We start from the raw sequence: 288,299 nt of genomic DNA, 5'->3' as shown, positions 1-288,299 counted from the left end.
ACGCTGGACCAAGTGTATTGAAGTTAAGATAGATAATGTCGAAAAATAAAATCAATTTTGAACTGAAATTCGCAGTCTTTCATTGTCAGGGCGAGAACTTTTCACCCCGCTTTCGTAAATGGACACTCAGCGTGGAGTGGATTTTTATTTCCTTTTATTCTGTAATTTCAATTTCAAACAACAAGCGTATTTCTTAAGGCTCAAAGAGTGTATATGCCAAATTTTAACGGAAACCGGATAAATTTTGAAGAAGTTATCATGAAAGGGACGGATAACTCATCACAATGCATGTTGAATCGAATAGTAAGCGCGCTTCAATTTTAGGTAGACCTTCCAATAAGAAACACAACCAATTAAGAAACTTTTTTTTCCCGGCAGACTGGAAATGCAGAGTCCGATAGAAAAAAATGTATACACTGTTTAAGAAAAAAATCTATATATTATATTTCTTAATTACATTTAATTACTGTTCAAACATGTGTTACAAATCTTGAAGTAAGCATATGCTAACATTAAATGTTCAAAATGGCCGTTCCTTCGGACGCTCGAGAATCTTCGTTAGAAGATTACAGAGGGATGTGCATCGGTCTCCATTGATACATTGATCGCTGTAGCTGCAGGAACCACTCGTCGTTCCATACACCTCAAACGTATCAACAATATGTTTGATTGTTAGGGGAGGTTGGTGGTTCAGTACCAAACTCCCCTCTCCACTGACGCTGCACTTCGATGGCATTCCCAAATCTGATAAAAAACATTTCAAAACGTACTTGCACTGCTCTAACCTCAAGCGTGCTCCTGCCATTTTCTTATCTCACTAACCGTGCTTGACAGTACCGACATCTGTTGAGCGAAAAATCGTACTACAACAATTTTAAGTGAAAACAATGCTGACATCTGTTGGGCGAAAAACCATACTACAACATACTTAAATTTCAGAACAATTGTCAATGCCAGTATCCTAATACAGGATAACAAAAAGTGTATACATTTTTCTGACGGACTCTGTATATTTAGTTTGCAAACAAGTTTCGAGAAAAACAGGAATATTAACAAAAAAACAATTGTACAACAATTAACAAACTTTATTGTGTGATACCTTCTATTAAAAAAAAAAGAAAGAAAACAACTCAAAATACATACATTATCTCATTTATAATTCAACAATATTCTTTTCTTTAAAAAACAATATATATATATAATCATTTAAATTTAAACTATATGTTAATAAATAAATATCTGGTCACAAATTTACAACAACATTCAAATTTGTTAACTTAACGTTCAAAGTTCATTTTCAGATATCGTAATTAACTTTCACTCAACTTAAATGTATATACATCGAAGAATTTGGGCCCAAAATCCAACAACAAAATGGAATTTAAGATGTAAACAAAAATAATTAAGCTTTACTGAATTGTTTCATGATATAAACATTCTTTAGATGTACAGCTATTGAATTAAAGATTCACCTTCACGCTTCGGAAGTTATTCACCGTTTACTCTGTGCGAAAGTAGCAATCTAATGTTTACGTCCATGCGAAATCATGTTTGTTGCTTTAACACTTTGAGTGCTAATTCCGTATTTTTTACGAAGTAACTGATCTTCTGTAGACTTCAGATTCCATATTCATACGTGATTTGATTCAAATATAGTTCAATGGTTTTGCTCCTTTATTATAGACTTAGCAGTTTTGAAATCTCCCTTGGACTTCGTAGTTCGGAATTTCGTCAATAGATAGCGTGAAGATCCTAATTCATACCTTGTTGCCACCAGGGTTCAAAAACCATGTTCTTATTGTTTGACCGTCAGAAAGGCGAGAAAGAGCCTATCGGACGATACAATACGCTTCAGTTTAGAAGCAGAATTGAGCAACAGTGATGGTGATTTGTTTGAAGGAGAGTTATTGGACGATTGGGAGAATGATCCAGACTTTGTAGCAACAGAAATATCAGATATGTGTATGTTATATATCTTGTATATGTTATATATTTCGTCAAATGTTTATTTTTTGTGAATTTTATGTTGTAAATTTTGAACTTTCCAATACTCATATTACTGGAATACAGAATATTATATATCAGAATAAAGAGGTGCATGTTGTAAACTTTTAAACGGTGTATGTTGCATTATTTTAGCTATTCTAGATTTTGAGATATAATTTTTTAAAAGATTACTAAAAAGCCCAGCATTCTTGGGAGAGCCTACACTTCAGAGCCAAGCACTTAAAGTGTTAACAACCCTCAATTTTTAAGAACTGATTAGATTAGTATCAATTTAAAGTTAACCACGCAACGCTCTGCTCCTCAGTATTTTGTCTGGAGGTTATCACATTGCTTTTGTTAGTCAATTGAAGTTTCAGTTTCTTTCCAACCAAGATTGAATCCGAGACTCATGAATCTCGTGCGAGAACGTTAATCAACAAACCATGTGCAAGCTTCATGTGAAACTGCGTTAAATAGACAACCATGAGCACTATCGAAGGATCTAAGTAAACATCGGCGCAAATCTGTCTTCACCAATGGGAGGAGGAGACGGCTAAGACCGTTCCCATAATCTTTTTTAAGCGATGTTCAAAATATTTATGAAGTTGATAAACAATGCTGTGGAGGATCAGGGGATCAATGTGTGTCTTTAGCATTGGGAGGTGGGAGATTTGAAGCTTATTCGGGGGGCGGGGGAAGGAGACGATACTCATATTATGGTAGATGAATCTGATTTCTGAAGTAAACTTGTTGGATATTATATATATATCAGGCGATGTAGATGAAGTACACAAATCATCACACTTATCCCCAAAAAGCACTTTTCCAATCGGATTATTATGGGGAGTTTCCCAGTTCCAATATGGGGGGGAGGGCTGTCCAAATCCCCGGGATTTGTGTCCGTATCTACAGGTGAGACAATTTTCCAGAATGAGGAGAGGGACATATCATCCTCTGCCACTTATCGCAATTTGTGTCCAAGTAGTGGGAGCGGAATTAATACAGACTAATGTGACGCCAGGACACGAAGTTCAGTTTGAAATATTAAAAGAATAGGATTCTTTTAAAAATGAAACAAGCCAAGGGACACCAATTTCATTTCACTTTCCTTTGTGGCAGTCGGACACAAATCATCACATTTCTTCCCAAAAAAGACATTTCAAATCGGATTATTGGAGGGGAAGGAGCAGCCCCCCCAGTTCCAAGATTGGGGGACTGTCCCCCTCATCTCCCCCGGTATTTGCATCAATGCAAGAAAATAACCCCATGCTTCCCTAAGCATTTCCATTCTTTTATATATATATATATATATATATATATATATATATATATATATATATATATATATATATATATATATATATATATATATGGCAGTCGGAACTACATTTTAAAATGCTAACATTGACGAAAACAAAAACTATTTCCATGGTTGCAAGCGTATTCAATATATATTAATCAATACTATGTAATTAAAAAGAAAATAATTAATTGTTTATACACGGAAGCTTTCTTGCATACAAAAAATGCATACTGTTGTCCTTGAAAGTTAATATTTTGAGGTAGATCTTAACTATACTGGTAGAGGAAGACTGAGGAGAGATTACATATCGTTGGTTTAGAAGACAAGTGCACAATAATACAGCATATAACTACTGCGATCAATTACACAAGACGATTCATTATTTTGGAAGATGATTTATCACATCGAATTAACAATAAAAATTAACCGCCCAGCTCGACAATTATGGCTTACACGTAACAACTGGTAAAATTAGAAATAAGTTGGTACCTAGTCTTTCTAAATAATCACGGTTTGAAAGAAAGAAAAAAGAGAGAGAAAAGAGAAAAGCCAACGTTGGAATGATTCCCAACCGAAGGCTAGGAGTTTTATTTACAAAATTTGTGCATGAACGTGTCAATAAGGCTGTGAACGCTGTAAAGATTGATTCGGGGTGGACATTGAAACTTCATAATCGCTGCTGCATCGGGAGAAAGTGTCTTAATAAAGTAAATACTCTCAATTGATAATGTGTTATACTGTGCTCTTTACTTAGAAATGATATAGGCTTTATGAGTTTATAGAACGTAGCGTTTGTGGTCGTCCTTATGTTTAGGTGTTCTTTAGTTTAGGAGATACGAATAATACAAGCAGAAAGTACCTGCTTGATGAAGAACTGTTCAAATGTTAACAAGGCAGAAGGTGTGAGATGTTTTAAGTATCTGTAATGAATTATTCCTACTTCGTATAGAAGTAAAAGGTCGGAGTTGAAAGGCTTGCTATTATATTGGAATTGTGAGACTTCTGAATTAACACATATTGGACTATAAAAAATAGTTAAGAGTAGCATTTGCACTACACAACAGAACAAGACGTTTTTGAAACAGCTTTTTCGAAAGGGTAAATACAAGGAAAATGGCTGGCACATACGCCCTAATTATTAACTTTATTATGAAAAATAGCTTACTTTGTGTCTCCACAGAAGGAACAAATACAGAGGTACATATTCATTTTTTATGAATATGTAACCCATAGCTTCTACCAGGAGATAATATTAAGTTTTATATTAACCTTGTAAGTTTTTTTTCTTATTTCTTTTTGGTGAATATTTATCAACAATTTTGCTACAAAAAATAAGTTACCTTGAAATTTATCACTCTTTGATGTTCTGAGAAAATAAACCTTTAAAGGTGTTTGTCTTCTCTCTTAACAGAACAACTGGACACGGGGAAGTGAAGTACAACACTTACTGCACTTATACTCTTGTTAAACATTTATTGGTACGCAAATGCTTCTCTTTGTTCACTTGTTTTAGTTGAATTTTATATTCGTTTTCCACAAATTAGTTATGAGTGCTTTCTAGACAGTGATTATATGTTTGCATATAATGAAGCTATAAAATCTGTGTATTTTATTTTGACTGTAATATTTGCTTTGGCGTTTTACTTTTGAAATGAAAAATGAAAGTTTTGAGTTTAACATCCCACGTTTATGTCTCTTAGGCTACGGGAGACGATGATTAAAGCATGTGAATGATTATGGAAGAATTGATGGAACGAGAAAGTGGGAGGAAACGGGAGCACTCCGAGAAAACCCACGAGCACGATGTTGTCTACCACAAACTTACTTGGCCGGGGATCGAACCAGGGACCGCACGCACAGACGTAAGCGCTCTACCACTGAGCCACCGTGCTGTAGTTTTTTCTCTGTACATAGTGACTGACGAAGGAGCCAGAAGAGTTCCTGAAAATGCTCACACAATAAATATACAGATAATACAGCTTTTTTTTTATTAACATATTAAACTAAGACCTGTGACAAATATCTTGGCATTTCAGCTAAACGAATAAAACGCAAGCTCTGGCGTGACGTTGCCAAGTGGTAAAGGGGTGTGGCTATGGGTAAGCAGACAATCTACAGCGCGATCAGGTGATAGGGGATAGACATGGATGTGTACAAAATAAATGTGGCAATACCGCTGGCCTCTCATTTGCTAGCAGCATTTAAAGGGAACTTGGAGCGCCGACTTCAAATGCCAAGATGTTTGTCACGCCGTTTAGCTTGTAAGTAACTTCTAAGAGATCTTTTTGTAGTTTCCACAATTGTCGAGCTTTGTTCCATTATTATTTATTTTTTCATTCTTTTGATAGTTTGTAGCTCTAAAATTTTTCAATCCATATTTAATTGGAATCTTTTAATAATTCATTCAATGTGATAATCACCCAAACTTCATCACATAGCCATGATAACATTGTCTCACCACTTACAAAACTGCACTTCAGTACGTCCAAAAAGAAAATTACTTGTACTACAAGTTACTTATCACAAATTCCTAATTTCAGTAATCAGCGTTTGCAGTTTTCAATTACGCAAGTAAGAAACTTACTTATTTTTTTTATTGCTTCCAAAATAAAAATACTTTTCGTTCATTCTACATTTATGTTCCCTGATCAGTAATACTTCACAATAACGAACAAATAAATCAAATATAAGCGCTTCCATTTTACAGATGTTAATGCAAATATCGCAATACAGTTTTCATTCTTTGCAAAGAAAGCAATGGTTTCGTTGCATAATTAAGCAATTGATTCTGTAAAACACACAGATTTCTTGTCGATGTATGAAACCGTACTTATGCTAGGAACAATTCTTATTTAGGAGCACGAGTTAAAAATTGCGATTTGAAGCACCGAATTGAACTTTGAACACCAAGTCAACACTTTTGAAATAAAAAAAGAAGTTGTGAATTGTACGAGACATATAAAATACATATTGTGACACTAGTAGTTTAAAGCAGTATACTTTTAAAATGTTCCTATTTTCAAAAGTCGAACGAAAACAGGTAAGAAAAAAGAAAACAAATTGGACCTTTATAACAAGGTTGTAGTATCTAAATATGAACATGTACAAAATATAGTCGAACAAGAGAAGTTTCACTAGTTAGGTCGTTTATCGTATGAAGACGCACACTTCATTTATTTCTTTCATATTTTTGGTCCGACAAAATTTTATATTGTCCTATGTTGATAAAACAGTGCTTTGTGTTTTACAACAGTGAAAACACATTGGCACTTGCATTGATTAGTAAAGAGTATCACTTAGCGAGCAATAAGACCAGTTTTAATTCACGGATTAATTATTTAAAAAAAAAAAAAAATCACCGATGTTGTGCAGGAACTTCACGTCTAGAAGGGAATAATAAACGATTATCATTTGTTTATTTTTTAGATGTCAATCACGTGTTTCATTACTACCTTCAACAGCCGTTACAATAGTTTTACTACTACCTTTGTAGCAATACGAGAGAAGATTCTTCATATAACGAGACAAAGGGATTCAGAAAAAGTTCAGTTTAAAGTGATATAAATCGTGATATACGTAACATTTTCCACAAAATTGCGGATTCTTGCTAATAATACTTCTAAATTTATTTATTTCTATATTCTGTGTTTAAAGAGTCAACACAATACCGTAAGAAGTACAAGAATCACCTATACAGAACCTAAAATGTTTTAGGTTATAATTGTACACTTATTGTGTACTCCAAAGTCTGACACCCTTATAAAAAGTACATTTTGCGAAGATGAGTGACATACAATGAAATAGTTTGTATTCTCAGAAATCACTACGGTAGATCTTTGTACCTATCAAATCTCGAAGATGACTATATTGAATCACATTGGATTTATGCATGCATGATATCCTATTCTTCTGAGACGGGAAATTTGAATCGTATATCGCTATGTGTTTGGGTACGCCTAGCTATAGTCAATATACGAAATGAAAGCTTGAAAGGTTTACGTCTCACAGTTATGCCGGCTGTGATGAGAAATGAATGAAATGAAGAGAGTGGGAGGACACGGGAGAACCCCGAGAAAACCCACTTACACGATGTTTGTCCACCATAAAGCTCACCTGACGCGAGTTGGGATCGAACCAAGAACCCCATGCACCAGAGGTGAATGCACTACCACTGAGCCACCGCGGTCCCCAGTATAGCCAATATACGAGGATATTATTAGGCTACCTATTCCATGAGGAAACTACCCACACAAGCTGTTTTCATGTATTTATACAAATATCCTAAAACGCATGCGTATATTTATTGATTAAAATTATGAGCTGTATTATAGAAACCGTCATAGGAGGCAGTAATGAACCAAATAAAATAATAACACTGTGGAGATTTAAAGCAATGCTTATGTACACAATATACGGTCTTATATAACTGGTATGGATTTTCTACTTGCAAGCAGACGCATTTGGTCTCATAAATTTGATACTGAATTAACGTCCTCACTGAAATAATTTCCAAGGACGGGACCAATTATTTAAAGTGGGGTCCGAACCACTATGTCGCAAACGTGCACGCACTGAGGATCGAACTCGAACCCATAATTAAAAAACTACCACACCGTACTAGGACTGGGATCAATTATATATATTCTGATTCATACGCAGAAAGTACATGAAATGTCTTATACATTACATTTACTTCCAATTTTAGAAAAAGAAACAAAAAATAGTCTATTGCGTTAATTATTTTGGTACCCTGTTTTCATCAGACTTGTAACCTACTGTCAATGTTTCTGTTGTATTTATGGAACTACTGAGTAACATTATTTTCTTAAAATTCCCGCATCTATTATTCGCGTGAAATTTAAATGCGAGAGTTTCTTTATAGGAAGCCAAACAGATGAATATACAATTTTTGTACTATACTCTTATCACGCGACAAACGAACATAAAAATAGATAAGTCAAGTCGATTATATGGTGTTTAATACATATATAAAACAAGCAACCCACACTTAAAAAAGATTCTGGTTAAACATGACAGAAAAATCTCGTTACCACATTATCTTACACTAGAATGCACCGCCATATTTGTATTACAAAATATACATTTACAACAATAAATGCCTTTGTACAGAATGCCAGTTATCAAGTTATTTGTCGATGACACATTTAACAATCATAATAACAACAATAACACTCTCCCTATGAAATGAAGAACTATTCTCCTTTGCAAACATAATCACTTCATATATATATATTTATATACACGTTATCTACGTATCACAAAATACTACATGTACATATTCATTTATATTTATCGTCAATAAAAACTACCTTTCTCCTATTTTTTCATTCTTAAAAGCAGCTCCAAAATACCTTACTAAAATGCTGTAGCTCCTAGCATGTGACGTATCTTCTCAAAGGATAACCAAAATGTTAGAGACCAAGGAGCCATTCGAATCCAGACAGGCAAAAATCCTTTATAAAGAGCGAATAAGCCTTCATTTTGAACAGTCTTTACTAAACAGTCCACAGAGGATTTATAACGAAGTCCTCTGTAAGAAGAAAGAAAAAAGTATCAGTAAATGTTTTGTATTCAGCGGGAGAGAGATTGCAATGGTAAAAGACCCACATTTGGATAAATTTCTAATTGCACTTTACCAATTTGGAGACGCGGAATCCAATGGATGAGTGGTTTGATTTGTATAAACTAATATTGTACGAAAACGAAAAGTTTTGGAAGCTTCTAATTCAATAGATGTCAGAAGTTTTGTATCCTTTTAACAAATCAAAATATTCTGGAGTGGAGAGTGGGGAAAAAGAACTACCACTCACCCCAATGATAAAAGTGTCCACGTTTGAAATGAAATCTTCAAGTTTTACGTCCCACGATTATGCCGGTTAGGCTAAAGGAGACAATGATGATGAGATGAGTGAAATGAAGAAAGTGGGAGGAAACGGGAGAACACCGAGAAAACCCACGAGCACGGTGTTTGTCCCTCACAAAGTCCACACGGCGCGAGCTGGTATCGAACCAGGGACCCTAAGCATCGGAGGTGAACGCTCTACCACTGAGCCACCGCGCCCCCTGGTGTCCACATTTGAATAACCTGATTGCGATTTTTATATGAGGAACATGGAATCCAATCGAAAGATTAATCATATGCATCCATGACAGCACGATAAAAATGGATTCAAAATTGAGATATTTATATCCTTCCCAACTTCGAGATCACTTTTCTTGTGACCCCATAGACGGATATGTTTAAAAATAGGTCCATAGGTGGTAATGACGAAAACATTCAAGTACCTGGGATCAATTCTGCAGAAAATAGCAGGAATAGAAGAAGATGTAAACAGCAGAATTGAACGAAATGGAGATAAGCGGCAGGAGTGTTGTGTGATCGCAGGGTACCAAAACGCATCAAAGGAAAAGTTCCCAAAACAGCTGTAAGACCTGCCTTATTATACGTAGCAGAATATTGGACGACGGAGAAGAGGGAGGAAGACAAGATGAGATGAAAATGTGGATGTGTGGATTGACGCAAAACGATAAAATTAAGAATGAAGTGATCCGGAGAACAGTAAAGGTGAGACCAGTAGTAGAAAAGCTGCAAGAAACTAGATTGAGATGGTTTGGGCATATAAGAAGAAGACCTTTGAAATACATAGCTCAGCAATTAGATGCTATAGAAATGAGTGGGAAACAAGCCCGAGGTAGGGGAGTGGGGAGATTGCATTAAGAACCTTATGGTGCAGTCTGATGTCACAGCGGATATGACACAAGACAGAAACAGGTGGAGGACAGCTGACCCCAGCTAACTGGGGAAAAACTTTTTGATTTGATTTTTGAGTTTACCGTCCCTTTCAGCAGTGAGACTATATATGAGACGTGGACCTACTGATTAATGTGGAATCCGAACCACATGAGCTCCTACCGGGATTCGAACCCGGGTCTCTCACGCCAAAGGCACGTACACTAACCGCTTAGCCACGAAGCAGCTCTACGAGAAGAAGAGACGCGGAATGTAATGCAAATATTTTTAAATATACCCGTCTATTGGATCACAAGAAAAAAGATCCCAAAGTTGCGAAAGATACAAATATCGCAATTTTTAGGCCATTTTCCTCATACTTTCATGGATGGATATAACTCAAAGTAGTTCGATTGGATTTAATGTTCCTCACATTAACATAAGACTTCACATTAGCACAGACTCATATAGACTTCAACTTGTTTTGGTCTTCGAAAAACTTCCTGAGTGGTATTTAGTTAGTTTCAAAAGAGGCCTATGAAAACGTGTCAAAATTTTCTGACCAGAAACCGCAGAAATTTTATCCCGACGCGATTACGGTGTTGCCGGAATTGCAGGTCATAGAAAAATGGTGCATTTATGGCTTCATAACTTTATTTTCAAATAATAACTGCAATCTCAACACTTTTAGACAACCTGATATATATATATATATATATATATATATCAGTTCGCGCGGAAAGTATTGACGCCTAAAACTTAGCGTCAATATTTTTCGCGTTTTTACACACCATTCGCGTATTTCCTTAATGATACCGTGGAAAGTATTGTCGCTCGCTGGAAGGAAAGACCCACCTGTAGTGTTTCTTTCTGTGTAGTAACAACTTTCAACTTGTTCTGGTGGGTCGATGGGATTATTTGACGTGTGCACGTGCTCTTGGTATTTCGTGTAATTTTGTTGCTGCAATGTGTGTGTTGTGATCTCATTTCTTTGTGACAAGATGCCTTACTACGCGTTGAAGCCTGAATGAAAGTGATGCGGGGATTGCCCTGTTTAATGCTGGTAAAAAATCCAAAGATATCTCTAGGTAAACGAGTTTGAAGCTGAGAACAGTATAACGTTCGGTGAAACGCTTTAAGGACTAAGGAGAAGTCAAAATGCCCCGCCCAAGACCAAAGTTTTATAGACCTAGGAAATTGTCTCAAAGAACGCTAAAGATCATGAAAAGGCAGCTGAAGAAGCAACTTTCTTTAACAGCTAGTGAATTAAATGAAAACAATCCTGCATTGCTTGGGAATGTGTCCTTTTAGACAATGCAGTAGAAAATTCATGACGACTTAGGGCGACGAAGTTACAGAGCTCGCCGAAAACTCCTTCTTGCAGAGAATCATCGTAAGAAAAGACTGGCTTTCTGTAATAAATATGGTATCTGGACTGTTAATGACTGAAAAAAAGTGTTGAGTGTTGTGGATTGATGAAGCCACTTTTTTTGTTAGTGGCACTGGTTGCCAACGAATGTACTATCCTCATAGTACTGATCACACCTTTCTTCAGTGCATTTGTCCATCTGTAAAAACCATGCCAGTATCATGGTCTGTTGTTCCTGTAGGTTATGGTGGTGTAGAATTAGTTATCCACCCTAGAAAGCAGACTATGAATCAGTTTGTCTATTTTGAGATATTAAACGATGCATTGGAATTGTCCTTTGCAAAAAGTGAAGCGTCATTTTTATGCAAGATGATGCTCCTTGTCATACAGCCAAAAGTGTGGTATCTTGGCTTAAAAATGCTTGTGACACGTTTTTTGAAGATTTCTGAGAGCAAAGTCCAAACTAAAACCCTACAGAAAAGCTACGGTATATCATAAAGAGAAGTTTACAGGGTATGGACATCTCTACATTGTCTCTGCTGGAAGCTGCCATCAGGGAGGTCTGGGAAAATTTACCACTTGTTACCCACCAAAATGTCGCCTTCAATCTTCCAGAATGACTGAAAGCATGCAAGAGGAAAGAAGGTTAACAAAATACTGACTAAATTTTATTTTGTGTTGTGTTCGGCGTCTTTTCATTTGTGGTTCTAGCTTTCACTTGTGTCGCGTCAATACTTTCCGCGCGCACTATATATATATATATATATATATATATATATATATATATTTATTCTATGTATGATAGCCAGGAATCTTTTGATGTTGTTAAACGCAGACTCAACCCGTAAGTCAAATAATAAGTAAAATAAACAATTAAAATTGTTATTACCATACCTTCCTTTGCTATCGGTGGGTTGATTCATAACTCTTGTTTTCACAACATCAGCTGGAGTTCCCATTGTAGCTGCAACCAAACCCGCACAACCACTGAAATACAGAGAAAAGAACATACATGAAATGCTGAGTTTACATGAAATTAAGCATTGGAGTTTCCTTCAATCCTATATTATACACAAAGCTGCCATAATCCGACTAGAAAACCTCATAGTTACGAGGAGTGATCAGAAAGTAAGGTTACAAAGCCTGCAGTGAAACGTGTATATATTATTTCATACAACCAATACAGCCAAGTGATAGCACATACATTAGGCTATTTTTCAACAAAGTCTCCATATCGGTTGAGGCACTTATCGCATCGTGGAATGAGTTTGGAGATTCCCTCCTGATAAACATCCTGTCCTTGCGTGTTCTGCCACGTTGTCATGAAGTGTTTCATCTCCTCATCTGAAGCGAAGTGACGACCTCCTAAGTGCTCCTTCAAGTGCAGGATCACGCACTAGTCGCTTGGAACGAGGTCTGGGCTGTAGGGAGGGTGGTCGATGATGTTCCAGCGAAACTGCTTCAACAGCATGGTGGTCTTCTGGCTGTACGCCAACGCGTTTTGTCGTGAAGAGAGATGATGCCATTTCCGGTGTTGTCAGATGCCGGTGAATTTCAGCCGTGGTTACATGTTTCGCCCGCAGAAATCGAATATCTGAGCGGAATTCTTCGCGAGACCAGTTTTCCAAACGAGTCGCCATTTGTACTTACTTGCGTCGTAGGTTGCGGGTAGCTGAAATTTCACACAGTTGCCAATTCCAAGTAGCAAAATTACCATACACTTCTCATTCCTCTATAACAGACGAAACTCCAGAAATATCTGCCTTGTAACCTTAGTTTCTGATCCTCCCTCGTAGTTACAACTACCAACTTACCGCAATTCTTAGTGCAGTTTATTTTTCTAACTGCTTCAAATTATTTGGTTTATTTATCGTGTTAAGTAGAAATAGCAAATACTGAAGAAAAAAGACGGTTTGATTCCCTGTGAAAATGTTAGCCTCGGATAAAAATCTGAGTATTCATTCGGATGCCACTTTTCTGCATAAGCAGTAGGTCCTGTCTGATATAACCTTACTGATGAAAAGGGCCGTAAAACCTTCAAACCCATCGGAAGAATTAAGTCCGGATTCTCTGAACTTTTTACAAGTAGTAGTGCCAAGTGTACACAATGTGACGGAGTTTGGTTTATGGGTGTGATATTTTCATAATATTGAAACCGGACGTGATAGTAGATTTCTATCACTTCCGGTTTTAGTAAAGAGATAAGAATGAAGATGCGATATATTTTTGACCAGTACGACACTTCGTCACCTGTAAGCTTAGGCACTAAGTGATAACGACGTTGGTGCAACTATAGTGGTGACAGCAGCGTTGCCAAACCGGTTTTATATTAACAGATCAACATTCTTGATACAGAAGGTCGATCTGTTAATCTACGACCGGTCTGGCAACGCTGCTGTCACCAGTATAGCTGCGACAGTTCATTATTACTGTAGTGTTTCCGCTTACAGGTGCCTAAGTGCCGTGCTAGTGAAATGTGCCGAAAGTAAATCATTATCAGAAAGGGTACAATATGGCTCTTTTCCACGCATATTTTTCGTACAGCTAAATAGTGGAACAGTTGGATAAATAGTTTAACGATTGGAAAGACCGCAGCTAAAGATATCGTTACCTGGCAGATACGAAGTCCATGCAGAAAATAGGTAAGTTTTCTGCTATTACGATGTCTCAAGTTAGCAATAGTAGATGAAACGATTGCTTATCATTATGAGTTTTGTCCAGAAGACTCTGTACCTTGTTTTAGTGGAGTAATCGGTATGATCAAAGCGTGAAAACAATTGTATGAACTAAATTGCTGATGGATGTTTCAGTAATATGTCCTTAATTGTTGGCGTTGTAATAGGACAAGGAACTCGGCACAAGTCCTAAAAATCACTTCGCGGCACAAGACTTAAAATCATTTCGTGGCACAAGTCCTAAACGGCACTGGACCTAAAAATCATTTTGCGACACAAGTCCTAAACGGCACTGGACCAAAAAATCCTTTGTGGCGCTACCATCGTGTCCCTGCCAAGAATACTGTCAACCTGTTACTCAAAGTTTAAGATATACTGTTTAAAAATCACAGAACCTTAGTTCTTACAAGTAATTTGTATAAATACATATTCTATCCTTCTGAAATAAATAAAGCCTATTGTAATTTCTTGCTCTTTCCATGATAGATTTCTATGGTGACAAAATTTTTACTTGCTACCAAATGTGATTCCTAGATCTTTCATAATGTCTATTTTTCTCTATTTCCACACCATTGACCTAGGGTTAGTAACATAATGTGTTTTAGTTATGTACGTCATAAATTTTGCTTTCTTTCTCCTGATTTCAAGTAAATTATTTTTACACATATATTCATGTCTTTCTGTAGCAAATAGTTGTCATACTCGTAATTAACTACTCCTTACTCGTTATCATTATTAATAATAATTTTAGTATTACTAACATAGCTGTTACCGTTGGAATTAAATACGTTCATAATAGTATTGTGGCAACTACTTACTACTGAAATGCTTTATCGAATATTTAAGTCTGTAGTTTGTAGCAGGGTGGCCATAGAAGTTAATGGCTTATAGCCCATAGTGCGTCACTGAAATTTTAGAGGATCTTTGAAAAGCAACTTAATTGAAATTAATAAGAAACAGATATATTTCAAATAAATTTATTTAATACAAGAACATTACGTTTAATCAAGGCCGCAACCATGGTTGGAGAAGGGATGTATTAAAGTAAAGAAGTCACTCATCTTTACTCTTGGATATAAGAGTACAGAAGATAAACACAGTCAAACAAATGGACTTCATGAACAGCTTCCGATTTCTTATAACTAACTTATTCGTACATTTCCCACAAGCTGTGGTTTTAAATTTACGCTCTGTCAAGGCCCAGGTTTCAAAAAGGAAACAAACTGGAAATATTATAATATTATGTATTTATGTATGTGTGTAATATGTATAAATTTATTGTCTTATTGAAGCTTTGGTAATCTGGAAATAAACTTTTGGTTTGCTTTTAATATTTTGCAGTCCTCTAGAAAAGTTTGCAGGCTACATCCCTAAATTACTATGTAGTGGTTTCTGCAAATGTATTGTATTGCATATTACATTAGTAATTTAGCGATATTTGTTGACTTTTTTTTTTCTTATACATATCAACTCTATCAAAACACGCTGTGAAATATAGTAACTGCATTGCATAATAAATGTTCTTTGTTCAATTTTAGATTTACTGCGTTATTAACTGTATACAGTTGGTATTTAATGTTCACTCGTGAAATATCTAGCGAGCTTTTGTCCTAATTAAGTAAACTTTGGTCGATTTTTGTCCTACTCTTAATAAAATACATTCCACAGAGTATATATTACAATTCTGAATGCTTGCTTGGTTTTAGAAAAGTCTTGTAAAATATGCTTTTGAAACATTCTTATCTAATTCTTTTTTAAGGAATTTGTCTTGGAATTATTGTATCCCCATTTGAAAGATACTAATTTCTTAACCAATTATATGATTAATTCTTAGAATGAAATAGGTTATATAATGTAATTCGTCTATAAGTGCAGAACAGATAATAATAATAATAATCTTAGTAGTACAAATATAGTTGTTACCGTTGGAATAACTACGTGCGTAACATTATCGCCTACTACTTGTTGAATCGTCGCAATTTCGTGTGGTGGAGGCGAATTTCAGAACTAAGGAAAGTGAATGAAAAAGGAACAAGTCCTAAACGGCATAAGACCTAAAAATCATTTCGCGGCACAAGTCCTACACGACACAAGAGCTAAAATTTAGAGCTAGTGCCTATATTTTTAGGTCTTATGCCGTTTAGGACTTATGATTGTTACCCATAGAACTTATGATTGTTACTCATTGTGTTTTTACGACGAAATATATGAACAACACATTTTGAGAAATATGTATAAATCACATAAACTAGTGAACCAATTCCAGAGCCAGATTTAGATAGCTGTGGAACATGCGAAATAATCTATTCGCTTGAACTCTAGCCACGTTTTAATAAATATAACAGCGCTACAAGATTACAGATCGCAGTCCAGGGGATTTTTCATTTGGTCACATTTTTGTTTAAACCACTCGTTGAAGAGTATCCAGATCACTTCATGTCTTCACCGGTGTTCTGTCAGTTCTTGAACTCAATGAACTACAGGAAAATCTGAGCCCCTGACAGGGCGTCATCTTTGTGAGTCTCCTTAATCAGGGCAAGCGCCTCGAAAGTTGTTTTGCCCCAATGAAAGGAAAATTTAATCCCGTAGCCTTGCTCCGGCGAACACTCATTTCTGGCGTTCTCTGTCGTGACAAAAACTCAAAAACAGCTTTTTTTTGCGCCACGCGAGATCCTCATTGTGTCAGGCCCGGTGCGTTGCTTGGCTTAGACCCCCACCACAAATCTCCCGCCTAAGAGTGCGCTTCTGGCGACTGGGGCGCCGCGTGGCGGTCAGTCTCATTATTTGACGGACAAACCCTGTACTTCCAGGAGTCCACAATGATCCCAGTTCTGCCGAAAGACATCCTTCGCACTTTCGTACGGATCCAACAAGAACCAGGTGTGGATCCACATCGACAAAGATTCCACAGCCACATCTTCAGATCATCTTTCTAAGTTTATCATAACATGGATCGGGAAGCGCGTGCCTCAGTTACTCCCTTTTATGGCATTCTTGTAAAAAGTTCTCACGTCAGTCGAATGGATTTTGGACTTTTGCGCATTTGAATTGTTAAAACGACTTCTACAATATCGCTGCTCCTGTACACTCAATGGTCTATGGAAAACCTGCAGGGAGAAATGGAATGGAATTTCTATCCCTAAGCTCCAATGCAGTTTGTTGAAGTGGAAACTGCGATGACAACACAGCCTTTCAAAAGGTAAACACACTTTGAAAATAATTCGGATATAACCCGATCAGTCTTCTGTAGTTGCAGTCAGATTTTCTTATGATTCTAAATAAATAGAACTAGAACAACAAATTCTATGCTTCTTAGCCGTGTAGAGGTAAAACGGTGTATGCATATAACGGTGTATATTATCAAGAACCTACGTCCGCAAATGTTCAATCTTCCTGACCCTGATGTGTCAAGATGTAGGCACGGTAATTATCCTAATATGTTCAAAGTTTGTGTTCCAACTTAACTTCATTGTGCAGTCTGTAGATCCAATGTAGATCTCGCTGGATAATATTATCAAGCTACATATGATCTGAATTTATTTAAATATGATTAGAATTCAAGCGATCGCAGCTTCACAGCTATCTAAACCTGGCTCTGGGAATGGTTCACTGGTTTATATGAACTAACCATACTTCTCAAAATGTGTTGTTCATGACCTTTCATTTTAAAAACAGAATGACGCTGTCTTATTACAACCCCAACAATTAAGGACATGTGACTGAAACATTAATCAGTAATTTTGTTCGTACAATTGTTTATACGCTTTGATAATGCCAATTACTCAACTGAAACAAGGTATGGAGGTCTGGACAAAACTGATAATGATAACTAATCGTCTCACCTACTTATGCAAACTTGAGACATCCTTTATAGCAGGAAACTTGACCATTTTCGAATATGGGTGTATGAAAAAAATGTTTCAAATTACTTTCTAATATATGAAGTAGTAATTTATCTTGTATATTGCACATACCTTGAAAGCATATGAGTGAATGAATTGTCAGGCAACGACGTATGAGTGAGGATGAATCTTTTGGCAGTGTCATAGGTCGTCAGATCCCCCAAATTGACTAGAGCAGCACGCTGTACGTTAGGTATAGATCCTTTCCAAAGCCCACGCACTCCTCCTTCTGCTAAAATTTTTTGAAAAGCATGATATGTACCGTGTACTCTGAAAAGAAACAAATGCAGACAATGAATTTATTGCTATTATTATTATTTAATCTTACAACATTTTAAGAACTCTCGAACAAAGGAATTACGATCGAATTAAAGACATCGTACACCAAACTAAGTATGCTAAACATATCCTGGTAATTCAAAGGATCTCCTTTTGCAAGTTTGTTTTCTACGCAAAATCGGCAGCATAATTCGATACATATCCTGCTCTACATGGCCCATGAATTTAAATACGATAATTTATTAATGGTGACCACAGGATACACATTAAACACTGGAAATAAAAATACTCTACCCTTTCTCGGATGCAAGGTAGGCAATTTCTATTTCTAAGGAACCGAGGTGAACCCAGCTCAGAAGCTCCCGGTGTGTAAAGCTGTAAAACATGGCCTTTGTTGTCGAGCTGAGACTGTCTCTGATCCAGCCTGACCACCAAATATAACAATTTTTACTTTCTAGGTGATAGGTTACTTGTCCACCGGATTTCGTTCAGATCCAGCCAGTAGCTACCGAGAAATAAAGTACCACATACAACATCAGTCAAATCGAGGCGAGGCTGTTCTTGATCGAGCCCGCCCACCAAATATATTTTTTATTCGTTTGGTCATGGGCTATTTGCCAACCAAATTTGATCAAGATTCTTCTACTAGTTACCAAGAAATAAAGTAACCCTCCTCCCCTCACCTGGAGTGAAAGTATAAATTCCTGTATGCTTACGCCAGGAGCTAATAAAATACAATTGTATTTGATTATCCAGGGGCAACTGGAGAGCAATCTACAGACATGAAAAAGTGTCCTCCACCTTTCTTTTTTCCCTACTAAGTTCCAGAGAAAATTTAACCATCTTCATGAAGATATTAGTTATAAAAGATGTCACACTTTTGGATTTCTATCCTGGATTGGTCTAATTTAAATGCGACCTACATAGTTTACTCTCAGAATACGATAAGTACAAACATATTAGAAACTGTTTTGTCACTGTAATTTCAATTTATTAATCTGTATGTATATTAAAGTTCGGCTTAAATCACATAGTAAATTTCTAAAATAATTAAATTTTAAATAAATGTTAAAAACCCTTTTTGATATAATACTCCAAATATTATTCAATTTCAAACCCTTTTCCCAAATCACGTTGTTGGAATTTTGTTTTCCTTATTAATCCTTCATATACATGGGAGTGATACTGCTGATAACAGATACATGTTCAAATAAAACTCAACTTTTTTTTCCTTTTTTTTTTTTTTTTTTTAACCCATGCATGCTGTGCTCCCTCAGATTTTTTGACTGATTTAAACGTGATATCTTGTATGTTCTCGTCTAGTCCTGTTTGTTTATGGGACCAAATTTTGTGAATGATGTGTAATATTTTTTTTAAATCAATACGCGACCTATTCTATTTGAAATGCTACAAAAATATTAACAACTTCTGAACGAAAGCAAAAAGTGAGCCAGATAGTATCAGCTTTTTAATTCGGAACAGAATCATGTCAGCCGAATGCGAACTGCCCGCTGAGCAGCAATCACGGTATCACCATTACAAATATACTCCTCAACAACAAAGGCATGATGCTCACCGTCACGCCATTGCAACCATTAAAAATGGCACGTATACTGCTATTGATGGATACCTCCTCCACCGCCGTACCCACACAACTCACACAGCGCCCTCTCCAAATACGGAAAGTCTTTTAGCCGTTTTTTTTTTTTTAAGTTACTCACTATATTTTAAAAAAGCGGAGGTCAGTTAGCAAAGAGATTTAATTGTTACATAATTAATTTAAAATTATATTATGACAACTGTCCTACATCATTTTATATTAGTTGAACTATGAAACGTCAGCATTTAAATAAAACAACACGTGGATGGAATGCCAAAAGCCTTACATCATCCACTGTAAATCTATAAATCTGTAAGGGAATTTCTGCAGCTGAAATGTAGAAGTTCATTTATTGAAACAGGCAATAAAGCTATAGATTTTAACCCTGAAGTAGCTCAAGTGGTAGAGCGTTGGCTTCGCATTCGGAAGGTCGTGGGTTCGATTCCCGCTGCCGGCCACCCTGACTAGAGTTTTCCAGGGTTTCCCTCAGTTCTACCAGGCAAATGTCGGGATAGTACCTACTAAAACAGGCCCTGACCGATACCTTCCCAAATCCTTTCCATTGTTGTTGTTATTGTTGTTAGGTATCCAATTTAAAAATGGCCTTTGAGCTGTGTCTGGTGATTGTTAAATAAATAAATACATATTTCCGACAATCAATAAACTCATACCGCCTTATGCAGAGTCGTTTTGACGTATGATTAGCATCATACTAAAGGTATGACTACTGCAGAAAATATATGTTAATCAAACTCGTTAATATGACACTAATCATGCGTCATTACGACTGCATAAGGCCAATATTGTCAAATATCAGAAAAAGATAATAAAAAATATTTAGTTATAAATGCAAAGTGCAAGGTGGAAAGCAGACAAAGTAATGAATGTAATGAGAAATAAATAAAATGAAGTTTAATTATTATTAATGGAAGTAATACTGTATATATTATATAAGAATTACTGTACTTATAATTAACAGTTTTTGTATTTTCCATTTGTAATGTACGAACACTATTTCACATTAATTTTCCTTGTTTGATCTTGTTTTTTACTAACTTTTTTGTTGTTGTTGTTTAGAATGCATATAGATTATGTACAAGCCTCTTTTTTTTAATCATTTAAACCCTCTTTGCTTTTTAATCATTTAAACCCTCTTTGCTTTTTAATCATTTAAACCCTCTTTGCTTTTTATTATAGAAAACTCAACAGCAAAAATACCAAGAGGAAGTTTGATAGTCTTCTGATATACAAGGTGTATCAAAATGACTTTACAACTTAGAAAATGCATATTGATTTAATCATTTATCTTACAGACATGGTTTTGTTGTCATCTTGCAGTAAAATACATCAAATTTTGACACACGTAGTTCCAGTGTGACCACCCATCAAAAATATTTCGTACTAACCTATGCAGAAAAAAGTACTAGATCTAGGGAAAAAGTACTAAAATTTTATCTGCTTCGGTTTCACCCTGTTTATGACATTTTAAGATGTTAGTATCTTACTAGAAGGTTTCCGGCAGCTCCCCTTCCCCTGTGGGTGGGGCAGTGAGCTCCAACATTATTGAAAGAACCCCCAAATTTAAATTTTTTACAGCCAAAATTCGATACAAACCGTGCAAACCACTTACACCCTCCCAATTTTGACTTTACACCCACAAACTAAAAATCCTGTCGGAATCTCTGCTTAATTGTCATATTAGAACTCACTGTAAAATCTATAAAGTAACATAAGTATAACAAATAATATAGAGCATGTCCAGAGAAAACAAGAAACATCATAAAATGGGCTTATTGAGAAAATCGAGTTTTAATTCCTTAATAGCCTATTGTTTAAACGGATCACCAAATATGTAATATTGTTTACTATGGTCATTTATTAGTTTTAACCCTTCGTTCTTTGACACTTTTGTACTTCCTATTTTCCCCAATACAATGAATTATAAGTTACAGCACAAAATCGATAAATTTTCATGAGATTCCTTTTTCTCTCCCAAATATTTTTATGAGAGAAGAAGAGGAGAAAAGTACTAGATTTGTTGGTGAACGTACTAAAACACTAAAATATTATAAAAAGTACTAGATCTAGTGCGAAAGTACTAGCGGTGGTCACACTGCGTAGTACATACCTTCAGAAACACGCCACGAAAGCGCTAGCGGCAGTTGGAGTAAAGATGGCTGCCTTTATTGGTCCAGGTAAATGGATCAGTTGAGGTGGGCCAATTGCATGCCCCTCCCCCCCTTCCCACGTTCCCGGGACCTGACACCTCTTGATTTCTTCTTTTGGGGGGTTCATCAAAGGATACCCTGTTTGTTTCATCCTTATCGATTTCTCTACCAGCGCCCAGAGCTAGGATCTACCTCGCAATTGAACAAGTCACACCTGACATGCTGCACGACGTCGGCAAGAAATAGACTTCAAATCACCAATGGAAGCTACATTGAACTTCTTTAGGTATAAGGTAAAAAGCTTGATATATTTTGCTACAAAATCACACCGAAACCATGTCTGTAAGCTAACTAAATAAATCAATATGACTTCTCAAAGTTGTAAAGTCGTTTTTGATACACCCTGGAATAGCAAGTAAATGAAATATTGGTTTAAGTAATGTAAGAAACGAAAAACTTGCAACATAAACTACATGTATTCGATACAGAAACGTTTGTGAAGGCGTGAGCACGTGTGTATGACCTGAAGGAGTTCGGTTTGTATGGCGTGATATTTTCTAATATTGATACCGGAAGTGGTAGTTTTAGTAGTGAGATTAGATTTAGGGATGGAGTAAATTTTTGGGAGGCTTAATTGATTTCAGAAAACTACTTGTCGCTATTTATTTCAGTTTTTACTCTGCAGTGATCAACACTGAAGTCGGAAGCAGCTGATTTCTGTCACTTCCGGTTTGAATAGAGAGTTAAGGGAGAAGATGGTTCCTATTCGTAGATATAAAAAAGCTTCCCGCTACCTTGCTTTACATCTGCTCTAGATAGATTAATATTGAAATCGGAAGTTGTAGTGGTTTCTATTACCTCTCTGCATTTACAAGACAGTTACGGAAGATGAAACATATTTTTGGGACGCTTAACCGATTGCAGACATCTTTGTTCCGTAGTGATCAACGTTAAAACTGAAAATGGCTGATTTCTACTACTCACAATAGATAGATCACCTCCATCAACGACTTCGAGTCCTTACTTTTGTGTGTTAACTAATGTTAACATCGTTTTATAATTCTTCGAAATATTAAAAACTTTTATTGCAGTTTAGAAACATACAAAACTTCATGTACTGGAACTCACAATAATTTCAAGACCTATAAACAGCATTTATTTTATAAAAGAAATAGGAACTAGTAGATGGTAAACAACCTCAAAACACACTATATATATATTATGTATGACGTGCTAGTTTCTTTTTAAATTGTATGCTAGTGAAAGTGTTTTGAACTTGTATAAATACTACCTAAAAATGGCAGTAAAGAGGAGAACTGAAAAAAAAAAAAAAAAAAGAGAGAGAGAGAGAGAGAGAGCGTAAATCTTCGAGAAATGAGAATTTTTGCTGACTTTAACTTTTCATGTAAGTTAACCTTTTCTTATAATTGAATTTGTCTTGTGTAAGAGAATGTATTTTCAATACTTCTCACGGAGGTCTCTCGACAGACCTACCTGAAACCAGTACACTCAAATATTTGTTCTTCTATCAAGTAATTTTCAATTAGTCAATTTAATGTGTTTGAAATAGCAGACTAAACGGGTGCACTTAATTCATATTCATTTAGAATATGTCTGCCGTAATTGTAAGCTTTTCTTATGTCAAGGATGATTTATTGATCCAATAAATGTATATCAATTTGAAATAAATTCTTTTACAAATAACCTCGATTCATGATAAGATATTACCACTATACTACCACTGATGTCAAATCTAGAGATTAATATTAATATTCAATATATGGTCATTTAGAGAATCTCCTATCATTATTTAGAGAGATAACACATTTGAGTATCTACATCCTGGCTAAAACTAAGTAGTCCTTGAGATTTTTCGTCTCCCAGATGGACAGATGAACTGACAAGCGAACAGACAGGGTAAATATACAAAGAGGTTTTGGTAAACGAACTCCTTAACAAGAAAAAGTAGTGATATAATGTTTGTATAAATTCCAAAGTTGGTCGTCCGTTTCTAGCAAAATTTTGAAAATTCACCGGGAAGAAATGAATGATTTTCTCGTTTATAAGCTTGATAATACGTAAGAAGAGCGGAAGTTGTTTTATTTTATTTCATTTTTCTTATAAGCAGTTATAAACATGCAAGCGGAGGAAACTTGGTACAAGGTTACCGCATGGTTAGACTGTGAAAAAGTAATGAACATTTTCTATTCTGAACATGGCTGCAGGTGTACAGAAACGTTGCAATGGATATGAAATAACAGTAATACACTTTGTGAAACAATACGGTGATAATTAGGAAAATATTCAGGCAACGACCAACTTCGGAAATTTATCTTTGGCTGGGCCTAATACAACCTTACGCTTTTTGTCGAGAATTAGGCGGACGATCAACTTGGGAATAAATGTCATAATAACACCGAATTTAACTATCAGCGCGTGAAAATACAAAAACCATTCCTTATGAAATGATATTCTCTTCAATTCATTAGTGGATGGATATAAATCAAGCTAAGAATTCATTAACAGTGATATAATTGAGTGCTTTTCTGGATACTCTGGTGTTCTAATTTTCTTCATATGACAACACAAAAAGTAAAGCCAAAGAATGTGAGTTAATAAGTGTAAATTGATCCTGAAGAACATCCTGTTTATTAATGCATTAGAGAGAAAAACACAGAAATACAAAGTTGAGTACAGCATTCCTTAAAGTTGGGTTTCCTTATTATCAAAAAATAATGCATTTTATGAAAATTAGTAAATTGTCTTAGACGATAACATTATCAATTCGTGTTAGATCTTTATCTGCACAGTTCGTAACCAACAGGCAATCTAAACAGTTGAGTACCAGAAGGGAAATACTCGCTACCAGAATTGACTTTCTCCACCCTTTCGCATGTAATATAGTTGATTGCCATGCCAAAAACTCGTATTGTATTTCTGGTGCCAAATTACAACAATAACATACGGTCATCAAAACCAGACTAGCAGTTGGACAGCGAGCTACCTTTGGGAACTGCACAAAATCAATAAAAATTTAAACTGATAACAGGCTTCAATTCGTTCATATACTTGTCGGTAATAGACATAAAAAACAGACGTTAACAACACCAGTGTCCCTTGTGAACACTACTTAAACACTATTTATGCGATAATTTGACTGGGTTTTATATTAAAATTACTGCAGAATGATCTGACATGATTTTCAAGGAATGAAATAATAATAATAATAATAATAATAATAATAATAATAATAATAACGTATAGAACTGAAAGCACAATTAAAGTGGCCAACATATATAGGCGAGCCTAACGTTAACAACACTGTACTAAAATTGTTTCAGTGCGCTTAAGTTCAAAGATACACTAGTGAAGGACTTATGCAGATCCCCTAACTGTTGTAAATTTACATTTATTGATTATAATTAATAAATATGAGTTTACAACATAACGGTCGTTTTATGAAGAACTTTAAAAAATAAAGCCAAGTTTGATAAGTGATTAATTTGACGTGTTTTATTGTTATAAGAGCTAGGATATATGTACAATGAACTGACTTAGGTAACGGGGCCTGTTTGAACGTGTTAGGAATCCACGTTCCTATAATGTAAATAGCTGGACTATTGAGTACCAGAGTTGCCTAAGTGCCAAAATAGAAATTTCTCAGTTTAGTCCACGAATCGCCCTTAGACGCCGTTATTTACCCAAGCAGACATTAACTTACCGAGAAAAATGCAAGGACGGCGGTGATTTCTTGTTACGCCGTTAAAATTTAAGGAAATGTTGGACTTTGGGTCCAAATTTCTCGGAATCATGAAAATGACACTTCGGCAGGCTACACTGGCACTCAATTCTCCTACTGAGACATTTCTTGGTTTCATGGCAGTCAACGAGTCATAAATGAACTACTTAGTTTGTTTCGTATCGTTTACAAATAAATTAATTCTAGAACAGTATTTACATGATAGATATTCAAAACTGTTCTGCATTTAACATTAACGAAAATTATACGCAAAACACCCAGTACTCAATTGTTAATGAAATCAAAATTTTTTTTGGTTCAAATCGCCACGAAAGCAGTGTCAATAGCATGCAGAAGAGTTAGCATATCAATTATATGTATAAAATAATTACAGAGGCTAGACAAAAAAATCTAAAAACACTTCATACAGGACACGTAAGTTTGGCCCTCCACTGCACAACACGTGTTGCGGTTGCCGATCGCTTTTGTTTTCAATGTGTCATGTGGACCTTCCTCTTCCGTTAGCAGTAACCAGTTCATCTGTGAGTGTCGTGGTGTGAAAGTGGTGCGGTAAAATGGGGGACCTGACAGACTTCCAAAGTGGCATGATCGTTGGTGCCCATCTGGTTGGAGCTTCAGCGGCAACAGTGGCGAACATTGTGGGGGTATCGAAAGGCACTGTGTCCAATGTCACGAGGGCATACACAATTCATGGGCAAACGACGTGTCTGCAAAGCACAACAGTGGTGGAAAGACAATCCTGTCAGATAGGGTCCGGAGGGCATTAAAACGGATTGTAGCAGCTAACAAGAAGACCACTGCAATGAAAATTACATCTGAACTCAATTCTGGCCTACAGAATCCGGTTTCATCGAAAACAGTGCGACGGGAACTTCATAAAATGAAAATTCATGGCAGGGCCGCTATCGCCAAACCCCTGGTCACAGCAGTAAATGCGAAGAGGCATATCCAGTGGTGCAAGGACCACAAGGCGTGGACTCATGAGCACTGGAAACACGTAATGTGGTCCTATGAATCGACCTTCACCTTGTTTCCAACAACCGGTCGTGTTTACGTATGGAGAACACCGTCGCAGGTCTATGATACAGACTGTCTGCTCCCAACTGTAAAGCATGGTGGTTCTGTTACAGTATGGGCAGTGATATCGTGGTTTTCTGCAGGTGCCATCATAGCCCTGCATGGAATGATGAGTGCTAAGGCGTATGAGGCCATTTTGGGGAATTAGGTTCTACCCATGGCCCAAATATTGTTCCCTGATGGTGATGGCATCTACCAAGATGATTTGGCATCCTGTTACGCTGCAAAAACGGTGAAATCATGGTTTGAGGAGCATGACCAGGAGCTATCACACCTCCCCTGGGTCCCAGAATCACCAGATCTGAACATGATTGAGCCATTGTGGTTTGAATTAGAAAGGCGTGTTCGATCTCATTACCCTCCACCAGCATCCCTTAAGGAACCGAAGCATGTTTTGGAGGAACAATGGTACGAAATTCCACATACCACGATTCAGGAGCTGTATACGTCCATTCCACGTCGGATTCAAGCTGTTTTGGACCCAAAAGGAGGCCCCACACCATACTAGGTATGATTTTCACACTTTTGCAAACGTTTTAGATTTTCTTGTCCAACCTCTGTATTTGTGCCAGATATATAATACAACACTACATAATAAGAATATTACTTATCATAATTCATCTCCGCTTTAATATGATTCATAACCAAAAAAGATCTGAAAAGCTTAGTGCATTTTATTTGCTTTGTTTGTTACCTTGCAAACGAAATTGGGAGACCAATGAACTCAAGCATTCCTGTTGTGCACTAAATGAAATACAACAAAATTTACCTTACATCAACTAACAAGTTTTTCCATTATGGCTCTCATACCTATTCAGTACATAAAAAAGTGAGGAAGTTTCACGAAGTTACCTGGGGAAAATAATTACACATATACTAAAATTTTCAAATAATTATGTAACGTGAACATCCTACAACTTATACGAGGGACATCCAGAAAGTAAAGAACGTTTGAGTATCGCGCGCGGCGCCGACGGGGACTGCAATCGCGTGCGCGGCAGTTAGCTCCTTTCTTCACCTCAGTGTGAGCTGAGTCTCAATGTTGTGTGATCACGCTACTTGTTTGTGCAGCGATTCAAAATGGCGGCGCCAATCGAAAATCCCGCCAAATGTGAAGTACGGAGTGTCATTCGTTTTCTGAAAGCGCAAAAAGTTAGGCCAATTGAAATTTATAGGCAAATAAGGAATGTTTATGATGATAGTACAATGAACGTTTCAACAGCGAGGAAATGGTGCATTATGTTTAATCAAGTAAAGGACCAGCGTGCATGTATACAACAGGAACTTCAACGTCTGAAGTGGGAAATCTTTGGTCATCCTGCTTACAGCCCTGACTTGGCACCAAGTGATTTTCACTTATTCTCGAATCTTAGAGAATTTTTGGTGGAAAACAGTTCGCAAACGATGAGGAACTCAAGCAAGAGGTGACAGCCTGGCTCAAATCTTTGGAGGCAGATGAGTATAACATTGGCACTGGAAAACTGGTCCCACGTTATGACAAGTGTCTTGACAACTATTGCGATTACATAGAAAAGTAAAGTATGATCCTGTGGCTTTATAAATAAAGTTTTGTTCTGATGTCTTTTGTTTTTATTTAACCATGCCAAAACGTTCTTTACTTTCTGGATGACCCTCGTATAAGGAATGCCAAGCGATAAATAAAAGTACAAGTTTACTTTAAGTGAAGAAATCAAGAAACGAATACAGAAAATACCGTATGTTTCTATTAATTTTCTGAGGATAAATTTATTAACTCAAGAGAGAAAATTACGACATAAGAACAAATATGACCTTAATTTTGATAATGCTAAGTTCAACGTAACTGCAAGCCTTACATTTTTTTTGGTAGGAACTGTGCAGTAGGAATTTATCTTATAAACTGTTCTGTATAGCAGTCCCTATAAATTGCTATGTATTGGTAAATATTAACTTTCTAGATACAATCGAGGATATTTTACACCGGACACATTAATGATTAACAACGACACGGGGAAGAAAGTCGGCCACAGTTTACGTTTCTAACATACGAGTCTAGCTTAAATGATTCGTTCATTTTGAAACGGTAATATTTACAGAAGTATTACATGTACACACATGAAAGATATATGAAAAGAACCAAAAAACGCACCAAGTTTATACATCCTCGACAAATGTTCACCAATATGTGCCCCTTTGGGGACATGACACACGTCCAGATGATACTAGAGCTCATTCCATACATTTTGTAGCATAGTCCTGTCAACTGTCTGCACTGCAGCACTGATGCGTTCGATTCTTGCATTTCAATTATATATATAAATCAAACGTCTAGCAGCAATCCCAGACAGCACATTATACCAAGACTCCTTGTAATATAGCTGATGCGATGTTAACTGCAGGGTGGAAATAAAGTTATCTTCACCACGTGAGTCCATTTCTTCTTTAATCTTTTATTAGTCCATTTATTCCTTCGTTACGTACCATTAGCGTAGCATGATAGTTTCGAGATACACATGTACATCACTTTCACACGTGTGTGTACTAATACTCTCCACGTTCTCATTGATTAACTTGTACGTAACTACGAGGATGGATAAGAGTTTTGAGACCGGACTTCTGTACTAAAATATGCTTACTTGTTTTAAATTTGGGCAGTATTTCTCTAAAAGAAAATGGTCGCTTACACAGCAATATATCGATTTTTATGTCGCTCTCACTACTGGAACTCCTGTTTCGAAGAGCGTCAAAGGAGAACATTCGCTGATTTTCACTGAATCTTCTTTACGCTATCAAAGTGACGACTTTATAACTGCAACTTCATTTTTTTTTTCTGCTTTCTTGAGGAGGAAGTTGCAAGGGGCCAAATGTGTGGGAAGGGAAGGTGTGCAAGTGATAATGCTGTTTCAAAAGTTGAGTGAGAGGATACCGTTTCGTCATGAGGCAGCAACTGCCCGCACGCCGCAGCTCAGATTGATTTTGCTAAATGCCCCACCCCCACCCCTCCTCAGCATTTACAGTCTACCCTGTGAAAATCAATTCATGAAGCGCAATCCTTCAAATTAGTATGCTCTTTGATTATACAGCTGTTTAGCCTCGCCTTCTTCAGTTTTGGAGATTCTAGGGTCTTCCATTGCGTCTTCCTCCTGGATTGTACACAGTAGATGCAACTCTCATCCTCGGTGAGCATCCCTGTATGGAAAAAGGGATCATCCAGACGACTTGACGTAACTTTTGACAGATTACAGCATGTACTCCTCTTCGGAACACGAACTTCGCAGGAAAACGGTGCATGTTCAAATGAGACTTAAAAATTGCCTGTACTGTTCTATGCGATACAAACTGGAATAATCCGAGAATTGGTTCTCCGAAGATCTTCATGCACAAACGACCAAATTCTTTCCTCAATTTCAGATGCTAAGCAGGTGAAAAGTTACTCCGACCTCTCGTAGTATTCAGGTAGTGATGTTTTGCTTCCTTTCATAAACAAGTGACATTCGAAAGACCTCACCCGATTCATGACTTTATTTCCATATGCATGTTGTATCATTTCTAAGGTCTCTACTCCAGATGTACCAAGTTTTATGCACGATTTGACTTTTCTCTTTCTGCTCCTGTTTCACGGCAGAGTGATGAAATCTCTTTTATCAATAATTCCTAAATAAAATGACTATCTGCATAATATTAAATCATCTTTGGTGTAATTGATTTCCGTATACCAGACTGATCAACATGGAATTAGAAAGATTCTTTATTTGAATTAGGAACTTACGAAATCGTAAATGTGAAAGATACACGTTGTAACAAACATACGTGTTTGCAACTCCCAATGTAACACAACGATGCAACTCGGCATACAGTGTGCCGACAGCACTGCACCAAGCCTACTGCCGTCTCTTGGAGGTCTACAGTCGAACTAGAAACTACAGATACAAACAAGCAGACTGTATTGGGATAGTTTCTTTTCTCATTAAAAAAAAAAAAAAAAAAAAAAAAAAAAAAAAAAAAAAAAAAAAGTGAAAGCGCTTTTTTGGCTTTCTTGTTTAAGTACCGCTTTTTGTTTCCCTGTAGTGGATTCTACAATTAAGAAACTCAGTTTACAACATCCACTACTTGTGGTTTTCTATGTTCAGTCCGGATCTGGCTGTCTTGATTGGTTTTCAAACTGGTATTGAAGTTGTTGCCAGCAAGTGTAAGTTATGCAACCTCAACATTCCAAGTGTCATTTTGGTTGCCTAACTATCACATTAAGTACCTGGAAGTTATACATTTTGATACACTGTGTTTTACTGTTGCCTACATTCAATCTGGAAGGCAAAGAAAACGTACTATAAACGAAGAAACAGATACAAAAACATTTTTGTGTTGGTATCAAATCTTGCTTACATCTCTTTCTCAGTTCGGAAGACATTTCATCTTGAGTTTCAGAGAAGTCAGTTTATAAAATTAAAACAATAAAGGATTATTTTGGATCGCATTGGTACAAGAATTTCTTCTTTCTTTACTGTTATATGATAAATACAATTTTTGAAATAAGAAACTTGTGGATAGCGTTTTAAACATTCTCCCTGTCACATTTTAGCGGCCTTAAATAAATGTTATATATAGTTAAATGAAATTATAGTTTATTCATACATTTTAAGGATTTGTTTAGATTAGTTGTGCTAAGATCGTCCTTTTTATGTGTGTGTAATTTACAACAGATAGGAAGCCTCGGTATACGGAATTACAAATTAGAATACTTGGCTGCTGCCAGGAGCCAATCAGAAGCAAGAAGTCTCAGCTCTTGTGTGTATATAAGACTGCACGTTTCTCATGTATCTCATAGTGTCTGATGAAGCCAAAATGTTAGTTGGCGAAACTGTAACACGCATGTAGTTTTTTATGTGAATATATTGTTTTGCTCAGCAAATAGTTTGTTTGTGTTTAAATTTTAAGGATATTTTTTTTTCCATAAAATCGAATACATTATCTGAACAGTTACTGTTACCTAGGGATGTAATGATATATCGGTATCAGGATATCGATCACTTTTGGAAGTACCGGTATCGGCAAATGGACACCGATACATTTTCCGAACTATTTTCAATTTGTTTAATATTAACAGTGACACTTATATTTCATCGATTTCTTTTAGACTTAAAGTTGATCTAAATTATTATCAATTGTACAATCGATTTCTTTATTCATGTGTACCCCTTTGATTTGCACTACTCGTACTCAACTGATGTTTTTAATCCCTCGAAGCCAAAATAGCGGTGAAAAAAAGCCAAAGGTCCTCAGTCAGGATCATGGGCGCCCGAAGAAAAGTTTCTAGGGGGGAGGCATTCATAGTTGCTATATTACGTCTGATATTTAATATACGTGGTTTGCTATATTACGTATACATTTTCGTGAGCCAAGAAGGGGTTCCACCCTCCCCTCCCCCTTCGGGCGCCCATGGTCAGAATAGCAGACTCGTAATTGGAATACCAAACGAGACAGAGGTTCGATTCAGAAGAAAATGCTATGGAAGAAACCCACAAGACGCTCATTTTGTCATTATTTTCTCCTACTAGCTGATTAAAAACAATTAGTTATAAAAATAGTTTTATCGTTTTCGACTTCGCTTAAATAACTTTTTTTTTTTTTTTTTTGGCGTGCACAACCACCCCTGGCTCAGCACGTATAATTTTGTAAACAATAAAAATTTGTAACGGTAGTATCCGTTTGCATTATATGTATGTATAGGTTTTCCTTTTTTTTTTTTTTTTGATCCAAAATACGGACAAACCTTAAAATGACGACCCATCAAAGATACAGTGCCCAAACTACAGATGCAAAAAAGCACGCTGTATTGGGGTGGAGGTTTCTCTTCTTATAAAAAAGTTTTTGTGAAAGCGCTTTTTAGGTTTTCTTGTTCAAGTATCGCTTTTTGTTTCCCTGTAGTGGATTCTACAATTAAGAAAGTCCGAATAAATATTTTGAAATTTCTTACCTAAAAATCACCTTTTTAGGTTATCACACAACTAGCAGCGTTCACCCCGCTTCGCTAGGGTCACCCCGGAACGCAATAAACTTTGTTACTTAGATAATTTTTACTTTTTCGCTTTCAAGTGATATGATAAAAACCATAGAAGATTGGAGTAAATGTTAACATTATATCGCCTGTCATTTATGTTAACCCGCCGAGTGACACGGTCATGTGGGTTGCATATAAATACGGTTAGATTTAGCTATGATGAGCTAACAAAGGATTTGTACGTTATGGACACTTGAATGGTCAATTATCTCAAGACACTGGTAATTGAAAATTAAAGTGATATGATAAAAACCATCTAGGGTCCAAATCTTAATAACCCCCCAAAAATGAAAGAAATTGGTTCAGCCGTATTAGCGTGATGAGCTAACAAAGGATTTGTACGTTCTCTTTTATATATATAGATTGTTTACTGTAATACTTAAAACACTATTGGAAACTAAGAAGTTTCATTTTTTTTTTTCATTAACACAAATATAATAAATCATGCAATTAAATTACGTATATTATACCTAACCAAAAGAACCCTGGAATGGAGAAATGAGTCATTTTAAAAACATAACCTACTTTATTAAGAGTAACTAAAATAGAAGTTATATGATGAAAACACAAATCTTTTCGCCCGAGATTTTAGCGATTCCCGACTCGGAAGTTTTCGGGCAGCTTCAAAAACTGTCAAATACAGACATTTTCCTATTTCATGTTTTGTACGACACGGACACGAATCCAAAAATACAAACAGTCCGCACAAAATACGGACATATGGCAACCCTATGTATGTAATAGAGACTAGTAAATACAATGTAACTATCAAAGTACATTATCACTGTAAATATCAATCTCTGACTCTTAGAATTAAGTTTACACTATATAAGTATTTGCTGCTTTTTAGTTCATTTTACGTGAGCTGGATTAAATTTTGGAGGAAATATATTTTTTTTTGTGTGGAACCTAATATGAAATTCTACTTCTTGTGTTTGTACTTGCCTTATATCTAATATACCCTATTACAAGGTTGACCATTTCATTATTAAATTCCTGATAATATATAAGAACTGTGTTCCAAAGTATTGGTATCGGTATCGGCAGTATCGGCCTCTTCAGTATCGATATATCCCTGTTACTACTACTATAAAACTTTTGTTTTGCATTTTTGTCCCTGGACATTAATTTAACAGCTCTATACACAATCCATACGAACTAGAAAACCCACTGCGTCCACTATTTCGCACTTCTTTCTTATCAAATGACCAATTTTCTTTGATTTATGCTTTTTTAAAAAGAATTTTCTCTTCAGAATACAATAACTGTTTTTTTTTTCGTTATAATAGGAAAACAAAGGCAGAACTTACTCTTCCTACTGCACTAAAATTGAATTAAGAAAGAAAAAAAAAAAAAAATAGAAATTCTTCAAAATAGGATTTTTTTCGAGCCCTTGCGTCTCTACTAGAAACTATTTAATACAGCTATGTGTGTATTCAACATTTACAGTGAATGTTTAATGAAGGAAGCATTAATGGGAATTGGGATTTCAAGATTGGAGGGAAGATCATTAACAAGATCAGGTATGCGGATGATACGGTTATTATAGATAGAACCGAAAAAGGACTACACGAGATGATTGACAAAATAGTTATCACTGGGAAACTATATGGAATGGAAATCAACATCGAAAAGTCGAAAGTCATCCGTGGAAACGCGCCCTTACTGTCAGAGTAGAACAAAGAGAACTTTGAAGAGGTCGATAATTTCAAGTATCTAGGAAGTATTTTAACGAGAGACATTTACTGTACGAAAGAGATCAAGTCAAGAATTGCCATAGCAAAAGACGCATTCAACAAGAGAAGATCACTACACCCTTTAACTAGCAGGCTTAATACTGGACTAAGGAAAAAGTTGGTCAAGTGCTAAATATGGAGTATGGGACTGTATCGTTCAGGGACTTGGATAATACGGAAGTTAGACAAGAAATATTTAGAGAGCTTCGAAAAAGATAGAGAAGATAAAACAGACAGAAGTAACAAATGAAGATCTTTTAAAAACGAAGAGAAGAGAATGCTTCTAGCCAGCATCCTTCGTAGGAAGGTCAATTTGACTGGACACATCTTGCGGATAAATTGTCTTCTTCATATCGCTGTAGAAGGAAAAATGGAAGAAAAGCGAGGAATTGGAAGAACACAACTGATCGATGATTTGGAAGTTAAAAGAGAAAGCTGAAGATCGAGAAACATTTCCAGACCCAAATCTAAAACTGAAAGAACCTCATTAGTCCCAGGAGCTACCAAAAGACAGAATACTTAATAATATAATAATTTGTAATTAAAGTGGCCAGTTCATGCATATGTACAGTCCAGCTCAAGCCTCGTGACGTTTAAGGCGTGTCCTCCTTTTCACAATATCGAATGGAAGTTGGGCGATGATGTCTAATAACTTTGTTCCTGGATTAGGAGAAAGCAATTTCAGTTATGTCCTTATGATATATGCCACTATAGCGTTAATAAATCTATAAGAACAAATTTGTTTTTCAATATCTTAATTTTTAACGTTAATGTTTTACGTTATTCTTGTACACGAAAGGAAGCGAAATCCGACAACATCGCACCTGCATACCATTGGCTTTCGACATACGTCAAGAGGTTTGAGCCGGACTTTAATCGAAAATATACAAATACATGAATTATTCTTGCATATAACCCGTACACAAATACCCTCAGAGACGAGTAACAATACATACATTCATCTACCTAGATGTATACAATTATATATTTTTTTTTTCGGTATGGCAAAACCTAATTGTCATATTTGAATTAGATAAAAATATTTTATTTGTATATACACATATGGATTTTTTTTTAAATGAAAACTATCCTGTTCAAATACAACATACCCTATGTTTTTCCATTTCCCCAGCAACTTATTCTCACCTCGGAGGCTTCCCTTGCAAACGCCTCTTCCCCTCCATTTGGATCTGCACCTTCACGAGGTCGGTGGGACTCGCGATGAACTGCGCTATTGCACCTGCTGTTACTCCCCCGAGGGCTGCTTTCCTATTACAAACAACACGCAAAAGACAAGATGGTATTCAATGGTTTTAAACGTTAAATATTGTATATATATACCACAAGAACTAGTATAATAGTGTATTACAGTAGTATAATAGTATGTATTACAATACTATACACAAATGTTTTATGTTTACATATGTTTTCTCGTGTAATATATCTAGTACCTGTTATTACTCATTTGGTGAAGAGTAAATATGCAGCATAAACTATTGATACATAGGCTGCTTGATGTTTCTCAATCAATGTGGAAAAAAAAAGACATGTGAAATTCTACAAACGGATTTATTGTTTTTCCAAGTATTCATCTGTAACATCGATACACTTTTGTATACGCTCAAACCAATTTTGAAAGCAATGTTTCCAAGGGCGCCGATATTTCTGTAAATTTGAGGGGGCCCATTCAGATGCAAAGGTATATATATATATATATATATATATATATATATATATATATATATATATGAGGATTTTAAGACAAATTGCATTCAAATTATGCAAATATTGTATATTCATAAATACAATAGGGGCCCACATGAGCTTGGGGGGGGAGGAGGGGCAGGATCGGCGCCCTTGACTGTTTCCACTCTCAGGTTGTTACTTCAGAATCCGCTGTTCGCAACGGGTCAGCAGCTAATTCAGAGAACACAAATCGCTCACCACGCATCTTATTTTCCACGTACGGGAAGAAAAAGTCATCATTAGGTGACAAATCAGGTGAGTACGGACAATGAGTCATTAATTCAACTTTTTTACTAGACAAAAAAGTCGATAGTTTGGTGTACCAGTGGGAACTGGCGTTGTCGTGGTGAAGAATGATGTGATGATTTCGGTTTGTTTTACGCAATTTACTGGTGGTCTCTGGCAACGAAATTATTGTATACTGCTGAACATTTACAGTCCTTCGATCTCCGAAAGCTATGGTTGGCACATGGTTGGTATAACTGAAGAAACAAGGAATCATTTGGTTGGAATCACTCCTCGAACGAACAACTTTCGTTGGTTTCGATTCACATTGAAACACGTAACCAGAGGATCGCTGTTTAGTTTCGAGTTCGTATGGATAGATCCAAGTTTCGTTCCTCGTAATGATGTAGTACACCAAATTTGACTTATTTTCGCTGGATTTTTTGAGCATTTCTAAATACGAGAAGTTCCCAATCTTTTCTGACAGATGGCACAGTTTACTGAACGCCAACGACATCGTGACACTCATTTAATTCTTAACTAATAACTAGCAGAATATCTCTTTTTCGCACAAAGAGAACACGTTTCATTTTGGATATACAGGGCTGAATTTGAATTCAAACGGCATCGGAAGTGTCACTGTTCATCTCACAGGAACACCGAAAACTATGGATTCGACATTAATATTGGCCGTTTTCCATTATTTTTAAATATACTCTCCTTCTTCAAGTTGCGTGGCTCAATTTGGATATAAACGGCATCGCAAGAGTCACTATTCATCTCAGCGACCCTGAAAACTATGGATTCGACAATAATATCGGTCATTTTCGATCATTTTTAAATATCTCCGTCTTCCCTTCTTCTAAGTTGCATTTTCAAAGTGAAACGATAAAAAGTATCCCAGGCCCGAACTTCATCTTTGTTGAAAATTTGATAGAGGTCGGTTGGGTGGCTCACGAGTTATGAAGTTACAAACATAGTCACTTGCATTCTTAGTTATATAGAAGATAATACGAATTAGCTTCTATGAAGTAGTGACTAGTGCTGTTAAAATTCGAACTAATTCATTATTGGAATATTTGGATAAAGAATTTTTCCAATATCTGTTATTCAAATATTTGAACAGAATTCATTTTATTCGAGTAATGAAGTGGCCTTACATAATTGTTGCTTTAACTGGTACAATCTGTCTCAACATTTATTTTAACTAATTCTTATCATGCTTCATGATTTTTGAATTCTAGAATTTCGAGACACTCTATGGACGGCATGACACACAATTGGTTTAAACATAATTTTTACGAGCAGTCTTACACTACAATTTCGAACTCTTTGGTGACGGGGATAAACAACCTCGCTATGACGTTCCCATTAACAATAATAATCCATTAATTTTATTCGAACTCTGTGATTCGTTAGGCTATTAGGATTTGAGTAAAAACTCTTTTAATTATATAAATGGGAAACTACTTTTTCTCCTTAACTATGATTTAACAATGATTACTCTGAATATTATTACACAAACATTCTTGCTCAGACAATTTTTAATATTTTAAAAGTTTCAAATACAAGAGAAACTGCTTAGAAATCTTTCCCTAATTGTACATCTCACATTATGATCTTTGGGCTTAAGAAGACGGATGATTAATGAATGACTATGGACAACACGGTAGAAAGATAATGTAGGAGGAAACGGGAGAACTCCGAAAAAACTACAGACATGATGTTATCCACCACAAACTCATCTGGCCTGGGATCAACGGAGATACCTCATACCAAAGACGATATCTCTACCACTGAGCCACAGTTTCCCAATGAAGCTGACTAAAGTTCGACGCAAAATCAGTATATGTAAATAGCTGTCTGTGGTAGTGAAATTTGCTTAGGTTGGTTTGATATTTGAAATGACGACACATGTATTACAAGATACACAGGGTGGTTATAAATTCAATACTTATTTTTAATTTAGATTATCTTGGAAACATAGCATCGGCTGTATCTGGCGTGTAATTTAGGATTTTAGGATTTAGATTTTTGGGCTTTCGGCATCTAAGGCCATTGAGCCCTTCACGATTTGAGGGATGACGTCCCTCGGCGAGCACACAATCCGGGGAAAGGGAAGGAAGAAAGGATTGGGCAAGGAAGCGGCCTGGGACCTATAAGTTAGGTACCACCCTGGCATTTGCCTGGTGTAAGTGAGGAAAACCCAGGAAAACCTCATTCAGGGTGGCTGGCCTGAAAAAGCGTGTTACACTTTTTCGACCGAGTGACCCCACCGGGAATCGAACCTGGGACCGCTCGCACCGCAGGCGAAACTGGCGTGTAATACTGTTTACTAGCACAGTCCCGTCTAACTGCATACGACTTCTTTCATTGGGATTGGTCTAAGGAACAAGTGTATGAGAAGGGACCCACGAAAAGCCGGACTGAAAGCGCGCGGCCGTTCCTAGGCGTAGTAGAGAGATTTTCCGCTAGGTAGGTCTAGTAGAGATCTTCTCAAATCAGTTGCTCAAGCGGTGTCTGCGTAGGAGGTTGATGTTTGATTGTAGTACTGTTTTACTCAACTGTTCTCGTTTGCCGTCTGCGAATTCGTTGTGAGAAATTTAAAGGAACAAAAACTGTTAGAAAATTTGCTTCTTGCTTGCAACGGAAGCTTACCAAATGCTTTAACAGGCCTTCAAGAAGGTTGCTATGAACGCACACAAGTTTTCGACTAGTTTGAGAGATTTAAATATGAGATTAATGTTGAAGATCATGCTCGTTCTGGGCGCTCTTCTTTATCTCAAAACGACGAAAACATTGAAAAAATCCGCCCAAAAATAAACAAGGATCGTTGTTTCACGATCGACGAAATTTCAGAACAGACAGGAGTGAGTTGGAACTCGTGCCAGCGGATTTTCAATGAGGATTCGCGAAAGAGAGACGTTGTCGCTAAGTTTGTTCTTCGCCTGCTCACTCAGGATCTGGATATTTGGGCTCTCACGAGTTGACTATCGTTCCTTACCCTCCGTATCTGACAGGCCTAGACCTGTGAGACATTTTTACTATTCCCGAGAATAAAAAAAAAAAATCTAAAAGGGAGGCGTTTGAATGATGTAAAGGGTGTAAAAAGAGCTTAGCAAGGGGCACTGGAAGATATCAAAGTTGAAGAGTTCCAGAGAAGCTTCAAACAGTGGGAAAGAAGATTGGAGAAGTGCATCGCATCTAATGGAGATTACTTTGAAAGAGGCTGAAAGTATTTTGTAAAAAAACTTAATAAATGATTTTTTTTTTAGAACAAAAGTTCGTTTTTTTTGGGTCCTCCCCTCATACAAGTTAAAACCAAGGGATATTAACAGTCTTAAACAAAATATCCGTGAAGTGTTTGCAAATGTTCCAGTTGAGATCTAAGAAGAGCCGGTGGAAAATGCGGGTGGATATGCTGAAATGTAAATTAACAACCAAATGGTATATCCTAATAATGTATTCAATGGAAATAAAACTGTGATAAGTTCTTTATTTTTTGAAGTATTCATTGTTGCAAATAGGTATTGACTTTACAACCACCCTGTATATTTATTTTCTGAGATACAAAAAAAGCCGAAAGTATTGACTTTTGTATTGTGGACATGTCTACCGATGAGTTTTCATTATTATTAATAATTAAGAGTAAATAATAATAATAATAATAATAATAACAAACAACTTTAAATTAACGTCCACTACATTTGAACACAATATTCCAAACATCACTCAATTCAAACTGTTCTTCTAATTCATGCTGCTGACACTCAAATTTATTTCTATTGTTTGCGTTATTAATATTTATATACATATGAGGATACTGCTAATAACGAACGCATACTGAAATAAAATTACATGCAGACTGACAGTACTAAACATACATATTATAGATATTTTCTTTTCTTTTATCCCCAAAATTTGTCTCCTGAATCATATAAAACTCATTCATTACCTAATTGTAGTCAAACACCTTTTTCATATATATATATATATATATATATATATATATATATATATATATATATATATATATATATATATATCGATGGTTGAGCGCCAAAAAGGCGTAACTGCAATTTTATTAGTTTAGAGGCTTAAGTGATATATGCCTCTGTGGCACAGAACCAAATGCTAATAACTCAGTTATACCTTTATATCATTGTCGAATAACGTTCCAAGGATAGAGATTTTCATTAAGGCGTCTTGGCACAAGAAAATTCAATCCATTATACATGTCCTCATAGCATTACCTCCAAATTTTAAAATTCGACAGTTACGCCCTTTTGGCACTCAACCATTATATATATATAAGAAATCATCTGTTAAATCTCCTATCTTCAATGGTCCAAAACTTTTGATTCTTCCAAACAATTCCAGTACGTATACTTTTTTTTGTCTGTTTCCTTCTAATATTGTACATAAAAATATCGGGTAATACTTACCATACTGGAAAATGTCCATCTGCTCCTCTTTTTAGAACTTTATCCCTGATCGTTTCATAAGCAACTATCCGAATGCCTGAATATACAACATGTCTGTATATTGCCGGAGTTACGCCTTGCCAGAGTTTTAAAAATCCTTCTTCCGTTGCGATGCCTACTGCAGTCTTTACCATTCCTCGATATACTGGCTGCAATTAGAAAAAAAAAAAAAAAGTCACAACTGGGGCAAAACAGACTTGGATCTAATTACAAGAGAGGGCAAAAAAGATACGGATCTCTTGCTAAATTGTAGGTACACACGTCGCATAGTTTCTCTCCTTGAACGGTTCATAATACTGTTGAACAGACCAACAGTGAAAAAGACTAAAAGTGGCGTTGTAGCCCATAAAGTCAACGTTAGCAAGGCGGCGCACGTTAATTGGGTGTTGCAACAGTCAGCACATTGGTTTCCAACGACATTATTTCTAGATCGAAGGTTAGACATTATTACATGCATATAATTCAATAACAAAGCCCAAAAATGAAATTGTGTGCTGTTCTAAATCTACATACACAATGAGCTTGTGTTTCGTCTGATTTGTAGTTTCGGTGGTTTGTAGATGAACATTCACGAAAACGTATTGCAGCAAGAGAAGAGTAATTTAGGAAGACCCCATAGAAGATCGAAATCATATAAATAAAAGAAAATTCTTTCGAAATATAAGGCTAGTGCTTATTTTAATTAATTATGGCTACAAAGCCCAGTTTCAATGCGAGAACTGAAGAACAGTCTATTAATTATTACCTTTAGTGTTTCCCAATCTTTTATGACAGACCATATACCAACTGAACACCTACGACATATTGACAAACTAGGTTAGAATTGGCACTTCATATCGTCACTAATAATAGTACTCAGATATTAAAAGCTAGTCACTTCGGAACTAATATGTGTGCTATCCAGAAACACATGTTTCAGAATCCTAAGATACTCACGAAGCAATTTTTATAGAGGGAGTTTGGCTACGAGCATATAATTTGAAGTACTCCCCAACTACCTTGTGGAAGTACCTCAGGATTCTGAAACTTGGATATTTGGATAGGGCACATATTAGTTTCTAAGTGAAGTCTTGACCCGACTACGGTAGGTCTCATAGTTTTGGAGCTATGGACCTTTAAATTTTATTTTTTCATGTTTTCGGCAGCCTGTAATTCTGAAAGGAAGCATTAGTGCACCCAGGTTGGTCTATACTTTTTTGTCTTATCTTGGTGTCAGGAGTTGTTTAGAAACACCCTGTATAAACTGGCCGGACTGAGAACCTCGCCCTTGAATTCGGTTAAAAAGACGTATGTATCTCATTTTAGAAGGTCAGAGACTCCACACTGTTTACATTAAGGGATTCACGATGCTGTAGCTCAAATGATTTCAGGGTTAAGAACCTAACCATAAATCATGGCCCAACATACCTTGATATAACTTAATGCATCTGTAACCTATTATTCTATATTGTTGTGTTGACTGATCTTTAAATTCCACATAACGTTATTACTTCAAAATTATCTTCATTATCGAGAACGACGATCTTTATTCCCTAACATTAAAGCATTTTTAAATGATTTCCCTGATTGTACCTGATAAAAATAGAATTCTCTGATTTTCGAGGTTTATAGGAACCCTGCTCCAGATAGATATTAACAAACGTTAACGAAAGACAGTATCATTGTCGAACTCCCCTTCCAACTGCACTCTCCTCTGTCATTTAATTCCCTTCAGCCTTCTTCAGAACTTCCAGCAACAACTGTCAATTTACGCGGTCAAAAAGGTTTTCTAGATCAATAAATACAACGTATACATCTTTCCGTTTCTCTATAAACCTTTCACTTATTACCCTAAATAATCCAATTGCGTCTCTTGTGCTCTTACCTCTCCTGAACCCGAACTGTTCTTCCTAATTTTTCTTTATTTGTTCTCTGATAGAACTTTCTCATTAGTATTCGAAGCAAAATTTTGGCTGTATGCGAAATGAGACTAATACTTCTATTGTCTTCACACTTCTTTGGTTCGATTTCTTAGCCATAGGTATCATGGTCGTCTTCTGGAAATATTTTGGCCATTATCCTGTTTCATATATTTCGTTACAGAGTCGGGTCAATTCTTTCTTGCGTTGTTTCCTATATTCTTAATGAATTCGATTTATACATCATTTACCCCGCTTATCTTTCCATTCCTAATCTTGGATATAGTTTTTTTTTTTTTTTCAAATTCACCCCGAAGAATACTAAACTTTTTATCATCCTCGCGTTTCTACTTTAACAACTAAGCCACACGGTCTATTCATACTCTCATGTAAGTCATCAACATATTCTTTCCATCTTCCTAAGACTTCGCTGACTGCCTCCTCAATCATATTTTCTACCCTTGTTTCTTTCGAAGTTCCATAGATCTCACCTCCTTGTACATTTCCGCATATTTTTCAACTCTTTCTAAATCTTTTACATCGTCGCATTTTCTTTTGAAGAACTCTTCCGTTGCTCTATTTTCCTTCGCAACTTGTTGTTTAACTTTCTGTACATCTTCCTGCTCTCTTCTGTATCAACTTCTTTCCCCGTATTCCTTCTGCTCATTTTTTCTGCAACATCTGTTCTGAAACCCATAGTTTTTTAGCCGTTTTGTGTTCGTGGCAACCTACTACTTCTTCTGCAGCCTGCTGTATGTAAAGTATAATACGCTCCTACCGTCTATTACTACTTGCGCTTATTCTTTCCTCGTTTGAGCATTTTCTTCGAGTTTTTCGACGAACAGATTTCTTACTTCCTCATTTTTCAGTTTTTCAGTATTCAACATCTTGTTGCCGACTTTTCTTCTATCTACATTTTTCAATTGAATATCCACTTCGGCCAGCACAAGGTTATGATTAGAGAAAATGTCGACCCCGGGAAGGGTCTTCGTGTTCTTCAAGCTATTCTGATACCTGTTCTGAAGTCTTCCCAATTACTAGTAATTTTTGTCTACAGTAAAATGCTATAGGTTTAAAATGACAGAAAACGTTCTGTGTTTAATTTTCGTAGCTAATAATTTCCGTGTTTTTTTCTTCCTTCACCAAAATATTCTACAGTTTCTAGGGCGGGTTACGAAATATTAATTATTACAAAACATAAAAATCATTAATTATGGAACGTATGGAACACATTGTAATAATACTGAATTTTACTCACGTTCTTGTGTTCCTATGTCAATTTTTACAATTTTTAAATTTACATTTTCGAATGTTTCAATTCGGCATTTTTCTTCAGGATAAAGGTACGCTTAAATCATTTATTTAATAAGCTCTTCACATGTTTAGTTGTATCAACAGAGTGAAAATTATAAGAGTTGCACAGGGTGAGGCAAAACTGGATACACCCCTATAAGTCGAATGGTGTGAGGAATCATAATTCGTTTGGTATGGGGTAAGTATAGATGGGGATGCAACTTATAGGAGCGGCGGCGGCGGCCATCTTGAAATCCGCCATCTTGGATTTGGGTTATGTTTTTCAAATGGGAAGGGGGTCATGTCGCATATCACTTTACACTGCCTTTTTGTGAGGAATACACCTGTGCAATCCGTTTTGCGATATCTTCATTTGTGTAGGAGTTATGACCTGTTAAATTTTAAAACTGCAAGGAGGTGATCAATTTTCTTTATCGTTGCAGGTAATCCATAAAGGCACTTACACAGAAGGAACGCATTGAAATTGTATTAAGGAGTGGTGGACGAAGAACCTGAGTGATTGCTGGTGACTTCAATGCCCGGCATCTTGAGAGAAATTACATTTCACATGTGACAGTTTCCAAGTTATTGGACAAATTTCGTGCAACAGGTTTTGTGGCGGACAAGCCACGCAGTAGACGTCCAAGAACAGCCACTGACGAGGAGACTGCAACAACAATTTTGACATCGGTTGTGAATACGCACTGGTTATCAGCAATATCCGGTGTTAGTCAGCGTTCAATCCTGCGTGTGTTGCACACACACACACACACCAATGGCATTTGTACAAGTTACAGTTGCAACATCATCTTTCGGAGGATGATCCTGATCGGCGGTTACAGTTTGCAGAATGGGCCATGGATCAGTGTGACAGTAATCCAAACTTCACACAACAGGTGATGTTCAGTGACAAAGCTAACTTTTATGTGCAAGGTGAAGTAAACAAACAGAATCACCGTTACTTGTCAGATGCAAACCCCTCGTGAGTGGATCCCTGTAAAGGTACTGATAAAGTGATGGATCGGTGTGGGATTTGGGACACAAGGATCGTAAGTCCGGTGTTTATTGATGGAACCTTAAATGGGAAAAAGTATCTTAACATGTTCCGTGATTATGTTTCCAACGTGTTGAATCCGCAGGGTGATTTCCCAACTTTCTTTCAACAGGATGATGCACCTCTCCACAATGCTGAGGTCAGACAGTTTCTGGATGAACAATTTCCAGGACACTAGATAAGTAGGATGGGTACTATTGAATGGTCACCACGGTCCCCTGATCTCACACCTCTTGACTTTTATCTGTGTGGTTATTTGAGATCATTTGTGTATGAGGTAAAAATCAACAATGTAGCCCATCTCTGCCGGCGTATTAAGAAGACGTGTCTCTCTGTTGACCCACAGACCCTGCGACATGTGCAGCAAAACTGGCTAAAAAGACTCCGATTGTGTACCGAGCGAAATGGAGGTCATATTGAGCATATGCTGTAATCCCAACTATGACAAGTGTTCCAAATTTTTAACTGGTCATAACTTCTACACAAATAAAACTGATTGCACAGGTGTATTTTCAGAAAAAGGTTGTCTAAAATGATATGCAACACGACCTCCTTCCCATTTGAAAAACGTAACCCAAATGCAAGATGGCCGCCTCTATCGCCATAGCTCCTATAAATTGCGCCCCCACCTACAGACACCCCATACCAAACAACATTATGATTCCTCATCCCGTTCGACTTTTATAAGGGTGTATGCAGACTTTTGTATCACCCTGTATAACAAATTGAATGTTTACATAGTAGTAAATTACAAGTTTCAGTAAAATTGGAGGCGATTTCTATATGTCCTTCAACTATTAATAGACAGAGTCTACCTATGGAAGATGAGAATTTCTTTATCCTTTGTGTACTGTAATCATTATTTTGAAATGAATAAAGGAAAGTGGGGCTACCATGGCTCAGTGGTAGAGCGTTCACCTCTGGTATATGAGGTCACGGGTTTAAACCATGCTCCCGCAAAGTGAACTTTGTGGTGGAGAACCACCGTATGCGTGGGTTTCCTAGGGGTTCTCCCTTTCTTGATTCCACCATTTCATTCATTTCTCATCATCACCGTCTTCTTTAGCCTAGCCGGCATAAGTGTGGGACGTAAAACTAAAAAAATGAATAAAGGAAAGTGAAGTTGGAATGCCTAGGGATATTGAAGTCGGAAAAAAAATTAAATGATTTTTTAAGTTTAACGTCCTACGGTTATGTCCTTTACGCTTAAAGAGATGGACGATTAATGAATTGAAATCTTTAAGTTTTACGTCCCACGGTTATGCCGGTTAGGCTAAAGGAAACGGTGATGAGAAATTAATGAAATGGTGGAATGAAGAAAGTGGGAGGAAACGGGAGAACCCGAGAAAACCCACGAGCACGGTGTTTGTCCACCACAAAGTCCACACGGCGTGAGCTGGGATCGAACCAGGGACCCCAAGCACTGGAGGTGAACTCTCCACCACTGCGCCACCGTGCCCCCTTGGACGATTAATGAGAGTGAGTGATCGAGAAAGTAAATATTTTGTGCTCTCCCACTCGGAATTGGATCCGGGACCACAGGCATCAAAAGCAAAGGGAAGGGCTTTGAAGTTAGAAAAATTACAATTATTGTACAAACAATGATGATAAAATACAATTTTCCACAAATAACGTTTATCCATTTCTTTGGTGCCCATATTTTGACACTTTAATATTTTTAACTCATCCTACAAATGTTAGGGTTCCCTGATAAACACAATAAGACCTTGCTACAAAAACTGGAAACATAATACAACTTATGTGTGTCCATACATCGGATATAATTTTCATCACACTTAAGAGATGTCTATTTAGGGGCCGCGATGACATAGTGGTAGAGCGCTCACCTCTGGCGCGTCGAGTCCCTGGTTCGATTCTAGCTTCCCCCGCCAAGTAGACACTGCCATGGACAGACATCATGTGCGTGGACTTGCTCGGCGTTCTCCCGTTTCTTCCTCCTTTTGTCATTCCAACACTATCAACCATCTTATCATCAATGTTCCTAAGTCTCAGTGTATAATAACGGGAAGTAAAATTTAAAAAAAAAAAAAATCCATTTCTAATCCAAAATGAAATGAGAAATTTCAGGTTAATGTCCCATGATCATGTCCTTGAAGCTAAAGGAGACAAATGATTAAAGCAAGTGAATGATGATGGAAAAATTGGTAGGATGAGAGTGTGGGAGGAAAGGGAGTACTCCGAGAAAATCCAGACACGAAGTTGTCCACCACAAACGTATTTGGCCGGCAATCGAACCAGGGACCGCATGCACCAAAGGTAACGCTCTACCACTGATCCACTATGGCCCTTATTTCTAATCCAATCCTGTTCAGCAACAGTGTATTAACCTTAAACGGACCCAGAAATTCCATGTATAAATCCGACTTCGTATTTCTCAACTAGCTTCGAACCGCCTCTACTTGAAGTTTTCGTGGGGGGCGCGGTTGCTCAGTGGCAGAGCGTTCACCTCCGGTGCTTGGGGTCCCTGCTTCGATCCCAGCTCGCGCCGTGTGGACTTTGTGGTGGACAAGCACCGTGCTCGTGGGTTTTCTCGAGGTTCCCCCGTTTCCTCCCACTTTCTTCATTCCACCATTTCACTCATCTCTCATCATCACCGTCTCCTTTAGCCTACCCGGCATAAACGTGGGACGTAAAACTTAAAGATTTCATTTCATTTTTTGAAGTTTTCTTCTTTCCAAATGAATTCTTGCTCAAGTCACTTATTGCAATGCCTACTACAAATATCGGATAACTTCCGGCAGACAATTACAGTACGAAAAGAAAGATAAGTTGTAAGAAAATATGAATCAGATACACAAAAATGTATTTTAATTCCTTTGCTGTATGAAACTGAAACAGATCTTTTCCAGGAATGAGAAAAATCTCGGAAACAAATAAAAAAATCCTGGATGGTATGGCCAATTTTGGAACATTCGTTTCTATTCATTGTGTTTCAACACCAAAATAAATAGAATTCTGGCTGAATTAAGCCAACTTTGAGACGACTTACTGTTGATTTAAAAAAATCCTGGATGTAGTCGTCAACTTTGAAACGCTCTTTTTATGTCATAAAAGAAAGTGACAATGTACTGGGCAATCTTAGGTTGGAAATGCTAATTTTGTTAAGCTCTTAAATTTCATAAACAGAGGAAGAAAGAAATTTTGACAAATTCTAGGTAAATAAAAAAATGAGCCCAAATTCTAAAGAAAGAAAAAATAATTTCTAATTTACATACGCAACGGAATTTTTAACGTTAGTCTCAGGTTCTTGGTAAAGTAGTGGACCAACGATGAGATTTTAATAAGTGTTCCATCTAGCACACGTTCGTCACTAATTTACAATATATATATTATTATTATCCTCTAATCTGCAATTAAATTTTAGTAGGACTTTGTAAACTCAAATCATAAATTCAATTTGGAATTATTATTTATTGTTTCAGATTCAGAATCAAATTACAATTTAGAAGTATTGAAAAAAAATATGCTTTTTCAGATAAATTTGTTCTAAATGTCTTGACTCGACAATGTTTTCAGTTTACATTTTATCATTCCATAGATTATTGTAAACATATTATTATTATAGCAAAAATTGTATCTCAGTAGCTTCCCGGTACAAAGAAGGAATAAACACATATACATTGTAAGTAGCCTTCTTCGGAAGGTCAAATAAAGTTAAGTTACTCTTCACTACACTATATTCATAATGTTATAACATTTCATACAGTAATGATTATTATAATCCTAAATTGATCCATCAATCTTTCATTAAGAAATACGAAAATGCGAGAGATTAAAGAAAACAATTAAAATTTCAACGTTCCGTGCACTTCTGTCACATCTTACTTATATGTCCCAATTACATACTACATAATCATTTCATTTACAATGTAAATTTTATATTTGTAGCATATTCTTAACTTGGCCTACATAATGAGCCATGGGACGACACTTTCAACATAACAATTACTACAATAATTACTACTATTAATGAAGATGCAATATATACAAATGATATGAAGAAGAAAGAAAAAAATCTATGATATGTGACAGAGTTAGCACTTTCCTGATTATAATCCAAACATAATATTTTTATCTCATGGATCAATATACTGAACACAAATAGTATTTGAAGAGTGACAAGTTGACCTAACATAACTTTACCGGAAGCATTTTCTGAGACTATTATTTTTAGTTGTACCGAATTAAATATATCAGAATCAAAATAGTGAATTGTGCTATAGTTTACATATAAAAGGTTTGAAACAGTGTTAGCATAGAGGTTAGGTGAAACCCTGCGGTGAATCCGTAAGATGCGTGACGCAACTCAAAGATTTTTTAGGCACACATATTAGTCATAATTTTCTTACTTACTGATGTCTACAAAACTTTTAAACAAGTGATACTGATCGAAGTTTAAGTTCATGCAATTGGTACCATGAATCAAGTCGTCACCAGTCTAAATGGTTCAGAAAAAAATTAAAAGTTTTACCTTCTTGTTATGCGTTGTTTGTATCACCTTCATTCTTCCGGTCCTCGCCCTCACTCCATAGATGGCAATCCGAGTTCCCGAAGAGTATAGTTGCTACCCACAACTAGTGAACCACCCGCCACGAATTCTTCGTAGCATCCATAGGTGGTTATTTACTGTGACGCATTACCCAACATGTTAAAGTTCAATTTAGACTTCAGAGCCTCCAAATTTTGTCCAAATAGATGCAGGTTGTGCCGAAAGAATAAATTTTGAGATCGTTTTACCTAATTCAGCATTTATGCTGGCCAAATTTTAACATTTCTAGGAGGCCCTGAAAGCGTCACTTCATAGCATACCAACAGAATAGAATTAGTGCGTCATTCAGTACCTGGCAATTCCACACCCGAGGCTAGACAAAATATTTTCATATTGAAAACTAAGAATTTTGACCATACTTTCTTTAATTTTAAAACCTAACAAATTATTAACAACTACGCAACATTCAACTAGTCTAATAATTTCCCAAACTAAGAACGAAATATTTGTATATTTCACTTACGTTTGTCATTCCTTTCACGTCAAAGGAACCAATCACTCGCACCCACATATTCGTTTCTTCCAACCTGAGAGTCGCCATATTGGCCCTTGCAACTTAGGATGCAACAAACACGCAACAGTTGAAGAACGATAACCGCTCTCACCATTTAGAGGCTTTTCTGATATTATTATTAACGGATCATAATAGAACATTAAAATAACCTTCACGAACAAGTCAAGCTAAACAAGTAACAGAAATGAATGGCACGATTTTACAACGTGGGGACCATTCAAACAAACAACAAAATAATAACAACAATAATAACTAACAATGTAGGTTACCGATAAACGGTACGTTACAAAACTTACCTTGGCACCTGCACTTATCATTCTTTGTGCTTTTTCCCCCTGAATCTGAAGACGAGTTTTCGTGAGGTCCAACGGGTATGTCACTGAAAAATAAAATTATTTTATTTTGGAAATTCATGGAATAGTAATTACGATATATCACCAATACTTGTAACATATACTCAAGCTAATTAACATGAGGACAAGATGTGATCTTAATTTGGATTTGAATGCGTTTCCTCAAGAAAGTAATTTCGTTAAAGCACGCTTAAATGTTGAAATACTACATCAATAAAGGTTTTCATGAGTCAACCATTCTCTTTTGTCCATAATATACACTTGCAAAGTGGCTGTAATTGTTAGATAGCATTTGAACTGAATGAGAATATTCAAATAAATATTATGGATTTTTTTAAAAGAAGTATCTAGTGTTGTACATGTGGAGATACATACCTAGCTCAGCTATACTTGCAGCAATAACAGAAACAATGTATGTACACCAGAAAGAATCTGCAAAATTGTGCAGATTCTTCAAGTGTTGATCAGAAGGCACCATGTTGATCGTGTAGCTATAAACAGCAGCGAGGATTTCGACTAAGCTACACTCTGGATGGAATCTCCTTTATTACTGTAACGGAACAACGTAATAATAGTACATTAAAACGTAGCATTTACTACAATGAAACTTACCTCTGTTGGCCACCATCAGTACCATTCAAAAGTGACCATCTTACACAAAATATATTTATTTTAAAGCAAAAACTACAGTGAAAGCATTTGATGTAATACATATATATCTTAGTGTTCGAAACACAAGGTGTTTATAAATAAAATAAAAAAAAAAACAAAAACAAAAAAAAAAACGTATGTTTTTATGTTAAAAATTCATGACGTGATGAAAACAAAAGACATTTACAGTTCAATAAATTCCTCTGGGCAAGACACCAAATATCTTGTAGGTCTAACACAGAACATGAATGAAAAGGCCTAATGGTGGCGGTCTGTTTAAATATTCGCCGATAATGAACATAAAAGTAATAAACAGGATTGGGTAGTTTAAACCAAATGTAATAAATAAACAAAATTTAAAATAATAATAATAAGTGCTAATGCGTGTGAATTTAATGATCAAATTTCCTCATGTCTCAAAGCACAAAAATCTTTAAACATTGCAAACTCAGAAATCATTACGATAAGTGATTTACTGAGATCAAAAGTATTTTCTCCATATCTTTAACTGACATGCAAATTGAATTAAGTCGCTTTATTTTCTGACTCAGTGAATTAACTTGGATTAAATTAGGTCTTCAGTACTGTGTGTGTTTTACGTCCTTGCACGAGGACCTACTATAAACGTGAGCTCTGAACCACACCCGGGGCTTCAATCCAAGTCAGTTCACGGGTGTACAGACCAGGATGCAACATCAACTCTTATTGTATAGGAAACCCCTCGCCTTACCTAAAAGAGCTGGATTAGGACCACACCACCGGTTCCGGAAATACAAATTTGAGGGAGTAAGCACAGGATCTTTTATTCTAATACCACACGTGTATATATATATATCTATATATATAAAAGAGAACGCACAAAATCCTTTGTCCGCTCATCACGCTAATACGGCTGAACCGATTTCTTTCATTTTTGGGGGGTTGTTAGGATTTGGACCCTAGATGGTTTTTATCATATCACTTTAATTTTCAATTACCAGTGTCTTGAGATAATTGACCAATCAGGTGTCAATACGTACAAAAAATCCTTTGTCCGCTCATCACGCTAATACGGCTGAACCGATTTCTTTCATTTTTGGGGGGTTGTTAGGATGTGGACCCTAGATGGTTTTTATCATATCACTTTAATTTTCAATTACCAGTGTCTTGAGATAATTGACCATTCAGGTGTCCATACGTACAAATCCTTTGTTATTAGTTCATCATAGGTATAAAAATAAACGTATTTATATGCAACCCGCATGACCCTGTGACTCGGCGGGTTAACATAACTGACAGGCGCTATAAATCACTTGAAAGCGAAAAAGTAAAAATTATCTAAGTAACAAAGTTTATTGCGTTCCGGGATGACCGCAGCGAAGCGGGGCGGGTTGGGGTGACCGCAGCGAAGCGGGGCGGGTTAACATAAATGACAGGCGATATAATGTTAACATTAGTGCAATCTTCTATGGTTTTTATCATATCACTTGAAAGCGAAAAAGTAAAAATTATCTAAGTAACAAAGTTTATTGCGTTCCGGGGTGACCGCAGCGAAGCGGGGTGAACGCTGCTAGTATATATATATATATAATTGAAAATAAATTCAATATCGAGTTATTCCTAAGTCAATGGGACACTTCTTAAAAGTACAAGTAAATTACGGAACTGATTGTGGTAATTTTATACTGATAAAGAAAATCTCCGAATGTTTTCCAAGGAAAAACCCATAGGAGCATTGAGCATTGTTGAAGTAGTTTCCCCGATAGGAAACAATAGTAGCCCATTTGGGTAGGGTGATCAGATTCTGACAACCGAAAAATAAGACAAAGTATAATAGTATATGATAGCCTACTGCGTTGGTTAAATGCATCCCTTATTTCATTTAACGTTAATCCTAAGTTAATCATTCATTTTTTGTTTAAAAAAAATAAATGGAAAAGGAACTCAAAACAAAAAAACTTGAGGAAATTCAACACAACTCGAAATACTTTTATGAATGACAAATACAAGATTAATGAAACAATTTGATGGAGTAGCATAAAGGAGTCACTTTAATGAAAAAGAAAAATTAAATATGTTCAAACATAACAGTAGCGGCTCGCCTCAATGGTTGTTTATCCATTAACTTGCAAACTATTGCCAAAAATGTTAACAAAATTATTCTCAATATATCTGTTCTCGGGCAGTCAGCCAGGTAAATTCCACGTCGTCCAACGTTTTAAGAAGAACTGGCAACATTATTTTCGTTTTCAGGATAAAGTACGAGAGACCATAAACAGAAGCCTTTATTATATATGTGCTGTCGGAATACTATAAATTCTGAAGGGGCCGGAATTTCATTGGTCAATGGCGACGTGTAATCAGCGTCAGTCTGTGTATGCTGATGATTCGAAACTTGTGAATAAGAGTGAAACGTTAATGTATTGCAAATAAGTTAAATCAGGGCATTTTAAAAGAAAAGGACACTTCTGGATTTTCTGGGGATCTTTGAAACATGCAGGACAGTTCTACGAAAAACAGTACTGTACTGCGAAAAACAATACGTCTGGTTACCCTACATTTGGGGTTCAGTCAGTATATGTAATCGTTGTGTTTTGGAATATGCTAGAGCAGGCCTGTCCATGAATTGGCTCCCGGAGCCGAAGCGTGAGCGAGCACGAGCGAGACAAGAACAGGTGAGCACTAGCTTCGCCCCTTCCACTGCATCCGATAAGTGTTGCCAACCACACATGATGGCAAAAAACCTACGGCCAAGCCTGGTCAGAAATTTGCACGATGTTGAAGCATTGAGCAGACGCAAGCGTGAAATGTGCAAGTGTGCTCTCCCCCTCCCCATTTAAAAAGCAGTGACGCGAAAACAGTGCAGGAAATAAAATTGGTACGTTTTTTGGTCGAGGAAGACGCATGATAGAGGTTACAGTTAGCGTTGAAGTAACTAACAAATGAACAAGAAAGAAAGAAAGAAAGAAACTAATATTAAACATGTCAGCTTACAGACGTAAAAACGACTGCAAAAATCGGAAACGAATTGTTTCAGACCTCTTTAGCTTGCTTACACAATTCGTGACGTTGTATTACATTAGCACTCGGTCTGTAACTTGTCATTCGCTTCACGTTTGCTAAGTTGTAAACGCCTTTTGTTGCTAGATTGATAGCAGAACGACGGGAGGTTGAAAATAATAATAATAATAATAATAATAATAATGGTATTATTATTATCATTATTATTAGTAGTAGTATTAGTATTATTCGGACCAAAGAGGGATGAAAATGGGGATTGGAGGAAATTCATAACGAGGAATTGCATAGTTTATACCGCTCACCTAACATTGTTAGGGTCATTAAGTGTAGAAGGCTCAGGTGGGCAGGCCATGTAGCCAGAATTTAAGAAATTAGAAACGCTTTCATAATTTTAACTGAAAACCCAATTGGAAGAAGACCACTAGGAAGACCTAGGCGTAGATGGGAAGACAATATTAAGATGGATCTTGCAGAAATAAGAGTACAGAGTAGAAACTAAATCCAGTTGGCTAAGGACAGAAATTAGTGGAAATATTTTGTAAACGCGACATTGAACCTTCGGGTTCCATAGGCCATAGAGTTAGTTAGTTAGTTAGTTAGTTATTATTATCTAAAAGAAATGTTCAAATGTTGTTAAGAGAGAATTACACAGAAGAACTGAGTTCCGACCAAACACTAATTTGCCGGAAGGAAATTCCAGTGCAGTAACCCACGTTTCATGTTCAAGACATTGGGAATAATTGTTCGTATCATTCAGTTGGAACGATTCTTTCCGAGTTTACGCTGTTACAGTAGGCCTACAACATTGTGACTTTCAAAATCATTTAGTAACTATCGAAGAAAGACAAGCGTGTAGCTTCAGTCGTTGATATGATTTAACATTCTTTTTCACTTTTAACAAGCCACCGGCAAGCAACCAGCCAAAGACAATATATTTTTCCTTATTAAAAAGACACTCCTTGTTAAAAAAAATAAATAAATAAAAAAAAAAAACACTAATGGTAGTCACTAATGGTCACTCTTAAAAATGGAAAATCTCTTTGGCTCTCTTAATATTTTCTTTGATTCTTTGCGATCAAAGTAACTTTAAAAGTGGAGTAAGAAATACTATTCTTCCTATTGATAGTGTAATAGTGGCTTCTAATCTCCACAACCAACCCCTTTCTATGCCTATTCGTACACACATACATGCATAAGCTAATTTTCTGGAGATAATACTTAGATAATTACAAACAAGTGCTACAGTATTTTTTTTTTTCGTATCAACAGATTATCTCTTTTCCTAAAAAGCGAAAAAACATAATATAACAAAGCCACACTCGGATTAAGAACTTGATAATATATATATTGAAAACTGGTTTTCCATTGGGCAAACTAGCAAATTTTTATAAATGTAAGCGATGGTTTGGTTCCACCACATCCTTGTTTAACAAAAGAAAAGAAAAAAGAAGAAAAGGAACGTACATAGTTTATCATTTGATTGCTGTTACAAGTTTGTGTTGTCTATAGTTAACGGTTACCCCATTGTAAAAAACACTATACACTAAATGGCAATCAATTACCATACCTACTTTTTTTTTTTTTTTTTTTAATTTGGTAAGCTAGTGATTACCGCCAAGGTTGACAACACTTCCGCTCCTTTAAGGACGAAACCCGAAGATTCACGAAGCACGAACAACGATATTTGCACGTAGAATGCTCGTGAGCGCTCACGAGGAGAGTTTCCACTATCTGCTCGCCGTGGCCAGGGCTGTGCTAGAGCCACATCCGTTGCGGCTATGAGATGTTTCGAGAAAAACTCCAGAAAACACAAACCTCTTTTCAAGTATGAAGAAATGCTACGCTAACTTCAAAGATGAAGCCTGTCTATGCATAACTCTTCCGTCGGGACGTCCAGAAATGAGATAAATGACTATGAATCGTATTAAAAAAATCTTGTAAGCTCAGCGCCCACAAGTTCATCACATTTGCTCCCGATGGCAGAACTTTCTTTGTCTTTCTGCGATGAGATTTTGTTAAGTCAAAAATTTTCTGCAGGAATTCCAAATTTGAAAATCAAGATGCTACTATCATGTTTTTATTACAGAGTTACATGAAGCATGGTAAATAATTTTAAACGGTATCTCTAGTTTGAGTTACAACCTGTGTAGTCACATTTTTTTAAAAGAGTTTTGCTAAAAGAAGCTGATTTAAAATATTTATGATAGATACACCGTATTTTGTAATGAGACCAGCTTTAACGAATTTTCTTTTTTCTTTACATCCTGATGAGGGTTCATTTAGAATAATGTATGTAAGCTGGTCTCTTGTTCCAATATCATCAATAATCCATCCTTTCCTGCTGGTCTTTTCTCCATCACATTAGTAATCAGTGAACCCCAGCTTTCACATATGGCCTCAGACAACAGTATACTCAAACAAAACATCATTGGCTTTACTACAACAGAGTATTTGTCTCGGAAATCTGTTACCTCAACTTTAAAGAGAGTCTTTAATTAAAATAAAAACTTTATTTCTTGAGCTGGTTACCAAGTCCTGCATAAATTTAATGAAAAGCTTGTATTAAAAAAATAATCCATCCTTATCTATATATCAAAAACTGAAATGGGAATATACACAAACTCAAAGAACTTTGAAGAAGACGGAAAGTTCTTACGCGACGTAAAAAACAGTTCAAACTAGATTTACGCGAGTCATCCGTGCATTTAAGACATCTACACATAGCAGGCATGTTTCTGTACTTTTCTGTTAGCTATTTTTTTCTTTTTTTTTTTATCCTCTGGCAATTTTTCTGCACAGGCACACCAATTTTTTTGCGATCACATGGCAGATCGCGGCATGTTCTGCAATGGGGCATTTGGTACTCTACAGTTTAGTGTGTTGCAATCAACAATGGGTGGGATCGTAAAGACACTGAAGTGTAAATCCTACAAGTTTCCAGTTGCAACAAGATCTGAGCAAAAACGACAAGCTGTGCATCTTAATTTCTGCATTGGATGTAAACTGAAAAGGATGCATTCGCAGATTTCTCATCATGAGCAACGTAGCAATCTTCTATCTTTCCGAATATGTAAATCAGCACAATATGCGCATCTGAAGCCGAATATATTCCCATGTTCCAAACTGATTTTAGGTACAAGTCTTCTATGCAATTTCGAAAAAGCAGAAATACACCTGTTTTCTTAAAAAAAAGAAAAAGAAAAAAGCTGGAATTAGATACTACTATCCATTTCATAAAGATAGGCCCCTGACTTGGCGGTGCTGCCGTGACGTCCAGTCAAAACTTATATTACATTGTCGTACCTCATTGGAATTGTTGGAATGTTGTCTTTTCAATACTTAAGACATACAAATTTTCTTTCTACTGTGTAGTGAGAAAAAAATAGAAACTAATGAAAAAGTGTGTATTTTTTCGTACTTTTTTGGTAAATCAATGTTTATAGGACTATATCTCAGAAAGGAGATAATATGAAATAATTTCCTGTGCACGATATGTAGATGCATATATTACCTGTAAGTTCTGAAAATTTCATTACTCAACACGTAGTAATTTTCTTGTTATTCAGCAAAAAGTTAGACATCATTATCTCTGAATTGCTGCGGTGTATTATCAATCTGAAAAAACTTTTAGAAAGATCTTAAAGTAGCTTTTTCAACCAAACTGTTTTGACTTGTTTTAAAAGATAAACAATCACAAATATGACATTATGATTTTCTCAGCTTTGCGCCCTTTGCTATTGCAGTTTATACGGAGTGTTACGTTGCCACATTTTCCCGGTGCGTATACACTCTCAGACGAACGGGTATTTAAACTTGTCATTGCACACTGTCCGGCACTTTTTAGAGATATTTTTAAAATTTTTGTCTCCACAGATTTTGAACCAATTTCTTAGAAATTAACAGGATATACAGTAAATGTGCCAAGTGTTCAAAATTAGAAAAGCGAACTCTTATTTTGTTTGGATTTGCATGTGATGGTCCTCGAAAATTTGTTGCTTTTTGTCAGTTTTCACTTACTGCACGCAGTACAAAATACACTTGCACAGAAACAAATACAAGCACAAACTTTATTATACGATACAACCTTAGTTGATATGTAATATTGAGTTTACACTTCACAGAAAATCTGTTTTCAGATCTAGGAGTCCCAATACTTCTCTTTAGTGTGGTAATTTCGAAGCACTTTCCCACGCAAAGTCCAACTTTATATATCAGGCAATAAACCAGGGATGCAAATAAGCAACAAAAGTTTACTCGCCCAAGAAAAAAGTTACTAGCCCACATCACATAATAAAAATAATTTACTTAACTTCCATATGATATTAAATACTCGCCCGCACCGATGAACCACACGCCCCGGGCGAGTGGTTATTTGCATCCCTGCAATAAACGTTAATATTTATTAAAAACTTCCTTTCACCTTGCGGATGCTACGTACTTGTAGTTTGGATTCCACGTTTATCAGTAGGTACACGTCTCATATAGCCTCACTGCTGAACAGGACGTTCAACTCAAAATCAACTCAACTTTTTTTATACTATAAAACTTCATCAGTAAAAACAGCCGAAACACTTTATATGCGGAATACTCTGTAGGTAGCCCAGCATTTTGATCAATTCCCGGGACAACACTAAACAGGGGTTTTGCGTTTACTTGAATTTTATCGCTCCAAGCTACATCAGAATCTGTCTTTGAATAGGAACGACACGTTTTTTTTCTCTCTTTCCCGGCGCAGCCTCAGTTTTACTTGAAACAGAGCTACTATCTTGTTCACTCCCGCATACGTCACTGAGCACAGAATAATCAATGTCATTACTATTCATTACTAACTCATAACCGTCTGAGTCGGAGTCATTCATCAGTTCTGCAATTTCATTATCGCTAATCAGTGTGACGTGATTAGACGCAAATACAGCCCTCGTCAGTTACTCATTGCATTGTTTTCTTTCATTGAAAGAAAACAAAGGACCATTCTGTCTTACTGTACATTCGGCAGGGGAATTATCGCAGAACTTGGGTGAACACTGATTGCCAAGGCTACGTTTCTTTTTAACCTTTAACATGTTCGTAAGCTGGAAAGTGTGTATACTGATAGATCTTGAGGTAGAAATGGAGCCATTGTTAATAAGTGTTCAGGAAGATAGCAGGAGCAGCGATCAGTCAACAAACCCATTACGAAAGTGAATGAAGTAAATAGATTAAGAGATGAGTTTTTGGATGTTTTACTTCAACGTTTTATTTTGATTACATTGAGATGTGTAATGCATTATTTTTATGATGTTGTGAAAGGTTATAATAAATGCTTTTTCCTATTACATTCTTTATGAAGTAGGCTTTGCGCTACAGGCTTCCTGAACGCGACAACACTGTACGACAGCAGTGCCGCACTTCCACTTACTGTATGCTGTATCTTCATATAAGCGCGGGAAATTTAAAGATTGGTCTGCAACATGGCTCATTGCTTAACGCAGAGAATATGTTGAAGAAAAAAAAAATTAAAAAATACATACTCCACCAACTAAACCTTTTTTTGTTAATAGTTTCAAATATTTGGAACACTAGACTTCCAAATTTTCGAACAGTGTTTTGTACGTTTCTCTACCTACCATGGTAAAGGAGATCAGAGCGTCGTGCATTTGTTTTAATTACACAAAAAGTATCAAGTGATGAAAATTGAATTTTTCACAACTTACAGTTAATGGATGCATCTACATATTGTACACAGGAAATTATTTCACGGGATCTCTAAACATTGATCTACCAAAAAAGTACAAAAAAAAAAAAAAAAACGCACTTTTTCATTAATTTTTATTTTTTTCTCACTACATAGTACAAAGAAAATTTTGATGTCTTAAGTATTGAAAAGACAACATTCCAGCAATTCCAACGAGGTACGACAATGCAATATAAGTTTTGACTGGACGTTATGGCAGCTCCACGAAGTCAGGGGCCTATGTTTATGAAATGGATAGTAGAACACGCTGAAAAACAGGCTAATGTTACGACTGAATAAACACTATATTGATTACAACTTAAAAACTGTCCGGCTCACTAGGACGAAGACTTGCAAAGGTATCTCCGTCTAAAATGTTAGAAAGATAGACAAGATGATGGATGTGTTAATGCGGTGGTTACTCTGGCCTTCGGACTTAAATCCAACTTCTCCTTCTACGAGTTTGGGCAGGATACTGCTTATAAAACACCATACTAATCTTTAACTCTCAGAAAGTCTATCATAACTGCTGTGACTTTGGTACATTGTGCAGAATAAAATGGATTATCTCGTTGGTTTGTCACATTGAACACTTTTGAAATTTGTGACAGAAACGTGGATAGTGTATCTCTATTAAATTTTGATATCTATTGTGTAGTTCAGATTGTATAGGGTGTCTTCCATTTCAACTCAGGCAAAAAAATATAAAATTGTACCATCACCATTTCAGATATTGTTGAATTTTTTTTTATAGCAACTAGATATGTTTTTAAGAGACCCATATTTTTTGTTTTATCGAAAAATTTTTTACCGCCAAGTAATGGGCCATTAAAGACGGGGAGTACAATTTATGAATTGTAGAAGACATGGAAAATGGTCAACTTCGGAGCCTCACCATTCGGTTATGCAGACAGGTAGAGTTATAATTCTTGTTGTGGTATGTACATAGGGATATAAATAAACTATATTTTATCGGGCACTTTCGGTTCGAATTTTAAAATTCTGTTTTCACGGTTGGTAAGACCTAGTTACCCGCTTTCCGAAAAAAAAAAAAAAGGAATCGATTCTGTGCGCAACCGTTTTGTCGCAAAAAATTCGAGAAATTGTAAAATTTTTCAAAAATCGCCATTTTTGGGCGCCATTTTCTCGAAAACACCATCTTTTAAAATTCTGAAATTTTGTCAGATAGTTCAACTTTACATGAATAATAAACACACCAAATACCATTCTCGACCAATGTTTCGTGAATTAACTGCAGGCTTTTAAAGTTAGCGAAGTTTCGTTAACTTTGATATCACAGTTAGCAACACTGGGAACAATAAAAGTGCACTGATTTGATGATGTTTGTGGTTCACATTCATTACATGAAGAATAAAAGATTTTCTTGACTGTTTTGTTATTATTTTGATCAAAAAGGCTCTCTGAAATAATAAAATGAGAGCCTTTACTCCCCCTATTCTTCCCTTTTCTTAAACCGAGATAATCTGAGGTAGAAATTACGATTACGAAACACACAAATTTCAAGTTCACTTACTTAAAATGGTCTTCGGAAACCAAATTTCACTGTTTTTTTTTTTTTTTTTTTTTTACATGGACCAATCATTTGCTTGGTTGGTGTCTTCTTCGCTAATAGCATTTAACCGTGCAGGTGCTCCAATAGGTATTGGTTCACTCACAGCTCGTCCAGGAGTGGATCTAGGGGGACGATTGCCCCTTCAGAAGAAACTTTCTTATTTTATATATAAATAAAACCCATCCCAGAGTTTGGAGCTCTTAAAAGTAGCTCTAAGTAGCAGTTTTACACCCCCCACACACACACAGAATTCCGTCCTGGATCCGCCCCTGCGTAACACATTGTCGATAGTCACAAAACACTTATTTTTACTTCTCTTATGCTCTTCTGGAAACCTGCTGAAGGTCCATGTGGAAGCATAAACAGCACTTCAACTTCACGTAATTCATGATTTATTCATAATATTTCTGCTACGCACCACTGGTTATCATACATATATGTATGTAACAAAAGTTCCTTTTTGCAGATTTCTTAAATCTACACTTTGAATTGCAGAAGTTCGATTTTGGGGGAAGCATGAAGTTAGTTCATGGTGACCCGTTACTGTCATAAAAACTTCGCCATTTTCCGAAAGCCAAAGATGACTTCGTTGAATACCAGTTACCGGTCGCATACTTTCTCTTTTTTTCTTCCGGAAGTCGTCGAATTCAGTTCCAGGCAACAAAACGAAAGTAATACCCGGAGTTTGTACTTGAACTATACTCACGAATTCTTCTGCAGTTTTAATGGGGGCGTGGTGGTTCAGTGGTAGAGCATTCACCTCTGGTGCTTGGGGTTCCTGGTTCGATCTCAGCTCGCGCCGTATGAGCTTTGTGGTGGACAAACACCGTGCTCGTGGGTTTTTTCCGAGGTTATCCCGTTTCCTCCCACTTTCTGCATTCCACTATTTCATTAATTTCTCATAACCACCATCTCCTTTAGCCTAACCGGCATAAGCGTGGGACGTAAAACTTAAAGATTTCATTTCATTTTTTTTCTTCTGTGGTTTTAATACTGTGTATCTGTTTTTTCCTAAGGCTATGCTGCTTTGATACATTCTTTACGCACACCCCTTCAATACCGTCACAGAGACCCTTGCATGGCCGGTTTCACTGCAAAACCACTGCTTTATCGGACCTGTCTGCATCTCGAACATTTGAAAGCGATTTTTAAACTGGGATGCAGCACCCTCAGAAATCACACACACGGTTTGGGAAATTGTAGATACTTATTTTCACGTATTTAAACCGTTTTCCCCTTTCTTCGCTAAAATATATTTTCGCTTTTCTTCGAGTATTTTTAGAATCTTGCCTATGGCTATGAGTACATGAGCCGAATCGTGCGTTTTATCGTCGTTTATTACAACAAAACTGTCAGTTGTTTCATATTCCGGTGATAACTCTGAATTTCACTTTGCAGAATAACAGTCCAGTTTTCAACGAAGTCCACATGAAGTAAAATAGAATTTGTATCTTGAAATTTTATACGGTGCTTTTCGGTAGCATTTAATTCTTGATGTAGTCATGAATTACAATTCTTACAGTTAAACAAGCAATGTACGATACGAAAACAGAAAGTGTCAGTTTTTTAACGAGATTATTGTTTTCTCATATGGCATACGTAACACTTTCATTCATCAGGATCAATAATTAAAGACTCCACACTTATTCCTTCCACTCCAGGACAGTCACCACATTCTTGAAGAAGACAGCTGTCATTTTCTACGGATCATACTACTGAAGGAAATAGGTCACTCATGACAGCTTCAATATAGGCTGCACCTTTGATTTGTAGCAACGCAGTAGCAGCTAACTTAAAATTTGCACAACACCCAGACACACACTTCCCTCGCAGGTTGCGGACTGACCCACTTTAGTCGAATACTATAAAATTTCAAATGACCCATTCTTATGCTGGGATTGTTCTGTTTAAAAAGTCAGTAAATTTCTTTGGAACGCGTAAGAAAACATTTCGATTTTTTTTAACTTTTTGTCCTTTTTCGATCACTGTAATGACACCGCACTTAATTGAGACTTTGTTTGGAATATTCCAAATTATCACTGAGGTAATAGTTCAGGCTTTTTATAGATCATCAGAATTTATTGAATGGCCATTACAAGTAAACTTAAAATTTGTGTGTTTCGTAGTCGTAATTTCCACCTGAGATTACTTCGGTTTAAGAAAACGGAGGAGTAGAGGAAGGCTCGTTTTACTATTTCAAAGAGCCTTTTTGATCAAATAAAAAATAGTCAAGAAAACCTTTTATTCTTCATTTAATGAATGTGAACCACAAACATCATCAAATCATTGCATTTTATTGTTCCCAACGTTGCTAACTGTGACATCGAAGTTAACGAAACTTCGCTAACTTTAAAAGGCTGCAGTTAATTCACGAAACATTGGTCGAGAATGGTGTTTGGTACGTTTATTACTCGTGTAAAGTTGAACCATCTGACAAAATTTCAGAATTTTACAAGATGGTGTTTTCGAGAAAATGGCGATTTTTGAAAATTTTACAATTTCTCGAATTTTTTTGCGACAAAACGGTTGCACACAGAATCGATACAATTTTTTTTTTTCGGAAAGCGGATAACTAGGTCTTACCAACCGTGAAAACAGAATTTTAAAATTCGAACCGGAAGTGCTCGAAAAAAAATTCGCAAACTTCGACTTTTCAGATAAATTGACGTTCATTTGTTAATTTATGTACAAAAAGATACGCATGCGCAAACCAAACTATAATAAAATATATTTTATTTATATCCCTATGTACATACCACAACAAGAATTATAACTCTACCTGTCTCCATAGGCGAATGGTGAGGCTCCGAAGTTGACCATTTTCCATGTCTTCTACAGTTCATAAATGGTACTCCCCGTCTTTGATGTCCCATTACTTGGCAGGATTTTTTTTTTCGACAAAACAAAAAAATATGGGTCTCTTAAAAACATATCTAGTTGCTATAAAGAAAAAAAAAAGTTTCAACAATATCTGAGATGGTGATGGTACATGCTCTGCCTGAATTGAAATGGAAGGCAGCATAAGAATCGAAATTATAAGCTTCTGAAAATACGAGCTTTATTAAGAAATGGATGATAATGTAAGTATATGTTGACGAAAGAGCTGATAAAGTGGAAATAGCGTGAAAACAGGCATTAATACATAAAATTCGTATAATATGAAAATAACAAAATTGCACGCACACTTTGTCACAAGCTTACATTAACTGTAATCCAACTGCAACTTTTAGTATAAAATGTATTTATTTTTTTAACATCCTATGATTAGTATGTACAGAAGCTAAGGGAGATGATGATGATGATGCTAATGAAGGAAAGGTGGAATGAAGAAGTGAAAGGAAAGGGAACACCCCAAGAAAACTCACGCACACGGTCTTAAATAATGATAAAGGTATCTTAAAATGCTACGTATAACAACAAATTAACAGTTACCAGTGTTCTGTGCATATATATGTTCATATTAATAATTCATTTACTTAACGCAGTTTCCAAACTGAAATAGGTATGCTCTTCTTAAAGGTATATACAGACAAATTTAGTTTGGTCTAAGAGGGCACTTTGTTCAGAACATTCTTAGGAACAAACACTTAAACGAGGGGGGGGGGCTTCTAACCCCGTTCGCTCGCTCAGCTATATTTTGTGAAGTAGGACACTGTAGATCTTATATTTGCAAGATTGGGAGAGAAACTAAAAGATACCCAAAATTATTTGTTCTCTCACAAAATGTATCATGAAGCGAAATGTAACATATGCACTACTGGTTTTGGTAGTGCTAATGTTTGAGAAGAGCTGCCTAGGCAATTTAAGGTAACGGCTAAATTCTTGTAAAATTTAAGGTCTGGTCCAAAATTGTCTGCTTTCCCAGAAACAAGAAAACAAATAAAACAACATCAAGGCCAACTATCTTCATAGTTTTAACATTTCGAAATGAATGATCATTTCGAATGGAATGAATGATCAAATGTTATTGTAAACTATTGGCATTACTCAAGCAGACGGTTCTTGAAAATTTTGACACATGTTACATTTTCAGGTTGTTACAGCTCTGTATTTCTTTTAGCAGAGTATGCACTAAATGAGTAGCTCCATTACTACTTGGAATTTACTTCTGGAGGGCCAAGTATAAATATAGTGTAGACGTATGGCATAAAAACTAGTGCATAAAACATGAACCAACTTGTACTAGGTGGACACTAAAACGCTCGAATATCTAACCGAATCAGAGCAGGAACGCAGCGGAGTGCTCGAGCGGTAGCGAGGGCGTGCGTTTGTAGGGAGCAGGCGCCTCAGCGACGGGGATATAGGCATTAACGAGGATTGTAGAAAAGCACACTTATACATATAATACTGTCACTCAAAATTCATTTCATTTTGCTGTGCACTGACAGTACTTATATTCACACTTTCATTCCTTCACGAAGAATGTTTCACATCGTATTTTACCTATAAATTTTCTACTTGGTAGAACCGTCTGCTCCAGTGAACTCAACTATTTTATGTATTGTTTACAAATATAACCTCGTACATAAAGACTGAGATAAACATCCGTACCCGGCATCCATGTTAACTAACAACGTACCGTACCTAAATAATCTGAAAGGATTGGAAACGAAAGGAAGTACTTTCGATCGCAACATATATGGAAGGATTGGTTACATTCGGTTAAGCACCGCTGGGATTATTTATAACATGGTAAACTGAACAGTATATATCTGAACTAACCTAATGTGTTTTACAAGCTAGCGAGGGTTAATGGAATTTATGCCGGAGATCCATATAAGCTCCTATTTAAAAGCTATAAAAATGATTACATGAGTGTACAAAGGTTCGTTTCTGTATATTTTTTAAAAGTCGATTTTGCAAACTGCAATATGCAAAATAATTGTTAAATGCTTATAACTCAATTTCTTATACGAAGAGTCTTTAAGAATTTTCTCATGTGATGCATATAATACAGAAACTGGTACTTATGTTAGAAAAACAAATACATTAGTTTTCATTGAATAAATGCCTTAACGTAAGCGAGTTACTTAAACTTTACGCTTCTTATTTTATAAAGTGCAAGACATCATTCCTGTAATTCATTATTCTTATAGGAAAATATATTCAGCAGCGAGATCTCACAAGCCAAAACAATTCGCATATAATCTATTTTTTGTTCTCTGTATTGCATACATTCTTAATTATAATAGCTGCTACATATAAATTGATTCCATTATCTTACCTATCTTTTCTTTAAAGGACAAATATTGAACAGAACCTCCTTTCAGAATGATTTGCATATCCTTGAACTATAGTTAACTTGCTCTATTCTGTGAATAATTAATAAAGCATCTCCCATTAAATACTCACAATCAAAGTCCACACAAGGGTTAGGATCACATATGCTTCGTTATTTATTTTGAAATGGTTACATTAACTTCCTATTTGTGCATTTTATAGCATTATACTTCATTCTTACCTATATTTCTAAACAATAAATTATTCGGTTTCGTATTATATCATGCATCTCACTCGTCATCTTTTTCCTTATTGTGTGTTACATGTAAAACCTGAAGAAATCCCAAGAAGTGCTTTCGTTCATACGTGTCGAATTACTTATGACACCTACGCAAGAGGTTGAACTATGATACAGCAACGAAGTAGTGCTTAGAATTTGAACTAATTTGTACCGAAAAAGGGAAAAGAAATATGTATTTAATATTTTAGAAGTAAACCCGTACTCTCATAAACAAAAAGGAGTCGTGTGTACTTCTATCTGCAAATAATTTTAACTTTTTTTGTTCCTGCGGAAAAATACATGGATTGCTGTTATGGTCCGAAAAGTGTGCTGAAATTGTGTTAGTGGAATTGTGATCAAGGAAGTATGTGACGATAACTTTGAGACAATAGTAATGTGCATGGTGGTTTAATAGAGATAAATTAAGTGTCAACAAAATATTCTACAGAGTGATAATAATTAAAAGGTTCATTGGTAATTGTGAAGAATAGAATGGTTAGTCGTCTTTATGCCAGTGCCTTGCAAGGATCCTTCACGTTAATTTGCAACGAGTATCAGAAGTTCATGGTGTAATTGGTGCAAGGAATTAACCTACTTGACAATTGCAGTATCCAAACTATCGTGTAGAAAGAACTGTGACAAGATGGAAGCTATTGCAAAACATGACTTTAATGCCACAGCAGATGATGAACTTAGTTTCAGAAAAAGCCAGATTCTAAAGGTCAGTGTTGTTATTGTGACTGTCCTTAATATCCCTACTTTGATCGCTACATTATATGATTTTTATATTGCGTGTTAGTCGTATCGAATTTTCTTGAAGCCAAGTATTTTGAAATGTATTTCTACTGCGAGCATAGAATAATAATTATTAGCAATAGTTGTAAAATAATTATGGACAGCTGAACAGATGTTTTTGCGATTGACGCTGTAAGGTTGGGCTTGTCAGGTGCTCACCAATTGAATAGGAAATAATGTGTAATTGGTTTATATATATTAGAAGCTGGATATTTTCAGTGTACATATACTTCGGCTTCTTCTCACACTTCAGTTTTATCAGGACAAAATAGGTTTCCTTCCATAGTTTGACTAGTACGAAATTTATTACACAAGTACAAGGAAGTGTTCTATCATTTCCTTAAAGCTCAGTTTTCACTGAAGTTTTTGTTTTGGAACTATTGAAACACATAGAGTAGATCGACATACATAAATCATTATAAATAGGGGAAAAATAGTACCTTCAAAATACTCTGCAATTATAAACCAACGTTGTGTTTTTACACACATTTTGACAATAAGGATTGGGTGTTTAAATCCATTGGGGCAGATAAGGGCCATAACAATGACAGACAAGGAGTAGCTACATGGGTTCAGGCCACACTGGAATAGACGCTATTCAAAGTGTGTGCATATTGAATGCCGGGAGTACAAGTCAAGAGTTAACTTTACAACGCCCGCTCCAGCAGGTATACTCACTCAGAAACTAGAAATTACACTATTAATTTTATGAAAATGGATCAAAATTTCCTTAACCTTAAGGTAACCCGTTCCTGCCCCTACCGTACTTGTGTCAATCTAACTCTACTCTACTATACTCCTTTAAAGAAACCCTACTTATCATTGTGCAGCTGGAGCGTATATTGTAAAGTTTACCTGGTAAGTCTTTAGTTCAGAAAACAGTGACTAGAACCAGTTGTCACTCAAATTCAATAATCCGTGGTTCTTATACAAAATTTTGTAGATTCTCTTCATTATTCTTATACAATTCTATAAAACTCAATGCGGAAAATACCACATTCAATGCGTACCGATTCGCCATCCTATACGATAACCATGCTGCTGAATCATTGAAACCTTCCGCGTCTTCCAATTAGTACTCACTTCTACATATCTTTTCTCGTATTAAACATAACTGTACTGCCAAACTTGCACACCTAAACATCACATAAGAACTCCAAGTCGTAATTTCTTACCGTTACGTCACTTACGTGAATTTTCCTAATTTTGATATAGATAGATAGATAAAATAAATAAAACGGATGGGCAACTCCAAATTTAACCCTTTCTTTCGTAACACACTTTCTATGTTAAGTCAGCTAATACATTTCCCGTGTTCGTAAAAATTCAAATTTCTGCTGACCTACTATATTTCTACGCAGATAATAATAACTTTAAGTGCTATGAACAGCTGATAAGCAAAAATACAGGACTATGTTAAAACCATTATATAATTATTTTAAACAGACCAGACAAAATATATAGTATAGAATGACTGTTAGAGCACGTTAAGGCCTTTGTCAGAAGGTTAATATATTAAAATTATAAGGTTGAAACTGATATACCGTATAAAAAAAAAATAAAAAAATAAAAAAAAAACAATTTGATAATATACGATTAAAAGAACAATGCAAATTAGTCTCATTTAACTACCATTTAAAAGAATGAAATAACCTTACTTAAAATTACACATCCAACATGCAAAAATCTTGTTCACTTATTGTCACATTTTAACATAAAAGACCGGTTCTTTGAGTAAATGAAGGTAATAGTTAAGAACAGCTACTTCTCATCTCCCGTGCACGAGGATACATCTTACTGTTGCACTACCTGAACACGCTAAGTACAAGGGCAAAAACTCAGTCTATTACCTACTTTTTAACATCCTAGATAGTCAATGAATAATTCCTGAAAGTATGGCGTTTCTCGTCCTTCCCTAAATGGGAAGTACGGCTCCTTAACTATAACCTAAATGAATATAACAAGAATACACTGAAAATACACAATAACAATAAAATAAAAATAAGCAGCTAGAACCCTTGTCATAAAGTTAAAACAGTTTAATTTTTGTAAGAAATGCTCTGACATTTATCCTAAGATGTTCATTCTAAATTGTAAGACATTTTCATTCTTAGTATTTCACATTTTAAGTTTAATGCAACAAATGTCGATCGATTCCTAACACTATAAGTTGGCACTCTTATTCCTATATTTTCTAAGCAATATTTGCTACTATATTTGTTATCCAACACCATTTGAATAAATAATTTATCAATAACTTTCCTCCTTTCCGATAGGGCTTGAAGTTCCCAAAATGTTAACCAATATCCATATTCATGTGCATAATCATCCTTTTTCGTTTTATAACGCAGTAGCCTTATGAAACATTTCTGTACAGCTTCGATTTTGTTAACAAGTATGTTGGATAGACTGTTCCAGACAACTGAACCAAATTCCAATTTGGATCTAACAAGTGTCTTATATAGGTACACATAAGAAATACCATTTATAAAGTCAGGCCGTTGATAAAATATAAAACGAATTGTTTTTCTTGTTGATTGTACTATGTCATTTATGTGATTACCAAACTTTAATTGTCTGTCATACAAAATACCAAGATCTTTAATTTGTTCAACTTTGTCTATTATTACTCCATTAATTTTATATTTGCTAACAAAGTATTGAGTTGTATTAGTGAATGTCATATGTTTAGTTTTCTCAGAGTTGATCATTAATAAATTATTTTCACACCAATGATTTACTGTATTTAAATCTTTCTGCAGCAGATAATTATCATACTCGTATTAACTACTATAGAAAGCTTCATGTCATCTGCGTATAAAAATATTTTTGAGTATTCGACTTTTCCTGCTAAATCATTGATGAATAGAGCAATAGATAATAATAATAGAGGCCGATTATGAAGTTTGTGCACGTGGAGTCATGATATTGCGACAGTATGGAAGATGAATTGGATATAATTCACAATTCATGCTTTAGCTACGCATCGATAAGTATGGCCGTTTTAACCCTTTCGGACGTAGGTCATTTTTGACGTTTTCCTACATTTTCAGTTACTAACTTATTGCTCAAAAGCTATTTACTCGATTAATATGGTTAAGGCCTTCGTTTTTTACAAGAGGGATTTTTTTTTTTAAAGTTACATTGCAGTTTTGCCAACGGGAGGGAAATGTAGGAGTGGAAATTTACGAAAAAGTTCCCTAACCGAATTTCAAGATTTCTTTTCTTTTCTAGCTGGCACCATTATTGCCACATGGGTCCAAGTCATCTAAAAAATTCTTTGGTGTGTTCACACGGTACAGTGAAAGTCGCTGGCTGCCATACAGAGAGAAAGAAAGAAAATATCATTTGTCATCACACACATGAAATTTTGACACATTTTACGCCTCAGAAGCAAAAATCAACAGATACGCCGGTGCTATACCATCCCTAATTAATCCTACTGAAACTTTTCATGGTGCGTTGTGTAGGCTAAGAACAAGGCTTTTTGACAGTGGTACGTTCGTTCGAATGTAGCCGACAGGAGGAAAATAATAGAGACATAAAGGAAATTTTTCCAAAATTTTCCCCTAAAGTCGGGACTTTTCTGTAACTGGCAACACTGCTACCAGACAGACGCAAACAATCTTAAAATAAACACTGGTACATCACTAATATATCCTACAAATATCATGGCGATATTTAAGAAACAAAGCTTCTAATTACAAAACATAGATTATGGTAAACAGAAAAGTAGGGAAAAATTAGAAAAATCAAGGGTTAAAACTTAACCCTTAAGTACTATGGACGAAAATAATCACGTAACTACTATGGAAAGGTCTGTCAGACCGCATTGTTGTTTCGCATTTTCTGAATAGTAGTTTTATTGCATATTTTTTAAAATGCTGTCTTACATATCTTTATTGCTTATAGAAAAATAAAACATAGTAATTTCACGATGTAAAAAAAAAAAAAAAAAGCTTTATATTTTTAAAACAATGAGAAAGAGAACATATTCAAAATTTGCAACAATGTTTTCATTGTTATTCTAAAATTGTAATTGTTGAAATATTCAATTTTTTCCTCCGTTTCTATGTAGTCAGAGTAACACAAATTTAAAATACACTGTTCTTATAGATGCACTGAGAAGAAAAAATACAGTAAAACGGAGAAAAAACATGGAATTTTAGCATTTTTAAACTTACAAGAAGGTACTGTTATAGTTGTACAGTTACATTTGTTGTAGTGAAAGTTAATGAATAAAACTTATTTTAGTTCGCATATGATGGAGAAAGTAAAGAAAATACGTTTTGCCGGTAAAGAAAGTACCGCACTAACTTTTCTGACCGCATGTACTTTCTTCTAGTAGGCACTTATATCTTTTTTTTCTACACTGCAAGGAAATCGGTATCGGCACACCGCTGACACGAATATCTTTGCTTTCCGCGTACAACTCAGTGGACAGAAGACTGTTTTCCTCTTCAACTCTTTGTGCGCGGTGGTGGGAAACTCACTTTCAAGCAGTAGTATACTCTTGATTGAAAAGCTCAGGTCTCATGACAGATGTCCGATGAATCTACGTTCTATGTGAGGCATAAGAAGTCCTTTTGCCAACGTTTTCATGAAATCAAGTCTTGTCATCACTGCAGACTTAGCGTAGACTTGATGCAAGACATACGCATTGACACCACACGCAACATCCACCAGCATAAATAAAATTGTCAATGGCTATCGTTTTGTTCGACGACTTGATGTGTAATCTGTATACTTTTTGTCTAGAGTATCCACTCCTTTACTCGTTATAAAATATGATTATTTCAGGTTTTGCAGTCTCTGGGTCACTATTTGATGTGTGGTGCAAGGCGTGCCACACGGTAAGACACAAAACTGCTAATAATCAGTAAATAACGAAAGACAACTGAACAGCAAAATACGTAACTACTATAGTACGTCTGTGAGACCGCTCGACCCCTTCAGCGCCGCGCACAGGGGATCAATTATAACACGAACTTCACAATATGTAACCATTAGCTAGACAGAAAGGTAGACGAAAAGATCCACTTGTAGTAGTGAGACTGTGGAAAATATACTGATACGAAAAGTCACAGCGATCTGAGAGACGGTCCATAGTACTTACGAGTTAAATACGAATTTTTTGTGCCCCATGGTACCGATCTGTACCCACTTTTGTTCAGTAAGGACTAATGTTCGACTGGCATAAGTTGACTTGCGCTCGAACGTACACGTACGGATTTATAAACAAAAATTTCGAGTTTTTTTGCCCAAATTTTGGAAAATTTTAATTTCCCTAGTTGGCAGTACTGCGCACGGACCGGTCCAATGATATCCATCCGAGGTATCTACCTGACACATCTTAAGAAGACCTCTCTACAACGAAGGAAGCTCCAGGGAAAAAAAAGGATTTGAGGGTAAAAAGTTCTGGAATTTTTGACTTTGAGCTGAAATTTGAGAAGGAATTTTGACACTCAGAACAAAAAGAAACTAATATGATAAATTATGGTCCAATCATATTAAAAAAAAAAAAAAAAACTGATATCTTAGTGTCCACACAGGAGCGAATTAAAAAAGTCACACACCCATGTATGCCACTTTGAGCACCTGAATCCGAAAGGGTTAAAAGAGTAGAGTAAGGTAGGGATAAGTAGGGACCGGTCGGGTTACCTTAAGGAAGTTTGGATCCATTTTGTTAAAATTAATAGTGTGTATTATCTCGTCTCTGCGTAAGGATACCAACTGGAGCGGACATTGTAAAGTTAACCCGATGAATTTTAATAAGATCAATCAGTAAGATATTTAGATTGATAGATACGTTTTCCGAAGAACTGTATAATTGTGTCATGACTGACCCAAATTATTTGTGTATTTCGTGTTCCTCTTGTCAAATACCCTGTACGTATGATCCCAGATTTAAACCTCGTAGGGTTCAGGATTATTTTTTTAAGCAGTAGGCCTATTTCATATTGTCTTTTGTGCGTAAGAGAGAAGTTTCAACTTCAGTCAAAGATAATTAGTTGCGAGATATGTACGGTTGTAGTAAGATATATATATATTTTTTTTTTTTTTTCGTTGTGTTAGTTCAGGCAAAATAGTTTCTCTACCAGCACACTATTGTTGCGTGAGTTACATTAATACCATAGGAACTTTGGTTGAACAGTCCAAAGAATAGTTTTTTCTATCATTGTATTGATCTTAAGTTGTTTGATTCTGACAGGTAATTTAGTCCTGTCATATTTATATTTCATGACATGTTGAAGGCATCAGAGTAAGAAAATAAGACAGCTCCCTTGAAGGCGAAGAACTGAAAGACAATCTCCTTCAAATTAGGGTATAAATAGCCAAACTGTTAGTTTCTGTTGAATTCGAGTAGTATCTTAGTTGTCTCAATACCAAATCTTGTGCTTATTGTCAATCGAACCTTTGATTACGAACACCATTGCTAATCCGATTAAATCATTTTGTAAATTATAATGCACGAAAATTGTTACAAAATGTAATGAATAAATCTTGAAGTAATGTCCACCACGCCCACCATACACACCCACTTTTCAAGTAACGAAAAACTAAGTTCTGTTCAATTAGCGATTGATAGCTATAAACACATTTCAGTTATGTGGTAAATTCGCCTGAGTACCTAATCATAATTAATCCGTTGGTTACTATACTTAAAAAGTTGAAAAGTGTCGTCTTACGTAGTTACATTTTATAAAGACATTACTTCCAGTGAAGAATACACATTAAAAAGTAACACACTGAAACTGTGTACTACTGCACTATTGATTTTAGGCAGCCCATTATGAATCAACTGTGAAGTTTTGTAATGGGCATTACTTCACAGGTGTTGTCGGTTGACCGAAACCAATAGTTCAAGGGTAGACAATTTTAGTGCATTATTTTCCAATGTTTACTGTAGGTATTTAAGGAAATGTTTGATAGAATATGACTGCATGAGAAGACACCCTTTTCAACTTCTAAACATCGTGACCAGGATATCGATCGGGATGTAGACATAAGCTTCGTCAGGTAATCTGGTTTTTTCTAAATAGTTGATTAATCTATATTCCGAAATCCAGGTTTGTTGCCAGCATTCAGTCATTATTCAAAAGAAGTAAGTATGTTACAGAAGAAAATTTTGACTGAACTTGAAAAGGAAAAAACGAAAAGTATAAACATTTACTGATATAATTAATGTTTTTATCGCTCTGCCCGCTTGTTTAGTTGTTAGTCCACGCGCGTTTGATGCATGGAGTCTTGAGTTCAATTCCTGATTGGAGAGCCTTGAAATCTGAACGCCTTACAGTGCTTCGGATTCCACCGTAAATTTTGGTCCATGTCTCATATGACCTTGGTGCTGAAAGGGAGGCTAATTTTCGATCCTACCAATCTTGTACCCTGAGGAAGGGTTCAAAATTTTCGTTGTGCATTTGGATGATAAACAGTAGATATAACAAGTATATAGTTTACCAATAAAAACAGCATCTGTAGAATTCATTTGGTGGACTTGTTTAACGTGTAGGTATTTCATATTTGTTTAAAACTTCGAGGGCGTGGCCGTTTTGCCGGTTGTTAACTTCATAAGCACGTATCTGACACCAACACACTCAAATGGAAAATTGTCAATTCTATGGAGTACAGTTTATACCTTTTCGTTATATTACAAGTCCGTATTCTTGAGTTCTGATGTTTTGTGTTCAGTCAATTCAGACTTTCACTATAAGCTTTTGTGCGTGAAAAAATATCAATATAGCTTTTAAACATTGCTGATATGATTATGATGATGACACGTCTGATCACAGGAGATTTACAATATTATTCGCCTTTAACGGGAGAAACATTGTCGAAAGATGAGCCATATACCAATCGTTACGAGACGTTATTCAGCTGGACAAAATTATACGTGTAACTGTAAAAATTCATGTCTTTTTCAGAAACTAACTTACTCTATGGCCTATAAAACCCGGAGGTTCAATGCCGCGTTCACAAAAGCTCTCCATTGACTTCTATCCTTAGCCAACAGGATCCAGTTTCTACTTTGTATTCCTATTTCTGAAAGATCCATCTTAATATTGTCCTCCCATCTGCGCCTAGGTTTTCCTAATGGACGTTTTGTGATTGAATTTCCAGTGAAAACTTCTAAAGCGTTCCCATTTGCAATAAAAACTTACAAAGCGTTCCCACTTTCTTCCATTCTGGCCACGTGACCTGTTCACCTGAGCCCCCTAGATTTGATGACCCGAACAATGTGTGGTAAACGGTATAAATTATGCAGTTCCTCGTTAAGTTTCCACCATTCCAGATCCTTTTGGTTCGAATATTCGTCTCAGAATCTTGTTCTAAAATACTTTCAGTGTACGTTATTTCCTTAGAGTACGCGACCATGTTTCGCAGCCATACAGAACAATAGGCATGATTATCGTTTTGTATATTTTAAGCTTCAAATTCCTCGACAGAATTCGCGACGTCTAGAGATTTTGAGCTGAGCAATAACACGAATTTCCTGCTTTTAGTCGACTTTTAATTTTCTCGTGAACATGATTTCCGTCTGTTAATATTGCAAGTATCCACATTATCAAAAGTTATTTGATGTTTTAACGCATCCATGATTTGTAATATTACGATCCCAACGAACTTACATGTATTTATTTTTCTCTACATTTTCTTCCAAACCCATGTCCTTGCACGCGTTTAATAAGACCTTCATTTGTGTCTATTGTTTTCCTGTCATCCCCTATTATATTTACATTATTAGCATACGCCATAACCTGGTGAATACCGTTCAACTCTAGGCCCTGGTTGCTATCTTTGATTTTCCTTATAGCGTACTCCAGGACAAAGTAGAATAGTTTTCGGAAAAATAAGGAAAAACAATTAATTTGTAGACCTAAACATTGACACTCCACGAGAACCATGCCTCTTATTGAGGTGAAACTGGTGCTGGCATTACTTTCATTAAGCTCTATTATTATAGTACAAGGCTGAGTCATAAAGCGTGCAACATTCTGGCACACAACGTACTTGTATTCGTTACAGTGCAATGAAAGCAAGTTAGCATTGAAAGCATAACACCTTCCCCCCGTGTTAGCCTACGGTCACAGTGCATCCGATTTTTCACTCTGGCGATTACGACCGACCGCGTCTGCCGACGGATTGGTCACATTGCAACCAATCCGTCGTTAGTGTCTTCTTCTGGGATACAGTATGGACGAGGAATTTGTGCTGTTAGAAAAGCCTCTGTTAAAAATATTACTTCTAGAGAAAGATAGGAGCGAATATGCGAATACTATTTTTCAAGAAAGAGAGAAATGTGGTGAGTTTCACACGCTATTTTCAAAGTTGGTGGAGCAGCCACAGAAATTTGTTTTCAGTACTTAAGAATGAAACAGGATACATTTTGGTACATCTTACAGAAGATCCGGGGACGCATAGAGAAGCAAAGTAATTTTCGAACTTATATCAGCAGAAGAAGGAGAGTCTCAATACTTGCGATGTGTTGTAAACCACCCGCTAGTCTGGCGTAGTCTGACGACAAAAACAAAATATTTTTTTCGATCAGTGGTCGGTAGAAGTCGGTCGTAGTCGCCAGACCATGTCGACGCCAGTCTGAGCACGTACACTTTCCTCAATGCATTTGTTTATTTCACCGATGTCGTCAGAGTATGTCAGACTAAAAGATCGGTGAAAGTCGGATCTACTGTGACCATAGGCTAAGACTGCAAACACTTTCCTCAATACCACGCCTTGTTATTAGAGGCAAAGAAGTCAGTCGCTGCTGCTTCCACCTCCTGTGGGTTGGGGAAGCATCGTGATTTCAGAAAATGCGCCATGGTTCGAAACAGGTAGTTATTCGAAAGAGCAAGGTCGGGGCTATATGTCTGCTGTGGCATCAGTTTGATGCCGTCAAGTTCCTGAATTTTCTGTTGCGTTTTTCGAGCCGAGTTTGGCTTTGCATTACCCTGTTACAGCAGGATGTGCTTTCGGTTCATCAATGCAGGATATTTCTGATCTAGTGCAACATACTTCCACTTCATCTGTTTCCGACCAAGGAAGGTGAGAAAGCTTATCGAATATAAACGGAAAAAATGGTTTTTAAAGAGTTTCGTTTACTAAAACTCCTTTCTATGTTTACTTTGTCCGTGTGTGAGACAAAACATCTTAAGAAATGCTTGAATCACCATTCGTTGTGGTCAGAATGTAGAGTCAAGTTCTTTGATGGGGGTGATATTCAAACAGAAAGTGGTGAAAATCAATTATTAGTAGTTTTAACGTTGATTACTAGAGTAACATCGTAATAGGTAGCGAAAAGCTGTTTCCTGCGCTTGATTACGTTTCATCTTCATCCTTAACTCTCTACTAAAAACGGAAGTATTGCAAATCCACCACGACTTCCGGTTTCAGTATTGAAATACATAGAGAAAAGACGGTACGAGATACGAAGAAACGTTTTTTGGAAACGTTTTAGTGTTCTAAGAAAAGGGTGTACTGTCTTCTCTTCTAATCCTCTATTCAAGCTGGAAATGGCAAAAATTTACCATCTCCGGTTTCAACGTTGATCGCTATAGAGTTGAAAAATACATAGAAAGTAGCAGTAGTAATAGACAGAGAGAAGCGGTGTATCGCAATCAATTAATCGCCCAAAGAGTACATCCCGTCTCCACTGTGTAATCACTCTAATAAAGGAGAAAAAGGAAGTGTAGCCCTTCCTACTGATCTACTGGCTAGCACTTATGCCCTTGGTGCACGTGGTCCCGGGTTCGATTCTCGGTGTAAGAGCACACATTCACTTTCATTGATCGGTCTTTACCCTAAAGGTTATAACCTTGAGACGTTAAGCTTTAAAAAAAATATAAATCAGAAGTGGTAGAAATTACTGCCATTCCCGGTTTCAATATTAATTCAGATACCAAACTTGTACACGTGATACAACTACTTGGTTCTTTGGAGCGGTAAGATGACATTGTGGCGAGATAAGGTTCGTTCTGTCGACCCTTAACCAGCTTGAAGCGCATGCATTCCATTGAAATTCAGCGGACTCTTAGTTATAATAATTAGATATCCAAAGTAAAATATTGAATATGATCTGTGGTTTGAGGTACGTTATCACGCCAAACTTTACAAACATCTGTTCAGCTGTTTTTGTATGATGCTGTCAGAAACCTCTGATTATGTTTGACCATTAGTATTATCTATTTCAAATTTCTTATCCAGTTCTGCTTCCTTTTGTCGTTTCTTCTATTCTTCAAATGGATATTACATGATTAGTAGGGTAACTCGAAATGAAAGATGTAGTTTCTTACAGCTTCAGTCATTGGATTATGTAAACTTTTTCCTTTTTTTAAAGGAGGTCCATGTGTTACTTGTGTAAGTGAAATATTAAACTTTCTTTTGCAGATACTCAATATGGAAGATGATATGAATTGGTATAGAGCTGAGTTAGACGGAAAAGAAGGCCTAATACCTAGCAATTATATAGAAATGAAGAACCATGAGTAAGTTTCATTTTTACCAAATAATGATATTGTAACATTGGAACTAAAGTAACCAGTCTAAGCAGATTATTCCAGTTCTTTGAGAAAAATATGTTTATTGTGTTACACCTTGCGAAACCACTGTTGTGGACTTTCCAGAAGGAAAAGCATACGAGAAGTTGCTTTACAACGTACAACTCTTAGCACAGTGTGAAGTGTTTACTCAAGTTTGTTAACTTACTATTTGGAAGATAATTTTCTACGAGAGTTTATTTATGTTCTTATTTTTTCTAAAGCAGTCGTCTATGGAAAAATAATCAAATTTTGGCTTTTAATGACTTCTTTATTCATCTACAAACTTTGTTTTTTTTTTTTCAGTACTTCATTTTCTACGTCCCACTTATGCTTTGTAGATTCAAAGAGACTATTATGATAAGAATGAATGAAATAATAGAATGAAGCAAGTGGAAAGGAACGGGAAAACCCCGAGAAACTCCACGCACACGGTGTTTGTCCACCTGTTGCGTTCTTCTATTACATTCTAATATAAAACAAAGATACTTACACACAAAAAATGAAAATGAAATGAAATATTTCAGTTTAACGTCCCATGATTGTGCTGGCTGGGATAAAGGAGACGGTGATGATGAGAAATGAATGCAATAGTGGAATAAATAAAGTGGGAAGAAACGGGAGAACCCCGAGAAAGCCCACGAACACTGTGTTTGGGCGCCACAAATTTCACTTGGCGCAAGCTCGGATCGAACCAGGGACCCCACGCACCAGAGGTGAACGCTCTACCACTGAGCCACCGTGCCTCCCACTCCGTACTCATTTCTCATCCATATTTGATCGAGAGGTGGCTATTTTGATTTATTTTTGAAGCGGCATTGCCATGTTTGATTGCAAGGTTAGGTTACGCAATATAATTTCTCAGTTGTGTTATTTCAGTTGCCTAATTCTAATTTTATCAGAGAGGACAATACTCTTAACTTAGAGCAAATAGCTCGGAAGCCATATCTTATTTCCGTTAAAACTACTCCGACTACAAAATTGAGAAAATAGACGTTTTGATATGTTTCGCAAGATGTGTATAGAGTAAAACTTATTATAGCTATGAAAGTACTTTCTTATTGTGTTTTTTGTGAACTGAATTTTTCTTCGTTACAGTATGTTTAGGATGTAAACTTGTTAATAACGTACAAATAATTTTCTTCTTAAATTTTAAGAGTAATAATGTTATAAATATTGTTAGTTTATTCAAAAATTTTCAGTTCTTCATATATATGCCTAACAGCAGTTTCAGTTCATATTTAAAGTACGGATTCACTTGTGATAATTCCGTTTAACAAAGTGTAACCGTTACATTTTCAATACGGTTAGTTGCACTTAAACTCCAGGGTGAAAGGATTTTTGTTGTTGTATATTGTTCTGCCAAAAACGAAATTACAAATTATTCGTTAAAATTGGAGAATCTCCCGAGTTCAAAATGTATTTTCTATTCCCTCGTGAATACAATAATTAAGTATTTTTCTTGTGTAAGAAAAAAAAATGTAAGTTTCTCCACATTTAGTGTGATTTTTTGAAGAAAGAAAAAAATCATTGGGAAGATTAGATTGGAGAGCACTTTTCCAAATCAACTTTAGGAGCCTTTCGTTTTCTACTTTTGACGATGGACGCCTAATTTTACTATTTCATCAAAACCCTAGGTATTTACTTACCGGAATATAAAAACAGAATTTCAGATAACACTTGCTCTTTTTACCTGATATACTTAATTTTTGATCAACGTCAGGGACTGTGGTGGCTCAGTGGTAGAGCGCTAGCCTCTGTGTGTGGGTTTTCTCGCTTTTCTGTTTCCTTTCACTTTCTTTATTGGTACTGTTTCGTTTATCATCTCTATCCATCCATCTCCCGTAGAGTCGGCGCATAAACGTGAGACGTTGAACTAAAAAGAATGTCAGTGTCAGCCTTTTTTCGAGCTGCAGTGTCGAGTTTTATTATTATTATTATTATTATTATTATTATTATCAGTTTTCGCAGTTGATGGACTCTTTCATGCTCTATTCCATGTATCCGAACGTACACACATACTGTGAGCAGGTTAAGGGGTTAACTCGCTCATTAGAAAGCAGGGAGTTATTAGTTTCTATTTACAAAAATTGATCGAGAACGAATCATTTCTAGCTATTGTCTTCCGCAATTGATTATGAGACAGGTTATGATTACTTAGCTGTATAATCCAACTATTCATTAAAAATGCGTATATAATTTTAAAAAATTCAACCATATTTTTAAATTAAAGGAATATACATAGGAAACCATAATGATCAGTGCAGGGATAAAAATATCTGACACTTTCATATATATATATATATATATATATATACAGAATGGCCCAAAAGTAGGTAGGTATACAGTCCCGTACTGGTCGGTCATGACATTTTGTATCCATCCAGGTATTACAGGTACAGTTATTGACTTAGTTTCGAGTTTCTTCCTTATCTATTCTTAATTTATTTTCGCTTATACCTTAAGCTCGGAACAAACAAGAGCAAAGAAATTCATTATCTTAATAAATTAAAATGTTATACTTGATCGATGCTGGTGTGATATATAATTCCTTTTTTATTGCTTGAAAAAAATGTGAAAAAGTAATTGAGTTAGTTTTAAACTACATTTTTGTACAATACTAGTTTCTGTATAGAACGGTGCTGACAAAGGACAAAAACATATAATCGCAGGGCTGGTGGGGACTTGGTACTCTGATCTCTAGCTTACCGGTAGATAATCTAGCACGTGTTCTACTAGCAATATGAGCAATATTTGGATGTAACTTACGATCAAGCAGAAATCGTCATTCAAAATACGTAGATTGCCTGTACGAAGCTGCCTTATAGTTGAAAACAGAGAATGCGGTAACAAACACAAAACAGAAGATAAAGAATTTAGTTTATACTTACGGGCACTCTGTATTCTAAGGTTTAGCAGTAATAATGTTACTTCATAATAGTCATAGAGGAGATTTGTATTAGTTTCATTGTATATAGTACGCTTAACTTTCAAAAGTCGTGAAACAATTATTTTTTATATTCTAGAGAAAATGATAACTGAGAATATGTAAGTTATTGGTAATATTATTTTCTGTAATCAAGTAATATTATAATTGAGGGGTGAGGTGGAAACGCTTGGTAACTCTTTTTGCAGTCTTGTATACAGTTGTTGTATTTTCCTCACAATAATCTATTCATCGTAATGATTATTATCAATTGTGGCATAGAAAGTTACTGAAAAAAAGATCAGTTAAAAAAGGAAACCCAACTAGCTGGTTGGACGAAGCGATATGTTGTACACTAATTTGTAACTTCAATCGCGTTTATCCAACAACAATTTAGATTTTGTGATTTATCACTTTTTTCCACCACATCCTTAAATATTTTAACGAGTATTACTTAGTTGACGATCCACTTGAGCTCCTGGTTTTCTTTTCAATTCAGTCAAAAGGACGGCGTAGAGTGCTTTAAAAAAAAGTAAATGAATAAGAGAAAAATAATATATATATATTTTTCTTTCTAGTAAGTGAGACGTGAATGTATAATCCTTGAAATATTGCATAAAAAGATTTCTTATTAGAAGATAACAGAAAAAATTAGAAGTTTGCCGGAGAAAGGCGCTGAAGGTCAATGCTTGATAGGATGGAGGTCATCGGAAACGTTTTCACTTTCAGTTCGCATTTTTCCAATGCATTTACCGTTAGTACGTTTTCTGTTTTCTGTTCCAGAATAGTTACGAGGTCGCGACTTCTACATCATTTGCATTCCTATCAGTTCAAACGGTATTTATTAAATGTTTACTACACGAGATTTTTATAGAGTGACGTGGGGCAATTAAACCTTACTTCTACTGGGTGTTACAAAGATTTGTTAAAATATTTTGGGAATAGATTCCGCACATCAAAATAAGAAAAAAAAAAAGTTCATATACACCTGTGGTCGGAAGTGCATAGTTTCATGGTTATAGGGTGCCAAAAACGTGAAAAAATAAACTTTACAGGTCCATAGTTACACTACTATAAGACCAATCGTAGTCGGGTCAAGACATCACTGAGGAACTAGTATGTGAACTATCCAAATATCCATCTTACAGAGGGGGCCGCGGTGGCTCAGTGGTAGAGCGTTCACCTCTGATGCTTGGGGTCCCGCGTTCGATCCCAGCCCCCGCCAAGTGAACTTTGTGGTGGACAAACACCGTGTGCGTGGGTTTTCTCGGGGTTCTCCCGTTTCCTCCCACTTTCTTCATTCCACCATTTCATTCATTACTCATCATCACCGTCTCCTTTAGCCTAACCGGCATAATCGTGGGACGTAAAACTCAAAGATTTCATTTCATTTTACAATAGGTTCCATAGTAGTAGAACTATAAACTTTTAAACTTCACTTGTTTCTAGTTTTCGGCACCCTATAACTCCGAAACTATCCACTTTTAAGCATAGGTCCATATGAACTTTTTTTCTTATTTTGATGTGAGGAATCTGTTCACAAAATATTGTGGCTAATTTTTGTAACACCCTGTATGTAATATTTGTATGAATTAAGAAGAAAAATCTCAAACCCTTGTAAGAGAAATCTAAAATTTATTTTTTTAAACTCTCTCAATTATCAGAATTGTCCCAACCCTGGCTTCTATTGTATTTGCATTGCACTGACGTTTAGGCAATCATCGCATACCATAGGCATGTTTTAGCCCTTTAAAATGTTTTAAATTTTTTTCTATCTATTTGTAAAGAGATTGTGAATAAAAATGTCAGACAGTAAAAACGACTGTAAACAAATAAGAATAATTGAGCTATAAAAACTTACAGAAAAAACTTTAAAACTATTAGCTTAATTTAAAACATTTATAGTCCTTACATATTTTGAAAATGTACATAGCCTATATTGTCAGCTACATTAAGAAACTTGCTGAAGCATAACTTAACTAGAGACTTCTCAATCAAAATCTGCAAATGCTTTGAAGAGAGCCATTTGAACCTTGCGCAGCCTGCAGATTTGCCATGTGTCAAGCGGCCAGTGAAAAGGCAATTTGTAATGAGCAGCGAATCCATGTTCGAACATTCTTATCGTCCAATGTTTCAGTTCCTGGTCTCGAAACGTGCCTGACAGGGCCAGTGTTCATTTTCAATAAGTAGCACAGTTTTTCTTTACTCCGCTCTAATGCTCGATGATAAGATATTCATTGCTTAGATTTAGTTCCTTCAATATGGTTTGTTTATCATGTAAATACTTTCTATATTGATTTATTTATATATTTTTATTCATAGTATTTCAATCTTTTTCAGTTGGTATTATGGAAGGATAACCCGAGCGGATGCCGAAAAACTTCTAATGAATAAACATGAGGGGGCTTTCTTAATACGAGTTAGTGAGAGTTCACCTGGTGACTTTTCTTTATCAGTTAAGTAAGTACATCTTTCCTTACATAATTATTTTCTGTTTTGTATTTGTCCGAATAAATTGAAGACTAGTGTATCGACACGAGAAAGAGCGAAGTTACCACTTCAGAGAAAGTTTAGAGGAGAATTTTCGTTTTAAAAGTCGTTTATGTGGTAGCTGAAACAATTAAAAAAAATAAATAAATAAATAAAATAAAATAAATAACTTACTACTGTAAATAACATTACGTTTGAGGTATTTAAGTAAGTTCCCAGCAACAAAAAAGATAATTTATTTTTAATATTTCAATGGAAGATTAAATTATACCCAAGTTAAAACATGAGTAATCACTTTTCTAGTTTATTACAGTAAAAATCAAAAAGAAATATCGTATGGTTAGCGTTCTTGCTTCTCAGTCGGGAGATCTTGGGCTAGAATCCGGTAATCATTCAATGTGACAGATCTTTCCAGTGTTTCTTTCATAGTCTGGTAATGGCGAAATGGTAGGCCACGAGTAAAGGTTAAGATTGTACGATTTCATCGTCAAACCCCTGGTAACAACACAAAATTCTTACACCGTGCACTGAGGGGACGCGGTGGCTCAGTGGTAGAGCGCGTGGGGTCCCTGGTTCGATCCCAGCTCGCGCCGTGTGGTGGACAAACACCGTGCTCGTGGGTTTTCTCGAGTTTCTCCCGTTTCCTCCCACTTTCTTCATTCCACCATTTCACTCATCTGTCATCATCACCGTCTCCTTTAGCCGAACTGGCATAAGCGTGCGACGTAAAACTTCATTTTCATTTTTTTCTGCTTTTCACTGGCCTTAGACCGACGATATCCTATGGGTACCATTCAATCACATTCTTATTGACGGAACAGATCACATTTCTATCACAGCTAGTGGAAGATCACATAGTGTGTCACATGAGACTGTTAATAAAATTAACGAGTTATTCGTGAATTTCAGTAAACATTGATACATTGTACAATACTGATGATTAATAGATAAGGCAGCTGTTATTTTTTTGCTATAATTGTAGGCAGGGGCGCTCAAAGAAAGTTTTCTAGGCGGGATTATTCCATGGTTGCTATATTAGTATGGTCTTTAATATACGTAGTTTGCTATATCACATATACGTTTTTATGAGCCAAGGAGACCTGCCTCAGGAGTGCCCATAATTGTAGGCTACTGTGTGGAATAGTTGTAATAAAAGTTATACAGTATCAAATAGCTATATCATTATTTCGGAAGCTCGTTAAGAGGCAAAAGACACATTTTCTTAACCTTGTGCTAAAATTTCACACGCGTACAACTTTCACCACATGTCTGAACTCGGGACTATAATTGCTGTTATAACTCTACACCTATACAATATTCATTAGTTTTGATTGCAGATTTGAAATCTACAGGCAAAATTGCATGCGGATGCAAAATTTTTAGCGTTATAGCTCTTAATGATTATTGAAATAAACAATAAAATGCAAAAACAGCCGTGTTCGAGTCGTGATCCTAAAGCTGATTGTGTAATTAATTACAAATTAACCATAAGGGCTGGAAAAGTTTTATTTTGGGAAATAACTATTCTCAAACATGCCTTTCAATGTACAAAAAAATATCAAAATCTGAGACAGTGAATTTTAAATTGCTTTTATTTTGGTTGATTTGAAATAGATGGCCCTGTTGTTAATTTACTTGGCCCCTAAGTATGGTTTGTCGTGGCCCTCAAGTGTCTTAAAGCTAATCATCGCTGCGCTCTGGGATGGCGTTCCAAATATAAACCCTGATCGATGTTCTTTTATTTCCTTTTCCAGTGTAAAATGACTCACAGGCTATGTCTGGAATTTCATTAAATAAATAAAATAGTTTAAAAAAACTTGTAGCGTAAATAATATGTAAGAGAAATTAGTGTAAATACTCCAGAGTTGGTGTTTATTTTCAGAGTTATCGTAATCAAAAGCGAAATCACCCAAAGCCACAGCGAAGAAACGTTTCGTTTGCTATGAAATATAAAGAAGTTTCTATATTTGGTCATTTTTCTCAATAATATATCTATTATTGGGTATCGAATATGTGTGTAACAATTTGTCGACTATTCAAGAAGAAAGAAAGAGAGAGAGAGAGAGAAAAGCTGAATATAGTGGATACATTATTTATCCCACTATTTAATGATAAGAGAATTTATGAAAGTATAATGAAATACGATCTTTCTCAGGCACTAAACCTCAGTAATGGCGAGTTTGGAGAAAACATTATTTCCTACTTGAGATGAAGAAGCATCTCAATGAATCTGATCATAATACCAAAATGATTAATAGTCAGGCGCGTATTTAAGTGAGAGGATCACGAAAAAATTAGGAATGCACAAATTGTTGAGGCTGCTGCAGTAATGTATCAGCTAGAACTACCAAAGACATCCGAATGAAGATTATTGACATTGACTGATATCGTGAAATAAAGCTGTTTGAATTCTTATACCAGTACCACTAATACTACTACCACTATAGTAGAAGTAAAGAATATAAAAATAATACGATGGAATTGAAAGTGACGGACATAGAGTATTTTATTTGCGACTAGTGTGCGACGACGTCTGCCAATTGAGCTTTGTGTTTAATACTAGGTAATATTTAGTTCGGTGATACGTAGTTCATTATACAAAAGCAATTGGTCTGGAAAAGAATCATTGGATAACTATTTCGAATAAATATCTGTGTATTATATGAACATGCTGAGATTAATTTTAGAGTTCTGAGAAGAGGCAGTGTTTGTGTAATGACTTTCGTGTTTAAGTCGTATAGAATTATCAGCATTTAAACATTGAATTTACGCGTAGGATAAGAATGTCCTACATTTGAAATAGTGTCAAAGGTTAACTGGAAAAATATTTTTTATCAGTACAGCATTGTACTTTGTCATTTTAGTCAACTAGTGAAAGCGACGTACTCTGTGCTATGTAGTTGTAACATTAAACATTGATAATAAGTGCAGACGATTTGCACAAGAAATGTTAATCAAGTGTGTGTGTGTACTATGGAAAATATTTTGTTTGATAAGCACTTGAGAGTAAGAACTTAGGGGTTTCAAATTGAGATTATTATTATTATTATTTTTTTTTTTTTTTTTCTAAATTACTACACTACTCAATCTAGTAATCACTCAGATTTACATTTGAAACCAGAAAGACTTTTCTAGTGAATACGTTGCGTAAACAACGACAAGCGAGAAAACACTTCATTACACATTGGTGAAATTATTGTTGTTTCGGTATTGAAGAGCAACACTGTATTGGCAGAAGATATTTATTTTCCCTATTCTAGTGCGCATTCTCATTTTGTAAACAAAGTTCAGCCAAAAAGATGCACATTACAAGGGAGTTAATGCAGTATGTCCCACCCAGGTCACGGTAGGTGGAATTTTTCCGAGCCGAAAAGTACCCATTTTTTTTTGGGGGGGGGGGGGATTAAAATTCGTATGAAAAAAGCTTACAATAAAAGAAAGATAGAAAAAATCCAGAAATATACTTCAGAACTTAGATTGAAATAATAACCTTAATGTGTTTATAATTACCTTCCTTCAGTGGCGTTTCTCAGTACACGCGTAGTTTCAGAATTAGCTTAAAATACTTTTTTATGAGCCATTGAAAGAAGAATAAATATTTGGGAATCTGCATAAATAACTTTGTTCGTGTACCATCAAATTCGCTATAACAAATGTTCACCTATAATCTGGGACAAAAGCAGTGTGACTACATCCTTTACTTTTCTAGTGCATATTCATGTATTTGTACAAACAAGCAATAAAATTTGTCAGTTAATTATAAATCGAAAACACTTCACGTACAAAAAGAAATTACTTAAGATGTATATCTATTTTCTGAACACTACATTTAGATAATTACAGACGTACAAATGAAAAAGAGTTGGATTAAAAGCGAAACAAAATCTTCTCTTGTGATAGTTACAAATACACAAATCAAATTTTATATATAGACTTTTATATATATATTTTATAAAAGTAGACTTTCGTCAGTTTTCGGCATCCAGTAGTCCAGAATACCTGATGATCTGGCACCGGTGTAGTGGGGCTTTTTACTCAGTTTATTGTAAACCTACAGTAGTACAGTAATTCTGTATTACTCTGTTTTCTTTAAAATGTAGAATTAAAATTAAGTTTTGGTTGTATTTGAATTGAAATTATCCTGTTGTTCCTTTAAACATTTGCTGCCAAATATGTTACAGTTGTATTTAATCTGCGATTTAGAGTTCAGCGATCGTGGGAGACACTGCCCGATAATCTGCTATTTTCAGTAATCCGGCATTGGCCAAGTCCCGAACGTACCGGATTATCGGATGTCTACTGTACCATAATTTGAATCAAAGACAATACAAGTCTTCATTAAATTATTATTATTATTAATAAATATTACCGTTATTTTCTCAATACTGCACTTGAGTAATTAAACACACACAAACGAAAAAGAGTTGCTTTAGTAAGGAGAGAGTGAAATTCCTGAGTTCTTGCGTATCTGGTGGAGTGTGTGACGTATAGTACAATTATCGTATGTTATTTAGGTCCTTTAATCGCAAAATCTGCTGTAAGAAAGCAAATTGGTATCTGGAAATGAATTTAAAAAAAATAATCCAACATTTCAGTTCCAAACAAACCGACGTTTTGTTTTTTTAAACAAGTCCATTTAATAAAACTTTTTTCTTATCTTTTGCTTCTAACCTTGAGAAGTATTTGCGTGGAATGTTTGATGGTAAATACGAAACGCAGATGAGACTTCATGGATTCCGTTTGAACAATACAAAACAAATTCCCATAATTTTATATGTACACTCATGTCCAAAATTATTGTCGCATATCTATAAATATGTTGTTGTAGGAATATAATTTGATAGCGAATTTGCCCGGTATTCCTTATAATGTTAGTATGTGTATAATCGGCTAAGACATGTATGTGGCAAATTTCATGTCAAAAGAGTTGTAAAGAACAACAATAAAACAAAAATAAAATCTTCTTGTCCATTTAGCAATATTTTATTTTACTCATCATAACTGTCGTATTTATAATTCTTTTCCTACGAAATTTATCACAAAAATACATTTCCCGATTATACACATAGTATCTCAGTATTAAAAGTACTTTACAAAATCATTATCAAATTATATTCTTACAAGAAGACAGTTATAGATATGCGACAATCATTTTGGACATGAGTGTACAATAGAACATGGACACTAATGTGGTATTTTAAGTAGGAATACAGGTTTAAATGTACGTACAAAATTTAATGAAACAAGGTTTTACTGGGTTGGGTTTTAAATAAAAACCTGTGGTGTCACAATTCTGACCATGGTAGTGGATAGCTACGGAACTGCAATGGTAGTGTATCAAGACTGGTGTCAACAGGACTAGGTGACGAACGATCAGCAAAAGTGGACAAGATGGCACAAAGTTGATTATTGGGAGGAGCGTCGTATTCGGAGATTCATAGGGTAAAGTAGCTGACTACCCAATTCAGCCGTATCAGTTCGAAAACATAACCTGAGTGATCGTGCGCCGTGTACTCGAATGTATGGATTGTTCCAATAAACACTTCCGTGTCACCCGCTCCTCAAGTTTAGCACCGGCCTACGACTCGCCTAGCACAATAAACATGCTAATGAAATCATAAAAGTCTGGAAAAGGTGTACAGTAGTTCCATTTTCCTTCATGAGAAAGGTTTTTGCATTAACTTGAAATCATTGCAATCTTGCGTTACTAACAAAATAATTTATATGGAATGGATGCACTTTCACTGATGGCAGCGCAATAATAACAGTTGTTGTAGGTTTTGGGTTCTTTCTCAATATTGTATGAAATGTTGAGAGATTCAAACTTAGTGTTTTTCATACTGTTCTTGTAAATTGACAATTAGTACAATGTACTTTTTTCTTTCTTATCTAGATGTTCCGATGGTGTCCAACATTTTAAAGTGTTGAGGGATGCCCAGGGTAAATTTTTTCTGTGGGTAGTAAAATTTAATAGTTTGAACGAATTGGTTGAATATCATCGCACAGCTTCAGTATCTCGATCCCAGGATGTGAAGCTGAGAGATATGATACCTGAAGAGGTAAGTAGAATGTTTAAGTGTTGCTATAGCTTTTTTAAATAATAATAATAATAATAATATCGTACAAATATTTTCCGAAAAAGTTGCAGTCTTCATTTTAACTTCTTTCAGGAATCTGTACTATTAGGTTGTAATACAGGGTTTTCATAAAATCTGGACGGATTTAATTCGCTTATAATTTACATAAAAATGCTCATATTGAAATCAAATAAAGTGCAAACGGTAGCGGAAGGATTAAATTTTTACCTCTAATCTGCACCAGCTCAGTTCATTCACCGCCACACCTCCAACTGGGCGCCATTTACGTCCACACATTCGCGTAGGCGGCGCTGGAATCCACTCACAGCGTTCCGCCGTGAGTCTCAGAGGAGTTTTTCATTTATTTATTCTTCTCAGAGGAGTTTTTCATTTATTTATTTCTTTAAAAGACACACACACCAATACAGCTTACAACTTACTTTTAACAGTCAACATTGAAACAACAATGGATGGAATTTGATAAGAAACTGACCCTTGCCCTCCCTCTCCCTCTCTCAACGTGTTCAGAGTTGCCGCTTATCTAACAGTGTTGCCAAGTAAAAATTTAATCCTTCCGCTACCGTTTGCACTTTATTTGATTTCATTATGAGCATTTTTATGAAAATTATAAGCAAATTAAATCCGTCCAGACTTTATGAAAACCCTGTATATATTTATAATTACGTAATGAAAACCTTGTTCCACAACACAAAAAGAGCTCTCGGGCGAACGGTGACTCAGTGGCGTAGCACTTACCTTTTTGGTTCGATCCCCGGCCAAGTAAGTTCGAGGTGGACATCGTTTGTGGCAGGGTTGGCTGGTTTAAACCAATAAAGAAAAATGAAAAAAAAAAAAAATGCTTTAAATCGTGTGAACTTCATAGTGACGTTTCCACATATCAAACAATCTGGATTAATTTTATCTCCTTTTCACCTTTTAATCAAGGCGTCCCATGTTCAATTCTCGGTCGAACCACAACCCTTCTTTCAAGTGCGGTTCGGATATCAATTTAGGGGAAATTATTCTCCTTGATAACTTCAGTATTATGTAAGGATGTTAAGTCTAAACATACGAAACGAAACCAAATTGTATATTTCTGTTTGCCTGAATGCCTGTTGTTTTATAAAGAAGCAAATGTTGCTTAAATATATTGAAAGGCATTGGCAGAATTTATCGACTGCCTACGCAGCTTCCAACATTAGCTTAGATTTGACTTTGCTTTAATTTTATTGAATTGATATCTACATACTAAATTTGTAATTTATTACCTCAGTTTTAGCGTACTGATTATGATACGTTGACCTTAATATTTTATATGCAAAGTAATAACGGTATTTGCTTTGTATTTAAAGTAATAACTGGATTTTCCCAATGGCTAAGGCGGGAGTTCCCCGATTTATATGTAATTCTGCATAATGGTTTCACTTGTGCATCTGTTTTATCTTTTTGGCCTGAAATGACTCTTGACAATTATATTAACAAGTATGTAAAGATCAGTACAACGTATTTTTATCAGGAGTGAGTGAGTCTACAGACTCATAGCATTTGTGATCAATTAGTCCCGGTTTCGAGTGCAAATGGAGAACAATTTCTCTCGGATGTAAGCCGGGAAGCGGACTTTTGTAACCCCTTCCAGCATAACCCGGTAGTTGCATAATAACACCAAGGCGAAACGAACTTATTTCTGTCCATATGTAATGTAAATATATAGAACAAATTATTTAAACCAAAAAACCGTTTTTTTTTTTTTGTTTTTTCAATAAAAACCATGGTTTTGCCAACCCTGGTTTATTGGTTTTTCGGGTAATCCCGTTTCCTCCCACACTGCCATTCCACCAATTCCATTATTATTCACTTGCCTTAATCATCCATCTCCCTTAGCCTTAAGAGCATCATAAAATGAAGATTTCGTTTCATTTAATTTTTTACAAAAATAACTCCATAAAATCTTTAGCGAATCATATAAGATAGAGCACTATTTTCTTATAAGAAATTTTCTGTTCCTCCTTCGAGATTCATGTTCAACCTACATGGAAATGCGAAAGATGTTTGAGAATTTATAGCTTGAAAGTAATTTACGTTTTTTAAAGATTTTCATTTCGATTTGCTGAGATCCTGAAGACCATTTGGCTTCGATAAGCAGCATTTAAACGCTTTATACGCGTGAAGGCCCTCATGAATTGACCGAGGAGACAGACCTCAAACTTTGCACGCAATGAGAAAAATGCAAAAACTGGTTACATGGGTGCTGCACACTGGCTGCAGAAAGGAATATTCAGCTTCCGATTCGTGCATCGCTTCTCAACAGGAACATTGACAATTTCTTCACCATACCATGGTCGATAAGGAATTGTCGTAATGTCGGTATTCAGCAGCGGAAAGAATATTTGAATCTCTGAAATTTGGAATATCACAACTCTCTCTAAAACGTGTATATTTTTATGTCGTTTAATGCAGGCTCCTCTGTATTTATAAAAAATACTTGCTAAAACTTTGACAGTATTCAAAGGCAAAACAGCATCAAATGTGGGAAGAGCCCAACTTTGGCCAATTAACATTTTATCATTTATACTTGAGGCCTTGTCCAATTAACATTTCGTTTAACCATGAGGCCTGAGAGAGACCCGTGTACACTATTGTTGGTTACAGAAGTGGGTACGAATTCACATACGAGGGCTATCCAGAAAGTAGATTACGTTTTGGAATAAAAAATCAACAAAGTATAGGAAACAAATTTTATTATATACAGATGAAAGCCACACACAAATACTACTTTTCGACATAGTCACCATTCAAATTAAGGCATTTATCGTAGCGATGTACGAGCTTGGAAATTCCTTCGTCGAAAAATTCGGCCGCCTGCGACTTCAACCACTTCGTTACCTCTTCTTGCAGCTGTTCGTCGTCATCAAAACGCTGCATAGCCAGCCACTTCTTCATTGCTGGGAATAGGTGGAAGTCGCTCGGTGCCAGGTCGGGACTGTACGGCGGATGAGGAAACAACTCCCACTGAAAAGATTCAAGAACTTCACGCGTGACATTTGCCGTGTGGGGCCGGGCGTTGTCGTGAATCAACAAGATCTTAGAGCTCAACATTCCTCTGCGCTTGTTTTGAATTGCTCTTCTGAGGTTTTGCAGAGTTTGGCAATACCTTTGAGAGTTTATTGTAGTGCCTCTTTCCAGGAAGTCCACCAAAATCACACCTTTTCTGTCCCAAAAAACAGTCGCCATCATCTTCCTTGCCGACATTGTTTGCATGCATTTCTTGGGTTTTTGGGGAGAACCTGTGTGCCCCCACTGCATTGATTGCAATTTCGTTTCACAGTTCACGTGCTTCACCCATGTTTCGTCACCAGTAACGATGCGATCGAGTAAAGAGTCACCATCCTTATTGTAGGCGTCCAAAAAGTGCAACGCTGCAGCCATTCGCTGATTTTTGTGGTCCTCTGTCAAGATTTTTGGAATCCATCTTGCACAAAACTTGTGGTAACCAAGCTTTTCGCTGATGATTTCGTGCAACAAACTTCGCGAAATTTGTGGAAAACTCAAAGAAAGTTCCGTTATTGTGAACTTTCGATTTTCACGGACTTTAACATCGACTTTTTCGACAAGTTCGGCAGTCACTTTGCTGGGTCTCCCACTTCGATCTTCGTCGTGAACATTGGTTCGGCCATTTTTAAATCTTATGACCCACTGTCGCACTCCACCTTCAGTGATAATGTTGTCCCCATACACTTCACACAGCTGCCGATAGATTTCTATCGGTTTACAGTTTTTTGCTGTCAGAAACCTTATTACTGCACGCACCTCGCAACTCGCGGGATTTTCAATTAACGCAGACATTTCAAACCGTCACAGTATCTTAACGGAGCACAGCACGAACCTCTCACTAGCACGGCTAGATGCCGACTGAGCTGCGCAACGCTCTGACCCCAAGATGGCCGCGCTAGCCCCGCCCCTAGCGGACACAGACGAAAACGTAATCTACTTTCTGGACAGCCCTCGTATGTAGATTAAGACTGATTTGATTTTGATTGTACGTCAGGAAAAACATTATGTGAATGTTTGGAATTGCATCATAGTATGTGTGATGTTTTAGAGCTCCCTAAGAGTACAAAATCGGAAGTACAAACTTCAAAAATCATTCTAATTTTAGATTTTCGTTGTAGTCACCAGTCTTGTTCACAACGACATGTTCGAAAATAAGTTTGTATGTGTGTGTGATTTTGGAATTTCTTTGTTTAAAATAAGTGACGTCAAAATGGTAGCCCGCGATTCGCGAATAAAATTGAAAATATGGATTATTTGTTCCATTTTCTTAAACCCCGTGCGTAACAAGAAGCTATCATAATTCTTATTATGAAAGGGGAACGTCTCAGTTTGTGTGTAACGCTAATTCCTAAGGATTAACAGTGGCGCTAATAGGTGTCACTACCTACTGTGCATGTCAAAGGCTAATAGATAGCGCTAGCGTGCATGTGATTTGCAAATTTAAAACTATTGTGACAATTTAATTGCAGTTTAAAAAACTGCATTTTCAGTATACGAGGGAGGATCAGAAACTAAGTTTACAAGGCCAATATATTTCCGGAGTGTCGTCTGTTAAAGGATAATGAGGAGTGTGTGGTAATTTTAATACATGGAGTTGGTAACTGTGCAGTTTCAGCCATCCGCCACCAAAGGCGCTACTTGTATGTAAACGTAAATGGCGACTCGTTTGGAAAACTGGTCCCGCGAAGAAGTCCGCTCGGTTATTTTATCTCTGTAGACAAAACATGTACCCGAGGCTGAAATTCACCGGCAGCTGGTAAAGGTTTACGGAGAAACTATAACGTCTCATCAGCATGTCACAGAATGGTATCGAAAGTTTGCGGCTGAATAGAGAAGACATCACCGACGAGGAGCGCAGTGACCAACCCAGCACGGCATCAACAGATTTGAACACAGCTCGCGTGGAGGAGCTGATTCAGGGCAACAGGAGGATCGCGACTTCCACTTGTTTCCGCACTTGAAGCAGCACTTAGGAGGTCATCGCTTCGCTTCAGACGAGGAGGTGAAACACATCCCACGATGCCACAAATGCTTCAACCGATATGGAGACTGTCGAAAAATAAATAATGTATTTACTATTTGATGACTGTTTTGATTGAATGAAATATATACACACATTTCACCTGAGGCTGTGTAAACCTTACTTTCCGATCACCCCTCGTAAAAATAGGACAAAGGTGGTCCTCATATTTAGATTTGAGCATTAATATTTGTGTAACTGCAAATTAGTTGCTGCACAAGTTTTTTTAAAAAAAATAGTTAAACGTGGAACAGTTAGTTTATCTAAATCGAGACTTAATTGTGAAAATATGAGGGTTATTCATTTTGTAAATAGAAAGAAGACAAGTAGGCAGTTTTATTGTATAAGTTACGAATCGACGGTCACCGCACAAAGTTAGCCGATGAACAACCTTGTCGCAAAAAGTTGGCACCTGTAGCCTCAACCATTCCTGCACGCTACCTGAAAGACTGATTCTTCATCAAAGCACTACGTTGCTAACCAGGTTTCCATATGGGGAAACATGTGGTAATCTTTTATGCGAGATCCGGGCTACATTGCAGATGGTCGAAAACCTCCCAATGAAAGGCTTGTAAGAGTTCCTGAGTCCACTTGGACAAGAGTGCGGACGGTCGTTATCATGAAACAACAGGACTTTTGCACTGTTTTTCGCAGCGTTCTTTTTTATTGCTTTTCGCGACTTTCGTCATGTTTCACAATATTTTTCAGCGGTAATTGTTGAAGCACGTTCTAAAAAGTCGACTAGTGGTAACATTCCCTATCCTAAAACACAGTAGCCATAAGTTTTCTTGTAGTAGACATGGTTTGCAAGAATTTTCTTTGTTTTTTTTTGACCAACTGGTGCGTCCCTACTCATGGATTTGTTTCACAATTAATGTGCTTAACCGAAGGCTCGTCCCCAGTAACGATGGGATCAATAAAGGAATTGCTATCTTTGTTATAGGCCTCAAAGAATGTCAAGGCGGCTGCCATCCACTGAGTTTTGTGTTCCTCAGTCAGAATGTTCGGAACCGATCTTGCACAAAACTTAAGGTAGCCTAAGTTTTGAGTCAGAACTTCATGTAATAGGCTCCCTGAAATTTGCGGAAACTTAAGCGGGAGCTCTATTATCGTAAAACGGCGATTTTCACGAATCTTGTCATTGTTTCTGCGACCAGTTGATATGCTACAATGCTCGGTTGCCTACTTCGGTCTTCATCGTGAATGTCTATGCAGCCATCTTTAACTACGAGGCACCAGCGCCTCACTCTACTTTCACCCACCACATCTTTAGCGTAAATGTCAGTCGGTTTAGTGTTTTTCATCAAACAAAAATCATATGACCGACCTCAGTTCACAACTGGCAGTATTTTCAATCGGAGCACTCATGTTAACAGTGTATTATGAACAGAGCAGAAGCAGCACGAACTTTACTCGTCTACAGTTGGATGCGCACTGAACGGGCGGAAGTCCCTGCACAGAATGGCGGCGGTCACCCCACCGAAATGTATCTTTCTGGATAGCGCTGATATTTTCTTTAGCCTTTAGGATACTAATCTAATTATGCACTTTAAGGTTAGGCTTTTTTTGTTTTTTTAAGGTTGGTAAAGGGACTTTTTTTTTTTTAAATACATAATTCACAGGATTACCAGAATTTTCTAATGTTCTTACCTTAGACTCCAGTTGGCCTAGACACATGAAAGAAGAAAACAGAATAGAACATATTCACAAAATAGAATAAATGTTCTTAAATTTCCGTCGTTATGTGCATATCTTTCTTTTCTTTCTTTTTTTTTTTCATCCGTTTATTTTAAATTTTCCTATCCCTAGGTGTGGTTATTTTGTTCTGGCACTCTGTACATATGAAATATGAATCAGCAATTATAAATTCTGACAGGAGTTTCGTGTATAATTTCAAGATTTGCAAGTCAATTTAGTTTAATCACATTTTTTATTCCTTGTTTATTTTTCAGTGCCTGGTTCAAGCTTTGTACGATTTCACACCTCAGGAGCCAGGAGAGTTGGAATTTAAGCGAGGAGATGTTATAACAGTCACTGACCGCTCGGACCAACATTGGTGGCATGGAGAGATTGGTTCTCGTAAAGGCCTTTTTCCAGCAACGTACGTCACTCCATACCATTCATAAAATGAAGACTTACTTAAGAAGAAAATGGGAGGGAAAAAGAAAGTGCTTATTTGTAATACGATGACAACAGAAAGGTGCGATATCAGGGTTCTCCGTTGAGCTTAAGTTGTGTATGTGCAATTGTATAAACTTTATGGGACATTTGAATTGCCTATTACGTGGTTACCTTGCTGCTGTGCTTGTCGTACGAAGATGATACAAGATAATTGTGTAGACTGTATTTTAAATAAGGAAATGAAGGTGGATTGAATTCTTTATCTCGTAATTGCTTTTTTTTTTCTCGTACAAATACAAGATGCCGAAGCTAATGAGTACCAGAGTATTTTTTTTTTTTAAGTGTGAATGCTGTTGCTTTGTGCTTTTGTTTTTCCTTTGGTATAGTTTCTTTATGTAGTGATAAATTTATAAGATGTACATATATTGCCAGCATTTTTATTACCATAGGTTGTACTTCATTTGTAGTTGTTATTGTTGTAATATTTCGTATTTTTTTTTCCGTTATAGAGAAGTTTATTTTAACAAATTACGCTGGCTTCTAGTAGAATGATTAATTAATATATTCTGGATATTGCCTAAAAATAATTACAGCAGAAAATTAGTTCTGTAAGACGAAAATATATATATTTAGGAATATCTGCTGCTTCAAATAATTTTTAACAGTTGGTGTAATTGTAATAACAGTATTGTCATAATATCTAACCTTACTACATCTTGGTGGGGTAGTTGAAAGAATGACTGACTGACACTGTGTGTGATGATAACATGCTGAGTAAGAGCGACTCGTTATTTTTGAGTTATATTCCAAGTTTTTGTTTCTTTAAAAGACTGGAAACCGATTATATGCATTTTTTTCCCGCGATTAATTGGTTAATCTACTCTTCATTGAGAAAGTTTTCACTTAGTGCAAATGCAATGTTTTTTTTTTTTTTTTTTTTTCGTGACTTCAATAGGAAGTTTTTTTTTTTTTTTTTTTTTTTTTTTTTCATTTCATTTCATCCATTCATTCATTTACAATACATATGCAAGCACATAAGTAAAGTGGTTCACATGTTTACTTCTCGATGTAAGTTTCCGATGTCTCTGTACGTAGCCTTTTGTATAATTTAGGATGATATCGTGTGTATATATAAATAGATATATATATGTTGGTTTCAATTTTTTGAGATTTCTTTTAATCAAAAAAAAAGTCTTTTGTCATCTTATTTGTCTTTTGTTTTCTACTGCTTTTTCAATTATATTTTGTATGTTTTTCTTCTGTTTTCTGGAAAGATCCGATCCGAGTGTGATGCAGAAAGGTAAAAAAAAAGATTGTAAGACTTGAAAAATGAATAGTATGTCAATTTGGCAGATGTAGTTGAGAAGGATTGATAAAAAGGAAAGATATTTTACACTCGTTATGAAGTCATTTTGACGTGCGTAATATGAATTTAATATTAAGTAAGTTTCTACTACTTCATCTTGTGCGGGATGTTGCAGATAGTTTTTCATATGATAAAGACAGATTTAAAGGTACATGCTGAAACTGTCTCGGAAACGAACCGTGTAGCAGATGGCAGAGAAATTGTAGTTCATGAAAAAGAGCTTCTAGTACATTCTTGTATCCTATCTTGGAATCTTCGGATTTATGTAGTATAAGTCGCTTGATAGGAAGACGAAAGCCATGTGAGAAGTATTTGTTAATTTTTTTTTTGTTTCTTGCTGAGAATAGTTTTAATTAACACTGCAATTGCCTCGTTACATACTATTATAGTGCTTTAGAGCAATACATTCGGAATACTATTCTGACAGTTGGCGTTGTTCTTCAATGTATAGTTTCTGATATTTGTTAAATATCCAGTAATGGTCTTCAAGGAAGTTAAATTGATAAAAAATCTCAATTTTATCACTACAAGGTAAGGGAAGAAATAATAAAAAAATTGACCCTAAGTAGTTTCCTCTCTGTAACTTGGAGCGTTAAAATTGTATTTTATACCGATGCGACCTCCTTCAATAGCCTTCACTGAAAATATCTTAAGTAATATTAAATAATCGTTCGTTTCATAAATAAAAATGCGTCCCGAAATATAATAATAATAATTAAAAACAATATGACGCACGTACTGATCATTGTTTAATAAAAATAACTTTCTCTGTCTTCATTTGGTTGCACTATTTAGTTTCGTGCTCATAGCTGGTACTTTTTGTAGTTAAGTATACCTACGTTTAGGTATCTGTAAACAGGATGAGAATATGCAATTTGCCGTATCATGATGTGAAAACTATCTGCAGAACTCCCAGTGTACATAATCATATAAATAAAGTCTTCCCTCAATTCTTCCTATTTTTCCGACTTTTTTTTTTTTTTTTTGTATTATACAGAGTAGTTTTTTTTTTCTCTTTCTTTTGGAATTAAATCAGCTTCGACAGAACAATCATATATTCATGTTGAAGGAATATGCACATGTGTCAGATAGGTATGGTTTCATGTATGCACGTTATACATTCTGCAAAAATATAAACAACTTAGAACTTTAGCAGTTTCTGCCGTTACTCTGCGAAACTTTGTGATTAGTCTCATATAGTCCTCAGTGTGTGTGGGATAAGTGACAAGTTATTTGGCATAGCTGTATGATAAATACGAATTGGTTTTGCGTCAGAATTTTTTTTGTAATACGTATGGGTCCAATTTAGAATCTAACTAGAACAGAACAAGAGTCATGGAATAAACATGGAGTAATAACACCAAAATCGATAACAATGGAAAATTTTATGCGAATTATCCGAAAAGAAAAAAAAAAAATTACCAGTGAGCTTAATAATTTACAGTAAAATGTAAAAAACAAACAAAAAGCTTTTGTTTTTGAGCTGTGTGCTGGTCACACTGCTATATGTATTTGATCTAGAAGAATAAAAAAAAATGTGTGTACACATTTTTACATGTAATTTCTAATATTGTTAATGGAGCTACTTCGTAGCCTTATGGGGTATATGTACGTGTCTTGAAACTAAGATTGATCTTGCACAGAAAATATTTTGTGATGTAAAATGTATTATTGTTAACTGTTCTATAAAGTGCTTTTTTTGTGTTAAAACGCATTACCTCCAGATAATAATAATAATAATAATAGTAATAATAAGCAATGTGGTATATAGCATATAAATATAGTTGAGAAGTAGTTTGTGAACTAATCATAAAAATAAGAGAAAAAAAAAAACTGACAAGCCATCGATATTTATGCCTTGTGAATTACGTTCTACCTTTCTGCTGCACTATGAATCATGCAAAACGTAATATATATATACTGTACATTGGTTGATTTAGATACATATATTACAAGGTATTTGTACTTCGAAGTACTTTATAAGTTGGCGCACATGTATGCTCAAAGTGTTACTAAAAATTAAACTTACAATGAACTTTTTATTATTTTTTTCTTTCTGTTTGTAGCTTCACTTCAATAAGACTTATAAATTTTATTTTTTACTACATTCTTTCTTTCTTCTTCTGAAATATATGGTGCCTCAGAACCGTTATTTACTGAAATAACCAAAAAGTTAATTGTATTTGGCAATACAAACCACCTCAATGTTATTTTCTTGATACACTAACCACGAAATACTATACAGCAGTGTTTCTCACAACCTGGGGGTCGCGAAGATAAGCGGAAGAGGCAAAGATAATTAGAATCTAATACCGGAAAATATTTTTAAATATTATTTTGAATTTTATTCTGATAGGCATACTTTCTATTTTTATACATAACTGTTGAGAACAACAAAAAAATAGGTCTACTAAACATTTTCAACAGGTGCAGAGTTGTTTAAAAATTACTTTTAAACGAAACAGGTACGAGATCAAACTAATGATAACTGCATTTTGAAATACGAGAAAAATATAAATGCGACAAAACCTTCATATTAAAATACAATTAAAATTGAAAGCTAATGAGACCGGAATATAGTGTGATTTCACTAGTGCGACAATGTCCGGTTCAATCTTCGTGACGCACAATATTCCATTAATTTTGACAGCTGTCATATATATATATATATATATATATATATATATATATATATATATATATATATATAATATTACCAAAATTAGAAATCACTTTTTTTTTATCGTATGACCCAAAATTAAGGATGTTACGAACTTTTAAAACTTTCAGACGGCCTCCATTTTGCAACAGTACAACGGATCGGATTCGATATTTGTAATATGAATGAACTGACAAAATTTGGTTTTAATCCGTTCGCTTTTAGGGAAGTTACTGTATCCACTATATACAAGAAGTGGATTCTATTATTATAGAAATATATGGATATCATGAGATCTCCGCAATAAGTATATTAAAAATCCCACACAAGCTTATTGACGAACCAGAAATTATAAGGGGGTCGCTGGCAAAAGGATGTGATAATTCCTATCAGACCCCTTTTTTAAGTTGAGAACCACTGGTATACAGTAATGAGCAATTGTGCACTTACTTATTTGTGTATTTATTTGGGGGTTAACGTCACTTTTTGAGCACAGACTGTCAACTTGTAAACATAGTGGACGAGAATGTTGTGCGTTCGATTTCCGATATACTAGACTCGGAAATAAATGTGAGTGGTTCTGATCCAGTCTCGTATAATGATGCTGAAAAAAGGATCTTAAGTTCAGTCAGTTGAACTAGGGTCTTCGATACCAAAGGTGAGTACACACACTAGCTGTTCAGCGAAATGAGGAAGCTGTACACGTGAAATGGGGAGTTTGGTTCCTAATTTTGAGGTATCAGATGTTTACTAAAATTTTAACCAAGAAATTCATATAAGACAACTGAGAAGTGTAGCTTAATGTGTGTTCAAGTTTAAAATCGTCGTTCTTTGAAATAATTACGTTCACATCACTTGTTTCTAATCATTCAGTGACAGCAATTTATATTGTTTGTATCACCCTAGGATGCTCTTTGCACTTTAGAGGTTCATACTGAACAGAGTCCGTATTTTATTACTCTTTTAATCACTGTCATGCCAAAGATATTAATTGCTATTAAAATGTGCACTGTGCAAAAAGTCAGTTTCATTATAACGTATAGGGAAAATTAAGAGTTAGTTAGGTTCTGTGACTGTATTCTGGAGTGAATTGAAGTTCGTTCAAAATGATTACAAAAATCCAAGTCTCATTTTTTATTTTGGACTGTGTCACTTAAAACCCAAATAATTTCACTATATCAATCTTTAAATGCGTGTTGCCACTTGACGCCAATGAATGAATCAAGTCATTTCGTTACTTCCAGGATGGTGCAAAATTCCAAAAGTTACATTTTCGATTCCGAACGATGAGTGATAGGAAAAACAAGCACAGGCCAGTGTGTGTTATACATTTACAGAAACTGCTCCGTGTGTATATATATGACCGAATTGTGCTTACCAAATAGTTTATGGAAATCCATGGCGGCAATGTTTTGTTCCTCCTCCTTCCGAAAGATGGCCTGGCAGCGTAGTTTCCATTTCTCTTTTACAGCTTACCAAAGTACACTCAGTTGCAACGTTTCTTGCCGAAAGTCCTTTTAAGCAGTTCAACTCCACAAGAGCCCATTGGACTTAGGGCAGGATACTTCAGAGTTATCTTCATTAGCCTTTTTCATATCCTGATAGAATACTAGAGACGTTATTGATATGTATGTTGAAGCTTTTTCTTTATAGATGCGGGCCATGTTGTCATCATCTTCGTACATTTCTGATAGCTCCTGCTTGTAGATCGGTTTCAGGATCATCATCTAGTAGTACTGAGAGTTAATTTTAGGATTCTTCGTCATGCGAATCTTCAGTAGCCGGCAACCACCTTGAACCCTTTCGGAAGGCTTTTTCGCATGCTTGGACTTACTTCGAGAAGCGCTTTGTGTCTTTATCTCTTTACTTGATGGGGACCTCGGTGGCTCAGTGGTAGAGCGTTCACCTCTGGTGCATGGGGTCTTGGGTTCGATTCCAGCTTGCCAAGTGAACTTTGTGGTGGGCAAACACCGCGTGCGTGGCTCTTTTTGGGGTTCTCCTAATTCCTCCCATTTTCTTCATTCCACCATTTCATTCATTTCTCATCATCGTCTTCTTTAACCGTGGGACGTGAAACTTAGATTTCATTTCATTTCTTTCTGTGCGTGATGGCTCTTGTCACAGTTAGAAAGATGTATCTATTCTTCATCCAATGTAGTGAAGCAATGCATTTAGTTTGCCAGGTGCCGTTTGTATAGTCCGCAGCAAAAAACCTGCAACATGAGCATGTAAGTTTATTGTGAAACTAAGCCTAACAGCGCAGGGAATGAACATAACGTCTAAGTGCCACGAATCACGCCAGGAGAAACCTCCGTGTCCTTCCCTGCACACTTATTTTGGAGCGAAAACTTCGCCGTTTCACAATAAACTTACATGCTCATGTTGCAAGTTTTTTTGCTGCGGACAGTACAGCTTTCGAGTGTTACACTTGTGTTCCCGTCGGTGGGTATCGAAGAGGCTTGCCTTGAACAACTTTTCGAGATTCAGTCTTTGGCGAAAGGTGCAGTTGAGTTTCCAATGACAAATTTAGACGAATCAACATCTGTGTTTGGATCTGGCTATTCTGCGAAGTTTCATTTGCATGCTGATGGCTGTGTTCTACCTTTTGTTGGAGAACCAAACACTGGGGCCACGAAATCCTTAAAATCCTTACACTTAGAAGTCACATTCTTGTATAGTCAAGTAATGTCACAACACTTGCTCATACGCTAGTTCCTGATCAAAGATTGAAACATTAAACTTTGCAATGCAAAGTACTACAACGTAACTCTTCCAAAAGCGACTCAGCCTTGGCGACATTTTCGTTCCAGCGATAAAATACGAAAACACGCTCTTAGCTCACACTACACTGACAGACACGCCTGACCATTGAGCTTCTTCGTGGCTAAGCGGTTAGCGTACGCGCCTTTGGTGTGGGAGATCCGGGTTCGATTCCCGGCGGGAGCTCATGTGGTTCGGATTCCACGTTAATCAGTAGGTCCACGTCTCATATAGCCTCGCTGCTGAACGGGACGTTAAACTAAAAATCATCAATCAACGCCTGACCATTCTGCTTGATCAAACTTACGTGGAATAGCCTTCTGTATTTTCACGCAGGACTTTTATTATTCTGTTTATTCTTTGAAGATCTAGAAACTGAAACGCAAATACAGTTCTCTCATTTAAAGGTTTAGAGGTCAGCCCAAAATATATCCAATTTGGGTTTCATATGTAACACATCGTTGGAATCCACAGAGAACAAAAAATCCCGGAAGTACGTCATGATTCGCCCATCCATTGATGTTTATACGTACTGTAGTGTATCATCTGAAAGCTACATGCTGCGGACTTCTTACTTCCAAGTGGCATATGAGAACAACTAATGTGGAAAACAGCCATTTTCATTTATTTTCCAGTATTCGACGAAAAATTGAAAAATCTTTGCACCCACTGAATTATTGCGAGATTACAAGTCCTATAAACAGAAAATAAGATTTACACAACGTTCCTTTGCCTATGATTCCACATACCGCATTTGTTGAGGCACTTGGTCACACACTACCAGAAGTTTTTCGATTCCTACTGTGTAGAAGGGCTCCGGCTTATCATGGACTCATGTTCCGCTCTTCAGTGTCCTGCCAGGGACTACTACAATGGACCAAAATATGGTAATCACTGGGGGACAGGTCTGAACTGTAAGGTGGATGCTCCCTAATCACCAACTTCCTAGAGAAATTCGGCGATTTTTTTCTTTGTTGGTTTGCCATGCCCGGGACCAAAAACGCCCGCGGATGCGACCGTGCGTATCAACGTATTGCGCATAGTTGAAAGTACCTCAGATATAGGGTTAAGCTGCGAAATAAGCAGGAATGACCTGACGAATAAACAGTCACAGGTCAATTCGATTAAGAGAGAAAATCTTGATACTTCAGGTTAGGGGTTAAGCGTAAAACTCATAAAAGGATTGTTGCAGGTACAATAACCCAGCTTCGAAATTAAAATGAAAATTTGGAATCGGAACAGCAGAAAAAGAGGATAATGAGAAGAGAAAAAGGATATAAGTCACGCGGAACATTAGGACCGTAAACAAACCCGAAAAACTATTATTATTGAGAGAGAAGCTGGTTAAAAACAGTGAACATCGCTGCATTACAGGAAGTACGATTCCAAGGAAATGGAATACTTAGAATAGGGTCAATATTGAATCCGGAGGTTCAATGCCGTATTCATAGAACCTCTCCAATGCCTTCTGTCCTTACCCAACTGAATCCAGTTTCTACTTTGTATTTCTATTTCTGTGAGATTCATCTTAATATTGTCCTTCTATCCCGTCTAGGTGTTCCTAATGGATGTTTTCCGGTTGGATTTCCAGCCAAAACTTTGAAAGCATTCCTACTTTCTTTCATTCTGGCTACATGACCTGTCCACCTGAGTCTCCTAGATTTGATGACTTATGCAGTTCCTCGTTATGAAGTTCCCGATTGCCGTTCCTCTTGGGTCCGAATATTCGTCTCAGGATTTTATTTTAAAATACTTTCAGTTTGCATTCTCCCCTTAAAGTAAGCGACTATGTTTCACAACAATACACAGCAGGTATGGTTATCGTTCTATATATTTTGAGCTTCAAATTTGTCGACAGAATTCGCGACGTCAAAAGATTTTGAACTGAATAATACGAATGCTGTGCTTTCAGTCGACATTCAATTTCTTCATGGATATGATTTTGGTCTATTAATATTGATTCTAGATACTTGAAAGTATCCACTTTATCGAAAATATTATTTGATACTTTGGTGCCTCTATAATTTGCAGTATTACGATCCCAGTGAACTTCATGTATTTAGTTTTTCTACATCTACTTCTAAACCTGCCAGCATTTAATATGTCTGCATTTCTTTCTATTGTTCTTTCATCCTATCAGATTTACATCAGCATATGCCATAACCTGGTGAATACCATTCAGCTCTAGGCCCTGGTTGCTATCTTTGATTTTCCTTTAGCGTACTCCAGAATAAAGTTGAATAATAATGTCGACAACGCATCTCCCTTTTTTTTCAGGAAGCTCGTGGACAAGAATTTTCCTACTTGGACGTTACATTTGGATTCGTTTAAACACATCTTAATTAATCTAACTAGCTTTTTCGGTATTCCAAATTTTGAAAGAATGTTGTATAGTATTTATCTCCTAATAGAATCGTAAGCCTTTCTAAAATCAATAAAAGATGTACCGGACTATTGTATTCCCATTTCTTTTCGGGCATTTGTCCATAGTTGATTGATTTCGTGTAAATACAATTTTTTTTTTCAATAATTTCACCCACGTATGGGATCAGTCTGTGTAAATACAAATTTTTTCAATAATTTCACCCACGTATGGGATCAGTCTTACTAATAAAATGTTTGAGAGGATTTTATAGAATGTTGACACAAGAGAAATACCTCGATAATTATTACAACCCGCTTTGTCGTCTTTCTTGTGAATTAGAACAATTATTTATTCTTTCTACTCGCGTGATAATTCCTTCTCGTTCCAGATAAGAAGAATGAGTTTGTGTATCTTGTTCCACAGTTTTCCCTCCTAGTTAAAATTAACTCAGCCGGAATTTCGTCTACACCCGGAGATCTGTCTTTCTTTAATTTCTTTTAGCAATTTCTACTGTTCGGCTAGTCTCTGAAATTTATGGTTCTGCTGTACATTTCCTCGCGGACATTAGTTTTTGGCTGCATGTTAAGCAAATCGTCAAAGAAATATTTCCATTTATTCAAGATGCTATATATGTTCAGTAAGAATTGTTCCGTCGTTTCTCTTTAATATATACGCGCGAGGTTGATACCCCTTCATAAATTCGTTGATGCCCTTGAACATGTCTCGAATTTTTTTTCCTTTACTGTTACCTTCAAGCTCATTAATTTAAGCTTTCGAAAAATCGCGTTTCTCTCTTATAAACATTTTGGAAGTTCCCCGTCTGATATCAACGAAATTTAGCGTAGTTACAGTATATCGTTCGGGTTTTGTAGTCAACTTTGTTTCGCCTATTTTCCCTTCTCCATTAGTTTGATGCATTCCTGGTCGAACCATGATTTGTTCCTACGTATTTCTGCGTGCGTAAATTTTTATCTTGCTGAAATTTTAATGCTATCCCTAATTTGAGCCCTTGTATCATCAACATCAATGCTATCAAAACGTTCTAAAAACTAGAATCTATTACACTTCAATCTGGTATTCCTCTCTTGCCTGGTTCTTCTCTAATTTCTTTAAACTAAACCTTTCCATTTTCAGATGTTAAATATTTTGTTTGTTCAACGATAATCTCTCTCTCTCTCTCTCTCTCTCTCTCTCTCTCTCTCTCTCTCTCTTGTTGTCGCTGCTACCAGATGGTGATCAGTGTCACAGTCGGGTCCTCTGAACAAGCGAACATCAATCATGCTGGACTGTCTTCTATCTACTAATACGTGATAAATTTGGTAGTGTGTCCTTCCATCTGGCGAGTTCCATGTATATTTATGAACGTCGTGATGAAGGAATTTTGAACCTTCACAATAAGATTTTTAGATGTTTCAGAGTTCATGAAACTAACGCCGTTGTCATTACTTTCCTTATGACGACTTTCTTTCTCTATAACCGGTTTGAAAATAGCCAGTCTTCCTACCTTCGCATTGAAATCCTTTAATAGAATTTTCATATAGAATCGCGGGACTTGGTCGAATACCCATGATACTACTTCTTAAAAAGTGTCTTTTATATCATCCTTATCTTTTGTTGGGGCATGTACATTTAAAACAATATCTCACCACCAACCCTTACGAGTTATGAAAGGAAGTCTGTCATTAACAAGGTCAACCCATTTAATTGCTGACATTAAAATAATCGAAATTAAAATGCTATTTGTGTGGACACGTACAAAATAAAAGTACAAAACTTTATAGTTATTACTGAAAATTAATGCAGTCATCCATTTCGAACATTTTAAAAACACATAGTTTCTAATATGTTGTAAATTCATTTCTTATCGATAGTTTGAAACGTTACAAATAATTATACTGTAAATTTCTATAACTGATCTCCAAGTGGATCTGTATACCAACCAAAGGTAGTTGTGTCAAGTTTAACAAAAAGTCCAAAAGAAGGCTCTTGAGAACAGCTCTTATTTGTAACAGAATACATAAAGATCGCTTTTGACTGTTGCAATGGTCTGTCCAAACACTTGGTATTAAAAAAAAGAAAAGAAAAAACAAAAAAAGAAACAGAAAGCATAACAACCAAGGATGTTATAAAATAGAGGATCTGCCCATACGTATCTTTATCGTATGAACTCAGTGAAGCCAAAAAGCAACCGAGCATCGTCTGAGCCGGCAGGTTTGATTGGCTATTCTCGTATCCGCCATGATGGTTGGCTCGAAACATTGCAATCTTAGTGGCGCGGAGTGGGCAGAGTAGGTGTGGCGAAGGTGTGACATTTGGCTTCACAATTTTGTTGTATGGGCAGATCCTCTATTTTATAACAGCCTTGATAACAACAAAAGCTTCTCTTATATGCAAAAAAAAAAAAAAAAGCTGAGTGGTGAGTATAGGGGGCGCCGAAATCTTTAGCTAAGGTTCTGTTTGCGACAATTATATGAAAATATTGGAGGTGCTAAAGTTGCCTAAGAAGGGGAATTTTAATGGGGATGAATTAGTAGAAAGTAGTGAACTTCTGATTGTTGGGGAATTGCAGTTCCGATTTTGTTTATTATTGATGAAAAAAAAAAAAAACTAAGACGGGGTTACTTTGCTCAAAATATGAAGTTTCACAGTCCTCTGTAGACAAAACCATGAACCGTAAAGAGGAAGTTTCAACTGCCACCGTAAGATAGAACATCTAACTGTATTCTGGCTATAATGTTGCTGGTTAACATCAGTTCTAACTACCCGGAGGGTTTGTTGTTGAAGAGGTATGGAAAGCAGACGTAAAGGCCAACAAAATTTGAAATATATCACCTACAAGAATTTCTGTCGAAGTTACTTTCGTAGACTACTACTGTGTATAATCTAACTTTGATGCAATAGTTGAAATTGAAATGTGAAACATTTTAAAGTCATTAAAAAAATAAAACTGGGAGAAGGCGGTTTCAGCCTCTAATCGGGGTTACTTTGCACAGGTCTAAAATACCGTTTAGATAGGAAATTATTATTACTGGAACCGTCTGCATTCCATTTGTAGGCCAATTTACTATTTAGGTAAATGCCAGAATGGATTTCTTGTTGAAAAATAAATTATGAACAGTGGCGGATCTACAAAAATAGTTTGAGAGGGGCTTCACTCACAAAAGATTCGTTCTTTTAGAAATGACTAGACTTTTGGGGGCAGCAGGTTGAAGCTTATACGCATAGGAATGACTAACATTAGATTTTAAAAAAAAATCATGGAACTTGGATGGGCTCCAGCCTGCAAGTCCTAAACCCCGTAAATCTTCCACTGATTACAGTTGGGATGACACTCTTTTACATAAGGAATAGCCAAGGCAAATCAGTTCACGGGGATTTTTTTTTCTGTTCCTGACAGGGCGTCATTTAGGTGGAGCAGGAGGGGGCAATTGTCCCCCAAGAGTTTGAGGTTTACGTATACTTTAATTGTCTACTAATATATTAGTACAAAACGTGAGTCTTACGTCAGTGGTGCTCTTGCCCCTTCAAGCGAAGTCTGTAATGACGCCGCTGGTTCCTGAGTTGGCATTTTTGTGGGACATACGTTAAACTATTAGAATGGGGTTCCTGTGCCGGTACCAAAAAATACATAATTTTCTTTACAAATATTGATAATTCATACTAAATATCGATACCAGTACTCTCATTCTAATAGCAATATTTGTAGACTGCAATGCAGTTTTATGTAGAAAGTAAAATGTATAAATACTGAAGGGAAAACATTGCACAGAAACGTTATGTTCGTATGTTGAACATTTTTTTTTTTTTTTGTATGTTTACTAATGAACTTGCACTAATATTTTCCTTCTGTATCTAGCTATTGTGGGCCTTATGCAGAGTCTTTCTGACGCGATTAATGCCATACTAAAGAGGTCGACTGACATATGTTTCCTGCAGTAGTCAGACCTTTAGTATGGCGCTAATCATACGTCAAATCGACTCTGTATAAGGCCCTATATGTTTAAAATACGGTGTTCTAAATCATTACGTTTGTAAGTTACATGCGATTTTCTTTAAAATTCCTTAAACCTTGTGCAAAGTAACCCTGTCTTACGGTATTTGAAATTCTTCATCCTGTTGATAAAATTTTCCAGCCACTTCAAGCAAGTTTGAATACCACAAGAAATCTAGTTGATGCTGCTGTGGGAACATTGAACAATGAAACGTTTCGAGATATTGTGGGTGAAGCAAATCGCATGATAGAAGATACCCATATTGAAGAAGCTTGTCAACGCCTATCAAGGAAAAGAAAAATAAACACTTCATTACAAGATTTTGTTGTAACAAACAACTGGTATAGGGATCACAGAATATGAGGACTGTTTGCGACAGGTGTTCTACGAGTCGATTTAGTTCTTATAGAAACTAGGAATGCAATGGATATACTCGATTGCAATGAAATGAGCTGAGCGAGCTTAAACTACGTAATCAGGAAGCGTTTTTCGGTGATTATTCCTCGATGGTACATCGGATTTTTGATTTCGACCTATGTTGTCACTCAGCACGACATACTCTATCAGCGTGCTAAGTTTGGTTCAGATCGGCCAAACGGTCTAGGAGGAAGCGTTTTTCGGTGATTATTCGTCGATGGTACATCGGATTTTTGATTTCGACCTATGTTGTCACTCAGCACGACATACTCTATCAGCGTGCTAAGTTTGGTTGAGATCGGCCAAACGGTCTAGGAGGAGTTCGCGGACAACCAAACGGCTAACCCGAGTATAAGAGCTTCGCTTCGCTCAGCTCAATGAACAGGCGATTCCACATTAATAATGCTATGTTGGACGCAGTTACTTCAGTAGAAAATCTCGAGCTTCCGAAAACAAGACTGCTTATCATTAGGAATTACCATAGGGTCAATCCATGTAAAGCGATCGAGAAAAAAGAAAAATTGCCACTCGACCATCTCCAAAAAATCTAATTTTTTCATGAATGTTTATCCTATATCAGGGTACTTTGAAATCACAATTAATTATTTTTACAACATCCTATGGCGACGTAAACGGCTGCCGCCATTTTGCGTTTTTTCGATTTTAGGCGTTTACGTTGTTTTCAATATCTCAGCATCTATTTGTCCTACCAAATTGAAAATTGCTGGATGTCTCTAACTCGTGCAGAGCTAAAACTTTGATCTCTTAACATTTTTTCCTAAAACCACTTGAAGGGGGTGAAATCAGGCTCTTCAGTAGCAACATTTTTGGACATTGAAAACATGTTTGGAAAGAGGAAACAACTGACGTAGAGGTCTGAATTTGTGTGTGCATGTAGTCTGGGGTCATAAGTTAATACAGACCTGTATCAGCTCCCAAAGTCCTGAAAAAAAGTCGTAAAGTTGGGTAATTATGCCAATTTAGCACATTTCGCTGTCCAATATCTCCAATGTGACTGGATAAAAATGAAGAGAAAACATGTAAGTCGTGAGTGGGAAGGGGAGTCGTTATACTTTTGAACTGTAATCTTGTAATTTTGATAATTCAGTTAAAATATAAAATTAAAATGAATGACTTTTATAATTCTAACTTCAGATGCTGGTTTTAGGATTCACTAAATCATATCGGACTTCCAAAGAGAAACGTCAAAGCAATTTAATGACCGTGTCTATAGCGACAACTCCCAGTCATGACCCCTCTTCAGTTTATTAGAAATAGGAATAGGAGAGTACTGAGTAAGTACTGAGACCCTTCACATGTATTTATTTACTCAATTCAATATTACACATTTCACTTTAATATATTTATATTTCATACATATTCATATCTCAATACATATATTCAATAAATATTTAAACTTCCGAATTAACGACCCCGACAAATAATTTTCTTCTTGGGTTGCAACACTTTACATAATGAAAAAATCCGACATATCACAAATTTAAATAATTACCGGCGCATAACGATAAATTTCATATTCTCAAGTATTCTATTTGAAACAGTAGACATTTAATGTACAAGGCAGGCGTGTAAAACACAGGATATGTATAAATATATGACTCTGAAATGTAAATACTACTTGTGGCCCAAACAACTACAACAACATTCACATTCATGATATCCAATGGAAAAGAAAATAGAAATAACCGATAGTTCAACAGAGAAACTCTAAATGGACAATAATGAAAGGAAGAAAGTAAAACGTAATAGTATATCGAACCATCACTGACATCTGCAGTGGGTTAAAAAAAAAATGCGATAGAAAAGGGCAGGGATGTGCGCGAGACGAGTCAAGACAGAATTTTCCTGACAAAATTCGAGTCGAGACCCAGCTCTTCCAATAGGGAAATATACATTTTTCGAGTCGAGACATCACTTTCACAGCACATTTTCGAGACGAGACAATCTCAAATCTTGTCTTGTGCGCATCCCTAGAAAACGGTCCCTTGATATTTAACACCAACGAATAACTCCACGAATTGTGTCTCGCGACATCTCAGTTGGTAATTCAGATTCAAATGCTATATGTTAAGTGATCGATGATTGTAAAGTTCAAAACTCGGGGGCGGGGAAGGTTGAAGAAAAAATAAAAAAATCTCGAAGAAGAGAGTAGAGGAATAGATAAGGGAGAGAAAGAAAGAGCGGCGCGCCAAACGAATAAGCTAGGACACTAAAACTACGAAGATAAGTGGTCGAATTTAGACATACAACAATCCACAGCCAAATATACTTTTTATGCCGAAAAAAGTGGCCTACTAAAATGCGTAGCCTAAAATAAATATCTCCAAATCCACTGCTAGTCTGTGCCATCAATGGAATTTTCATAAAGGCTTTAGGGAAATTCCACTCCTCACTGTAATCCGGCTGAGACCTTGGGGACTCCGGCACTACCGGAAGTGTCAGTGTGGTTTCTTAATTTAGGATTTCTAAAAAGATATCCGAACTCTCAGAAACTGAGAAGAGTCCCGAGAAAAGTATGGGAAACTAGGTTAAAGTCAATAAAAAGAAGAAATCCTAAAAGGGATTTGCCCAATTAAAAAATAAATAAAAATAGATTTTGTACTAGTAAGAAGTCTGCCAAATCTTACTAGTAGCTTCCAATCCGTAAGGTTGCCAATCTTGAGGCGACAACTAATTTCAAACACTATATACTAGTAATAAAAGAAGTGAAAATTCATGGGTGTTGGGGTTTAGACGTCTTGGTGCGGTATTACGAGATTCTACTGTAATAGATTTACTATTTGATCCTATCCACTTCGTCACCTCTACGAACAATAATGAACTTGGTTTGGTCGGATGACGTGAAAAAAATTCCAAGTTGCAGAGTATTGTTATAAATGCAAGCCAAACGCATATATTTAAACTGTACCGATTCTGCGAACAGCTATTCTGTTACGTGATTAACTACGAAATATACAGGATCATTTGCTATATGGCTATTGTTTGTATTGCCAGGCCGGTCGATCAATTAACTGGTATATTTACTATGGAATGTAGAGCCACCAAGTGAAAATACCCTTGCAATACACACGACAATATTGCTATTTAAAACAAACAAGTTTATTCCAAGATGGCAGCCACAAAGATGGCGTACGACAACCTTAAACACATTATAATGTTTCGCCCCTCCCACTAGCATTGATCGCAATTGACTGCGGATCGACTGCATTGACAGTTTCTCAAATATTTAGCCCAGTCCAAATTTTGTATTTTACTTAACAAAATATTATCTTTCAATTACTTCGGACATTTGGACATTTTCGAATATGGTGAACGAAAAAGTTGTGTGATTTTAGTATGTGATTTAAATAATCTTTACCGACATCTATGTCAAATTTTAATGTGTTAATAATTATTTCCTAATTTCAATAAAATTGTAAATCAGTTTCACGGTTAAATTCGGCATGTTAGAATTTAGAACTAAATATTTCTAAAAGTATGCGTTTTATGAAAAAAAAAGTTTATAAAAAATATGGAATATCTCTTTATGTTCAACCATAGCGAAGATATTTCTATTTTTATCTGGGTATTGTCCATTTGGCACTTCCGGCGGCCATTTTCCAATATGGCGGCGAAGATCACGTGGGATTTCAGGGGACTTTTAGTATTTTGTTTAGAACATCATTCCCAACATCTGTACCAAGTTTCATTTGTTCCTTACTTTTTGGTAATTTGACTGCACTAATAGTTTCCATCTCAAAATACGTTTTGCAACATTGCACGTGCCTAAACGTAAGAGCTTCAGACAATGTGCTGCAAGAGAGGTGACTTATTGCTTGATTCGTGTCACGGCGTGGGAAGTGGTAACACCTTTCATCCTATACTTTTCCACTATATACTTTTAAGACTTGAGTATGTAAAACTCTTTTATTAATTTATTACACGCTTCGTATACGTAATAACTGCCCCACGGTGTTTCTAGCTTGGGATATTAAATTGGCATGGGCGCCCGAAGATTGGGCCAGGATGGGGCCCGGGCCCCCCTCTGGCTCACGAAAATGTACATGTAATAGAGAAAACCACGTATATTAAATACCAGAAATACCAGACGTGATATAGCAATCATGGAGATGGGCCCCCTTCTAGAAAATGTTCTTCGGGTGCCCCTGTAAATTGGTGAAAAAGAAGACGTACTGCTTTAGGTTCATGTATTTGGCTTCCAGCCAGGCTGTATACAACGAACTGTGTGAGCCTTTTGTATCCCTTCCTCTCTGCCCCTGGCTGTGTTTGCGAAAATATTATTTGTTTCCCATGTTTTGCATCGGTTTGTCATATTGAATTTTCAAAGAACCAGTTTCTTCGAGTGGTTATAAAGTATGTTAACACGAGAAAATATGTATAGTTAACGAATGATATGAAGTAATAAAGCTGCTCGTTTCGCGAATAATGATATTAACCAATATTACTTAATTGACCATTAGTTAATTAACCCAGGGGTAGAAGTGGATTTGAAAAGGTAAGGGGACGGCAGGTAACGGAGTGACGTCATGCCATCCACTGCTATCTTTGCCCATTGTATTTCTTTTTTTTAGGAACTGGGGGGACGCCGTACATATTTTTTGTAGGTGAGGGGGCGGCGTTTATCCCTGAATTAACCGGAAAGTATGTTGTTTCCTTTTCACTATGTCGGGGGGCAAGGTAGTTCAGTATTAGAGCGCTTACCTCTGGTGCGTGGGGTTCCTCATTCGATCCCTGGCTAAAAAAATTGTGATGAACAACATTGTGTCCGTGGATTTTCTCGAGGTACTCTCGTTTCCTCCAACATTTAATTCTAAATATTCTTCCATCATAATTCACTTGCCTTAATCATCTGTCTCCCTTAGCCTAAAGGGCATAATCGTGAGTCGTTAACTGAAAGATTTCATTTCATTTTGTTTATTTCAAGACAACAGGTTATGATTGAACTTCTGTCTCCCTTAGCCTAAAGGGCATAATCAAGAGTCGTTAATTGAAAGATTTCATTTCATTTTGTTTATTTCAAGACAACAGGTTATGATTGAACTTCTGTCTCCCTTAGCCTAAAGGGCATAATCAAGAGTCGTTAACTGAAAGATTTCATTTCATTTTGTTTATTTCAAGACAACAGGTTATGATTGAACTTCTGTCTCCCTTAGCCTAAAGGGCATAATCATTAGTCGTTAATTGAAAGATTTCATTTCATTTTGTTTATTTCAAGGCAACAGGTTATGATTGAACTTCTGTCTCCCTTAGCCTAAAGGGCATAATCATTAGTCGTTAACTGAAAGATTTCATTTCATTTTGTTTATTTCAAGGCAACAGGTTATGATTGAACTTCTGTCTCCCTTAGCCTAAAGGGCATAATCATTAGTCGTTAATTGAAAGATTTCATTTCATTTTGTTTATTTCAAGGCAACAGGTTATGATTGAACTTCTGTCTCCCTTAGCCTAAAGGGCATAATCATTAGTCGTTAATTGAAAGATTTCATTTCATTTTGTTTATTTCAAGGCAACAGGTTATGATTGAACTTCTGTCTCCCTTAGCCTAAAGGGCATAATCATTAGTCGTTAATTGAAAGATTTCATTTCATTTTGTTTATTTCAAGACAACAGGTTATGATTGAACTTCTGTCTCCCTTAGCCTAAAGGGCATAATCAAGAGTCGTTAATTGAAAGATTTCATTTCATTTTGTTTATTTCAAGGCAACAGGTTATGATTGAACTTCTGTCTCCCTTAGCCTAAAGGGCATAATCAAGAGTCGTTAACTGAAAGATTTCATTTCATTTTGTTTATTTCAAGGCAACAGGTTATGATTGAACTTCTGTCTCCCTTAGCCTAAAGGGCATAATCATTAGTCGTTAATTGAAAGATTTCATTTCATTTTGTTTATTTCAAGGCAACAGGTTATGATTGAACTTCTGTCTCCCTTAGCCTAAAGGGCATAATCATTAGTCGTTAACTGAAAGATTTCATTTCATTTTGTTTATTTCAAGACAACAGGTTATGATTGAACTTCTGTCTCCCTTAACCTAAAGGGCATAATCATTAGTCGTTACCTGAAAGATTTCATTTCATTTTGTTTATTTCAAGACAACAGGTTATGATTGAACTTCTGTCTCCCTTAGCCTAAAGGGCATAATCATTAGTCGTTAACTGAAAGATTTCATTTCATTTTGTTTATTTCAAGACAACAGGTTATGATTGAACTTCTGTCTCCCTTAACCTAAAGGGCATAATCATTAGTCGTTAATTGAAAGATTTCATTTCATTTTGTTTATTTCAAGACAACAGGTTATGATTGAACTTCTGTCTCCCTTAGCCTAAAGGGCATAATCAAGAGTCGTTAATTGAAAGATTTCATTTCATTTTGTTTATTTCAAGGCAACAGGTTATGATTGAACTTCTGTCTCCCTTAGCCTAAAGGGCATAATCATTAGTCGTTAACTGAAAGATTTCATTTCATTTTGTTTATTTCAAGACAACAGGTTATGATTGAACTTCTGTCTCCCTTAGCCTAAAGGGCATAATCATTAGTCGTTAACTGAAAGATTTCATTTCATTTTGTTTATTTCAAGACAACAGGTTATGATTGAACTTCTGTCTCCCTTAACCTAAAGGGCATAATCATTAGTCGTTAATTGAAAGATTTCATTTCATTTTGTTTATTTCAAGACAACAGGTTATGATTGAACTTCTGTCTCCCTTAACCTAAAGGGCATAATCGTGATTCGTTAACTGAAAGATTTCATTTCATTTTGTTTATTTCAAGGCAACAGGTTATGATTGAACTTCTGTCTCCCTTAGCCTAAAGGGCATAATCATTAGTCGTTAACTGAAAGATTTCATTTCATTTTGTTTATTTCAAGACAACAGGTTATGATTGAACTTCTGTCTCCCTTAGCCTAAAGGGCATAATCATTAGTCGTTAACTGAAAGATTTCATTTCATTTTGTTTATTTCAAGACAACAGGTTATGATTGAACTTCTGTCTCCCTTAGCCTAAAGGGCATAATCATTAGTCGTTAACTGAAAGATTTCATTTCATTTTGTTTATTTCAAGACAACAGGTTATGATTGAACTTCTGTCTCCCTTAACCTAAAGGGCATAATCATTAGTCGTTAATTGAAAGATTTCATTTCATTTTGTTTATTTCAAGACAACAGGTTATGATTGAACTTCTGTCTCCCTTAACCTAAAGGGCATAATCGTGATTCGTTAACTGAAAGATTTCATTTCATTTTGTTTATTTCAAGGCAACAGGTTATGATTGAACTTCTGTCTCCCTTAGCCTAAAGGGCATAATCGTGAGTCGTTAACTGTAAGATTTCATTTCATTTTGTTTATTTCAAGACAACAGGTTATGATTGAACATCTACAAGCTATAGGTCTGTGTCTTAGTTATTGAACTGTATCTATTTTGTGGACTAAATTGATAAACGATATTCAACAGTATGAAAGGTTTTAAACTTACCAATTGAACTGAAAAGATTAACTTTATGTATAACAGACAGATTTCCTGGTAGGAAAGGAGGAACAAGAAAAATAAAACACAAACAAAACGTCTACAATATAAAAGAGAAGTATTTTCAGAACAGTTACTGATCTACATTCTCATGTATAGACAATCGCTGCAGTGATGTGTACGGGGTGATGGTTTTACCTTTTACGAATTGTATGCCGAGAAACGACTCTATTTTCAAATTAACGAATGTACTAATAACCTACCCACAGAGTCCAATCTAGGAGGTAGTGTACATAAAATATGAGCTCCAGATTGCCAGACAAATGCATTTTCATACCAATTTCGTTAAGAATGTTGGTCACTGACATTATGAATGTGTAAAGCCTTTGAAGTAATATCATAAATAAAATACTCACAGATGCTTAAGGTTCGGATTGTTATCCAGTAAAGGATCCCACATAATCTTTATGAAAATTGAGAAAAAGTTTCAATGGGTACAACCACCAATCACTGACCGTTTGGCCACTACAAGGCCACTTTTTTTTGAAAGCATCAGAAGGTAACGACATTCTCGGTGGAATTGTTTAAAACTGTGATATGTTGTAGAAATTCTGACCTTGATAAAAAGTTTCAATGGGTACAACCAGCAATCACTGACCGTTTGGCCACTACGAAGCCACTTTTTCGAAAACAGTAAAAGATGACGATATTTTAGATTTCGGTGGAATTACTTGAAACCGTGATATGTTGTAGACATTGCGATCCTGAGAAAAAGGCTCAATGAGCACAACCAACTATTACTGACTACAGTATTTGGCCACTTTTTGAAAACAGCAGAAGATATCAATATTCTGGATTTCGGTGAAATTGTATGAAACCCTATTTTAAAAAAAAACACCCTATAAATTGTGCTTTTTCCACCATCTACCTAGAGATTTCTGATAACCCTTATAAACAATTACGTTATTGACCATCAGGAGAGTAAGAAGTGGTGCCCTCGCGAAGCAAGGGTTTGTGGGTGGTAGTTTGGAGGTAGAGAAGTGTAGGTGCAGAAGGCACCAGGAGGGAGAAAGACTTTGCATACATAACTTTATACATAAAAAAGTTACTTACGTTACGAAACATAGCTGAGCGAGCGAAGAGGGTTAGAATCTCCGCAGGAGTCATTTTCTTCCATCTTGATTCCCCTGATAGAACATCACACTCGGGTAGTATAACTTCGATGTAGGGCGCGCGGTGGCTCAGTGGTAGAGCGTTCACCTCTGGTGCTTGGGGTCCCGGGTTCGATCCCAGCCCCCGCCAAGTGAACCTTGTGGTGGACAAACACCGTGTGCGTTGGTTTTCTCGGGGTTCTCCCGTTTCCTCCCACTTTCTTCATTCCACCATTTCACTCATCTCTCACCATCACCGTCTCCTTTAGCCTAACCGGCATAACCGTGGGACATAAAAATTAAAGATTTCATTTCATTTCATTTTTTCACAACTTCGATGTAAATCTAACCTCACCTGCTTCTTTGTGACCAACTTAAAACAGTTGGCTAGGGTAGCGCGTGAAAAAAATATCCATATGAAAAGGACTAGCTCAGGAGAGTAATGCTCCCGGAAGTAGGAACGAAAAACAGTTCTGATTGGTTGATGTTATCCATTTCTTGCCAGTGTTGCATTCAAATAACAGAAATCAAACGATTGTTGTTGTCGGTCTTCGTGGCCGAGTGGGCTAGCGCTATATGCTAGTAACAAAGATCTGTTTTGGCGTGAGTTCAATCCCGACACGAGGAAAGCTTTTTTTCTTTACATTTTATAACACTTTTTTAATTAAAATAATATGAAAATAATACCCAAAAAAGTGATTTACTTACTTTTGTGCAAATAAATAGTAGTAGTAGTAGGAACGGGTTAGAAGCCCCGCAGGGCTCGTTTTGTTCCCCTTGTACTCCGTGATATAAATTTTGTGACCAACTTAAAACAACTGGCTAGGATAGCGCGTAAAACAGCTGGCTAGAGTAGCGCGCTAAAAAAACACTTCCGGGAGCATTACTCTCCCGAGCGGGTCGTCTAATGAGGGCTTTTTTCCTCTTCTTAATTTTCAGTAGTGTATATAAACATACGTTTTTAAATAGTGTTATAGTAAAACGATATTAACTAGTTTATTACTTCTAACAGTGGCATATTTAGGATTTTGTTTCGGGGTGGTGGAGGCTATGCACAACACATGTATAAGCACTTATATATTTCCTTAGAAATGGTAAGAAGGATTATTGTTTTACGTTCAATTCCGGGGAGGCTTGAACCCGATAGCCACCCCCTAAATACGACAATTACTTCTAATATAGTTTAGTTGTAGTCAGGGGCGTCATTTCAAACTTCGCTTGAGGGGGGCAAGAGTACTACTGACATAAGACTTTCACGTTTTGTACTAGTATATTAATAGACAATAGATTAGAGTATATATATATATATATATATATATATATATATATATTTCTCAAATTCTTGAGGAGAAATTGCCCCCTCCTTCCCCCCTAAATGACGTCCCTGAGCGTCAATGAGTGACAAAAATAACAGCATTATGTAAGCTAATACGAACGGGAACAATTATTCGAATCAAAAGATGATAATAATAACGAAAATATAAAACGACTGGAAATAACTAACAGAACGAAACTAACAAAAGCGGCAATCCGACAACACTGTATCGTAACTGTACTCTCAATGTTCTACGTATAGCCATAAAATAAAAATTGGCTTTCTTCGTTCTTCCCGCGTATTCTTCACATTTTAAAATCGGTCATTTTTATACTGTACAGTTTTTTTCTTTTTTATATTTGAAATGGAAAGAAAATTGAGAATGATAATTTTATCTTTATTTCTTCTAGGTGTGGGAAATTAACGGAAGTAGTAGTGTGTAATGATAATGACAGCGATATGTCATTATCAAATAATGTACACTCATGTCGAAAATGATTGTCGCATATCTATAACTGTCTTCTTGTAAGAATATAATTTGATAACGATTTTGCAGGGTACTTTTAATACTGATACTACGTGTATAATCGGGAAATGCATATTTGTGGTAAATTTCATAGGAAAGGAATAATAAATTTATACGAAAATTAGAATGAGTAAAACAAAATGCTGCTAAATGGACAAGAAAATTTTATTTTCGTTTTATTGTTCTCACTCTTTTCACATGAAATTTTGCACATACATGTCTTTGCTGATTATACACATACTAACATTATAAAAAATACCGGGCGAATTCGTTATCAAATTATATTCCTACAAAAAACATATTTATAGACATGCGACAATAATTTTTGGACATGAGTGCACCTACCTGTGTTGTTTTCTCTTGGCTGGAAAGGTCATTCTAGTTTCTCACAACAGTAAAACACACTTCCTTCAACAATTTTTTCTTTATATATATATTTCTTCTTTAACGCTGGGCGTTTCTCTATTTCCTCAATTAATTTTTCATAGTCTTGATCACTATTTAAAAACATGCTAGTTACTAATCAAAGAATATGTTAGTTTCCTTTGCGAACACTTCTTTTTCACGCGCTACACACGGAACGAACTGTTACGTGAAAAAAACTTGTAGAAAACATTTTTTTTTTTTTTTTTTTTTTTACCTTTCTACTTGGAGGTACCTCGGCAACTTTTCTGTCGCCGTCGCCTCAGTGAGCGGACTCCCTCAAGACTCAATACGTTTTTAGATGTTGCGCAACTGTTCCGTCGCCGAGATGTTGCCCTGCTGTCGCCCTGCTTGGCGACATTTCGGCAACTTTTCTGTCGCCGTCACCTCAGTGAGCGGACTTCCATAAGACTCAATGCATTTAGCCAGAGCAACAGGATAGTTGCCCGACAAAATGTTGCCAGTGAGCGGTAGGCCTTATTCAGTACAAGTAGATTACAAGCGTAGACTAGACAGGTTTATTAGAGTAATATCACAAAAAATAGGAATACAGTCAATGACTGCATGAAACATGTAGGGGAAAGTGGGGGAATGCCACGCAACGGGGGAATACCACGCACCCTATTTTCTCAGTTGTAATGCTTCGAAACTGATCCAGGTTAGTGCTGTTATCTAGTTTAGATTATGAAAGACATACTGCATCAGCGAGGCACCAGTTGCTGCTAGCTGTGGTTCATGGCATGGCGAAATGCTGTTTTGCCGTAATTTCTTCTAATTTATTTCGTTCGCAGATTTCGAGGCATATATTCAAACACTTAGTTCATTTTTATATTGTGTATACAGTGTTTTAGTGTAGTGCGTTAGTAGTAAGTTGATGATAAATCTGTTTATATGAAATGGCGTGAAACGGCTGAAGGTTTAATTTTTCTTTCTCGGCGTGGAATGGGGTAATTGCACGCATATCATCCATTGTGGGTGAAATTGTCCCTTCACGAAGCAGTTATCAAAAAAGCTTATGCTGCGTTTCTTTTCCTTTTTTACGTTTATTGCAAATGCCATGACACTATATTAGGCAAACAGAGAAGTGCAAATGAACATTGGAACAGCTGCAAAACGCCATAGGAACAATAAATGGCGGACGAAAAGTTAACAAGTAGCAAAAGATTTCGGGATACATGAGGCTACATTAGGAACAAAACTGAAAGCTAAGACTATCTGTTCCAAGAAAATGAGGTGAAAAGCTCTACACAAAAAGCGGAACTTGCTGGCCACGCTTTGCGTTTAGCCAAGTTGTTTTACGGAATGTCTCCAATTGAACTACGCATAGTAGCTTATAAATACACAGAAGCTAATAATAGCAAGCACAATTTGAATAAAGAAAATCAACTTGCTGGGAAGGATTGGTTGGAATTCTTTTTAAAGAAAATTTCCACGCTAAGTTGAAGGAAACCTGAAGCAATTAGTATTAACAAGGTCGACGCATTCAATGAAGAAGAGGTGAAAAGGTACTTTTTTAGAACCTGACAAAAGTAACCGAAAAATATTACCAGGACGTTTTTTTATCCAAAGGGAGTGAAAGAGCTCAGAGCAGTAATATCATGGGAAAAGGGTAATACCATTACAAAGCTGCCAGGTCTTACATACCCCTATGTTTATCTACCTAAGAAAACGCATGTCAGGTCAGCTGCAGAAAGGAGGACCAACTGGATATACCTACACAATATTCGTGGGTGGATCAATGAAAAAATGTTTCTTCGAGTGGCTGCAACATTTTGCTCTTATTGCGAAACCAACAACAGATGATCCAGTCCTACTTATTTTGGACGATCACACGAGCCATATTTCATTAGAAATTTACAATTTTTGTAAGGTGAAAGGAATTATGATCACAATACCACCGCATACCTCACATAAACTTCAGCCGCTATACCTCACCATTTTTGCTCCCCTTAAAACATATTTAACCAAGAATGCACAGGGTTTGTGATACACTACGTTAATGAAAAATTTCTCCATATGACTTAGCCGAGATCTTTAATAGAGCTTATCTGAAAGCAGAAAATATGGATAAAACAGTTAATGATTAAAAAACGCGGATATTTGTCCTTTGGAGCCAAACACTTTTACAAAAGAAGATTTTGAAGCTTTTCAGCAAGTCCAAGCCGTAGAACTTGAAGATGAAAGACTTCTGAAGAAGTGAATTTGCAGGGCTAAATCGGGAAGAACATCAACTACCCGGAACATCATCACAACAGTTACCATTACTTGTCCAACCGTCTTCTTTACAAAAAGAGGCTTTGAAAGTCTCACAGATTTCTCCTATCCCTGTCTGGCAACTACTCGAAATAACAAAAAAATTCAGAAACAAACAAAAGACAAACTTCTACTTCAACCAAATGAATATTGATAGATATCGAATTCAGAAAAATCACTAAGCGAAGAAAGCACCAAGAAAGCAAAGTTGAGAAGAAAACTCGAAAATACAATGTTGGTGGAAAACGTGAAGACAACCTGAAGAAACAAATTAGAAGCAGGCCTAAACGTACAGGTTTGAATCGTATAAACCTGTTACTAATGTGTAAATGAATCGTACAGGTCTGTACAGTCAAAAAAGAAAAAAAAACTGAAGTTTTTGGAAAGTGATTCTGGTGCTTCACGTTAAGGAATTTGCGCTAGTAACTAATGCGTGCCAATACCCGATGAAATGCGTGGGAATACCCGATGTGGTGGGGAATACCACGCGTTTCCCGTTTTCCACAAAATTTATTTTTACAAAACCTATGAAAGTCAAGGAGCACTACCAACGACCGAATATGAAACTAGAATGATTAAGTTACAACATACATTTTCCTCATCTTAATTTGTTTGATTTGTAGTGAGATATTGGAAAATGTACCTTAAGTGCGTGGTATTCCCCCACTTTCCCCTAAAATCGGAGAATAGGAGAAAATGATTGGATAAAACAATGGAATAAATAAAAGTTGATGAGAAATGAGGGGAACAAAATAAAAATTGGAAAAGTAAAAATTTAAACAATAATTCATATATATATATATTAAAATGCTAGGTTTATGGTTTATATGTTTGTCGCCAATTCTTTCGAAAATGAGATCTCGGAAACCACAAGTGCTAGAAACATGTCATTTTCACTGGTCACTTCCAAATTTTGTGTAGATTGTCCAGTTCTCATACAAATTTTCAAAAACCGTATCGTTATTGTTCTATGCAACATTTTAAGGGCCGTTTCGAGCCCATAAGATTAACATTGTTGCAGGCCGAAACTACGGTTAGGCAACCAGTAAAAAAGTTACGTATGGGGGGGGGGGGGATTGACGGACATTGCAGACGCTTTGCTTAGATCTGAATGGCAAAAGTCCTTGCATGCTCGCAACTTGAAAGGCCTCAAGAAACGCAAGGAGGTGTACTCGGACGGATGCCAATTTGTTGGAAAAAAAATATTTCCACTTCATATCGTGTTACTTCTACAAATTTGCTACAAACTCATTCCAACACCTATACATTGTAATTCACTTCCTTTGTGAGTTTCTTATCCTTTACTTGTGAGTCAATCCGTCTGAAGTGGTCCAAAGATAGTAAAATGGTTGCTAGACTATCTCCGAAAAATATAAAACTTTGAGTGTGACGAACCTTGTATATGAGATGCAGGGGCGTCATTTCAGACTTCGCTTGAGGGGGACAAGAGCACCACCGACATATGACTTTCACGTTTTGTACTAGTACATTAGTAGACAATCGATTAAAGTATATGTATTCCTCAAACTCTTGGGGCGGCAATTGCCCCCTCCTGGCCCCCTTAAATGACGCCCCTGGTTGTAGTGTACTTGTGGGTCAACTGAAACGAACTTCCAGTTAAGAAATATCAAAATTCACGTTTTGCTCGTTAAACGAAATACTCCACAATCTATCGATATTCCTATAATAATAGTTAATGTGTAAAAGCACTGGCGCAAATCCTGGGGGGGTGAGGAGGACATGTCCCCTCCAATCTTGGATCTGGGGGGATGATCCGATTTGAAATATGTTTTTTTGAAAAAAAAAAGTGTTGATTTGTGTCCAATTGCCACAAAGGAAAGTGAGATGAAATTGATGTCCAGAGAAGCCTCAAGTCTGCTCGCCTCCCAAGAAATTGGTGTCACTGTCCACCAAAATAAGCCTCAAAGGTGCCCGCCTCCCAATGTTGAAGACAGCTCTGCTCTCTTGATTCTCCACATCATTGTTTTTCAACTTCATAAATATTTTGAACATCCAAAAAAAATCTCTAAACCTCCCCTTCCCATGTTGAATGAAGGTTTGCGCCGCTGTGTAAAAGTAAACGTAAGTGCACGTAAGATTAGCATTGGAGCAAATAATAATTATTTGTAGGAATCACTGGTGATTGGTGAAGTAGGATCATATTGGTGAGCAGTGGCGGCGATTGGACGTTAAAAGTGGGGGGGGGGCAAGACATGATCTGAATATTTGTATATCAATGTTAATATACAAATTTCCCTGGTTGAAACTACATACATTAATAGGCCATTGCAGAAAAGTGGGGGGGGGCAACTGCCCCCCTTTGCCTCCCCTAATCGCCGTCCATGTTGGTGAGTAATATTTATATTGTAGTCAATTGCCTTCCTCGTTTTCAACTGTTTCAGCTTCATTAGATTTAGGAATTTGATTTCAGTAACTTGTCATCGATGTTCTAATTTATAAATATTTTTATGGAAAAGTAGTCTAGGAAACTGAATCCTTTGGATTCGGAAGTCTTTGTTGAGAGATATCGCGAATTCAAATCCCTATAAGCAGAGGAGTCGTTAGCCTGTTGCAAGGGAGCAGGTCACCCCTTCAGTGAGTACCCGCACCCCCAATTTTTCACGGAAGATAACATTGAAGTATAGTAACATAAGATCAAAAGCATAAAGGTAGCATTGTTTATCGAATATATATCATTGTTTAAAGACGACTGTATTGGGTACCAATGGATTAATATACTATGCTCATATTTCTACAACATACATTTGTGCTTTTGAACTTATTATACTTCAATGTTATCATCCGTGAATTTATCGTAAACGAAAATTAGGAAATTTTATCTTAAAAAGGGAATTTGTGAGCATTCCTGTGAGAAATTTTTAACTTGAGGACCTAACATCACTGCTTACTGTGTCAAGGTTTTGGCGGAATACTGGCTGCGAAGCACAGACAAAGAATAGATAATTACATATATATTCTTTGTCTGTGCTGCGAAGTGTGGTTTGATTAATTTCTGAGTCGATTGTTGATAGATTGTTCTAGCCTGGTGATCGAGTGTTATGGAAGGACGTGCAGTGTACGGTGCACCAGGAATTATATTAAAAGAAGTCTACATCACAACTGATAATTGGGAGGGTACTGTTCAGTTTGAAAGTGGTGGAGACTCAAATGACCTTATTGCACTTGAAAAGTCAACTATAGATGTATTAAATTATGTTTTGGGAAAAGATATAAAAAGTGTTACCTTCCATAAGTTACATCCAAAATTCGGTGTATATACGATTGTAAAGGAAGACGACCAAATTGAACACGGTTGTGGTCTTAAGGCGTCTCTAATTTTTAATAAAGTACCGGTATGTACGATTAGTGATAAAGGGATAGAGCGTCATAGACATCATTCTAAGAAGAAAAAATCGCACCATCATAAACACAAACATCGTAGGAAATCAAAAAAGAGATCGCGTTCATCATCAGTTTCGTCTTCAGACACCTCTTCTCATCGTAGAAAAAAAAGGCATAAAGATAGAAGTAAAGAGGTGACAAGTCCTAAGTCATTAAGTGGGTTGAGTGAAATTTCAAGTTCAGAACTGTCGTGTGATGATGATATAAAGAAGCGTCACAAGAAGCATAAACATAAAAACAAATCCCTATGTGCATCATCAGCGAGAAACAGTATTTCCTCATATAGTGGTAGTGAGGACATCGTTAGTGATTCCAATAAGAGGAACGAAAAAACTCCGGAAGTAGAATATATTCCAGAACCTATTCTTTTTGATAGAGCGTTATTCGAATGGAGAACTGAAAAAGGTAGTATAAATGTATAATTCGTGTTTCAGTGTGTTCTCTACTAAAAAAATTCAATTTTTCCTCTAAACGCTAATAAACAATAATATGGTGTTCAAAAGTATGATTCACTAGTTTCACATCATTCGTACTCTCATATGGATATTATCAACTAATGCAAGTTTCAAAAAAAATTGTTAGTAAACACTTCTGCTAAGGTTCCGCTCGTGGTTAACCGTCATCGAAGGGATATAAAGTTATTTTGAACGTTATTACTATTTACGTATAGTTGGTACAATTACTCCAGTTTAATTTCCCTACAGTTATAATCGTATATCGCAAGTATTTGTTCCTTTCCAGCTTTTTTTTCTTTCTTCAGCAACTAAGCGTGCTGGCTATGAGACAAAAACTAGTGCATGAAACAAACAAGCTTCTGCTAGGTGGTCACGAAAATCCCGGATGATATCAAACCGGACCATAGCATGAACGCAGCTTGGGGCTTGCGCAGTGGTTCGTCCGTAGGGAGCAGTAGTGCATCAGAGTTGGTATACGCATAAACAAGGATAATAAAAAGACACTTTATATACTGTAAAAAATCATGCCTATGTTCGTGTGGCATATCTTTGCGGTACTTGTATGATCGGGAAAACTTATAGATACAATGTTTTAACTATATGGTCTTAGATCGAATTAAAGACTCTACATAAATGTACGGAAGTGGTCAGTTTATCGGTTCCGAGTACCATTCTGGGCTATTAAATGGAAGTTTGCTACTATTAAATACTGGTAGGTCCCAATTAGGATTCTGGGCGGGTATTATTTATTTTCTCCCCCAAATCACTGCTAATGATTATGGTTCCGTATTTGTAACTATGATGAATATGAATTGTGTGTGGTCGTATGGCGTAACAATTATAGTGCATAAAACGACCTAACTTGTGCTAGGTGGACACTAAAAAGCACTACTGCTATATAATCGAGTCAGACCAGGGGCCCAGGCACAAGTGAGGCGTGCATCCGTGGGGAGTAATCACGTCAGCGATTGTGGGTATGTACGTAAACTAGAAGGTTTATAACAGCTCACTGTGAGTCGCAGTGCCGACTTCGGAGCCGTCGCTGGTTTTGCATACTAAAAGTCACCCATGCTGAGCTGACATTCAGTTGCTATTCTCATCGATTGAATCTGGAACCGGGCTATAACCAATATCTGGACAAGTATGATAGAATCGTGCAGGTAAATTTTCATAATACAAGTTCGTACAGTTGGATAACAAATAACTCATATGTGTTCTACGACCATATCTACATTTTCTGGTTCCATAATTCAGTATGAGGCAAACAAAGAGTTTATGTGGATCTCTGACCTTTTAGACGAATATAAAACAAATTATCACGTGAGTGTGTAAGACCTAACAACATCGAAACCACGAATTGAATGGCTGAATTCTATACGGGTCGCAATATCTTCACTTTCAGTTATGTGTGCAAATATTACACTAATATTTTTCCGTAATAAAAGTAACGATTTTCGGAGATGTGAATTTTCCTTTAGATACATTAGTAGCTTTCGTGGTGCTCGTTTACTCTTGGTATATTACATTTTAAAAGATTTACGGGTAAAATTCAATACTTTGTATTAAAAAGACATATTTATAAAGATCAAATTTCTGCAGGCGATAGAATTAATTACAAAGAAATACAGTTGTATTTTAGGTTTATTAGTGTAGAATTACTTGTGTAAAATCATTACAAGTGCTTTACGGCAGAAAATAAATGAGTGCAAATGAATGATGTCTATATAGATACTACTTTCCACCGACGGTGTATTTCTGTACGGTATACAGAAGCTGTATTTTATGTTTACAGGTGGAATAGTAATAGCTGACGAGTTGGTTTTTGAGTTTAATGTCGCTTTTAGCAGGGAGGCTGTATAATACTGGACCTACTGATTAACCTGGATTCCGAACTACATGAGCTCCTGCCGGGAATCAAACCCTGGGTTACCACGCCAAATGTGCGTACGCTAACCACTTAGCCATGAAAGAGCAGGAATACTACTAGCATGAAACCATGACAAATCCTAATGAAACTCGTATTATTGGCAAAAAAAAAAAAAAAAAAAAAAAAAAAATACTATCTGTTTTCACTACGCGTATACTCATCGTTTCTGATGCGCCTACTTGCTTGGGACGCACCCCCTGGCTATCGCGCGGGTCCACCTGCTTTGCTCTGCCTGTAATCAACATTCTTTCTTTTAGTGGCCACCTAGCACAGATTGGTTTCTTTTCTTTGCAGTGTAGTTTTTTATGCCATACATCCGGATATCGTGTTTTTACGCAAATCGTGATAGAATTGTTCAACAACTACTTCACTTGTTCTTAAATTTTATCTATGAGAAGTGAGGTATTTCATGTCGCCAAAGGCAGATCAATTAGGACACAATAGGAGGAAATTAGTAAAAGAATTATATATATATATATTTTTTTTAAAACAAATATTTGGTGTGGTGTGTCAAAAGTACACCTACACAGATTTCGTTTTATTGTAGCACAATCTCATAAAGAATTAAAGTACGGTGTAATACGACATCAATACTTTTCTGATTGATCTAATGGCTAATACTCGCACTTTTAATGCACGTGGTCCGGAGTTCTATTTCCGGTGAGAGAGTATTACGATTGTAACGCTTGCAGTAGTTCGGATTCCACCTTAAATTCAATATTCACATCTCATATAAGCTCGGTGCTGAAAAAGAACGCTGAACTTTAATTTAAAAAGAAAAAGAAAATGAACTAAAGGCGTTAAGCGAAATAATAACACACTGGAGCATTTATGTTCCTAGAAGCCTGCCTATGCTATTGAGGCAACCGAAACATAAATTAGAGTATACCGTAAGACGGGGTTACTTTGCACGAAATATGAAGAGAATTTCACAGTCCTGTGTCGTTAAAACCATTAACAGTAAAGAGGAAGTTTCAACTGCCACCGTAAGATAGAACATGTAACTGTATTTTGGCTATAATGTTAGCGGTTAACATCAGTTCTAATGACCGGGAGGGTTTGTTGTTGTTGTGAGATGCAAAGCAGACACTGTAAAAGCCGACAAAATTTGAAAGATATCACCTACAAGAATTTCCGTCGAAGTTGCGTCAGTTTCGTAGAATGTTACTGTGTATAACGGAACTTTGATGCAACAATTGAAATGTGAAACGCTTTAAAGTCATAAAAAAGGTTAAACTGGAAGAAGGCGCTTTCAGCATCTACTCGTAAATACTTTGCACCGGTCCTCTTAGATTTGGAAATAATTACTACTGGAACCTCCTAGTAAATTTCCTATTTAGGTAGATGCCGGAATGAATTTTTTGTTAGAAAATAAATCGTGAACAGCGGCGAATCCAGAAGAGTAGTTTGAGAGGGCTTTTATTTATTTTTTTTTTTTTACTACGAAATCTAGACTTTGGGAGAACTTGCAGCTTATGCGCTTAGTTTTTTTTTTTTTTTTTTTTTCAAATCATGCTATTTGGGTGGGGTTCAGCCTGAAAGTCCCAAACCCCGTAAATCTTCCACTGATTGCAGTTGGGATCAAATTCTTGAATAAGGAATAACCAAGGAAAATCAGTTCACGCGGATTTTTTTCTGTTCCTGAGTTCATTTTTGTGGGACATATACTAAACTATTAGATTGTGGTTTCTGTACCGGTACCAGAAAATACACAATTTTCCTTACAAATATTGATAATTCTTACTAAGTACTGATACCTGTAACATCATTCTAATATCAATATTTGTAGACTGCATGCAGTTTTGTGTAGAAATAAAATGTATAAATACTGAAGAGAAAACATTGCACAGAAACGTTATGTTCATATGTTGAACATACTTTTTTGTATGTTGTGCGAAGTATTTACAAAACTGCCATGGGGTTACCTTGCACCAAAGTTCATATTTGAATAACTATGGTCATACTGAATGTTTACCAATAAAGTTGCACTAATGTTTTCCTTATATATCTAGCTATTATATGTTTAAAATACAGTGTTCTAAATCGTTACGTTTGTAAGTTACATGCGGGTTTCTTTAAAATTCCTTAAATCTTGTGCAAAGTAACCCCGTGTTACGGTACTTATTGTAACGGAGGAGCGAAATTAGTTTAGGTAATGTAGGGAAGGCTCAAGCCTCCTAATTTCCCACAGCTGCACGCTTCAAGATAAATATTACTCTTTTTACTTATTACTTCTTTCGTACTTTTTTTTTTTTAATCTTCCGAAATTCGTTCCCATTATGCATACAAATCGTAACACTGTTCTAGTATACGATACCAACTGCCGAAGTAGACCTCACTTTAACCCTTTCATAATAATGTGTTTACTAAAGGAAAGTTTAGACGTTCATTGCGGAAGCTTCTGTTCTTATGCTGATTAACTTAGTTTCATGATTCGTTCATCGTGATATTTGGATTGGGTCAACTTTTCGAATGGTGCCATAGTTAGCCACTCGGATATGAAATTCGAGATTTATTCTGCGAATTTTTAAGAACATTAAAATCGGTAACTTACTTGAGCACCTCTAGTAGGGCCCAGAGCGCAGGTACTATCACGAAAGATACTTTAAAAAGTAACATAGGTTCCCTTGCCCCCAGATACTTTTCAAATTGCTGAAGTACGAAGAATTTAATAAAATTATTATTATTTCTTCTTTACTCTCATGGTAGTGCCCTTTAGTCTAAAGGAGACGGAGAAGAAATGAAATGAAGTCTCCAAGTTCAATGAACCACAATTATATCTTTCAGGCTGAAGGAGCAGGGGCGTCATTTCAGACTTCGCTTGGGAGGGGGGGCAAGAACGCCATCGATATAAGACTTTCATGTTTTGTACTAGTACATAGTATACAATTGATTAAAGTATATGTGTTCCTCAAACTCTTGGGGGGGGGGCAATTGCCCCCCCTAAATGACGCCTTTGTGAAGGAGGCTTACGATTAAAGCAAGTGAATGATATTGCAATAATTGGTGTAATGAAAATGTGGGAGAGAAACGGGACGCCGGACAAAAACCCGCGGGCAGGATATTGTCCACCACAAACTTACTTGGCTGTAGATCGAACCAAGGACATCCCGTACCAGAGGTAAGCGCTCTACCCAGTGGCGTAGCACACTTTTGCGGGCCCCCCCGCAAAGTATAGAGAAGAGGCCCCACTTGTAAAGCCGACACAAGTAAGGTGGAAGTTCTACTTCTTTAAAACTTTATTCATCGCAAGACTTCGGGGCCCCTATACATCGGGGCCCCCCCGCACTGCGGGGGTTGCGGGGGCAGCTGCTACGCCACTGGCTCTACCACTGAGCAACCGTACCGTCCAAGGAGATGGAAGAGTGATGAAAATGGGTGATTATGAAATTAAATTTTTGTGCTCTCCCAGTGAAATCGAACCCGGGACCTGGCGCATCAAAGGGATACGCAGTACTAAACAGACGAAAGAGAATGGCCTGTTAACATACTAACTGGTATAAGGAGATGCAAAACATATATTGTCCGAAATTGATATTTTAATATGTCACACACTCACTTTAGGAATTTTCTGTTTGTGCTCTAGTTCAGAGTTTTTTACCTTAGTTACCTTTGATTACCAGCTTGTACGTCAGTATAATCAGAATGAATTGGGGTTTGGTATGATACCGCACATATGACTCACAGATGCAGAAATGCAAATTCGGTAGTTTTCTGGTAAACCTTTTTTTTTTTTTTTTTCGTACGGAACTAGGTACTACTACTTTCACAGTATGTACTCCCATGCACAAAAAAAAAAAAAAAAATTGCGCGTATACTGTAACTCACGATTTTTCGCAATTATTTCATTTTCCTTATGTTTATGGATAAAATTCAGTTATTAGTATGTGGAGATAATAGAAAGCAATCCATCTAAGGAGATATTTCCAAAAAAATATAATAAAATGATAAAATATAAGCAAAAAACAAAATTATGTTCGGTTTTGTGTATACTGGCAATAATGTTTTCGAGGGAATTTTTGGAGTAGCACAGCACGATTGTAGAGGGAATTACAGAATTGGTAACAGGGGGACAGTTGAATCAAGGAACAGGAAAGTGGAGTAAAATATTGCATTTATTGGCTTAAATCTAGGGTGTAAATTGTCTGCCAAATATAAATTAGCTTCTGTAACCAAGATGTTGTACGGAAATATATAAACAAAGAGAAAAACTGTTGTCTTAAGTTTGGAAGTGACATGCTCTATAGCCATGAGCAGTTATTTCTTAAGAAAAAGATAGGCAACAAAAGAAAGTCTGTGTGGTCAAGTGGGTAGAGTGACGGATTAGTAATTCTTATACTGTTTTGACCCCAGATCGAATCCCATCCGATCCTATTTAATTTTTTTTCTTTACAATACACTCTAGAAAGTGTATAATTTTTATGTTAATAAGAACCGAAACAATGTAATAATGAAATAACTTTTTGTTGTTCTGATGACGTATTTATTCAGAATTAGCTTACTATTTATTACTAATAGCGATTATTTTTAGTTTATGGTATGGTATGCTTAATCATTCCCTCTCCGTTTTTTTTTTTTTTTTTTTTTTAACACAGCAGAAGTAACTTCAAACTTCAACTCACTGCGAGTGTGTCTGTAAAAAACAAAACAAGCGCGACCTGCAGCTTTACACACAGCGTGACGAACACAATCACAGCCATAGCTCGTTGTCTGTTCTAGTGTTTCTGTGTGTGTGTGTTTCTTTTTAGAGTATTGACTCTCTCTCTCTCTCTCTCTCTCTCCTTTTGTTTCATATGAAGTGCAACAAATGCGTCTGTATAAAAAAAAAAAAATCAAGAATTCTTTCTTTAAACAAAACTAAATTTTACAGCTCTCTTTGTGAATAACACGAATGCTTCCGACGAATTATATAGTAGCGTGAAAAACTGATAAGAAAATGATCTAACATGCATAAGCTTCTTTTTCTAGCGTGACAACACATTAAACATAACAAATTAAATTTTTGGGATTACAAATTATCACATTACGTGTCGGTGTAGGCCTATTCGTTTTCACATTCGAGCGACGAAAGAAGAAAGTGTGGTTATAGTTATAAAAACTGAATACCAGATTTCAGTGAATTCAAGTTACATGGCTCCTACGTATCGAAAAAGTGATTTTTCGATGTCTGTCCATCTATTCGTCTCTCGGTTCGTCACGCTTTTACACGCACTCAAATAGAGGCCATACTGTTCAACGTATCTGGACCGAATTCTAGACATAACGTTTTAATAACATACTATCTTTCGAATTTTATGTCCTTCGACATCTAAAAGTAAGGGTAATTTACTGAAGGATTAAAATTTAAAACAATTCAATTTTCTCAAGTAAAAAAGCTGTGACGATTTAATTTACTTTTTATAAATATATATTTTATTAACGAATCTCCACCGCATATGAATAATTTTTCTGAAAAAATATATATGGTGTAATTTACTGTATGGTATGCGTTCTTTTTGCAGAATTTTCTCAACCACATTTCATAAATAAACGTATCATTAATAACCTAACAAACAACTCGTTCGAAGGAGTAGCTTAATCTTAGGGTGAGCTTTACCCCGATAGTTTTCCCATTAACGCCTCAGGCAATTTTGTTCATATTTCGTAAAGAAATGTTTCATTAATAAACTAACATACAGCATAAATCGTTTATTCCGATAACATACAGAAGAAGTGGTTTTCTCAAGGGTTGAATTTTTTTGGACAATTTTCTCAGTAATAACTGAGACAAATTTGTTCTAATTTCAGTAAAATATTTTCTGTAATAATCTTACAATATGGTATAACTCGCTTGTTCCGAAAAGAAAAATCCAAAAGACATACTTTGACAGTGAATTTTTTCCCGACGATTTGCTTAAAAATTACTCGATATACTGTCAAAATTACAGATAGAAGAGTTTACCTTTGGGGGTAAGCTTTTCCCGATGACCTTCCTAAAAAAACACTCAGGAGATGTTTGTTGTTCATATTTTATAAATACATGTGACAAATAACCTAGCTATATTGTATAATTCCCTCATCCGGAAAAACTAGAAATGGTATATTACTTTTGACAGTAAGTTTTACCCTGCGAGTTCCTCAAGAACGACTCAGGCGATTGTGTTCGTATTTCATAAATAAATGTTTTACGAAAACACTAACAATATAGCATAGCTCGTTTGTCCTGAAAAGATCCACAAGGGATAATTTATTCTTGGGGGTGACTTATTTCATGATTTTCTCAGAAATTACTCAGACGCTTTTGCTTATAGTTCACATTAGAGATGCAAGGGCTCGGAAAAAACCGGCTTTTTTGGAAAAAAACTCGGTTTTTTCTGCTTCGCTTTTTTGCTTGGGAAATTTTGGGGCTTTTTTCAAAATACTGCTTTAAATTGATAAAACAGACTTTGTATCGCTTCTCTATAACACAAAAAATCATTTAATTAGTGGTTGATGCTGATAATAATATAAAACATCGAAAATAAACTATGAATTTCGAAAAGATATTTCAAACAATTTTTCTTCAACATATTTACATTATGAATTCCACAGGATTAACCAATGTATATAAGACTTTTTTTACCCTCCTATATACAAAAGTAAGCAGAGTTGGCAAGAACCATGGTTGTTTTTGAAAATGCCAAAAACCCGTTTTTTGGGGATGTTTAAACCAGGCTTTTTTGGTTTAAATCAGGCTTTTTTGATTTAGATTTTTGCTTTATGTATTTATATTACAGATTCACAGAAATAAGTTTGTTTCGCCTTGGTGTTATTATGCAACAGCGGGGTTATGCCGGAAGAACTCCCATAGAAGTCCGGTCAGTAAATTTCTTAAATTGAGAATCTCCCGCCCTAGCCATTGGGAAAATCCCGTCATTACTTGAAATGTAAGACAATAACGGGAAAATCCTGTTATTGCTTTGCATGTAAAATTTTAAGGTCAACATACCATAATCAGTACGCTAAAACTGAGGTATTAAATTACAAATTTAGTACGTAGATATCATTGAAAGTCCAATCCAAGCTAATGTTGGAGGCTACGTAGGCAATCGATAAATTTTGCCAATTTTTATCAATATATTTAAGCAATCTTGGCTTCTTTATAAAACAACAGGTATTTAGGCATGCAGAAATATACAATTTGGTTTGTTTCGTATGTTTAGGCTTAACATCCTTACGAAATACTGAGGTTATCAAGGAGAAGACTATCGCTTAAACTGACATCCGAACCGCTACTTGGGTTACGCATGAAAGAAGGGTTGTGGTTCGACCGAGAATTGAACATGGGACACCTTGATTAAAAGGTGAAAGGGAAATAAAACTATTGCAGGTGGTTTGATATCTGGAAACGTCACCATGAAGTTCACACGATTCGCATTTTTCATTCTTTTTATTTTTGTGGTTTAAAGCAATTATTAAAAAAAAAAAAAAGTTGGTGTAAACCAGCCAACCCTAAAAGTAAACACTTCTTTTAAAAGAATGCACAAATAACTAGCAAAATAGTATGTACTATTTTTACTTCAAAATATTCCATACCCTCTTTTTGAAACAAAATAAAATTAAAATAAAACATAAGAGAAATACTTAGATTTATATGATACACTTAAAGGCTGCACATCTAGAGCTTTTGGTTCTGTATATTCTTGAAATTCTACAGTTAAATTTTATAGAACCACCATCACAGTTTACCCAATCCTCAAGTTTTCTGAATTTTTAACAAGAGGGATTCAACATATCATTACGGAACTCCCCCCCCCCCCCCCCAAAAAAGGACTACGGAATATATTTAAGTTAAGCTAAATACAACAAACATGACTGAGTGATTAGCTTTTGCGCTTCTATCGGGAAGTCCGGGATTCAACCAGCATTCGACCATTCTGACAAAGCTTTTCTTCATTCCATCTGTGAATGTAGAAATAGTGCGTGTACTGTGAGTTGGGCGACTTCCTTTCTTATTGTTTTTAAACCGTTATTATTACTAATTACCAGCAGTGACGGTTTTGCGAAGGTTAGGGGGGCGGTCTTTCGGACTGAAACCTGTTCCCCATAGTTACGGAATGTCTGCAACAAACGAAATATCTATTATTTATGCCTTTACTCATAAACTTTAAGCCCCCGTCAAATAAAAATTACGAATGTTTAAAAAAACTAAACATTAGTAAGAAAAACCCTTCCCAAAATACTTTTCTAAATCCGCCACTGATTCTCAGTATAAAATGATTTTTAAAGTTGTATTCGAAAGATTATTACTAAACATGGAAACGAAACGAAATATCAGTTAGGGACTATGCCTGTACTCATAAACTTCAAGCACCTCCCAAATAAAATTAGGACTTTTTAGGAAACGAAACAATCAGAAAAACCCATCCTAAAGTACTTTTCTAAATCCACTACTGATTATTTGTATAAATTGGTATTCAAGGTTGTGTCCGGAAAATTATTGCTAAATCACTTCACAGCTACAGTATAACAGAAATGTGGAAGTACGGTTTGACGGATATATTGAAAAACGTACGCTTTGACGGATTAATAGAAAAACGGGCAAGTTTAACTTTTGCGCTAGAAGCTAGAGTACTAAAAGCTCTTAGAAATGAAACACGGATGACAAGCTAGAGAAGAAAAATGATGTCGATAACTCAAAAGGTAAAATAAAGTTAAATAGTCTCTATAATTACCCTCAAATACTACATTCTTCATGTTAGCTTTAATTCGTAAAACATGTGCTCCATCTATCTTGATGGTGAATTTCAGAGCGAAATATCACATTCAGGTCATGGAATTCTTATCTAACTACAGAATATACTATAAGAAAGCTATTTAGATAGAAAAATTATGAAATTGAAAAAAGCCAAAATTTCCAAAATTCTCGTTTTTTTTCCAAAAAAGCCGGCTTTTTATGTGAAAAAAACCATCGATTCAAAAAAGCCGGCTTTTTTGCATCTCTAGTTCACATACAATTATATCCTTAATAATTCTAATATATGGATCGAGTTATTTCTAACGAAAATATGACCAATGGGTACTTTACTTTTGGGCCTGAAGTTTCTTCTAGCAATGTTTTCCAAAACATTATTTTATTCGCAATTTCCCAAATAAATGTTTCAATAATAGTTACAGCCTAACATAAGTCAGTGTAAAAAATGCGAGCGAGAAAGTACAGTGCGTTTGCTCCGTATCCTTTCTTAAATATATTTTTTAATGTTACACCTAATCACAATTTTCCGAACAAAATCGAAACTTCTTTTTAAATGTGCCTTGTTGTGGTCAAATGGTTCAAGTGCATTGGTTCTGGATTTGATTTCCAGTGAGAGCTAGTGTATTTTCATCCAAGAGATGTGACACGTCGGTGCAAAGAAAAAAGTGTTTAAATAAGCCTAACCAAGCTAATCAACAAAAGAAATAATACAATGTTACGAATATCGTAGAAACGTTGTTAATATTAGGTAGGTGCGACTGAAATGTCCAAACGATTATTGTCAATTCCAAAGGCCTTTGTTTTCGTTCGGCGGGAGCTCGTGTGGTTCGGATTCTACATTAATCAGTAGGTCCACGTCTCATATAGCCTCGCTGCTGAAAGGGACGTTAAAATCACATCACACATCTTTGTTTTCGCCTTTGTTTTAAATGTCTCTGTTCATGAGCTCCTTAGTGGCTAAGCTGTTAGCGTACGCGCCTTTGGCGTGGAAGACCCGGCTTCGATTCTCGGCGAGAGCTCACGTGCTTCGGAGTCCACGTTAATCAGTAGGCCGACGTCTCATATAGCTTCGTTGCTGAGCGAGACGTTAAACTCGAACTCAATGTCTTTGTTCATAAATGTCTTTGTGTATGGTTTTGCATATACGTGGCATGGACATTAAATTTTGATTTCTACGCCATGTATCTAATTACATACACAGCTATAGAACGAACACAACAAACTTGGAATATCTACATTGTTTGCGTATGGAAAATAATCACGCTCTACTGTACAGGACAGCCGTGTGTATGAAATTCCATACACATGGCAATCAACGTATTAAGAAATGTATAATAATAAGAATTAATAATAATAATAATAATAATAAACAGAAAACGATACGATCACTTACATAATTTATAAATATAAGTTAACATTTAATAAGCATATAACTGCAATGGAATTAAGTTGTTTCTCTCTCTCCCTGAACGCAACAGCCCTTATTGTGCTAAGGCGTAGAAGGGAACTTGTGGCACTCACGATTTGGGGCCGTGTGTGGTCACAACTTCGGATCCCTTTGTTGTTAGTCCTAGCTTTCTAGACGGATGCAGTTATTCGTCCAAGAGATGTGACGTAGAATATACAAGCAAATAGATTTTGTATTACTATTAAAGTAAATAATTATACTCATTCCCTCAATATGATACTTGTGGTTGCTTAACCGTATACAGACAGCTGATCCATGGAAGAATCGTTGATAATAATAATAATAATAAATAACAGAAGCTCGACAAATATTCTTGCAAATAATAGGAAAAAGTTTGCGTCACACAGTTCACTTTGCTGGACACACCAGTGTGACGCGTTATACCGATTGTGGCACACTGGAATATAGGGTATGTTTATTTTTTTTATTTTTTTCCAACTATTCCAACTGCTTCAATTGAAATGGATCTATAATAATAAGAGAGTGAATTTAGTCTTCTTACCCTTCGATTTAGAAATAAGGTTCGCGAGAATTTCATAAAAGAATAATATACTCAGAATTGTATATAGTAGTTTGTTTTATTCGAAATTACATACTTCCTGCAACTGTTTTTTGATTGAAATGATTTGAAATGAAATCTTTAAGTTTTACGTCCCACGATTATGCCGGATAGGCTAAAGGAGACAGTGATGATAAGAAATGAATGAAATGATCGAGTGAAGAAAGTGGGATAAAACGGGAGAACCTCGAGAAAACCCACGCACAGTGTTTGTCCAGCACAAGGTTCACTTGGCGCGAGCATAGATCAAACCAAGGACTCCATGCACCAGAGGTGAACGCTCTACCACTGAAACACCGTGGGCTCTGATATTACTTAAAGGAGAAAGGGACTACTTTATGAAAACTTGATGACGAACACATTTGTTAAAAAATACCAGCTTTTCGTGAAATATTGCTTATAGACAGGGGCGGATTAAGGCTTTTGGGGACCTAGAACCGACTGTTTTAAGGGGGCCCTATGTTAAGAATAGTTCCAGTGCATAAATTTTCTTTTCTGCCTTCCACAGCCTCATAGGCTTATGGAACTACCGAGAACTATGCTGTAATATTTGAATGTGCTCCAAGTTTAGAATAATTAGTTTAGTTAAATTCATTATTAACAATTAAATAATTGCATTCATTATTAACAGGTAAATGCTGCTGATAGAAAGACTTAAATCTAGCGATACCGCGAGCGTAACGAGCGGGAAAAAATAGCATCGGTCTGAAGCCTATAATATAATAAATTGATTACTATATTTTAGTATTAAACAGAGGGATTTTAAAGGGCCCCCTGAGCTCGGGGCCCCGAAGCCTGGGCTTCATTGGCTCCGCCCTTAATCCGCTAATGCCTATAGATTATAAATTAAAGGGTCGGACCGGGTCCGTTCTAAAAATTCCGGCCCGTGCAGACCTCTAGCCTCTGTGTATATGCTATATTTGAAAATACAGTAGAGTTTCGATTATCCGACATGAAACAGGCAGGCAGAACGCCGGATAATATGGATGTATTAAGGAAAGACCTATCAAAAGTCAAACTATGATATAATTTTACATATTACGCATCTAATTATCATGTTTTACAAGAAACAAATACAATGCATTGACTCAGTGACGTATCCAGCGTGAGGTCCTGGAAGCTGTCCCTTACCAAACCTCAAGCACTTTTTAATAAACCTACTTTTTCCCTTTTGAGGTTCTTTTATGTCAGATTACTTTGAGTCAGTGTCCAAACTGTGGACAATGCGTTGTTGTTATAATTCTAACAAGTATAGTCGAGACGTTCTATTCGTCCCCAACCGGCTTCCTTTGTACTCAAGCAGAAAATTTTTTCCTAACCGCCCTCATAAATAACACTCCAAATAAGCCATAAACGGCACGTGTTTGGAGTCGAAGTAATACGTTGTTGCCATCGTTAAACTTTTATTATCGATGGATACATTATATTATAATAATAATAATAATAATAATATATAATAAAACATAACAATCATTAAAGGAATTCAGTAGGCTATAATAGTATGGACAGGGGCGGTCAAGGGCTGATTTCTGGGAGTAGCAAAGAAAGATTGTATATTTTTCTCATCGGGCTTTTGCGGCACTGCCTTGCGGTGAGCGGGGAAGGACAGGGGCAAACTATTTAACATGTTTGGTTCGTACAAGCGTTATCGTTATGGAAGTTACATAATATTAACAATATGCTATATTTAAGAGTAATATAAGCACATATCATGAAACTAATGATTGATTTCTTTTTTTTCTTCATTACAACATATCGAAATTGAATTCAAATATTTCAGTTTAACGTCCCATAGCTATGCCTTTCAAGCTAAAGGAGACGGAAGGAGGAGGATGCAATGAAAACAAAAGTAACGAAAAAACTAGATAAATCTGTCTTTCTGCGAGGATTACTGAAGAATCAATAAGCAAGAGGGTGAAAATTGCAACATCGCTTTCTTTTTCAGCAGGTCAACTGGCAGGCCACCCTCAACTGGAATGACATGTTGAATTATCCCTCCCATGTTACAAAGAAACACGCGGTTTCCTTCAATTGTGTTCCGCTTCCTTTGTAGCCGCCTGGGGACGGTTCGAGCGATTTTACTGTAACACTTCTCAAGTGTAACACTCCGATTTTGATAAAATTTGTCAGGTAGATACTACACATAAAATAAACAAATAAGTACTTCTTTATTTTTTGCTGAAAAACGGTTTTAGGGGGAAAAAGCCCTCACCCAAAATTTTGAAAATTGACGCCCGAAAGGCAAAAACAAAGTGGACCAAAGTGAACGAAATTGTGAACAGATATTGCGGACATAAAATTAGGAAATACGTGTTTTGTATTTTCCTGGAAAAAACGGTTAGCTGGGGCACAGACCCCTCCAAACCTTTGATCATGAAATATCAAAAGTGCTAATAACAGTATGCCAGAAGTGCCTAAATTTACGCGAAGAATTTGAACAAAACTTTGTGTTAGTACAATAAGCAAAAAATAAACAAATACGGCTTTTTTATTTCCTGCGAGAAAACTGTTTTAGGGGGCAAAAGGTCCCACCCAGAATTTTGAAATTGGACGCAAGAAAGGCAAGAAGAAATGGACCGAACTGAATGAAATTGTTCACAAATGTTGTAGAGGTAAGATGAGGGAATGCGTGCTTCGTATTTTCCTGAAAAGAAAAAAAAACTGTTGAGTGGACCGAGGCGTTGAGTGTCGGAAGGAGAGGACCGAAGCGAATGAAATTGTCTGTAGATATTGGATATGAAAAATAAAGCCTCTCGTGTTTCACAAGCGTCTCCATCAGATTTCTTCAAATTTGGCAGATCAACAACAAGCACAAACAGTTAGCGTATTTTGTAGTATATCACGAGGCAACTTTAACCCTTATAATGTTTTTCCGCATAAACAAAAACACGTGCCGATTAATTTCCTGTTTGTTGTTGATGTGCCAAAATTGATAGGGACATCTTAAAAACACGAAAGTCCTTATTTTACATATAGTCGATACAATATCTACACACATTTTCATTTGCTTCGGTCCATTCCTTCCTCCACTTTTACGGTAATATTTACTTTTTTTTTTTTTTTTTTTTTTGGAGGGGCTCTAGGCCCCAACACTGTTTTGTCGTACAAATTAAAACGCATTTCATTTATTGTTTTGCAAATTGCCCCTATACGAAGTTTTGTTGCAATTCTCCATACTCTTTAGGAACTTCTGACGTATACTTATTTGCACTTTTAATATTTCGTAATCAACAGCTTAGAAGGTTCGCTCCCCACTCAACCGCTTTTTTTACAGGAAAATACGAAATACAATTACCTCAATTTATGTCTAGAACATCTATGCACGATTTCAAAATTTTGGGTGGGGAATTCTGCCCCCTAAAACCATTTTTTCGCAGAAAATAAACCCGTATTCGTTTGTTTTTTTGCGTATTGTCCCTACACAATGTGTCGTTCAGATTCTTCATGTCCTTTAAGCACTTCTGACATACTATTATTAGCACTTTTGATATTTCACGATCAAAGTTTTGGAGGGGTCTGTGTCCCACCCAAACGTTTTTCTTTTTTTGCAGGAAAATACGGAACCCGTATTCCCTCATTTTTCGTCTGCAATATCTTTGCACAATTTCATTCATTTCGGTTCACTTCTTCTTGCCTTTCGGGCGTCAACTTTCAAAATTTTGGAGGGGGGCTTTTGTCCCCTAAAACCATTTTTCCGCAGAAAATAAAAAAAACAGGTATTCGTTTAGTTTTTGCGTATTGTCCATACACAAAGTGTCGCTGGAATTCTTCGTCCTTTACACATATCAGACATATTGTTACTAGCACTTTTGATATTTCATGATCAAAGGTTTGGAGGGGTCTGTGCCCCACCTAACCGTTTTTCCAGGAAAATACAAAACACGTATTCCTTCTTTTACGTCTGCCATATCTGTGCACAATTTCGTTCACTTTGGTCCACTTTTTTTTTCTTTCGGGCGTTAACTTTCAAAATTTTGGGTGAGGGCTTTTGCCCCCTAAAACCGTTTTTCCGCAGAAAATAATAAAAAAAAAAAAACATGTATTCGTTTATTTTATGTGTAGTATCTGCCTGTCAAATTTTATCAAAATCGGAGTGTTACACTTGGGAAGTGTTACTTGTAAGAATATACCGTAATGCCATTGATACCAGGTGGAATTAAAGAACACTTTTAAATGGGATTACAATTTCGTTTCCGTTCTGTTTATAACATTACTGTATTAGAACGATACACTCATTGCCATTTGCTATTTTTGTTATGTGATATACGTAGCAGACAGTTTTCCTTACATGTCTCTAGAAAATATTTTTTTGATTTCGTTTGTGTTAGAATGCAGTTTGACCGGTTCATAAATGAAAAGTAAGAAATGTTTAAGAGAAATACAGAACTGTTGCATTATTATTATTATTATTATTATTATTATTATTATTATTATTATTATTATTATTATTGATATTTTTTAAACATTAGAATTACGTGCTTACGAGCTTTCGTGTCGGACCCCATCCGAAAAGTAAAGCTGGATATGTGCCTGCACTGAATGATAGACGTATGAGTCAAGGTATAGACGGGCGTGCTAGGCGATCGAGTCCGGAGCATCAAAAACAGACTAAGACCACAACTTGCAGTTTTTCTTGCCGATTGATGCTGCTTTTTAACTGCTATGATATGTCGGATAATAATGTGAAATAAACGAAGGTCAAGACCATGGCGTATTGGTGTTTCATGCACCTAGACGTGTAAAATATTTGTGCCGAAAACATCTTTCATCCACTAGCTAAATTTGTGGGTATGATCGCACATCTTGCCTTATAAAGTATAGTTGTATAAAGAATATATATAGCATGCTAAAAACCTAAAGACCAAATTCAATGATTTTCTGTAGTTTTCTTTTTTAATAACGGGAAACTTGTTTATTTCATCACGATAAATCACGTTTGATACTAAGATGTCTGTTTCTGTCTATATATATTTTTCATACTTTATTGGAGACAAATTGTTTTTTTTTTTTTTTTTTTTTTTCAAGAAAAGAGGATGATAAAAGAAGCTATATAACAGCATAAACTGAAAGCAATGGCTATTACTAATAGTACACTAATTCTAAATAAATACGTCATCAGAGGAAACAAAAAGTTATTTCTTTATTGTATTGTTTCAGTTTTTATTAACATACAAATTATACACTTCTATAATGTTTCGTAAAAAAAAAAAAAAAAATGAACAGCATCGGATGAGATTCGATCTGGGGTCAAAACAGTATAATAATTACTAGTCCGTCACTCTACCCACTTGACCACACAGACTTTCTTTTGTTGCCTATCTTTTTCTTAAGAAATAAATGCTCATGGCTATAGAGCATGTCGCTTCCAAACTTAAGACAACAGTTTTTCTCTTTGTTTATATATTTCCGTACAACATCATGGTTACAGAAGCTAATTTATATTTGGCAGACAATTTACACCCTAGATTTAAGCCAATAAATGCAATATTTTACTCCACTTTCCTGTTCCTTGATTCAACTGTCCCCCTGTTCTGTTACCAATTCTGTAATTCCCTCTACAATCGTGCTGTGCTACTCCAAAAATTCCCTCGAAAACATTATTGCCAGTATACACAAAACCGAACATAATTTTGTTTTATGCTTATATTTTTATTATTTTATTATATTTTTTGGAAATATCTCCTTAGATGGATTGCTTTCTATTATCTCCACATACTAATAACTGAATTTCACCCATAAACATAAGGAAAATGAAATAATTGCGAAAAATCGTGAGTTACAGTATACGCGCAATTTTTTTTTGCGCATGGGAGTACCTCTAAAAATATCTGTTCTAGTTTATATTTTTGCTAAGTCTCATTGATGTAGGTTAGTAGGTATGGAGATACCGGTACAAAAGGTTTTTGAAACAAAGATACTGCAAATATGACTTCAGAGGAAGGGAGAGAGGGCGTGTTTTCATATATAGCCAGAGCTTGAAAAATCCACTCGTCAGTGGCGAGAACTTTTTTTGCATTTAACGAGTAGAGTCTGATCAATCAAAAATGTGAATTCAAAAATAAATAGTAGATATTACTTTTTATTTGTAAGAGACATGCCAATAATCAAAATAAAAAAAAAAATGTATTGATATGTTTACTCCCAAAGTGGTTTTTGTTTATTTGTATAAACACTGAGACTGTAAAACGGTCTGGCTAGTAGATTTTTTAGTGGCGAGTACTTGCAAGCAAGATTTTTCAAGCCCTGTATATAGCCCATTATGTTATGGATAAGAAGGGTTGCAATGTAATTAAGGTCATGTGAAAACCAGTCGACCAGATGCAGGGTTTGCTCAATTGGGCCCAGTAATATTGGGAGAAAAGTGGTGAACCTGTGAAACCTCAAAAGCTGATTTCCTCAACTCTACTTTGATCAAACGCAGACAGGGTTCTACATACTAAAGGTGAGCGTTTCACTAGACCACAATTCACTCTTTTCCAGTTCTGCAGTCATCTGTTAAGGTAAAGGATATTGGTAATCTGTGATGATGAATAGTATTTTCCGTGAATGAGTCGCAAAACAACCACCGGTGTAGTCGGTTTCATGTATATGTTATATCTTAAGCCTCAATTAATCAAACAGCTTCTGGTAACTATATTTTACGAGCATTTCCAAGGAACTTATTATGTTTTCAACGTGTACTGAAAATACATTTAAGTATTCATATTTACGTATCACTACCATGAAAAAGTATTGGTGATGATGGTGGTTAGAGTTGAGCACCGTGGTTGGATGAGACGTGGACCTACAGCTTAACGTGAGATCTGAACCACATTAGCTTCCACCAGAAACCGACACGATCTGCACCGAAGATCCGGGTGATATAGGGCTAGCTTACGCATCTCCACTTCACTTACTTAAAATGGTCCTCGGAAACAAAATTTCATTGATTTTTTTTTCTCACATGGACCAATCATTTGCTTGCTTGGTGTCCTTTTCGCTAATAGCATGTAACCGTGCAGATGCTCCAATAGGTGTTGGTACATTCACAACTCGTCTAGAGGTAGATCCAGGGAGGCGATCGCCCTCCCAGAAGAAGAAACTTTTATATATAAATAAAACCCATCCCAGAGTTTGGAGCTCTTAAAAGTAGCTCTAAATAGCAGTATTACATCTCCGCCCTCAGAAGTTCGTCCTGGATCCGCCCCTGCGTAGCACATTGCTGATAATCACAAAACACTTATTTTCACTTCTCTTATGCTCTTCTGAAAACCTGTACCCTGCTGAAGGTCCATGTGGAAGCATAAACAGCACCAACTTTACGAAATTCATGATTTATTGATAATTCTACTACGCTCAGTTGGTTATCCTACGTATATGCAAGGGCGCCGATCCTGGGGGGCGGGGGGGCTAAAGCTGATGTGGGTCCCCTATTGTATTTATGAATATACAATATTTGGCATAATTTGAATGCAATTTGTCTTAAAATCCTCATATATATATATACCTTCTGCATCGGAATGCCTCCCCTCCCCCAAATTTACAGAGAAATCGTCGCCTTTGCGCATATGTATGTAACAAAAGTTCCTTTTTGCAGACTTCTTAAATCTACACTTTGAATTGCAGAAGCTCGATTTTGGGGGAAGGATAAAGTTAGTTTATGGTGACCCGTTACTGCCATAAGAACTTCGCCATTTTCTGAAAGCCAAAGGTGACTTCATTGAATACCAGTTACCGGTCGCATACTGTCCAATTCTTGCTTTTTTTTTCTTCTTTCTTTTCTTTCTTTCTTCCGGAAGTTGTCGAATTCAGTTCCAGGCAACAAAACGAGAGTAGTACCCGGAGTTTGTACTTGCACTATACTCACGAATTCTTCTGCGGTTTTAATACTGTGTATCTGTTTTTGTCTAAGGTTATGCCGCGTTGCCACATTCTTTACACCCCCCCCCCCTTTCACCCCAATACCGTCGCAGAGACCCTAGCATGGCCGGTTTCACTGCAAAACCACTGCTTTATCAGACCTGTCTGCATCTCGAACATCTGAAAACGATTTTTAAAGCGGGATGCACCACCATCATAAATCACTGACACGGTTTGCGAAATTGTAGACACTTATTTTGACGTATTCGAACCTTTTTCTATAACGTATATTTTCGCTTTTCTTTGAGTATTTTTAGAATCTTGTCTATGGCTATGAGTACATGTGCCGAATCATGTGTTTTGTCGCTTATTACAGCAATACTATTAGTTGTTCCATATTCCGGTGATAATTCTGAATTTTACTTTGCAGAATAGTCTAGTTTTCAACGAAGTCCACATGAAGTAAAATAGAAATTATATCTTGAAATTTTATACGTTTGCTTCTCGGTATCAATTAATTCTCTTTGGATTTTCTTGATGTAGTCATGAATTACAATTCTTACAGTTAAACCAGTAATGTACGATACGAAATCAGAAACTGGCACAGTTTTTTTTAACGAGATCATTGTTTCCCCATATGGCATACGTAACACTTTCATTTTTATCAGGATCAATAATTAATGACTCCACACTTATTCCTTCCACTCCAGGACATTCACCACGTACTTGAAAAAGACAGCTGTCATTTTCTACGGATCATACTACCAAAGGAAATTGGTCACTCATGACAGCTTTAATACAGGCTACATCTTTGATTTGTTGCAACGCATTAGCAGCTAACTTAAAATTTGCACAATACACACAAACACTTCCCTCGCAGGTTGCGAACTGACCCACTTTAGTCGAATACTATAAAATTCCGAGTGACCCGTTCTTATGTTGGGGTTGCTCTGTTTAAAAAGTCCGTAAATCTCTTTGGTGGAACGCGTAAGAAAATGTTTCGATTTTTTTTTTTAAACTTTTTGTCCTTTTTTGATCACTGTAATGACATCGCACTTAATTGAGACTTTGTCTGGAGCATTCCAAGTCATCACTGAGGTAATGGTTAAGGCTTTTTATAGATCATCAGAATTTATTGGATGGCCATTTTAAGTAAACTTAAAATTTGTGTGTTTCGTAACCGTAATTTCCATCTCAGATTACTTCGGTTTAAGAAAACGGAGGAGTAGGGGGAGGCTCATTTTGCTATACCAGAGAGCTTTTTTGATCAAAATACTAAAAAAACAGTCAGGAAAACCTTTTATTCTTTATTTAATTAATGTGAACCACAAACATCATCAAATCATTGCACTTTTATTGTTTCCAGTGTTGCTAACTGTTACATCAAAGTTAACGAAACTTCGGTAACTTCAAAAGGCTGTAGTTAATTCATGATGCATTGGTCGAGAATGGTATTTGCTGTGTTTATTATTCATGTAAAGTTGAACCATCTAACAAAATTTCAGAATTTTAAAAGATGGCGTTTTCGAGAAAATGGCGCCCAAAAATGGCGATTTTTGAAAATTTTACATTTTCTCGAATTTTTTGCGACAAAACGATTGCACACAAAAGCGATACAATTTTTTTTCGGAAAGCCGGTAACTAGATCTTGCCAACCGTGAAAACAGAATTTTAAACTTCGAACCGGAAGTGCTCGACAAAAATTCGCAAACTTCGACTTTTGAGATAAACTGACGTTCGTTTATTTATGTACAAAAAGATACGCATGCGCAAACTAAACTGCAATAAAATATAGTTTATTTATATCCCTATGTACATACCACAACAATAATTATAACTCTACCTGTCTCCATAGCTGAATGGTGGGGCTCCGAAGTTGATCATTTTCCATGTCTTCTACACTTCATAAATTGTACTCCCCGTCTTTGATGGCCCATTACTGTGCGGGAAAATTTTTTTCGACAATACAAAAAAAAGTTTCAACAATATCTGAGACAGTAATGGTACATGCTCTGCCTGAATTGAGATTGTAGGAACCATATATATATAGATATATATAGGGTGTTAATGAACTATACCGACAAACTGTAAGAGGTGATTTCTCACATCAAAATAAGAGAAAAAGTTCATATGGACCTATGGCGAAAAGTGCATGGTTTCAGAGCTAGGGCTGTCCAAAATCTTGAAAAACCTAAATTTCAATATTTCATCAATTTTCAATAGGTGTACAGGGTGTAATTCTCATATCTGCTCTCAATAGAGTTTTATAATATATCCTGATATCAAGAAATGCCCAAAGTAGGCAGGAGGTACGCCTTGACAACAATGGACATCCAATGCTTCGGAGGGAAGTCGGAAGTGTTAGGAACCAGCAGCTCCATGATTTTTGTGATCGGAATAACGTGTGATACGACGTATTTCGACAAGGTATATTTCACGTTTTCTTTACTTATAAGCAGGGTTGGCTGGTTTAAACCAGCTGTTTTTTTTTTTTTTTTTTTTTTTTTTTTTTTTTTTTTTTTTAACAACTGGTTTAAACCAAAAAACGAAAAATGTTCGTAAAAGTGTAACTATTCGTAAAATCTTGATGATCACACATTTGTGGGCTATCACGTTTCACTCCCATATATTATTCGTACTATATTCAGACCTAAATTCCCCATTCTTTACTCATAACTTTTTTAATGTAACTTTATGGATGTTTCTTTTGTACTTTTTTATAGTTTATTATTATTGTTATGCAACCAAAGGAAAATTATAAACATTGTTTCGTTTTAATAATGTTTACTATTGATAAAATACATCGAAATGCCGTACTTTTTTTTTTTTTTGGAGGGGGAGGTCATACAAACCCCACGAGAGGCAATTATTGAGGCAAGAATCTTTGGTAAATATTTATGTATAAATGGATCAGAGCCAAAGTAGACTCAAATAATTCTTATCTTTATCCACTTTTCTTACTGTTATGCAAAATAAGTCCTTGTATTTCTTTAACTTGGACTAATAAAAGTCTTAGTGAACTGACTTGGACTAAATTAGTTCTTCTGCACTCTGTAATACTTTGAAATTGTCCATATGTAATTCTGTATGATGGTTCCACTTGTGCAATTATTTATCTTTTTGTCCTTCTGTCCTAATGACTCTTGACGATTATATTAACAAATATGTTAAGATCAGTCAACGTATTTCTGTCAGTCGTGAGTGAGTGAGTCGGCAGACGTATCGCATTTGTGGCCAATTAAGTTCCGGTTTCGAGTTCAAATGGAGGACAATGGTTTAGATTCCGCTTTAAGCTTATGTGACTCCTTCCAGCATAGCCCGGTTGTTCCATACTAACACCGAGGCGAAACAAGCTAAGTTCTGTTCATACGTGATATAAATACATGGAGCAAATTATTTAAACCAAAAAAACGTGTTTTTTTGGTTTTTTCAATAAAAACCATGGTTTTTGCCAACTCTGCTTATAAGCGTAAAAGAAAACATCACAGCATACGTTTTCCCGAGTACGAAAGATCGCGCTGCTGACGATCATTAAAACTTCCAACATCGAGCCAAAGGATTCCGTGTTCACTGCTGTCGAGACTTATCGTTTGCCTACCTTGGACCAATCATAATATCTAAAAATTCGGTTGATGTCATATCTGAGAATTTTTACGGGGCTGTACACACATTAAACATTAATGAAATATGCATTTTTGAATTGCGTATGCGTGACTTTCTTTACCTTGATAATGACTACCATCCACAGTCTCTTGAATTCGAAATAGGGCCTCTTTAAGTTTGGCTTCTTCGCGATTTTGAACAGCCCTAGCTCTGAAACTATGCACTTTTCGCCATAGGTCCATATGAACTTTTTCTCTTATTTCGAAATAAGGAATCACCTCTTACAGTTTGTCGGTATAGTTCATTAACACCCTATATATATACATAAGGACCATCTTCGATTGCTCCCGTTGGTGGTATAGTTTCTGGCCATTTGGTCAACTGTGTTGACTACTTTTTTTTGGAGTTATAAAACAATATTATATCAGATATATTTTTGTTAGTTTCATTGGATTTTATATCACTGTAGTGTGTCGAGAGCACGATTAATAATTTCTTTCTTTGTTTTTTTCTCGGGCAATGTACGACACTAAAGTGAATAGTGGATTACCAGAAATAGGAGCAGTAAGCGCAAAGACACTAAAGCAGTGTTTCTCAACCTGTGGTCCTCGGACCTCCAGAGGGAGGGAGGGGCGAGATATTGAAGGAAGGTCCGCGGGACATTTTATTTTAATTAAACTTTATCTTAAAATGCTCACACCTGGGATATTTATAATATACAATACCTAGGTTTCAACCAATTGAGAATAGAATACCAACAGAATTAACAAGACAGGCTGAAAGAATATTCATCACCCAATACACTAGATGAATGTTGAATTCATACTATTAGACGACAATGGCATGATCGTATTAATATATATATATCATAATTTATAGCATTATTGCATTGTCATACATGACACACTTAGAGTTGTAAAAATGTAATTCGTCATTTCATTTTTATGATAAGTAGAATATATATATATATATATATATATATATATATATATATATATATATTTGGCTTGATAGGAACCGCGAAGAATTGGCAGTTATTACGAGGCATTCGCGACATCAGAAGAAACGCGGTGGCTCAGTGGTAAAACGTTAACCTCTGATGCGTGGGGTCCCTGGTTCGATGCCAGCTCGCTCCAAGTAGACTTTGCAGTGGACAAACACCGTGTGCTTGGGTTTTCTCGGAATTCTCCCAATTCATTCATTTCTTATCATCATAGTCTCCTTTAGCCTAGTAGGTATAAGCGTGGGACGTAGAACAATGATTTCATTTCATTTTTTCCCACGACATCAGAAAGATTGGGAAACACTTGCATTAGAGTACAATTCTCTATCTGTAGTGAACTTCGGTTCTTCTAGAATGTGCTTTATGCTGCATTGCATCGTTCCATTTCGAGTAATTTAATAGTTGCTGTAAACTCTTCGAGTAACTACTAGTATACAATATTTATTAGTTGTTACTTTACGTCCTGTATTTGTAGGCGGAGTAACAAGTCGTTTTGCTGTGTCTTTAGGTCTTCTTGTTTAGGGGATTGATCCTTCTATTTTACCGGCATAAACTTCCATTTTGAGGATGAAGCTCTCTTCACAATCTACTAAAATTTTATTAGGTATCCTTTCTTTTTATGTTCGTCGTTCATGAGCACTTCGAACGGGTATCTTCCTCTGAAAGACGAGACGATTTCATCGACAACAGTGCTTTGCAAACGTTTCATTTATAAGCTGAAATATTTTACGTGGTCTTTGTGCTCGTGGGTTTTCTCGGGATTCCCCCATTTCATTCATTTCTCATAATTACCGTCTCCTTTAGCCTAACCGGCATAACCGTGGGACGTAAAACTTAGATTTTTTTTCTTTTATCGTCAAATTCGATAACACTTAGAAATGAACAAAATTGATTCGGACTCATGCTTGCTACATATTATGACCTACCCTTTTTTCACCATAAATCTTGATAGGTCAGATTTTATTTTATTTTTATTTTATTTTATTTTATTTTATTTTATTATTTTATTTTATTATTTATTTATTTATTTATTTTGTTATTGTTTCCGTTAAAATCAGAACTCCAATCAAAGCCAGCATTTCAGTCTCATTGGATTCAGCAACATTTTCCTAAAAAAAAAAAAAAAAATAAATAAATAAAGCTCTATGTCACGCCCGATGAAGAAGGGGATTTTCCCCAATCAGCAGTACAGCTGTCACTGTTCCATTTGTTTCTTCGAATTCTCTATCGTAATTAACCCTTGCAGCATTACTGAAGCGATCTTCAATTAAACTTAGAATTTTATCCACGCCACATCAGGGTTTGCTCAAGTGGGACCAGCCCGAAAAAATCCACCTAGGTTTTTGAGCATTTTGTTAGTATACTATTAGTACAGCTAAGGTGATCACATTGAGAGTGATTTTTAACAGATTTTGAAGTTTCCTTGGGCGAAATAGATGCTTTCACGTTAAGGTATTCAACATAAGACCTTTATAAAATTCTGAATGCGCTAAGTGGATAAAAAAAAAAAAAAAAAAAAACTTACCTTAGCTTAAGATAATTATAGAACAAATTAATGTATGGATTATGCGTATAGCCTATTTGAAGTAAAATATGTAATTGTTTATTTTAGAAAATACTTTTCGTGAATAGCTTTCTCGCGTGCTCGGCGACGCTGAGGAACGTTATCCCTCATATGTTTATTCTTCAGTAAAATTTGGTTTCCCAGCAACAACAGTTTAGTTAAATTATTTGTTGCTACTGTTCAAATAAGCATTCGGTAGAATCAGCATCAGCAATAGCGTAAACATTGTCAAATTTAAGAAGCTTCATGCTCGGAGTTCCGAAGACCACGTAACGCTTTCTATTTCAAATGTTGAATATTAAGAAAGAAAGAAAAAATGTCGTAAAAGAAGTGCTTTTACGCTGGAAAATATTGAAGACATTTTGAAACACTTACTTTATAAAATATGAATTATATCTTTGTTAATTGTTTTAGATTAATTTTCCGAAAAGAACTGTCTTGCAACAAGTATTCGGAAAATTCCCGTAATTGAACCCACAAGGGAAATATTTATGTCGTATAAGATATTTTGAAACATTTATTTTATAAAACATGAATTATACCTTTGTTTTAAATTAATATATTCGGTGTTCATATTTGGCGTACATCACCGATGTGGGGGCGCGGTGGCTCAATGGTAGAGCGTTCACCTCCGGTGCTTGGGGTCCTTGGTTCGATCCTGGCTCGTGCCGTGTGGACTTTGTGGTGGACAAATACCGTGCTCGTGGGTTTTCTCGGGGTTCTTCCGTGTCCTCCTACTGTCTTCATTCCACCATTTCATTCCATTATCATCACCGTCTCCTTTAGCCTAACCGGCATAAACGTGGGACGTAAAAGTAAGATTTCATTTCATTTTTACATCACCGATCTACATTTGTTCGTTCTCTGCCTGTACCTTACACACTACAGGGTACCACTTTAGGTCTTTTAAGTTTTAAATTTTCAGGATAGAAGCACGAGACATTCTAAATTTTGCTGTATAGATTTTTCCGGCGATCCAATGTAAAATTTCAAATTGGCGACCATATTTTTCAAAACAGCAATGAATAGAAAAAGTGTTGCAAGTTATGACAATGATAATCTTGAAATATAAATAATATTTTAACGCTTTTACCCCAAAGATATTGAAATATTTCGAAAAAAAAAACAACCGAAAAACCCATATGGACCTAAGTTGGTTGTCTTTTTAACGAGATTTTTCAAACCCTGCGCCAGATACGGAATTACTGTCATCTGAGTTCTTTGCTAGTTTGTGCTCAATGTCACTTTCAGATAAGTAATATACCACACTTGCTTTCAACACAAAGCAAATCCATGTGATTTCTAATTCACTCACTCTTTGCGCTGAAGAATGACAATTCTCACTTGTTTCTGTAGTACGAGTGCATTTTATTGACAAACAACGCCATCTATTCGTAAATAGAATAGATATAATTTTATGCACATTATGGTGACAATTTACACCATAGAAAGGGATACTTTATGTCCTCTACGAAAACTTAAAACTTTAGGGATATTTTTTAAAGGAATGAAATATTGAACGGTAGAAAATAAAGTTTACAACATATTTGACACAAAATTTGAGTTCTGACATGATACTAAAAACAATCCTTAAAAATCATTGTTTGAAAAAAGTTTGTACAAGAAAAATCAAAGATAGCAACTAGGGCCTAGAGCTGAATGGTATTCACCAGGTTATGGCGTATGCTGATGATGTAAATCTGATAGAGGATGATAGGAGAACAGTAGAAAAAAAATGCAGAGGCCTTATTAAATGCTTGGGGGAACATAAGTTTAGAAGTAAATGCAGAAAAAAAAAATACATGGAAATTAGTCGGAATCGTAATACTGCAGGCTATGAAGCGTCAGAATACCAAATAATACTTTGTATAAAGTCAATACTTTTAAATATCTAAGATCAATATTAACACCAAACTCATATCCACGAAAAAATTAAATGTCGACCGAAAGAAGGGAGTTCGTTTTATTATTCAGTTTATTTATTTATTTATATTTTCCGTCGCGAACTCTGTTGAGGAATTTGAAGCTTAGAATGTATAAAACTATAATCGTGCTTGCTGTGCTGTATGGTTGCAAGTCAGGATCGCTTACTGTGAGGGAAGAAAGCAGACTGAAAGTATTTGAGAATAATATCCTGAGACTAATATTCGGAACCAAGAGGAACAGTGGCGGGGAATGACGGAAACTTCATAATGGGGAACTACATAATTTATGCCGTTTACCAAACATTAAGATCATCAAGTCTAGGAGGCCCAGATGGGCAGGTCATGTAGCCAGAATCAAACAAAATAGGAACGCTTTCAAAGTTTTGATTGGAAATCCAATCGGAAAACGTCCATTAGGAAGATGGGAGGATAATATTAAGATGGATCTGTCAGAAATAAGCATACAAAGTAGAAACTGGATCCAATTGGCTGAAGACAGAAGTCAGCTGAGAGCTTTTGTGAACGCGGCATTGAACCTCCGGGTTCCATAGGCCAGAGAGTTAGTTGGTGTACGGTTTTTAACTCTCCTTTGGTATACGAAGCGTTAATGCGAAAGTAGTACTTAAAAGTGTATCCTCTGACCGTAGCTTCTTCTGTACAATCCGGTGCGCCGATATCGGAGGATTTGAAACCTGGAATATTTAGAAAGAGCGCACAGTAGTTTCTGTGTAATTCCTGCTATAAATTCCTTACTTTTCAAGCCAGGGTGTTTTAAAACTTGATGTTTTGCATTTTCGGTGGTTTATAACTAAAAGGATCCCTTTTTCGACCCATGTTTTTTTTTTTTTCATTTGAAAGAGCCACGGTGGCTCAATGGTACAGCGCTTACCCCTGGTGCATGGGATCCTTGATTCAATCCCAACTCGCGCCAAGTGAGCTTTGTGGTAGACAGCGTGTGCGTTGGTTTTCTCCGGGTTCTCCCGTTTTCTCCCACTTTCTTCATTCCACTATTCATTTCTCATCATCACCGTCTCTTTTAGCCTAGTCCGCACAACTGTGAGACATAAAATTTAAAGATTTTATTTCATTTTCATTTTATTTATGCACTGTCTCACAAACTATAGTGAGCATATATTGCTAAGGTAAACACTGAACACTATTTTACCTTCAACAGTAGTTGCCTGTATCCGAATGTCTATGCATTTACATCTGAGTTACTCTTTTATTGCGTACTCTCCTGTTTCTCCAAGAAATTGAAAGTTTATTGAAAGAAAAAGAAAATATATAGTAAACACCGTACAAATTACAAAAATACATTGGAAAATCCATATTTACATTAGTATATATATACACAGTGGCGGATCAAGAAGGGGCTAAACCATAGTTTGCCGCTTTATCCAGTGTAAAGTACTGTAGAATTGAAACCAATTTTATCTAGAGTATACCTGAGCGTCAAGGGGGGGGGACTATAGCCCTCCCTGGGTTCGCCCTACATACACATGTGTATATATACCATATATATATTAGGGTGGTCCATAAATATCAATTTTCAGATCGGGCATGTCTCACCCCCCTAAAATGGTTCCATATGGGACTAAATTAAGCCAGGAGAAAATTAGCTTCATTGAATAATATTAAATGGTGCCCCAAGCTACCTAAAATTTTGAATCCGATTACAGTACATAGTATATGGGAAAAATCTGGAATAAACTCATGTAATTTAGAAACGGCTAAAGGTAATGCAAAGATACAATGTATAATAGAAATAGAGGAAGAAACATATCTAATTTTGTATAGTACTGCCATTGCAGCCATCTTGAAATCCGCCATCTTGAATTCAGGTCAAAATTTTTAAATAGAAAGAGGGTCATGTGACATATCGTTTTGAGGTATCGTTTTACCAGAAGCACAAGTCTGGCACTATTTTAAAGATAGCTTTAGTCATGTAAGAATTATTACCTGTGAAGAGATTTCTCCTTTTCAGATTAATAATTCTTACACGACAAAGAGTAAAGACATGAGTTTGGCGTGAAAAGACTGAAAGGGATATGCACGGCTTCAAACGAAAGAGGGACGCAAAAGAAAATGCACTTCTGAAAATAATTTGTTTGAACATTATACGCCAAAAGACATGGAGCAGTTCAAGTAATGAAGACGAAAACCCAGTTGAGAATGTTAGAGAAAATGTAAATACGAATGCGTGTGTGCGCGGACCGTCCAAGAGATGTAAAAGGGGGAAAAACTAATTTTATTACCCAAAGACTAATGTTGCTCTTAATCGATAAAAGATCACTCATAGAGCAGCAATACATATTCTGACAGTGACAGCAGAGGCATAATGTAGAAGAACTAGCAATAAATGGGTCTTCCATTCATCGATGCTGAGAGAAAACCTGTAGTGAACTTGCACAGAATGCATCAAGTGCGTTAGTTGTGCATTGGAACGGAAAACTACTGCTGAATTTGACTGGCAGACTGCCGACAGGTTATCAATAATTATTACAGGAGATGGTCATGAAAGGCTAATTGGTGTTCCCATTTTGTCGTCATCAAGAGAAGAACATATTGATTCTACTATAGTACATTCGCTTGAAGAATGGAACTTCGTAAAGTTCGTGCAGGCAGTTTATTGTGACACTGCTCCTTGTAATATGGATCTTGTCAACGGTGCTTGCATTCTGCTAGAGCAGTAGCTCCAAAAAAACGTTCTATACCTTCCTTGTAGACACCACATTTATGAATTAGTTTTAAAATGTGTATTTGATAATTGTTGTGTTTCGTTTGTATCTGGACCGGACGTTTTCCTATTGAAGTGTTTTCAGAACGAGTGGTCTGGAATAGATTGCACTAACTTTATTCCAGGAATTGATGATGATGATGTAACAAACAATATTTCCGATGTATGAAATGAAGTGTTGAATTTTGCTATCAAACTTGTAGAAGCAGGACACTGCAGACAAGATTACAGGGAATTTTTAGAACTGACCATCATATTCTTGGGTGGCATACCTCCTTGAGGAGTTTTCTTTCGTTTGCCTGGAGCAATTCACCATGTAAGGTGGATGGGAAAAGCAAGCTACTATTTAAAATATTTCTCTTTCGCCAACAATTTCGTTTAACGACGCAAATAGAAACGGGTCTTCGGAGAGTATGCACTTGCTGATCCGACTATATGTTCACAGTTGGCTTAAATGTGATCAAACATCCCATTCACCATTACAAGATCTACAATGTTTGAAAGACTTGTACAGTTAAAGACAAATAGATGCTGAATTATCTGAAGTGGTTCTTTCTAAATTTTTACGCCGACTCTGGTACTTGACGGAGGAACACGTAGCATTGGGATTTTTTGATGATGTAGTTACCATAATGGAAAAGCAAAAAATGGTTGAAAGAATTAAAACTATAAGGGGAAACCGTGAAGCAGCAAAGAGGCTTGACGCAAGAGATGATATCATAAAAATTCTTGTGAAAAGAGAAATCAGTGATTTTGTTACAACAAACAAATTTTCCTCGACAGATTTAAAATACCCAAAGGGTTTCTTGAGTGTGATCCGACTTCATGGCCAAATAACAATGACTATCTTCAAGGAAAGACAATAGTTTAATTCATCCACGTAACAAACGATGTGCAGAAAGGGGAGTGTAACTAGTAGAAGATTACAACAACGTTCTTACGAAAAATGAGGAGCACAAACAGTTTCTTTTGCAGATAATAAAGGCCCACAGACAATCTTTTCCTATATGCCTCAAAGTGAACTATGTAGCAAATAATATTCATAACTTACCAAAAAGATACTACATAAATAAGGGATATTTCAGTTTCTTCCAAGTTATAATTTTTCTTTTTCCTCATAATGGTCTATGAATCATCTTGATGGAAAAACTTATTTGTAGTTCATAGCGAAACAAGCAGTTTCTTTCAGTTTATGTAAAATACTTCCAAAATTCTTACAAATCTGTGTTCCATAACTACAATAAAATAACATTACATGGAAGCATTTTCAATTTTACACGTAGTAACTCTTATATGAATATAGGTAACTTAAAAATAATATCAGATTTGTATTTCTGGTGAAGTGCTACCCCAAAACGATATGTCACATGACCCACTTCCCATTTAAAAGTTTTGACCTGAGTTCAAGATGGCGGACTTCAAGATGGCCGCCACGATAATGTTATACAAGATTACGTTGGTCTCTTTCTCTAGTTCTATTATCCAAGATATCTTTCCATTCCCTTAAGCCGTTTCTAAATTACAAGAGTTTATTCCAGCTTTTCCCCATATACTATGTATTATTGAAAACTTTAGGTCGTTTGGGGCACCATTTAAAATTACTCAATGGATCTAATTTTTTTCCTGGCTTAATTTGGTCCCATATAGAACCATTTTAGGGGGTGAGTCCAAGGAAATTCCTAAATTTATTTTTCTCCATATTAAGAACCACACTAATATATATATATATATATATATATATATATATATATATATATATATATATATATATATAATTTAGAAAGAATAAATTATGGAATACCGGTATAATAATACGAAAATATTTTTGCAAAATACCAAAGGAATGTAACAGAGAATTTAAAAAAAAAAAGAGTACTCAATGGGAATCGGATAAATTTAAATTTCCTTTATTTACGTTGTTCTGTATCCTAGTCTAGAGAAAAAAGTCGGAGTTCCAGATTTTCAATACTGTTCGACATACCGGCTATTCGAAGGATGATAGGGCTTCAAATTTCCAGAAGTCCTGTCTTCCGGTTCCGGAGAGTGTGATTCGCAATATTACTTCAGTTATTTGTATTTCTATGAGATAAATGTTCACATAAGATGCTTGTGTGTGGGCCAGTTTCTCTAAGTCAGCCGATGAGTACATAACATTAAACTGGACGTTACTTCTACAATATTGCTTCAGTATGTTCGTTTGTCATATTTTCTACCCATTATGAATTAAACGTTTGTAGATTTTCATATTACGCTAGTCTTTTATCCGAATCGATACAGTAATTTATTGTAAATTGTTGCTACATAATGAATGTGACATTGTATTACAGATCTAGTTGTTCTTTTGTGAGTAAATGCTTTTGTATTACACTTCTAGCCAGTGATGTAATGCTAATTTTTTAGGTGGATATACGTTCCATCCGTTGTTGGACACACGCACACGCACACACACACACACACACGCACATGATATGTATATGTATATACGAGGTGTTTCATAATTCCTATTACAGGGCATAGAGGTTGAAAGTAGTAGACATGAAAACAAGCAAAAAAAATCTAAAAAATCTTATTACATCGAACTTGAAATCGGCGTTTTTTCCGAGTTATGAGCACGGGGAAGTGTAAAAAATTGAACTCTGATGATTAATAGCGCAAAGACTAATAGTGTTAGAAGAAACAGTATGGTGAATTTCAGACTCTGAAAGGACACAGCTTTCAACTTCGGCGTAATTAACTTTTTTGCTTGTTATCGTATCTACTGGTGGTTTCTATCTTTGGAGTATCCTTTTTACAAAACCATTTTAAATAAACGTTTCTTTTGCAGCAAGTAATTGAGAACACAGTTTTCAAATGAAGGAATAAAGCACAACTAGACATAAGGTACAAACCATGAGTGAAATATTCTGTTATGTTTTTTTAAAGTTTATGGTTGCCCTACCAATCAGAATTTCTTCATTTAATGCTAATGAAAAATCGGTCCTTATAGTTATCAGATAGTTATATTTTCGCTGGATTTGTGTATGAGGTAACAAGAAGAAAAATCTTGATGGAGAGCTGTATTTTGGAGAATAGTTACCGAAGCACTTAATCTATCAACCAGAAACTAAGTAAAAGATTACGTTTTGTATTATAGATTAATTTAAGATCTTATTTGGCTCTCTGCGTTAAGCAGGCCAGGCTGTAGAAGTAGTTGTACTTCTAAGTGCCAGGTTAGAATCTGTTAGTATTGCTATTCCCATCTAAAACTTTAGTCCAATAATTTCTTTCGATTCCAAGCTTAGGTTTCTCGTCAGCAGCAATTCAAAAAGAAAAAAAAAATCGCAAACGACAATCTTACGGAGCGAAGTAGCTCAAGTGGTAGAGTTTGGCTTCGTATTCGGGAGATAGTTGGTTCGATTGCCGCTGCCGGCCATCCTGACTGGGGTTTTTCAGGGTTTTCCTTAGTCCTACCAGGCAAATGTCGGGATACTACCTACTAAACAGGCTGGCCGATACCTTCCCAAACCCTGGGGCCGCGGCGGCAAAATGGTAGAACGTTCACCTCTGGTTCATGGGGTCCTTGGTTCGATCTTAGCTCCCGCCAAGTGAACTTTGAGAAAAACAAACACTGTGTATGTAGTTTTTTCGGGGTTCTCCGCTTTCTCCCACTTTATGCATTCCACAATTTTCATTCATTTCTCATCATCACTATCTCTTTTAGCCTAGCCGGCACAATCGTGGGACGTGAAACTTAAAAATTCCGTTTTTTTCCTTCCCAAATCCTTTCCATTGTTATTGTTGATAGATATTCAGTATAAAATGGCCTCTGAGAGGCATGTGGTCATTGTTAAGTAAATAAAATAAATACATACCCTGGAAAAAAAGAAAAAATACATTGTAGATAAAGACAAAAAATGCTCTCCTCCTAAAAGTCTAGTAAACTAAAAAATGGGAGCTTTTTCACTTTACAAATTCAAATTTGAATTATTAAGTTAGTTCCTTTTTATTGTTAAAACCGAGTAAGCAAATATGAATGTACGCAAGTCTTGTTTCTCTAGGTAGAGATGGGCACGAGCGAGTTTTCATTGAAACTCGATTCGACTCAAAACAGACATCTGTGAGCTCGACTCTAGAACTCGGCTCGAAAAATTTCATCCAACTCGACTCGAATTTGACTCGAGTTTCGAGTCGAGTCGAGTCGAGCCAAATGCTGTGTGTAGTTTCAAGTACTTTCTTCAAGTATCCTACAATGACAGTATAATTATTACCAATGATACTACTACTACTATAACATTATTATTATTATTATTATTATTATTATTATTATTATTATTATTATTATTATTATTATTATTATTATTATTATTATTATTATTATTATTAACAACAACAACACGGTGTATAAACATGAAAGATAGGTGGTTTGTATCTGAATACTATAAACTAGTTGACTGCTGACCTCGGTAGTCGTGAAGTCGAAGAGGCAAGGACATCATTCACGAGGTTCTGGGTTTGAGTTTCGGAGCAGCAAGTATGCTAGATCGAACCAAAAATCGTTAAAAATTAGAGTCCGGCTGACCAAAACTGCTCGGCCCGGGTTTAGGGTTTTCAACGGCTCGAGCGGCTTGGCTCACAGCTCATTCCCTATCGAGCCGAGCCAACAACTCACCCACCCAAACCGACACGAGCCGAAACAAACCGAGCTGATGGCTCACCTGAACCGAGTCGGTGCCTCACCTCAACCAAGCCGGCTCGAGCTGTTCGCTCAGTTGAACCGAGCTAAGCCGGTTAACATCCTTACACGGCTTGGGCTTCTGCTTCGGCTCAAAACTTTCACCGTGCAGGTCTCAGTTTTGGTAGTCAGAACTACAGTATATACTTGCTGTATATACTTAGTGCTCACGACATTTGAGACTATCTCGTTAAAAAAATCCATTGTCGTCTTGTTAATCGGGACGAGGCGAGATGCGAGCAGTGTCTCACCTCGTGAGCAACACTAAAAATATTCCATATTACTGCTTACAATTCTCATAGCTTTCGCTTTCCAGTTTAATCAGGCAATGATTTCAAAACGAGCTAAATGAGTGAGCCATTTTTCAAACTCGACTCGACTCGAAACGACCTCAAAACGGTGACTCGGCTCGGAACTCGACCCGAGAAAATTACCTTTGACTCGACTCGAATTCGCTTTTTGAGTCGAGTCGGGTTTTAGCTCGACTCGTACCCATCCCAACCTCTAGGTAGATATAAATTCCCGTGATCAGACATTTTCTCAGATATTGAAAGGTGTTTCATCACTGCTCATTAAATTATTAAAGCTTAAGTACACTGTCAGACACTGCCTGGACTTATAAGCTAATGTACTATTCCAGCATTCACTTAATCTGTCAAAGAAAAGCTTGGAAAAACCAGTGAGGATGGATGGCTACCGATTATTTAAAAATAGAATTGCTCGAACAGTTGTTTCCTGCGAAAGTTAAACCTAGGGCCGTTCACACAGATGTAAATTCCAATAATAATAATAATAATAATAATAATAATAATAATAATAATAATAATAATAATAATAATTGGTCAAGAAGGTGTGAAAAAACCTTTGCAGATCAGTTATCCTAAGATAAATTTTTCTTCATTCACACCAGACAATATGTCGGAATGGTACCTAAATTTATAGGCCCCAAGTAGTATCATTTCCAATGCCTTTAACGAAGGACGTTATCCCTCTGATATCTTCATCATCAACTGGAGATGTCATAACAGCCTTTATAATATGAAATAAATAAAAGTACTTAATCTTTTGGCAAATTAAGATGTTCTTTGGATTTTTCTTCGCTATTTCTTGATGTCTTTGCTTTTATATTTTCGTCAACGGAATTTACACAATTATTGTCTCTTTTCGTTTTTAACCAATCTTTTAAAACCTTCTTCGACATCTTACAAATTGAGAAGCAACTCTTAATTCATCAACTCACACTACTAAGCAAATATTTTCGAAGTGAGGGTTGTACTGAAATCATCAAGGATTGTTGTGACATGCTCATACACTACAAATCTTTCCTGACTTTTTTTTTTTTTTACCGTAAATTTTTTCTGAACGAAAACGAAACAACAAAGAAAAATGTTTATTTTACCCCTTCCCAGTATTTTGCGGAAAAACTACTACTACTAATACTAGCTGCTGAGTATCGAAATCAATCGCTCCTTTCTTTTTGATGACAATTCCGGCTACAAATGAGCAGTACTAATCCGAGGTTCGCTGTTGTAGTTGATGATATTGTTAACGATGGTGATAGGTGACGTTTTTTATTATTTTTGGAGATCAACGATTTCTTGGCGCAAATATATCTATTTAATTTTTTCTTAACCCTTGAACTAAAGTAAAGAGCACATTTTTTTCGGAATCTCCTTCCGTGCTTAGAAAAGAACTGGATCCATCCTGTATTACCTCGCTGAAATTGTAGCTATAAAATTGGTAAACTTTGAATTTGGATCAAAAAGGAGTGAAATTGTGGTCACCGCTATGTCAAAACAGAACAACATAAATATAGGCCCAACTCCTCACTCTATTCACCGCTCAACTTTATCTCCCACTGATCTTTAGAAACAAGAGAGTTTCCAATAAAAACATTTGGAAACACCTTGGTTTTATTTTTATTATAATACTAGAGGTCAGCTTTCAGAAGGTAGGGACAGAGCATGTGACATCTTGAGGACAAAACATTGCAGGTTCAGTGTGCTGTTTTCCATTATAGAAGGGATTCTCGGAAAACTCGATTCCCACACCCCGAAAACGCAAACATTTTAAAAGAATTTGGACATCATTCGTGGCAACAACCTGACGACAAGGTTTTTTGCTTTGAAATGCGATACGTGAAAAGCAGTTGTTGTTTCCTCCAATGAAGTGAGTGTACCATGGATCGAATGTAACGTATATCCGCGCACTTCCTAAATTTTAGGTGGCTATACGATAGTTCCCAAAATTAGAGGTGGGAATACGCCGTATATCCGCGTATACCCTCCATTACATCCCTGCTTCTAACTCCATATACATGATAAATTGTTTGCCATTCAATTTATATTATTTCTCATGTAAATTAAAACAGATTTCATATACAATTTATTAATAGATAAAACTGAAAATTCTTTATATAGTGTTTCTAAATTCACGCTTTCGTTTAGTCGTTTCTTAGGGCATATTCTCAAAATATTATTTTGCTGTAAAACTACTGGCTTTAAGTGTGTGGAGTAAGCAGCACCTCAATTTAATATGCGCCTTACAAAAGCATGATACACCATAAGCAATATTTCCAATTAACGACACTTCTCAGTTCTATAAAACAGATCTATAAAATATATTAGATGTGCTATCAAAATATGTGGCCATCTAACAAAGATAATATGCTCGCCGAGGGATGTCATCCCTCGGTCTTAAGGCTATAGATCCTGGTAGTATATCCAACAATATGGATAAATAAATTAATAAATCAGTGGACTGTCAGGCTACTGATCCCTAATGACGCTTCTTACTTGAGACTTACGTCAACCTCCAACCTATATAAAAGAAAATTTAAAAATAAATAAATAAAATGTTTAATTTACTGTCTGACAGTTGTACTGTTTATGCCAAAGGAGACGGGTAATTGATGAAAGTGATGATTATGAAATAATTGATGGAATGAGAATGTGTGAGGAAAGGGAAATCCCCGAGGAAACTCACGGACACGATGTTGTCTGCCACAAACTCACATTACCTGGGATCTAATTAGAAATCGCTTGCACCTTAGATGAACGCTCTATTGCTGACCTGGTGTATCACCTTATACGAAAAAATAAAATCTATATTAATTCACTGCTTATGCTGTTTTAGAAAAAGGAACAGACGTAGAAACATTTTAATTTATTTTAGATATTGAGCTCCTCCTTGGCTAAGCGGTTAGCGTACGCGCCTTTGGCGTGGGTGGCCCGGGTTCGATTCCCGGCGGGAGCTCATGTGGTTCGGATTCCACGTTAATCAGTAGGTCCACGTCTCATATAGCCTCGCTGCTGAACGGGACGTTAAACTCACAATCAACTCAACTCATTTTAGATATTGTGTTTATATTATAAATGCATAACGTTGTAGGTTCCTCAAATTTCAACCTACTACACACTTATAGGTTCCAATTGAGAAGTTTGATATAATAAGGGCGTATGCGAGTTTACGTTCTTTTTGCATCAAACGTATTTGTGGCTTTTGCCATGCTTGTTTAGCCTCCTGGTAACATTTCAATTCAATATCGGAATAAAATGCTGCCTATTACATTGTTTTATGTAAGAAAAAAACACTTCTTAAATTTTCAACATCGTTTTTCTCCAACTGCATGTTTCAGACGTACGCCCTTATTGCATCAAACTCTTCAATTAATAATTGCGCAATAAGTTTAATATTCCTCTGTTATTCAAATAACTCTCACAAATCTTACACAGACACGAGAAATCCCCGGAATTTATTAATAAAAATAACGAACTATATTTAATCGTTCTAAACTATAGTAATAATAATAAATTATAACTTTAAAAAAAAAAAACTTTCAGTCGTAATGATTTGATGCGCGAGGGAACAGTGTGTACAATAATGTGCCAAAGAATTAAATCCATAAGTGTTCAATTTCTACTGAAGTCTTGTTGAACAGAAACTGCTCGAAGTTAGGTTTTCTGGTTGTGGTTTGTAGTTTCAGCTTTTACCCAATTTTACATTTATTACACGTATTGTTTACATCAAAACATTTCCATTTGCAGGTAGGAAACCGAAACCATTGGATATTAATGGAAGAAATCCAGTATCGATTTTGAATGAACTGTGTGCCCGAAATGGATGGCCTTCAGCATTGTACGAAGTAGCACAAGAAATAGGAAAACCTCCGAACCAAGCATTCTTAATGAAGGTATGTGAATGTAGTTGTCTCTACAGATTTTCTTTTGTCCATATAGTAGAGGGGTAAGTCCATATCAAATGAACCAATGATGGTTGCTGACAAGATTTATTATTATTATTTTTAATTTTTGTACACAGACTTGTACTACATTTAGAGGATTGAAAACAAGCATTCTTTTTTTTTTAATAGATGTTCAGTTTCTTTTTTAGAGGCCATTTTTTATAGTGCATGCGCCAATTTTGCAGTTTGCCAAGATTTGCGGCAAACGCTGTAGGTTCGTTATTTTTGAAGGTGTCGATTTCAAACAAAATCCATTTGAAAGAGATTTAAAGGTACAATTGAACTGCACTCCTTCTGCTGTGTGGAGCTGAAAGACAGCAGACAATGGTGGTTCATTATTAATTTCATATGGTTTCCAGAAGTATCGAAAGTCTGCAGCCCATCGAACCACTGAAATTCCATAGAAAATGAAATTGAAATAGGTGCACATCAAACATATTGTAAAGATGACATCTCGTAGTATTCATGAAGAAAACAGCTATCACCACGAGATGGCACCAGCCCATAATCTGGTCGCCAGCAAGAGGAAATCTTGCAAAGTATTGTATAACGCATCTGATCTTCTTTATCAGAGTCCAAGTCCGTTGGAACAAAAGCTTCCACCCACGAATCAGATGAAACTATATAACCAATGACAGGCCCACATATTGTATAGCACTACGTACCCATGTATCCAATATACATTTAAACAGAACAATCATCACTGACAGGTAAGTATTTTAATTCTGTGCTTTAGGTTAAGTTGATAGGTTAGAATTTCCAGGTAAGTACCGGTATATTAGTTAACTAGGTAGATTAGGTTACGTAACATTATGAGGTACCTTGAGTCTATGATTAACGACCATGTGTGACAATTTAGTTTTGAACGAATCTCTAGTAATAATATATATGCCATTTCATTAATATTCTTTAATTACTTATTTACTTGCTTCTTTGGCTTATATAAACATCTTTAATAACGCAATAACCAAAATCCATTCAAATAGTATAATTATATTTATCGTAATCATCAACAGAGCTCCTCCGTGGCTAAGCGGTTAGCGTACGCGCCTTTGGCGTGGGTGTCCCGGGTTCGATTCCCGGCGGGAGCTCATGTGGTTCGGATTCCACGTTAATCAGTAGATCCACGTCTCATATAGCCTCGCTGCTGAACGGGACGTTAAACTCAGAATCCACTCCACGTAATCATCAACAAGTTTTTTCAAAGGTATTAACATAATTAATAGATATCCTCACCTATCACTTACAGGTCGTAAATGAGCTACTCAGAACGACATTGAAGATAAAATCCAGAAAACCATACATGAATCATTCCTATCAAACTTCATTACAGAAACTAAAATTTTGAGGGTACATTAATATGAAGCTATACAATAGAAATCAGGAACATCGGGTTGGAAGGAAACATTATGAGGGTCCAAGAACTTCTAAAATTGCGTCCCGATTAATTTCATATGTATAGTTCGAGGATCTTCCTTAATCTCTTGTCTTTTTTTATCCCGTACAATTTTTCTTCTTTTCTTTTTAGATAACATCGTAAATTTATGGCGCAGACTAAAATCCAAGTTGTCTAATGCCTGTATAAAATTTGTAAGATACATACATTGAAGCAATATAGAATAACTTATTAAATGAATAAACGACTGAACATCACAAATAAGAAATTTCAGAACACAAGAAACTATAAAACAGTAAATAAAAAATAATTATAAATACAATTTTGTAATCGATCACGAAGTAGAGCATTACACAATGTTTTTGTCCAGTGCACATTTAAGCCTGCTACACTACAAATACCGAAAAAAGAAATTGTTGAGAGTTAAAGTTTACAAAGTGCAAGTTGTCATTTTTTAAATTAAAACTTTTAAAGTAAAAAATAAAACTGTCTGTTCTTTTCACTTACTTCATAAAAAATTGTTTAATACCTGAGTCTCTTTTTTTCTTAGGGTTGTGGAAACATTGCGATGTTCAGAAAATCAGCATTGTTTAAACTTGAAATATTTCAAAAGTGACACACGTGAAAAAGTCTCAAATGTTCACGAGAGTCGTTATTTGCGTAGTAATGAGTGGTTAAAATTTGATCATTGAGATTTGATTAGTTTTCATGGTCCGTTTTTTCTTTTCTGTTTTTTTTTTTTTTTTTTGGTGTGTGTGTGTGTGTGTGTCCGTCCGTCCGTCCGTCCAGTCGGCTGGCTTTGTTGAAGCTAAGAGTTCCGTTGACTGCAACTCTGTCCATTTTATACTTTATGTACCATCAGAAATGCAATCAAACAGCATGACATTACAAACAGAGATTTAATTCTTGCAAGTACATTCCACAAACAAGGTCATTTCATCAGTTTGTGTCTCTAATTCAAACAAAATTCGAATGTTATGTATACCCAAACTTAAATAACTTTATTGGTACAACAATTCTGGAAGGAAGTCCTAGGGTCATCAAATCTAGGAGGCTCAGGTGGGCAGGTCATGTAGCTAGAATGGAAGATAGTAGGAACGCCTTTAAGTATTAACAGGAAGACCAACCGGAAAACGACCATTAGGAAGACCTAGGCGCAGATGGGAGGACAATATTAAGATGGATCTCGCAGAGATAGGAATACAAAGTAGAAACTGGATCCAGTTAGTGTGTTGTCCTTGAAAATACAAAATATCGTAGCCTACATTTGCTACAAGGACTTGTGGATTGGGAAAACTGAAGAAACAAATTAGGGCAATTGATTTTTTTCATCCTCATGACCCCAGAACCCTTTCCAGATAATGGCAAAGTGTGGATGATAATTAATAAGAGCCTAATAAAAATTATCACCGTTAAAGTCCTTAACTGCTGCAGGTCGAAGTTTCAATATCAGTGGAAAAACTATGTGGAATCCAACTTTTTTTTTCGTTCTTTCAGAAATGATATGTTTGCCTAATTGTGAACTGTACAAATAAAGAAAATATACTAGGATAATGTTACTAGTGTATTATTTTGATTTACAACATAGTTCTTTTATTACATTTCCACAGTACATCACTTTCTGTGATTTCGCGATATAAAAAGAAAAGCAACGCTAAAACTAGTCAAGTCTGAGTGATCAAATTTTTACCACTAGTTACTACGCAAATAACGATTGTTTTGTTCAAATTTGATACTTTTCAAATTGGTCGCTTTTGAGATATTTCAGGTTAAACCTAGCGATTTTCGAAAGATCGTAATGTTTGGAGACCCACAACAGATATGGGATGATACTCTGAGGTGTCATTCTCCATTACACCAGCTTTGTCCATTATATATTTGGTCTAGGAATTAATTCGTGCGGTTGGTACGCACACATTGAAGCTCTAGTACAAACACAAAATACATAAATACCTTAAGAAAAATATTGTCCATCGCTAGCCACCACTTTCGCCCATCTGTCAGGCAATGTACGGATTCCGTGGCGAAAGAAGTCCTCATCCTTGGAAGCGATCCAGTCAGAGACCCATGTTTCGATATCTTCTGAAGAAGTAAACCGCTGTCCAATCAAATCGTTGTTCATGCAATCGAACAAGTAGTAGTCCGAAGGAGCAACGTCTGGTGAATACGGCGGGTGGGGTAAAACTTCCCATCCGACATTTTCTAAATAGGTTTTGACCGGTTTTGCGACATGTGGGCGAGCGTTATCATGTTGAACTATAAGTTTATCATGTCTGTTCTCCCATTCTGGTCGTGTTCTGGCCAGAGCTTGCTTCAAACGCATTAATTGTCGTCGATAACGTTCTCCATTCATAGTTTCACCCGGTTGCAGCAGCTCATAGTACACTACACCTTTCATATCCCACCATATGCACAGCATAACCTTTGCACAGTGAATATCTCGTTTTGGTTGTGATGGACCTGGTTCACCTGGTTTCACCCATGCCTTTTTTCGTTTAGGGTTCTCGTAATGGATCCACTTCTCATCACCCGTAATAATTCGATGCAGAAACCCCTTTCTGCTCTGTCGTTGAAGCAGCAATTCGCAAATGGTTTTTCGTCTTTCAACGTCTCTGTCTTTCAATTCATGTGGAACACAATGTGACATCTTTTGAATCATTCCCATGGCTTTCAAGCGTTTGGAGACTGTTGTTTGATCAACGCCTAATGCTGCTGCAAGTTGTTCCTGCGTTTGACACGAATCCTGCTCGAGCAATGCTGTCAATTCTTCGTCTTGAAATTTTTTTGGCTGTCCAGCTCGCTCTTGGTCTGCCAAGCCGAAATCACCACTTCTAAACCGTGCAAACCACTTCTGACACGTTCGCTCAGCTAGAGCATGGTCACCATACACTTCCACCAAAATACGATGACTTTCAGTCGCACTTTTCTGCATGTTAAAGTAATGCAGCAGGACACACCGCAAAAACACTTTATCAGGCACAAATTGCGCCATGTTCACTTAACTACAAACTGGTGTTGTTGACGCTTTAATCCACTGCCCTATACTACGAACCATACGCGATGACAGGGGTTTGCAACACATGTGTGGATACACGGAACTGTGGGACGCTCCGTTCGTTGCGCCATCTCTTGTCCACCCGCACGAATTAATTCCTAGACCAAATACTATAATTAAAGATAAACTAATCGCTAAAGAAAGAAACCACTTTATAATTATAAAACTAATATCTTGTGACAATTTCGCCAACTAACCACCTGGCTTACAAACGCAAATTATATACGTTTCAAACGCTATAACCTTGTATTGTATCTTACTATATTATTCTTGAAATCGAACAAATAGTATTAAATATACTGAGTAAGTCAAAAGTCCCTTGCCATAGGCCAACTCGGTAACTATTGAAGATATATATATATATATATATATATATATATATATATATATATATATATATATATATATATATATATATATATATATATAAAAAAGATAAGGGAGCATTTTGATTGCCAGGTGTGTTGTCAGTCTAAACTGGTGGAATTTTCGTAATCGGACCAACCGTTTAAGCTCGACACTGGTATACCACCCAATAAGAAAGAAAAATGCAACGTTGCCACGTCAGTGGAGGACAAGATGGAATGAAATAATCTGGAGCGTGAAATACCCTGGGCCAAGGAGAATAGAAAGGGAAGCAAATTAAAGAACAAAGGAGCAGACCTATTTTGCAGGGCCCACGACAGTGGCGTCAGCGCCACAAGAGGCAGGGATAGGAGAGAAGAGGCATACGAGGAAGACAAACACACTATAGTTTCCAAGCTACTCCAACTAACCAAACTGAAAATTAACGACAGAACATGCATACGTGTGAGTTATGAATCAATTTACATGTTTTTGCAAAAAAAAAAAAAAAAAAAAAAAAAAAAAAAAAAAAAAAAAAAGCCACATCTGGCAACACTGTATGGTTCTAGTGTACTTCAATCGTTGCTTCCTAGTTAAAAAAATATAAGCTTTTGGTATAACCATTATTTGTATATCGCTTCAGGTTCAAAAGTTCTACTATCCCAAACTCCGGATTGCATTGTATATTGGACACCCTGTAGGAGTAGTAGTATGTAAATTGTGATTCGGGACTAGCCATCGGTTTATGCGTTGCCGTGCCGTGCCGAGAGTGCGTGAGGTATGTACATTTCTTCTCACTAACATGTACAGTAAACCTGTCAGAAAAGACGACTTATTTTCATTTGTTTGTCTTCCTCGTATACCTTCTCTCTTACCCCTCCCCCTTGTGGTGCTGACGCCACTGTCGTGGGCCCTGCAAAATAGGTCTGCTCCTTTATTCTTTAATTTTCTCCCCTTTCTAATCTCCTTGGCCCAGGGTATTTCACGCTCCAGATTATTTCATTCCGTTTTGTCCTCCACTGACGTGGCAACGTTGCATTTTCTTTTGTTATTGGGTGCTATACCAGTGTCGAGCTTAAACGGTTGGTCCAATTACGAAAATTCAATTTCAGATTGACAACCCACACTTGGCAATCAAAATGCTGTCTTATCATTTTTTTCATATCTTCAATAATTACCGAGTTGGCCTATGGCAAGGGACTTTTGATTCGCTCGGTATATCTATTTTTGTGTTCACAATTTCATGTTGGTAATTTCAAACTACAGATGTGGGGCGATATTTCACAGAACACTATTGAAGAATTGCTCACAAAGTTAAATCTATCGGAACATCGCAACTAGTGGATGTGGATGTCGTTCTGCTCGTATCTTTACTGCCACTGGACTTTGTTCGTAGCTTTTGAATTATTATTCATGTAGAGACGTAAAATATACATTGTTTCTTTGTTTTTACTGGTGTAGGTCATAGTGAATGGTGAGACCTTCGTTCCTGATAAAGCTTCCACTACGAAGAAGGATGCCAAAGCAGCAGCTGCTAAAAAATATTTGATGGTTATGGGCTACGTCACTGATGAAAGTGTGCTTGAGTCGAGTACTCGAACGGAGAAACAAGAGTAATACTTACGTCAGCGTTTTGATTTTTTTTCTTTTGTAAGTTACGTTTACTGAAACTGTAATAAATAAATAAAAAAAAAAAAAGTTGAAATATCTTGAATGAGTGAATCTTATTCATAAGCGTAGTAATGTATCGGAAGATAAATCTCAACAATAGCCTTTGATATTATAAAACATGTATTTGGTAATTAGCTTGTGATTTTTTTTTTTTTTTTTTTAAATATCGTATTTTTACTCAAATTACATACTTCCGTAAGTGAATTCTTTCCAGCATATATCTTCCAGCTACTTTGTTGTTACTAGTTTATTTTCTACATTTTATAAATAACAAGAGACTATAGTAAATGCACTTGCTATTATGATTTGTAAAAACATAATGTAGCGTAGTTAGAAATATTAATGATACGATGCCATATTCTGGATACAGCTTTGTTATGTTTAAGTGTCCTCTTTGTAAAGTGAATATTCTTTAAATTTTATGAACTACGTACAGATAGCTGATCCACCTGTGGAATTTTTTAAAATGAAATATTCGTTGTCAAAATGTAATGCTATAAACTTAATGTAATAAATTCTTTTACAAGGTGAGATCATATGTAATAAGTTTCCAAAGAATGAGATCAACAATACAAAGAAAAGTACTTGTATGGTACAAACTTTAGAATAAATTTAAAGCAAACTGTGTTATGAGTGTTGATTTAATGTCAAAAAACATACCTGTATATGTACAGTCCGCAGCAAAAAAAACTGCAACAGGAGCATGTAAGTTTATTGGGAAACGACGAAGTCTTTTGCTCCAAAATAAGTATGCAGGGGAGGATGCCGAGGTTTCTCCTGTCGTGATTCGTGCCACTTAGACGTTATGTTGATTTCATTCGATGTTAGGCGTATTTTCGCAATAAACTTACATGCTCATGTTGCAGGTTTTTTGCTGCGGACTATACATGCGAGAGATGTTCATCCAAGACCAATAATGTACTGAAAATAAATAAATAAAAATAAAAAAAAACAAGGTTTATTTTACTTTTCCACACAAAAACCAAGGACTTGATGCGTTTGTCATACCGCTTTACAAGGTTTAAAAACCTTTTTTGGAAAAAATGTATGTCTTGCATACGGAAAACTCTTTCATACTATTTTCACTCGTCATTGATTCCAAAGTCCTCTGCAGGAGAGCCTTCGATGGCAGAAAGAGATGGAAGTGGCTGGGTTCGAAGTCAGCGGATGGACAAGGCACTCCGAACTGGGACAGCAAGATGTTTAGCTATCTATCTATTTATATCTATCTATCTATCTATCTATCTATATATATATATATATATATATATATATATATATATTGCTACCGCCGAGTATGATATCGCATTGTCGTCTAGAAGCAGAAGATCCACTTGGTGCAAACAGGATATTTTAGCCTTGTCAATACCTGATAATACCGCTGAGTGTTGGTTGTTCGAACCTCCGTACTTGCCGGACTTACAGAATGGGACGCTCATGTGAACTTCCTTCTAGCACTGCGACTGCGACGGTGCCATCTGCAGTGTGTTTGTCGTACGTCACCAAATAACGTATGGATGGCTCTCGCATTAAACTGATGTTTTGTGTGGCCCATTGTTTCGAGAGAAAAATGGGGGGAAGTTATCTGACTTACCCTTGTACATACATTATATTTCTTGTTAATTTAAAATAATACTTCATACAAGGGATTTCGATAAACGTTTATCAGATAGGGAGAGGAAGAAAAATTCCATCATGGCACCTATTTGGATGTCTCAGAGATAACAGTTACTGTTCTTAAGTTTGAGTTTTTCTCTACGTCTTTCCTCCCTATCTAGTGAAGTGATTAATGAAAGTACTGGCAGTATATATATATATATATATACAGGGTGTTAATGAACTATACCGACAAACTGTGAGAGATGATTCTTCACATCAAAATAAGAGAAAAAGTTCATATGGACCTGTGGGGAAAAGTGCATTGTTTCAGAGCTAGGACTGTCGAAAGTCGTGAAAAAGCCAAATTTCAAGAGGCCCTATTTCAAATTCCAGAAACTGTGGATGGTGGTCATTATCAGCGTAAAGGAAGTCATGCATATGCAGACCAAAAATGCACATTTGATTAATGTTCAATGGATGTACAGAGTATTCTATGCAGGGTGTGAAATTCTCAGACAGTTTGTCGGTATAGTTCATTAACACCCTGTATATATATATAATATAATATAATATAATATAGGGTGTAACATAAATGCATGGTCAAAATTGACGACGTGATTGCGGACATTCAAATAAGTAAAAATGTTTCTATAAACATGGATCTGATGCCACTCCGTTTCCGAGATACAGGGTGTTCAAATGTCGAGTTCCTCCAATGGCTCACTATGAGAAAGTGAATTTAAATGTTCAATATTACAGGAATAATACAATCAAGTGGAATTATGCCTGTCCAAATACATTAACACTAACAGATAATGAAACTAAAATTTGAGGTGGTTGGATTATCAGTATTGCCAACATGGTATAAGAAACAACGGTTCATAGATGACAACTCTTGCATGAAAGTGTTATTGTGTCATTACCTATGAATACACATGAGAATAACTTTCATGTGTATTCATTCCATATGAAATCACCAAATTTGAAACTGAAATGTGGCTCATATGTTTTTAAATTTTTTTCAAATTTTGTACTTGTGTTGTGGTATCCTAACGTAGCACACCTGCCAAATTTTACAACTCTACCTCAAAGGGGACTGCTGTAGGAGCCATTCGAAATTTGGGGGTTTTGTGCAAAAAGTACCTAAGTCCACCTTCGACTTAAAGTACTGAAACCGCTAGATTTCTGGAGATATTGAAGCTATTTGAAAATGGTTTTCCACTAAAATATTCTTAGAATTTGTAGTATTTAAAACATTGTACTAATAAACTTGTCAAGTGGGGTTAAGCAAATGAATTTTGTCATCAAAGAGAAAAAAAGAAGAAAAAATAGCAAAATTTGGCAATTACCTCTGAAAAACGCCCACCGAACATTAACCTCCAATTTTCAAAATAAGTAGCTCTGGTATTCTTGTTTACCATATTAAAAAATGAGGAGGGTGTTTTTTGATATGTTGAAGGAAAGAGAGAAAAGTTTCATATTATTTAATTTTCTAGCAATACGACTTTCATGGCTAAGTATGTTCCTTTATCATAGTTAATGGCTTTTATGAAAAAAATAATAATAAGAAAGTAGGAACCATTCCTTAAATGTAATTTATAGTTATTTTTAAAAAATATGTGCCTATTACGCAACCTATATAGTGCTGTTTGATTTAACAAAAGAAATACTGAACAATATAATACACAAATACAGTAGGGCGTCGAAAAACCGAACTAATTAGGACCACAGGTAGTTCGGATTTTCAAATTGTTCCCATTTTCGAAAATGCCATTTAGGCGTAAATATACTGTACGGTATGCTCTTTTATTGATACAGTGATTATACAGTAATTACAATACCGTACGTAAGACTATTTACATTTAATGTTTCTGAAGAACCTGCTCGGACACTAAATTACACTGTTCTTGTAATTCGTACTTAAAACTTAACTTTTATAGGCCTAAGGGAAAATAAAAATATGTATGACAAATAATTACATATGAATGAGCTTTTGTAAAAACATTGACTTCACACAAAGAAAACTCAATTAGTGTACTGTCACTAGCTTCTAGGTACCGCGTTCGGATTTTTGACGTCCGGTTATTCGATGTCCTACTGTAACATATACATGTTTGGTTAATTGTAAGCAATTTGAGACATTGAGCCTAAGATCTCGTATCACCAATTTCAGAGAAGGTCTTCTCAGTAGCTTGAATTTCTTCTTCAGAAATGCTGTAATTTCTGCCAGTACCAGTTGAAATACTGGGTACTCCATATTAATGATGCAGTTCTCGTATGGAATCCAGCATGTGTCAGGTGTTTTTGGCCAGAGAAACATTTTCTTGGGCCCATAGAAATGAAGGAAATTCACATTAATCACGATGTTCTTGTGAATTCTCAGCTATTTTTCCAATCCACCATTACTCTTCAGAAATGCACGCAAGAAATTGCTCACATGAAAAGATTAATGTCTTTCGATTGTGCTCAAGTATTTAGAGTGAATGAGATACACGACTGACTTCAAGTTTCAACAAGCTGATGTGTTCATAATGATGAATTTCACGCATCTCTTGCAACGTTATGGCTTTTACAATCTCTTTTGAAGTATTGGACGAAGGTTTCCAACATATTCCAGCATAAAAAAGCGTTTGGTTATAGTTTGACAAAATTCGAAGAAAGCGGCAACAGTAACAATTTGGTCATCCAGCGGACTCTGTAAACTAGCATGTTTCGCTAGACATTTCAGCATCTCCATCGCAAACATTTTTGCCGTGACTTATGGCAAAATACACCCTGTTTCAAAAAGAATATACGTATTTCGAATGCATATATTTATTAAACTTTAAAAGACATACGAATATGAAATTTTACACACATATTTACGAACCTCTCAAGTTCAAATTACAGTTCAAATTACAGATGTTCAATATGTCCTCCATCAGCAACACGAAGAATATGACATCGATACTCAAATTCCTCCCATACACGGGCAAGCATGTCCTGCGCCACTGATGTTATGGCAGTACGGATCCAGTTCTTCAACTCTTCCAGGTTCTGTGGGAGTAGTGGTACATAAACGTTGTTTTTAACGAAACCCCACAGGAAGAAGTCACAGGGTTTCAAATCCGGTGACCGTGGAGGCCAGCTAAGACATGCTAAGTCACCAGCCTCTTGACCAATCCAACGGTTCGGTAGAGTTTCATTCAGATATTCACGCACTCAGCGACTCCAGTGAGGGGGGTGCCCCGTCTTGTTCAAAAATGAAGTTGTCTTCGTGCAGCCTCGGAAACAACCAGTTTTGTAACATAGCGAGATACTGCTGACTGTTAACTGTGTTTCCATTAAAGAAGAATGGGCCGTAAACAGATGATCGGGATATCGCACAAAACACATTGACTTTGGGCGAATCTCGTACATGTTCAATAACTGCATGTGGGTTCTGTAGGCCCCAAATTCGAACATTTTGTTTGTTTACCTGACCACTAACACGGAAAGTCGCTTTATCACTGAACACGATGTGTTGTGCAAAAGTGTTATCATTGTCAATAGCATCCAGAATCTCGTTACAAAATGCCACACGTTTGCGTTTGTCATCAGGACGCAGAGCTTGTAACAGCTGTAACTTGTACAGCTTCATAACCAACCGACGTCTCAAAACACGCCAAATTGTTGTTGTCGGCACTTGTAATTCTCGACTGGCACGACGAGTTGATTTTGAAGGACTAGGTTGGAAAGCAGTTTGAATTCGTGCAACATTTTCTTCAGGAGCACGAGGGCGGCCAGGACTCTTTTCTTTACATACACATCCTGTATCTACAAACTGTCGATACCATCTGCGAATGTTCTACCCATTCGGAGGATCAATTTGGTACCTCAACCTGAAACGTCTTGGCACTGTAATCACGGAATTGCACTTCGCAAACTCGAGAACACAAAATGATTTCTGCTGCGGAGTAGCCATTTTAAACATCTGACAGTTACCAAGCAAAACAAGACAACTGACATCTAGCGGCTATTAATATAAACTAGACTATGTATTCGTTTCTCCAATAGCCGAGCCGAGGCGCAGCGATCGATAGTTTGGACAAAACAATTCTTCGTAATACGTATATTCTTTTTGAAACAAGGTGTAGTTTCACTCACAAGTGAATCCAAAATCACTCATGCAGGCACAAGTTGACAAAGGGTTTTTTTACAGTCTTTATATTGGGCTTCTAACCCATCTGCAAAGTAGATAACGTGTTTAATCTGAGGAAAAACATAGTTAACATACTTCTAAAGAATAACTTGGAAAGCATAAAATATAACTGTGTCGTGCTTTAACATATCACTGACACAACATAATGAAACATTTGATAGAAGTTACAGGATCTCTTAGGATGTTGCACTTAAAAAGATAAGAATGTTGCGCAGTTGAGTAGAATGTTGGTCCAGTGCTACTCTTAAACTTCATCTTGAATAATACAGTAGTAGTTTTCTTCAAAATCAACTATAATTAAGCATGATTTGGCATCCAAAGTCTCTACTGTGTGTATTTGAAGTAGTCGCTCTGGGATTTGGCTATGAAGTGATGCTGCGCTAATTTGTCATTTTTTTTCCTACAAAAATCTCAATGTAGTCATCTTTAATATTGTTTATTGTTTCTTTAATAATTGTCCATTTGGGTTCTCTTTTTTATTTTTCTCATTCTCTTTTTCATTCATATATATATCAGGGATGCAAATAACATGCAGGGATTAGTTCATCTATGCAGGCGAGTATTTAATATCATACCGAAGGTAAGTAAATGATTTCTATTGTGGGATGTGGACCAGTAGCTTTCTTCTTGGGCTAGTTAATTTTTGTTACTTATTTGCATCCCTGATATATATATATATATATATATATATATATAAATTAAATATAGTAAATGTCTAGATATCTCATGTTTGGTTTTACACTAAAATTACTTGAACCGTTTGGTTTCACATTAAAATCGTTTGAAAGTGTGGTTAAAGTAAGCATAGGCAGCAGAGAATTGTTAAACGGGGGTTCACTTAAGTAAAAGCTGAGAATGGTATAGAAATACTGCCAGGTCTGTTAGAATTAAACCTTAAAATTAACTATCAGACACAGCTAGAAAATAGTTAAGTTGGAACTACGAAGCAACTACAAAGGAGAAATGAATGTCTATAATCAACCCTCTCTATATAGAAGTATCCCTTGATAGCAATAAAAGAATCACAAAGCTTGGTTTCCATTCATCTGTTCAAAAACAAGGAACGTTTGTTTACCTTGCGTTCTTATCTTTGTACTATAATTCATTTTAAAAACCAAGGTTAGAGTGACATTTTTCTTCCTTCTTCTTCATGGTTATTTCTTTCCTTACCTCCGAAGCAGTGGTCGAAGTGATACGGTATGCGGTGGTATGCCATACCGCCTCTGGTTTTTCAGTAATGAGGACATACCGTCTCTGTTTTTTCAGTGATCAAGACAATATTTAAATAACAGGTATGTTGAGTCAAAATCATAATAAAACATACCGCCTCTGCTTTTTTTTTTTTCCACTTCGAACACTGCTCCGAAGTAAGTTGACTTCTTTTGTTCATCTCAATAACAAATAGGTACTGATATTGGGATGTCTTTCCAATCAGTACCTTATCACGGGTGTTAATTCGAAAAGCATTCTCACAGGCATTGTAACAATCGAATATTAAACTAAAAGTGAGGAAGTGTATAATTTTACGACAGAGTACTATTCATTTGCACTATACTGTAAACTGCTACTGAGTAAAATCTGGGAATACAGAAAATACACTCAACATGTCTTAGAATCTTTTATTATTATTATTCCAGTTATAGCATTCGACATTTTGTTCTTTAATTCCACTACATTCTTTTTAGGAACATTAGTCGTTTTTAGGTTGATTAATAAACATACTTCAGCAAACTGATACATTGTAAACTAACAAAATTTTATTACAATAAAAATGCATTCATATTACTACAGAATAAGTAGGTTCAAGTGGGGTAATTGTGAAACACCTGTTATTTTCAAAACTCGATAATTTAGAAGTCTTAAAAAAAATTGAAAACTCAAGATTGACAGCTTTAGAGAAAAAAAATCTGAAACGTCAATTTTTCAACGAAAAAGATTCATTTTTTTCTCGTAAAATTTCTCGTATATCAAATAATACTTACATCACTAACTAAATATATATTTTTGTAGTGGATGTTTTTGGACATTTCAAACCATGTAAGTAATGTGTGAAATGATGCATGGTGGAAGGGAAGCATGGGTCGAAAGTCAACGGGCTATTATGAAACGTGATAACATTTAAATGCCACTATGACGTTTTCTTGTAAAAACAAAGTTGTTGCATGATGTTAGAGTACTTAAATGCAGTGTTCTTAACAATAATAATAATAACTTTCAGGCATTAAACAAGCCCTAAAATGTATGGAAATACAAAGCAAAAGAAACAAGAAGACGATATCTTCCAAGCGTTTTAGAGGAAACCGTTAACAGAATACGTAATGGTGAAAGTTTACGCATTGTTGCAGCAGCACTTCATATACAACTCACATTCCTGTTTGGACATATGAAGAAAGTATGCATAAATAAAGCTGGTGATTGTAAAAAGTGTTGGTCGTCTAACTGCGCTTTGTCGTAAATCTGAACTGCAACTTAAGAGTGATGTCAAAATGAGGGATTTGCCTTGGGAAAAAGTGATGTGTTGCAAGACGTTGCAGAATATATGGATCAAAATAATTTACATACGATGATCTCTTTCAAAAATGGTATACTTGGGACAGACTGGTTTCAGAATTTCTGTGCATTCCATTACCTTAGTCTGAAAAAAACTAGAACAACTAGAAAAGACTTGTCAGCAAGCCATTCAAGACTCATTTTTAGTACATGGATTCTACGATTTCCTGGAAAAGAAATTGGTAAAGTTGGATCTTCTCAATAGACCAGCTCAAAAGACAATATGGATGAGACAAGCTTTTGTTCATATCCTTGTCGTGTTAAACCTCTTTCTGGTGTTGGGACAAAAGGCTTCTAAAGTATCTGAGGGTAATGCCCGTGAAAATACTACAGTGTTGGCCTGTGTATCACCCAGTGGACTAGCTCTTCCACCATTAATCATCTCCCAAGGACAAAACCTGTGGTCAACATGGAAAAGAGACTCTGATTTACCATGTCCCTTCTATCCTTGCAGTGAAAAAGGATGGATGATAACATCCAATGTATTTCAAGACTATCTAGTAAAGTTTTGTGTTCACATAAATGAGCGACTATTGATAATATTTGATAGCCATATGACACATCTAGATGTGGGTACAGTTGAGTATGCATAAAAACAAAATGCGGCCATAATTAAGTTACCTGCGCATACAAGTAGTCAGTTGCAAGCCCTTTGGACAGAACATATTTTAAAACTATGAAGTACAACTGGGATGGTATCATCAGAATCAGCTAAGACTTCAGAAAAATTAATTTGTCAACATCTTATGCTCTATTTGAGACAGTGGATTAGCAGTGACAAACATTAAATCAGGATTTGAGGCAACTGGTATATACCCTTGTAATAGAAACAGGTATCCCATCAGCAAGTTTGAACCCACCAAATATGGACGGTACCTTCTTGAACGAGTCGAAAACACATACAAATATGCACAACGTATCATTCTACTGATATGCCATTTCCAAGTGCTGCCACACCATCAACATCTACGGCTGACAGTGTACTATCAACCTCTGGGACCTGCATTTCCACTTCATCTTCAGACACACCACTTTTGCAAAACAAAATTAACAAAATTGTAGCTCCAAGGTGTACCAGGCATTGATTAGATACAGGAGCCAAGGTAGTTATTTCCGAAGAAGGCATTGATACCAAGAAGTCAAGGCAAACACAGACAACCCAATGCGAAAAAAAGCATCCAAGAATGAATAATTGAAGGCTCGTGACTCTCCAAGCAGTGACGAAGAATGTCTCGCTGAAACTGACAGCATCTCCAGATGATGATAACTGGATGCCTCACAACCTGACGATTTCGTTAAGTGGAGGACCCTGAAACAGTGTATTTGACCAGGAGACTTTGTTATTGAAAATTTTAAAGGAGATCGCCGAAATAGTACTACATATCGTTATGTTGTGACAGTATTAAGAATCCTACCTCATGATGAATTTGAAGTCAGATGAGAACAAGCAAACATTTAATGTGTCGAAACTGACATTTCATTCATTAAATAGTCGGATATCATTGGCATTTTGCCTACTCCAGCAATGGTAACATCTGCTGATAGATATAAGCACTATTTTGAAAAGATTGTTGATGTGTTTGAAGTGTAAAAGCTAGAACTGTCTTTAGGTACTCAGATAAAACCATGATAATCTTGGAACTTTCCATTTTATGCAACAAAAATGTGTGTCTACGTTTATTGTTCAGTACAAGCTGTGAAAGGTTCACCTTCTTATTATTTTTCCGCGTTCATGTTCAATCACGAAAACGGCATGATTTTTAATAGCTGATATTTTTTGCATGACATGAAAGTTTTCATGAAAACAAAAGAATTTTTGGTGAAGGCAGAACGTGAAAGTAATTCTTCTTAACTGCAAGCCTGCTTTCCATCTTCACTTGCAAAGTTATTAGTGATAAGGTAAGTACGAAAAAAACGAGCTATTTTTCATTTAATTTTTGATAAGCAATAACTGAGTAACTACCAGAGATAATTACACCAAATTTTGCAGAGTAGAACATTATACTCAAAGCATTTCATTATAGCCCTCCAGTAAACTTTAGAGTATTTAATCTTGTAAGTTATACATATGGGTGTTTCACAATAGTCCAAAATGCAGGGACTAATTTGAAACACGTGTTTTTATTCTGAAAACTGAATGTGATAACAGAAAGCATCTGAGTTATTTTCATGTTGTTAATCCAAACAGTTTTTGCTGTACACTCAAAAGTATGGTTTTTCGTTTCACAATTGCCCTACTTGACCTTAGTAATGATAGCTTTTTGCTTATATATACTAGGTTACACGCAAAATAGACAGAAAAAGTTATTTTAACTGTTATTGTCAGTATTTTGTTCACATTTTTTTTTTTTTAATTTCGTAATCTATCTGCCATTGTTATATTGTATTAGTTATCATTATGGATTTTTTGTGAGTCTAAATGAAACAAAAAATAACTTTAATTTTTTAGATATACGTAAAAGAATGACGTCTCGACTGTCAGACCATTATGTTAGGTGATTGTCATTATTACTGAGGGGCACATGAAGGAGTGTTCGTAGGAATTTTTTTTTTTTTTAAAAAAAGTTGTTTTTTAAATGAAATCTCTCAGTTTAACGTCCCACGTTTATGCCTATTAATCTAGGGAGGAAATCGGAGTATCCCGAGAAAACTTACGATACGATGTTGTTCACCGTAAACGTACTTGGCCGAGGATCGAATCAAGGACCTTACGCACCGGAGGTAAACGCTTTACCACTGAGCCACCGCACCTTCCATTAATTGAGTTTTTGAAAACATGAAATACTTATCTCTTATCATTGCACGTCAATCTTCAATTAGCTAGGATGAAATTCAGAGCGAAAAAGTGCGAGTGCATAGGATATCGAATCCTGGCTCTATCTTACCGTGCCGGTGCACTAAACACGATGCTCCCCAGTCTCACTAAAAATAAAATAAAATAAAATAAAATAAAATAAAATTGGAAATACTCAACAGCACAATATCGATTCGATTCTCTATGCCGACACCCATGACTACCAATCACTTATGGCACCTTAAAATCAAAAGAAAGCCATACTACATATTTGTGGATGCAACTTACGCTGCAAAGCTGACGATATAAAATGTAATTTTACCGAAAGAATGTTTTAAAAATAGGATTTAAGGCCATAAATTTTCTTTGATTTTTAACCCATTTAAGCTTTAAAAAAAAAAAAAAAAAAAAAAACGTAAAGATGTCTGATAAATCGTCGAATACGTTCAATTGCGAATGCATCCATGAATGCTTATCGACAGTTTGAATTTTATCAGTAGAGAAGTGAATAAACAAGTTCTATTTTATTATTATTCAAAGATACCATAAATTATATTAAAAGAAAAAAATCTTTCTACATTATGGAGAGTGTTATGTAAAATAACATTCATAAAGAGCCTGAAATTCCAAATGAACACTCCACAAGAAAACTTGCACTCAACTGAACACTCCACAAGAAAACTTGCGCTCAACCAGCTATCAATGCATTTTACGAGCGAATACAAACAGTTAATGTCTAATTACAGAATAAACTCACTAGTCTTTCTTCTGTTCTAACTTAAGTAATTGTAATGGCCTATAGTCGAAAAGTAATTCTTATTTCACACAAGAAAATCATTACAACAGAATCATTTTATACCTGAACCGGCTGAATATATATATATATACAACGCACAGAATGAAACATTGCCACGCAGTAGCTACATTTGCCACTACAAACATATCAACTCATAGAATTCTGTTTACCCGTACTCTGTGGAGTGAAATACTTACCTTGGTTAAAGCAACGCATAGTGAATGAATTTCTAACGAAAAAAGTGAATCCTAATAAAACTCATCGTCGTTTACAAGTTATTTATAGTGAGTGTATATATATATACATCGAATAGGGGCGGCTTTATTATATATTTTATGATTCATTGCCTTCCCTCCCACAAAGAAACACGTCTTTTCAATTAATATGAAGAAATGTATTTTTAAAAAATCCTGTATAAGAACGACCAAATCCAAATTTTATTTATTTTAATATAGAGTCCACAACTCTGCTGTCCTTGAGAGGTTTAATAATAATAAGTCACAATGCTTAATGTTATCTCCTGTCCACCTGTTTAACTTTCTCTTTCTAGCGCCCTCTTCAGAACAGTCAGCTATCTTCCTTTAAACGCTTGGCCGTACGTACATTATAATCTCACACTCATTCACAGCTGGAAATCTTCCGTTCTATACTCTCTTGCAGCGAGAGAGGAAAAAAATTGGGTGAAGCCTCTAAGCTCTGTACTAAGGAAGGGAAGGGGGGACTGGAAGGCAGCGTTCTGCTCTGCTCTGAGTCGAAAGACATTGTATTCTCCCGATGTGGCTTCCTTCTTGTACAATTTAAAGAGCTGCCACTGAGATCGAAGTAGAACGGGTAAGTGGGGAAGAAAATTCCCATGAATCGGAGAAAGGAAAGAATAATTTTTAAGGCTGGAAACTAAGGTTTACATTAATGTAGTACGTTTGGGCAGAAAATGTTGCAAGAAAACAATGCAATGTTTATCTAATAAAACTTAAGGATATATAACTTTACAGACATGTTCAAATTATTAGCCTCACGCTCGAAAAATGCAAAGTTGATGTTGAAGTCCTAATTTTGGAATTCTAGAACATGTAATTTAATGGTTAAACCACCAATATTGGATTCTTCACTTGTTAACTGTACAATTTAAGTGGTGATATCACTTTTGAACAGCAGAAGGCATTAATGGAGGGGATAATAGTGTTTCAGTTGTAGACAGCTATTGTGGTTCCTATTAACAACTTACGGTTTGAAGTGTTGTGGTTTCAGTCGTAAGCAGTTACAACATTCAAAGCATTTAACAGTTTCAATCGGCCAGTTTAAAATGATCGTGACGTGTTTTGTGTATTAATCTTTTATTCTGTGAAGTCCTGTAATCGCGGCATAATTTGAAAAGCCAGAGACCTTTCTCCACGTACAATGGAAGTTATCAAAACACTTCTGGCGGAAGGAAGATATACATAAAGACAAATTGCTAATAGAGTTGGGGTAGGGCAAAAATCTGTTGCAATGTGCAAGAAGGGCGAAGCAAAATAGGGTTGGGAAGTGTGAGCGAAAACCAAAGCTATCGTTAAGAGGTATCAGAAAACTAAAAATGGCGCTGGGAAACAGAAACGCACCTTCCAGAGACTTAAACATAAAAATGGCTGAGTATGGTGTGGACATTTCGCCTGAAAGTGTTCGAAGGATTCTGTGTGCTGAGGAAATAAAAGCACGCAGGCCAAGAAAGAAAGCTAAAATTACCCCAATCATGGCAAAGCGCCTCGAGTGGGCACGAGGCCTAGAACATTAGACTGCTGATGCTTAAAGAATAGTGTGTTTCGGTGATGAATCATGTGTCTTCGTGTCTGATTAATGTTCACAATATGTATGACATAGAGCTGGGGAGGAATTCAATTTGGAATGTCTCCGACAAACTGTGAAGCATCCTACTTCAGTCATGGTCTGAAGTGTGATGTCTGTCTTCGGGCCTGGGAGACTGTACATATGTATATAGTAGAGGAAACAATAAAGCACGACCAATACCTTCAAGTTCTTCAAAAAGAACTGCTTCCCCAGACTGCAGTCTGGTTTGATGACGCATACTTCATCTTTATGCATGATGGAGCTTCATGCCACCTAGCCAAAGCTGTGACAAAATTCTTCGAGGGAACAAAATTAGTGTTCTTCCGAGGCCGGGCAATAGTCCTGATATGAACTCGATTGAAAACCTTGAAGGAAAAGCTAACGAAGAAGCATATTACGCCCAAGCATCAATTGATGAGGAGATCAATAATTTGTGTTATCCTAATGCTGAATTGAAGGCAAAATGTGCTAAACTCGTACATAACATACCACAAAGGACAAAAGACTTAATAAAGAATAAGGAATTTCACACGAAATATTAATCTTTGTGTGAGAGATCATTTTCTTGTAAGTATTTCATTTCATTTTTTATTTCCAATTTGGATATACACACTGTGTAGTAATTATATTTGAATGTCACGAACGCATTTCTTTTCTTGACACACCCACTAGCAATTAGGACAGAGTTACAAAGCAATAATTTGGACCAAGTTTGAATGTGTTTTCTCACATTGTAAGAACAGTAAAATATTCAAAAACTTAATGTTGAGTCTAATAATTTGAACACGTCTATAAGTAAATATTAACTTAATGTGGTACTACTCATGCAGATTGCTACGAAATGAGACAACAATAATGTTATAGCAGTTCGTATGAAGAGCGATAATACAAAGATGATCCGAAAAGTTGTTTATTATAAAAAATTACTAAAAGCTAATTATATTATAAAAATATACGGTCACGTTACTTAGCTTATATTGCAGATGGAGATACTTAGGCTATGGTAATAGTATCCCCTACGGAAGAAGTGAAAAAGGCATAAGTTCCAGAATAGCGCAGGTAAACAAGCATTCAATAGGAAAAGAGGAGAATATCAAGAAATGGGTCGTTGGATATTCGTAAACGAGTTGTTAAGTCTGGTATGGAACATGGCGCTTTACGGATCAGAGACATGGACATTGAGAGAAGCTGAAATATAAAAGCTGGAAGCATTTGAAATGTGGTGTTGGCGCAGAATGCTGCGCATATCATGGACAGAAAGGAAAAGGAATGAAGACGTACTAAAGGAAGCTAATGAAGGACTACAGATCATGAAGATAATAAAAAGAAGAAACCATATGCTCGGTCATCTTATTCGGCACTCCAATTGGATCACCTTGTTGATAGAGGAAACGTCAGAAGGAAAACCAAGAAAAGCAAGACCAAGGATAGAATATCTAGATGCAGTTACGAAGGAGAGACCTTACCAAAGTATAAAACAACTCTCCCAAGGGAGAGAAAACTTTTAAAATTTCCATGTTGCCCACCAACCTATAGTTGAGGTAAGAAACAAGACATCGGTGTAAGAGTAACTTTGTTTCTAGATTAATTAGCCAATGGTGACCATTGAGGACTAACCTCGGAGTGGTCGAACAAGTTTGTAACACAAGTACACATCAAGAGCAACCCAGAAATAACACAGAGTCTCTAAACAAAGCACAATATTTTTATTAAAATATCAATGTGTAACATTTCCACCAAGGACATTATAATCTGATTGTAATATATTTGATAAAGCCAAAGGTTTAGTTAGTTGAAAGATGTAGCTTCCATGTTTGTAGTTGGAAGATATGGCTACTAGATGGCAATAAGTGTTGCTACTTTTTTCCACGTTACAGGAAAGTGTCTTTTTTTTTTTTTCAGCCGAGTCATGTATTAAAAAAAATGCACCGACATCAGAACACCATACTACTGTCTCAATTTTTCTTTTAGGAAAAATTACATAAAATATATATGTAGTTTAGTAATTCACATAGGTTCATAGATTTGACTTCTGGTAAAGGTTCTTCGACCCTGATCGCTTCTAAGAATATCATTATTTGATATTCGAAACTGACAAAACAATTGATCTTGATTCCGTGATATTAACAGCTTTTGTATCTAGAATATTGCAGAACCGTCTCATTTTTCTCAATCAGGATCTAAACACCAATATATCGGCACTTTAGTGTGCTAAAACTAATGCTGGCTATTCTTATTCTGATGGTAAATAATGTCTGTCTGTCTTTATAATACAATACTTTTTACAATACTCTTAAACTTTTTTAAATAATGTTTCCATAGCACTTTTATTACAATTAATCGCATTCTGTACATGATTTTCTAGACGTACAGCATATTGGCATACTTAACATATCATTATAAGAAAAACTGTTGATCACGGTTTTAGTAAACATTTCTCTTTGATCAAAGAAAACGAAAATCTCATAAAAATATAATTTTAGTAAGTGATGTTAAATTTATACATTCAAATTTATAATACCGACATTTATTTCTTGTTTAAAAACCAGTGATACGTGTTTTATAAGTTGTATCCTAATTACTTAGCAAATGCCCTATCAACAAAAGAATAACAAACGAACCATTGTGACGGAGACGCTGACGTCTCCGTTCAACCTCCACTCCAATCAACAAATAAAAGAAACTTAAACTTGTATCTTTCTCAACATGATTTCAACTGTGAGTTTACATACGAACTCACTGGATAAAACTTTAATACTTGCTTTTTCTACAATTTTACCAAAAACATCTATTTTCATAAAAAGTACTTAACACTGACAATACGAAAAGAATCTAGCTAACGGAGAGGTAGGTACCTGCTGAAGGAATGAATATTTACCGTCAAAATCTATAAAGGTCTCACGAATTGTATCATATAATGATCATAATATAGTGGACAAGTAAATGTATCTAATAAATGCAATGAATATACTTTGGTAACTTGGATCTAAAAGAGAGAATGTCTCAAATTATAATTTGAAAATGCAATGTGAGGCCATTTTTCAACTTGCTATTAACACTGGCTACGATACATGTCGGAAATATTTAGTTAGTAAGTAATAGAATTGAACCTCATTTCCGTGGGACACACTAGCCCTTTTAGATTCAAGCTACAGCGAAATATAATATACAATACAATAATATAATAAAGAGAATATTTTTATACATAAGAAATCAAAAATAAATTTTATATGGCGCTGATGTGTCATCATAATGATGTACCGATTTTAATTTACGTCATTGTTCATGTTATACACAACCATACTTTGAACTCAAGATTGAGCAATAATTGCTTCATGGATACTTGACAATTTCACCTTATCTCCGCATTTAATTTCAATGCACTTGAGGAATAATTACTAATATATGCAGTTAAAATACAAGCTAAGTTTATGTTCCGATCTACATTCTACAAGAAATTTTTGTTTTGATGTATTACATAGTAAATGTTTTCGTGTTTCCACACTAACTATTTCATCTATCCTAGATAAATGAACTGTGTATATATTAAATTTGGATTTATTTAGCATTGCTGTGCATTTTGTGATCTAACAGTTCGTCTGTTCAACTAGTTTTATTGTAATTACAGTTCTACGAATCGGCACATCATCCAACTTTTCTCGTAACCAGTAACAGGACAGGTAATACAATCAATCAGGTACTACATATATATAATATTAATTCGTTTCTTTATTTGTCGCAAGGAAATGAAATACGAATGAAGAAAATATATCGAGGTCACCAACTTTGTTATAATCACGCAGTTATATTAATAAAAAGCAATTCTATTACTGTCTTTTAAAAAAATAAAGCAAAATATCATATAAAGAGGATGGAACAATACTGGATGGAAATGAAAGAACACATCTGCATTTTGCAAAGCTACTCCTTATTTACATGTATATCCACCCAGTGGCGCATTGATTATCAGTAACCTATGGCAATTTAATGATAGCAAGTATTTGTGATGGATTAATGTAATGTAATATTAAAATTTCAAATTATACAAATTATACAATTTGATAACACTGTTGTAGACAAAAGTGATTCATACCACTTGCATATGTTCGCAGCAGGAGTGCCTATCTTCTCATTGTTTATGACGCTCTGCCTCTGCCTAAATTTTCATTATATCTGTCTTCCTTTCCAAAAAGTACCATCTACATTTAACTTTGCTCAATGCTTCTTACCTACAATACCCCCCTCGCCTCCTTTTTTGATACGGTCTTCGTTAATGTATAAGTTGTCCTCGTACAAGCCATCGTTAGTTGATTTAAATGTTTCAAGTATTCTTCTTCTCTTTCTTGTGGCAAGAAGATGTTAGAAAACTTGAGGAAGGGCTGTGAAGAATACGGGATGAAAATAAATGTTAGTACGACAAAAGCCATAGTGATTGGAACGAAGGGGTCGGTGTCAAATATAGAAGCAGGAAAATATAGAACAGGTGACTAATTTTCGATACCTAAGTAGAATTATTAGAAATGATATAAAATGTGAACATGAAACAAAAGCATGGATAGGAATGGCGCAAGAAGCTTTTAGGAGGAAGAAAATGCTATTTTGTGGTACCTTGAACAAAGAGTTGAGAAAAAGACTCATAAAGTGCTTCGTGTGGAGTATTGTATTGTATGGGTCAGAAACATGGACATTACGCAAAAATGATGAAAAACAACTGAAAGCTTTCGAAATGTGGGTGTCGAGAAGAATGGAGAGAGTTAGCTGGGTCGAACGGAAAAGGAATGATAGGATGTTAGAAATTGTGGGGGGAAAAGAACAACTTTAAATACTATTAAGAGGAGGAGGAGAAACTGGGTGGGACATTGATTAAGAAGGAACTGTATCATGAGGAACGTGCTAGAGGGTATGGTGGCAGGAAAGACAGAGAGAAAGAGAGGGCGAAGAAGACTACAATTAATAGACGATATCAAAACAGATAAATCGTACATGAAGACAAAGAGGTTAGCGGAAGACCGTGGAGCATGGAAGTTCCTCAATTGCGACAAATAACCTGCCAATAATAGCAGAATATCTGTGATGATGATCTTGTGGTAGATACTGATAAATGCAATGTATACCAATTGATTATGATTAGAAGCTACGAACAAAGACAATGACTATGTGTTGCAATGTTAGTGAACTTCCACCAAATACTGAATGCTTCCATTTAAAAATTCTCCTAGCAAAAGTGCTAACTACCTGCAAGAGGGGCGTACATTAAACCAGCAGCACGTTAAAGACTGGCAGAACTAATTTAATAACAATAAGTCTCTTTGATATAAGAAAACACATATTCAATGATTGAGAAACAATATTATACGTATGGAATAGTATATCCATATTCTCGGCCAGTTTTTCTACGAAATCTCACATCAATGCGCCACTGTGCACTACAAGGTTAATAATTTCGTAATTTATTTCAATAAAATACGTTTCTTTTCTAAAATTTCTACATATATGTAGTATGTTATACCCTTGATTATCACTGTTAAGCTTATTGAGTACCACAACCTGATGAGTATATAATTCGTGATTGTATATCACTATTTTAAGTATTGTTACATAGAGCTCTATTAACTGGTTTCTCAATTTTCTAATAATGTTAATTAATTACAAATATATATATATATATATATATTGTTTATAGATAATTAAAGTTTTCTACGTTCGTTAAATACTGACTTCATTACAGACAAGGCTTTATATCATACATTGGTAGAGATGAAAATTAAAATAATAACATTTACATTTGAACACCCGAAATACTGTATTTACACTCTTTTACAAACTCAAAAATGGATTTATGCAGCAAGTGTCTGAATAATTCTATGCAAATTTTATATTTTGAACAAATGACACATTACTTTAACGCTTGTTGCGAAGTATACTATAGACTTGAAAGGAAAAACAAAATTTCTTTTTCAGAGTGATATAGTAACACTAATGTAAAAGAAGCAACGGATAGTATTGAAATCGCTGTCGTGTTAGAAATTATTATTTATTACTATTATTATTGTTATTATACACTATTTCAAAAAGAATGACCTTTTTTTGAATGGTAATAATTACGAAATGTGGGACGTGCCGGCAAGGAAATGCGTGTTGTTTGAATGGACGTGGCCTAGTTTCAGAAAATCGTCATCAGATGTCAGTCAATGTATCTTCTCAGTTTGCAGTCAGTGAGAAGTAGGATGGCGTCCGCTGAAGAGAAGGCGTTTTGTGTGCTGCAGTTTGTAGGCTGAGTCAATGATTTCGTTCCAGTGTGATTTTCGTCGGCGGTTTGGTATTGATCTGCCTGCACCCAAACACATTCGTCGTTGGTATCGCCAATTTGAAGAGACAGGATGCTTGTGCAAAGGTGAGAGTCCAGGTCGGCCTTGCACTTCTGATGAAATGATGGAAACAATTCGTTAAAGGTTTGAGCGAAGTCTGCGAAAGTCTACTTGCCGCGCAAGCATTTGTAATAATATAGCTAAAACTTGATGATTTTATGAGTATTTTGCAATTCATCCCATTTTTGTAGCATGTTTTTATCAATACATATGGGCTTTTAAAATCAGGTCATTCTTTTTGAAACACCCTGTATAGGAATATATTGTTTGATGTCTACAATTTTCAAGTTTCCACTTCTTGCTTTTATTTTATGAACACTACGAAATAAATTTTAATTCCATATCTGTTACAATTGGAAGTCGGAAATTATTATGGAAGCCGCCAATTCTGTATGATTTTGCCATCCTTCGTACTATACATACTAATAAAGGTCGCGACCCTGTCCTCCAAAACACCATTCTACTGACTACAGAGGTAAAACACGTGTATCTCTATAACGTTAACTCTATTTCCTTTTACTAAACACATGTAATTGTCGATTAATCACAATGTTGAGAACATAGTAGTGATATATGTGAAAATATATATTTTAAAAATATTCTACTCATAATTCTGAATACAGATACTAGATTTCCTTTCTTTCGAAGTTACCATTTCTAAAACTGCTGCACTACAGTTTTCACTATTCTTATTTCCAGCATATACACACACTATTGAATATACCTGTGATTTCAGCAATCAAATCACGCTATATTTAACAAAAAGCACTAGGGACAATCGATAAAAACTTGATGTGATGATATCTGTGATTCGCATGTTTCTTAGTCCTGAATTATATATACACAGGGTGGCCCAAAAATAGGTATACACCCCTGCATTGATCAAGTATAACATTCTAGTTTATGGGTTTATTTGCTTCCGAGCTGAAGATGTAAGTAAAAACACATTAAGAACAAATAATAAAGAAACTAAGTCTACCTGATTGATAGCAATAAGAAATGATACAAAATGCAATGAGCTGATCAGTACGGTACTGTATACCTACTTTTGGGCCACCATGTATATATATATCTGTGAGCGTTTAATGTGTGTATCCTGCTTCCTGTTTCAAGTGTCTAGATGAACTAGAGAATGAGCTACTAACACCTACAAATAACTCAATAAAAATTGCTATTCTTCAAAAAAAAAAAAGTGCTCGCTATCTAGTGCCCTAATTTAGGAAACGGTCTCGGTTTCTTAAAAGTTAAATATAATTGACAACGTAATTCTAACCTTTATAAACAAAAAAGTATACTTTACATCAGGTGCAGTTTCACTGTTTCAATTCAGAATTAAAACGTATTTTAATATGTATCTCTTCTTTACTGAAGTTTAAGCCAAGGAAGACCAGAAATTATTTACAGAATACGGTATCTTACAGATTAAACCACAGAAGTTTATGGATAATTTTAGCTTGACTGCTAATAGTATTATGGATCAAAAGTTAAGCAATTGAAAGTATTATACATAAGTGTGAAAACAAAAAATTAAAGGTATAACATATCTATTACATATAAGATTTCACTTTACATTACAAACTGATCTTCTGACAACTTTTTAGATACATATTAATTAATTAACACTTTCCGTGCTGGAAGCTAAGTTAAAATTATTTTCTTGAAATGTCGGACATTTAAATAACCTTAAATTCTCATGTAAGTTTTGCTCGTGCAAAAATCGACAAATAAAAGATATTTGAAGGAAGTTTACCAATGACTACATATCATAGAATATCATCCGGATGACAAAATATGGGCGGGACACATTGCTCACATAAAAGTGTATTAAAGTTCTCGTTGGGACTCAGCAAGAACATGAAGCAAAATATTCGACGGATGGCTAACTAGACGGTCCAGATTCGAGACAAAGCGATTGGTGTGATAATACTACGCAGAACGACTTATAAAAAAGAAAGAAAAAAAAATGCCAAACCAATAAACACACGAACTACTGTAACAACAAAATTTAAAAAGATCCGAAAACTTACGGTCTTGGCTAATCGGACAGACCCAATAGTATGGTTGCCGCACGGAGAATGTTAATAATTTGTCCTGTAGCAATTACTAACAAAAACATTACACTTAAACAAATACAATTACAATGAGTTCTCTAAAATACATCGAAAATTTATCACAGGATTTATTTTACAATCATTATTTATAAAGAAACATATACAATACATGTAAATACAGTATTCATTACCTTAAAACTATACAGTTACTAAACTCTCAGCTCTAGTGCATAGATAGACAAGAGAAAAGGGATATCTACATGTTGTATTTGTTACACATGTCCTGAGATACCTGGTCACATTGAAACATTATTATAAGAAAATACTTACAAAACAACGTTCTATAGTTTTTAATGTTATCGCAAACAATAATCCAATGAGCCTTTCACGTTTGTAATTCACTAGCGTTCTGGTAAGATTATTATCATGCTATTTTGCTGTTGCAATGATGTATTGTAATAAACAGCTTTTTATACCTTACTTAAAAATGGCTCCTTATTGAACGCAATATATGAGTTACATTTCGTTGGTTGTTGTTGTTTTTAGTCACCTAAAATTAGAACTAACACAAGATAACTGGACGATATATATACATAAATTCAACATACATTATTTTCAAATTTAATACAAATGTCTTCTAACACTAATATATACTAAATATACATCCTTTTCTTCTTGGAATGAGAAAAAAGATAAGTTTATATACTGTGAAATGCTTAGCATATTTTTCTACTTTTGAGGAGAAGAAATCAGTTTTGGATATGAGTTTGGCCAAAGATAAACTATCTTATAATATGGTGGTAAACTGTAAAATGCATTTCGCCGCTCTGTTATATCTATTGTACTCAGAGGTCATCCTTTAATTCAAAGAAGTTTTACACTATTTTCCAGCTAAATGGCTTTCACGTAACTAGTCTCGGATTTGGTATTGGCAAGAGCAGAAATTTCGGTGGGTTCACATAAGAGTTCTAAATATAGTGACAGAAAGTAATCTCTTGTATGCCAAAAGAAAAAATGTTACAAAAGGTTCGAAATTAGGTATCACTGCGTTGTAGTGAAAAAGCTGTGAATAAGAAATGAAATTTGAGTGAAAAACGGTGGTTTCGAAAAAGTCAATGGGGTGTGAAGAAGGAAAAGGATCAGTTCGTAGATCGGAGGTAAGCGAATGGAAAACAGATTATCTTTATATCTTTCACAACTGTTCATGAATTCTATTTCAAGTGTGCCCCTGTTGGCACTGCTGAAGATGTGTGGTTTCCTGTATCCTCGAAAAATGAGGGACAAATTGCTTTGGCCGAGGTCTTTAATAGTTGTATGTGGACAGGGTTGCCACATTGAACTATTCCGAAATACTTCACGGGGTTCGCTGTGCACTGTCTTGTTAGCCATTATAAGTAGCTTACGATCTACACTTGCTAAGACCAAACGACTGAATGACTAATTGGCAACACGGCTGAGGTCATTAATTTCTTTCCCCAAAGCAAAAGGAGGGTTTCCTTCGTAAGAAGGCGGGAGGGAAGTGAAATATGTTTTACATATTTTCCGAGGGTACACTTGATAAATAAAGACTTTAGCTGAAATAGCAGACAGCACGAGAAGAATAATGTTTACGCAAAAAATTTGAAACTGAACTAACAGTAGAATAAATAACGAAAGGGGATGCTCCTATTAATTCCGGTCCAACTGACATGCATGGCATTGCCCCTTGCCAGAAAATAAGGAACTGAGTAGAATAAATAACCATGAACAACGTCTCAATTCCCGAACAGCTGATGTGCATGCTCTTGACTAAATTTGGATTTCAATGTCATTGGGACTGTCACCAATCAACTTAGCGACTACGAGAACTAGATTCGTATTATTGGTCGTTTACGATTATTTTTTTACATGCCATCCATTTTCCTAAGGATTTCTTACCACTACAGTATTTTTATCTGATTGTTACGTCATATGTATATTTTAAATTGTTCTTAGAAATGTTATGTATCAAATTTCATCTTTCTAACATGAGAAATTCGTGAGATTTTTTTAAACATAAATGTTAAACCACCTCTTCCTCTTTGAAGCCGCCTCTTTTCCCTTAGGATACGAACCAAAAAGTTACAAACAGCCTACGTTCCCTTCGAATCTATGGTCTCTTCGATAACATCACTTTGAAGTATGCAAAGTCAACAGTGCGGATTTGTATATCGGATAAACAAACAAACAAACATATTCATTTTTATATGTAAGATTATAAAAAATACTAATTACTGTCACAAGACACGAGCGAAAGACACATGTACATAAAAATATAATGTCTAAAGTTTGTTTCAGAAAGGAAGGATCACATCTGGTGCATGGGGTCCTTGGTTCGATCCCAGTTCGCGCCAAGTAAGCTTTGTGGTGAACAAATACCGTGTGCGTTGGTTTTCTTGGAAATGGTGGAATGAAGAAAGTGGGAGGAAACGGGAGAACCCCGAGAAAACCCACGCACACGGTGTTTGTCCACCACAAAGTTCACTTGGCGGGGGCTGGGATCGAACCCGGGACCCCAAGCACCAGAGGTGAACGCTCTACCACTGAGCCACCGCGGCCCCTCAGTTTTATTTTTATTTTTAAAAGATTATAATATTAGGTAGGGAAACTACTAAGAACAACTTGCTTACTTTCTTTATTATTACAATTTCCGGTTATTATTATTAATCCTGTACGCGATATAATTATTAGACAACCACGCATATACATATATTTCTCAAATTGATCAGATCATATAAGCAACTTGATTTTTGTAATAACCCAATTCTATGTCTGATAATAACTCATATTTCAGCTGAGCTGAGTTGATTTTAAGTTTGATGTTCCGTTCAGCAACGAGGCTATACGAGAGGGAACCTACTGATTAACGTGGAATCCGAACTACATAAGCTCACGCTGGGAATCAAACCCGAGTCTCCCACGCCAAAGGCGCGTACATTAACCGCTTAGCCACGAAGGAGCTCTTAACTCATATTTGAATAGATTACTTTTAGGACTATTTTTAGAATAGGATAAAGGAAACGGTGATGATGAGAAATGAATGAAATGGTGGAATGAAGAAAATGGAAGGAAACGGGAGAACCCCGAGAAAACCAACGAACACGGTGTTTATCCACCACAAAGCCCACTTGGTGCGAGCTGGGATCAAACCAGGGACCCCACGTATCAGAGGTAAACTCTCTACCACTGAGCCACCGTGCTTGTTGGCAAGAACTGGAATCGAACAAGGGACCCCAAGCACCAAAGGTGAGAGCTCTTAACATTGAGCCACAAACAAAAACAATTTTTTAACACAACTCCTGACTTCTTTGTGTGGGGTAGTTGCTCATTCAAAAATTAAAAAATAAATAAATAAATGAATAAAGTTTTACGTCCGACGATTATGTATTGAAACTAAGGAAGACGGTGACGAGATAGATCATAATGATGGAATGATGAAAGCAGAAGGGAAATGAGAATCCTAGGAAAAACCGCGCATACAATGTTTGTCCACCTCAAAGCCCACCTGGCGGGAGCTGGTATCAAACTAGAGACTCCTCAGGCCAGAAGCTATGACTCACCGCGGTCCTCCAGTATCTCTGTTGTAAAGCACAACTATAGGATAACCTCTGAGTATTGTTTCACACAACCTGACCGTTTTGTGGTCCCAATTCTTCACTTTTTTATTTTTACGCAGGCATAGCGGAAATAAATTGACAACATCCACAACATTATTTTCCTTAGCACTAACCTTCAGTTGTTTCTAATGGTTAAACTATACTACATTAAGTGTGTTACCACCAGCAGAAGTGGTATATAATATAAATAAATGGAAACTTTGAATTAAATATAATTATATATACACATATCACAACTTCTCTCTTTAAGAAAAATATTGTGATTTTTTTCCTATGAACAAATTGATCTACATACCTAGAGACTAATTAAAGTTTTACAGTATTTAAATGAGTGAGAGAACTGAATTTGTTCTTTCGAAAGGCTATGAACCAACGTTCCTCAAAGCAGCGTGAATACGAACATTCAGGCGATTCTCGAAATCATAATTTTTGTACTTCTGCTGCGCTTCCACAAGCATAGATTTTCCTTCTTCCAAAGTCTGAAATGAATAAGATAATTAATTTATAATATTAATCATACTGATTAAACTTATTGTTCATCAACTTTGGGCCAGTTTCGTTTGAACTCTTTGATTTCTAATAGTACCTAGTGCTAAACTTACGACAGTCACGTCAGTAAAAACTTCCAAACATGCTAAAACAACTGTAACATGCGTCAATACTGAAAAATCGAAAATTTTAGTTTAACCCTTATCCGGGCAACCGGGGCCTCCCAGGCCCAGTAGCTTCATTTTTCTAAAATTTCTCAATAACCATACATATTTCGAAGACATAAAATACTGAATTCTTCTATCTTTCGTCGAAGTTAAAATTATGAACATATCGAGTTGGTAAAGCTTTTTTTTTTTTTTTTTTTTTTTTAATTTGAAAATCTTTTCCTGACGTAACCGGGCAACCGGGGCCTAGCAGGCCCCGTATAACTTTAGTGAAATTCCTGTCAAATATTAGATCAAATTGTCACATAATTATATATTGAACACGTGACTATTGTAACCTTTAGTCGGAACAGTATGCGGCAACAGACATTGAATTTTGAGTGTTCTGCACTTAAAATATATACTGGGCCTGACAGGCCCCGGTTGCCCGTTTACGTTACAAAAATGTCTGGACCGGATTTGCTATTCTGCTTGGTCGGCTTACAAAAGCGTGACACGAAGTTTCGCTACTTGACAAAAATATATACCGGTACATTCTAGACTAGTCTGAACAGTAAGTAACAATAGGCATTGATTCTGTGTATTCTGCACTTAAAATATATACTGGGCCTCACAGGCGCCGGTTGCACGTTTACGTTACAAAAATGTCTTGCCCGGATAAGGGTTAAAAGAAAACGACGTGTAAAGAGTGTAAAACAAATGTATAGAACACTACTTGCTCACTGAATTGCGACCATCTACCTAATATTTTGTTGGTCCACCTTTTACTCAGAGGACAGCCTGGACACCGCGTACTATAGATTCTAATAGTAGCTGATATGTTTCCACAGGATCTGATACCATATATTCCTGATGGCATCCCACAATGAACCCACAAGTGTTGGTGCAGGAGTCATGGTGCGAAGAGCTTGTTGTGAGTTACGGAGCCAATTCAAATGCTACAAAACCAAACAAATACAGTCCTGGCTTGGTGGCACCATGCATTATCATCCTGGAAAATGCCGTCTTCGTGTGGGTAGAAATGCTGCATTATAGTCTGTGTGAGATCCTATAATACCTGCAGGTACACAATGGTGTACAGAATTATGCACATCAACGATCCCAGTCCATGCCAATAGAAGTATTCCCAAATCATACAGCCGCCCACACATGCTTGTACAGTACGCACCATGCACGAGGGGTTCACAGCTTTGTGTTATTGGTGCCACACATGCACACACCCGTCCGAGAGGAGTAACACAAACCCTGATTTATCGGACCAACACACCCTTTTCCAATCATTCACGGTCCAATTAGCGTGTTTATGTGTCCAAGCGCGAAGAAGTCGGCGGTGGCGATTCATGAGGAGTGGGTGACGAGTGGGTCATCTGCTGCGAAACTTCATCAGTGCCAGTGTACGCCGTATACTTGCGGGGGATATGGATGTTGTGCATCCACCATTGTATTGGTCATGTAATTCCCGGACACTGATGATTCATTTGACTGTCACAAGCTGTTTGACGGAACGCTCACCCACGTTCTGAACTTCCGTACGCCCCTGCAGTTCCGTTTCTTGGAGACCGTTACCCCATTTTCTTCCCACTCCTTGTACACCTTCACTACCCAAGAATGGGTGCATCCGACAAGTATCGCTGTCTCGGGGGTATCCACAATCATGCCCTATTGGAAAGCGGATAAATCCTGCCCACCTCCGATTATAACAGTGTGCTGTCTGCCAACATACAGCCTCGAGTGTGTTCTTTCTCTGCAATATTACCAGTCGGGGTGGTTATGTAATCAGTTCAGCTACTGACCACACTTTCTTGTGTGGACGCTGGTCGCAATTCAATGAGCACTCAGTGTATGTTACCTATGTACATAATGTATAATTCTTTATCTTTTTAATCTGTACTCTTCTTTCCTTTTCATAAATATTTCATAAGTATTCTGCGTTGTGACTTAACTTCGAAACTATTTTTTTTATAATGCTTTGTTTGGGTTACGTTTTTGTTTGTTTGTTTGATCTTGCACATAAAATTACACACACTTTGATATTAACTAAGGCTCTGAAATTTTGTATTGATACGTATAGTAGACTACAATATATCATTTTCGCTCTAACTTAACGTTTTACTGTAAAATTAATTAAATCATTTCAAGTGTATTTAGATTGCGTATATACGTAGGTAACGTCAGTTAATTTATAGTATTACTTCTACACATAACACAGTTTCAGTGCTCGTTCGAGACTTTTATGTGGTGCCTCAAAAGGAAAAGTTAGGAACTACTACCTTCCACAATGCAACTGAAAAAAGGACTCTTTCGTCGAATATGTGATGTGTAAATAAAGTAATGAGGCTGGCTACATTGTGCACGAACCTGTAACGTTGATGACGTGGGACTTCGATGGGAGGTGAACTGAACATGTGACACACCATCAATATAAGAGGGAACTCGCTAACATCACGTTGGTTGTCCGTAGCGATAGTTTTAGTGAAGCAGATTTTGCCTGTGCGTTCTGACAATGAGTGACACGAATATCGAGCAACGGTATGCAATTAGGTCTTGCTTCAAACTTGGACACAGTGCAACGGAAACTTTTGCAAAACGTCGCCAGGCCTCGGAAAGTGTTTTGTCAAGGGCCTAGATGTTTCGTTGATTTAAGGCATTTAAAGAAGGAAGAGAATCAATTGAAGATTGTACAGTTACATTTCAGATACAGATATGTTTTCTCAATTAAGTATGATATCCACTGAGCAAAGGCATAACTTTAGAATATGCAAGTCAGGAAATAAGGAAGTACTCTACATACAGGTATAATTTTCTCATTTTTCTTCGACCAATTAAATTTGCTATTTGAGTGGAATAAAAACACAAGTGAAATAGGTGGGAATGAGACACACTGTTTCTTTAGCAAGGTTTGTCGTTCCACAGACAACGTTGATTTCCTGAAAAGATTTGTACTGAAGAAGGCAATAATATATATATATATTTGGCGATACGTACAATACTGGACAATTATAAATGCTTTTGAGGTAATTTTTAATGTAAATAGATAATACATTGCTAGCACACATACCTCGTCTCTTCTGCATAGTAATACCCCCAACTCATACATGGCAAACGCCGAAATATGGCTATTATTCTCTTCCTCTTCTGAAGACAGCTGAGACCGCTTCGCAATGCAAGTTTGAAAACTCGCTATGGCCTGTTCATACTGACGCAAACAACAATAGGAAGCTCCCATTATTAAATAACGTAGTCCTTCCATAGGCTCTAAGGATGTGGACTGGCAGTCTGTGTTAAAAATTAAAATAAGAATAGTAACAATAACAACAACAATAACAATAAAAATATAAGTCATCGTGGAATTTCAGAGAAATATTATAAAAGAAAAAGACTTGAGAAAATTACAAAGAGACAAGTTATCCGTGAAATTAGAATCACGTAATAATTAAGGTAAAATGAACATATTATAAAAGTAAAGTCCAAATTTACATACCCTTGTTGGTGTTCATACTAACTGTGAGAATGGAAATAATTTGTTCTTAAAACATTTGAAGTTGCTTCAGAATTCATGTGCTTGATTTCTCAACAGTAGTTTTTTTTCCTTTTTTTCTTTCTTTCTTTCTTTTTTTTTCTTTTTTTTAATTTACACTGCCACTATCACCAATGCCACACGCTCTAGCTACTAGACCAGCGGCGAGGGAAACTATACTAATATTAATTTTTTAAAAATACATATCATTTGTTTCATTTAATAATTGCAGTCTATCAAGAATATCTTATAAAGCAGGTAGGGTAATAACTTTTATAAAATGTCAGTACTTAAAGAGAAAATGAAAGACGCTTGATGATGTCATTTCCAAACCCTGTTTGAAATTCTCAACTATAATGTGTGATACACAATCTGCTTGAGTTTTATTTTTTCTGTCTTCTTTGAACTGATATTCAATCTGAAAGGATGGAAGTGACAGAAATTAAGGACCACTTCTAGTCTGCAGACTACAGTTTGAGAAACGTTGTTCTATATAATACTAAAAGCCTCCCAAGAACTCGTTACTTCTGATCTCTCCAGACTGTTTCATACTTACTATTCCTATATGATTTTCGAATAACGATAGTATTTCTAGACAAATTTTCCACATTCTGCATAACTGTTGGCAGGAAGTGTCAGGGTAGAGTACACATGCTGTGTAGCGTAAGGTTAGTAGTCTGTGGTTGTTAAGAGAAACTTGACAAGATAAACAAGATATAATGGAGATATAGAATATAATATCATAAGGATAAAGATCGGAAATATTCTATAAGTACAGGAATTGTGAAAGATTCAGAGATCATTGTCAAAAGATTAAACATGAGAGGTATGATTTAATGGAAGAATAAAGCTTCTAGATTTATATAAGAGTGAACACGTGAGTTTTGATTTATGGTGCAACAAGTTTACGAATAGTTCAAGATAAGTACAATTAAAACCTACGAACACCAGCTTAATTCTCTTTACTTTTTTTTAAAAAAACTTCAACAACAATTCATTAAGGAACTTTTTTTTTGTCTGTTTCTAATCCTTTCTTTTAGCTCAACGTGATTTCCTGATCTCGTTGTTGGGATTCCTGTACAATGCACCTTTTAACTTTGATGTCCACCATATTCTGTATTTGTTTCCACGAAAATTCGTTAATGTCGACTGCGTCATTTGTTAACTTTATAAACTGAAATAATGTTACTTTCTAAAACAGTACTTGGCTAGTGTTTGTACCTTGATTATGCTTTATCTTAAACTAACAAGAATCGCAGTACACCAGTAATTAAACGACACACATTCACTATTACGTAAATCTGGAATCTTTCTTCTTATCTTTAATTTTCTTTTTCTTATCATAATCTTCTTAACAATAACCACTTTTTGAATCTTACTAATTCATATAATCTTTCTATTCTTCGTCCTTACGACATATATTCTATATCTTCATTATATCTGGTTTATCTTGGAATTATCAACTTTCTTTTGACAACCACAGACTACTAACATTACGCTACACAGCGTGTATTCTACTCTGACACTTCCTGCCAACAAGAACTCTCTACGATTTTATGTATACTCAAAATCTTCTTACCTTCTAAAATATTATTAATATTCTCGTCCGAACAAGAAGGCAGCGCATTCCAGAGGAAAAGAAGTTCAAATGCTAACAACCTACAATATTGCTGATCGAAATTTTTGTTTGGCATTCGCTTGGATCGGCGTAGAATGAACGTTTCAAGTTGACTATTATTATTCACTGCTAAAACAGGCACTTCCTGAGCCAAAGACAAAGCTTCCGGTATATTTCCTGAAGCGCCACTACATACTGAAAACAAAGAAAGATAATATTATAAAACTAGTCATTATAAAGCTCTGGTATGTACGTAATAACATATATATTTATTTTATTTCTTAACTGAATAATGTAAGCACAGGATAACCCAACTTACAAAGAGTGAAAAAGTGGCCTGACTGGATGGGGACTCGAACCCGGGATCTCCGACATACCGTGCCGATACGTTAACCACTATACCACCCAGTCCGCTTCCCAGAACAGTCAAACACTCTCCCACTCCTTCAGTCGATGCTCATACTCAGATCACATGGCATTGTACCACAGCCTAAGCTTCTGTACTTGAACAATCCAGTGTCAATATATTGAGACACCCTTAACAGTCTGGGTGGCGTAGTGGTTAACGCATCGGCACCAGGGTTGATATGTTTAAAACAAAATGTTTAAAACATGTTTAAAACGAGGGCTGTTGTTTTATACAGTTTGTTTTAAACGGTTTTATTTATTTATTTATTTATTTATTTATTTTTTGGACGGTGGCTGAACATCTTTAAAACAACTAAAATATCAGATTGAGTAAGTTAATTTAATTTTCTAACAAACAACCCATCCTCTGCAGGATTTGTGCATGGAGTAAATTACAAGCAGAGTTATATTCTTATTATAACAGCAATTATTGGACAAAATTCTGCACATCAATGTGCGTATAACTAAACCAACAGAAATTCAAGTGAAGTATTTGAACATTTCTTAATTTCCAAGAATAATGGAGGTTAAACACACTATACATTATTCTAAGATCCAAATTCACAAATTCAAAACTTGGGTATTTTTTGATCACTATCATTTCCATAATAATGAAGAGTTCTCACATCATAAGCTAGAAGAAATGCTCTGACAAATACAATACAACTCATAGAAAAGAGCAGTGACTAGCCTACAAGGAGCAAATGACATATTTTAACTAAACAGTTTTCAAGATACATCTCTATCTGCAACATGGGTAGCTAATAATGATTGATGTCTACGGCATAACAACACAATTAACTCTAGACACCCGCCAGGGATTTTAGCAAAATGGTAGACTCTCACGTTCGGGGCTCTGGTGACCCTCCTAATTATCACAGAGTCATGAGTTATACACCATTGGAGAGCTTATAGACCACAAATTCCAATGATGTAACATTCGTGAAATTCCCGCCGTATTCCTAGAAAAAGAACAGACATAAAAAATCATGAAAAATATGAAAATATTGACTTTGCGGGGCCCTGGCAACCCTTACAGCCACCCTAGCTGACAAAATGATGAATGTGTAGGCCACATACTTGTGATAATATTGTAAGAAATGGTAGCCATTGCTGCCATTGCGTAATGAATTCGTTTTATGTAGGAAATATTAAAAAAAATATATATATATATATATATATATGCGCAGAAAACCTTCATTGAATTAGACATTCTCTCGCCTCCCCCACTAGTACCACATCCATATGCAAATCATTTTTGCTGCACACATCATGTATACGAACAAGAATTATGCTTCTAGACCACTTCAGTGAAATATATCTTGTGTTATATGGGACCGTCCGCAATATAAATGTAAATTAACCAAATTTGACCCCCTCTTCCTCTATAAAGAACAAGTACACATACAGGTTACTATCATGTAGAGGACTACCTCATTGCTTCACATACCAATTTTTATGGATGTACCACAAAGGGGGGAGGAATACCCGCCAAAACCTGATGAAAAAAATTTGATGAAAAATTAAAAAAACGAACTTCATCCTCTGTTTCTCGGCCGTACATACGTACCCCCTATATACATAAAATGCAACTGACGGAAAGCTTCATTCCTCAAAAATACTTTGGTACCAAATCATCTTTCTAGCTTAATTAGAGGCTGAGCTATTGACGTTTGTTGTAAAAAATAAATAAATAAATGTAATTTACGTCAAAAAACTTAAACTCCAAAAATTGGCTAACTTTGCCCCCTCCCTGCTCCCCCATATAAGCAAGAAGTACAAATACACGATATTACCATGTAGTGGCCTACCTCATGCTTTACGTAACAATTTTTATGAATCTATCCCCCAAGAGGGGAAATGGCCCCCCAAAAAAATGTTGAAAAAAAAAACACGATATTTACCCTTCTCCTATATACATAAAATGCACACCAGCGAAGCTGCATCTTTCAGGAATAAATTGGTACCAAAACCATCTTCCAGCCTTAATTTGAGGTTGAAGACTGAGCCATTGAGGTTTACAGCCCTGACACAGCAGTTGCATCAATGGGCGTTTAAAGATTACGAATGCAGACGACCAGTAGAACGTAACACAAAGAAACTAAACTACATATTCCGTGAACGGAGATCGAGAAAATCCAGATTTCTTTCTCCGGAATTGAACATTTGGGCGGACCGAGATTAGGGAAGTTCCCGAAATTTGATCTAGCGGTTGAATATAGATGGCAAACAATACCTAAGAGTGTAAAAATGTAATATATATATGCGTATTTAGATTATTGTTTTAAACAAAATAAACATTTTAAACGTATTTTTTATAACAAAGTACTAAACAGGCACATGTTTTTTTTTAAACCCTGATCGGCACGGTATGCTGGAGATCCCGGGTTCGAGTCCCGGTCCAGTCAAGCCACTTTTTCACTCTTTGTAAGTTGTTTAATTCGCACCTACTGAGGATTGTGGTGTGTAAAATAAATCGGTTGTTTCCTCTTTTCATTAATATACAGGATAACCCAATTACGTTATATATATATATATATGTTTTGACCCAGTGGGTCGTTTAATATATGTGCCCCCCCCCAAAAAAAAAGCATTTGTAAACTATACATACATGCGTAGGTAGGTCCTTCATCACTTCTCCACAAAATCCTCATTGAGTTTCAGGCATTTGTCTCACTGCTACAGCAATTTGTCCAAACCTTTTGCGAAAAATCAGTATTTTGCAGGGTTCTGGTTATGTTGCACTCTCCTTACATTCCGCTTCACTTTTTCATCATCAGTTGACAGGAGACCAGGTCACTTATGTCAAAGCCGCTCTTTTTCAGGGAAATGCAATTTGGCATAAGCGACCTGTTTTCTTCTTGATGATAATGCCCACCCCCCACTCAGCACGCAAACAATACACAAAATTGAAGAATGAGGGTGGGGACGGTTGCCCCACTCTGCGTACAGTCTCAATTTAGCGCCGAGTTACTTCCATCTTTTTTCCGGTGTTGAAGTCTGCATTGCAAGCTTAACGTTTCGAAACACATTAAGAAGTGAAGCGCAATGTGAGGAGAGTGCTAAATAGCCAAAACCCTGATTTCTTGCAAAAGGTCTGTAACGGTGTAGCGGCGAGAGAAATGCCTGAATTTCAATGGGAATTACATGAAGAGGCTAAGAAGGCTCCACTTACACATGTATGTATAGTTTACAAATGTCATCTTAAAAAGAAAATATTTTACAGCTTAGGGAAACTTATATACAGAGTCTTCCAAAAGTCCTGCAAACAAGTAAAAAGCCGTAATTTTTAAAGTACTAGTTACAATTTTGTATTTTGTTTGTAATGTTTAGTGGAAATGTTAAAATTTTTGTTGGCAACAATGAGCGGATGTAAGCGTGGACGTCATAACCGCAAATCACGTGACAAAGATGGCGTCTACTCAAGAGAAAGCGCCGTGCGCGGCGTGTTTTGTGAGTTAAAATCTAGTGTTTTGGTGAGAAGAAATTTCCGACAAAAATATCAGAAACAACCACCTGCAGGTTCAAGTATGAAGAGATGGTACGATACCGGAAGTGTCTTGAACTTGTCTCGTAGCGGAAGACCAACAATCAGTGTTGATGTAATTCAGTCTGTGCAGGAAAGCGTGTTGCGAAGTCCAAAGGAAACGTTGAAACGCAGATCCTTGGAGCTGCGAGTGCCAATGACAACGCTACACAATATCGTTCGTAAGAAAATGATACAGAAGTTTACAAGGAAAAACCGATAGATGTTCAGGACCTCCGGAAGAAGATAGGTGATGTGATTGGGAGTATTACGGATGAAGCACGTCGAAATGCTATTCTTGGATTCGCTATGCTATTATCGAAAAGACTTCGCAATGTTTGGACGTAAATGGTGCTCAGCTGGAGGTTTGGAAACAAAATTTCAGACTTTCTTACAAGTCCATTAAAAGTTTTGTACAAATACAATAAATGGTTACAAAGTTACAGCTTTTTACCTTTCGCAGGACTTTTGGAAGACTCTGTACAGTATTGAACGATCCACGTATTTAAGAAAGTAATTGACACAAGTTAAATACTACTTCAAAGAGTGATAATATGGATCTATCTTTTTCATTGCGTCTTTAAGAGTTTTCCTGAATGGTTTCAGTCACTTCCGTTCTGACCTTTCTCAACACAAAGTCACTCACAAGAAGATCGAATCACTTCGTGAAATTGAAAACATCTTGATTCTTACGTGCAAGAGTTGTAAAATTGAAAATTTAACAACTGAGCTCTTGATGAATTAGTGGTTTTCGAGAAAAAAAAAAAAGTAACTAAAACTAACTAACTCTATGGACTATGGAACCCGGAGGTTCAGTGCCGCGTTCACAAAAGCTCTCTATTGACTTCTATCCTTAGCTAATTGCATCCAGTTTCTACTTTGTATTCCTATCTCTGCGAGATCCATCTTAATATTGTCCTTCCATCTGCGCCTAGGTCTTCCTAATGGTCGTTTTCCTATGGGTCTACCAGTCAAGACTTTGAAAGCGTTTCTACTTTCTTCCATTCTAGCTACATGACCTGCCCACCTAATCCTCCTAGACTTGACGACCCTAACAATGTTGGATAAACCGTATAAACTATGTAGTTCCTCGTTATGAAGCTTCCGCCATTCCCCATTCTCGTTCCTCTTGGGTCCGAATATTCTTCTCAGGATCCTGTTCTCAAATACTTTCAGTCTATGTTCTTCCCTCAGAGTAAGCGACCATGTTTCACAACCATACAGAACAACAGGCATGATTATCGTTTTATATATTTTAAGCTTCAAATTCCTCGACAGAATTCGCGACAACAAGAGATTTTGAACCGAATAGTAACACGAATTCCCTGCTTTTAGTCGACATTTAATTTCTTCGTGAATATGATTTTCGTCTGTTAATATTGATCCTAAAGTACAGATCCTATACTGAAAGACTGAAAATTTTACAAATCTAAATACACGAAATATATTAAGACTATCCATGGCTTTGGATTGATTATTTTAACAAAAGAAACACTGACCAAAGCTTAAAACACACTTTTTTTAAAAAAATTATAATAACGGTTTCGGATATCTAACATATTTTTCTTCAGACAATATCGAAAATAAATGAAAAAGATTTTTAATTTATTTTCGATATTGTCTGAAGAAGGATATATTAGATATCCGAAACCGTTATTATATATATTTTTTTTTAAAAAAAAAAGTGTGTTTTAAGCTTTGGTCAGTGCTTTTTTTGTTAAAACGAACTATAGTAATATCCTGCATGGTTGTGTTTACAAGCACCCAACATGTGCTTCTGTTTACAAACACCAACCAAGTGCGTCTTACTATAGATTTACTATGGCTGCAGACGACAGAACAGCGACACCACTGGCCACATGACAACGAGGGAACAGCAGCGCCACCGGCTCACCTGGAACACCTATATAACCGAGAGGATTCCTAGGAAAGACATCAGTCTGTGACTGGTCATCCCTCCTCTAGCTTGCCATAGAGTTCTACGGGATACCTATCCCAAAGCTTCGGGTTTTTCTTCAGAACTTTAGGCTTTTCATCTGCCCTCTTACCTTGCTCGGAGCTCTATTGGACATCCTAATCTCGGTCACCTAGCTTGCCTCGGAGATCTGTGAAGATCCTGCTCTAGGTTGCTCGAATCTTGGATCATCTCTCTCTACCCAGTATTAGACAATTTGCATTATAGTATTATTTTTGTAATATACTGTTTATAATGTATTTTGTAATAAAAACTGATAATGGAAAAACGATTTCGGACTGTAATTTGCTCTACCTACATCTGCATAAGCAGAACTTTACAGTATCTGAGTCTCACTTTGGCAGCATAATCTTGCACGTGGAATCGCGTTATTCGTCGTGGCTGATTTACTATTAATACGAATGTGCTATCTGTTTCTCTTCACCATTTATCTTTCTTTACCTTTTCGTAGTTGGCCACGTCGAAACGGCTCCTACCATTCCTATATTTAAGTTCCATCGAAGCTACGGTCGATAGATATAAATATAAGCACTTTTTAAATGTGTAAAACAAATGTTTATGTTAACTCAATATGAATGGCATGCGAAATTGATATTACAAAAAAAATAAAACGTAACGAATATAGCATAACGCCAATTAAATTAAATGTAAAATATATCAGTAATACAAATATTCTACTATCTTTAGTTTACAAGAATTAAATAATATTAACTTTAATGAAGTAGGCCTTTTTGCAAATCATTAATGGTTGATTAGTGGCTTTTAGTTCAGTGCGTTTGTTTTACTTACGACAATGTTTATCCAGTAGATTCACTTTGAAGCTCGTTGTTGGATCACATGCATTCGTTGGGACCCGTAGCTGGTCCTATGGTTATGATCCACAATGGTTCCGCACCGACGTTGTACGCGTCCTCGCACTGAATTTCCTCGTAGTTTTTCCTTTATTACATTAATTGATACGTTTTCCATTCGGAGTACATGCTGATATAAACGAATACTGAAATATGCGCAAGTTCGAAACAATTCTCTTATCGTAATGCTCAACCCACTAGAACTTTAGCGACAAGGTGGGGAGTGCGCTTCAGCACAGTAATTTTTGCAGACTCGGAATCACCCGCCCGAATTACTTGATCTTTTCTGTTCCAATCTCTGAGTGGCTTGTCTTTGAGAGGAAAATTCCCCGTTTTTCTTGTCTTCGGGGCCGAAACAGAAAGTTAAGATCGACGATGAAACAATCCTAAGGAACGCAGCGAGTGGGCGATTTTCTTTCTTTTTCTCCATAAAAGATAGTCTGGGCGACTCAGAGCCAAACACACACATAGACAAACATACATGTATATGCTTGCGAGAGAGGCAATTCCAAGAAAAGTTTTCTTTTATACGAGGCTTGTTTAATAAATTGGAAGTTAACGCAGAGTGCCTATTTTCTTTTGATTAAAACAATAAATGAGCCTCAAAAATCGGTGATACACGTAACATATAACATCACGGAATTATTAATCCCCCCCCCTTAATTTTGTATAAATATTGGTACAGATTTATTTCAATTTGTACGAATGGGTTGAAAAATTCAAAAACGGTTCACTGGTCGTCCGGCTCCCTCCTCATGCGTAACACTTGTGCGATCATTTCTGAATTTTTCAATCCATTCGTAGACACTCCATTGCGACAAGACACACTTCCCGTATTGTGTCCAAAGTCTCTGATGGATTGGGGCCCCTGAAACACCTTCCGACCACAAAAACCGGATCACTGCTCGTTGTTCCTCTTTGGTGCAAACTTCTAATGGAGCGGCCATGATCTATTTGCAACCAAGGGAAGACAAATGGATTAATTAGGATCAAACTTCCATAGCGTGACCACAACAGCAAAACAACAAAATACACAAGGACAGAAGTCTGTGTGAACAATGTAAGAAGAGTTACGTCAAAATTGCGGATAATTTTTGACTTACCTCGTAGACTGTGGCTCAAATTGTTTAGTGTGGATAAACATCATTGTTCTAATAGCAAAGTACTAGATTATTATTACAGTTATTATTATTAATCGTGCAAAAACAATAGAGGAAATAAAATAAAGATAGATTGTAGCAATATTCTCACCTGAGGATAGATAAGCATAAAAACTTTTGGACCAGCGAGACTCTGACTTGAGTTTATGGAAGGATTGATGGGCCTGGACCCAATGTAACTGGATAAGATGACACCAGCCGATCTCGTGGAAACATAACAGCTGGACTTCCCTTTGAGGAGACGTTTCAACAGCAGCTTCATACGCGCTCAACGCCTCAGAAATGCGGGACTGGAAAGACGAAGTACGTAATGATTACATATGCAAAACATATTACTCAAGAGAAATGAGCCGGATGAAAAGCAGTTAATTTGTACGTTCTGTATTACTTTCTTTTTCTTCAAAAATCACTAGTACTTAACACATAAGATAAATGTGGTCACACCCAACAGCAGCACCATCGGAGGCTGGCAAGAAGTACTCTATAAATAAACATGTGTTTTTCAAAAAAAAAAAAAAAAAAAAAAAATGAAGAACGGGGTAAATACAACCTCTGACAATAAAGTTGGGTGAATGATCCCGTAAATAGAAAGTAGATATAATATGAATGAAACTTACCTTACTGTCCTTCGAAATAATCCCCTCCCGCAGCTATGCAACGCTGAGCACGGCTGTACATGTTCTGGAAACGTTTTGAGAAGTCTTCTTTCGGGATGGTCTTCAGGAGCCTCGTCACGTTTCGCTGGATATCTGGAATATCGTCAAATCTCTTTCCTTCTCTTTCAGTTTGAGGCGTGGGAACAGGAAGAAGTCGGAAGGATTCAGATCTGGCGAGTATGGTGGATGGTTAATTTGCACCACCCTCTTTTGGGCCACGAATTGTCTGACAATATTGACTGTATGAGGGCGAGCATTGTGAACCAGAAACCATGAACCTTGTTCTGAGTACTGTGGTCGTACCCTTTGTACACGTTTTATGAAACATCTCAAAATTTCAACATACGTAGCAGCATTCAATATTGTTCTCTCAGGTAGAAAGTCCTTGTGGATTATGCCATTACTGTCAAAAAAAGGTGAGTAGCATCGTTTTGATGCGTGATTTTTCTGTGTTGACCTTCTTCCGACGAGGTAGTGCAGGAGAACGCCATTCTATGCTTTGGCGTTTTTGTTTCCGTATCATACCTCACACACCAGAATTCATCCTCAGCAACAATACAGTTCAAGAAATTCGGATTTTCATCCGCCATAGCGATAAAATCCTGTGAGGCAAGAACAGGTGCGTGCTTCTGGTCATCAGTCAAGTAATGTGGCACGAGTCGAAAAACACGTTTTCCTTTTCCCTAAGTCTTTGGTGAGGATAAATCTCGCAGATTCACGGCTAAGTTCAATTACTCAGCAATCATTCGCCCAGTTAATCGGCGATGTTCGTGATTAATGTCCTCACCTTTTCAATGTTTTCGTCTGTGTGAGAGCTTGACGGCCTTCCGCTACGAGGGTTATCAGAAACACTATCCCGCCTTTCTCGAAAACGGCCGAACCACTTGTAAACACACTTCAAGGACACTGCTTGATCTTCATAAACCTGTACCAGCATATCATGGGTTTCTTTCGGTGACTTGCCAAGCTTAAAACAAAACTTCAAATTGATCCTTTGTTCGTTGATTTTACAGTTATCAGTTTGGAACCGGACACGCTAACACTCACTTGGTATAACGCGTCTCAAACAGACCACAGTTGACTCACAACTGAACAACGGTGGGTCCACAATGGCGGCACCTGTCGCTACTCCTGTGCAATGTTTTGTTGCGCCAGTGTTGCCAGGTCGAGCATAGCGACTTCATTCACCGAACTTTATTGTCAGAGGTTGTAATATGTGTTACGCATCTTTATATTCTTGGAAGTTTTACGATGTTATTGATCCGGATAGATAGTTTCGGAAATAATCGAGATAAAATATTGTGAAGAGAATTCTTCGAGAATTTAAACCAACTGGTAGTATTCCAGCTTGAGTTGCCAATTTAGATTTTCTTGAGCTTCGAGGCGTAAATCTATTTGGTGACTTACTTGTTATACACTGTCCACTGAAATGATTCCACTGTCCAATGACACGAAAAATTTTAGATTTGTTTTCAAATGTCAGACAGCAGTCAGTCGATAGAATTTGAGCTAATAAATATTTTTTTTTATTCAATTGAACAAAGCTACTGACATCACTAACATGGTTCACCTTCTTAGATATATTAAATTTATAAATGGGAAAGCAGCGAAGAAAAAAAAATCTTGTTTTGTGAATCATTGCTAGCTCGAACAACTCCAAATTAAGTATTTTAAAAATTAGATCAATTTATGAAACCGAGTATCATAAAATGGAAAAAAAAAAAGTGTTGTTTCGATGGAGTATGTTCAATGGCTAGGAACCATATTGCAAAAATTAAAGAAGTAGCTCTAGAGATAAAATTTTGTTAATTGCCATATCCATCGTGATGCTTTATCTACAAGAAATATACCTGAGCCTCTGAAGACAGTTTGAATGAATGTGTTAAAACTGTTAAATTCACTAAAGCAGAGCTTTGAATTCAAAACTATTTTCCGTTTTGTGTAATGAAATATGTGCTGAACATTATTCACTTTTATTCCACAGTGAAGTCAGATAGCTTTTGCAGGCAGAGAATAGCTATTGAATCGTTTGTTTGAACTTCACTTACAACTCCAGATTTTTTTCCCTCCCAGTTACACCCTCATATTTGAATTATATTAGTGATGAGCTTTGGTCAGCCCTGTTGGCTTACCTGGCAGATTTATTTCGTAATCTGAACCAGCTGAAAAAGAGAGTTTATAAAGAGTGTGACTTCTCTACTCTTGGTAAGGATAAAATTGCAGTTCTTAGGGATAAATTTGGCTTCATGATTTGATAAATCAATACTCGCAGCGCATTTCATTTTTCCCCACTGTTGAATGCTTTCTTAACAGAAATTAAAGCCTGTGACAAACATTTTGGCATTTCAGGTAAACAAATAAAACGCAAGCTCTGGCGCGACGTTGCCAGGTGGTAAAGGGGTGTGGCTAGGGCTAGGCAGACAAACTACAGCACGACCAGGGACAGAGGATAGACGTGGATGTGTACAAAATAAACGTGGCAATACCGCTGGCCTCTTATTTGCTAGCAGCATTTAAAGGGAACTTGGAGCGCCGCCTTCAAATGCCAAGATGTTTGTCACGCCGTTTAATACTGGAAGTGAATAGCTTTAACCACATATTTCAAAGAATACTTTCCTGAAAACCTTGTTTCAGAATTCTGGATTAGAGACCTGTCTTCCATTCAAGATACTTTACCAGAAATGCTAATTCTTTCTGAGAAAAACGAGTTGATTAAGATTTCATGTAACCAAAGTCTTAAGTAAACGTTCAAAAGGATGGAAACTTTTGATTAGAAAGGAGAAACGAATATCCATTAATCTCTGAGGAAGTTGTAAAATTTCTATTGGTGTTTGCTACTACTTACCTTTGTGAATGCGAATTTCTCTCATTTATATAAAAGCAAGTAAAGAAATAAGTTGAATGTTAAATGAAACTTAAGACTGAAGTTAATCATTTAAACTAGACATTACGAAGCTCTATTTAGCTAATAAGAACAACCTTTACACTGAAAAAAAGAATGTGAATTCTGGAATTTTTTCTTTCCATTTATTGTTTATTCTGACTAAGTTTATTTCAGAATTGAAGTCTTAGAATGAGAAATGTATGTTCACATAACGTAGAATGAGAAATGTATGTTCACATAACGTATTTTTTTTAATTGTTCTATTTTAATTAAACAATTCATTGAGATGATTTCAAGATACATGTGCATTTATAAAAGTAGTTACTTATGTGCAGCATCCCACAATTATGTGTGCTACTGCTGTACATGTATTAAATTTAATAACAAACCTTTGGACAAATTATTTCATTCCTGAAAGTAAATTACATCAAATTCATTAATATCTTCAATTCAACCGACAGATTTTTTTTTTTTTTCAAACTACGTACATTCTCAGACCAGTTGTGTAAACTTATTTTCATTTTCTCATTCCAAAGCAACCAATAAACCAAAGACTAGTTTCCCTTCTATTCTGATCACATTCCTTTCTATATTTCAACAGCTACCTTGTTGAATTAACGCTAACGCCATTGTCCGCTTTCGAAGAAAACCAGGAGAGACACGTTTCATCGTGGCAGTTGTGATTAAATTTGAACTGCGAAAGTCGAAGAGAGCAACGTAAAATTTCACATTGGAGAAGATTTCGCTCCACATAGTTCTGAGGTTGATTGCCGCAGATGCTATCCAGATAAGTGAACATTCATCTTCCCGAATTTGATAACAACCCACTTAGCGCTTCCATTCATCGCCTCTGGCAGTTTTGACGTGATTTCATCCAAATCGTCAACCTGGTCTGAATTCTTCAATTTCCAGCCAGGAAGTGGGTTATCACCGAGAAGATTCCATTCTTTACTCTAGAAGCCAACAACTTCAGCCAGGACCGACAACCCAGTTAAGGCTAGTGCTCATTCCTCCTATTATTTAAATCATCTATTTCCTCCTCCTTTTACCTTCCACCCAACTAGTCTTCATTTTATCAATTTGAATTTATTGAGTTTATGTTAAAAGCACAATCCCCATTCTTATGAGTTTTATAAGAAATATCAGTTTTCATTCTCTTTTATATTTATTATCTGAGATTACTATAACAAACTAACTTTAAGCCAAAGTTTTATATCTGAGCTACTAGAACTAATGTTCGCACTTGCTCATAATCGAAATGCGATTTCATTGGCATTTAACGCTCTACCAACAATCCTTGCACATGGTATAAATCGTTCTATTTTTAATTTAGGCTTCATCCCCTAAGCCCCGGCACACTTAGTTACACAAAAAAGTCACTAGGGACTCTAATTTTACCCATGGGACAAAGAAATCGCGCTTTTCCAGAATTCACTACTGGTGCATTAATATTCTCTATATTAGATATGTGGTATGCCAGTCGAAATGGTTGAGATTTTCCTACAATTGATCATAAAAAGAACAACACTTACCTGAAGCCTTTCAACCCTTCCTTTGAAAAATAGGAATAACGCAGAGTTGCTGAAGACATCTTGGGATTCGGCTATTAATTGTTGAGCAGCTTCAACTCCTGCCCTCACATTGGACCCATCCAATGCAAAAAATGGCCGGACTATTGTATGATACCACAACAAAGTCAATCTATAAAAAACATACAGATACACGATTATTAATAAAAAGAAGTCGCATTACCTATATATTATTTATTACGAACAGTGATATGATAGGGTAATAATTATATCAAGACTAAGCAAATCGTAATGTAGAAAGTTTCCCACTTAGAAATGATAATTGTACAGTGTGCAGGTACTCATTTTTCGGTACGGTTCTTACTGGTAGCCAAACATATAATGAACTAGAACACTATGTGACAACTGTATGCAACAGTAAGCAGAAATTGTTTTACAATAATATTGTAATTTTTTACCTTCCGCAACCATCCAGCTTCCCTGGAGCTTTGTGGTTTTCCTTCTCGCCTCTCTTTACTTGCCTAGAGCACTAAAAATCCTAGCCCACCTTCACTCAACTTGCCTAAAACTTTGTAAAAATCCTTCCCTTAGCTGCCTGGGCCTTAAAACATCTTCTTAGAACCACACTTATAGGAATTCTGTATTATATTGTTTTATAACATTTATATATATATATATATATATATATATATATATATATATATATATATATAAAGTTTAAAAAAAACAAATCCTGTTTTAGAGATTCCCCTACCTTCAACCTTATCAAGGTAAGTTTACGGTATAAACTTAACATTAACAAAGAAACAAACAAATAAATAATAATAATAATAAAAAAAAACACTTGGCCTTAGTTTTAAAAATGAACTCTGTTTAATATATTACAACTACAAACCTTCAAACTACTGTATATTTTACGTTCAAGATGAAGATTCTTTTCTTGTGACTTCTAAATAAATTTAAAATTTTAGGATGTAGAATTCCTTTACATTAAACTAGTCTTCCTTTACTTTAGAAGAGTTTTAGTAAACATCCCGCGCTGTTGCACTTCTTTTTCGTTCTACTTTCATATTCAAAAGTTGGTTCTCTGTTAATTTTTACTTGTTGGATCTTTTCAGGCTATTAGAAGAGTTTTAGTAAACATTCTTTAGCTTGAAGGTTAGTTTCAAGCTAAAGAATGTTTACTAAAACTCTTCTAATAGCCTGAAAAGATCCAACAAGTAAAAATTAACAGAGAACCAACTTTTGAATATGAAAGTAGAACGAAAAAGAAGTGCAACAGCGCGGGTTTATATATATATATATATATATATATATATATATATATATATTATTATTATTATTATTATTATTATTATGATTATTATTATTTTAATTCAAGACATCTTATAAGACCGAAATAGGATAATATTTCACACATACCAACAACGAATACTAGAATTGATAATGAGGTATAACTTCTCATCCTGTGTGCCAGACAATTTCACAGTAACCTGAAAACTAACTGAAAATGAACAGTTTTAGGCAATATACGTACTTGGCTAAAGGTGCTCGCATATCATCTCCCAATCTAGAAAACATGAGAGCAGATATTCCAACATCTCTGTCGCCTTCGAAGCCCAGAAAATGGATTAATTTCAACAAGGAAGGAGGCAAAAGCGAGATACAAAGTTGGAAGATGCCATATCCGAAACTTACTGCAGCCATCAATCTGGACACTACTTCTGGAGGTACGCTACTGGAAAATAAATTGAAACTGAGTGTTAGAATATACGATGCTAAGAATTCTTAACTACAAAATCAATTTAATATGTAGCACATTTAAAGAGAGAAACAATGCCTTACACAGGGTACACAGATTCACTTTCACTGAAAGTAGTATAATATAGAAACAGTTTCAACTATGCAAACGGCGTACTAAAAAAGTTTGGTGGAATATATATTTTCAGGTATTCGATAAGTAGTTTCAGGTCTGACGTATAGTGGAGATAAATTATCGATAACGAACATTTGGTCCAACATAGGTGGTGGGTATGGAGTAATGTTAGAAAAAAAAAAAAAAAACTAGCTCCTCAAATTTTATTTAACCTTTAAACGCTCGCTAGGGATTTGAATGAAATCGTAAGACACTCACGTTGGGGGCCCTGGTGACTACCCTAATTATCAGAGTCATGATTGATATATCGTTGGAAAGCTTATGAAACACAGATTCCAACGAGGTAATATTTGTTCGGTTCCTGCCCTATTCGGAGAAGAAGTCTTATACGGAACTGTCCTGAGAATAAATGTAATGTACGTCAAAAAACTGAGACACAAAAAATTGGCCAACTTTGCCCCCCCCCCTCTTCCTCCTCCCATATAAACAACAAGTATATATACAGAGTATTACCAAGTAGTGGACTGCTTCACATACAAATTTTTATGAGTGTACACCCAAGAGTGGAGTGAATGGTCCCCCAAAAATCCTGATGGAATAAAACAACTTTACCCTTTCCCCCTCCGCTAAGGTACTTCTCACATTCATAAAATGCATATTGGCAAAAAGCTTCATCTTTGGGGAATACAATGATATCAAATTGTCTTCCTAGCTAAATTACGGGCTGAGAGATTGAGGTTTCAAGCCTGGACACAGCAGTTGCGTTAATAGGCGTTCAAAGGTTTTACAAGTGTTTTACTCATTACCATATTCAGAATATTTGGCTTGAAATAAGTATCTCAAACCGTCAAAAACATTTCATATTTGTATGAGATAATAGGGTTTAATTCCTGTTTATCTTTCTTTAAATGCTATGCGAATAACAATGGGTGGTTTCCAATTCCAGATCAGTATCATCTCTATGAGGTTCAGCTAGGAAATTTTGTGGAAAAACCTAGGCGACAACACAAAGAAACATTGGTATTATCCAAGTTCTGAGGTATGCAAATGATCCGAATACCGCCAACAGGCACACACGTTCAATTATAATAACTTATATGTGTCTATTGTCAGTATAAGCATATATAACATTATTAACTATAACACAACATGCATAACTGCCTCAATCTTCTAATATACAAAATTTCACTACTTACAGGAGCTTGTAAACAAATTTTTGATTACGATATTTTATTAGGCACTTATTTCTCGGTTTTATTTCACTTCGTAGCCTTACCTGTATTATCACAATGCTAAAAATAAATTCACAGAATGATAATTAAAAGAACATAAAATTTCACTATAACACCTTGCTTTCATTTTTGCATAATTCTTTCGTGGACTCTATTTTTAATCTTTAGCGAAGAAGACACTTTCTCTTAGGATAGTTACACTCGAATCGCAAAAACTGAATCCGGGGATTGCTGGTTTGCACACATTTTGATATTAATGTGACAGGTGATAATTTAGTTCAGATGTAAAAAAGGCCATACCTTAAAAGAGGTTGAGTTGAGTTGATTTTGAGTTTAACGTCCCATTCAGCAGCGAGGCTATATGAGACGTGGACCTACTGATTAACGTGGAATCCGAACCACATGAGCTCCCGCCAGGAATCGAGACCTTAAAAGAGGATCCCTCGTGCTACATACTTACGACACAAGCAGAGAAAACGTAAGAACGTCCTCGATAAGCTTGGCATACAACGTTTATTTTTATTATTTTCCATTACTTTCTTGTATGCGTCGAGACGGTTGTCCCATAGAAAAAGCCTGCTTTCGAGTTGCGTCTGTTATAAAGGAATGAGGAGAGTGTGGTAATTTTTATACATGGAGTTGGCAACCGTGCAGAGTTTCAGCCATCCGCCACCTTCAGCGCTAGTTGTATGTAAACACAAATGGCGACTCGTTTGGAAAACTGGTCTCGCGAAGAAGTCCGCGCAGTTATTCGATTTCTGTGGGCGAAACATGTAACCACGGCTGAAATTCACCGGCAGCTGGTAGAGGTATATGGAGATATTGTAGAAACGGTCAGGAATTCTCACCGAGGGCGTCATCTTCCTTCACGACAACGTGCGCCTGCATACAGCCCAGAAGACCACTACGCTGTTGAAGCAGTTTTGCTGGGACATCATTGACCACCCTCCTTACAGCCAAACCTCGCTCCAAGGGACTGTCACCTGTTCCCGCACTTGAAGGAGCACCTAGAATTGAATTGAATTGAAAAGGTTGGGGTAGGTGCGCCGACGATGGAGATCTTTTAGCACCTATCACTAAGTAAAAGGGTACGTAGTAGACGCGAAGAGATGCTAACACACGCAGCTAAAAACTGTACTGTCCGAAGAAGAGAATGTCATAAGGAACACACTAAAACAGTCACTCAGGGCACCAGGCTGAGTGCAGAAAAACAAAAGCACAAGATAAATTAATAAATAATGCAAGAAACGTTAAAAGCGGTGCACCCACAGAACAAAACGCTGCACAGTCACAGAAGCACACAGAAAAGTCAAATGGCTGATAAAACTTGCTGATGTCAAAGAAATCGGAACACCTTCAAGACAATGCCAGGATCATTGCTGAGCAGAGTTCGGAGGTCAGCGGGTAGGCCAAACTGAACATGCACGATCTCCGTCGTCGGCGCACCTACCCCAACCTTTCCACAAGAAGATGACGAGTAGTCAAGCGTTGACCACAGAGGTGAAAGTCAGGAGGAGGGGTTCTCTGCAGGTGTCCGTGTGTCAAATGACTATGACCAATTCGAAGACGAGCCAAAGTCCTCTCTTCCAATCGTGAAGAGCAGGAGCTCGACGACCAGACTCCAAGGCGGGACTTCACAGCATGGAGTTTGTTGTTGATTTGCTGATCCCATGATGACTGCCAGCGCTGAAACAGAAGACGAGAAAAGACGTGACGAACATCAGTGCTGGGTAGAGGGAGGCGGCAACGACAACCATGAAGAGCAGCCTCCTTCGCAGCAGTGTCGGCCAGCTCATTTCCAGGGATGCCAACATGGCCTGGCACCCAACAAAACCGAATATTATAACCCTCAGCAAGGAGGCCATGGCACTGAAATAGTACTTGCTGGACAAGTGGATGCGGAGACGTAACATTGGCAAGGCTATGAAGAACACTGCTGGGATCCGAGCAGATCACAATAGCGCGAAGCTGGCGGCGACGAACATGCTGAAGAGGTTCCAAAATGGCTACCAATTCTGCGGTGTAAACGGTGCAGAAAAGATGAAGCTGAACTCGGAAACGGTGGTCGTCCAGAACTAAAGCACAGCCAACAGAATCATCCTGCTTGGAGCCATCGGTGAAGATGAAGCGGTAGCCCGGATAGGAGGCCATGAGAGAGGTGGAGGTAGCTCGACAGCAAGATCTGCCAGAAGTTCCAAGGCACGGATTCCAAAAGGCCTGGTGACTGTAGGTTGTGCCTGATAACGTTGAAGGCGAGGATCAACTTCCAACGTAAAGCCAGAGGGATGATCAGGAATGGCCTTCAGATTAGGGGTGTTCGGAATTGAGATTTCAATTCCGGAATTCGGAATGTCGATAATTCCGGAATTTTTCGGAATTCCGTTTTTCGGAATCTCGGAATTTCGGAATTTTCGGAATCTCGGAATTCCGGAATTTTCGGAATATCGGAATTCCGGAATTTCGAAATTCCGAGATTCCGAAAATTCCGGAATTCCGAGATTCTGAAAATTCCGGAATTCCGAGATTCCGAAATTTAGTATCGTGTTCTGGATTCCGGAATTCCGATCTTCCGAAATTTCAGATCTTGTTTCGAGATTCCGGAATTCCGAACTTCCGATATTTGCGATGAAGTTCCGGAATTCCGATTTTCCGAAATCAAATCTGTGAGAGGCATTTTAGTATAGATATGTGGGAAATACCAACTGAAAATGTTCATTGTGTAACAACAGTAGTGCCAATATTGTAAAGGCCATTGTTGACTGGAGCGATTTCCAACATTTGAGTTGTTTCGGCCATACTTTGAATATTAGAGTAAACAAAGCCCTTGAGCTACAGGGACCTTCGGAAACAGACAAATTATGAGTCAAAGCAGGAAAACGACACATGCGCTGCAAGAAGAGTAAGATGCATTAGGCCTTCTGCGTAAAATACTTCCGTCATGCACGCCAACAATATGATTGTTTACTTTCCTTTTGATGCTGGTAGTTGTAACACGCGAAGAAGAAATAGCAAAAGTTCTGTCTCAAACAATATATAAAAATCTTATCCTTCAGAACGAAGAAACAGAATTATTAACTATGATTATTAATTAGAATTATTAACTATTATCGTCCTTACAAATGCTCTGTGACAGTATGTCAGCAGAAACATCTGTTACAGCGTCGGACATATGGCCATCATATGAACAAATTTCAAAAGATTTTCAAGTCGAAGAATCTCAACTGATAGACGATATATCATAACAAGATGAAGCAAGTACGCAGGAAACACATCTTTCATTCTATGACTTTTTGACTGAAGAGGGAGATAGTGAACAGATCTTAGAAGCAGCCTCAAAGAAGATGAAAGAAGCATGAAAATGGAAATTTTGTCTCTTCTGAAATCGCGATTCGAGAAGGATGAAAGAAGCAGAATTCTGTAGAAAATTTGTGCTTTCTTAGATCTCAGGTTTAAAGAAGATAATTTGGGTAAAAATATTGAGATAACAAAAGGTAGAGTACTGTATAAGTTGAGACTTATTCCAGCAGGAAATCCTAGAAAAGATAATCGAGGGAATGTTGGTACTAAAAGATTAGACAGTTGCCTAAAACGAAGGACATTTGGTGACAGGATAAAGAAGGCAGTCACATAGAATAATTGAACCTGTACCTAAGCCTTAGGGATGCAGATTTGGAGGAAGAGCCACTACTTTGGTGGAATAATCATTCCCACCATCTTTCAAGATTAACAAAATTAGCGAGAAAATATTTGTGTACACAAATAATCTTACCGATGAGCATGCTGGGCAGTTAATATTTCTGTCCATGAACAAAGCTATTGTCCCAAAAACATTTTAAAATACTATTGAATATAAGCTAAATTTCCTCATTGTTTCACATCTCTGGCTTAGTTAACAGGGGATTCATAAATCAACACGAAGTACAGAGTCCAACATAATTATTCTAACATAAACATGTTTACTAGATTTATCATTTCTATAGGTATGCAAAGAAAGTAGACAAAATTACAACTGCTACAAAATAAATTTGAGTCTTCTACTAAATATATAAACTCATGAAAAGCATCGGATACTTATTTCCACTACCAGAAAGGATGAAAATAGTTTGTTTACATCTGGATATCAGCATTCAACAGAGAACAGCTAGTAATTAGTTATGTCCCCCTTTCTATGGATTACTACGATAATTTTTTAACATGACTGTACTTTTTTGTGCTGACTGCAGAGTTCATATTTCTCCACTCTGAAGAAGTTCTTTCAGATGGTCCTTACTTCTAATGTGAGGTTTCCTAACACGATCTTCGAGCTCGTTCCAGATATTCTCTGTAGGATTTAAATCTGGTGATTTGGTCGGTATCTTCAAAGTGTGAGGAGTGTTATACACATTCAAAGCCTCATAATTTCCGCAGTATACTTTGGATCATTGTCCTGATGGAAGTAATAACCATTTCCCAGTTCTAGCTTCTGTGCATTCCTCTTAAGATTGTTTTCAAGAATTCTCTTGAGTTCAAACTTTTCCATGATTCCATCTATAAGCACCAGTTCCCCAACGCCTGATGAAGACATACATCCCCATACCATCACACTGTTGCCTCCATGTTTCACTGTAGCTACCATGTTCTTAGCTGTATTTGATAGCCTTCACACTGTAACACGTCCATCACCCTTGTATAAGCAGAATTTGTTTTTACCCGACCAGAGAACGTGATCCCAGAATTCTGTTGGCTTCCCCTTTACAGGTTAACAAATTTTAGACTCTTTTTCTGATTCACACAATTGACATAGGTTTCCTCGTAGGAAAACTGGCATTGTAACCGGCACTATGTAAAACCAGTCCAACTGTTCCTGTGTGCATCACAGTGCCAGAATATTGTTCAAGGCTTCCTCTAATCTCAGATGTCGGATTCTGCTTGTTTGGCTCCTGTCTCTAGTAGTAAGTTTAGAAGGAGCGGCGTATCTCGGCTTATTCACAACACTATTAGTCTGTTTGAAGCGCTGAATGATGGAGAACACCATGATTTTGCTTCTGTTGACTGTACTATCAATTTCGGAGAGGGGTTTGTGTTGCTTGTACAGATTAATTACAACATTTCTCTCTTCGACTGTTGTCTCCTTACCTTTACACCCCATGCCACTTGTGAATGCTTAGCTTTACACTACAATTGCGAGCTGCTGTTGCGAGGCACAGTATGAAATCAACGACTTTGTGGTGGGGGCATAAAACATGCATCCAGTCACGTGTCTACTCGTTTGGAGACGTTATGTCGTTCTATAAGTGAGACCGCAGGAGAAATATAGTAGACTCTATATATTGTGTGCTAAATACATGCATTATGATAGTTTCGGAGACACATAATGGTAACGTTTACATGTTTACAAATTCAACACTACTAAGCAAATATGATGTATGTTGTTTATAATTCATACAATGTAAATAAAGTATTAATTATATTATTCCAATACTTCTGTCGGTCTCTGTATCTGCTTTTTCTTATTTTCAAAGGTACGGTAAATTTAAGCTATTGAGAAGGGCATAGTTACCAGTGTCATTATCACTGCATAGATGTATCTGTATATTATTCAAATAACATTCCTTTTGATTTCATAATGTTAATACATTATTTCAATATAATATTTCAATTAATATATTTCTTAAGTTTCATAATATTTCGTATTTAAAATGTTTGTACAGCATAACATTTTCTTAGTTTTCTAGTGTTACGTATTAAATATGCGTAATATATATTGTTAGTATGTTATTTGTATAACATTTCCTTATGTTTCATCATGATAAGTACTTTTTATTTTAATTTGTAGTTAATGTACATTTCCATTCTGCCTTTTATATATGTCCTAGTAAAACTAACCAGACTGAAAACGCTATGAAAGGATAAAAGAATTTTCAAAAGTAACATTTTGTAGTAGAAATAATTTACAGATACAATCAGGTTTAATGGCATCCATCAAATATATAGGATATTATTTCTAATTTTTAAAACATTTATTCTTTTGAAAATTTTCGCGAACAAAACTATCCTCTCACGAGTCGGGATCGAAGAACTGATTTTATACATCAGAGTCCGACGAAATAAAGGTTGTTCTATTAAAATGTTGTACAATGATAGTATTGGATTTGAAGTAATGTGTATTTTTTTAGTTTTTGTAAATTAATTGTAATAATGTATATTCTAATCTATGAAAAGGTATATGAAATTTATATTGCATTAACCAACATCTTTAAACATAATAAGGTATTTTTTGTTTGTTTATTTTATTGATCTTATGAACAGGTAGCCTAACTTATAAGAGTAAGAATCCGCTATTATATAAAGCTCTGACAGAAAAAATTACGGTAGAAACTAAAATTATAGGTTTAATTTAAATTAAAGAAATTTGAGAGGATTAACATTCTATTGATATGGCATTTCATTATTACTTTATGTTGAAAGCTAGATTGATTGTATATTTTTCCACTGCTTTTACAAATATTAAATACAGTTATTACAAATATATATTACATTGTATTTCCAGTCTTCCGTAGTTCAGATCTATCATATTTTTATTTCTTCTTTATATTAACGCAAAATACATTTGACAAAAAGGAAAGTTTTCATTTTGTGTATTAAAAAAGGTATCATGGTATAATTGAATTAATTTTTGTGCCATGCTATCTACAAAAATTACATAATTATGGTATAGCATTATGCAAAACCTACGTTATGAAAAACTATTTGCTATCAGCTAGTTACCGGACCGACTACGTATGTGAGCTCCGAACCACATGTTTTCGTTGAAAAGTTGTTTTCCTAATACAAGAAAATAAAAACTAAGAAAACTATGAGGGAGAAGAGCTAGATGCTTTGTCTTATAAAAATGGATGTACGATTTGTTCCAGCATAATTCTGGAACACCTGAAGCAATTTCAACCAAACTTGGTACACATATGGCTAAACTAACTAACTCTATGGCCTATGGAACCCGAAGGTTCAATGCCGCGTTCACAAAAGCTCTCCACTGACTTCTATCCTTAGCTAACTGCATCCAGTTTCTACTTTGTATTCCAATATCTGCGAGATCCATCTTAATATTGTCCTCCCATCAGCGCCTAGGCCTTCCTAATGGTCGTTTTCCGATTGGTCTTCCTGTCAAGACTTTGAAAGCGTTTCTACTTTCTTCCATTCTAGCTACATGACACGCCCACCTAAGCCTCCTAGACTTGACGACCCTAACAATGTTGGGTAAACCGTATAAATTATGTAGTTCCTCGTTATGAAGTTTCCGCCATTCCCCATTACATTCCTCTTGGGTCCGAATATTCGTCTCACGATATTGTTCTCAAATACTTTCAGTCTATGTTCTTCCCTCAGTGTAAGCGACCATGTTTCGCAACCATACAGAACAACAGGGATGATTATCGATTTATATATTTTAAGCTTCAAATTCCTCCACAGAATTCGCGAGGACAACAGATTTTGCGCCGAATAGTAACACGAATTCCCTGCTTTTAGTCGACATTTAATGTTTTCGTGAATATGATTTTCCTCCGTTAATATTGATCCTAGATATTTGAAACTATCCACTTTATCAAAAGTATTATTTAATAATTTAACGCATCCACAATTTTCCATATTACGGTCCCGACACACTTCTATGTCTTTAGTTTTCTCTGCATTTACTTCTAAATCCATGTCCCTGTAAGCGTTTAATAAGATCTCTGCATTTCTTTCTATTGTTCTCTTATCATCCTCTATTAAATTTACATCATCAGCATAAGCCATAACCTGGTGAATACCGTTCAACTGTAGGCCCTGGTTGCTATCTTTGATTTTCCTTATAGCGTATTCCAGAACAAAGTTAAATAATAATGGCGACAACGCATCTCCTTGTTTCAGGCCATTTTCGACATGAAAGCTCGTGGACAAAAATTTTCCTACCCGGACTTTACTTTGAAATTCATTTAAACATATCTTAATTAATCTAATTAGCTTTCTCGGTATTCCAAGTTCTGTAAGAACGTTGTATAATATTTCTCTCCTAACCGAGTCGTATGCCTTTCTAAAATCTAAAATCTCTTCGTGCGCAGAACGAGCATTTCAGCTACGTATTCAGAACCTGGCTTCTAAACATTAAGGAGTACGAGGGTGAATATCGGCTCAAGTGTGCAAGTAAATATATAGGTAATGAATACGAAACTCGCAATCTATGGCTTCACCCTGTTTCTAAGTTTTTCATTTTCTATATGTCATTTTGAAGCCACGCAGGGAAGAAACTGGTCGATACTCTATCCGTATTGCACTAGTGACCCAGCTAGCAACGATGTATAAATGTTAGAGCCTGCCCTTGGATAGAACATTAGAACAAGACAAGAACCAGTAAATGAAGTCTTTACACTTTGTTCAATGAGTCCTTCTGCTCAGCTCTTTTCGTTCTGCAGAAAGACGGAATATTGCCGCCACTGACAATGAGTAAAAAAGAGTAAGTTTCATCATTATATTGTCTGAGTGTTGATGTCTATCTCATAATCATGTTACTTGAAGATTTCAGATGCTGACATTTCAGCATTCCGAGATTCCGATATGCTGGATTGATGTACCGTTATTGGGAATTTCGAATTTCAAAGATTCAGCAGTGCTGAACCGAAGTCATCATATTCTGGAATTCATCAATTTCTAGCTGAAGTTTCGAGATTCCGGAATTCCGAGTTTTGGAAATTCCGAAATTTCTGACTAAAGTTCCGGAATTCCGAGATTCCTGAATTCCGATATTTCGAGGTGAACTTTCGGAATTCCGAAATTCCGGAATTTAGAGATGAACTTCCTGAATTCCGAAATTCCGAGATTACGGAATTCCGAGATTCCGAAATTACAGAGTTCCGAGATTCCGAAATTACGGAATTCCGAGATTCCGAAATTACGGAATTCCGAGATTCCGAAATTACGGAATTCCGAGATTCCGAAATTACGGAATTCCGAGATTCCGAAATTACGGAATTCCGAGATTCCGAAATTACGGAATTCCGAGATTTCGGAATTCCGGAATAACTAAATTTTTAATTCCGATTCCGGAATTAAGATTTTCATTCCGAAGTATTCCGGAATTCCGGAATCCGGAACACCCCTACTTCAGATGAAGTAGATATCTTAGCTGCAGGACTTGGCGACGGTGCAACAGAGATGGCTCGTGAGCCTCGACATACAGGCTAAGGATTGGGCTCGTACGATTGAAGGAGCACCTAGGAGGCCGTCGCTTCGCTTCACACGAGCTGGTGAAACACTTCGTGACAACGTGGCTGAACACACAAGGACAGGATTTTTATCAGGAGGAAATCTTCAAACTCAATCGATATGGAGACTATGTCTAAAAATAACCTAATATATATACTATCTGTTGGCTGTATTGGTTGTATGAAATAATATACTGTATCACGTGTCACTGCAGGCTTTGTAACCTTACTTTCTGATCACTCCTCGTATATGAATAACTTAATCATTCCTGTATCATTCTTTGGACAATAAAACAAAGAAAAGCCCTTACAATAATAACTACTGTGTCTGGCACATATTCTGGTAAAAAGTCATCGATGTTATGCCTTCGAAATTTATTCTTCAATTATTTCACGAGTCTGTGGCTCTCTTCTGTCAGTCGGACGTAGAAGATTTTTTTTTTAAAGAGACAGTTTTAAAATGTTCTTTATGGTAATAACTGCGGCCAGTCCGCTGTGAATTATCTTAAACTCATCACCTTCGAAGAAGACATGTATTATTGTACTAACCCTTTAGAGACGACTATTTTAAATCAATCTTTTTTAGAGACAAAAAATCAAATTGAATTTCTGTTATATTGCAAATACAGTAGAATGACTTACTTGACAAGTTAAACGCGAATGAGGCTAATAAAACATACCCATCCTTTCCGTACAGATATTAGGTTGTTTATATACCACACCTGTTCTCAATGAAATGATCATCTTTGTGATTATACATCACGCCCTGCCTCTAAAGGGTTTTGGAATGCCTATCAGTTTTTCTCAGACATGGAAAAAAAATAGAGGCCCTAAAAGCTATAAAAGCATATGATTGGATATTGAGTGAGTTATTTGACAAATTAATCACAAATAACGCTTATAGACTACACCCGTGAGCGTAATATGCCATAATGTGCGCCATTGTGTACAGCCCTTAATCTTGGTAGATTTGCACTGAAGACAAGTTGGAATAGTAATGAGACCGAGATGGACGTTTACAAATCGAGACGAGGCAGAAATCGACACACACTTGTATATCTACAAGAACTGAAACTAGAAAGTCTCGGCCTTATCTCGAATATTAACAGAAATCATTGAAATTACATTTTTCACTCAAAATTCGTTGCATGTTACGTTATATGTAAGATAGTAGAACGATTGTCCTACTGGTTACAGTCATAGACGTATGTCCTATGGTTACAATCATAGGCGTACACGGGAGAAAGGGAAGAAGACAAATCTCACAACTATCCTAGGTTTAAAACAGCACATCATTTTGAGTTGAGATTTAATTATTTTTAAAATCGTTTAAAAGAATCAAAGACCATGTTGCCAAAATGTTTCGAAACTTAATTTTGTAAAACTAACATATTAGGTTTCAATTTTCTAACATTATTTTTTCACATAGCTTAAGAAGTCTCCTGTGAAAGACATTTTCAAAAATTTCTTGTTGTTTTACTGCAATTGCTCGCGGTTGTCGAGAAATCGTACCAATTTCCGTGTAGTCATGTAATGAATATTTGATATAAATTTCATTCCACTTACACGTGCATTTCATGGTGCTGCAATTTTTAGAAACAGCAGTGTATATAGCAATTTTAAAACCGAATTCTCCGAACGTTCTAGATAAATCCTTCAGAATTTCCTATACTTAAGTTAACTTTTGAGCTGCCCAATAATGCATATTTTATTGAACCCAAAGTTGAAGTAAAGATTTTACGTAAGTGACTCGCAGTTGCAGAGACTTTTCTACTATGTAGAAGGACTTTCTTGACAATTGACCTTGATAGATCATAAAAAAACAATAAATTACATCCTACAGGTAGTGTCCCTAATGTATAACCTTAGAAGGCCTTTAATTCTAAGTACTGAACGAGTTGGAGAACTTGAAACAGATTTTAGCTCCCACAGAATCTTCAAGTTTTACGTACATGTAAATTCCAACAGAAAATAAATAAATATATGTTTACTCACGTGTCTGAATCTTCCGAGAAATAACTAAAAGGTGAGGCTAGAAATGAAAGTGGACTTCTATAACCGTTTCTTCCATTGGGAGTAGTAGCAGTGGACGAAGCAGTAGCTCGATCATCACCTTCCGAAGTGACTGACCATTCGGATGGGCTTACTATATTTGGAGTACTCGGATCACGGACAATCACCTTCCATTGTTGAAACTCAGAACCTGCACGAACAAGTTTAGCATTTACACAAAGACCCTAAACAACTGGAATTTCTCATAAGAATTTGGTCAAAACAATTCTGTTTACTTAAAATATTAATTGTGAAATAGAAATATAACTGTGGATGTTTGAATATGACTGCAAATAATATGAAAGATAAACAGAAAATCGAATATTTTGACAGTAAAGCTATACTTAAATAAGCATACATGTTATTGGTCTTCATAATCATTATATTCTCAGAATAAAGTAGAATTTACTTTTAAATATCGATACTACAGCATCCTGAATATTCAGAGACTTATACGTCAGTAGAATTTACCGCCAGTAAATTTAAAAACTAGTTAATTTATGTTTTTCTCTCTGCTTCACTTACAGAGCATTTCTCCTCTATCCTAAAATCCTTCAGTTTTATGGAAAAATAAAGTTACTGATATGTGGCTGTAGGTTGAATAGTCTGTAACATTATAAGTTCCAGCTTAAAAATAAATAAATAAATAAATAAAAAAGCAACTGAAGGAAGCACTTATTCATTTTCTTGAATGTACTGATGCCTAAGATCTATCATAAAGTATACAAGAACTTGTGAGAATGTACGCTAACTTGTAAAACTAAGAGTCTAGGATAATGACAAAATTACCAGTAAAAGAGTGTGCACACTTCATACATTTTATTTTGTCTATAAAACTGAAATGAATGGATTAATTTGAATATACTTCTCTTTGTTGTGTGGTAATTGTCTGTTCATTACCAGAAACTACAGTCAAACTTTATTTCGAAATACCAAACACATATTCTTACTTTAATCTCCTTGAAGTAAAGTTTGGAAGCTGATATTTCGAATACAAAGGTTCTGTAATTAGCTTTTGAGCCAAAATGAGGAAGGTATATTTTAAAAAGTTAATAAAATATATGAAGCTCTAATAATTATAATTTACCTTACAATTGGAAAACTTAGTTGTACAACTATGTAATCACTTGTTCTTGTTGGTTGCAGTTTAGCATTTTTCTTCAGCACCGACGCTTATGTAAGACATGAACATACAGTTTTAAGATGAAACAGGTACCCCCGCAATGAGTTCAAACTCTCTCCAACAGGGAATCGAACCCAGAATCCCGCGCACCACAAGTACGTGCGTTAGCAACAACTAGACAAGCGGGGAAAGCTATGTAATCTTCTTTCTACTGAAGCTGTTTATTTAAAGAACTTAGTTCACTGTTACCAGACAATCAACAGAGAAATAAGTGAATGAAAAAGAAATGGATATTACGAGTATATGACTGCTTACTTTCAAAACAAGTATACAGGGTGTTACAAAAAACTGTCACAATATTTTGGGAATAAATTTCTCACATCAAAATAAGAAAAAAAAAAGTTCATATGGACCTGTGGTCGGAAGTGCATAGTTTCGTAGTTATAAAGTGCCGAAAACGAGAAAAAAAACTTTAAAGATTAATAGTTCCACTACTATAGGACCGATTATAGTTGGTCAAGACATCACTGAGGAACTAATATGTGAACTATCTAAATATCCATCTTTTAGAACCTCCGGTATTTGCAAATCATTTTTTGAGAAGCTGATTAGAAATATTAGATCACTCTCCACTTACCTCTCTAAAAATTCATGTGCAAAATATTTCGATAGTTCACATACCACTTCCTCAGTGATATCTTGACCCGACTACGATAGGTCCCATAGTAGTGGAGATATAACCTTTTAAAGTTCACCTGTTTCACGTTTTCGGCACCCAATAACTCCGAAACTATCCACTTTTGAGCACAGGTCCATATGAACTTTTGTTCTTATTTTGATGCGAGGAATCTGTTCCCAAAATCCTGTGACACATTTTTGTAACACCCTATATATATATATATATATATATATATATATATATATATATATATATCGTTGAATGCATTTTTAAAAAGTGGCTGCTGGGATTGCCCCAGTCGTTCTTAAAATCGTGACAAAATATACACATGAAGTGGGTATATTATTTTGCTGGCAACTTTAGATACAATGCGTACATTCTTGTTTTAAGAAAATCTGATCATCCACCTGTTTTTTAAAAGCCGTATTCTAGCAACAACAACTGGAATATTTTGCTCTGGTTTAATATAAAGATATCAAGCAGGCAAAAGACGATTCACATCTCTTTAATTTATTTTTACTTCTAATAAGAACAAACTGTTTTGCAGAGAGATGGATAGCCATGATTTTCATGAACACGACTGTACACCACAATATACAAGACTTTATTAAGAAATATAATGTGGTTGGTTTTCAATTATTAAATGGGCACTACTTTCTTGTAATAACTTAATTAGAACTTTATTCAGAAAGTTTCAAGCTTGCCTTAAGACTTCTCGACGTGCAAATAAATAAATAATAAAAAAAAAGTTTGATGTAACATTTCTACCAGATAGGAAAGTGCACTAGATTGTAATTTTAGCCTCACGCAAAAACTAACACGTACAGTGCTTGCCTTTGGATGGTTTGTTTACAGGTCCAAGCTTTCTTGGAAGCCCAATGCCTTATACAAAAACACAGGAAATGGTTCAAACTGCATTTGAACATCGTTCACTATCTTATCATTATTTCTATATCCAAGTCCTTTAAGTATTAAAGTGAAAGAAGCACTGGCACATGATTTATTTTCTGATTTTAGAAAGTAGAAAAGGAAATGTTGATAACTACAAAAGTATTGCAGTACACTATAGCAACAGTTCACCGGCCAGATACAACGTGCTAACGTTACATGTCAAAAGAATTTGAGTTGAAGTGCCTAAGAGGCACTCTCCCATTGTTAGTACATATACAAGAATAGTTAAATCTTCAGTTCTGTCATAAGGGGAAATCTCCGTAAAAGATTTTTCTACATAAACAATTATTTTATAAAGAGGTCTTATTGCATTTTTAGCACTTTTACACCAAAAGTGTAAAACGTATTTTGAAATGTGACTTGATTTTCATGTAAGTGGCTCAACTTGGGAACGAGGCAACGGAAAACTCTTACAGACGTAACGAAGTAAGTGTTTTAATTATCGTTTCAATAATTTCACTATAATGAATTAGAAAAAGGGCAATCGAAGAATCTTGTATTCAAAAAATCCCGCTTAATATCAACATACAATCAAGAACTTTTCCATTATTTTAAAACCACATTTTTTTTTCCTGATGATTAACACGTGACAGCAATCACAACTAATTCTGTTTAAAAACACTAATTAAATAAAGATACCTGGAACTTCATTACTTGGTCCAAAGGCCTTTTTATGCATATCTAATATGTGAGAGTAAGTATGTTGATAAACCTTCCACGCCTTTCTGAGAATCCAACCACCTTTTACATAACTCGATAGATCTTGCTGAAGGAATGTTAACAGTGCCAGACATACTTGAGAATCCGCCAGAATTATTTGCTGTTCCAACCTCTCTGCTTCATTTCTTGGCTGAAAATACAATCAATATTATTATTTTTTTCCCATGAATATATAGTGTACGATAGAGCTTGTTATTAGAACTTATATAAGAACATGCTATTACACTGTTACAAAAGTGCTCTTCTCTTTTTATCTAAAGAAATAAAGTAATCAAAACGTTTTCCAGATAAACAACACTACGCTTGAGACGATTTTTCAATCATATGAATGGTTTCGAAGATCTCAATGAAAAATAAAACTTGTCTACTCATTCAATAATAAATACATCTTACTAACGATGATAGATAGATATACAGGGTGGTAGGTAACTCCACCGAAAAACTTTGAAAGGCGATTCCTTATACGAAATGAAAGAAAAAAAGTTCTAATAAACATAGGTCGAAAAACGTCTCCTTTCAGGGTTATGATCCATTGAAAATTCGAAAAATCACTTTTCAAAACTCCCTAACTTAGAAATTATAGGACCTATCCCAAGCGGTTGAAGGAATTACACAGGAACTAGTATGTGCTCTATCTAAATATCCATGTTTTACCATCCTCCGTTATCAGTGAAAGGAACTGTAAAAAGGAAGTTGAAGTACAGGGATATTTCTTTAAGTACTAATGGTGCGTTCGTTTCGCTGGTATTGGTGAATGCTGAAACATGGATATTTAGATAAAGCATATACCAGTTCCTGTCTAACTCCTTAAACCGCTTGGGATAAGCCCTATAGTTTCTAAGCCAGGGCGTTTGGAAACGTAATATTTCGAATTTTCGGTAGTTCATAACTTTGAAAGGAGACGTTTTTCGACCCATGTTTATTAGAACTTTTTTCTTTCATCTGGTATAAGAAAAAGCCTCCCAAAGTTTTTCGGTGGAGTTACCTATCACCCTGTATACAAGTGCTGTTCATTCAATTCCCGAATTTATGCTGTAAAAGGTCATAAAGACGACTTACCACATATTTGTGCATGTTCCTTCAAAGTACTTTAATGGTAGATCTGCACATCGATTCCAACATTATCACAATCGAATGAGTTGAAATCTTTGAGTTTTACGTCCCAGGTTTTTACCGGCTAGAATAAAGGAGACGGTGACGGTGATAAATGAATGAAATGATGGAATGAAGAGTGGGAGGAAACGGGAAAACCCCGAGAAAACCCACGCACACGGTGTTTGTCCACTACAAAATTCACTTGGGGCAAGCTGGGATCGAACCGAGGACCCCATGCACCAGAGGTGAATGCTCTACCACTGAGCCACAGCAGCCCTACAATTGAATGAGTTGTCACATTAGTTAATGAAAGATAGCTTAAATTTCGTTGGGGAGGGCAAAAATATCTTTTGAGGTACAAGATTCATCTTGGTAGAAGTGTATAGTCCGAGCGAACAGCACTTTGGGAGATTATTGCAAATAACCTTTAAGTAAGAGACGACAGTCTTAGTTTAACTTTATATTTCAATATGACGAAATATTATTGTCTTGGAGACCTGTGTTGAGTTTGGGGTGGTACCTTTATTTTTCAACATCATCTGTATATTTAGAATCCTTAGTGAAAAATCCGAACCACAGAACTTTGAAATTATACTATGACTTTCAAAATTACAAGTTGCTTAAATACTACAGCTGTATCACAATCATGTTGCTTACTCTCTAGAACTTAGCTCCAATTTGATTTTCGAAACACTCATTTATAAGCGTTTCTAGAAAACCTCATTTCGTAGACCTCCACATCTTGGATTCAAAACAAATCCAAGAACTTTCATGGAATTCATAAAAACTTGCATTGGGGCACAAATCTAGTAAGGCTTTAACGCAGCCAAATCTTATTTGGGAAAGTCTCCGGAAAAGATCGTTTCGGAGGTACGAGCGTACGTATTGATTCTATTGAAATTGAATACATTTACCACATTGGGCCCAAATAATGCGAGACGCATATTAAATTAGGTCTCATCTTTGAGGAAACTCAGCCATTGAAGGCTTTCTGAAATTCGCATTTAAGGGTCAAAGATTTTTGAAATAGGATGAATCTACAATTTTGGGTCTGGAATATGATTTAACTAGATCTCAATTTTAACGAAACTGATTTTGGACCACTTTGATAAAAATCATTTAATACGATTTTCATTGACATTAATTTAGGGAAAATGACAAAATTATATATTTATTTTTATCTCACCTAGCAGGACTCTCAGACTTAAAGAGCATATATAAACATCAAGCTGTATATTTAGCATACAAGGGTGCCCAACAGGGAGGAAGGGGGGGCATGAGGTGTTCGTCCCCTTCTAGAGGAAATTGTACTTCGGAAGATCGAAAACCCAATAGATTTTTTAGAATAGTTATCACAAAATTTAAGACTACATTTGAAATGTCCCTTATGCTCCCCCCTCCCGTGGAAACCCCAACATGAGCGCCCTTGTTAGCATATGATACAAAATAAAGTTTCTAACCTCATTAGCGTTTGCTCCAAACACTCTATTTTTAACTGCTTTTAGCCAGCCAATATCATGAGCACATTTTCTCTCCATTGCTTTTAGTTCATGCTGAGACTCTTGAAGTTTCTCTTCCTCGAACGTCATCAGCGCATTCTACAAATATAAAATACATTATAACACATTTTTTTACAGCACGTTATACATATATAATAAATTACTTACAAGAAAATAATATAAACAAAATCACAACACTAAAACAGTTGAAAATGCTCCAAAAGTATTGCCACGACGAACTTAAAAATAATCATTTTTTTTATTAACTTCTACAGGCTTTATATCAATTGTTCTATATACTTTATTATCATGCTCATTAAAAAATTCTTGTAATATATATATTCATTTATAATTTCCTTGAGTACTGAATTTTTCCCACATGTTTTGTTTAAGAGTTCTGTTAAAAAGCTCTATGATATGTTGTTCTACGAAGACACATGTTCAAAATTGAAAAATTCGCACAATATCATCTCTTTATGACTTACGGTTCCCGAGGCTTCTTAAATCTTCCGAAATCCAAATTGTTTGGGGCAATATCTGGGGAACGGTGGCCAGTTAGACAGTAGCCACCGGTTACTATTTGGTACCAAAATGTTCACCGTCCTCATAGGTATTGATCAACATCAATATCAACTCTCCATGACTTACGGTTCCCGAGGTATGTCTCCTTAAATCTTCCGAAGTCGGAACTTGCTTGGCCAATAAGTCGGGAACGGTAAGAGTAACACGAAAAATTCAGTCACTTCTTTCACACAGTTTTCGATGTTCTATCGAATGGAAGGCTCAAAATTGAAAAATTCGCAAAATATTGCCCTCTACGACTTACGGTTCCCGGGATATGGCTCCTTAAAACTCCCGAAATCGAACTTTTTTTTGCCAATATCTCGGGAACGGTAAGAGTGACAAGAAAAACTAAACAACTTCTTTTACATAGTTATTGATGTTCTATCGAATGGAGGGCTTAAAATTGAAAAAGTCGCAAATAATAGACACACACAGACATAGAGAATTTAGTGTTCGTTGAAAATGAAAGAACAGAAAAGCAGCTGGAAAACTGTGATTCCAACACAACATTATGTTTGGACGCGTCAAATCTACTCCTCCATTTTTCAATTTTATTTTGTTTTGTTTTCTCCTGAATTCTTTCCTGCCTCATCCTGATGACGCGTTTAGCGAAAAGAGTTACAGTGCCCTATGCAGGGTAATTTTTAGCGTTATACTAAGCGTCTGATTAACCCGTGATGTTAACTTCAAATACATTAGGAAAAATCAATATAAGAGACAATATGTCTGTCTTACCTAGATTTCTGCTAAAGTATTTGGACAACCCTGCGAAAAAGTCGAGGCTGGCCTTTTTCGATCAGGGTTGGAAAAAAACACGTTAAAAAAGTTTACAAAACGTATTTTTTTTGTTAAAAAAAAATTCGTCCAAAACGTTTTTAATGTTTAAAATAAATTACTTTGTCTTAAACAAAAGAAAACACGTTTAAAATGTTTATTTTGTTTAAAACAATAATCTAAATAGACATATACAGGGTGGTAGGTAATTCCACCGAAAAACTTTGGGAGACGGTTCCTAATACGAAGTGAAAGAAAAAAGTTCTAATAAACATGAGTCGAAAAACGTCTCCTTTTAGAGTTATGATCTACCGAAAACTCGAAATATCACGTTTCAAAACGCCCTGGCTTAGGAACTATAGGGCCTATCCCAAGCGGTTTAAGGAATTACTCAGGAACTGGTATACGCTTTATCTAAATATCCATGTTTCAGAATTCATCAGTACTAGCCAAACGAACGCACCACTAGTACTTAAAAAGTATCCCTATACTTCAACTTCCTTTTTACAGTTCTTTTCACCGATAACGGAGGATGGTAAAACATGGATAATTAGATAGAGCACATACTAGTTTCTGTGTAATTCCTTAAACCGCTTGGGATAGTTTCTAAGTCAGGGAGTTTTGAAAAGTGATTTTTCGAATTTTCAAAGGATCATAACTCTGAAAAGAGACACTTTTGGACCATGTTTATTAGAACTTTTTTCTTTCATTTCATGTAAGGAATCCTCTTCCAAAGTTTTTCGGTGGAGTTACCACCCTGTATATTATATTTTTACACGCTCACAGATATTACTTACCATCTAACCGCTAGACCAAACTTTGGAAACCAAATGTTTAATTCCGGTGAAAGAAATCGAGAGTCTAACGATCTCCGTTCACGGAAGGTGTAGTTTAGTTTCTTTGTGTTACGTTCTATTGGTTATTTGCATTCTTAACCTTTAAATGCAAATTGACGCAACTGCTGCGTCGGGAATTTAAAACATCAATAGTTCAGTTCCTAATTAAGATAGGACGATAATTTTGGTACCAATTTATTCCTAATGGATGCAGCTTTTCGCCGGTGCGCATTTTATGTGTATTGGGGGTATCACGGCGGGGAGATGGGAGGAGGGTAAAGGCCGTGATTTTTGAACAGGTTTTTTGGGGGGCCATTCCCCCTTGGGGGTACACTCATAAACACTGGTATGTGAAACAATGAAATAGGCCATTATATGGTAATATCTTATATTTGTACTTCTTGCTTATATGTGGGAAGTAGGGAGGGGGCAAAGTTGGCCACTTTTTGGAGTTTGTTTTTTGATGTAAATTACATTTATTATTACAACAAACATCAATAGCTCAGCCCCTAATTAAGCTAGAAAGATGATTTGGTACCAATGTATGCCTAAGGGATGAAGCTTTCCGCCAGCATGCATTTTATGTATGTGGGGGTACCACGGCCGAAGGAGAGAGGGTGAAGTTCGTTTCTTTTAATTTTTCATCAAGGTTTGGGGGACCATTTCTCCTCCTTCGTGATACACCCATAAAATTGGTATGTGACAATGAAATAGTTCCCTACATGATAATAACCTGTATGTGTACTTGTTGCTTATAGGGGAGGAGGGAAGCAAATTTGACTAATTTGGTTAATTTACATTTATTTTCAGGATGGTTCCATATAAGACAAGATATCTTTCACTGAATTGGTCTACAAGCATAATTCTTATTCCTATACATGATATGTGCAGCAAAAATGATTTGCATATGAACGTGGTACTATGTTGTGGGAGGGGAGAGAATGTCACATTCAATTTTTTTTTCTACGCATAACATTTTTTTAATAAATATACTCCATAGTTCTGGATAATCACAATAACATTTTAAAACATTTTTCTGACCAGAACAAAATGAATTATTTAATAACTATACGATTTTTGTTACAGTTTCAAGGACATAACGTCCTCTTCATCTTTAGAGAAGGGAGAAATTATTAGAAGTGATAGAAAAGAAAAATGCATAAGACTATTAGTGCAATTTGAATATTTTCAAATTTCTGTTATTTTATTTTATTTTATTTTATATAAAGATCAATAGAATTGTAAAATTGCATTGACAATTAACATGTATTAACAATGTAATTTTTTTATTTTGATACATTTTTAAGTTATCTAAGAATACATAGATTATCTGTAGCTATCATATTTGTTCCAAAATAAACATCGGACAAATAAACAATATCATTCGGGTCTTTAACGATTTTGAGTAACAAAGTAAAATCTGTAGATAATGTTGCTACCACTCCCAAATTTACCGGTATTAGCCATGACTTCGAACAATGTATATTTATCCAAACTGGATTCAAAACATTCTTCATGAACATAGTCAAAGTGGTTGTCAGCCTCCTCGGATATGTCTCCTTCCGTCTTATTGTGTGTTATAGAAGAAAAATCTCGTCCAGTTCTTTACCAGGAGGTAATGTGCCGATGGTGTTTTCTGTTACATTACCATTTGGAGGTAATGTAAGATCGATGACACATTCCCGCGCTGGATGGCGATGCTGATACGTTGGAAAAGGAATGCAGTAGCTCGGGGGTCACCAGTTTTGATTGCTATTCGATGACCAACTTCATTAATGAAATTAGATCCTTCGTGACCCCAAGACCCACTGGTTTCTATTGCTACTGTTACAAACCAATATTTGTCCAATAGGTTTGAGTATTTTAGTCTTTTGTCTGATTCTCTGTGAGCGGCGACGAGACCTGCCTGAATTGAAGAATGGGGTAAGTTGGAAGAAGCAAACGTATCGGAACATGTGAAATCCCAGACTACTGCTTTTCCATTTTTCCACGGTACCAAGGTCATGCCATCAGGCCTTTTACCATCAGAGCGGCAACAACCATTTGGTTCTTTTATTGAAGGAACTCCCGCTGAAACGAGGGCTCTACAAATAATGTCGTTTACAATATGATGTCGAGATTGTCTTCCCGCACTTTTTTTACATGAAAGGCCATGTAAATCTTTATTATCAACATATGCGTTGCAAGCAGGACAAAAGTGAGGCTCACAAATATTAGCACCTAGGCGCAGAGCTGTAGCAATACGAAAGCTCTCATTAGAAAGGTGTAGGCCTAGTGTGTGAGAAGATAGGGCTTGAAGCCATGCTCCGTTTTTGGAGGAAGAGACAGCTAACAGCCTGGCTTTTGTCATCTGGGTTATTAGTTGATGATAGGAGTGAAGATAAACGAAGCTTGGCTATAAGTTCATCCCAAACAGACTGAACATGTCTTTTGTCGATAGGTGGGGGGATCCATTCCAACCAGACTAGTCCATTTATCGGTGCATTCTTGTACATCTCGAATCGAGTCTAAGTCAACCTCCTGTTGAAGAAGAGATCCAATTAGTTCTCGTGAGCCATAGAATGATGCGAGGAAAGAAGGTATGGCGATATCCATAGCTCGACGAATCCCAAGGCCTCCATTCTCAACTGGTAAGGAAGCTTGTAACCATGAACTGTCTTTCAAAGAACAGTTTAGAATGGATTCCAGTCCTGTTCTAAGAGTGTGGTCGAATTTGTCAAGTAATTTATCATCCTGCCAAGAAGGGGAGCAACGGAGGAAATACAGTAATCTTGGAAGTGAGAGTGAAGCTCGTAGTAAATAATAAGCGGAGTGAGCAGAAAGTTTTGATAATTGAGAAAAGAAGAATTCTAATTTTGATATCTTGTCCAATAAAATTTTGCTCCTTGATTCGGTAGAGATGGCAGCCCCTAAAAGTTCCGCATTGGTAGGTGATAAGAGTTTGATACCAGGTGCTACTTCGTTAAACTTTTCATAAAGGTCATGGACTTCATCAGCTCTGGCGCTCAGGAAACTCACTTCACATTTGGCAGAGTTAAGAAACAATCCAATAGGTGAAGCTTCTAGACGAATTTTATTAAACGCGCGTAGTACTACGTCGATATTTCCAGCTATGGTACCGTCATCTAAGTACCAGATATTTAAATCTGTGTTAATATCCTTAATAATGTGATGGATTGTTAGGGCGAACAGTGCTGGTCGAAGTGGGTCGCCTTGCTGTACTCCACGTTGTGAGTGAATTATGTTATCCCTTATAAAAAGATTGCTTGGTTCGGAGTAGCATTGGTAGATGTATGGATAGCAAGTTGGAAAGTTAGTTTTAACAGATTGTAACATTGAGTCGCGGTTGAGTTCATTGAACGCGTTGCGGAAGTCAATTTTCAAAAATGCTTTCACTTCAGTATGGGAAGATGAGTAGTACATTCTGGCAGCATGTACGGCTGATTCTGCTCCGAATGGTATACAGACAACTAGTTGGTGTGGTGATAGTATATTAATTAATGAATCTCGTATCCGGAAGCAGATAATTTTTGCTGATAAGCGTCTCCAAACATTGCCAACAGCTATTGGGCGAATTCCACCGCTTTTCTTCTTCAGTGCTATAAGTGAAGCACCAAAAAAAATTGGTCGTAAAATGGTCGGCACTTTCCCAGATATAATTAAGTGCATAAATTCACAAATGGATGTGGTTAACCGTTCCCTTGAATCAAAGTCTTGATTTATAAGTAGATCTTTTAAGATTGAGGGACGGAGATTATCCATTCCGCCTGCCGAACCAGAGGGGAAGGATTTTATAGCCTTTAATAATTCGATGGAAGAGACTTTAGTTACTGTAGTCGAGTCCTCAGGTGGTTCGGGATTGATGAATGAGTGAACGTGGGCTGGATGTTTTTCTCTGAGAGCATGTAGTACTGACGTATCTGGCGTAGCCACAGTGTCATCGGATATCAGTAGTCTGATAGCGCCACGTATATCACCATCTGCTAATTTTTGTTCGATGCTTTTGGTATTGATTGAACCGGATTTTTGTGGTTTGCGAGGTTTGTTGGTCCCTCGATGTTGCTTTGTTAATACTTCACGCTGATGTTCCCTCCAGTTTCTGACTCTGACTGTAATTATATGATATTGTTACATATTACAAATTTAAAATTTTATACATATAAAAACAACAATTAAAATTATATAAATGAAAATGCTAACTAACGGCTGAGGAAGATATAAGATTTGCTGTCATCTGTCTTTTCTCAATGTCTGATGAAGAGGACGTTAGGTCCTTGAAATGTAACAAAAATCGTATAGTTATTAAATAATTCATTTTGTTCTGGTCAGAAAAATGTTTTAAAACATTTTTTTAAATATATCTTCTACATAAAACGAATTCATTACGCTTTGTATTGCAGCAATGGCTACCATTTTTTATGTTACTGTCACAATTGTCTGGCCTACACATTAGCATCATTTTGTCATCAAAATTTAATCTCCTATATATTGCGAGGCACATAGTTCAAAAACAAAGCCGAATTCGACATTTTCGCATACAGATTTTGAGTTTGTTTTTATAAGTGGAATATCACATTGTTAATAAGTTCTCTGAAACACACTGTTTGGGATATAACGAATACTTACCATGAATGTTACAAAACAATGCCCAGCCGCCATTTGCAGATTATCTTTTTTACTAGCGAACAGCGTCTCTGCTTCGTTAGCCTTGTTGTTGAGAAGCAACTGAATACCCTGTTTGGCTACTTGCCAATCCTCCAGTTCTTGACCACTCTGCATGGTGAATCCGAGAATTTTATAGATGTATATTACCCATTGTGATATTCAAAAGCTATATTTTATACTCCATTCTACACCTAAATTTTGACGTTATGAGCTACAGTTTGAATCATGGGAAGCCTTGTGAACCTGTAAGGAAAAAGATCCTATGAATAAATAATAATAATAATAATAATAATAATAATAATAATAATAATAATAATAATAATAATAATAATAATAATAATAATAATAAAAATACATTAAGTTGCGTGAGCCTTAATTTCACTCAGTTTTACTTGTAAGAGTTTCTTCGGATGAATGAATTCATTGAGGTCAAATCATGAATTTCTCTCTTCTTATATCCTAGTTTTATTTTTCTAGTATAACAGAGTTATGACTTTTAAGTAGCTCTTGAATCTTCTAAAAACCTAAAGATGTATTTAGCTGAGTTTATTTCGTGGATAGAAAAGCACAGTTGGCCATTTACGAAGCAATTTGTGATTGTCAATCACCATATATAGGTATGGTGAAAAGAAATATATAAAAATTAGAATAACGGAACACATCAGAGACTCTATGGATAAGAAATCAGCAGTTTCCAGATTAAGTATTTAAAACGAATCGAAATACACCATTAAAAAAAAGTTAATATTCTACTCAAAACCATGTTGGCACTAGAAAGACTTGTCTACGAATCTTATTCCACCGAAGGAATTACAATTAAGCCTAATAAAATATAACCACGGCATTTATCATTAATTATGGGTAGTAAATTATGTTTTGGAGTATCTAAATTCATGTTCGTGTCTAATCAGTTTTATCTATCAAGAAACTTTGCTAGTTAGCAACATTGAAATAACAGAAATCAAAGTAAAACCACATGTTCGAAAACTGTTCGCGGTGAAAAATAGTTTAATGTCCCACGCTTATGCCCTTCATGCTAAAGACGGATGATTAATGAAAATAAATAATTGTGAAATTAATTTTTTGGAACACCCCATCAGGAATCAAACCCGAGACTACGTACAGCAAACGCATACACACTAGCCACTAGACCATCGGGGAAGGCTTGTTCGTAGTTGTATATAAGTATGTTTTACAATGGTTTTTACAAATTAAATCTTATTCGATACGATTTTACGACTAAAAAGAAGCACTCGCACTTACTTTCATACAGAAGAATAAAAATAACATGTAGAGAAAAACAAATTCAAGATCTGACCTCAAGAAATTAATTCTTTGGAAGAAGATCATATGAGTGATGTACATAAGGAACATAAAAAGAGGACCATACAATTTACGGTATTTTATTTATTTATTTATTTATTTATTTATGACAGTTACATAACACTTACATTAACATGAAATTCAAAAACAGCTCCCTCGTGGCTAAGTGGTTAGCGTACGCGCCTTTGGGGTGGGAGACCCAAGTTCGATTCCCGGCGGGAGCTCATGTGGTTCGGATTCCACGTTAATCAGTAGATCCACGTCTCATATAGCCTCGCTGCTGAACAGGACGATAAACTAAAATCAACTGAACTCAATAAAATTAAAAAAAAAAAAAAATCTAGAAACATAATTATAAATAATAGAAGAAAATATTAGTCAAAATTTCGTTCTTCCGAAACACTCAGCTATATCTGCAATATTTATTCTTACTCTCCCTAATTATGAAGAACTTTGGCTGATTCCAAAGCACATTCTATACATTAGATTCCAACGTCTATTTTTTAACTTTCTCATCCGAATTACGTACTTTTTAAGCCAAACAGCTCCCTGATTGCCTCATAATGCTGGATTACTATTGAAAATTATGCCCTGTTAACAGATCCTATTTATCCACTGGCTACAGGGCCTCGTGCCCACGGCAGCATATTAAGTAATATCGAGATTTATGAATGGTATGCGAAAAAAAAAAAAAAAGACACTATCTGCTAGAGAGAGATTTAAGGATATACGTGGGTCGTTCAAGGAAAAGTTTTGGCTATGTTGCCGAAAATTTATTTCTTAAGGTACAGACAACAATTAAGTTATACTAAGTAGCATCGTCCTTTCTCATTTTTCGACATAATCTCCAAGGCGGCATTTGTCCCATCGTTGCACGAGTTTTTGAAACCCATCAAAATAAATAAATAAGTAAAAAATAAAATAAAATAATCAGGGTCTAGAGGACGAAAAAAAAAAAAACTTTTTACAGTTGTCTGGACCACATTATTCTGAAAACGTTGATCCTGCGGCTGGAACTTCAATTGAGGAAACAAGAGAAAGTCACTCGGGACCAACTCAAGGCTGTAGGGGTGTGTGGTAACCTTTCCCATTTCGTTTCTCGAAGTTTGGCCTGTGTTACTGCTGTCGAATGGAAACGAGCACTGTCATCCAGAAGAATGACACCAGCAGAAAAGAGTCCAAGATTTGGCAATAAACGTGCAGCATTGACTGTTTCCCCCCTTCTTCAAAAACTCTGTGAGCACTATTACCTTGGAATCCCAAACAGCAGTCACAAGAACCTTATTTGTACATCACTGAACCATGAACTTTTTCCTCACAGGAGACGTGGGATATTTCCATTCCAAAGACATCCCCTTGAGTGTAGTAATCAAGAAGCTCTCTTCCTGAGTCACAATAGGTAGAGAAAGTTTTTCCTTTCATTGTGGTACGGGTCAGAGAATTCAGGCAACAGGCCATATGCGTGTTGCGATGTTGTTCAGTGGGTTGTCGTGGGATACAACGAGATTAAACCTTCACGTATTTGTGTTTCGTGAATGATTTTGTGTGCAGTTCCGACGGAAATGTTCAAATCATCGGCTTCATGAACCTTGATACTTCTGTTGAACAACACTAGTGTATTCACTTTGTCAACTAATGTTGTGCACTGACTAGAGACGTACCGACCTTCATCAAATGATGTTCTTCATCTTTCAGAAAACGACTTGCACCACTTTCACTGAAATTACAGTCTTTACAAACACCAGCTTTCTGTGGATGTCGATAGGAGCACGGTCATTTGTAAAAAACTCATATTGTAATGCAGAACGAATCCTTTCTTCACTCTCACCTCCACACGTTGTTCCGCCATAACTCGATTCCTTATGATCAGGGCGTTTCCCATTGCATGACTCACGCTAATTACGCGCTGTGCATGTGCGGCAACCTGCACGAACATTGCATTGTATGGTAAATGTAGAGGAAAGACGTAAGAACATATTGTTACTTTCATGTCAATCATCAGACTCGCACTTTCTCCAAAAGAAAACACGGAAACTTTTTTCCTTGAACGATCCGCGTCGTATATACTAAAAACAATGTCGATGCCATAGCGCTCGTTACGAACCTTCTGGCGCTAGGAGGAGCTGGAGCTATTGCTTACTGGTTAAAGTGTAATTCGTGGATTTGGTTCTGTACAGCCCGCTCCGTTTTTTTTTTTTTTTTTTTTTTATTTTTTTATTATAACGTAGGAGCCCTGAAGATCTAAAGACGGAGAAGCTTCTTAGTATGAACCAGTAGTCATACCCACCATACCTACGTACATTCGGTGAGCACGAGATTTTAATTATCATTTTCTTTTTCTTCTTACATTTTAATTCAGTCTCAAAAACAATTTTTGTTTGCTGCATCAAATATGTAACAGAGTGTGAAACACTAAGCAAGTATTGATGATACAATATACAGTGCAATATACAGTTATTGATGATACAATAACACTAAGGCCCGTCTCCTGAAGAAACCAAGGCAGATAGAAACATGAAACCTTTTGTAACCTTCAAGGGACATAACAGACAACATTATGCTGATATGGAGAACCCAGCATGAGATGCGCTCAAGGGGGTTACGGAGGGTAACTACAAAATTTTAAATAGCAACCCCCACCGTGTGGTATCTCGTTTGAAAGGTAATCACGTGTAGAGTAGAGAAAAAAAAAAACTGATTTTAACCAGAAAATGAAAAATGTTCGTAAAAGTGTATGTTCGTAAAATTTTGATGAACACACATTTGCTATCACGTTTCACTACCGTATATTATTCGTATTACATTCAGACCTAAATTCCCCATTCAGTACTCAGAGAGATTATACTGCAAAAGGAACTTTTTTTCTCATAAGTTTATCACTGTTTCTTTTGTGATTTTTTTTATAGTTTGTTATTATTGTTATGCAATTGCAATCAATGAAAAATTCTAAATATTGTTTCGTTTTAATAATGTTTACTATTGATAAAATACATCGAAATGCCGTGCTTTTTTGAGGAAGGGGGGGGGGGGACATGCAAACTCCACGAGAGGCATTTATTGAAATCAGAAGTATCTATTGTATCTGTTTATGTATAAATGGGTCAAAGCCAAAGTGGACTCAAATAATTCGTATCTTTATTCACTTTTCTTACTGATATGCAAATTAAGTCGTTATACCTCTTTAACTTGGACTAAATTAGTTATTGTGTACTCTGCAGTATTTTGAAATTGTCCATATGTAATGCTGTATAATGGTTTTACTTGTGTTATTGTTTATCTTTTTGTCCTTTTGAAATGAGTTGACAATTATATTGACAAGTATGTAAAGATCAGTACAACGTATTTTTTATCAGAAGTCCTTCGTGAGTGAGTCGGCAGACGTATCGCATTCGTGGCGAATTAGTCCCGGTTTCGAGTTTCAAATGGAGGACAATTTCTCTCGAATGTAAGCCAAGAAGCGGTTTGGATTGCGCTTTCACCATAACCCAGTTGTTCCATAGCACCAAGGCGGAACAAACGTATTTCTGTTCATATGTGATATAAATACGTAGAGCAAATTATTTAAACCAAAAAAACCCGTTTTTTTTCAATAAAAACCATGGTTTTTGCCAACCCTGGTGCGTGGGATCCTTGTTCGATCCCAGCTTCGTGTGCGTGGTTTTTCTCGGAGTTCTCCCATTTCCTCCCATCTTTACTATTCATCATTACAGTCATCCTTAAGACTCGGTGAACAATGGTGGGACGTTAAAAAAAGATTTCTCAATGATCTTTTTATCGTCTTTGCGTTCAAAATAAACATATTCATGTCTTACGAGAAATGAAACAAAACAAAACAAAAAACAAATAAAAGGTATGGTACCGGTACTCTGGAATTATTTCATAGATTCATGGCTCCAACAGGCACTTGTCAGAAATCTGCATTTTGAGAGGACCTCAGGTAAGCACGCAGTTCCTCTGTAGTGCCTACACCCGACGGACGCACTCCCGCGTTATCAAGCGAACCTTCTAACTTTGCTCTGCCTTGAGTCAGAATAGATAAAATGCTACGTTATAATGACTACATTCTACAGTTCGATGCGTGTTCCTCTCGCAAGTAAGAGTTTTGATGGCATATGTTTGCAGGCATATTATTTATGAAATATCAGCCAGTAAATAAAGAATCGTAGTTTCTAGTTTTACGTTTCACCTTTATGCTCTGTACGCTAATGCAGGTGAATGAATAATGAAAGTGAATGATTATGAAGCAGTGAAATGAGAATGTGAAAGGAAACGGGAAAACTCATGAAGATTATTTTATCCTCCACAAACTCACGTGACAAGGACCACACCACAGAACTCTCGCATTAGATATAAGCGTTCTATCACTGAATCACCGTAAAAATGTGGAAGCATACAGTACTAGTCATGGTATATACGTTCGCAAGCATATTATAAATCTGTGGACGCGATTTGTGAGGCAAGCAGTAAGAATAGGGGCCGTTTAAGTTTAAGATTTACACGGAAAATTGAGCATTCCATATAGACATATTTTTAAGGAACAATTTTCTCCAAGTGTCTGATTTAAGTAGTAAGGAACACAGGTTTTTTTTTTTTTTTTTTTTTTTTTTTTTTTTTACAAGTGTAAGGTTACTAGTGTAAATTCATTAAAGTGCTATATGACAGTGAAAATAAGTAGGTGTATTTGAAAAAGTTCTGTATTAGATATTATTATTCGCCTGCGTAGGATTTTTGCACAGTATACAAAACCTATATTTTATTTCAGAAGTGTAGCGTTAATGGCATAAAATCATTACAAGTTATAAGAACTCAAAACACTGCGAAAACCTACATTAAATTACTTGTAAATATAACATGCAAGCACTAGCCCAACCAAACACATTCTACTAATGGAACCTCGCTAGCCTATTTTACTACCCGTAATGATAAAGCTGTATGACAGGTAAGGTATCTAGTAACAAGAATTTAGTGTGTTTCTACTATCCTCGCATACTCAGCGTCGCTGAGACATCCCTCCCGTACGCCGCGGGCCTACCAGCTTAGCGCTGACCTGATTCGGTTAGGTAACATTCATGGCTTTTAGTAGCTACCTGCACAGGCTGGTTTATGCTTTTGTACTGTAGTTTCTATGGCATATGTTCGGACGCTGTATTTCTACACCAATCGTGAAGAATTCTAACTTTATTTTTTAGCAATGATTTCTGGTGCCCTCCTTGAACTTATTATTATAAGGATAAGTAAGCTAAGTATGAAACTATATCTATTTTGTTAAATCAAGATTTTATAGCACCACTTTCTTTAAATGAAAAGCTTGCTAACAATCCACCGTGATAATATCGGCAACATAAAATAGTTTCCAGGTTGCAACTAAATTTAAGTTACTTTGACACTATCATAGTTGTCAACATCAAATTTAAACATTGGTCGGAAAAGTTATCACAATGTACTGTCAATAATTACCATTACCATTTATAGATTTTTCTGTTAGCTTCAAATTTGTATAAAAATTTCCTAAAACATGAGGATCACATCATCACAATTTTCTTCGTATTTAATTCTACGAGCACTAATTACACCCTACTTTACGGAAAATTCTTTTCGTCTGCTTCAACTCTAAGAAGAGTTGCCAATATTCAAGAGCATATTTTCTCCCATACTTATTTAAAATTTTCCCTGTTTGAAGTCGTCACACCGTAAACATTTCCTTATTTTTATTATAATCGAGATAATTTAGATGAAGATTTCAAACGCTAACGAAGTCTTGTAAAAACAGGAATTTGAACTGCATGATACTACTATTTACACCACTTGTTAATTTCATCTTTGAGAATCGCCCAGTAGATCAGGAGCGGATTAAGAGAGGAGCCAACGGAGCCCAGACTCAGGGGGCACTCAAAACTTCATCTCTTTTATACTAAAATATAGCAATCAACTTATTATATTATAGGCTTCAGACCCATGCTATGTTTTCCCGCTCGCTACCCTCGTGGTATCGCTAGAGTTGAGTCTTTATCCACCAGCATCTTCACAATACTTATTTTGTGATGGAGTGAGTTATTTGTGCCTCTATTACAAACCAAATTATTAGCTCATGTTGAAAATTCCTTTGTCCTTACTTAGAGCAAATCTAGAAGATTTTCCAAACCTACTTTACTAGTTAACCAATTCGCTTGTATTTGACATTCGAGTGTTACACTGCAGTATATGACCATTTAACTGTTAACAATGACTGTAATTAAACTAAGTTCTCGGTTTTTCAATAAACCTATGATTCTATGGAAGACAGCAAAGAAAGTTTATAAACTGGAATTATTCGTAACATAGGGACCCCTTGAAATAGTCGGCTCCAGGGCCCCAAAAGCTTAATCTGCCCCTGCAATAGATGTCTCTTTTTATGATATAATGCTGGTTCTATGGACCTATAGCTTTGCATGGGATCCGAAACACATTAACCTTCGCCGGGTATCTCACGATACAGGCTCGTAAGCTATCCGCAATTCCACATACAACAAAGAAGTTCTATGTATCTTTACGTATAGGGCCTATACTGGGAAGCTGATAGGTTGATGGTAAGAAGACATTTTGTACCAGGCTTCGCAAAAATTGTGGAATGTATCATAATACAAAAAATAGATTGCTATGTCTATTATCGCAAACTAAAGCGCATATTTTGGGTTGCGTTGATGGGTCTACACAGTTTCATTTAGTCAAAACATATTTCTCAGAACTTTATGCCACAAAGTTTTTTTCTTTACTACATACTAGAAAATGTTTCTATAAGTATCTGGCAACGTGGCGCAGGTGGACTTGACAAATGCACATGTGTGTGCGTGTGGCTGTTGTGCTGTAATCGTCATTACGGAATACGGAAAGATTGCTTGAGGGTTTATGTGTACTAGTGAGCTATCCATATGTATGTTCATTAAATATTTAATATGCATTATTTCTTTGTGATAGGTTTAAATACAAATGACAGGTGTGATAGTGACAGTTATTCGAGATTATATTTAAATCAATGTTCTTGTAATGATTACAGCGGCAAGGATGCTTTCTCGTAAGTTAAAAATGGTATACGGATTTCAGTCATGAAATAGTGTAAGTTGAAGAAGCAAATAGCCCACGGTATCCGATTCATGCCACATAATTTGGAAGAAAATGATATGAACATGTCTCTTCGAGACTGGAGGCAGGCTATATTAACTCCGCCCACGTACCGGGTAGGAAACAGTACTCTTAGGATACAAACTCAGTTCGTCACGTTAATTGCTCTTATAGGGTTAGTTGTTTTGTTAATTTTGTACGCTTTATCAGCGTCACGGACACGACCTAATCTAACAAGTAGCATAAAGCTGCATAATGAGGAATTTGGTCATCAACATGTGTTACCGGTAGCTGAATATTATAACTCAACCTACCCATTGTCACTACCGATTAAATCAAGATTAGGTGTTAAGTTCAGGATAGGTGTTATAAGTGACTTGGATTCTAATTCTAAAAGTAAAACTGAGAGCAACACATGGATAAGTTACTTTCAGAAAGGTTATTTATTGTGGAATCCAGTTGCTAGTTCGGTGCTAGTGAGTTGGGATAGTGGAGAACCGTCAGTGCTCAAGTCCACTCTATCACAAGGTGGAAGAGGAATGGAGCTGTCGGAACTTATTGTGTTTAATGGGAAGTTATATGCTGTAGATGATAGAACAGGAGTTGTCTACGAAATAGATGGAAATAGAGTAATACCGTGGGTTCTTCTTACAGATGGAGACGGTAGAACTAATAAAGGTAAGTAAAAGGATTGTGGTTTGGTGAGTAGAAATATAAGGTAATTAATTTTAAACTAGTTCCATATTATAACTTTTTTTTTAAGAGCATTTGTAGTTTATGGCAAACGCTTAAATATTATTTATTGCTCCCATTACAAGTAATTTGAAAACTCTTTGACTATCGGAAACAAATCATAATAGTCAAAAGGATGTATACTAATAAAGAACCTATTGCTGTACGTAATATCCACAAGTACAAATCTGGTCTTACCTGACGTAACCGAATCTAATATTATTTACTGTATTTCATTTTATTTGTATTATACTGCGTGCAAAAGTAGATAGTAATGAAAGAAAGGTTATTTCATAGAAGGAACCCAGTCCTAACATAGGCTAACCTATCCTACCCTAACTTAACCTACATTTTATGGCATTAATGTGAGAGCCCCTTCTGCAAACCGTATGAAAAAAAAGAAAGAAAAAATGTGAGGTAGGTAGGGGTGCACAGTTTAGTATGTTTTCATTAACATATATTATCGATTTAAGGCCGCCGTAACGGAGACTGTAACTTACCCACAAGTAATTATAAATTTCGTTTAAATATGTATAGAAATCTTCAGTAATAAAATTTGACCGCTTTACGCCATATTGATTGTTCACATTTTGCTGCTCTTAGTTAAGCATGTAGCCGATGATTTGTGTATGGGAAGAGGTTTTCATTATGGTGGAATGCAGTGGCGGCGATTGGACGTTAAAAGTGGGGGGGGGGGCAAGACATGATCTTAACAATTGTATATCAATGTTAGATTTCCTGGTTGTTTCTAACAATGGTTGATGAAAGGTTGTATATCAAACAGGATAATATCTTTTTCACTGAAAATGCCGTATATCGTATTTCTGTTTTATTAAGTAAATTCGTAAGAGCAATACAGGTAGGCCCTTTATACTCTTAAACAACGAAAGTACAAGAAGAGATTTGTTTCCTTGCTCATGAATATCTTACAATTCTATCTTGAAAATTGTGTGATCAGATTATTTAATAACAAATTTGCAAAACAAATAAATAGAAAGGATAATATTAATCATAGTAATGAATAATGATGCTTGTTTTGCAGAAGTTACATTAAAACTGGAAATTAATGAACAACTTATACTTTTAATTCCACACATGTCATTAAATAAATGTTTTTACTCTTAGAAAATGAAATACAGTAAGTACTGCAAGCATATGCTATGACATTTAAGGAAATATGCAATTGCAATATTAACTGCTTTAAATTGCAATTAAAACGCAATTCCTGTAGCTTTCTTAACTCCACGGGAAGACAAATATCCAATACGTACTCACGCAACGGCAAATATCATATGGCACTTTTTTTTTTTTTTTTTTTTGTATGAACCAGTAACACATACAAAACCTTTACCAGGGTGTCCACATTCTTGTAAATAAGTGAAAGTCAGTGAAAGGTCTGGGAAGTAAAATGTGTCAGGTGAAGTCAGGGAAATGGCAGATTGGTCAGGGAAAGTCAGGGAAAAATCGATTTAGGTCCGATGTTCAATTACTGAATTTATGAAATAGGGTTGACTTCTTTACTGTTACTGGATGCAAAATGTAATGTTCTCTGATATAGTTGTTGAAACTAATTTTCTGCGAAAAACATATCTAACTGCATCCTGGCATATTTGCTCAAAAGAGTAGACGCTGTTCTAGAAGAATTGCATGGTGCCAAGAGGATATCTGAACAAGTGGCTGAGAACGCGAAGAAATATTATCTCCAGCTCACAGTAAAAGCTCAGAATGAAGAATCTAAATAACATTCGAATGAATTCATACCCAATGACAGAGATGGTATTGGACTTGATGAGTTTTTACTTAGTCTTAGGAAATGGGAAGAACTTCGTTGACTTATGGTCAGTTATGAAATTGTGTTTTATCTTCTTTCACGGAAACACATTTTTTGAAAGTGGTTTCACAATAAATAAAATTCTCGTTGTTGACAACTTACAAGAAGAATCTCTGGTGGCTCAACGGATCATATATGATTATGTGATGAGAATAGGTGGATCATCAGGATTAATAATTGCAAGAGGTATGATAAATTCAGTGAGAAGTTCAATGAGACAATACCATGTGTATCTGGAAAAGAAAAGAGAAATAAATGCTGGAGACGAGACGAGGAGAGAGAAACGGAAGATTCAGCAACAACTAAAGGAGCTGGAGGAAGAAGAATAGAAAATTAAACTGCGGAGACAACAAGAAGGATATTCATATCAATGAGGAGAACTATGCGAGAAAGGATGAAAACAAATTTCTAAATGCGTTGCATTTAACAACTGTCCCATTAAAAGTATGTGTCTGTGTGTATTTTTTTTAATAATCAGTAAAATCATATATGAACTGTTTATTACTATAGGTAATATTATAATGCTGTGTAATTGGTATTATAATGTGTAAGCATATAATGTGTATTTTTTCATATCTTAAGTACTCTGTATACTGCACACTTCCGTTTGTAACTTTACATTTTGTGTAATATGTAGGCCTAATCAATATCGGCCTAATGCATATGTTTGTAAATTTACATTCCTTTGGAAAGAAATTGAAAAAAAGAAAGAAACAAGCGGAAGAGAACAAGCCCAACTATGGGGAGTGTGGAGGCTTGAGTTTCTTTCTTTTTTTCTATATTTTTAAGTTATTCAGGGGTCAGGGAAATCTGGAACTTTCGTCATGGAAAGTCAGGGAAAAGTCAAAGATCCTTTCTCCAAATTGTGCGGACACCCTGTTTACATTTCCAAATGAAATTATATAAATTAGGGCGTCTCTTCAAAAAAGTGGGGGGGGGGGGCAACTGCCCCCTCTTGCCCCCCCTAATCGCCGCCCATGGTGGAATGTTTAAAATGGTAAATATTTCGTTGTAGTATAAAGAATTAGTTTGGGCAAAAATTACAAATGTTAAAGGGCAATTCGTGTTGTCAAATGTAATAATATAACTTCATTAAATTTTAATTTTTGATTGTAATAATTACGTAAAGTGATTTTGTATTATGTATGTATAGCAACTGAATGAACTTTGGCCTAGTGCATTTATGGCAAGTGTGTTCATGATAGGAGAATATTTTCGAAGCCTATTTACATACTGGAAGTTAGTGGTGCTACTTGCATTATTGCATATAGTGTAAATTATTTCTTACATTTGGATAATTCCTGTCTGGTAAAAGTAGCAGTCTGTTGGTTCTAAAGGTGAAAACAAAAACGTCTGTTGCATTGTTACCAGTATTACGCAACGTTGAAAATTCAATATTAAAAAGCGTGAGTTAATTTTATGTATAATGAGATACAGTGATGCTTCTTTATGTGCTCGAAGGTGTGTAAATTAGAACTTGTTAACAGTTTTGAAAATGCTTTTCTCTATAAATGATAAGGTATGTGCAGCAATGTGATGGAATGCTCTCTCTCTCTCGCACCTATGTATTAGAATTCAATTCTTGCGGCTTCATCAAGTGTGATTTGTTCTTGATAATGAGATTTAAAAAAATGTTTTCATATTTTCACACTCACGTCTGTGTGTCTGTGATACAGTGCATAAATAATATTTCAAAACCTACTCATTCTTTTCTTCCTGCAGTAAAAGTTGCTATTTTTTTTCCCCAATTCCTATTTCTTACATATTTGATTATTGTAATTCCTTAAATGTGTACTCTGTCAAATGTAAAAACAAGAAAGAAAGAAAAATAAAAACGGAAGATAAATAAATGAGTCAATATAGTTACATTTTTTAACACAGTTTTCTGCTTTTGGGTTCATCTAAATTACTAAATCGGTTTTTACTCTTTCAAAACATGGTCTCATCTGCAGAACACTTTTATTAAATCATTTTGTAGTATCTCTGTTCGTTGGCCTTGATTAATTTCATTAAGAACGGCACTTATAAAATTTATCTACACTCTGCTATATTATTTTCTGGTAGGGCGATGGTTAGTACATACAATTTGATGTTATCGAGAAGTAAATATTAAATTTACAAATTCTGAAGCACTGTTAGCTGTCGTTGTTTCTAAGTGATTTAAAGTGTTTTCAAAGCTAGAAACAAATTGACGTTTGGAGAAGCACGTGGTACGCTGTTGCCACATCGTGCGCTTCCCCGATGAGTCGTCGGCTGGAACTGACCTGTGAGTCTTAACAAAAAGGAAAATCTCTAAATATTGTTTGTTCGGATGGATGAAAGGATATGTTTTGTCATCGTCCTAGTTTGAGCATGTTGTGTGTGTGTGTGGGAGGGGGGCTGTAGTTTTCATTTTTAATCACTTCTACGCACAAAGGAACGAAAGACTAAAATAGCTTATTTTCTTCTGAAAGCACGTGTTTACTAGCGGCAACATTGGAATGTGAAGGTCTGTTGCCAAGGAAACCCTCCACCCACTGTTGCTAAAATGACGTTTATGATTCGACCCTCGCTGAGTGACCGCAATAACTATGTGACGTACATTCTCTTCTTCAAAACAAATCTGCACGTGTTTTTGAGCTGTCAATTGGCCAAGCGCCATTTTTCGATTTTCGAGATATTTACATCGTGTAGGAGACAAAAAAGAAAAAAAAAAAGAAAAGAAAGAAAAGAAACAATACTATTTGCTTAAACGCTCAGGAAAAGCTATTCGACCAAGCGTCAAGAACTAGATCGTAATGGTAACATGTTTGTGTTTTCCTTCAATATCTCGGAACCGTGGTTTGCCGCTTGGTCAATTGATGCATAACACCGTCCAATTTGTTTCTAGCTTTGAAAGCACTTTAGTAAGCAAATGTACATTATTTATTTATTTATTTTTAATTTAATAACAATAAACACTGTTGACGATGGAGAGTAACTTACCATATATTGTATATACTTTGTGTATTTTCACATTGGACAGAATGTTTGTTATAATGTAAGCCATTTGTAAAACACTCTGATAAATAAACTCAGAGAGTACTCTTCTGTATTCGCTGTAATCTTTTGAATTTATTAGTAATTTACCTATTTTAAGAACAATCAGAATCTGATAATTTTTCTTTTTTCAGGGCTACAGTTTTTAGTATATGTAATTCTCATATTTTTTCAATGTTTCATTCATAGGTTTTAAAAGCGAATGGGCTGCTGTTAAAAACCACAAGTTGTACGTTGGAGGATTAGGGAAAGAATGGACTTCCGGCACTGGAGAGCTGATTAATTTAAATCCACAATATGTAAAGACTATTTCAATTAATGGAGAAGTAACACATCTTGATTGGCATGAAAAGTACAATTCGTTGAGGGCAGCGATTGGGATAAACTTTCCAGGTACGTATGTATGGCTGATTGAATGTCAGAAAGAATGTATTACATTTGTTTCTCATTTGCAGTAAATAGCAGTATTATTAAATAAATAAATAAAATAAAGTAGCATCTTCTACTGGCTTCGCTATTAGAACTATATTTACAAGAAAGCGAGACAACGGAGGGTAGTTAGGATTACTATATTTCCCCACTGTAAATACAGGGCGCGTTGTCAAACAAATAAAATAAATAAATAATAAAAACAAAGGAAATTGCTAAATATATATGTAAGACAGAAATTATTTTGGCATTTAAAAATACAGGGTGTTACAAAAGAGTGTAATGTTTTTCTGTGACTCCAGCTTAGTGAGAATAGCCTCTTTGGCATGGCCTAAAAATGTGGATTCCCGACAATAGTAACCAGATACAAGACATCGTGTACAATCTTGATACAGGGTAGGAAAATATATTGTAAAATACAGTGCAATCCTACATATATAGAACATCTGTCAACCCTAAGGGAAATCCATCTTTTGCTCCATACAGGCTTAAAGCTCGATTGGTACTTGTCTTTGCTGTCATCTTTCTTTCATCGAAACCTGTGAAGGCATACGCCAAATGTAATTAAATACCTTTTTACAACAAAAAACTTCATTGCCCATTAATGGAACTTTTGAATGAAACAGAATATAAGCAGGCTTCCGACTCGTCCTGGAAATCTTGGAAATGTCCTTGAAAATACATTTCTGTCCTTGAAATTTACAGAAATACCCAATGTCTGATTTTTCATAATTATAATGAAGATTTTGATTGATTGCTATTTTTGTTTGCTATTCATGTTTTTGTGCTGAATAATAATTTGCCAAGATCCTGCATGTGTAGGTGGTTGGTGGGCTTTCTTTCTTCCAACAGGCTGGTTGGCTGGGAGATCTTCCCTCTTCTTCTTTCATCCACTAGCCTGTCAACCCATTATTGGATGCTGTCTTCACTAGTACTATCCTTCAGAAACGGTGCGTTTTACCAGATCAATCCGCCATAATCAGTCTATTTTCGCAACAGTGCTTACTCTTGAGTAAAATTTCATATAAATGCTATTTGTCTATAGATGTCTGTCTGTAGATGAGGAAATCACGCAATTACATACTCTGTTGAGAAACCTTTTTTCCCCTAATTATATCTGTCACGCAATAAAGATACCATGTATAAAAAGTATATTTTTGTTGTTTTTAAATTCGTTCGGTGTACAATTAAAATGTCATGTAGAAAGAATGAAAATAAAGTGCTGAATGTGGATGGGTCAGGTGGCTATAAGGAAGTTACGAGGCCACAAAGCAAAAAGCAGCACGTTACGCTCCGCTTTCTGTGTTTAATTATTGCGTAATAACACTGTACAAGCAGTAATATTCACTGCATAAGCTACTGTACTTTTCATTCCACTGTTGTGAGTTTTAAACCTACAGTTGCAATCCTGTTATACCTTCCTGTGTCGAAGTTCTGGAAAATTGGTGCTTTCTCCTGGAAATGTTTTTGGGAAAGAGAGTGGGAACCCTGTATAAGTTTGTTTTTTCTTTTCTTTTTAATAATAATAATAATATCTCAGGATGACGAATAACAATAATGAATTATTCTGTTCAGACTAGAATTAATTGTAGCAGTTTTGGGACTCGTCATTAGTGAGAATTTATCATCTAGACACTAGCCTCATTGAGAATTTACCTGATTCGCACTTGTCAGGTTAAAAATTCTGAAAATTTGAAAATTCACCCTTTCGAATCACACTGCGGCCTGATCAGTGTTTTAATAGACCTCGAAACTGTCTCTTATCACGAGTATTCTTAATAAGTTTGTTACTACAATATGTATGAAACTAACAGCATTTATGAATTTCATAATACATTAAAAAAAAAAAAAAAATCATATGTCACAAATCAAACGTTTGAGATGTGATATTATAACAACACTTGCTTAAAGATCAATGGACGCCTAGTAAACAAAAACTTACGTAGTAAGCGTCAAGATTTTATGAATAACGAGTACAGTTTTAACGGATGCTTCTTGTTAGTATCGAACATGTTGAAGTAACTTTCGCTGCCTGTCTTCATGTACTATAAATTTAAACATTCCTGAATTAATGTCCCGATACGTAAAAACACATATTAACTTGTACGTATGAAGAAAATCAAAAGCTATCTGCATGAGGAAAAGAATGGCAAAACAATGCACTTTTGAAATAAGAGCTTATCATTTACAATGTTGTCGCTTCAATTTGAAGTGCTTTCCTTTATACTTTGTGTTTTCACTCTTAGCTTAGCTTTAGCTTTTCTAAGGATATTCTTTGAAGTTAATAATTCGTGTTTTATATAAACTAACAGAAAGAAAATTAAAAGGATGCGTCAAATTTTTCTCTTTCGGATGGACACTACAGTTGCATGAGTTTTGTGTTAAACTGGTCAGTTTTTATTTTTATTTTATTTATTTTTGGCATTCTTTTTCTTATGGACGTAATTTTTTACTTTTGTTGTACGTGCAAGTTGATAAAGCTTACGCATCGGAACAGTGGCTCGCGAATGTTCAACTTTATATTACAAGAAATGATGTGATTACTTCGGAAGTTATCCGTCAAAACTATGATTATTTATAAAATATAGACGCTTACGAGGTAAGTTTTTGAGTAAAATACTAACACAGTAGAAAAATAACATATTGAAATAGTAGCTCGAAAATCTAGTACAATTAAACTGAAAGTATAAAAGCAAAATTTAATACAACACAAAGGGATAGCGATTCCACTATTTCAGGGGTTATATGGGTTAAAAGCAAACATACAGAAGTCAGGAGTACGGTACCAATTCAGTTGTTCCAATTTGTGTAAGATACTGAAAAATCATTAACTTCTTCCATGTTGACTCTGGAATTATTACTTAAATTATTATTATTATTATTATTCTGACCAGAGTATGTACTTCCTTATTAAAATTGAATTAATTCGTAACAGTTTGCATCACGTAACGTTATATTTCTCAGACGTTAATTCGCATATGCATGTTCATATTAATGTGGGTAATAGAGACAAAGAGGATCAGAGGAAAGAGGCGAACGAAGAGAAGAAAAGCAAATGGCATGGGATAGAGAGCATTGGAGAAAAGACAGAAATACTAAAGAATTTAAGAAAAAGAGGAAGAAGAATGCTAGAAATGATTAAGAAAATGAGGAATGAGAAGGACATAAAAGAAGAAGAAGTAGTATATGAAGTGAAATGTAAGAAATATTATATGTATATTGGAGAAACAGGAAAATAGCTTAAAGAAAGAGTAAAACAACATAAGGATGACGTGAGACGTAAAAGAGAGAATAATGCGATATATAAACATGTAAAAGAATCAGGACATGATGTAGATTGGGAAGGGGTTGATTAGGTTGAGTAAAAGAGAATAGAACATTAGTAAGAAATTGGAAAGAAGCAAGAAGGATTAAGAGAGAAAAACGAGAAAGATTAATGAATTGGACAAATGAACTTCAAATTCATGAATTATAGGATTGGTTGTTAGAAAAAGTTAGATTGAAAAAGAAAATTAAAACCATGGTTAAGGAAAATTATATTATGAAACATAGAATGGAGAGGAAACGACAAATTTAATTGATGGTTGGGAATAAGAAAAAGAAAAGAAAGAGTTGTAATATAAAATTTTAAAATGAAACTGTAAATTATAACAATAGCTTATTGTTATAATATTATAAATTTAAAATTATTGTAAACAGCAACAATTAAAATATCATTCTATATGTATATAAATAATTGATTATTATGATGTTGATCATATTCACGAAGAAATTAAATGTCGACTAAAAGCAGGGAATTCGTGTTACTATTCGGTTCAAAATCTCTTGTTGTCGCGAATTCTGTCGAGGAATTTGAAGCTTAAAATATATAAAACGATAATCATGCCTGTTGTTCTGTATGGTTGTGAAACATGGTCGCTTACTTTGAGGGAAGAACATAGACTGAAAGTATTTGAGAACAGGATCCTGAGAAGAATATTCGGACCCAAGAGGAACTTGAATGGGGAATGGCGGAAGCTTCATAACGAGGAACTACATAGTTTATACGGTTTACCCAACATTGTTAGGGTCGTCAAGTCTAGGAGGCTTAGGTGGGCAGATCATGTAGCTAGAATGGAAGAAAGTAGAAACGCTTTCAAAGTCTTGACTGGTAGACCGATAGGAAAACGACCATTAGGAAGACCTAGGCGCAGATGGGAGGACAATATTAAGATGGATCTCGCAGAGATAGGAATACAAAGTAGAAACTGGATCCAATTAGCTAAGGATAGAAGTCAGTGGAGAGCTTTTGTGAACGCGGCACTGAACCTCCGGGTTCCATAGGCCATAGAGTTAGTTAGTTAGTTAGTTATTATGATGTTTCTATTACCTACATTAATATGATCATACATATGCCGTAACGTCTGACGAAGATAATGTTACGAATTATTTCAATTTTAATGAAGAAGTACATACTCTGGTCAGAAAAATATGAATCATTAACTTGTGCAAGCATCAGTAATCAATGTACTTAATCTGATGTTTATGAAGTTGGATACTGATAGATCAAAAAATGCTGTGCAATACTGTGTATAAGTAGACAGCTTTTTATTTTTATTATGTACTCTTAGACTTAATTAAATTCAGCTGTACTTATATGTTATACCATATTCTTAATTCATATCAGCCCATGTCAGAGAGCACCAACCACATTTGTTAGTAGCACCAAATACTAATTTCTTTCATAAACTTTAGTTTTAGTCTAATATCAGACGTAAACGGCCAGTCTTAAAAAAACAGGGTTAATCTTCTACAGGTGGCGGTTCCAGGCTAAGACCCATAGTTTTATTTAAAAAGCGCGCCGGTTTTGTTACATCAAATTATGAACTTTATATATATATATATATATATTTGAAATCACAGTAACAAAATTCATAAACATGTTCATCAGACATTCCGATTTCAAGTATGGTGAATGATAACGGACATATGACCTCCTCTACTGTGCTGGCATGCAATAACTCTGTTCATGAAATTCGCTGTGACTGCCTGACAATTTTCCACTTGGATTTCACCGTATTTCCTCCTTTAATTCACAGATGAAACGGGGTTTATTGACATACACCAATGATTTAAGAGTACCTCAAAGGAAAAAGTCACAAGCAGTTAAGTCGCATGACCTCGAGGGCCATTGCTGATCAGCAGTATGCGAAATGAGGCTATCCGTTCTGATATAAAAAAAAAAAAAAAAAAAAAAAAAAAAAAAAAAAAAAAAAAAAAGTTGCGCTATAGTAAACTGCTCCATGGCTAGACACAGACTGAAGAAATGCGAGAAATTCAGAGTGGGGCGAGATTCGGGATGTTTGTGGGTAAAGCAATAATACAAAACAATGTCGGCAACCGGGAAACAAAAATTTGTCAGACGATCCAAATCTGGCGCACTTTTTGAATATCCCTATACATGAACCTGGCTTTAACTTTGTATTACTATTTATTGCTATTTTAATATACCGCACCCAGAATCACTCATTTTTTATTTCCGTCGTCTCTCTTAACTTAATTACAAATATTTATTATGTTCATGCTTTATTTTCTCTTCACTAGATATGCATTCATCTATATTGTATTGCTGCGCAAAAGTAGTGCTTTCCAACTGTTACGTGTTGCAAAGTACACACTTTCAGAAGTAACGAACACAATAAATCCTTTCCTTCCTGTTTCCAGCCAGCACTCGAAACAACACTCTACTACAGTATTATGTAAATCAACTTAGAGGGAAATGGGGAGCGGAGCGGAGTACCCTATCAAATGCATGTATCTGGAACATCAAAAATTACAAAACGCATACGAAAGTACTTCGTTTCTGTACTAGGTTGCCACACAAGGGGATATGTATCTCAACCTCTCGGGTTAGAGGTCGCGCAGCTGTACGCCAAAGGCACCGGGCGCGAAGGGGGGGGGGGGTCTTGATTCATTCTGGAATAATCAAAGGATTATTTTTTGGTATGAAAATTTTACCACATTTGGTTCAAAGGCAACTTCTCGCTTATTAGTTTCCACTCTGCAGATCTGTATTTTCCTCCATCATTGCAGCATTACGTCGTAGGTTTGTTAAGAAGACATTGGGTTTGAAACATTCCCATATTAAGCTCTGTTGTGTGTTTACCCATTGTCGCGTCACTACTAAACCCATACAGTACATAATTTAATTTCGTTTTGCTCCATAATTATCATACACTAATGACATCTATTACCCTTTTCGTACTCTCGTGTTCACATTTCGTCGGATTCTGTTCATTTCTTGGGGGCCGCGGTGGCTCAGTGGTAGAGCGTTCACCTCTGGTGCTTGGGGTCCCGGGTTCGATCCCAGCCCCCGCCAAGTGAACTTTGTGGTGGACAAACACCATGTGCGTGGGTGTCCTCGGGGTTTTCCCATTTCCACCCGCTTTCTTCATTCCACCATTTCATTCATTACTCATCATCATCGTCTCCTTTAGCCTAACCGGCATAACTGTGGGACGTAAAACTCAGATTTCATCTTCTGTTCATTTCTTCGTAGATTGTGTATTTCGGGCCTGCCATCTGCGACAGTTAAACTTCAAACAATGTGTACGGAACTACTAAAACACCTTCATCCCACCAACCAATCAAATATCAACAGAGGAGGCAATACAGTACTTACATTGTGGGACAGGGTTTGCCCAAGTGGGCCCAGCCCGATATAACCCGCTGGGTTTTTTCGGGTTGGACCCACCTGAAAAAAAAACATTTTAAATCCCACCTGAGCTTTTGAGCTTTTTGTTAGTATATTATTGGTACAACTAAGGTGATTACATTGAAAGTGACTTTTATCAGATTCTGGACTTTCTTTGGCCGAATTAGATGCTTTCATGTTAAAGTATACAACAACATTCAACGTTAGACCTATATAAAGTTCTGAATGGAATGAATGAATAAAAAAATGAAAAAATGAAATGAAATCTTTAAGTTTTACGTCCCACGCTTATGCCGGTTAGGCTAAAGGAGACGGTGATTATGAGAGATGAGTGAAATGGTGGAATGGAGAAAGTGGGAGGAAACGGGAGAACCCCGAGAAAACCCACGAGCACGGTGTTTAAATAAAAAAAAAAAATATATATATATATATATATATAAAAAAGCTTACCTTAGCTCAACGGCGCCGACTTCCCAAAATTTATATGGGTGCATATCAGTGGTGGGATGTATTAGCCTATATGTTTTCAGGGAACTGTCGATATTTGGTTGATTTATTTTTAGTGAAAATCTTTTATGGACACTGTCTTAAAGGGCTGTGCTGTGATAAAGTAAAATATACTGCTACTATAAGGATAAATTGGGACTCCCCTATCTCAGTCGGTAACGCGGCTGACTTAAATACAAGAGAAACGGTTCCAAACTAAAATTCTTGTGGGTGGCGAAACCCCGAAGCACCCACGTAGTCGGCGTTCATGTCTTAGCTTGAGATAACTATAGAACAAATTAATGTATGGATTTTGTTTGTAGCCTATTTGAAGTAAATTATGCAATTTTATATTTTAGAAAATATTTTCCGTGAATAGTGTGCTCGGCGACGCCGGGGGGCGTTATCTCACATTTGACGAGTTTAAGGCCATAGGTGCCTGTATCAGCAGTAAATATGTAAATACATTAGTAAAACTATTAGTATTATTTCATATCACAAGTATTCTTTAGTAAAATTTGGTTTCCCAACAACAGTAGTTTAGTTCAGTCATTAGTTGCTACTCTTCAAATAAGCATTCTGTGGATTCTGTTCAAATAAGCAACACCAGCAATAGGGTAAAAATTGTTGTCAAATTTAAGAAGCTTAATGCTCGGAGTTTGAAGACGATGCAACCCCGCTACTTCACGTGCTAAATTTAAAGTTCCGTACTAAATCCTGTTCGGCCTAAGCTCTAAACTGCGATAAACAAAGCCACGTGAAACTAAATCTCGCTGATTTGCTGTTGGCCTACCGACGCCTGTACTCCTCCGCAAAATAGTACATACGGTATGATTTGATTATTACTTTTACTATGGATCTTCATACAAAATTGCTACATTATTATAAATGACAAAAATATAATACGGGTTATCTAATAAAACTGTGATCAAGTGTGTTTAATAAAACAATAGTAATAAACACTAAACATGCGCTGTAATTATGGCGCCAATTCAACTGTGGAGACGTGTTCTGCTTTTGTCTGAAAAACGTCTGACATGAATCCCGGTTCTGTGAGTGTTGTGTTGAAATACCAACAAGGTACACCTTTACTCACTAAGCAAGAATTGTTTACCAGTGAAATTCAAATATATATTTTTTAATCTTTCGACTTTTTTCTTTCTTTTCTGCTGCTACTGAAGTATCTGGACAACACGAGACAGTATTGTCAAAATGCACGTGTATAATTTGCTCCTCCCGTGGGGCGTGGGAGTGATACATCACTAGTCAATCGTATTTGTGACAAGTGAAAGGATACAAATATATTGTTTATCGGAGTTTAGAGCTTACGCTGAACAGGGAATAGTGGATGTGTCGACGTACAGTAAAGAAAGCTACATATTCAGGGAAAACCCGTCGTGAAAGAAGTGCTCGAGAAATTCCCGCAATTGAACGCACAAAGCATCGGATCTGGAAGATATTTAATTTCATTTAAGACATTTTAAAACATTTACTTTATAAAATATGAATTCTCTTTGTTAATTGTTTCGTTTTCGAGAAAGAACCATGTTGCTAGTGCTAGGGAAATTCCCGTAATTGAACGCGCAAAGTATCGGAAGTAACTTCAACAATAAAACCACTTATTTTACGCTGGAAAATATTTGCCATATAAGACATTTTGAAACATTTATTTTATAATACATGAATTATATTTTTGTTTTAAATTAATATATTTGGTATTCATATTTGGCGAACGTTACTAAGGCTCCTGAGATGACTCGATCTACATTTGTTCGTTTGTCCTTGTACTACATACACATTACAGGGTACAACTTTCGATGTTTTAAGTTTAAATTATCAGGGTATAAGCACGATACACACTAAATTTCCTATATAGATTTTGGCGGCATACCAACGTAAAATTTCAAAATGGCGGCCATTATTCAACTAGTGAGTATCCACGCTGCAGGGTGCAATTTTCGGACTTTTAAGTTAAAATTATGAGGGTAGAAGCAAGAGACATTCTAAATTTGTTGTATAGATTTTCTCGCCGATCCAATGTAAATTTTCAAAATGGCGGCCATTTTTTTCAAAACAGTAGTGAACAGAAAACTGTTGCAAGTTGCGGCAATGACAATCTTGAAATATAAATCACATTGTAACACTTATACCCCCAAAGGCATTGAAATATTTCGAAAAAACTCAATTACACCCGAAAAAGCCAAATTAAACCAGAAAAAACTCATATGGGCCCATGTGGGTTGGGTTTTTTTCAAAAATACCCTGTTGTGGAATGATAAAATGTAACATCAAAAGATAATTAAGAACTACCTTAGAGATTCTAAGAAGGTTTTCAATATTAGGCTTACCTAGAGATTTATTACAGCACAACATACGAGGGGCATTCAAAAAGTTTCCGAAATTTTGTGTGTGTACTTGCCACAATATAACTACAAGTTTACTTAATCGCCTTCAAAGGAGGTACCTTCGAAACACTCACACACACTTGTTCCTGCGACTGCTGGAAACCGGTGAATGTCCTCGTTTGGCGTCTTCCGAAGTTCAGCCGTCGCGTTCGTTTTGATCTCTTCTTTGACGGGTAGCTTTGAGAAGAGCCAGATATCCCTTGGTGCTAAACTGCTTTTAAGGATGTCAGTCTCCGAAGCTGATTTTCCCCCATTTGCACATGCACTTGATGGTTGAGGGTTGTTCGATCTGTGAAATTGTGCCAACTGATCACTACTACACACTTCTCCCTTCAGGTACACCATATTCGTACACTGCCTGTTAAGACGTGTTGACACTTGTTAGATGCATAATTAGACAACCTAAAGAGTGTACTATACAAGATTTATTGTGATTGCATCAGAAATTCCCCCCCCCAAAAAAAATCATTCTGGGAATTTTTTGACTGCGCCTTGTATTCACATTTTATAGGTCGTTATCGCATAATTAAAAAAATATACCTGTAATTTATTATTATTATTATTATTATTATTATTATTATTATTATTATTATTATTATTATTATTATTATTATTATTATTAAAATTTTACATGAATTTTACGATTGTGGGACATTTACAACTTTGTGGTGTAGCGAAATCAGTTTGCAATCTATGAGCACATTGTAGATTATAAGTAAAAATGAAATTTGTTACATACATGGTAAAATTTGTATTTTTTAACTCTTTCTTCTATAATATTCTCTAAACTTCTTCTGGCTGTTATAGAAAAATATGTTGAATACATTCTTTTTCAATCCTGATTTATGCTTTCTTGACTTAATCTATAAAGTATGCTGTTTTTATGGGAGCTAAATAATCAAAACTTTTAATTCATTGATGGCCTACAAAAGCAGCATATTTTAATAAAATAGGATGGAAAAAGAGAGTATCCAACAAATGTTCTAGAAACAGCCAGAAGAAGCTCACAGAACTTTCGTAGATGAAATAATTCCAAGAAAAAGAAGAAAAAATACGCCATTCAAGTAACACTTTTCATTTTTATTTATATTATATAGAATGACCTTTAAGATACAGACGTTAACGTATTACAGTGTGAATAAAATAAAATGTCAATGTTGCACACAAATCTTAAATAAATACACTCTAATCACGCTGAGAAACATTCTTCTATGTCAAAAAAATTGAATCTATATAATTGAAAATACCTATGCTTGTGACACAATAGTTCTTGAATCACCCGACCGATCTCAATCAAATTTTCAACATAGATGAAGTTCAGGCCTGGAATAGTTTTTATCATTTCACTTTGATTGTGCAGCTTAGGGGAGGAGGACGGAAAGGTATTTAAAACTGATCGAAAAAAATCGATATGAATGTCGAATGCATAGTTTTCGGGGCCGCTGAGATAAACAGTGACACTTCTAATGCAGTTTAAAGCCAAATTCAGCCCCACAACTTGGGGGAGGGGATATATACATACATACATACATATATATATATATATATATATATATATATATATATATATATATATATATATATATATATATATATATATAAAACATCTAAACAGACCGATATCGGAGAGCTTTTCAGTAATAGTAAAAAGTGACTGACCAATGAAACAATGTCTTATTTTAGCCTAGCGAAGCGCGTAATTGACTAGTTACCTACAAATAAAACAATTCAAAACTGGAGTTCTTTATTAACAGCTGATTTTGTATAGATGAATTCTTGTAATTGGATTTACTATTCATAAAGTGCACTGTTTTTCTATTTCAGGTTATGTTATTCATGAATCTGCAGTGTGGAGCGAGGTTCATCGAAGGTGGTTCTTTCTCCCAAGACGATCATCGAAAGACAGGTACAACGAAAATCTTGATGAGGAAAGGGGCACAAATATCATGATAACGGCAAATGAACATTTTACTGACATTCAGGTACCGTAAATGTTTTATATAATTAGTCTGGCTAAAAGAAAATGCTTGGCAACCACTTTCAGTTGTACAATATACCGGGTGTATAAGAAGTCCGAGACAGGCCAACTCTGCTCTGAGAGAAAAAAATGTTAAATTTTTAAGTTTAACGTCCCACGATTGTGCTTTTTTGGCTGAAGGAGACGGATGATTAAGGCAAGTGAATGATGATGGAAGAATCAGTAGAATGAGAATGTGGGAGGAAAGGGAGTATCCCGAGAAAACTCACAGACACGATGTTGTCCATCAAAAACTTACTTTGGTCGGGGAACAAATCAGGCACCCCTCGAACCAGAGGTTTGTTATTGTTTCCCAACTTTAATTTTGGTACTTAAAATTTAATACGTTATTAACTTATTTCTATATGGTTTTACTAGAAGCTTGTGAATATGCATTAATACTTACATGCTTGCTGAATTCTTGGTAGTAAATGGAAACATGAATTCAGATGTATTTTTAATATTTAATTACATGAGGATTAATAAGATTACATTATTTCGATTGTTGACTTGGGCCGCGGTGGCTCAGTGGTAGAGCGTTCACCTCCGGTGCTTGGGGTCTCGGGTTCGATCCTAGCCCCCGCCAAGTGAACTTTGTGGTGGACAAACACCGTGTGCGTGGGTTTTCTCGGGGTTTTCCCGTTTCCTCCCACTTTCTTCATTCCACCATTTCATTCATTACTCATCATCACCGTCTCCTTTAGCCTAACCGGCATAACCGTGGGCCGTAAAACTTAAAGATTTCATTTTTTTCGATTGTTGACTTTCTAAAATCGTGAACAATTACATTAGGATAGTGTGAACTTGAATTTAAGAATAACTTGTCCATGAGGAAGACCTTCTTGCTTAATGAACTTCTTGTTTAATGTATCTTTACATGACTGTAATAATAAAAAGTATAACTTAATAATTGTAGGATAAGGATCCTGGCTTGATAATTACGATTATGCTTGCTTCGCGTATGTTGAAGACTAATTGACAGTACAATCGATCGACAAAGTTCGACCCTTTGTGTACATTTCAAAATGTTATATCAGTATATAATATATATAGATACTAGTATTATACTACTATACTATATATATATATATATATATATATATATATATATAGGTTGTTAATGAACTATACCGACAAATTGTAAGAGGTAATTCCTCACATCAAAATAAGAGAAAAAGTTTATATGGACATATGGCAAAAAGTGCATAGTTTCAGAGCTATGGCTGTCCAAAATCCCGAAAAAGCCAAATTTCAACAGGCCATATTTCGAATTCCAGAAACTGTGAATGATGGTCCTTATCAGCGTAAAGGAAGCCACACATACACAATCGAAAAGTGCGTATTTCGTCAATTTTCAATAGGTATACAGGGTATTCTCTACAGAGTGTAATTCTCAGATATGCTCTAAATAGAGTTTTCAGATATACCCTGATTTCAAGGAGGGTCCAAAGTAGGTGGAAGGTAAGCCTTGACAACAATGGGCATCCAATGCTTCGGAGGAAAGTTGGAAGTGTTAGGAACCGGCAGCTCCATTTTTTTCTTTCTTTCTTTTTTTTTTTTTTTTTTTCGGAATAATGTGTGACGCGTGTATTTCGTCACGGTATATTTCACTTTTTCACTAGTATGAAAGGAAACATTGCAGCATGCGTTTATCAAGTACGAGAAACCGTGCTGCTGATGATCGTTAATACTTCCGACATCGCGCCAAAGGATTCTGTGTTCACTGCTATCAAGGCTTATCGTTTGCCTACTTTGGATCAATCATAAAGTCAGAGCATATCTCAAAATTCGGTTGATGGGAATTTTACCCTGTATGGAATACTCTGTACACCGACTGAAAATTAATAAAATATGCATTTTTGGGTTAGGTATATATGGCTTCCTTTACGCTGATTAGGACCACCATCGACAGTTTCTGGAATTCGAAATAGGGCCTGTTTAAATTTGGCTTTTTTGCGATTTTGGATAGCCCTAACTCTAAAACTATGCACTTTTCCTCACAGGTCCATATGAACTTTTTCTCATATTTTGATGTAAGGAATCATCTCTTACAGTTTGTCGGTATAGTTCATTAACACCCTTATAATGTATTCTAATGTAACATACGGTGACTAGATTTAGACACAAGAAACGGAACACTCGGCAAACTGGCATAACTTTATAATCCACTTAGTATAGTATAGTCATTAGTATAGTCATTGTATATTCATATTTCGTCAGATTCCGACACGATGGCAGCACTATCGTGTCGGAATCTGACGAAATATATTTTTAAAAATTTAGATATACTTACAACACACCATTTAAACTAATAAAAGGATTTTCACAAAAGTGTGGCTTGTCCACTTGTTGCCCCGAGCCCTTGATATATATATATATATATATATATATATATATATATATATATATATATATACAGGTGTATAATAAAACTGTTTGATATATTGCTTATTTTATTTATTTATTTTTAATTGAAGGTATCTTATATTGGAGAAGTAATTCCAACACATGGGTTCTCCAGCTTTAAGTTCATTCCTGGAACAGATGATCGTGTGATTGTGGCTCTAAAGACAGAAGAAAACAAAGGCAAAATAGCTTCGTATATCATGGCTTTCACCATTGAGGGAAAAATCCTGTTATCTGAGACGAAGATAGGGGATCTCAAATACGAAGGAATTGAATTTATTTAAGAAATCATTCCATGACTGTGTGAGTGGGAAGGATTCAGTGAGGGAACATTTAAAAAAGCAAGGAAAATCAAATATTTATTTTGTAAAACTGTTATAATTATTCCCAGCTGTGAATGAGGCAATTTGTTGTGTGCAATGTGCATAATGGACACATAATATGTAAATACGAAATTCTGATCTGGTTGTTGTATTTATTGATAATAAGTAAGTTTTTAAAATAATTATTTTGTGATTTGTTACAATCTTTTGTAATGATTTGAATGTTGATTGTCTCCATTAAAAAAAAGCATCAAAATGTAAATATTTGTTCTATATAATTGCAGTATTATTTAAAAATGATTGCCTTTGTATTGTTTTAATTGTGGGACAGCAAAAATGAAAAGAAAATACATTTGATTATAATATATTGTACGCATCTTTTTAATTGAGTACTTGGATCAGTTCTGTCCGATGCACCTAAATCTAGCACTACGTATTCATAAATCTTGAGTTTAAACATAAAGTATTTTTATTATTAGGGTGTAAATCGTAATTTGGCAGTCGTATCTTATTCTTTCATCTATTTTATTGTCTTATTGTATCATTCAAACATTGGAAATGTTCGAATTTTGTTTTTGTGCCTCCCAGAAAAAATGTGTGTTGTTACTGGAGCGAACACTCCCTTTTACAGACATCTTTCGTATACGAACAAATAGTCATGTGCCATTGATATCTGTTATTGAGGTGCCTTATTGTACTTGCAGAAATTAACTGAACCTATTATACAGTAAAAGGCTAAACAGTTTATTGGTTATAGTGAACTTTTATGATTATCGTTTCTGAATGGTTGAACTGTATTGTTGAATTGACTTACCATTCACCGTCTTTTCAGCAGCGAGGCTATATGAGACGTGGATCCACAATTTAAGGTAAAATCCAACCCACTGTCGTTCAATGCTCTCCCACCGGAAATCGAACCCGGGACTCTATGCACTAAATGCATGCGCGCTAGCCACAAGACCAGCAACTGCATTGTGACGAGCTGTCAGTAGTTCATTATTGGCTCACAGAAACTGGGAACGTAAATAGGGAGAAAACGAATGAAAACTGTTAACCAGAACGATAGGGGCGGGGGCATTAGGGTGCAAGGTGTTGAAATCCACTATTGATTACACTCAACTTTCAACCAATTAATCCTACATCCCTTGTTCCTATTTACAGTAGTTGACCCCCCCCCCCCAAATGTTTTCTTCGTATCGTTTTGTATGGTTTTACGGCGCAAGTTACGACCATGAGAACATTTGGGGGACAAATTTTCGTGGAAATTGTACATTTATACTGGAGATTTGGTAAATTTGAGGTAGAAGAGTGGTAAATTCGAAGGATTACATTTTAGCCGTTGAGGGGATTATCACCATTCTAACAGGATCCAAATATGCAGGGAAACTGCTTGAGGAAAGATGACGAAACTGGATCTATAGGTGATTGAGTTAGAGGCGCACTAGGCAATGCCGTTAGGTATCGTGGCGGCCATCTTAAAATCCGCCATTTTGAATTCAGGTCCAATATTTCAAACAAAGGGGAGTATGCGACACAATTTTAGGCCAGTATTTCACCAGAAATACGAATCTGAAGTTATTCGTATTTTTCACCTAACTTTAATCAGTACCGTAATTAAATTTTGTAAACATTTCAATGAAACATTTTAATTAAATATAGCTACTAATGAAAAACAGAAATCTATGCTGCTACTGGAAAAGACCTTGAAAACGACTATTAGTTTATTTAATATTATTTTATATTTACTAAACTGCCTATGTTCCAAAATTCACGTATATAAAGGGTGTGGCAGCGTTCATGGCGTAATTTGGCTCTTGTAGTACAATGATGTAATGCATGAATGGCACCATCTCGTGCAGCATTTTTATGCTATTAAGTTGCCAGTTCTGTTCTTTGTTCGACTTGGAACGGTGGCATGACAAGCAACGTGCCTTTGTCGTGGAAATGTATTTCATGAATAATACTTCTGTAATAGCTGCCCAGCGTCTAGTCAGGTAACATTTCAACAGGGGGTATCATGGGGAAGTTCCAGGTGAACTGACCATTGGAACGTGGTGCGATTTCGGTTAACAAGTTCTGCTTGCAATCACAGGAAGAAGCGAAAGAACTGTGTGGCCACCGGAAGCTGTTGACAATGTTCGTCCTGCAATGTTGCGTAATCCAAAGAGATCTGCTCGTCGGCATTCCGAGTGTTTACAATTGTCCGATTGCTCATTCAGGAGAATATTGCACGAAGATCTCCATTTCCACTTATTAAACTTCAGATTGTTCAAATTAACCTTACGGTTGCGTTTCACGAAAACAGTTCTACATAACCGTGCGTAATCCGTCGAAATCCACAAATGTTGCACACAGTGATGTCAGATGCTCATTTCAAGTTATGTGGTTCTGTGAGTAAACATAACTTACGTTACTGGAGTGATGTAAACCCACATAAACTGCATGGCTCTCCTGTCACAGTGTGGTGTGGTTTTGCTTCCTTTGGGATTTTTTTTTTTTTTTTTTCGAGGACAATACAGGTGCAGCTGTATCTGTCATGAGTGAACACTTTCTAAGGGTGCTGCAAGACTTCATTGTTCCTCAGTTATTGATGTTGAATATGGATATGGGCCTATTGTGGTTTCAACAGGATGGAGTGATTTTGCATACAGCCGGAAGCTATTGTATGGCTTTCTTGTGAGAGACTTTTCCGGGTAGAGTACTTTCTCGTTGTAGTGACATCTCTTGGACGCCACGGTTACTCGACGTCATATGTGCTGATTTCTTCGTTTGGGGATACTATACAAGTAAGATGTATTCCGAACACGGTGAACCACTATTCTTGAGTTGAAGGACCGCGTCAGAATTGCCATAGGAAATATTCCAGACAATATGTTACGACGAGTTATAAACAGCTTCCAACGACGCTTAAATGAATGAATTGTGCAGCGGACACGTCATTTGAACACAGTCATAATCAAACAGTAAATCCAATCAAACGTTGATTTACAAATAATTAAGTGGCATACTTATAACTACTTTTTGCCATAAAGAGTAATAAATTAAAAAAAAACACATGTAGTGTGTTATTAATATTACACTATGAACGCTGCCACATCCTGTATTATTGTTATATAAACACTGGCGCAAATCCAGGGGGGATGAGGGGAACATGTCCCCTCCAATCTTGGAACAGGGGGACTGTCCCCCAATAATCCGATTTGAAATGTGTTTTTTGGAGGGGAGAAACGTCATGATTTATGTCCGATTGCAATAAAGCTAAGTGAGATGAAATTGATGTCCCACCAGAATAAGTCTCAAATCTGCCCGCCTCCCAATGTTGAAGACAACTCTGCTTCCCTGATCCTCCACACCATTGTTTTTTCAACTTCATAAATATTTTGAACACTTTTTTTTTTTTTTTTAAAGAAAAAGGTTAAGGCATCAGTCTTAGCCCCCCCCCCCCTCCAATGTTGAAAACAGAATTGTGCTGCTAAATTTGGAAAAGACACTGAAGAAGGTATCTAAAAATTTTAACATGGCATAAAGCAAAGAATATTTGAAAGATCCTTTGCATTTTTGTTATTTTTATTTATTTACTTATTTCTAAGTCAATGTGACGTCGTGATGAAAGCACTTTGTATTATGTTTGGAATGTACATTTATGCTCGGAATGTATTGCACTTCTGTAGTTATCTATCAACTGGCAAATACAATACTCAAAATAAAATAGGCTCACAAGGGAACATCTTGTATTGATAGTAGCGTTGCCAAATCAAACAAAGTGCAATCGATAGAGGAGTGAAGAAAAGTGAGAAATCCAAAGTTTTAAGTGCCGACACCCAAAAACACAGGAGATACAGAGGAAAGAAGAATCTAGAATCATGTGAAGATAGCAATGCAAAAGATGCACTGGCACAGTAAGAACTTCAAAATGATTAAAGTAATCAAAATGATAGTTACACAACAGTATAGTAAACAAACATTGTACCCACAGACATGCTCAATATCATCATATGTAATGCAGTGTTGCCAACTGAGCACAAAATGAAGTTTTGTTAAATGGCACGGAACACAAATTATAACATCTAGAAAATCTAATTAGGAGTAGAACCATACATGTTCAAGGTATTTTCCTTCCTTCTCTTCGGAAGTGAAGACGATGTACAGTGTTGCCAACGTTCGAAGATAGGCATATATGAATATCGGATGTAGAAGAGAACACAGTACACGATTCTAACTAGTTAAAACCAAAATATGAGACCACAAATAATATAATCACTGAAGCACGAAAGTAAGGGACGAAGTAGGTTTGCTCATGTGGAAAATCAGAATTGTATCAAACAACACGCAAAACCGAAATGACGCATGCTCTTCGATTGACAATTGATTAGCAGGTTCACGTTTCTGATGCACGTAATATTGTATCACCTCACACATTATTGGTAGTCAATTTTTCAGTGTTGCTGTTGATAAAGCGCTCCGCAGTGTGTTGGTAATGTATGTACCAGTGGCGGTCGGTGGATTGTGGTTTCGGGTGTTGCAGTACGAACGATCGGAGACAGAAGATATAAAGTGGACGCATTGACTAATCAGCTTAACTTTAGATGCAAACGCTGTGTAACATGTGAAATTAAATAACATTCTGTTTTTAAAAAATAATAATGCGGAACATTTTATCCGATTAGTCACCTTATTTAATTATTAAGTTTATTCTCATCTCTTTGATTGGAGCAAATCTGCCTAATATATGCTGATTGAACTCTGGTATTCTTCAGCGGCGTAGCGTAAGAGAACGCCTGTATGCCCGGCATCCCCTGTTAATAAGAAAAAAGTACGTATTTCATTATAATTTGTTTGCTTATAATTATCACAATTATTTCCACTGCAATCTTGTGGATGCGCTCTCTCGCTTTACTTTGGCAAGCGGAACCTACGCATGCGCATCACTCAGATGCACATTTTCTGTCTTTCCTCTTGTTGTATGCTATGTTCCTCGGGCATCCAGGCCTACTGCAAGCATCGGGGCTTTCGTCTGCTTTCTGTCGAATGCGCATGCCCAACTACTCCCCGCCATCCCTTTGCAAACCAACATTTGCTTTAGATATAAGCTGGCGTACGCTCAAGTACTGCCAACTCTATATATTTTGAACTAAGCTATGGTTTCTGTATAGAACGTACGACCGCTGTCAAGGAAATAGAACAAAACATAAATAGTTAGTTCAACGCCATTATGAAGCATGTCGCTTATGTAAGTGATAGTATAAAAATAGTTATGCTTTAATCGTAATTAAATGCATCGTAATTGTAATAATAATTAAAGGCAAACTAATAATCTACATCATAAATACATATCATGTCCCAGAATGTAGCCAGATATTCTTTGAGAGGACTCACATACACAAGCATAACTATAATGCATTCTGTAGAATCACGGTCACCGATCCGGTAGGCCACCCTCTGCCCTTCACAAAGTTTACTTGTGCTCTTCCGTATCTGGATATCGGACAATGAAGTAGATACACAGAAATAGGCCCCCAGAGTTGCTTTAAGTGCTCTCTATTTGTATCTTCAAATGATATAAACACTCAGGCCCATATTCACGAACGGGCACCTGAGGTCCGGACCCAAGATGACAAATTTCTAGGGGTGACAAAAAAAAAAAAAAAAAAACGAGATTGAAGTATTGTATGCGGAGAAAGAAGGTGCCCACGAGAAAGAAATAAAGGGAATTATACTGAAAACAATATTTATACAAAAGTGGAGCCGGTTTTTCTCGTCACAATGCTAGTGGCAGAAAAGGAGCTGAGACAATTGCTTATTGGCGTCTAACGTAATCTACGCATTTGCTACTGTATGCCCCACTAGGCGTGCAATTAGGGGAGCCTGCTCCCCTAAATGTTTTGGCCTCCTAATTATTAAGAGTAGTTATTGATAAAAGTGATCCAGAATTGTGACGATTGGACCCCCTAGCATATTTGTGCCTCTCTCCTAAACTTTAATGGCTGGTTGCGGGCCTTAATGAGCAGACTCAGCCTGTTAATCTTCTATTTGTGTTGTGTAATCGTATGGGATGGTTGCAAATTATGCCGTGCTAAATATAAAGCTTCTGCAAGTTGTTTAATGAACATGGCTTTACACTCCTTTCTTGTGATAAATTATTGGCTCACCTCTCCCTGGCTATGCCCTTGCGTTCTTCGCGGTATAATTTTTTTTGCGTTCTGATTTGAAATGAATATTTGTTTTATTTTTTTACTGTAGTATCAAGAAAATTACATTTATAACTAAGAGACAAAGCTGTGGAAAGTGTTCGGCTGCTACAAGGTATTTACTAACGTTTAGCAAATGATGACTACGATAACAGTACCAGACACAAATGTAATTTATTTTTTTGTTAACAACTACCATATCTCGGTTGACTTACGAGCAGCGCTGCTCTCTGAAAGGGATACGACCTACCCCAAAGCTTTCCATAAAAACAACAACTAGCAATCAGTCGTAAATATTTCAGTCTTCGTGGTATGATGATAGGTTTTCTTGGCTTTCTGGGTGTTCTGTAGGAAATAAAATGTTATGTTTCGTCTGCATTATGTTTGGAGCAAAGGAGACGGAGTGGTGTCAAACGGTATTTCTGATTTGGGTAATTTCATGAAGAAAGCTCTAAAACATGAGTCATCGAAACAACATTTGCTGCATAGTGAATCTTTTCACTTGTTAAGGAAAATACACATTGAACATGCATTGCATTGCATTGTATTGTATTATATCAGACAAGTGACTAACTTTGGCATCCCCATTTCGGAATACTACGCTACGCTACTGGTATTCTTATTGTCAGATCTTTTTCGATGGAAAGCATAGCCAATGGTGATAACCTTTCTTGGGACATTCATTTTCTTGAAAGTGTCAATTCTTTTCGGTGTGGAAAAAAAAACTTTCTTCTTTTGCTGACGTCATAGGTACAGTTATTATTAATTTTAGAGGCTTTGTAGATTCACTGAATAATTTTTCTAGATTATTACGAATAATTCATTCCAGCAAACCCAGTCCCTGGCAGTGATCCAAATTAATCTGCAGCGTAAACTGAAGACAGTTCTGGCAAAGATTAGTGTTATAAAAAAATGTAAATTGAACACACTTTATTCACATTTTATCTAGGAAAATTTAAAGAAAATTGTAGAAATATACCTAGGGCAAAAAACATTGCTGCCATAAGATGACCTGTGAATTTAAACCGGATTTTTTCGAACACACTTCTTAATTGCCCTTTGCTTGGTTTGTCTAAACCTTAATTGCAAGTTTTTCCTCAGTGGAGAGCTCGGCAATTTTTTTTTAAAAAAATTTGTAAATCATTTACAGAAATAATGGTATAGAATTCATTAAGAATTTGTAGGTTATTTATAGAATTACAGCACACACAACTCAAGTAAATCTAAAAACTAAAAACCAAAACAGCTGATACAAAAGAGGTATATGAATCGCGATGTCACATATATACCAACCCACACACGTATGTAAAACAAAAGCTATATTTCAAACAGGCACGTAGCCAGGATTTCTTGAAGGGGGGGTAGTCCGTGACATGAAATACTGTGCTTATCAAACCAGGAGTTCGATCATTCTAAACTATTTTACTGGAACATGTATAGGTTCACTTAGCCAAGATTTCGTAACGGGGGGAAGGGGCCTGACGTGAAATTCTGAATGCCCAGGAGCTCGATCAGTCTAAACTGCTTTGCTATCAGCATATACCGTATACGCTAGCGTAATGTCCGCACCCCAACTTCAGAGATATTTTTTGGAAAACAAGTGACCCGCGTAATGTCCTTACCCTAAAAATTACAGCTTGAAAATCAAAGTAACGTCTTGTGGTATTTAAATACGGTACCAATTTTCGTACTTCTGGCACCAGACATTCTATTTAAAAATTTAGAATGAATTATACAAAATAATTGTGGATTATTTTATTTTAAGACTATTCATGGCTTTGGATTAATTGTTTTAACAAAAGATACACTGACCAAAGCTTAAAACTTTACTTTATTTTAAGATCGTGTCTGAAGAAGGATATGATAGATATCCGAAACAGTTACAAATTATAATTTAAAATAAAGTTTTAAGCTTTGGTCAGTGTTTCTTTTGTTAAAAAAATATTTTATTTTGTGTAAAATATAATTTTAAGCTAAATAAAATAATTTATATACTAACTACATATTCTTTATGGATTTTGAGTATTCTTTTTGGATATTTTGAACGATCCGCGTAATGCCCTCACCTGCATTTTAACACCACGATTTTAGTTTTAAAAAAAAGGACATTACGCGAGCGTATACGGTATTGGTTTGTTAGGACAATAAAATGAGGATATGTTGGTAAGTATTTTAATAACAAACTATGAAGAAATCTCGAGTAAAGTAATAAAAAAAACGTGTTGAAAAAGATTTTACAATATTCAGTCCTTTCTCTGTTCATTCCAATATAATTTTCCTTTCATTATAACCTCAACTATTATAAAAAGTACATACTCAATAATATCTTGTGAAATATTTTACAATATATGCGTTCCTTCTCTGTTGAATCAAATGTTATCATAACTTTCTTTCCGCATAAATTTTTGTTTTTACTATTCCGTCAACTACTGTCTGTTCCAAATGACAGGTTAAAGGAGCAGTAGAAAATTGTTATTGAAATAACATGTTTGATACTGCAAGGATGTGATGAAAAATTATGTTAAAAACTGTCCATGCCAGTGGCGTACGGAAGGGGGCAGAGGGCCCCCCAAAGAGGTCCGACAATGTACTTTGGTACTTTGATGTTTGTAATTTTTTATACATTTTTATGTTTATATAGTTTTTGTTTGTAATTTTTCTATATGTACCTGTAACAGCACTTGCCCCCTCCCCAAACACACATCCTGGCTACGCTACTGGTCCATGCTATTACACAACGGTAGCCTACTATACTTTCGGAAGCCTGAAATCTCCCTGACTAAACATTGTTCGGCTGCGATAAACAAAACCACGTGAAACTAAATCTCGCTGATTTGCTGTTGTCCTACCGACGCTTGTACTCCTTCGCAAAATAGTTCATGTCATTGGATTATTACTTTTACTATGAAGCTCCATATAAAACTGTTACATTATTATACATGTCTAAAACATAATAGTATTATCTAATAATACTGCAATTGAGTGTTCCTAATGAAACAATAGAAATAAACACTAAGCATGCGCAGTAATCCTGGCGCCAACTAACTGTGGACGAGTGTTCTGCTTTTAGTCTGAAAGATGGCTTGCATGAATCCCGGTTCCGCGAGTGTTGTGGTGAAACACCAACAGAGCAAACCTTTACTCACTAAGCAAGAATTGTTTACCAGCGAAATTCAAATACTTTTTTTTTTAATCTTTCGAGTTTTTTTTCTTTCTTTTCTGTTGCTACTGTAAGTATTTGGGCAACACGAGACAGTATTGTCAAAATCCACGTGTGTAATTTGCTCCTCCCTGTGGGGAGTGGGAGTGATACATCACTAGCCAATCGTAATTGTGACAAGCGGAATGATACACATATTTGTTTATCGGAGTTTAGAGCTTACGCTGAACAGGGAATAGTAGCAGATATTCTGAGAATTACGTAACTTTTCTAGAAATTTCAAATTCCCTCACTCTTCCAGGTGCCTCTACTACATCCGAAGTTTTGCGAATGCGAATCAAGTTGGAATGTCTCTTTCAAAGCTCCCATGTGAAATATTTTTGCTTGGAACAGGGGCGGATCCAGGACCGACTTCTGGGGGGGGCGGTGAGTTGACATACTGCTACTTTTAAGGGCTCCAAACTTTGGGATGGGTTTTATTTATATATGTAAAATAAGAAAGTTTGGTCTTCTGGGGGGGGCGATCGCCCCGATCGCCCCCCCTGGATCCGCCCCTGGCTTGGAAATTCGTACCTTAAAGTCTTGAGAGCCTAAATAACAATAATATCTATTAATTTCTTTTGTGTGCAAAATAAAGTGAATGTCGCTTCCGTTATTATTATGCTTCCGTGGTAACCGCTACTATTTTCAATTTAAAATAAATTAACTAAATAAAATTAGAGATTACAGAATCAACTTACTTTCTAAGAAAATTTTCTCCATGATTAAAGAAACTCTTTTTTGCTATTTCAAACATATCAGTCAATAATTACATATATTCGTAAAATCATTATTTGAGGAACAAAAACGAAATATCAATTGAATAAAATCTTCCGGTTCATGTATTAATTAAATCTTTATATTTTAAAGACAAAACAAAAGAAAATACACATATCTTCCACCCAATTTCCTTGCTTACATCTGCCCATAATTTGTTCACGAAGTGTCGTTTGTGTAATCTGGATGAGTTTGGTCCCACAATGGAACTTTATCAAAAACACTTTTTATTAAAGCAGCAACATCTATTTCCATCTTTATTTTTATGATTTATTTATTTTTTTAAACTCCGCATCTCACAACGTCGTCTGCTTTCACGCAAAACAAAACTTTCTTCTCTCACGTAGCGCTTAATTTCTCTGCAGACGACTCTCCATTCTCACGAATTCGGACGAACAATCCCAGCATGTTAGGATCGTTCGCATTTGCATCTTTTCGTTGTTTTTCGCAATTCGCAGATCGGAACTAGTCGAGGCACACCAATTTATTTATACGTGCTGGGAGATTCACAATCACATTTGGCTACGTGAATGATACCAAATCATCCGTCTTGGTTGTAGGCAATGCACGGTGAGCTCACTATACTTTCGCAGAAGAAACAATGCTTTCAATGTGATACGTTCTGAAAAGCAAACTTTGAAAACCGCCAGATGTAGGATCAGCATGTAACAGAAGCCAAAAGAAAAAGAACGTTAAAACAAACAGCTTTGCCAGTTCTACACCCAGAAATGTTTGCTGGGAGGGGTCCAAAGTATTTGGGGGGTCTAATTCGTATATATAACATCGAACCTATCTTGTTTTGCATCCGAAAAGATGGTAAGTAATTAATTACGGTCGCCTATATTCTTAGAAAAAATGATAGAACGATTATTTTCATAAGAAAAGAAAGAATAGTCTATGTGATGAGGCGTAAAAACTATTTAGTCTAAATCAATCATTTCTTTGTTAAACAAGTATAATTCGTAAGAAAGTCTGTAAATGTTAGTCGAGTTTCGAAATTTTTTTGGAGGTCCGGACCCTGTAGACTCCCCTCGTGGCTGCACCCCTGAGCATTGCTAACTATACCCTGGCCGGCGAACGATGATATCTGACAGCTCAGCTCGCGAGGACGACTGAGGAGTGCAGTGTTGCAATGTGCTTCTCGCGCAAGGAAAGAATCGTGTGCTTCCTCGTTGAGGGTGAGTGAAAGTTTGACAATGTGCGGTGGTTACCATGGAGACGCGACATGTTCTGAGCCTACGGTTGGTTGACCTGTTGTCTTCTGCTCGCTCGCTGTGGCCTTGTGTAAAGCTGTCAGAAATCATCGTTCACGGGCCAGAGTATAGTCCCAAATTCAATGTGACGTTTCTCATCATACGGTTTTATGTAGAAAGTTATCAAGAGTATAAAATACATTTGTTTTATAAAACAAATATGTATACACTAAAATACCATCCACAGAGGGGGAATTCTATATATTGACTTATTAATATTTGGTTCACAAATTACTGTACAAGAAGCCTTCATTATCAATATAAGCTCAGAATTAACTTGTAAATGTGTGTTTATTTTACTGTGTTTACAGGTATTGAATCTGTTTTATATACTTGTTAATAGATGGCAGTCCAAAACAAGTGACTGTAACTATAAAACCAAATGAAAGCGAAACTGCGTACTGCTTTAATTTAGACTTGCGCATGAATAGCTATAATATTAGCATATCTTTCCTAACTTTCTGCAGGCAATTGTAATTTAAGAGATTATATTAAATAATTTAGAAAACAGGTCAATTGATTTTGCAGCAATCCCATGGAATTTTCACTAAGTATTTTGTCCCTAAATGCGGGTTAAGTTAGCTGACGTTAAAAGAGTAAAGTGCTGCTTAGGTATAAAAACGTTCCTATAGTAAGCCTTTTTAAAAATCCGATTGTTCAAATGGCGTGCTGAGTCAGAATCACACTAAAAAAATCGAAC

At 36.0% G+C, this 288,299-nt stretch overlaps 5 protein-coding genes across 11 annotated transcripts; 3 read left to right on the top strand and 2 right to left on the bottom strand.

Moving 5' to 3' along the window:
* Nucleotides 1–8,276: 8,276 nt before the first annotated feature.
* LOC145664887 (mitochondrial uncoupling protein 4-like) lies at nucleotides 8,277–67,326 on the bottom strand. 3 transcript variants are annotated; one of them, XM_081731943.1, is made up of 8 exons: nucleotides 67,179–67,326; nucleotides 51,156–51,330; nucleotides 50,724–50,806; nucleotides 41,060–41,247; nucleotides 35,790–35,912; nucleotides 18,059–18,256; nucleotides 12,304–12,396; nucleotides 8,277–8,840 (listed from the first exon to the last, which is right to left on the bottom strand). In XM_081731943.1, the coding sequence occupies exons 2-8, from the start codon at nucleotides 51,256–51,258 to the stop codon at nucleotides 8,666–8,668; spliced, it is 963 nt and encodes a 320-aa protein (XP_081588069.1). In that variant the 5' UTR covers nucleotides 51,259–51,330; nucleotides 67,179–67,326; the 3' UTR covers nucleotides 8,277–8,665. The 3 variants fall into 3 exon arrangements, with proteins under 3 accessions (XP_081588069.1, XP_081588071.1, XP_081588070.1); XM_081731945.1 differs by having other exon boundaries at nucleotides 67,070–67,190; XM_081731944.1 differs by lacking the exon at nucleotides 67,179–67,326 and adding an exon at nucleotides 66,942–67,080.
* A 1-nt stretch (nucleotide 67,327) lies between these two features.
* Nucleotides 67,328–101,637, top strand: drk (growth factor receptor-bound protein 2 drk). 3 transcript variants are annotated; one of them, XM_081731946.1, is made up of 5 exons: nucleotides 67,328–67,938; nucleotides 79,398–79,495; nucleotides 84,813–84,932; nucleotides 90,856–91,021; nucleotides 98,063–101,637. In XM_081731946.1, exons 1-5 carry the CDS (start codon nucleotides 67,861–67,863, stop codon nucleotides 98,234–98,236), a joined length of 636 nt encoding a protein of 211 aa, XP_081588072.1. In that variant the 5' UTR covers nucleotides 67,328–67,860; the 3' UTR covers nucleotides 98,237–101,637. The 3 variants fall into 3 exon arrangements, with proteins under 3 accessions (XP_081588072.1, XP_081588074.1, XP_081588075.1); XM_081731948.1 differs by lacking the exon at nucleotides 67,328–67,938 and adding an exon at nucleotides 77,810–77,845; XM_081731949.1 differs by lacking the exon at nucleotides 67,328–67,938 and adding an exon at nucleotides 77,916–78,056.
* A 26,203-nt stretch (nucleotides 101,638–127,840) lies between these two features.
* On the top strand, nucleotides 127,841–175,583 carry LOC145664886 (uncharacterized). Its single transcript, XM_081731942.1, has 3 exons — nucleotides 127,841–128,747; nucleotides 168,893–169,038; nucleotides 175,347–175,583. The coding sequence occupies exons 1-3, from the start codon at nucleotides 128,000–128,002 to the stop codon at nucleotides 175,500–175,502; spliced, it is 1,050 nt and encodes a 349-aa protein (XP_081588068.1). The 5' UTR covers nucleotides 127,841–127,999; the 3' UTR covers nucleotides 175,503–175,583.
* Nucleotides 175,584–182,946: 7,363 nt separating this feature from the next.
* LOC145664884 (tetratricopeptide repeat protein 39C-like) lies at nucleotides 182,947–254,363 on the bottom strand. 3 transcript variants are annotated; one of them, XM_081731937.1, is made up of 11 exons: nucleotides 254,207–254,363; nucleotides 247,382–247,663; nucleotides 240,543–240,680; nucleotides 237,907–238,117; nucleotides 234,458–234,665; nucleotides 221,671–221,871; nucleotides 220,137–220,305; nucleotides 215,156–215,354; nucleotides 207,106–207,339; nucleotides 205,068–205,285; nucleotides 182,947–201,832 (listed from the first exon to the last, which is right to left on the bottom strand). In XM_081731937.1, the coding sequence occupies exons 2-11, from the start codon at nucleotides 247,532–247,534 to the stop codon at nucleotides 201,716–201,718; spliced, it is 1,848 nt and encodes a 615-aa protein (XP_081588063.1). In that variant the 5' UTR covers nucleotides 247,535–247,663; nucleotides 254,207–254,363; the 3' UTR covers nucleotides 182,947–201,715. The 3 variants fall into 3 exon arrangements, with proteins under 3 accessions (XP_081588063.1, XP_081588066.1, XP_081588065.1); XM_081731940.1 differs by having other exon boundaries at nucleotides 221,671–221,868; XM_081731939.1 differs by having other exon boundaries at nucleotides 254,201–254,351.
* A 1,180-nt stretch (nucleotides 254,364–255,543) lies between these two features.
* Nucleotides 255,544–276,554, top strand: LOC145664885 (soluble calcium-activated nucleotidase 1). Its single transcript, XM_081731941.1, has 4 exons — nucleotides 255,544–256,519; nucleotides 261,612–261,815; nucleotides 273,261–273,418; nucleotides 275,931–276,554. Exons 1-4 carry the CDS (start codon nucleotides 255,874–255,876, stop codon nucleotides 276,141–276,143), a joined length of 1,221 nt encoding a protein of 406 aa, XP_081588067.1. The 5' UTR covers nucleotides 255,544–255,873; the 3' UTR covers nucleotides 276,144–276,554.
* Nucleotides 276,555–288,299: the final 11,745 nt, after the last annotated feature.

This window comes from Thermobia domestica, chromosome 11 (genome assembly GCF_964235325.1).
Source record: "Thermobia domestica chromosome 11, izTheDome1.hap1.1, whole genome shotgun sequence".
In the NCBI taxonomy this organism is placed as follows: domain Eukaryota; kingdom Metazoa; phylum Arthropoda; class Insecta; order Zygentoma; family Lepismatidae; genus Thermobia; species Thermobia domestica.
Note: the sequence above shows the minus strand (reverse complement) of the source record. Positions and strands in the feature narration are given on the sequence as shown.

Bases quoted from the DNA above. Each gene is read 5' to 3' on its own strand.
- LOC145664887 (XM_081731943.1), bottom strand. From the start codon at position 51,258: ATGGTGCCTTCTGATCAACACTTGAAGAATCTGCACAATTTTGCAGAT. The intron at 50,807-51,155 runs GTATGTATCTCC...TTTATTTTTCAG, and splicing joins TGCAAGTATAGCTGAGCTAG to TGACATACCCGTTGGACCTC. The intron at 18,257-35,789 runs GTGAGAATAAGT...GTTTCTTTTCAG, and splicing joins TTGCAAGGGAAGCCTCCGAG to AGTACACGGTACATATCATG.
- drk (XM_081731946.1), top strand. From the start codon at position 67,861: ATGGAAGCTATTGCAAAACATGACTTTAATGCCACAGCAGATGATGAA. The intron at 84,933-90,855 runs GTAAGTACATCT...TTTCTTATCTAG, and splicing joins GACTTTTCTTTATCAGTTAA to ATGTTCCGATGGTGTCCAAC. The intron at 91,022-98,062 runs GTAAGTAGAATG...TTTATTTTTCAG, and splicing joins GAGATATGATACCTGAAGAG to TGCCTGGTTCAAGCTTTGTA.
- LOC145664886 (XM_081731942.1), top strand. From the start codon at position 128,000: ATGGAAGGACGTGCAGTGTACGGTGCACCAGGAATTATATTAAAAGAA. The intron at 128,748-168,892 runs GTAGTATAAATG...TTCCATTTGCAG, and splicing joins CGAATGGAGAACTGAAAAAG to GTAGGAAACCGAAACCATTG. The intron at 169,039-175,346 runs GTATGTGAATGT...TTACTGGTGTAG, and splicing joins ACCAAGCATTCTTAATGAAG to GTCATAGTGAATGGTGAGAC.
- LOC145664884 (XM_081731937.1), bottom strand. From the start codon at position 247,534: ATGCAGAGTGGTCAAGAACTGGAGGATTGGCAAGTAGCCAAACAGGGT. The intron at 221,872-234,457 runs GTGAGTAAACAT...TTTATTTTCCAG, and splicing joins TTCTCGGAAGATTCAGACAC to TAGCGTACCTCCAGAAGTAG. The intron at 220,306-221,670 runs GTACGTATATTG...TGTTTTTTATAG, and splicing joins ATGCGAGCACCTTTAGCCAA to ATTGACTTTGTTGTGGTATC.
- LOC145664885 (XM_081731941.1), top strand. From the start codon at position 255,874: ATGCCACATAATTTGGAAGAAAATGATATGAACATGTCTCTTCGAGAC. The intron at 256,520-261,611 runs GTAAGTAAAAGG...TTTCATTCATAG, and splicing joins AGACGGTAGAACTAATAAAG to GTTTTAAAAGCGAATGGGCT. The intron at 273,419-275,930 runs GTACCGTAAATG...TTTTAATTGAAG, and splicing joins AACATTTTACTGACATTCAG to GTATCTTATATTGGAGAAGT.